At 46.5% G+C, this 284,622-nt stretch overlaps 10 protein-coding genes and 3 non-coding genes across 20 annotated transcripts; 6 read left to right on the top strand and 7 right to left on the bottom strand.

The window, feature by feature from the left end:
* Positions 1–3,734: 3,734 nt before the first annotated feature.
* F12 (coagulation factor XII) lies at positions 3,735–11,385 on the top strand. 4 transcript variants are annotated; one of them, XR_011471618.1, is made up of 14 exons: positions 3,735–3,806; positions 4,162–4,219; positions 7,361–7,460; positions 7,604–7,674; positions 7,940–8,050; positions 8,181–8,312; positions 8,449–8,553; positions 8,781–8,946; positions 9,044–9,252; positions 9,355–9,661; positions 9,849–9,985; positions 10,094–10,226; positions 10,748–10,896; positions 10,987–11,074. XR_011471618.1 is itself a non-coding variant. In XM_070417190.1 (14 exons), the coding sequence occupies exons 1-14, from the start codon at positions 3,750–3,752 to the stop codon at positions 11,146–11,148; spliced, it is 1,869 nt and encodes a 622-aa protein (XP_070273291.1). In that variant the 5' UTR covers positions 3,735–3,749; the 3' UTR covers positions 11,149–11,385. The 4 variants fall into 4 exon arrangements, 3 of the variants coding, with proteins under 3 accessions (XP_070273291.1, XP_070273290.1, XP_070273292.1); XM_070417190.1 differs by having other exon boundaries at positions 10,094–10,198; positions 10,987–11,385; XM_070417189.1 differs by having other exon boundaries at positions 10,077–10,226; positions 10,987–11,385.
* Positions 11,386–12,625: 1,240 nt separating this feature from the next.
* Positions 12,626–13,115, top strand: PFN3 (profilin 3). The gene has a single exon (XM_070417188.1). The coding sequence runs from the start codon at positions 12,702–12,704 to the stop codon at positions 13,113–13,115; it is 414 nt and encodes a 137-aa protein (XP_070273289.1). The 5' UTR covers positions 12,626–12,701.
* Positions 13,116–14,437: 1,322 nt separating this feature from the next.
* Positions 14,438–25,848, bottom strand: SLC34A1 (solute carrier family 34 member 1). Its single transcript, XM_070417186.1, has 12 exons — positions 25,740–25,848; positions 25,449–25,598; positions 25,237–25,365; positions 25,022–25,165; positions 23,985–24,096; positions 23,667–23,862; positions 23,490–23,585; positions 17,937–18,006; positions 17,549–17,716; positions 16,306–16,422; positions 16,086–16,210; positions 14,438–15,416 (listed from the first exon to the last, which is right to left on the bottom strand). Exons 1-12 carry the CDS (start codon positions 25,846–25,848, stop codon positions 14,913–14,915), a joined length of 1,920 nt encoding a protein of 639 aa, XP_070273287.1. The 3' UTR covers positions 14,438–14,912.
* A 12,567-nt stretch (positions 25,849–38,415) lies between these two features.
* Positions 38,416–52,559, bottom strand: RGS14 (regulator of G protein signaling 14). Its single transcript, XM_070417185.1, has 15 exons — positions 52,334–52,559; positions 45,036–45,057; positions 44,686–44,864; positions 44,272–44,364; positions 44,039–44,182; positions 43,506–43,649; positions 43,296–43,407; positions 42,850–42,962; positions 42,174–42,377; positions 40,293–40,369; positions 39,949–40,075; positions 39,738–39,819; positions 39,586–39,632; positions 39,392–39,506; positions 38,416–39,148 (listed from the first exon to the last, which is right to left on the bottom strand). The coding sequence occupies exons 1-15, from the start codon at positions 52,376–52,378 to the stop codon at positions 38,946–38,948; spliced, it is 1,707 nt and encodes a 568-aa protein (XP_070273286.1). The 5' UTR covers positions 52,379–52,559; the 3' UTR covers positions 38,416–38,945.
* Positions 52,560–57,491: 4,932 nt separating this feature from the next.
* LMAN2 (lectin, mannose binding 2) lies at positions 57,492–68,411 on the top strand. Its single transcript, XM_070415105.1, has 8 exons — positions 57,492–57,908; positions 58,079–58,197; positions 62,837–62,954; positions 63,556–63,635; positions 63,809–63,970; positions 64,079–64,193; positions 65,522–65,641; positions 67,726–68,411. Exons 1-8 carry the CDS (start codon positions 57,713–57,715, stop codon positions 67,884–67,886), a joined length of 1,071 nt encoding a protein of 356 aa, XP_070271206.1. The 5' UTR covers positions 57,492–57,712; the 3' UTR covers positions 67,887–68,411.
* Positions 68,412–75,748: 7,337 nt separating this feature from the next.
* MXD3 (MAX dimerization protein 3) lies at positions 75,749–80,499 on the top strand. Of its 2 annotated transcripts, XM_070417183.1 has the most exons (6): positions 75,749–75,906; positions 76,181–76,286; positions 76,915–76,944; positions 77,073–77,187; positions 79,667–79,850; positions 79,923–80,125. In XM_070417183.1, exons 1-6 carry the CDS (start codon positions 75,837–75,839, stop codon positions 80,033–80,035), a joined length of 618 nt encoding a protein of 205 aa, XP_070273284.1. In that variant the 5' UTR covers positions 75,749–75,836; the 3' UTR covers positions 80,036–80,125. The 2 variants fall into 2 exon arrangements, with proteins under 2 accessions (XP_070273284.1, XP_070273285.1); XM_070417184.1 differs by lacking the exons at positions 76,915–76,944; positions 77,073–77,187 and having other exon boundaries at positions 79,923–80,499.
* Positions 80,500–80,684: 185 nt separating this feature from the next.
* On the bottom strand, positions 80,685–84,023 carry PRELID1 (PRELI domain containing 1). The gene is made up of 5 exons (XM_070415102.1): positions 83,745–84,023; positions 82,960–83,185; positions 81,630–81,743; positions 81,438–81,516; positions 80,685–81,212 (listed from the first exon to the last, which is right to left on the bottom strand). The coding sequence occupies exons 1-5, from the start codon at positions 83,834–83,836 to the stop codon at positions 81,064–81,066; spliced, it is 660 nt and encodes a 219-aa protein (XP_070271203.1). The 5' UTR covers positions 83,837–84,023; the 3' UTR covers positions 80,685–81,063.
* A 54-nt stretch (positions 84,024–84,077) lies between these two features.
* On the top strand, positions 84,078–89,051 carry RAB24 (RAB24, member RAS oncogene family). Of its 2 annotated transcripts, none has more exons than XM_070415103.1 (8): positions 84,078–84,533; positions 84,611–84,679; positions 84,885–84,963; positions 85,068–85,135; positions 85,221–85,320; positions 85,525–85,575; positions 85,711–85,773; positions 88,712–89,051. In XM_070415103.1, exons 1-8 carry the CDS (start codon positions 84,417–84,419, stop codon positions 88,777–88,779), a joined length of 615 nt encoding a protein of 204 aa, XP_070271204.1. In that variant the 5' UTR covers positions 84,078–84,416; the 3' UTR covers positions 88,780–89,051. The 2 variants fall into 2 exon arrangements, with proteins under 2 accessions (XP_070271204.1, XP_070271205.1); XM_070415104.1 differs by lacking the exon at positions 88,712–89,051 and adding an exon at positions 85,882–86,230 and having other exon boundaries at positions 84,084–84,533.
* On the bottom strand, positions 87,346–231,048 carry NSD1 (nuclear receptor binding SET domain protein 1). Of its 3 annotated transcripts, none has more exons than XM_070415100.1 (23): positions 230,981–231,048; positions 228,109–229,052; positions 186,687–186,822; positions 184,510–184,682; positions 178,880–181,442; positions 169,166–169,290; positions 164,843–165,113; positions 163,527–163,636; positions 159,413–159,488; positions 154,464–154,582; positions 153,392–153,535; positions 149,414–149,537; positions 130,187–130,387; positions 128,172–128,351; positions 118,468–118,624; positions 115,552–115,757; positions 111,287–111,399; positions 105,476–105,745; positions 103,886–104,002; positions 102,536–102,677; positions 99,097–99,203; positions 96,811–97,015; positions 87,346–93,672 (listed from the first exon to the last, which is right to left on the bottom strand). In XM_070415100.1, the coding sequence occupies exons 2-23, from the start codon at positions 229,033–229,035 to the stop codon at positions 92,039–92,041; spliced, it is 8,100 nt and encodes a 2,699-aa protein (XP_070271201.1). In that variant the 5' UTR covers positions 229,036–229,052; positions 230,981–231,048; the 3' UTR covers positions 87,346–92,038. The 3 variants fall into 3 exon arrangements, with proteins under 3 accessions (XP_070271201.1, XP_070271200.1, XP_070271202.1); XM_070415099.1 differs by lacking the exon at positions 230,981–231,048 and adding an exon at positions 230,182–230,349; XM_070415101.1 differs by lacking the exon at positions 230,981–231,048 and having other exon boundaries at positions 228,109–228,198; positions 228,939–229,050.
* On the bottom strand, positions 134,749–134,912 carry LOC139011814 (U1 spliceosomal RNA). The gene has a single exon (XR_011471647.1). It is a non-coding gene; the product is annotated as a U1 spliceosomal RNA (small nuclear RNA).
* LOC139011799 (U6 spliceosomal RNA) lies at positions 182,134–182,240 on the bottom strand. Its single transcript, XR_011471633.1, has one exon. It is a non-coding gene; the product is annotated as a U6 spliceosomal RNA (small nuclear RNA).
* LOC139011813 (U6 spliceosomal RNA) lies at positions 211,052–211,158 on the top strand. Its single transcript, XR_011471646.1, has one exon. It is a non-coding gene; the product is annotated as a U6 spliceosomal RNA (small nuclear RNA).
* Positions 231,049–265,165: 34,117 nt separating the features above from the next.
* Positions 265,166–275,635, bottom strand: FGFR4 (fibroblast growth factor receptor 4). Its single transcript, XM_070415094.1, has 18 exons — positions 275,552–275,635; positions 272,829–272,971; positions 271,904–272,167; positions 271,745–271,816; positions 271,463–271,629; positions 270,859–270,982; positions 270,139–270,329; positions 269,879–270,017; positions 269,358–269,551; positions 269,111–269,256; positions 268,901–269,022; positions 267,589–267,699; positions 267,315–267,505; positions 266,835–266,957; positions 266,685–266,755; positions 266,313–266,450; positions 265,935–266,040; positions 265,166–265,836 (listed from the first exon to the last, which is right to left on the bottom strand). The coding sequence occupies exons 2-18, from the start codon at positions 272,935–272,937 to the stop codon at positions 265,690–265,692; spliced, it is 2,415 nt and encodes an 804-aa protein (XP_070271195.1). The 5' UTR covers positions 272,938–272,971; positions 275,552–275,635; the 3' UTR covers positions 265,166–265,689.
* Positions 275,636–284,622: the final 8,987 nt, after the last annotated feature.

Here is a 284,622-nt window from a genome sequence, read left to right as displayed (position 1 = left end):
TGAAGGGCTCAGCCCCGAAGGACTGCCCACAGCTTCAAATGCCAGTCACGGTCCAGACTATTATCTGTGCTTCCGACCAACGGGCTATAAATAAATCAGAGGTTCCTCTCCTTAGGTTTGACTCATTTGCTAGAATGGCTCACAGGACTCAGGAACACTCCCTTACTCACTAGATTACCAATTCATTACAAAGGATATCAGAGGGCACAAATCACCAGCCAGGTGAAGGGAGACGGAGGCTGAAGTCCGGAACAGGGAGTGTCTGTCTGCATGGAGCGTGGTTCCACCACATGGCAGCTCTTCTAAAAAGGGCCAGTGAGCTGTCCTTTGGGGTTTTTGTGGAGGCTTCATGACATAGTCATGTTTAACTAAAGTCAGCGATTTGCAACCTGTGTGCTGCAAGAATTTTTAAAGCATGCAATACCTGACTGTTTACAGGGCACTGACCTCTTCCCTAGATTGTCCAAAAAAAAAAAAGAAAAAAAAGTCAACAGCCAGCACAGCAATAGCTATCTGGTGTGAATGAATTAAATTATACCTATTTTTTTGTCACATTGGCAACAAATTTATTTTTTGGTGTGCCAGAGAACATTAGTGATTAGTTTATGTGCACCATGAGATGAAAAAGGTGGAAACCCCTGGTCTAAGCCAATTATGAAGACCTCCTACCCTTACCAGAGATTGATTTAGGGGTGTCAGGTGGCCCAGTTCTGGCCAATGAGCCATGAGGGGAGGCCTGCTTGGCATTTTTGTGAGGAAGGTTTCCTCATTTTCTCAGGATTTATTGGAAGGGAAGTTTCTTCTTACTAGAGTTTACATGGTTTCTGTACACCAACCGCCATAGAAAAGAAAAAAAGAAGAGCCCTGGCTGTTGTCGCTCAGTGGTTAGAGCATCCGCCCATGCACTGAAAGGGTCGAGGGTTTGATTCTGGGCAGGTTCAATCCCCAGCCCAGGTCAGGGCATGTGAGGGAGGCAACCAATCGATGTGTCTCTCTCACATCAATGTTTTCCTCCTCCCCTCCCCCACTTCCTTCTACTCTTTCTAAAAATCAGTGGGAAAAAATATCCTTGGGTGAGGATTAACAAAAGAAAGAAAGAAAGAAAGAAAGAAAGAAAGAAAGAAAGAAAGAAAGAAAGAAAGAAAGAAAGGAAGAAAGGAAGGAAGAAAATAAATCAATCTTGGGTTCTTGATGACACTGTGAAGTCACTGAAAGCAGTGTTCCTGGGGCCTCTCTCCTCAGATCTCATGTGATGTGAAATGAGGAATGTGAATTTCCTCACTGCTTCCTAAGCTGGTTTTTCAAAGGCATCCTGACAGGCCTTGTAGCAGGGACAATCTGGCCAGGGCACAGGCGGTACAGTGCTAGAGCTGCAACTCTTCTCATCATCCCATGTGGCCTCCTCAGGATTCAGAGTCCTTGGAGACAGCAGCATCCACTGGCCAAGTTTAGGTCTATTTTTTAAAAACCAAAAACCAAAATTCGATAGAATTAATTTGAAGATCTAATTAGCTTTATTAAGCAATTTATGAATTGAGCAGCATCCCATCTAGCAACTAGAAGTATGCTCCAATGGGGTTGTACAACATAGAAGAATTTTATAGGAAGGAGGCTGGGGCAAGGGAGCTATCAGTGAAAGAAAAGAAAAAAAATTTAAACATAGGTACTAAGCTCCTTTAAAAAATATTTTTTAAAAAAATTGAATTCAGAGAAGAAGGGAGAGGGAGATAGAAACATCAATGATGAGAGAGAATCATTGAATGGCTGCCTCTTGCACGCCCCCTACTGGGGATCAAGCCCACAACCCAGGCATGTGCCCTTGACTGGAGTCGAACCTGGGACCCTTCAGTGGATAGGCTGACGCTCCATCCACTAAGCCAAACCAGCTAGGGCAAGAAAGAATTATTTTTGAGCCTGGGCATCTTTTCTTTGGGGGAAGAAAAGCTAAGGGTTTTTATGGTGGAGAGTGCATCTTCTTTTTATGAGGGATGTTAATTATACCTTAATAAATGTAAAATTTAGCTGCAGCTTAACTGGATGGTTCTGGCTTGAGGTCACTCATGAGGCTGCAGGCGATACGTTGATTGGGGCTGCAGTATCCACTTACAGCATAGCCCCTTCACAAGGCGGTCAAATTGGTACTTTCTCCCCACACATGCTTCTCCCTAGGGCCGCTTGAGTGTCCTCCAAGCGGGCAGCTGGCTTCCCCTAGAATGAATGATCAAAGAGACCACGGCGGAAACTGCAATGCCTTTTATGACCTGGGCTTGGAAGTCAAACACCATCACTTCTGCCATATTCTACTGGACCCACAGAACAGCTCTGACTCACTGTGGGAAAAGATTATGCACAAGGGCATGGATTTCAGGAGGTGATCACTGAGGACCGTCTTGGAGACGCCTCCCACATTGCACCTGCTCATTCCTTCTTAGTTTGCTCTGCTTTTCAACTATGTGTAGGCTTCATTCTCAGGCAGGCCTTCCCCAAACAGAGACAAAGGTGGCCATCAACATCTCCAGGCTCCCATTCTTAGGGACTCTAGTGGGAAGAAAGTGCCACTTTCCTAAAAGTTTTGGTGAGAAAGTCCCAAGGTTGACTCTGACGGGACAAACTTGTGCCTATGCTTCTTCCTGAACCAATCACTGAGGTCCACAGATACCCTGTTCTTATTGGTCAGACCGAGGCCACACCCTCAGCCCTAGAATGGATAGTAGAGTTGGCAGCACTGGGGACCCATGAGAGAATAAAGGAGGAGTGGTTCCCCCCAAATAAAATAAAATAAATCAGAGTGCCATAGTGAGCCAAGACAGGAAAAACAACATATGTCCACCCATCTCCCTCCTTTGTGCTCAATTGCTCCAATTTCTGTGGTTGGTAGAATTCTGAGATGGCCCCCAAGGTATATGCTTACCTTCTCCCAGTTATTCAATCAAACCCTAATCTGGATGCTTCTGTGGAAGAATGCTGCAAATGTAACTAAGGTCCCAAATCAGTTGACTTTAAGATAGGGATATTATACTAACCAGGTGAGCCCTTAGGAGGAACAGCATTCTTCCTGGTAAAGGAGATTCAACTCACGAAAGTCAACACCAGGGAGACTTTGCTGCTGGGTTGGGAAGTGGGAGAGGGCCATGTGGTCAGAATTTCAGGCAGCTTCTAGGAGCTAAGGGTGGGCCCTGGCTTACAGCCTGCAAAGAAACAGTGACCTCAGTCCTACAAATGCAAGGAACTGAATTCTGCCAACAATGTGAATAGCATGGGAGTGGGTTTGCCTCCAGAGAACTCAGCCTTGGTGTCACTTTTGTGAGACCCTGAGCAGAAAAACTAGTTGCATCTTGCTGGACTGTCAACCTACAAATTTGTGAACTAATAGATGGCTATTGTTTTAAGTTGTGAAGTTTATGGTTCCATTTAGGCAGCAATAGAAGATGAATACACTTCCCAATGGACTGTGCAATCCCGATAGTAGGGAGCTTGTCTCGGGTCTCCTTAACCTCTTCATCCCCAGAACACAAGAAGTCTCTCTTCCTGCTTCCAGTCCCACTATCTGGGAAAGAGAGAAGGAACCCAGGTCTTTGTTGTTCTACCCCAACCCCCCAACTGCCAACTTCCTGCCTTTGGCTTTCCACAAACAGCCTGTGCCCCACCAGGCAGCTCAATGTATCTCCACTTCCCAGGCCTCAGAGACCTTTGGCCAACTCTATTGATCTGGACTCCTGCGTAGGCAGGTGGACCGACGGACAGACGCCATGAGGGCTCTGCTGCTCCTGGGGTCCCTGGTGGTGAGCCTGGAATCAGCGCTTCCGGTGAGGGCTGTGGGAACCAGGAGGACTGTGCTGGGTGGCCCTGGGGGTCCCTGTCACAAGCTTGGCCTCTGCCTGTGACCTCTTGGTCCAGGTTACCGAAGGCCAGTGTGGAAAGGTGAGGTCAGCCCAGAAGGCCCAGGAGGAGGAGAGAGACACCAGAGCCTGTGGATATGAGGGGGTGATCTGCGTTTCTGGAGGAGAGGGTCCCTGAGGAGGGAGGAGGAGAAGGGACCTGGGTCTTGTGAGGAAAGCTCTGTTTCTCTGGGCTGTGAGAAGAAGCTGGGGACTAGCATGGGATCAGGGGCAGGCTATGACTTCCAGGGCAAATTCCCTGTCCTCTTCTCTCCTCCTGTAGACCCCACCTTGGAAAGACCTCAAGGTGCCTAAGCCGGTAGAAGAGGAACACACAGTGGGTAAGTAGCCTGGGTCTGCCTCCGAAAAGACCCTTGGGTGGGAATGAGTGTGATTGGGTCTGTATCAGGCCCTTGGAACCAGAGGCAGGATCCTGGGCACAACTGTTACTCTTGTCCCCAGAGTCACCTGGCTGGCATTCAGAACTGAGTGCCTGCTGTGTGCCAAGTCTATGCTGATGGGCTCTAGGGGCCCAGAATGCTAGTAGCTGTCTGCTCCTTGAGTGTAGGGCTGTTTCTGAGTGCCCAGTCCAGCACCTGCCAGTTTTCTGTTTCCCCATGCTCCTTCATTCTTTTCCTTTCCTCGATACATCTCACAGGCATCAGCCATGCCACACAGAGGCCAGAGGCCTTGATAGGCGAGGAAGGATCAAGAGCAGGCGTCTGGAGCCCAAATGCCTCTGAGCAAGTGACTCGACCTCTCGGTTATAGTAAACATCTTAGGGGTCTTGGGAAGGAGAAACGAGTCATAAATCCATGGGAAAGTACTCAGCTCACGGTCAGATGCATGGTCAATGCTTAAAATATACTAGCTTTTCTAATTAAGCTCTCTTTTAGGTGGGGATATCTGCCATCTCCCCCCTCCTCAAACCCAACCAGAGCTCCCCTTTGCCTCCATTCTTCCAGGCACTACATATTCACCTGGAGTTGTGAACTGATGGCCCCTGCCCTGGTGAGCCTGGCCTGTGGGGTCAGGCCTAGCCCCTTAGCATGGCACTGAGGACTAGCTCATACAACCCTGTCTGCCTCAGCCTCCTTTCCTCATCGCTCCACAGACATCCAAACTTGCCTAGTCCAACTAGGTGATCTGCCCTTGCCTCATCATCTACTTAGGATGCTCCTCCTCTCTGTTCATCCCATTTGCCTCTTAAAAGTCCATCTCAGACCCTTCTCTCTTCTTTTACTGTCCTGTCACTGGTTTGGTTTTCAGCAAGTGCCACTGTGCCTTTAACAACAAAATAACAGCTAATGCTTATTGAGCAGGTACTATATGCCAGGCTGTGCTAAGTGTTTTACAGGCACTAACTCATTTAAACTTCACAGTGTTCCCCTAAAATAGATACAGTCAATTCTTGTTTTGTTTTGTTAGTCAGCGTGAACACTGATTTCACAAATACTGAACCATTGCTCCTAGAGGAAATATAGAGTTGGGTTCCTGTGTGCCTCTGGTCACAAAGTTTTCATCAAATGTCAATATATAAACCTTGTTTTATGTGGGATTCTGTTTAAAGACGCCTGGCTTAATGTGTATTGTTGATTCATTAACATTGAACCCACAGCCAATGGCAGTAACTCATGCCTGGATGAAATTTATCTAAGATACATGTATTCTCCATGAGACACAGCCCAGCCCACGTGCACACTGGAACGCAGCAATTCAGCACTATGGGGGCCATGTTCAACAACAAAATGTGAAAAATGTGGCACTAAATCAACTATGAAAAGGACACTTGCTTACAACAGGAGAGTTGAAGCAAGAAGCAGTGTCACACCTGGGTTGAACTCATGTGGGAATGTGCACTTCTGGCTTCCAATAATTCAAATTTTCACCACTCTGTGCATGTCTGTGCATGACTGTGAAAGCCCCTTGAGAACTGATTTGGGGTTTACAAATAAATTTTAGTAAGAAGGCAGATTTGCAAATACAGAATCTGTGAATGATGAGGTTTGGCTATACTATTTTTAGAAATTATAATAGCAATATATTTTTATTGTCAAAACTTCAGAAAGTACAAAAATACAAAAGAAGAAAAAAGCCCGTCATAAGCCACACTCTTCCAAAAACCACTCTTGCAAATTTTGAGAATGTCCTAGATTTTTTTTACGCATAAATGTATTTGTACAAAGATAAAACCATACCAACATGCTGTTTGTAACTTGGTATTCTTCATTTAAATAAGAACACCCTCCCAGATGGAGTGGCTCAGTTGGTTGAGTGTCATCCCATGTACCAAAAAGTTGCTGTTTTGATTCCTGGCCAGGGCACATACCTGGGTTGCAGGTTTAATCCCCAGTTGGGAAGCATATGGAAGGCAAATGATTGATATTTCTCTCTCACATCAATGTCTCTCTCTCTCTCTCTCTCTCTCTCTCAGCATGTCCTCGGATAAGGATTTAAAAATATAATAAAAATGCCTGACCGGAGTGGCTCAGTAGTTGAGCTTTGACCTATGAACCAGGAGGTCATGGTTCGATTCTTGGTCAGGACACATGCCCGGGGTTGTGGGCTCGATCCCCAGTGGAGAGCATGACAATCAATGATTCTCTCTCATCATTGATGTTTATATCTCTCCCTTTCCCTTCCTCTCTGAAATCAATAAAGATATATTTAAAAAATAATAAAAATAAATAAACAAATTATGAACACCTTTCTGTACTAATATATCTACACCATCATTTAAATTGTTTATTGTTGTAAAGTACACATAACATAAAATTTACTATCTTAACCATTTTTAAGTGTACAATTCAGTGGTATTAAGTATATTCATATTGTGCAACCATCAGCACCACCTGTCTCCAGAACTCTTCATCTTGCAAAACGAAAACGCTTTGACTGTACTATTATTATTGCCATTTTACAGATGAGGAAATTGAGGCTCAGAGTGGTCAAGTGACTTCAACATTCAACAAGCATTGATAAAGCCCTTCCTTTGTGGCAAACACTCTTCTAACGTGTGTGTGCACGCGGGACCGGGGGAGCTGCAGACTTGCACAAGGTCATACACCTAGTAGGTGCTGGAGTCTGAGACCACTACAGCTGTCTAACGCTTGGACCCAACTTCTTAAGCAGGAAAATTGAAGGCATAGCGATTTTGTGTGTGTGTGTGTGTGTGAAAGGTTTCAGAGAGAGGAAGGGAAATGGAGAGAGAGATAGAAACATCAATAATGGGAGAGAATCATAGGTTGACTGCCTCCTGCAGGCCCTCTGCTGGGGATTGAGCCTGTAATCAGGGCATGTGCCCTGACCAGGAATCTAACCGTGACCTCCTGGTTCCTGGGTCTATGCTCAACTGAGCCACACCAGAGGGACAGGCAGCACAGAGATCTTTTTGAGGGTCTGTTCTTTCCAACTAGACCCTGAGCATGGTGCCTGGGAGACTGGCACAGGGAATGTCATTAGAGCGTGTGTTCTCTCTGCAGTTCTCACTGTCACTGGGGAGCCCTGCTACTTCCCTTTCCAGTACCGCCGGCAGCTGTATCACCAGTGCACCCGCAGGGGCCGAATTGGCTTCCGGGCCTGGTAAGATGACCCAGAAGGGGTTGGGGCAGGGGCCTGGGAGATGGCCTCTGCCCTGCATCTACCCAAGGAACCCTGCTTGGGAGAGGGGCTGTGATAGGGAGGGTGGGCCTGGGCAGAGCAGGGAGCCTTATCTCTTTCTCCAGGTGTGCTACTACCCCCAACTTTGACCAGGACCAACGATGGGCATACTGCCTGAAGCCCCAGAAAGTGCAAGGTGCCACACACAGCCTCTGGGGTGGCCCGAGGCCCTCCCCTCCCCCCTCGTTATTTTCTGAGTCTCATCAGACCCTACACACCTGGGATTCTGGGCCCTCCCTCCAGAGGGAAAAGTTCTGGGAGCGGGTAGCCCCATTTTGCATGGGGGTAAACGAAGGCCTGGAAGCAAGGCCAAAAGACAAGACACGCAGGTTCAGGCATGGACTTGGCTCCTATGGTCTGACTCAGGCTCCCCTCTTCCTCCCACTGTGCCCATCTCTCAGACCACTGCAGCACACACAACCCCTGCCAGCGGGGCGGCACCTGTGTGAACATGCCAGACGGCCCTCGCTGCATCTGTCCAGAACACTTCACGGGGAAGCACTGCCAGAGAGGTAAGGGATGCTGGGGTGGGGTGGGCGGGGCTGGGGAACAGGAGCAGCCCTGCCTGAAGAGGTCCCAGGACCCTCAGAGACTGGCATGGCCCCAGTCTGTCTGAGACCAGAACACCACTTTGTCCCTCAGAGAAGTGCTTCGAGCCCCAGCTTCTCCAGTTCTTCCACGAGAATGAAACATGGCATAGGCTTGAGCCGGCAGGCATGGCCGAGTGCCAGTGCCAAGGCCCCCAAGCCCACTGCAAGCCCCTGGCCAGCCGGGGTGAGTGAATGGTCGGGGGCTGGCCGGGAGGAGGGAGGAGAAGCTGGCGGAAGGTCAGGTGGTGTGCCTCGGGAAGGGGGAGAGCTCTCTGTGGGGTCTTGGGGCCCAGAGGTGGCTCAAGGCCTCCTCCTCTCAGTCTGCAGCAACAACCCATGCCTCCACGGCGGCCGCTGCCTCGAGGCGGAGGGTCACCGTCTGTGCAGTTGTCCCGAGGGCTACGCGGGACGCTTCTGCGACGTGGGTGAGTCCGGTCCAGCTGGAGGCAGAAGGCCCGCCTCCACATGGGGAGGGTTCGCCGAGAGGGAGGGGAGAGAGCGGGAGGGGGAGAGACCGAGACAGGAGGGGAGGGACGGGGAGAGGAGAGGAGAGGAGGGGAGGGGAGGGGCGGGGAAGAGAGGGGAGGGGAAGGGCGGGGAGAGGAGGGGGACCACACCAGCCCGGGCTGCAGGGAGCCTCCTCTCTCCCCAGACAAAGAGGCCAACTGCTACGAGGGCCTTGGGTTCGGCTACCGAGGCGCTGCTGGGACCACGATCTCGGGCGCGCGGTGTCAGTCTTGGTCGTCGGAGATCTCTTACCAGAACCTGACTACAGAGCAAGCACTGAATAGGGGACTGGGCCACCATGCCTTCTGCCGGTACGGCGTCGGGCGGGGCAGGGCAGGGCGTCCCCCTCCTCTCTAGGGCCCTTTGGGGCTCCCCAAGCTCTAATAGGGCCCTCTCCCGTGGTGACAGGAACCCAGACAATGACACCCAGCCGTGGTGTTTCATGTGGAGCGGCAACCGGCTGAGCTGGGAATATTGCAACCTTGCACGATGCCAAGCCCCAACCCTAGCAGCGCCCCAGGCGCGGCCTACAACACGGGGACCCCTTGGGCGCCTGGAGCCCCCCCTACCCTCGCGTTCAACAAGGCCAGAGCCTCAGGTCACGACCCAGACCCCAGGTAACTGGGAAGGGGCAGGAAGACCAAACAGAGAGCGCACGGGGTGAGCTACGTTACAGCCGCTCGTGGGTTTCCCTGTCCTCAGCCCTGGCTCCTCCACAGCCTTTGGCGCGATGCCGGAGCTGTCCTGGGACGAGATGCCGGAGCTTCCCTGGGACACGATGCCGGAGCTGCCCCGGGGCGAGATGCCGGGGATGCTCCCCAGAATCGAAATCGGAGCCAGCCCGGCCACCTGCGGACAGAGGCTCCGGAAAGGGCTGGCCTCCAGGAAACGCGTCGTCGGGGGACTAGTGGCGCTGCCCGGCGCGCACCCCTACATCGCCGCGCTGTACTGGGGCCACAGTTTCTGCGCCGGCAGCCTCATCGACCCTTGCTGGGTGCTGACCGCAGCTCACTGCCTGCAGAACCGGCCAGTACCGCCTGCCCGGCGTAGGCTTAGGCCCGCGAGACACCCGAACCCATGCCCTCTTCCCCCCCACCTCCCACCCCGTTCCCCCGGAGGAAGCTGAGACCCAGGAAGGGGCTCCGGGGCAGGGCTCCTCCTGGCCGCCGGTGTCCGGCTCTGAACCTGCATCCTCTTCCCACCCTGCCCGCAGGCCGGCGCCGGAGGAGCTGACTGTGGTGCTGGGCCAGGACCGCCACAACCAGAGCTGTGCGCAGTGCCAGGTCCTGGCCGTGCGCGCCTACCACCTGCACGAGGACTTCTCACCCGTCACCTACCAGCACGACCTGGGTGCGTGGGGGCGCCCCGAGGGGACCGGGGAATTGGGAGGAGGGCTCGGAGGCCGGCGTGCGGGCCTCACGTTCCTCCCTGCCCGGGTTAGCGTTGCTGCGCCTGCAGGAGAGCCAGGACGGCAGCTGCGCGCGCCCGTCGCCTGCCGTGGGGCCCGTTTGCTTGCCGAGCGGCGCCGCTCGACCCGCCGAACCCGAGGCCGCGCTCTGCGAGGTAGCCGGCTGGGGCCACCAATTCGAGGGTAGGCAGAACCGCTGGGGGCGGGAGGGAGACCTCTGGCACCGGGGTGGGCAAGACAAGCCCGCAGCTTTGGTATCACCAGGGACGGGAGGCGCTGACCTGCTGGGCTCTGAGGACGTGCAGGGCCCTGTCTCTGCAGCCACCCCTCCCCGGGCCTGGGATGCACTGTTGGGGGCCCCCAAGCTCCTGAGGAGTACAGGGAGCATCACACTTCCTCTTGGGCCCCACTGGGCACCGGGCTGCACGGCTAATTAGGACACGGGCCTGCGCTCGAACAGGGTGGGTAGTTCAGGTTCTGAGATGCTGGCTGGGAAGGGGGAGGCCTGATCCGACCCGCCCATTCGCCCATTCGCATCCCGCTCCCCTCGGGCCTGTTTTCTGGTCCGTGAAAGGTGTTACGGGCAGCTGCCTCCCTCCCGGGCCCGTTGCGAGGGAGGCAGGTGATGAGTGGATCTGGAAGAGCCTGGCGCAGGCGGGGAGCCGAGTCGGGAGTGGTGGGGTGAACACTTCTTTGGTTCCCAGGGGCGGAGGAATATGCCAGCTTTCTGCAGGAGGCGCAGGTGCCGCTGATCCCTCACGGGGACTGCTCGGATCCTGAGATGCATGGCAACGCCTTCTACCCCGGCATGCTCTGCGCTGGTTTTCCCGACGGGGGCACCGACGCGTGCCAGGTGAGCCTTCGGGCCCGCTTCGCGCCCTACCCTCACCCGGTCCCATGCAGACCCCAGGCCAAGGGCGCTGAGCAGTGTATCTCCACCCAGGGTGACTCCGGGGGTCCGTTGGTGTGTGAGGATGAGGGCAGAGGGCTCACCCTGCGAGGCATCATCAGCTGGGGCTCGGGCTGTGGCGACCGTAACAAGCCGGGTGTGTACACCGATGTGGCCAACTACCTGACTTGGATCCATGAGCACATGGCTTCCTGACCGCCCAGGAACTCCTCTTTTCCTCCTCGGTGGTTCTGGAATGGGAGGATGGCTGGGCCGGATCCTGGACCGCAAGGGTGTGTTCCAGCGCCGTCAGTCCGTCAGTCCGGCCCCAGGCACGGGGTAAACACTCAATAAAGTGCTTTGGAAATGCTTGAGAGGCACAGCTCTTCGGGGGTCCCGCTGGGAAATGCCGAGACAGTAAGCCAGTAAGCGCAGCTTCTCCACCGGCCTAGAGAACAGGATCTATTGAGATCTTATGCGAGATTTAGATTCTTGTCCAGCTGACGTTTACTGAGCCGGTGTACTGAGCCCTGTGCAGAGTGGCTCCACATATTATTCCTCGTATGAAACACTAATATTTTAAATTTCCAGAGAAATTCTCAACCTCGACTGCACGTCAGAACCTATGCCCGAGATCCACCTCAGAGCAATTAAATCCCATGTCTCTAGGGATGGGGCATGGGCAGTGGTACGTTTTAAAAGTTCTCCGGTGATGACATGTTCTGGCGGGGTTGGGAACCGTGGTTAGAAATGCTTAACCTGAAAACTGGTGTGGAGCCTTAGGGCTGGCAACCAGAGTGGGGTCCCTCACTTCCCCCCAACGCTGCTAGGGCAGTGGGTCTCAGAGTGCGAACCTGGGACCAGCAGCAGCGGCGGCGGAGCCAGGGAATTTGTAGAAATGCACACTTTCAGGGTACACACCATACTACTGAATCAGAAACTCTGAGTCGGGGCCCAGCATCTGTATCACAGCGTTCCAGGCGATTCTGGAGCGCCTGACATTAGAAAACCATGTTCTGGGGACCAGGAAGAGAGGCCCCACTGTCCAGACGTGGCATCTTTTTATTTTATTTTTTAAAATATTTTATTGATTTTTTTAACAGAGAGGAAGGGAGAGGGTTAGAGAATCAGAAACATCGATCAGCTGCCTCCTGCACACCCCCCACTGGGGATGTGCCCGCAACCAAGGTACATGCCCTTGACTGGAATCAAACCCGGGACCCTTCAGTCCGCAGGCTGACGCTCTATCCATTGAGCGAAACCGGCCAGGGCTGATGTGGCATTTTTAAAAAAAATATATATTTTTATTGATTTCAGAGAGGGAGAGGGAGAGAAAGATAGAAACATCAATGATGAGAGGGAATCACTGATCCGCTGCCTCCTGAATGCCCCCTACTGGGGATGGAGCCCACAACCGGGGCATGTGCCCTGACCAGGAATCAAACCCTGACCTCCTGGTTCATAGGTCAACGCTGGAGCACTGAGGCACGCCTGCGGGCGCACCTTTTTGTTTTTAAACCCATGTGCACTGTGCTTGATGGGCCATCTAAATTGGTTTTCAAGGATTATTTCGACTCTCATGCAACCTCCTCCTTCAGGCTAAATGTGAACTTCACCAGGTGACAGGTCCAACCCCGCCCCCATTCTCCACCGACAGCCTCAGCGTCATAACCCCGCCCTCGCATCCGTCACAGTGCCCCCAGCATTTTAGGCCGGAGCAGCCTGGCAACCCTCCGACGTGCTAGGCGAGGGACCAACGCTGAGTCAGAATGGGCGAGTGGAAAGCCTACATCAGTGCGGTGCTGCAGGACCAGCGCATCGACGACGTAGCCATCGTGGGCCATTCGGACAATCGCTGTGTGTGGGCATCGCGGCCCGGGGGACTGCTGGCCGCCATCTCGCCGCAGGAGGTGGGTGTGCTCACGGGGCAGGACCGGTGCACCTTCCTGCAGGCGGGCCTGAGCGTGGCGGGCCGCCGCTGCTGCGTCATCAGAGACCACCTGCTGGCGGAGGGCGACGGCGTGCTGGACGCGCGCACCAAGGGGCTGGATGGGCGCGCGGTCTGCGTGGGCCACACGCCGCGCGCGCTTCTGGTGCTCATGGGCCGGCGGGGCGTGCACGGGGGCATCCTCAACAAGAAGGTGCACGAGCTGATCCACTGGCTGCGCACTCAGGGCACCTAGCAGAACAGCCAGGTGGCCGCGGAGACAAAATAAACTCAGACCTGGGAATGGCGGACTCATCCTCTGGTTGCAGGGGGTGGGGGTGAGGGTGGGGTGGGGTGGAGGTGGGGGGGCGGGAGTTGTTGCTGAGGAGGACACCGGTTTCCTGGAAGGTCCTTGCAGAAAGGTCACCTGGTGGAGTTGGGATTATGACTCCCACTGGGTGCCCTCCCATTGGGTGCCCTGCAGAGGCTTCTGACCTGACTCCCCAGGCCAGAGTCAGGGGCGTGGGCCTCGAAGACTTCCCAGGGCCCTAGGGACACCGAAGCTGCGCAAGAGGCCCAGGGAGCAGCCTTCTCAAACTCTCTAGCTCAGACCTGAGCATCCTTTCCCACAAAACTGTCCCCACAGCCGTGCAGGATGAACCCTAAGGGAGTCTCCTCCCCACCTTCCTACACCCCTCCCCAGGCTGCACCTGAGTGTGCTTCTCACCTCTTCCACTTGGCAAGAGGAAGCACTAGCAGGGGCTGTGAACAGGTGACAGGTGTGGCTGGTAGCTTGGGGAGCGTCTCTGGGGCTCCCAGTCTCTTGCATCTTCCCCACTTGCCTCCAAGAGGGTGGGTGGAGGACTGTGTCCAAGATCATCACAGCCAGGTCTGGGCCCTACAGCCTCCAGTCCCCTTGGGGTCCAAAGGCTTCACAGATACCCTGGACAGGAGGCAGGAACTTTGACATCTCCCACCCCTGCACCCTCCCCCGCAGGCCTCAGCTGGAGGGGAGGGGGGGAGGCTACAGAGGAAGAGGAATTGAAAACTTGAGTGGGTTTAAATGAGACATGGCTTATTGTCAAAGATGGACAAGGGTAGGAGGAGGGAGGGTGGCTGGTTCCTGCCCCCCTGTATCCTGGCTTGTCCTGTGCACTTTGAACCTCCTGGTCCCCTCTCACAGTGGTCCCCATAAGCCCCACATGTCACTTGCTTTGGGGAGAATTGATCTCATGCCAGAAAGAGGGAGGGAGGGAGGAAGTCAGTGAGGTAGGTGAGTCCAGAGACAAGGAGAAACCAGAGGTCAGCCTGGTGGGCTGGGGGATGGAGGTGCAGAGAGCCCTGCTAACATTGGCCTTGACCTTGGGGACTTTCAGGGAGTCTGGGCTGTGGATTGGACTCATTAAGGCAGAGCCAGGAAATGGTTGGGGTGAGCTTGTCGGCTGGCTCTCCCAGGGCACAGCAGGCTGTCTTGGGAGGGGAGATAGTGCTGCTGAACCCCTAGCTATGGTCTCTCCTCCCCCCAAATGAGAACAAACAGATTTTCAAATGCATAATGAAAGTTTAATTCCTTTTTTCTTTTTTAAAATCAGGCAGTGCTGGGAAAGGGGGTTGTAGCAGTGATGCAGAAAGCTGGGTGAGGATGAGGAGAATGGCACGGAGGAAGGGAAGTGGAAGAGAGAGGGTGAGAACTCAGCCAGTGACATCTCTGCATGAGCAAACAGCTGGGAGTCAGGTACTCAGACCCACCCTCATTCCCACCCGGCCCCGATGGAGTTGTGTGGACACAAGTACACAAGCACCAGCCTCCAAACAATGTGCAAAGGACTGGAAGTCATCGCAGGTGCCCTGCAGCCTGCAGAGAGCCACAGGTGCACCATGATGGACACACGTGCAGGCTGGCACAGGCTCACACAGCAACCCAGTCACACAGCCCAGACCTCTGAGGCCTGCTCAAGGGCAGGAGCATGTGCACAGACACACCCCTCTGCCCTCCCACCCGGGCACCAGGCACAGGCCCTTCCCTGCCCCAGGTGGCAGTCTGGGCAGAAGCCTAGAGGCGGGTGGCATTGTGATGAGCAGGCAGGGCAAGGCGGGGAGAGGGTGTGGCAGGGGGCAGCTCCTCCAGGAAGACCCTGGGGGGCAGTGGGGGTGAGCGGGGCTCGGGCCTGGCACAGCACAGGGTGGCGCGGGTGATGAGGCGGTCCAGGGGCTGTAGGGAGTGCATCCACCGGGGCAGGAAGTCCCATGTCTGCAGCCACTTGGGCAGGTGCCTGGGGCTGCGACTCTGCAGGACACTAACGAGCACCACGAAGGCCAGCAGGGCCGCGAAGGGTGCACCCACACCCACCATGGCCCACCCGCCTGCCATGGAGATGCCAAATACCAGCGAGGGCATCAAGACAAAGCACAGCAGGAGGTAGAGGACGGCAAACCAGCGGTACTTGGCGGTGCATTTGCCTAGGGCCTTGGCCATGCGGATGGGCAGGCGGGTGCAGGGCACCGGGTACCACAGCAGGATGCCTGAGATGTTGAAGAAGAAGTGGCAGAGGGCGATCTGCAGAGAAGAGGGCAAAGGAGCTGAAGTGGGCACAGGCCCACTCCCAAGCCAGGACCGTGGGAACAGATACAGGGGCCCGGCTTGGTCTGGGAAGCAGGAAAGTCACACTAGGGTTGACGTGCCCCCAGTAAAACACTGAAACACTTCTGGGCCAGTTGGCAAATAATCACTGCCCTGAACTCCCCACATCTCCCCCTCAAACCCCACTTCTAGGAATTCCCCAGCGGATGCTGCCCAAATCCAGGAGCTAAATGATTTCTCCTAGTTTTTGCCTCAGCAGTTCTGGCCTCCCGATGGGTCCCCACCCTGACCTGAGGCCCTGCTTGTCGTTACTACTTCTCCTAGAACAGCCACTGCTCTGCCGAGTCCCCCTACTCATCCTTGATCCCCCAGACTGGCCAGGCCCCCTCTCACAGCAGCCCTCCCTCAGAGTGCACACCCCACCCCTGTTCATTGGTGTGACTGAGTCACATCTTCCTTCCTGGTAGACAGCAAGGTCCTGAGGGCGGCACCAGCTCTATTTTGCCCACATGGTTGCCACAGAGGCTGGCAGAGCCGCTGGCCTAGTTAGCAGTCAGCTTGTTACTCAGCGTCCCCCCACGGGTCAGCGCCACACCCAGGCCCAGCACGGTCCTCTCTCTGGCAGGGCTGCTCTCCCAGGCACACCTGGAAGGCACTGGACAGCTTCTCCCGGGGGCTGGCCAGGGCAGCCAGGATGGCTGTGGTGGTGGTGCCGATGTTGGAGCCCAGCGTGAGGGGGTAGGCGCGCTCAATGCTGATCACGCCCAGGCCTGGGGGGAAGAGGGGAAGATGTGGTCTCCCAGCTCCCCCTCAGCCCTCTCCCTGCCACCCCGTCCCCCACCCCCCACCCGGCATAAGCACTCACCGATGAGTGGGGTGATGGCCGAGGTGAATACAGAACTGCTCTGGACCACGAATGTCATGGCGGCACCCACCACCATGGCAAAGTAGCCGGTGACCCAGGTGAAGGGGGTGGGGAAGTCTGTGGGGGAAACCATCCCCGCAGGGTCAGGGTGGGGCTGGGACCTCAGGGGGAGCCCTCCTTGAGGAGGAGGTCTTGGGTGCGTTTCCAAGTGGGACCTTTGCCAGTCCCCTGCTCAGCTGGCAGGGCCTCTGCCGGCCCTTCGATCTGGGGCTGGAGGCTCATCTCAGCCCGGCTCTATCACGCCTTCGGTTCCCTTGGCCTGGCTCTCCTTCCCACTCTGACATGTCCACCTTCAGGCTCCGGGTGGACATCACTGCCCTCTGGAAAGCCCTCCCGACCCGGCGCTCAAGCAGGCTGTGTCCCACCCCCCTCCCTCCTCCAAGCTCCCTTCCAGCATTTGCCATGTGGCCTCTGCCTGTGCCAGAATGAAGCTGACAATAAAAACCGGATGGTGTCACTCTCTGTCCTCAACCCCAACTGCCCCCGTTATCCTTAACAAAGTCCAGGCTCTGATTGCAGCCGGTGGCCCTGTGATCCGCTCCCCCTCACCTCTCTGACCTCTCCCTGCCTCTCTCCAGGATGCCCGCTGGCTACCTTTCTGTGCGGCAAACCTGCCCAGCTGGTCCCAGCCTCCAAGCCTTTGCACTGCTGTTCCCTCCACCCGTATCTTGACTCCTTCTCATTTAGGTCTTTGCTCAAATGTCACATCTGCACAGAGGCCGCTGACCAAAGCAGCCTCTTCTATACTCTATTGTGTTGTCAGTTTTGCCTTCTCCGTGGCTTATTCTCCCCTCCCCCATAATGTGGTTTTCATTGCTATCCCCCTAGAGGGGGACCCTAGGCTGTGTGCCTCACCTCTTACTCCCAACACTATACCGTGCTTGGCCCATGGTAAGGGCTTGATGATTATTTGTCGATTCAATCAAGCGGAGGCCACTGTTAACCTTTTTAGAGTTACTTGCAGGAATGGAACCATGGCCAGAGGCAGCCACAGATCCCCAGCTGTCTGCATCTCAGGGGCCTCAGAAACCACCCAGGTAAGTCTCTTCTTTGTTCACATGGGGAAACTGAGGCTCAGATACGGTAGGGCTTTACCCAGATCGCACAGCAAGGCAGTGTCAGGAGTTAGTGGGATCTGGAAGGGCCTGTTCTGGGGCCTGCCCGCCCACCGCCTGGTGCTCACCAGTGTTGATAATGCTCTGAATGACCTTGGCCACCTGGCCCTTGAGCAGAGAGTTGAGCGTCTTGACAAGGAGGATGAGGCAAGTACACAGCAGCACCAAGGAGCCAGCCAGCAGGATGAGCCCTACGGCCAGGTCGGGCAGCCCTGTGTTCACGAAGATGTGGTGGCCTGTTGGGAGGGGTGTCAAGCTGCTGAGGACTGACCCCCCCATCCAGCTCCCAGCCCCCCACCTTTGCCACCCCCTTGGACTTGGAGCCCAAGGCCCCATCTCAGTCTCCTTAAACCTCAGGAGCTGGGCTGGTTGGCAGCCACCCTTCCTGGGGGACAACCCTACCTCTGCCAGGCCCTGCCCCTGCCAGCCGGACCCCTCCCTGCTGCAGGCACTCACATTTCTCCATGGTGGCATTTCCGAGGGTCTGGCTGCTGTTGGCCTCTGCCCTGGGCATGGGGGTGGGAGCCTAGATTGAGAGGAGGGTGACTTAGGGAATTTAGGAAAATGCAGCCTGGAGTTGGGGGGAAGATGGAGGTTAGGGAGCGATGGGGCATGGGAGAACGGCAGTGGGTCTCCTGGCTACGTGGTCTCGGGGGGTTTACTTGCCCTTTCTGAGCCTGTCTCCTCTGCTGGAGAGATGGGGGTGAAAATATCTGCCACGGAAGAATCTGGCCACGGTCAGCCCTCTGCAGTTCTGCCCCATTATCCGCTGAACTGGCTCTCTCTGGGCGCACAGGGCCTCCTGATCCGGTGGCTTCCTGTCCTTGTTTCTCCCACCTCTGCTTGGCATGATGATGCTGTCCCTGGTTCTCTTCGGAAAACTCTCTTTTCCCCGTGTTTTATTCCCTCCTGGGCCCCCTCTCCCCCAGCATCCTTGCCCCAGCCTCTCATCTGAGGCACCCAGCCCAAGCTCTGTTTTCCTCTTGCTCAATTCCTTATCTGGAGAAGGTTGCAGGGCAGGGGACCACTGGGCACAGTCCAGGCCCCACACTGCTTTCCTCCCCCCGTTACTATCAGTGAAGTGATGGGGGTTCCTGGGGAGGCACCTCAGTTCAGAGGACCCAGGCCAGGCAAGTAGCCTCAGTGAGGGGCTCAGGCTGGCGCTGGTGGGGACCATGTGCTGGGCCTATCGGGGTAGTAGCCACTCAGCTCCAGGCCACTGTCACCACCCAGGGACACAGCCTAGCATGGCCGAAGGGTCTGATTCTGCAAGGGAGACCACAGCTCTATAATTTAAATTAAACCTCCCTATTTGTAAATGCTGACAACCACTTTAAGACATGCTGTACAATTCTGTGAAGGCCGGTCTGGTCTAGGGAGCACTAATTTGTAGCCTTGTTGGGTTAAGGAATTATTATTATTATTTTTTAATGCAACTTGGTGCACCTTCCCCTTCCCCCAGACCGAGTGTGAAAGGAGAAAGTGGGCTGGGCTGGCTGGAAGCCTGCCACCTCACAGCGGGGAATGATTTACTCCCAGGGCCCCACGTGGAATGCAAGAGCCACAACTTCTCTCTTCTCCCCACAAACACATTCTGGCCTTCGGAGCTGATATGGGTGCTGATTCCATTCCCCCCTGAAACTCTGCATCCCACAGCCTCTGACCTCCCCTGGTGCTGAGGGTAGGGGCACAGACCGGTCCTGGCACTTTGATGTTACCGCTCCATTAGGCTTGAGTCTAAACTGTGTCATTTAAAAATGTATGATAAAGGTAAGACCTATTCCTGACACCTGGCTTTAATTCGGGGTTTATGTTAGTGGTATATGCTCCCTTGTGTGGGGCAACATGCTTAGCTGTGTGGCCAGCTAGCCACACCAGAGCCATGGGATACCCTCAAGCTCAGCCCCAAATGGAGGCCAAGGAACCAGGAGGAAATAGGCTCTGATGGGCTCATTTAAAAAAGCCAAGCAAGTGGTAGGAACTGCTATACAGGTGAGAGAGAGCCAGGTGTGAGGGAGAGAGCCAGGTGTGAGGGAGAGAGCCAGGTGTGAGAGAGAGCCAGGTGTGAGAGAGAGCCAGGTGTGAGGGAGAGAGCCAGGTGTGAGAGAGAGAGCCAGGTGTGAGAGAGAGAGCCAGGTGTGAGGGAGAGAGCCAGGTGTGAGAGAGAGAGCCAGGTGTGAGGGAGAGAGCCAGGTGTGAGAGAGAGAGCCAGGTGTGAGGGAGAGAGCCAGGTGTGAGGGAGAGCCAGGTGTGAGGGAGAGAGCCAGGTGTGAGGGAGAGAGCCAGGTGTGAGGGAGAGAGACAGCCAGGTGTGAGAGACAGCCAGGTGTGAGAGAGAGAGAGAGCCAGGTGTGATGGAGAGAGCCAGGTGTGAGGAAGAGAGCCAGGTGAGAGAGAGAGAGCCAGGTGTGAGGGAGAGAGCCAGGTGTGAGGAAGAGAGCCAGGTGAGAGAGAGAGAGCCAGGTGTGAGGGAGAGAGCCAGGTGTGAGAGAGAGAGCCAGGTGTGAGGGAGAGAGCCAGGTGTGAGAGAGAGCCAGGTGTGAGAGAGAGAGAGAGCCAGGTGTGATGGAGAGCGAGGTGTGAGAGAGAGCCAGGTGTGAGGGAGAGGTAGGTGTTTGCTGTTGGGCAGATCTGAGTTCAAATCCTGCTGCTTATACTAGCTACCTTAGACATATCATACCACCTCCCTGAGTGTGTTCTCTCTGAAGCAGGACAATAAAAGAGCTGTTTAAAAGGTGACAAGAGAAATGTGTGTGCAAAGTTCACTTAAGGACTTACTTAGCTCATGACAGTGCCTTCAAGTAAGGGCAAATCCCTTGCCTCCCTGGACCCATCGGGGAAGGGTGTGTGTGTGTGTGTGTGTGTGTGTGTGTGTGTGAGAGTGATTGTTTCCTAGGTCAGGATCAATGGTTCCTGCAAATCTGCCTGAGGATCGTGGCCTTGTGGAGAGGACTTTGTGCATCTTCCTTCCTGGGGAATCCCAGCCTGGAGCCCTGGGAAACAGATGACTGCTGAGATGAGTGAGGGAGGGGCCTATGGGGTCCTGGGAGGCTGGAGGAAGAGAACTTCTCTGGGGTCCCAGTTGGGGCTTGCAGTGTTGGGTTAGGACAAGGGTGAGGGCCAAGATCTTGGGTTCCTGCCTAGGATTGTGTGGCCCCGGCTGAGCTCACAGGGGGCGTCCAGAGACTGTAAAGGGAAGGAGGGAGGAGGCGGAAGCCTAGACAAAGAGCTAGCAAGCCCAGGGTCTGGGCATACCCCCAGCATGTGGCCATCCCTCCTGGCCTCGAGGCGTGGTGGAGTGGGAGGGGGACGCGGTGGGGGTGGTGAACTCTGTGGGAAGAGCAGAACGGATGAGCTCAGCCAGCCCTGGGCTCAAACCCCAGCTGAGCCACTCCAAGCTGTGCGACACTGGGCCAAACACATAGCCTCTCAGGGTCTCCATTTCCCCTCTGCATCATGAGGTCCATTATGCTGCCCACCTCTCCCAGGAGCTAGTTGTGAGGAATCTTGGAAGAGAGAGTTGGGATTTAAATGTCTGAAGAGCCATCCTAAATGCTGGAGGCACCCCTGGGAAATGAAGGAGACGATAAAGCTCACAAAGGAATGCTGGGATCGAAGACTCCGTTCCCTTCCGAGGAAGGGGAGCTGAGGGTCTTTGTTTCTGAACGCGGAGGGGGATCATCGTGCCAGCATCGCCATCTGGTGGCGAAGAGGAGAATTCCTTAGAGCAGCACTTCACTCCTGGAGGGTTATCAGGGTGGCAGGGGTCGCCTGGTGCCTTTCGGTGTGTTGGGCAGAGTGGGGAATGGGCACTAATGGTGGGACACCAGGTTGGCATCTGGAAGAGGCTATAAGATGAAAATTCAGGGACACAGGCTCCAAACTCCACCAGGATTTTAGTCCTACCTCAATCACATGGACTTGGACAAACCCTCTGAGCCTCAGTTTCCTCATCTGTAGAATAGGGATGTAATAATCCCTGCTTCTCAGGTTGCAAGTCCTCAAAAAACACTTGTTGGATCCAGGCAGGTCTGGCTGACAACCCACAATGTGACCACACAAGAAGGTAACTCCCAGGACAGTGTCAGGCCCCCAGAGTGCCCAGAGGTGTTGAAACTGCCTATTGCTCCCCCACCCCCACCCCCACCATCTGGACAAGCTCAGACTCTCCATTCTCTCCTTGGTGACACGGTTCCTGGAGACTGGTTTGGGCGAGTGGGTCCAGCTTGGTGAAAGCTGGAGGCAACTGGGACAGGTTGGAAGGGAGCACAGGGAGACTCCGTGGCCAAAGCAAAACTCGAGTCTTCGGTGCAGGAGGAGCTGCGAACACACATCTCCTCCCGAGAGCGTAAGGGAGAGAGTAAGAACAGGGAGCTCGAGTCCCACCCGCCAGTTACTCTCCAAGCCAAGGAAACTGCTCTTAAAGGGTCTCCTGGCAGAGCTGGGCTGAGAAACCAGTGCTCAGGCAGGTGGCCGCTGGAGCAGTGACCACGGCCCAGCCGAGGGACCTTGCACGGGTTGCTTTAGGCCCATGAACCTCAGGTTCCTCTTGTGGAAAGTGGGATGCTCCTGTCCACCTCCCGCCCTGCGAGAGGATGTCATGGGGAGGGCTCCGTTCAGGGGAACGTGCTGCAAGGGCCTGCTGGATGCAGGGTTTCAGAGCAGCGAGGAGTGCCGGCTTATTTTATTGTAAAGATCAAAGTGTGTGATTCCTCTCCCCCAGGTTTTGCTAGGAAGTAGAGCGGATTGTGATGAGTCGAAGAGCTTGGGGAGGGCCCCCTGCGAGCTGGTGAGAAGGTAGACGTTGTTAGAGAGGCCACAAAGCAGCATAAAAGCTGCCTGCGTGGGCTTTTTGATGTCAAACTGCCTCTGAGACTCAGCAGGGCTGAGCTGGAGCTGTGTGCCATTCAGACCAGGGAACCTCGCAGGGCAGGTTGAAAGGTTGCTCTCTATTCACACCAGGATAAAGGCTCCGTGACTTCAAGTAGCAAGAGGAGATGATGGGGGGGGGGGGGGGGAGGCTTGGGCTTTGAGTTTCTTTCTATCTTGTTCTAAGTGGAGTTACTTCTTGTATGTAATCAAGGGGAAGCAGGTACTGAGGATTATGCTTTAGATGAAGCATTTTCCCATTTATGGCTGCCTCCTTGTTAGCCCGGTGTAGTGGTTGGTCCATGGGTGTCCAACTCATCCAAAGAGATCTTCATTCCAGGCAGTAGAAGCCCGGAAGCAGCAGAAATAGTGCAGAAGGGCAAGCGGACACATGCCTGTGTGGTGTCCAGGGGAAGAGCCCCGATGTTGACACGAGGGGCTGTTGTGTCTCCAGTGAGGCCTCTACATGGCCCGCTTGTCCTGCTCCTGGGATCCTGCTTTCCTGGGGATCCTTATAGCTCGCCCTGCCCTCTCCCCGCATACCTGTGCCCCCAAAATCCGCAGAGCTGAGTCACTAAACCCTGCTCCCCAGTGGGGAAGAAGGAGGCCTAGGTGGTGAGACCTGGGCTCGGCGCCCTCACATGGCAGGACAAGCTCCAGCAAGTTTCTTAGCCTATTGGAGCCTATTTCTCTATTTGTGAAACCAGAGGGTTGAGCCAGAGCAGTGGTTCTTAAACTTGAGCATGGAGCAGACCAGAGAAATTATTGAAATTAGGCTGCTGGGCCCCACCCCCGAATTTTTTCTGATTTAGTAGGTGGAGGGGAAAGGCTGAATACTTTGCATCTCTAACAGGTTCCCAGGTAGCACAGGTGCCACTGGTCCACACTTTGCTAACCACTGGGCTAGATCGATTGCATGCCAACTCTGATTGGTAGTGGCTGCCTAAAGCTGGCGTGAGGCTGGGAGAGATTAGCAACATCTGCCGTAGGCACAGTCTCATGGTCAAAGCGTCACATCTTTGCCCTCTCTAGGCTAATGGTCTGTAAGGTCTACTTGGAGCATTAAAAAAAGATAATGACACTAACAGTCAGCTGTCTGAAAAGGGAGTTTTCTCACCTGGGGCCAGACCTGGGACTTACCTTCATGGGGTCTGGGTGGCACCAGATCCTGATGAGACTGTGGTTCCTCAGGGACTCGTCACCCATGGCAATGTTGGTAATCACAGACTTGTCCAGCTGTGGGCAAGATGTGGGCAGGGGGAGTGAGTGTGGGGCCCTCACTGTGCCCAGCCTCCACCCGGCCAGCCCTGCCCCCACCTGGATGATGAGCTTCGTGAAGGGCTCCGTGATGATCTTAAGCAGCTCAGGGGCGTCTTGGCCGCCGCGGATGTTGAAGGAGGCCACCGCCAGGCGAGTGACATGGCACAGGTACCCAGAGGCAACCTCCAAGGGCAGCAGGACCAGAACTGACAGCCAGTTAAAGCAGTCGTGCACAGTGGCCCCCGCGAAGGCCCTGGGCAGGGAGGCCACGTTGCAAGGTAGGCCGGAGCCTGGATTTGCTCATTCTGGGGCTCCCAGCATCTGGGACGACCCTACCCCCACAAACACAGACCCGTCACCACTCTACCCCCTCACCTACGGAAGTCGGTCCTGTCCCCCGCCTGCATCAGAGCCACAATGGTGTTGGTGACAGAGGTGCCAATGTTGGAGCCCATGATGATGGGGATGGCAGAGCTCACCTCCAGCACTGGGAGAAGGAAGAGCCCCTTAACTAAATGGGTAGTGTCCACCCAGTTCCTGTCCCCACAGCACCTCCTGCCAGACCCACTACCCATGTTCTGGCCACTAGTGGGCATTCCTGCCATGCTTCTGACTCTGCCTAGCCTCGGTGTCACAGGTACATGTGCTGTATATTTACATATATGTAACCTATGTAAATATACACTGCACGTGCCCATATGTGAACATGTGTGGGGGCATGTGTATGTGAGGGCATGTGTCCTGTATGCAAACATGTATGTGCCATTACAAATCAACTAGGCTTGGCATGTATACATGAGTGTGACAGTCAGTTTCATGTGTCAGTTTGGCGAGGCTATGGTACCCAATTATTCAATACAACATTAATCTAAACATTGCTGTGAAGGGGTTTTGCAGATTCACCTCTACAATCAGTTGACCTTATGCAAGGAGATAAACCTCAGTAATCTGGGTGGCCCTCATCCAATGAGATAAAAGGCTTCGGAGCACAACGGAGGCTCCCCTGCGGAGGAAGAAATTCCACCACTGCACGAGCATGGCTCCCGGCCGAGCTCCAGCCTGCCCTTCCCAGCGTCCTGCAACCACCTCCCTGCAGTAAACCGTATGTGTGTCTCCCACAGCTTCCCTGCTCTCATCGCTCTGCTTCTGTTTCCCACGGGTGGGATGAAGAGCTGCGTGATGTTCCGGAGGTGAGCCTTCCTGGGGTTGTGCCCCCCATTTGCTACCTTTCAGGCTCCTGGGCACCCCTCCAGACGGAGACTCCTGGCTAGGCCTTGGAGGACAAAGTGGGAGCTGCCAGGGCTCTGCCCTTAGCCCTCAGTCCCCTGTTCCCACTCCTGGCCCCTCCCCAGCCCTTGTGCAGCACACCCAGCTCCCCACACTCTCTCCCTGGCCCTAGCGGGTCGACTCACAGCCAGAGGAGACCATGCTGACGATGATGGAGGTGGAGGTGCTAGAGCTCTGCACCAGCACGGTCACCAGGATGCCCACCACCAGCCCCGCCACCGGATTGGACAGGATGGCATTGTCTTTGAAGATGTCACCAGCCACCTTCCCTGGGGAGCATGAGTAACCATTGCTTGAGGCCCTTCAGGGGCCTTTCCCCAGGCCCCTCCCCTAGCCCTACCTCCAGCCAGCTGGAAGGCTGAGCTGAGCACGTCCAGGGAGCAGACAAAGAGGTAGAGGAACGTGAGCATCAGTGGCACCTTGAGGAGTGTCACGCCAGCCTGGCACAGCTTCTGGGCCAGTCCGGGCTCTGGGGATGAGACAACCATGAGCACAGCGGCCAGAGGGCTGGGGCAGTGACTGCTGGTGTCCCTGCCACCCCACTCAGCCCACCTGGCTTCTGCTCCTCCTCCAGGGCCAGCTTGGCAGGCAGCGGGTCATGGAGCTCCAGAACCTCCCCAAAGGGGCAGCTGTGCTCGGCGAGGGCCACGGGGCCCAGGCTGGGGAAGGCATAGGCGGAGGTCCCTGGGATCCTGTGCAGGACTGGGAAGGGAGGCTGGTCAGGAGTTCCCAGAGGCCCCGGGTCCGAGGGAGGGCAGGAGGGGTGGAGTGGAGGGGTGGAGGTCTCACCCAGGATGTGGGCAACCGTGGGCAAGCAGGGTCTGGGAGTGGGAGCACACTCACCCTGAGGGCTGGGCACATAGGCAAAGGCCGCCCCATGCATCACATGCCCCCTGCGGACTGGGATTGGAGAGACAGCAGGGCCCCCCAGCCTCTCTCCGTAGGATATCATCCTGGGCACACGCAGTGGTGTCTGCAACAACATTGAATGACAACTGCTGTGTCCTGGACACTCACACACGCACACATCTACCTCCCAACCCACACACTCACTTGCACAGACATTCATGAAGTGTGATCCCACACACCCATAGAAATACTCCCCACTATCCCCCTACCCCTATACCCAGGGAAGCACACTCAGGTGCTCAGCAAAGATTTGGGCATTCATTCATTCATTCATTCAGCAAGTATTTATTGAGCATCTATTCTATCCTAGATGCTGGGTACAGTGGTGACTGGATACAGACACAATGTCTGCCCCTAGGAAATTCAAAGGGTGGTGGGGAGACATTTGTCAATGAAATAATCCCTCAAATAGATAGAAAATGGCGATGGGAACCAGTGTTCTAATGACAGGTATGGGTGCCACCAGAGTCTCATGGTGGGGTGGGCCTTGGAGGAGGGAAGAGGGATCTCGTTGAGAGGAACCGTCAGTAGGCACTACCAGGAGGAGAAGGGGACCGCACGTGTGCAAGGGCCATGTGCGGGGAGAAGCTGCGGACACCCTGCAGCTGGAGGGGCGGGGAACATGTGCAGAGGCCGCAGGTGTGGGCCGGGGCCGGGCATGGGCTGCGCAGCTGTTTTGCTCGTCCTGAGAGCAGTGAGGAACCATGGACACCTGTTCTGGATCGCGGGGACCAGCTGGGCAAGCACTCGGGAGGGCTCACTGGCCTTGGCAGACCACCCCTCTCCTACTCCTCACCTCTCAACAAGAAAGAAACCTGCCACCTTGCTCCCATGAAAGAGGCTCAGACCAGGACTTTCGGTAAGGAAGGCCCCCACCCTGTCCCCAAGTCTGGGAAGTCCAGGCTTGTTTTAGGTCCCGCGCCCCGCCTCCCCCTGCCCCAAACTGCCCCTGGAGTTCTTGGCTGTTGGGGTGGGAGTGCCCCAGGCTGCCTCAGCAACACCTCCTCACTCCCACCCCTAACATTGTCCCAAGGGGGCTTGGCTGTGGGATGCGGGGCGGGGCGGGGGGCGGGGGGGTGTCCTGAGCTGATTTCCCAGTCCTGGAAGAACACAAGTCCTTTTCACTTTGGGAGTGAGCCAGGCTGGGCTGGTACTGAGATGTTATGGGGGCAGGAAAAGGGGGACTGGGGTATTGAACTGTTTCTACTAAGAGTTGAAGATGAGGTTGGGAGGAGGGGACGCTGGGCTCACCTTAGGATTCCGTGTCTCAGCTCCTGCGCAGCTGCTCAGGGAAGTCCCAAAGACCCAAAGAGCAGCTGGGACCCTCCACTTTATACCCTTGGGTCAAGGGCAAAGTCCCTAGAACTCTAGCTGCCCTCCCTCTGTTCCCCGATTAACCTCATCCCTGTGATTCCTCCCAGTTAATTACTAATCCTCAGCTCTGCAGGGGGAGTCTGTAGTTAGGCTCTCCCTTCCCTCCAACAGATGCTCAGCCTGAACCACCACCCAGACCCAGTGAGGGCACAGACACACCCTATCCCCAGGCAGAGACCCTGAAGCCACTCGGAGCCTCATTCCCAGAGTCCCCAAAGGGATTCTGTGGCTCCAGCTGACAGGACTCCCCAAGGAGTGATCCAAACATCCTGTGGCCTTGCCATGTGTCTGGGTGTCTGTGGGTCTGTGTGTCTTGGGGGGTGCTTGGAGGAGGGGGAGTGTGTAATGGAGGAAACAACAGGAGACAAACCGGAGAGGCTGTGTATGTGGAATCTTGGAGCATCTCCAATGCTCAACCACGGATCCAGGATGTGAAGTCTAACAGACTGTGGAGCCCCTTGCCAGACCAAGAAGGGCCTGCATTTTGGAATGGTCCCTCTGGAGTGGGTGGGGTTGGAATGTGTCATAGGGAGTGAGTCTGGAAACAGAGAGACCAGTTAAGAGGCTGAGAGATGATGAGGTCTGAACCAAGGTGGGAACAGGAGGGATGGGGAGAACAGGATACATCCAGGGGTACTTGGGCAGTAGAGTTGGTGATGGGGAGGGTGGGAGGGAGAGGAAATATATCAAAGTTTGGCTTCTGGATTGGGAAACTGATGAGGATATGAAAGTCAGAGGGGTCTAAGGAAGCCTTTCAGAAGCTTGTTTCCCTTTCACAGGACTATGGAGCCCGATTTGGGGACCAGATTCACAGAGTATTGAGAAGGAAGCTTCTTTTTTAAGAGATTATGGTTTGGTCAGATCCAGCAATGATGGGTTCCATTCAAGACCTAGTTGGGCAACTGCCTAACATTATGTATCCATCTAGCCACTCATCCGTCCACCCACTCATTTATCCACTTACTAGGTGTACCGGTTAATAATGCGGATTTTTTCAATAGATGGAGTTACACATATGTTGATATATATATATATATATATATATATATATATGCGATTTGATATGTCTGTTATTTTGTTGTATTGACAATAAGCTTCAAAACTTCATATGTCAAATTTTCTGAAGGTGTTAACATCATAAATATTTTTACTCTTAAAAATGTAGAATTTCGTGCCAAAAAAAAGAGCATTTGCGGGAAGTTTTAATTCATTACTTTATTTTGAAGAAAAGTGCTGCTGAAAGTCTTTAACTGGTTTTGAAGTGTGTGATGGTGCGTTATCATGAAGCAAAATTACTTTGCAATGTCTTCTGGCCCATTCTGGTCGTTTCACAATCAAAGCGTGGTTTAAATCGATTATTTGTTGTCGGTAACAGTCAGTATTAACGGTTTCACCTGGTTTTGGAAGCTCATAATACCACACCTTCCTGATCCCACCAAACGCAGAGCATTGTCTTCTTTCTGAAGCGATTTGGCCTTGCAGCCAATGTTGATGGTTGACCTGGATCAACCCATGATTTTGTGCGTTTGGGATTCTCAAAATAAATCCACTTTTCATCACCAGTCACAATTCGATGCAAAAAGGACTTTCTTTCGTGCCGTTGAAGCAACATTTTACTGATGACTTTTTGGTTTTCCATTTGTCTTTTGTTCAGTTGATGTGGCATCCATTTTCCTTCCTTTAAAATCGTTCCCATTGCTTGTAAATGATCAGAAATTGTTTGCTGAGCAGCGTTTAATCTTTCTGCAAGTTGTTTTTGAGTTTACACGCATCTTTATCCAATAATGCTTGTGATTGTTGGTCTTCAAACTTTTTCATTTGACCTGGACGTTCTTTGTCTTTCACATCGAAATCATCACTTTTAAAGCGTTTAAACCAGCACTCACAAGTATCTTGAGATGGAGCATGTTCACCATAAGCTTCCCGAAGTATACAATAACTTTCAGCAGCACTTTTCTTCAAAATACAGTAATGAATTAAAACTTCCCGCAAATGCTCTTTTTTTGGCATGATATTCGACATTTTTAAATGTAAAAATATCTATGATGTTAACACCTTTAGAAAATTTGACATATGAAGTTTCGAAGCTTGTTGTCAATACAACAAAATAGCAGACATATCAAATCACATATATATCAACATATGTGTAACTCCATCTATTGAAAAAATCCGCATTATTACCCGGTACACCTAGTATCCACCCATCATCCATCCACCTACCCATCCACCTAGCCAGCCAGCTGGCCTATGTCTATCCATCGGTTGGTTTCTAAGCACATTAGTTGAGTTCCTACTCTATGTTGGGCCAAGATTGCCAAAATCAGCTTCTCTTGTGGTCCAAGCAATGGTACAATCCCAGAGTCAGCCTGGGATTCAGAGGCCAGTCACCTCACCGCCTTGAGCCCTTAGGTCCCTGCTGGTAAAATGACAATTCGCTTGGCTTTTCCAGTGAATTGTCGAATTCAGTAAGATAAGTGACCCATCTCTGTGCCTAGAGCAGAATCCCTCAGCGCGTTTGCTCTCTTCATGCTCTCATGCCCTTTCGCCGTCTCCAGGTGGCTGAAGTGTCCTGACCAAGGAAATGGCCCCACTTCCTCTAGTTTCTCAGTCCTGTTTCAGGTCCACAACTTCTGTTGGCTCAGCCAGCCTCTGATTGCTCAGGGTCCCCTGAGCTGAAGTCCTCCACAACATTGAGCATATTTTAGGGTGACATAGACCCAGCCTTTTTCCATCAAGGAAGATAGACATCTGCACAGTTCCCCCTTTAATGTGACAAAGGTTAAGTAATTGGTGCTTAATTTGCCGAGCATTGAGGAGTAATGGTCAGAATAAACTCTCTGCCCAAGTGGCTAAGAGCAGAGAACACAGAAAGCCGGGGTTTGCATCCCAGCTCCACCACAGGGTGGCTGTGTCTGTTCAGAACCCACAGGGGATTGAAGGGGGGCGGGCGGAGGTGCGGCCGGACTTGGCCTGGTAGAGTGACCACAAGTCCTGGTTGGCCTGGCCAAGTCCTGGTATGAATCTTGGCCCAGCGACCCTTTTCACTCTGAAACGTGCCCTGCGGAGGACAATGAGCCGTAGAGTCTTATAGCTTGTTCTGGTGGTTCTGGGGAACTGAGGCAGGGAATCAGCCACCTGGTGTTTACCAGAAAAGTCTCCATTCATAGCAAAAGGAAATTAAAAATAACCCTGCTTCTCAGAAACATTGCTGTAATTATTAGAACACTGCCTTTCATCCTTTGCTCGCTGACCTTTTTCTTTTTTAATGTTTTAAAGAGTTTGTTTGAGCGAAACTGATGGCATGCTGGGAAGCAAAGCACAAGTGCTCCAGAGGACGATGCTCTGCAGCTCCCTGCACACACGGGACTTACGGAGGGAATCTCTCTGCCTTTTAAACCCGCGTCGGATTTCCTTGTCTACGAGAGACTGCGTTGCTCTTTTGCAGCTACCCTTCTAGCATAAGCCTTTTCCTGTGTCTTTACACTCAGCACAGGTGTGGTTTTTAATGGTCGCATCACATTCTGTCACGAACCCTCTTGGTGTCCTGGAGCCGCTTCCACCAGCACGGAGTGAACTGGGTGAGGTCAGGATTCATACGGCGGTGGGAGGAGTGTCACTGAGCCGTGGAAATGCAGTTGCTACTGAGTCCTTTTGCTGGAACTAGAGGTCCTGTTAAAGTCCCATTAGGGATGGGTCTGAGGCTGCTGGAGCACCCCACCCCGGGGAGCCTGACACCCACAGTGTGTCCAGAGACCCCAGTCCATAGGCCTGCTCCCCGTCTCTCCTGCACTATTGAGGTCAGACCCTGGGCAAGAGCAGCTGGTACCGAGGTGCTCCTGATGAACTGACGCTTCTCCTCTTTAATAATCTCGGGCAGTTTTGACTTCTCCCTCCCCTGCTCTCATGGAGCTCAGGGGCCGGTAGGGGAGGCAGTTATTGGTCACAAGTGATCATTATGAAATGCTGTGGATTTGCACATCCAAATGATCCCCCAAAATTCTGCGGATGGGATGGGGCTGCTGAGCAGAGCTGCCTTTTGGACGCCTAAGAGCAGCGGGGAAGGTGGCCATACTCCAGCCCCAGCCTCTCGGCCCCTTGGCTCATTTCAGCAGCCTCCTCCCCACTCACAGCCTGCCTCTCCCCACCTGCGACAGACTCTGGGTGCACCTGAAGGGTGACTTTTGCCCTGTCTGCTCACGTGCCTCCCCAGGCCTCTGGGCCTGTAGCCTGGGTGGTTGGTGGTGTCTCACACTGAGAAAAGGCTTCCAGGGGGAGGAGTCTTGGAGGGAAGATGCCAAGACCTGTCTGTGCCGACTGTGTCTGAGGAGCTCTGGCGTTCGCAGTTGGATCTTTGGGTCTAAAGCACAGGACGTGCTCCTTATCTCACAGGGGCCTCCTCATGTCAGGACCTCAGGGAGCAGCATGAGGTCGGTCCTTCGAGCAGGAAATGGAGAGGGCATCTGTGAGAGGCCCTTCCCCTCCACCTCGTCATCTTTAATCCATCCCCCGACTCTCCCAGTTTTGTTTCCCAGGAGCTCCGGGCCACCAGGCCTCACCTGGGTTATTGCAATGGCCTCTCAGATGCTCTCCCCGCGCTGTCCTCACTCCTCCCGATCCAGACTCCCCAAAACGCAGCCAGACAGCTTTTCAAAATGCGCTTCTTATCATGTCACCCTCTCCCTCTTAAAACCTGCCAGCCTCGCGGCCTAAAGAGAGCATCCACCATCGCCTGGGGGCAGCACAACTTGGCTTCCCCTGTGAAGGTGCCCCAGGGAGAGTGAGGAAGGCAGCTGGGCTAAGCCCAGAGGAGCCTCCACATTTCTGAGAGGGCAGAGGAAGGGGAAACTGAGCAAAGGAAACTGAGACCCGCCCACAGCTGGGTTCAGGAGGAACAGCAGAAAAGCAGGGCCCCAGACACCAGAGTCACCACGTTTTGAAAGACACCCTGGTCAGCTGGGTCTGCTGAGATGGCAGCCAAGGTGAGCACAGCAGGCTAGTGACTCAGGAGAGCCCTCCGAGGCCAGTGCTGGGGGGAGAGGCAGCTTGCAATGAGTGGGATGCGTGAAGAGCACGGCCAATGTGCATGTGACAGGCTGACAGTTACTGAATTTCGTCACACCAACGAAAATGAGTTCCCTAGGAGCCACATGGCTGCTGAACAGAGAGGACAGTGCCAAGAACAAGCATGTGTGTCCGGGAGCGAAGCAAGTGTGGAGGTGGGCACCACCAGCTGTCTCCGCAGTTCTCCGTCAAGACCCGTTGCTCCTTACAGGCACGCAGTTCGATGCAGGTGTGTTTCCTGCAGAACCTCAAGTTTGAGGACAATCAAGGGAGGAAAAACTAACATTCCAGACCATCTGTCTAGGAACTGGGTTTTGGGGAGGAACTGGCTACCGAGCAGTGTAATCCCACAGCAAGGATCCTCATAAGCACAGTCTGAGGACTCCTGCCTCTTCTCACCAACATGGTTATTTATTCAACCGACATATAAGCCGCACTGAGTCAGCACGGTGCTGTGCACTGGGAATCCGGTCGTGAACACTCTGCCCCGGTGGTCAGGCCAGCACGCTTGCACACGGACACAGCTGTGAGTGCATTGCACACCCATGGATGCACCCTCTCTGATCTGTGGTCAGGTCACCTGTCTTCACCGTGGGGTGGATGACATAGTAGGGGCCACCTGCCGCTTCCCTTTGGGGAACAGAGCAATCCAACCCCTGGCCCTCTTGACTTTGTCCTTTCCTGGAGATCTTGGACTTCACTCTGAGCTGCCCGACACAGAGCAGGCAGGGCCCTGAGATGTTCCATTCAAGCCTCATTTTCCAAAGCTACATTAGGTCCTGTGGAGCAGGACATGCCCAGCTGACCTGAGAATGTCCTGCCTCCGTTTGGGGGACAAGCGCCCTGGGTAATGATTGATCCTGGTGGCTCAGGAGTAGGTCACTCATTGACTGACGAGGCCAAAGTCTGTGGCCCAAAGAGCTGAGGCAGCTTTAGGCTTTTCTTAGAAATCACCTCTTCCCCTACAGCTCCCCTCCTCGTGTCTCTCCAGCCCTATGCCCCAGGGCTTCATGCTGGCCCTGGAGACCAGGCCTGAGCATGAGGCTGTGGACAGCACGCTCTGAGATGGCAGGCCACGCTCTGGTTTCTAGGTTCCAGACCTGAAACTCTGAGATCTGGCTTTAGACTTCAGGTCCTGGGCTCTAGCTCCTGGTAGCTGAATGCCGCCGGTAGCTCAATGCCCTGCATTCTAAGTTCTCCGGTCCAAGCTCTGGCCCTGCATCTGGGTTCTGGGTTCTGTCAGCCCCTCAGCACAAGGAAGCCACAGGAAGAGGTAGCTTCCTTGGCTGGTGGGGTTACCCTCCCCACGCATCTCAGCTGGCCAGGACGTCATCCTGGAAGCCAGCACCCTGGGCTCTGCTGGAGGTGGGATGCTGGCTCTAGGGTGCTTCTCCTTGGCTTCTGCCTTGGCTATATCCCCAAGCCAGTATTCTGGAGAGAGCAGCTGAGATGGCCACAGAACACCCCTCGCCCAGACCTTGCAGGAGTCACAGGACACATACACATGTGCATGTCCCCAGCTCCTTTTGGACCCCCCAGGATCAACACGATGTGAATGGCACCTCTGACAGTTGTGCAGCCATATGGGCCTGTGCCCAGCCTGGGCTGCATCTCATTCAATGTAATCAACCATGAGTGTTCCTCCCTATCTGAGTCTTTGCTTCCTTGTGGAAGCTGAATTCCAGCCTCTAATCCCCCAGAAGTCAGAGTCACTTGACCACCAGGCCAGGCCTCTCGGCAGGGGGCACCTTGTGCTCACCCTTGGAGGTAGGGGTGGCTGCCCAGAGAACATGAGCCTACAGCTGCATCAGCACTTTCATCTGGGCCCCAGGTGAGCAGCCCCTGCCCCTACCTGCCCCCACCCTGGCCCAGAGCCTAGGTCACTGTGTGCCCTGTGCCCATCTCATACCAACCCCTTCTCTAGCCCCAAGGCCATTAAGTGGGGTTAGACCAGTGGTTCTCAACCTGTGGGTCGCGACCCCTTTGGCGGTCGAACGACCCTTTCACAGGGGTCGCCTAAGACCATCCTGCATATCAGATATTTACATTACAATTCATAACAGTAGCAACATTACAGTTATGAAGTAGCAACGAAAATAATTTTATGGTTGGGTCACAACATGAGGAACTGTATTTAAAGGGCCAGAAGGTTGAGAACCACTAGGTTAGACGTTGAGAGACAGGGAACAAGATTCTCTCTTGGAGGCTTGGAGTCATATGACGTGGGTCCATGGGGTCCTTAGGGAAGTCACACCTGCTGGCTCAGCCGGTGTCCTCCATAGGATGGTGGTATTGGAGGCTGCAGAGCGGTCAGCAAATGTGTGGTCTCGCTTTTCCTTTCTGTTGGGTGCTAGGTAGACAGACTGACTCCTTTCCTGGCTTCCCAGCTGGTGAGGTGAGGGGAAGCAGTGGTGAGACCCTCTCGACCACCGGGCGTCTAGATCCAAGCAGGGGCTTTGGAACAGGGCTTATGGGTTGACCAACGGATCCACTGCCTCTGGGCCTGGTGGGGCTCAGAGCCTGAGGGGTTCTGGGAATGAAGAGTCCCCTCAGCCCAGGGCTGCTGCAGAGGACACGCTGGAGGAGGGGTCGCAGCGAGGATGGTGGCAGAGAATACACCAGGCAAGCCAAAATGCGCCTCCGAAGGAAGACTTGGGTTTTGTTATGGAGAAAGGGCTGGCAGGCCAGAAGGGACAAAGAGGTGGCCTTGGGAAGGCTTTTGTGTTGATTATTTTTAAATTGCATCCTTTTAAAAAATAAAGCTAGGCCCTGGCCAGTGTTGCTCTGTTGGCCAGTGCACCAAAGGGTGGCGGGTTCGATTCCCGGTCAAAGGCGTGTTCCTGGGTTGCAGGTTTGATCCCTGGCCCCTATCCAGGTGTGTGGGGGAGGCAACCAATCGATGTTTCTCTCTCTCTCTCTCTCTCTCTCTCCCTCGCTCCTCTCTCTCCTCCTGCCTCCCTCCCTTCCACTCTCTCTAAAAATTGATGGGGCCCTAACTGGTTTGGCTCAGTGGATAGAGCATCGGCCTGCAGACTGAAAGGTCCCAGGTTCGATTCCGGTCAAGGGCATGTACCTTGGTTGTGGGCACATCCCCAGTAGGAGGTGTGCAGGAGGCAGCTGATCGATGTTTCTCTCCCATTGATGTTTCTAACTCTCTATTCCTCCCCCTTCCTCTCTGTAAAAAATCAATAAAATATATTTTTTAAAAATTGATGGGAAAAATATCCTTGGGTGAGGGTTAACAACAACAAAATTTAAAGCTAAGGTGAAAATTTCCTTTGACTTCTACCCCGTCAGTTTGACATGTATTCTTCTAGAACATTCTCTCTCCTTTCTGTACCCTTACAAGTGCCTGTGTGGTTGTGGTTTATATAAAGGTCTCATGCCATATGCATTGCTCTCTCTTTTTTTAAATGAATAATAACACATCTTTGAGAACTTTCCACATCAGGACACACTGTACTCGGTTCCTTGCCTGCTGTGGCATTGCGGAGCATGGGTACACCAGCAAGTATTGTTGCCCTCCCCACCCATCACACGCCCCCACCATCCACATTGGCTGTTTGCCAGTTTTCAGGTCATAAGCAACCCTGCAGGGATGGGCTTCCTCATGCCCAGGAGCGGGTGACTCCAGTGGTACTGCTGCGGTCACACAGGTGTGGTTTAAACTGTCAGCAGAAATTCCCAAACTGCCCCCCAGAGCAGCCATATCAATGTCCCCTCCATGAAAGGGCCCTGGCTCCTCAGCAGGAATTTCTGCAGCACCCAGGCCCTTCCTGGGGTGTGTCCCTGAGTCAGAGCCTGGGGGCTGGCTGGTCAAGCTCCCTGCAGAATCCTGGGCTGGTCGCTTCCCTTCCTGCAGCCATGGTTTCATACCCACTGAGCTGTTTTCTTATGAGGACAAAAATGAGAAAAGGACAGAATGTGCCTACCCTGTGGACCTTGGTAGATGTGAATTTCTCCCCCTGCAGGGGTCAACCTTTAGGGAGGCTCATCCGCCTGACTCACGACCCCCTCTCTCATGAGGCAATCTCCTTGCTTCCTCAGTTTGACAGGCACATCACTGGCAGTTGGGAGGGTAGGCTTGGCCTAAGGATCTGCCAACTTTGAGAAGATACCCTTTCTGTTACCTGGTGCCCCCACCTCTCTATCCTGGGGCATGGAAGGGTGTCTCCTGCCACAGGGTGAGGCCATGGGGCCCAGGAAGTGTAAGGGGTTCTGCAGCTGATCAGGGAAGGGACATGGGTTGTCTCCTTACCCACATCTTCAGCCACAGGCTGTGACCCTGGTGCTAAGCGGTCCCCTGCCCAGGATCCCCACTGCCCTGTTGTCCCTGCATCCTTTGCTGGGACTATCTGAGGCTGGGCATCATTTGTCAGTCCACTAGGTCAAGGGGGTACAGACGTGACAAAGAGGGATGAGGTCCCTGCCATTAAGGCACCTACATCATATTGTCAGCAAATGAGTATAAATAAGTAAATAAGGTTGTTACAGAGTAGGCTGAGTGCTGTGAAGGAAGAAAACTGGGTAACATGGTAGAGAATAACGTTGGGGAGCACTTGGTATATGATGTCTTTGTCCATTTGGGCTGCTAGAACAAATGTACCAGAGACTGGCTTATAAACAACAAAAATGTATTTCTCACAGTTGCAGAGGCTGTAAGTCTGAGATCAGGGTGGCAGCATGGCTGGGGTCTGGAGAGAGCTCTCTTCAGGTTGCAGATGGCGTCTTCTCGATGTGCCCCTCACATGGTGGGAGGGGTGAGGCAGCTCTCTGAGGTCTCTTATAAAGGCACTGACCCACCCTCATACTAATCACCTTCCAAAGGCCCCACCTCCAAGCACCATCACTGGGGGCTGGGATTTGAACATATGAATGTGAGGACACACACACACACACACACACACACACACACACACACACACACACGGTTAGGCCACAGCGCAAAGTGACGAGGGACAGCTCCTCTGAGGTGTTTTAAGACAAGATCTTCAATCAAGCAGGACTCTGGTTGCAGACCTTAGAAACCCCAGTAAAATAACAAGTAGACCCACATCCAAAGAATGAGTGTGTGGGCTTATCTCAGGAGGAAGTCTACAAGTGGCTAACTTTGAGCATGCAGGAATGTAGGCATTTAGATAATTTTGTCAGGAATCTCCTTCCATCTCTCAGTGCTGATCTCCTGTGTTGCCTGCATTTGCATGTAGGTCCCCTCCCTGCAGGTCCTTTCTGCAAGTCCCCAGGAGATGGTAGAAAATGACCAGGATTGGTGTTCTAACTGGGTGAGAGATCATCCCTGAACTAAACTGATTGGCCAGGCCTGGGTCATGAGCTCATGCCAGCAGCTAGGGGGTCAACACAGCCAAACAACATGGACTGAGGGGGCAGAGTGCTGAAGCCCCCTAAATAGGAAGGTTTGGCTTAGACTTCTGGAGAAACGCATAGTGGGCCAGCAACGCAACCCCCTCCCCATCTCTCCAGTGACGGGGGTGGGGTGGTGGTGCTGCTGGAGCTCCTGGCAGAGGTGACAGAAAGCGCAAAGAGCTGGAGTGGGGAGGAGAGCTCAACCTGCTGAGGTGGTCAAGAGGGCCCCTCACTCCCCAGATACCTTCTTGCAGCTCCTGGGTCCCCTTGCTTCCTCTGTCACAGCACCAGGACTGAACCTGGCTTCTCTGCCTACAGGCTGGGGCCCTTCTTCTGGGAGGTCTTCCTGTTCCCCTTCTCTGCATGGGGTTTCCCTAGCTGCCTGGGACAGGGAAGACCCCCAGCTAAAGGAGGCAAGGGGCAGGACCTGCCCCTGCAACAATGCCCAGTGTCCCCTACCAGGCCTTTAATGCATCCAAAGAAAGCACAGCCATGTCTTCAGGGACCCTCAGTCCCATAAAGAAGCAGAAAGTGACTAGACACTGTGCTCAGATCAGAAACCAAGGAATAGTACGATCATACCTGGCAGAGGCACAGCTACCCAGAGGGTCTTCCCTTTCCTCTCCCTCCCTCTTGTGTTCTCTCTCTCTCTCTCTCTCTCTCTCTCCTTCCCACACTCTGTACAGTCAAGAAGAGAAGTTCTGATAACAGGAAGTCAGGGGGAACTCCAGGCACTGTGACCTTGATGACAGATGCAGTGTGGTTTGGGGGTAGAGTACTGGTACAGGGTATACAAGGAACACACCTCAAGGCAGAATAATAATAATTATTATAATAACAATATTATACATCCAGGACAAACCTAGCTGCCCCAACCCAAATGCAAAATCTGTATATCCAGTAGAGTCCAGTGGCTAGAGGGAGAGGCTCCCCCCTGCCCCCCCCAGGCCTTACTCATACTGGCTCCCTGAGGAGGGGCCTGCCCCTCCTCCTGCTCCCTGATGAAGCTTGGCACAGGGTGGGGAGGCTGGCACTGCCAACACCGCCCCTCTGTGATGGGCATGCCTGCACAGGGTAGAGAAAGAAAGGAGGGGAGCCCCACCTCCCCCCAGTGGCCTGGCTGCAAGGGTTGGAGGGGCAAGCCTGTGAGGGACCAAGGGGTGGTAGCTGTGGGGTGTGGCTACTCAGAGCCCCTCTCCAAACCCTCCTGGCTCTTCCTTCGGGCCTGCCCGTGGCAAGGGGCCAGGGACACTCACAGCACAGACAGGGCATGCAGAGCGGGACCATGGCATGCTTGGCCCGCCAGGTGCCATGCGGCCAGCCTGGACTGTAGGACGGCTGTCAGAGGGCAGAGTGGGCGGCGGAGTCCAAGGGGCCCCTCTTGGGCTGGGCTGATGATTCAGTCTGTGGTGGGGCCTCCTGGGAGTTGGGCCCTGGGGCAGGCAGCTGCAGAAATTCTGGAAGCACCAGGTCCTCTTTGCGCAGAAGGCCCCTTTGGTCGTGGGCCCCGCTGCTTTGTACCCGATTCAGCAGCTCCACCAGGCCTAGGGGTGGCCACAGAGTCAGGGGCCCACCCACACAGACCTGCACACACTGTTCCACCACCGTCCTGCTGCCACACTGTGGCCACAGCCTCCGGACCCCTGCACCAATGCCCCCTCTGGCCCCCATCCCTGCCCTGCCGGTCCTCCAACCTCCTGTTCCCGCTCAAATGACATTTGGCCCCCTGATGACATCTCAATGCTCCCAACTTCACTGGTCCCTCGCTCCCACCATCCCCAAGGTACCTTCAATGTCACAGGTCTGTCGATTCCCAGTGACACTACTGGGAGCCTCGGCCAGGAAGTTGAGCGGCAGTGGAGGGAGATGGGTGCCCTTGTCCTGGGTTCCAGGTGTGGTGCGCTGCGAGAACGTGGGGTCAGAGCCACAACCAGGAGGGGAGGTGTGGTGGGCAAAAGAGGGCTCTCCGCCTCTTGCTCACCTGGCTTCGGCGGGGATGTGTGTCGCCAGTTTCGGAAATCTTCACACCTGTGGCAGAGAGCGCCACCTTTTGTGTTCATCTCCCGCCTGGAGCCCCCCTTACTCCTGGGTCGGTCAGCCCCGGGGACCACGTCTGGGGCCAACATTCCCTACCTGGGAGAGTGTCCAACACCAGTCTCTGGGCCGCCACCGAGCTCACTAGCTTCCCCAGATCCAGCGGCTGCTTCTCGCCTGGCTGCGGGGTCAGGTCAGCAGCCCGCAGGCCAGGCCGCCCGCTTCCCGCCGCCCCGCCCCGCCCCGCCCCGCCCCGCCCCGCCCCTGCCCCAGCCCCTGCCCCAGCCCCTGCTCCAGCCCCGCTGCTCACCCGGCGCAGCTCGATCTGGTGTGCGCTCAGGCCGTGCTTCGCTAGGATGGGCTGCAGCGCCTCCTGCAGCCGCTTGGTGGGTTTGGCCGAGATGAGCACCACGCGCTGCAGCGCCGCCAACTCCAGCCTGCACGGGACCCTCGGGCTGCGGAAGGGCGGAGCGCCGGCCCCGCCTCTCCTCCCCGCCCACACCCGCCAGCCCCGGGAGGAGGCGGGGCCTGAACCGGGGAGCCGGGCCAGCTTGGGGGGGCGGACGTAGTCCCGGGAGAGGTGTTAGCACCAGGGGAAGGGCCCGCAGGGAAGAACACCGACCCTAACCCAGGCCTCGCGGGAGGGGCACTCACTGGAAGGTGATCCTGTTTTCCAGCCTCACTTCCTGGTCCGCCAGCACGGTGCAGTCCTGATCCAGGACCAGGGCCTTCTGCAGACACCAGGCAGGGTCTGAGTCCGCCCCCGCCCCTAGTTATCCCCGCTGTCCCCGGGAACCACCTACACTTCTTTAGGGGCTGCCCTGGAGTTTAGAGGGAAGGGCGGATGGGCAGGGGAGAGGTACAGATGAGGATGCGTTAGGAACCTGGCTGGAGGCCGAGTCTGGTATGGCCAAGGCCAGGGAGAAGGGTGGCAAGATTGCTGGACAGATTGCAAAAGGAAGGGAGTTATGGGAAACCTGGGAGGCAGGGAGGGCGACGAAATGGTAATGGGGTTGTTTGGGCAAGGGGCAGGCTTAGGTCCTAGATCATATGGCGCCTCTTCCTGGTCCAGGACAGGGTCTGCCTCCTGGACAGCTGCCCCTTGTCCCTCAGGCATGTGAATCCCACCCAGACCAGCTGGACGCATTTCCTCCTTCAACACCCGCCTTTGGGCAGCTATCCAGGCCTTGTCCCTTTTGGGACATTTGTCCACTTCTCTCCAGCCCCACCTATTAAGGACACTTCTTGTGTCCTCGCTGCAAAAAGGGCTCTTCCCCCCGTGTCTGCTGTGAGGACTGGGGGATGTGAAGTGTCTGGCACAGTGCCTGGCACACAGTAGGTACATAAACAGTAGCTGTAGTGATTACTGCTCCCAGAGGCTCTGCTACCTGTACAGCCCAGGGCAGGGAGGCAGCCTCTCCCTCCCCGTGGGCCTGTGCTGAGCCGCAGGGACAGGTGGAGTGTGGGTGGTGAAGCTATATTTAGCAGACGTGAAAGTCCGTCTGGGTGTGGAGGCTGCTCTGGAGGCTTCAGAGAAGGGGCAGAGCTCTTCCCTCTCCTGCCCTCACACTCCCACGCTCTGGGCCCCTGAACACGCCCTGAACTTCTTACCCACCTCCAGGCCTTCACTCCCCCCACAGCTCCTCCTCCTCCTCCTCCTCATCAACTGCTGCCTCTTCCAGGAAACCTTCCTGCAACCAACCAGGAATGCCTACCTCACCCCAGCAACCCCGGGGGGGGGGGGGGGGGGGGGGGGGGGGAGTTCCACTCCTCCTCTGATCACATCCTGTCTGGCTCACCTCCAGCCAGTGGACCTGGAGGACAGAGCTTAGGCCCAGGTCTCTCTGCCCACCCACCTAGCAGGGCCTTAAGCCTTATCTACTGGGTGAATGAAACCCGACAGGTCTTCTGGGATGCAGCAGTCTTACTTTAGAACCCCCCTTACTGGAAGCCTTACTTTAAAGTGAGTTTTCCCCTAGACCCCTCTTTAAAGCTATGCTAATTTGCACCTAAAGGAAAGCTTTCATAGGTTAGGTGCATTTGGGTGCTCCTAGTAGCAGAAGAGGTGAGGGCTCCCCCAAATGGCCATTTCAGGGATGGGCAGTCTGAGCTGGGAGTGCTGCAGAAAAACCTTCCTCCACAGGGGTTCTCCCTGCTCGACATCCCAGAAGCCACCAGTGAGGAGGATGGGTGAAGCTGGAAAGCAGGATGGGCTGGGGGCCGAGGGGGGGGTGGGGGGGTGGGGGGGGTGAGGGGTGGGGGCGGGGGGTAAGATTTTTGGAGGCTGAGAGTGGATATCTGAGTTTAAGTGAGGAGTTGGTGCTGAGTTGATTTGGAGTTGGGCATGAGACAGGGGTAGGGTGGGTAGGGGCTGGAGTTAGGAAGCGGGTGAGGATATGGGATGGAATTGGAATTAGTGGTCCAGGGGATTAGGAATGGAAGTGGGGTTGAGGTCATAGCTGAGCAGAGATAGGAATGGGGTTGGGATCAGGATCAGGAAGGGAGTTAGAGTTGGGGACCAGGCCAAGTTCGCACCTGTTCGTTGCCCACCAGGTAGACCTTGATGTCAAGTAGAGAGAGGCCTCGCTTCTCACAGACGCCTGCCAGCATGGCCCGGATGGTGAGGCCAGGTCGGGCCAGGACCAAGGAGGCTGTGCCATCAGGCAGGTACACGCAGCAGTACTTCCCCTGCCGGCTTTCACTCTCACCTTCTGAGCTGCCAAGGCTCTTCCGGTGGCTCTAATTCAGGGCAGGAGTGGTGAGGAGGTCGTGTGTACACATTCAGACAGGTCCACAGACAGGAGAGCTCACTGGGACACATACATGCACGCATGCACCCCCCCCCCCCCCCCCCCCGCCAAGAGCACACCTGTCCTCTTACAGGAATACATGTACTGTATGCTCAACTAGGCATATGGGCACCCAGAGGCAGGTCCACCCCATGCCCCCCCCCCCCTTCCCGCACACAAACACATACTGCGTACTACGGGCACACACATTGGCTGAAGAGGAGGTGCACCCATGCTATGCATGGAGCCCAATATGGTGAGGACAGATAGAAAGTAAGGAGATGGAGAGACTGGCTGTGGGGAGCAAGCTGGGGAGATGGATGTGGGGTGGTGGCTAGGAATGATGGTGGCCACACAAAGTGGCCCTAGCCCACACTTTGTCTCCGCCCCCCCCCCCCCCCCCCCCCCAGGCAGATGCTTACCTCAGATTTGCTGTTGAGGAAGGCGAGGAAGCCCAGGTCCAGGCTGGCGGAGGAGCTGAGGGAGCCCTGGCCCTCTTGTCGCAAGGCCGAATTTGCTGCTGTGCCCGACAGTTCTAGGGGAGAGGGAGCACTAAGCAGGGCAGCCTCCTCCCCGGCTCATCCCTCCGCTGAGGCCTGTCCCCTGCCGGGGGACCCCGTTGGAGCGCCCTTGCATGGGTCTAACGTGGTTTGGGTTCCTGCAAGCATCGCTACTGAGGGAGCTTCCCAGACTTTAGGGGTCTAACCTGGGAACCAAACCACCTGGGGAACGTGGTGGCCACCGGGGCCTGCATTTATTTCGGTTTTCACAAACGTACAGACTGAGGAACAGGTAGGAGGAGGGGGCATTCTCAAGGCTTGCCCAAACTCCCGCCCCGCTCTTCTCTGAGGCCAGCTCCAGCTCTCACCCCTGCGGAAGGACTTGCGGAGCGGGCGGCCCCCAGGGCCCTCAGCCGGCGGCAGCTGCCCCAGCTCCTCCACACCCAGCGGCAGCGACTTCCCGGGCTTCAGCTTGGGCTTCTGCAGGTACAGGGGAGGCACTGGCACCGCATGCAGACCCCGAGCAGCCCCGCAGATCTGCACCGGGCCCCCTGCCCCCCGTAGCCCATCGTCCGCACCTTCCTGGTGGCGTCGGGGCTGCCGAGGCTCAAGGAGTCAGGTTCCCGTAGGGGGCGCCCCTGGGCCTCCGCCAGGAGGCACTCGCGGTACAGCGGGGACTTGACGAAGCGCGCATAGCTGTCGAACTTCATCAAGTTGAAGATCTACGGGGACAGGCGCCTCGACGGTGAGCTCGCGTCCCGCCGGGCTCCCGGGGTTGGCCTGGTCTCCAACTAGGGAGGGAGCCCCGAGCCCTTCCCACCCGCCTCCAAGGCCCCGGCCCCGCCCCTGCTCCTGGCCCCGCTCACATCTCAACTAAGCACCGCCCCTACCTTTGCTGCGTCCCGCCCCTGACACCCCCCCCCCCCTTCACCACAGCCTCAGGTACCTACCTCTGAACAGCGCCCCGCCCCCCTATTTATTTGTCCCCAAGCCCACAACCACGTTTCCCCTCCCCGCCGCTCATCTCCGACCCTGCGCCGCTCAGGCTCCGCCCCTGGATCTGGCCCCGCCTCTTCTCCACGTGGTCCCTTCCGAAGCCCCTCCCTCTCACCTGCAGCTGCTGTGCCCGGAACATGTCCGGTCGCGGCTCAGCCAGCATCTCCTCACCCACCCAGGCCTGCCGGTCGATGTTCACGGGGCTCAGCGCCTGGCTGGACAGGAACTCCTGGTAGATGTTGCGGGCCTCCTGAGCCAGCTGGGGCAGGCGGGACAGGAAACGGTCAGGGGCACCGCCCAGGCCCTGGTCCCAGCTCTCCCTCCGCCTCAGCTCCCCGCTACCCGCACCTGCTGGGTGTCGCTGGCAGGGATCTGCTGGAAGCGCTCGCAGGCCTTCCAGAAAGTCAGGTTCTCAGCACTGAACTCCTTCTTCAGGAACTCCTGGGGCGGATGAAGGTCAGAGACCCAGTCAGGGGATGTGGTCAAAGAGATTGGGATAGACAGCCTCAGGGCTAAGAGGCCAAGCCAGACTGATAGTGCCAGACAAACAGACGGGGTCAGATTCAGAGCAGAGAGAGAAAATGAGAGGCGGAGACAAGGGCAGGGAGAAGCAAAGTGCCCGCTGGGAAAGGAGGAAAAGGGTGCCAACGCAAAGCTGTGGAGGAGGCAGCTGACAGAGGAGTCCCACTGGCCAGCCTGAAGCTCTGCCCATGCCCCCAGCCCCACTGCCATCCACCCTCCCTGTCCCACTCCAGAGATTACCGTGAAGTAAGCCAGGCCCAGCGGGTCCTGCAACAGCCGCTCGAAGGACAGGCCCCAGCTGGCCACAGGCTGCTCCTCAGTGGGGAAGGGACTGCTGGGGCCACTGGGGAGGCTGTGGATGCTGAGGGAGCTGCCTCGGCCTTCGCTCTGGTCCTGGGGTCCCACCGTGCTGCTCAGCTCTGCAGGGGGATAGACAAGTGGATGTGAGCTTTGCAGCCTTCCCCTTGGCCCAACCCCAGGTGCAGATCCTTTCCCCAGAAAAGGTAGCAAATGGCAGGGGTATCCCACCCCATTTTCACATACCTCCCCCTCCCCCCCAGCCAGGTTTCCTCCACCGGCTGGTCACTTACCTCCATCGGAGACAGCCAAAACCTACAAGAGATCCGAGGTAGAAAATCAGAGTGCAGCCCAGGACGGATTCTCAAAGAACAGTCCTGGGACCAGTCCACAGACTGGAGCTGTGTTCTCTTCTGCCTGGAGGACCGTGCTGGGCATTCCCAGCCAGGCCACTGCTTATTCGAGGTGTTGCTTAGGCTGTCCCCAGGCCCCTTCCATCATGTGCCCCTTCCCTGTGTGCTGGTGTCCTCCAGGCGCCCCAGGCTCCCTCCTCCGGCGCCTGCTGGGTAAGCCCAGGTATACAGCTTGGTGGGTAGACTTTGCGTCCTGTCTCTGCCCCTTACTAGCTGCATGACTTTGGGCACGTTACTTGTTTGTCTCCATCTGCTAATAGGGGATGATGATGATAATAGTAACTCACTTCCTGGGGCTGTTGTGAGGACCAAATCAGTTAAAGTATCTGCAGCATCGGGAACAGTGCCCGGCATGCGGTAAGCGCCATGTCCATGTTGTCTTTGAGGAAGGAGAGGTGCCTCTAAAACTGATGATTTCCTTATGGCAACTGTTTCCTTTTGGGGCCCAGGGTCTCCCTTGCGTCCCACCCCCTTGGGCAGGGCACAGGAAACTATTTTATAGTACAGAGCAGTGGTCCTCAAGCTTCAGTGTGCTTGAGAGAGCCTGGGAGGGCTCCACCTCCAGGGATTCCAGTTCAGTAGGTCCAGGATGGGGCCATTGCTAACAAGCTCCTGGGTGATGCTGACACTGCTGGTCCATGGACCACACTGCGAGTGGCATTGCTGTAGAGACCAACTCCATCCCCCTCCTTCCCTCCACACACAACTCCAGTGTCTCTGGGAATCCCAATCCTTAGTGGAATAGGAAAACCCTCCTTTCCAAATGACTCTTGCTTGGTCTTCCTACCTTCCTAGCAGCTCCTCCAGCTTCCTCATCATCTCCTACCCACGGGAGGTGGCCGCTACCCTTCCCTTACTCTGTCCTGGGCCCTTTCTCCCACCCATATATCCCCAGCTCCAAACACACACAGCCAGCTTCCTGCTAACATCTCCGCCCAATGTCCCTCACGCGCTTCGAATTCATCGGGTCCCCAGTGGAAGCCACCTCTGCCACCACCACAGCAGGGCACCCAACCCGTTTCCCTGCACCCTGCCTTTCTTCTCATCACCTGAGCTCCCAGCATCAGGGCTTGAGTCATCCCCAATTTCTCCCCCCTCTCCCCTCCTACATGTTCACCAGGCCCTGGAACAGGAGCCTCCACCACCTGTGCCTTCTTCCCGTCCCCACTGGAAACAAGTCTGCAAAGACGCCCTCCCCCAGGAAGCCGCTCCCTGCCCTCCCTCTCTGGCTGTGGTCCCCTCTCTGCCCCACTTGCACCTGGGCACTCAGGTCACAGACAGAGGTGGGCCGGAGCTGGCCTGCAGATATGTAGGACATTACTAATACCTTAGTCCTCAAAATGTATTTTTTTTCTTTTAAGTTTGAAGTGGTTTCCTACATTTAGAAATCAGGAGTTTGGCCCTGGCCAATGTGGCTCAGTTGGTTGGGCATCCTCCTGTGTACTGAAAGGTTGCTGGTTCAATTCCTGGTCAGGACACATGCCTGGGTTTTGGGCTCCATCCCTAGTAGGGAGCATGCAGGAGGCAGTCAATTAATGTCTCTCTCTCCTTCTCTAAAATCAATAAAAACATTTAAAAAAATCAGGAGTTTTACAGAAAACCCCAGCTGTCTGTCTCCCCTTTAAGACTATAATGCCCCAGCTACCTGAGTCCTTCCAGCATGGCACCCTTGGCTGGCACTGAGCAGCAGCCAGTGTCAAAAGGGGCTCATGCCCTAGACCGTTTGGCTCAGTGGATAGAGCGTCAGCCTGCGGACTGAAGGGTCCTGGGTTTGATTCCAGTCAAGGGCACATGCCCAGGTTGCATGCTTGGTCCCCAATAGGGCGCGTGTAGGAGGCAGCCTATCAGTGATTCTCATCATTGATGTCTCTATCTCCCTCTCCCTCTCCCTTCCTCTCTGAAATCAATTTTTTTTTTTTTTTTAAAAAAGAAGGAGCTCAGGCTCTCCTCGGGTCCCTGGGGCCAGTTTGATGTATTTGTGTTACTTATGGAAGCAGGTGCTGCCCCAGACTGTGTGACTTGGACAAGGTACCTCACGTCTCTGTGCCTCAGTGTCTTCTATACAAATGGAGCAAATGAAGGTCCTGACTTCAAAGGGTTGCTGTGATTAAATAAGTTAAATATATATAAAGAACTCAGGACACTGTCTGGCATATGTAAATAATACTGACAACAATAAGGTTGTTGTTGTTGTATCACTATTGGTGTCTGACCCTGCTCCCACTTTCAAGTGTGTGAGCCCTGCTGCAGAGGAGAGAGCACAGATTCAAATCCCAGCCTTTTCCAGTTTCATATCCGTGGTCTCCTCCCGGAGCCTCCCTTCCCACCAGGAGCACTAGGATCAGATACTGCGGAGGAGGAGGGAAAGTTTTCACAGGGCATGGCTGGGCCTGGAATCGGCTCCCAGCGCACCCCGCCCAGCCCTCACCCTCCTGCCTTCTCTGTCCCATCTAACGGTTTCATCTGAGTCATCTCCCACAGCGGCAGGAGACAGTCCCAACTGCTGGGATGTGTGAGGACGACCCGTCCCTTCCAGCCTGCTCTTTCCCTTCCTGGCACCTGCCTGCCCAGGCTGCTCTGCAGCTGTTCCCAGCCTCATCGCCATGGTCAGAGCCCTCCCCGCAGGTCTCTGGGAACCATCCTGACTTCCCACCCCTCCAGGGGTGCCACTTGGTCCTGCCTCCTCCTGTACCCACTGGCCTCCTCTGGCCTGCCCTCCAACCTGGGCAGAGCCCCCATGACTGCAGGGGCCAGGCTAGGGCCTCAGAGAGGGCAAAGGTTCCCACACCGGAGCCAGCCCTCATGCCTGGTTTGTTTGCACTGGGTCTAATTGATTTTCTGTGTCTTTAGGTGGAGCCAGCTCCCAGATCCTCCTCAGGCCCCACTCCCTGCCCTGGGACGCCGAGCAGGTGCTGAGTTATAGCTGAAGCCCTGGGTAGGCCTGGCGAATGACCCGCCTCAGCCTCCCTCTTTCCCCTCCCTCATCTCCACCCTGCACTTTATCAGACCTTTCCCCTCACCCCTACAGACTCCTGCTTCCCCCTTTGCTCTTTCCTCTGCCTGGTATCTTCTCCTGCTCCCGTAGCCAACAGCTCTCCAATCTCTGCCCACTGACATCAGTCTCCCCCAAATACCAGCTGCCCTCTGCCCTCTGCCCACCCAGCTTTTACCCACCCATTTCTGGGCGTCTTCCCTTATCAGTCTGGTAGCATCCAGGGGGCAGGCCTGGGTTGTAGGAGGGAACCAACCTGAACTCCATTCCACGAAGACCCTTCCTTGCCCCAGTGCTCCCAAGTAGCCCTCCTCTGCACCCCCAGGTGGCCCCAGCACCGCTTCCCCACCAGGGATGCTCCACATGAACACCCCATCTCTGAAGCCTGCAGTTCACCTTCCTGAACCCCTCCTGCCCCACGGTTGTTGATCTTTGTGGTTGAGGTCAAGACAGGATAGGGACGGAGATCAGAGGTGGGAGAGGGTGGAGATGGAGTCCAGTTCCAGTTCCACTATTCTGGGGCAAGTAACTTCCCTTCTCTGAGCCTCAGTTTCCCCCTGGGTAGCATGTGGCTCAGCATTCCCAACATGCTGGGGCTGCTGGGAAGGGCAGATGAGGCCCATATGTGAAAGCAGCCGGCCTGTGGTGGTCCGGGCTCCGCTGACATGCTGACGCCCCGGCTCCTACCTGCCCAGGCTCCCAGGCCCGGGGAAATCGCGCTGAGCAGGGCTGGCCTGGCCCCACCCGGCCTGCCTGAGGAGAAGTGGTGAGTGAATGGGGAGAAAAGGGGAAGAGAGGATGAGGAAGGGTGTGGTGGCCAGTGGCATCCCCAACCCATGGTCGGGCCTCAGCCTGCCATACTTTTTCTTAGGAGATGGGCCCTGGGGGAGCCGCTGGACTCTGAGCACACTGAGGTGAGGGTGGCCGGTTTCCTGAGCTCCCGTGTGTGACCGGCACTCTCTGACAGTCCGTGTCCTTGCTCTCACGCCATCCTCACATCCTGGTCCCGTGCAACAGCTACTGTTATTGTCCTTGCTCTCATGCCATCCTCACATCCTGGTCCTGTGCGGCAGCTACTGTTACTCCCATGTCACAGGTGAGGAAACCTAGGCCCCAGAAGTCACGCGGCTGCGAGGTGGCTGGGCTGAAATCGAAACCCGAGTGCGCCTGACTCTGGAGTCTGAGGTCTCCCCTCCACTAAGTTGCCTCCCAGGATGGAAAGGAGACATCCCAGGGGAGCTGGGAGGCCCAGGGCCTCAGCCCTTGGGCCACAGGTGGGCAAGGTCAATTGGGGGTATAGGGCCCAGTGGCTCCTCATGAACCCGGACCCCTGGAGAGGTCAGACCCTCAAAGGGAGGGTCAATTTACTGAGTGTCTTCTGTGCTGGGCACTCTGTACCATCATCTCATTCTAACTTGGGGAAACAGAGGCCCAGAGACACCCACAGAGAACCTTAGGAGCCTGGCCCCTTCAGCCTGAGCCAGCCCTGTAGACCCAACCCCAGACTTGGCCCCTCGGTAAGGCCACCTGTCACTCAGGGCCTGGCCCTGAGATGGATGGTCCAGAGCAGTGGTTCTCAACCTTCCTAATGCCGCGACCCTTTAATACAGTTCCTCATGTTGTGGTGACCCCCAATTTCATTGTTACAAATTGAACATAATTAAAGCATAGTGATGAATCACAAAAACAATATGTAATTATATATGTGTTTTCCTTTGGTCTTAGGCGACCCCTGTGAAAGGGTCGTTTGACACCCAAAAGGGTCGCGACCCACAGGTTGAGAACCCCTGGTCCAGAGGGAGAGTGGGCTGTGCCTTGCTGGTCTCCTTGTCGGGTGGGGACGATTAACCAGGCCTCTGGGGATTGACAGACACAATAACCACCCCTCCCAGTGTTTCCCACGTCTGGGCCTTTCTCCAGGCCATGCCCTCCTCAGCTGGCACATCCTTTCAGGATACCTGCCCTGCCACAGTGCACACGGGAGGGAGGAGGTCAGTTCTCCCTCCCCAGGCCCCCTCTAGCCTTCTCTATCCCTGACCAGCGCTCTGCCCCAAACCTGAATTTGATTCAGGCATCTGTGCTCATGTCTTTTGTGTCTTGCCAGACTGGGAGCTGCTTGAGGGCAGGGGACAGGATGCTGGGCCTGGGTCATGAGTGCCTGGGGCAGGGGTGGCCGGAGCAGGCCCTAAGGAGGGGTTGAATGAAGGAGTGAACAGGTGATGTGGCGGTTGGAGCTGCGTGAAGACATCTCTGGGAAGAGGGCTGAGAGTCATCTCTAAGTGACAGGTTTCATTGCAGTTGCCTGACACGCTGATTGGCAGAAAGACAAGGCGGACGAATAAAATTGCCTCTGCAGGGAATGATGGCGGGTGGGGTGGCAGCTGGGGAGGGAGGGGGAGGACAGAGCCAAGCAGTTTGGGGAGGCAAAGGAGCCCTGGTATTGAGTCAGACTAGCCAGGTTCAAATGCAGGCCCTTCTATCCGCCAGCTGCCCTCAGCAAGTCATTTATTCCTCTGAGCCTCTAGCTGGAGGTAATTCATGGAAGGAGCCAGATACCTAGCTCACAGTTGCCTCTCTATGCTCACCCCTGCTACAGATGCCAATGCATGTCTGTCTCTCCCTGTTTCAGCTGAACATGGCCTCAGAAAGCTCTCGATGACCAGCAAGTGGCCAATTCGTAGCCCTCGGGACTCCCAAGGTGGCACAGAACACTCAGCACAGGCCCAGGAAGGGCAAAGATAGACCTGTGTGCCGGTTGCTGAGAGGAAAGCCTGTGGGCTTGTGGAGGCCGGGCGCACAGCTTGGGTGCCTTCCTCGCTCTCCATGACTTTGGGCAGAGCAGAAATCATTGATGAGGGAAGGGTAGAGGTAAAGTCTGTCTCCGGGCTCCTCCACTGCCGACTGGGGTGGGCATGGTCCCCCTTGGCCTGGACACCCAAGTGTCATGCCTCCAGGGTAGGAGTGTGAGGCCCAAGGGTTCTTGAACTTTCAGTAAGCTTGATGGTAGAAACAGTGAGGTGGACGACTAGGCTAACTTGGAGGGACCTGCCTCCTTCCTACACAGCTAGCCTGGGGCTGGGCAATAAGCAGATGCTGGAAGAAGGAGAGATGGAAACAGATCTTGAGAATTAGGAGGCAGCAGTGGGTTTGGGGGTGGCTCAGTTTCCTGATGAGGCGGGGGATCCTTGAAGAGGGGCTGAGAATGAAGGGGTGGGATTGGGCTGACATTTATGGAGCCCTCATAATGGGTCAGGGGGCTCATAGTCACCATTCCACTTCATCATCTCAACAAGCCTTTGATATCTGTTCTATTCTCATTTTACAGATGAAGAAACTGAGGGTCAGAGAGGCCCCCCTAGTAAGGGAGAATGGAACCCAGGTTTCCAGACCCAATGGCTTTGTTCCGTAGTGCTAGGCTGGGGCCTGGTGAGGGGCTAGGACACAGCCTGGCCTTTCTGGGGTTGTTGGGAGGGGCTAGGGGTCCGCCAAGTGGGCTGTTATTCTAGGAGAGAAGGGCGGCCCGGCACAACCTGCCCCGTCTGCTGCATGAGTAAAGAAGCTGGACCTGCAAGGGCAGCTCTGACCCAGAGGCCAAGCAGCCAGGGAAAGGGTTTAGGGGGTGGGGCAGCAGCAACAGCCAGGGCATCCTACAGCCCAGCTACCTCTACCCTTCCTGGTAGCCCCGGAATAGAACAGACAAGCTGCACCCATCCCAGGCTGCCCAAGGACTGCCAGTGCTGGCAGGAAGCCTGTGGAATAGGTCCAGCTGCAGGGCAGTGACCCAGTGCCGGCTGCCCCTTACTTGACCTTGGGCATCAGAACATGGGGTGAGGAGGGGAGGGCTGAGGCTAAGTGAGGTGTGGGGGCTTGGGCCACCATGGGGTGTGCAGGGGCCAAGGGGCATGCCAAGTGTCCCTGCTACCCTAGGATGCAAGCAGCTCCAAAGCAATAGGAGAGGGAGCAGTAAGGGCTGGACCCAGAAGCCTGTGACCAGGTCCCCAGCCGGCCAATCTGGAAGGTGCTGGGGTGAGGGCACCAGGTCCCACCACCTGCTCTCTGTACCCAACTTTTTCCACCCACCAGCAGCCTGCAGGCTCTTCTTGCCCAGCCCTGCCTGTGAGCTCCTGGGCTCCACCCTGGGTGTGCCCACCCCTCCCCAAGAGCCTGGCCTGGAGCCTACACTCACCATGCGCCCGTTGGGGACGCCCAGGTGCTTGGGCTTCCCTGGCATGCCTCTGCTGTTCACCGGGCCCCGCCACGGGGGGTACCCACCATGGGGACTGTGGGCAGCGCCGCAGGCCAGAGCTTGCAGGGCGGCAGGCAGGCGGCGGAGAGAGCCCAGCTCCGCTCCTGTGGGCCCTCACATCCTGAAAGACCAGCTCACTACCTCTTTTCTCTGCCACAGGAAGTGTCTCTATAGAAACGGAACCACAGAAAAAAGCAAGGTCTAAGAGAGCGAACAGCTTCTTCCTACACACACACACACACACACACACACACACACACACACGCCACCAACACAACCTTGCAGCGCCCCACACAGGCACCAACACTCACAGAGGCCTCTGTGTGCCCAGAGAGGAGCTCAGCTGGTCTGACCCTGCCCAGGGAGCTCCAAGGTCATGCCTGGGCACACAGAAGTGCACGCTCACACACCTAGGCAACTCCGGACACCCCGGCAGGGGCTTCCATGGGCTTGTGTACATGTGCACCGTGTATCCATCCACACGTGGACTTTACTCAGCACACACTTATCTGCTGTGGGTTGGGCTTGTGCATATTCGGCACACCTCCTCCAGGCAGTTGTGCCCAGACACTTCTCAGGCATGTGCCTAGTTGTGCAGACGGACGGACACCTTGCATGCATGGTCATGTACATACAGACCATTCAGGTGTGCCTGTCATAAACACACAGGCTCTCCCTCATAAGGATCACCTGGTGTTCAGTCATATGAATGCACAGTCCTGTGGACAGGTACATGTGACAGGCACACCTGCACATAGGCATGTGTGAGCCCACGCTCGCCCATCTGGGCAGGGACATGGACCAGGTGCATCGGTGCTCAAAGACACACGTGCATTCACACTTACCTCGCTCACATACAAATCCCACCCACCTCGGTAGAGCCCTGTCAACTGAAGAGTGCCACCCTGCCTCTCAGCCTGGCCCAGTTCCAGATGAACTTGGACCCTTTAGTCAGAATCCTCAGTTTGCCTCTTTCTTAAACATGCATGTACCCACTACTTTAAGTATGGACTTAGAGCCCGTAAGTCATCCATTACTCCAGTTTGGGCCCCTCTCTCTAAAGGAAAAGGTGACACCCCCTTTTCCATATTCTACCCTCTATACCCTGCCCTGTGGGGAGCTGATATAGGGTTAAGCCTCCGACTGACCTGTGGGCAAAGTCACAAACAAGTCCCAGCTTAGAGGGCACAGTCCTCTTAAGCATAATTAGGCTTGACCTTATGACACTCCCGCGGGGCTGGCCCCCAGCACTGCCCCTTTCTAGGCCTGTGACCTGAAACCTTCGGTGGCAGAAACTAAGTCTTTCTTCACCACAAATTCATGTTCTTTACTTCCTGGGAACATGGCTAAACTTTAATTTCCCAGGCTCCCTTGCTGTAAGGTATGGCCATGTGACTAGCTCCCACCAATTGACTATGAGTGGAATGATGTGTGCTGTTTCTGGACCAAGGCTCTGAAGTAGTATATGCTCTCCACATTCTCTTTTCCCTTTAGCTGGCTGGATACAGAAGATGATGAGGTTCCAGGGGATTGTGGAGACACAAGAAGGAAGAAACCTTGGTCTCTGCATTAGTGCCCAAAGGCAAGCCACTCATCAACCAGAAACAGCAGTCTTGGACTGTTACATATGAGCGAGAAACCAGAAACAGCAGTCTTGGACTGTTACATATGAGCGAGAAATAAACCGCAAACCATTACACACATTAGGGTCTATTTGTTATAGCAGCTAGCATTACCCTAGTTAAATCACCCCTGACTCTTATCTCCTTCCAGACCCTTGCTCCAGGCCACCCAGACAGGGATTCATTCAGACTTGGTGTGTATATGGGGCTTTTATTGGGGAGGCCTGGAGCATTGCTCATGGTGGTTTTGATAAGGAGTGTAAATGTGCCTCTGAGGGGGTGTGGGGTGTGTGATGTGAGTGGAGACTGCCTGCCTGTCTGCTGTGCCATGGATCTGGGCCTGGTTTCAGAGGGGGCTTTATAACTTACAGGGTTTTCTCCCATCCTGACCTCATTTGATCCTCACAACCCCTTTGTGAGTGGTTCTCATTATTACCATCGTATAGATCATGGAACTAGACACTGAGAGATGTGAGTTGCCCAAGGTTTCACATCAAGTTAGAGATATGCTAAGCTGTGAATATTTGTGCTTGGGGTGCCAGGAGTTGGACCTGGGCCACCATCAGCCCAAGTGCCAACAGTTCATCTTCCTTCCCCCAAAGGCCCAATCACAGGTTCTGCCCGGGACCCCTTCCTAAGGTCATCCTCTCCTGCTACTGAGAGACACCTCTCCCTCCCCTCCCTCTTCATCATGGATGCCAGTTTTAACTCTGACCACATATTCCCCTCAGGGACCCCAGACAACCCTGGGATTTCCCATCCCTGAGCCCTTATCTACTTTTCTCCACTCCATGGGTGTGTGTGGCACCTCCATTCCACAGAATACTATTCTCAACTTCTCTCTCTCTGGCTTCCCAAAGGGGATCAGTTACTGATGTTTAGTCTTCCTGTGGGCCTTCTGATCCCCTTTCCTGTGGAGACTTCCCTGGCCCAGGCCTTGCCCTCCCGCATCTGGTCCTAATGACTCCCTATTCAATCTCCCGACCTGTTACCTAGCTCCAGTCTCTTCTCTTCACCATAGTGAGAGCAACCCACACTGGCCACTCCCGTGCTTAAAGCCACCCCAGTGCCTTCTGGGAAAAGGTCATGTTCCTTAGCTGAGAGTTAAAAGCCTTTTGAGTTCTGACCTCAATCAAACTCTTGCCCACCACTCTCCAGCCATTCCAAACTGCTTGCATTCCTTATACTTTCAGGGGACCCTCCCTGACTTTGCATTTCCTGTCCCCGCTGTTGAACATGCCTTTCCTCTGATCACCTCCTATATGCTAAGTACTGTTCTAGATGCTGGGGATTCAGTAGTGACCGTAGCTAACAAAAATCCCGGCCCTCATGGAAGTCTAGTGGAATGTACCTGTCCTTGTTTGCATGGATATAAGTAAATCTCTGGAAGGGTATACCCCTTGGGAGAGGAGTGGCAGAGGACCCTTGTTGTACATGTCTGACTCATTAAAAATACATGAGGCAGAAAAGATGTCTCATCAGTTAATCCTGAATAAGTTCATTCATTCAAAAGGGAAGCTTCTTAAAATAAAATAAAGGAGCAACCAACCAAGGTCCCATGTTGTGATCTATAACAGGGGTCATTGGTTCAAATGTCTAGGCAGCAGTTCTCAACCTGTGGGTCGCGACCCCTAAAAATACATCCTGCATATCAGATATTTACATTACGATTCATAACAGTAGCAAAATTACAGTTATGAAGTAGCAACAAAAATAATTTTATGGTTGGGGGTCACAACAACATGAGGAGCTGTATTAAAGGGTCGCGGCATTGGGAAGGTTGAGAACCACTGGAGAGGGACCAGACAGGTGGGGTAAGTGAGTGGCCAGCCTGGAGACTAGCTTAGAAGAGGACGGCATTTATAGGGGGGCGGTCCATGGGCTTAACTTGGTTGGATCTCCCAATTTTTCCTAAGAAACTGGAAATTTGGATTTCTAGTGTGAATTTAAGACTCCTCATTTAAATATATCAGTAGTTAAATCATGTATTTTTAAAATATTTTATTCATTTTTTACAGAGAGGAAGGGAGAGGGATAGAGAGTTAGAAACATTGATGAGAGAGAAACATCGATCAGCTGCCTCCTGCACACCCCCTACTAGGGATGTGCCTGCAACCAAGGTACCTGCCCTTGACCGGAATCGAACCTGGGACCCTTCAGTCCTCAGGCCCACGCTCTATCCACTGAGCCAAACCGGTCAGAGCTGTATTTTGTTTTTTAAAAAATATATTTTTATTGATCTCAGAGAGGAAGGGAGAGGGGAGAGAGATAGAAACATCAATGATGAGAGAGAATCACTGATCGTTCAGCTGCCTCCTGCACACCCCCTGCTAGGGATTGAGCCCACAACCCAGGCATGTGCCCTTGACCAGAATCATACCTGGGACCCTTCAGTCCACAGGGCAACTTTCTATCCTCTGAGCCAAACCAGCTAGGGCAAATCATTTATTAAAATAGCATTAGCAGGCAAAACAGAGTTCTATTTGGCTGTGGGCCACCAGTTTTCGAACTTTGGCCTACTGCCATCTTTCCTGCACCTTTCATGGACACTATTAAAAATACTAGAGGCCTACTGCATGAAATTCATGCACTGGTAGGGTCTACCGCTGCCACCGCTGCCTCCCAGTGCCTCCTGCCATCTTGCCTGCCCTGGCCTCCCTCCCTTCCCCCGCAGGCCCCCTGGTCCAACTCCAGTTGAACTCCCTGGTGGTGGAGAGGACAATTTGCTTACTACGCTTTTTTATATAGGACATAATTGATTTCAGAGGGGAAGGGAAAGAGCAATAGAAACATCAATGATGAAAGGGAATCATTAATTGGCTTCCTCCTGCACGTCCCCTACTGGGGTTTGAACCTGCAACCCGGGCATGTGCCCTTGACCCGGGAATCAAACCCGGGACCCTTTAGTCCGCAGGCTGAAGCTCTCTATTAACTGAGCCAAAGCAGCTGGGGCTCATGGACACTTCTTGCTGCAGCAGGCAGGCACTAGGACCACTTGGATCTGTATGCGTCCCAGCCATCACTGGGGTCTCAGGTCTGCCGTCCTGTTAAACCCAATGGACCTGAGGAACTGGGAGTAGCGGATGTCTTCAAATCACTGGGAATTCTAAGTCTTCAAAGGCGTGAAGCTGGAGCAGGTGAAGCCAGAGCCAGCTAAGGCTCATCCGAGGTCACTCAGGGAGTCCGAGGCGGCACGGCAGTTGGAATTTAGGCCTCTGCCTTCAAATTAGAGATCCTTTACCCCCGGAATGGGAAATATTACTCCAGAGACGCGGTCAGTGGCCAGAGGCTTAGGGCGTTGTATTCTTCGTTTGTTCAGCCCGCGCGAGTGGCCCATCAAAACTACAAGTTCCAGCATGCCGCGCTTCGAGGACGACCCTGGTTCTGCCCCCGACTAAACCATTCCTCTGCTCTCCATTTGCTCACAATCCTAACGTGCTGTTCCATGATTGGTTGTGGCTCGTAAGGACCCGTAGCCGAGGCTGGGCGACAGGTACGTCGGAGCGGCCAAGGCTGTGGAACTGCACTTGATCAGGATGGGGGCTGCTCAGCAAATAAGGTCGCGGTCCCCTAGCCTGCGAGGCTTTGCATTTAACTCCTGGTGACACTAAGTTGGAAGGTTTCCGGCCGGAAGCTATTCGATGAGACACCCGGAAGGCGGAAGTCCTCGAACGGAAGTGGCGGAGAGGAACGGAGAATGGCGGCGGAAGGTTGGATTTGGCTCTGGGGCTGGGGCCGGCGGTGCCCGGGGAGGCCTGGGCTTCCCGGCCCCGGCCCTGGCCCCATGACACCTCTACTTCTTCTTCTGTTGCTGGGGCCGGTGGCTGCGGATATAACTGACGGCAACAGTGAACACCTCAAGCGGGAACATTCGCTTATCAAGCCCTACCAAGGTGAGGCCTGAGGCGGGAAATGAGTTCAGGGTGAGGGCGAGGCTGCACGGGGTTGGGAAAGGGGTGGCCCTGTCTTCCGAGCAGGGCAGTTCTGTGGATTTCCTGCCTCTGGCAAGGCCCGTCCTGGTATGGCCTTTTACGCGCCTGTTTGTGCCCATCACTGCCCACAGGTGTCGGTTCCAGCTCCATGCCCCTCTGGGACTTCCAAGGCAGCACAATACTCACGAGCCAGTACGTGCGTCTGACTCCTGATGAGCGCAGCAAAGGGGGCTCCATCTGGAACCACCAGGTGAGTGGTTCCCCGGAGGCCGGGCTGAGCCTTAAGTAAGCCACTACTCCCAGCTCCGCTGCAGCTCAGACCTCAGTTTGGTTTGAAGCTTGCCCCTCCCTCCTCCGCCCCTTCCTCACTTTAGTCACACCCGGCAGTAATAATCTGTAATTGCTGCTGAAGTTACTGTGTTGTCAGGAACTGTGCTTGACGCTTTGCACCCTGCTCACTTCATTCCTTTAAAGCCCATGTGAAGTATGTGATGTTATTTCCATTTTACTGACCAAGAGGCTAAGACTCAGTTAAGTGGAGCTTGTCATGTTGTCTGAATTGAACCCTCCTATTTAATTTGAGAATTAAATGCAATAAGGCATGTTAAAGTCAGTGCATAGCACACAGCAAAACGCCCAGTAAAGACCCTGTTCCTTCCATCTGTCCCACTATTTGGGCTGGGTCACAGCTCAGGGTGGAACCTGCTCCTGCCCCAGCCTGTCTGACCCCAGCCCTTCCTGTGCCTAAGGTGTCGGTCATTGTCCTTGTTTTCTCCCTGGTTGACATCCCCACTGAGTCCTGGGTGTCCGCACTGCCTTCATGTGGCCTTCTCTGGCTGTTCCCCCGGCTTCTCCTCTCCTTACTGCTAGGAGCATCTGGGTTACTTTCCTCAGCTTTCAGTCTAATCTTTAGAGCCTGGGGTCTCCTGAGAAGGGAGAAACAGGCATTAGTGTACACATTCTGGCCCCCGGTGCCTGGCATTGCCAGTAATTTGCTTTGTTGATTTTGTTGTAGCCTCTTGGGTTGCTTCTGCCTCAGGACCTTGGCACTTGTTGTTCCCTCTGTCTGGGACACAGCCTCCGGGCTTGCATGCCTGCTTGCTTCCTTCTCATCTGTGAGGTCTCAGCTGAGTGCCATCCACTCAGTATTTCAGTAACTCCCCTGAGTCACGTTCTGTCAAATAATTTTTAAAAATGTTAATGTAGCCTTATGTTTTCTATAGAAATGAGTTCAGTATAACATTAAGGGTTTTTTTGTGTGTTTTTCATGTGTGTGTGTGTGTGTGTGTGTGTGTTTTAAGGTACAAATAGTGCTGGAACTGTTGGAAATTGGGTTCCGTCACAAGTAACTTAATTATGATTGTAGGTAGGTTGGTGGTTGCTGTTGTCAGTGGTGTGGCAATGTCATTGGGCTGACAGGATTCTGCACTTGCCTTCATCGAATTTTCAGTCTTCCTTTCCCCACCTTCCCATTGAGCTCCTGCTGTTTGGTGCTACAGATATTCCCAAAGGATTGGAGTCTTTCCTATAGTTTCTGAAAGAAACTGTTTGGAACTCTTAGAATTTTCTGCCCAGTGTTTACCAAGAGCCAACTCTTCCTTTACTGAGCTGGAGAGATGCTTTCCAGACTTTTCTCTTTTGTCCCCATTTACTTACTCCATTTGGGAGGGGCAGCAAATTAGCAAACACTACTAGGTACCAGCTGTCTTCTGAGCAGCGATAAGACACAGTGTCTGTTAGGGTGTTGCGGTGCGCTGGCCCGGATGAAGGAGTGGCCCAGTGGTGACTAGAACTCCAAGTGCCTGGTGGCTGGAGCACAGGACTCGGGGAAGCCTGAGGGACTGGTCAGGGCCATCCGGAGGGGGGTCTTGTGTGGAGGCTGCAGCATGGTCTTGATGCTATTTTTGCTGATGTGCTGTCTGAAAGTATATAACCCCCTTCACTTTTAAAAAGTTGACATAGGGCCAGGCTGGTGTGGCTCAATGGTTGAGCACCCACTTATGAACCAAGAGGTCACGGTTCGATTCCTGGTCAGAGCACATGCCCAGGTTTCGGTCTGGATCCCCAGTAGGCGGTGTGCAGGAGGCAGCCGATCAGTGATTCTCATCATTCATGTTTCTATCTCTCTCTCTCCCTCTTCCTTTCTGAAATCAATTAAAAAATATTTTTTAAAAAGTTGACATAGGTTTAAATATTTGCAAAGGATCTACTTTCCATCATATTTTAAATAATGCCATTTTAAGATAAAACCGTTAAGTACTCTTAAATGTATTCAATGGAATGGAAATATTGCAACTTGATATCTAATTTCTTTTTTTAAAAAATGCTTTTATTGATCTTTTTTTTTTAAATCTCTGGTTGTAAGACTTAAGATTTGTGGCACAATGTCAGAGTCAGTTTTAGTAAGTGCTTAGATATCTCTTTAAATTTTTCTTTATTCTTTTGCTAATCATTCTGAAACTCGTTATACTTTCACTCTTTCCTCTGCCTCTTACCTAGTGTTTTGTATCTGCCATGCTTTTATTCTCTCTGCTTTATTCTGGATATTTTTATCTGACTGGACTGAAATTTACTAATTCTCTCTTCATCTGTTATAAATCTAGTAAAACCTATTATTCATTACATTGTTAATTTCAGTTACTGTATTTTTTGTTATGGAATTTTAAAAAAATATTTTTTAATTGATTTTAGAGGAGGGAGAGGGAGAGAGATAGAAACATCAGTGATGAGAGAGTATCATTGGTCCTGCACGTCCCATACTGGGGATTGAGCCTGCAACCTGGGGATGTGCCCAGGAATTGAACTGTGACTTCGTGATTCATAGGTCGACACTCAAGCTCCTGAGCTATGCTGGTTGGGCTGTTCTGGAATTTTTTATTGTACGATTTAAAAAAATTTTCGTTACCTACCAAAATTCTCAGTCTTGTCTTGTACCTCCTTGAACATAGGAAACTATTATTTTAAAGGCCAATATCTGGAATTCCTGTCAGCCTCCTACCTTCCTCCTTCCCTTTCTTCCTCCTCCTGGTTTTTTGTTCATATCTTGTCTTTTCATGTGCCTGGTATTTTTTATTGTGTACCAGATATTGTATTTGTAAGATTTTTTTATTTGAAAAATCTGAGGACTAGATGCGTCTTTTTAGTCTAATTTCAGGGATTGAGAGGACTCAGCTGAGTTATAGTTTCTGGGAGGGCCTTTCTGGTTCACTCTTATTTTTGGCTTACTGTCTACGTGGTACCAGCCCAAAGCAAGGTTAGTTCACCAGAACGTCCACTCCCTCAGCAGGTGTGGACTCAGATTCCTTGTCCGTCTGTCCTTGAGAGTTAGTTCTCATCACCTCTCATTTGCTCCTCTGGAACGTGCAGGTTTTCCCAGAGCCGATGAACTGTCAAGAACAGGGAAGGCTGATGGCACATTACTGTGGTACCCGCTAGCTCTGTGTCCTCAGAGGCGGGGGCTGGGCCCCTCTCCTGGGGTTTTGGTGCCTAGAGCCAGAATACTGAGTCTGATGAACTCATGAATGCACAACAGTTCGCCCATGGTGGGACGTAAAGGTCTTTTTTATTTGAGTTTTTATTTTTTCTGATTACATAGGTAATATATTCATTATACAAAATTCAAATTCAAACATAGAAAGTAAGCATTCTCTGTAGTTCCCCTCCCAGAGTCACCTAGTGCTATTTTTGGTTCATATTCCTTTCATTTTTTTCTTTCTCTACACATATACTAATTCCTTTCTTTTTCAAAAATGAGAACATAACATTGGTACTGTTTTGCAGTGGTATCTTTGATACCTTTACATGTAAGTGCCACGGCTCTGCCTCATCCTGTTAAAAGACTGCAAGAGCCAAAGTGCCCCAAGAAGACGGGAGGGAACATTCACAGTCCTGCTGGTTGAGTCTGTGTTTCTTTCCATCCTCATCCACAGGGGTAATAATGATCTTTTTAATAGTTGCCAATCTGATGCGTCAACAATATCTTGTTTTCATTTGCCTGTCTGATGGGGCTTTGTTTAATCACTTGCTCGCATAATCATCTGCAGACTTCCCTTAAGTAGATTCTTGTCAGAGTCTGTGTCACACTGTAGTTTTCATGAGTAACTTCCTGGTGTGTAAGGCCAGGCTGTTTCCCTTGCTGCAGCAGTGCCCAGCTCTGCACCTGGTATTCCTGGATGCCAGGGAGCATCTACCTTCCCTCAGATCATGGTAGCCCAGAGGCTCCAGGGCATGACCCTTCCAGACTCCAGCCCTGTCGCTGCCACCACACTGGGGTCAGACTGGGGCTGTAGAGGTCAGGAGGTATGCTGGCCAAGAGCTTGAGGTTTGGAGTCAGCCAGACGTGGATTTGAGTCCCTCAGTTTGGAAGGTGGATTAGAAGGGAAGATGGTGGGCGTGGGAGGCTGGAAAGGACCTGGTGCAGTTTGTGTTGAAGACCTGAAGGCCATGGGAGGTATAGATGACAGAGCGCAGTTTCTGCATCAGACAGACCTGGATGTGATTCAAGACTGTCCACTTACTGTTGTGGACGAGTTATTTTGTCTCTGTGTTTTCTGTTTTGTAAACTATGTCTCTCAAATAGATCCTTTCACAAGATCCCAGGGCAAGAGCAGTGGGGATGGAGAGAAAACAGGGCTGACGGGTTTGGCTGGTTTTGAGGAAAGTGAATCAAAGTGGAGAAGACTGGTGCTGGGCTAGTAGGGTCTGGACCTCCCTCTCCTCACCTGGAAGGCCCAGTGGCCCCCTTTCTTCCTGCTGAGAAAGCTGGAGGGTCAGTGGTGCTTTTGACAAAGGAGTGCCTAGTCTCAGTGGGGCAGGGTCTGTGCCAGGTCACCTCCAACTGGCAGGAAGGCCCAGAGCACTCAGAGCAACCCTCTCTACTCTCCCTCCAGCCTTGCTTCCTCAAAGACTGGGAGATGCATGTCCACTTCAAAGTCCACGGTGCTGGGAAGAAGAATCTCCATGGAGACGGCATTGCCTTGTGGTACACTCGGGACCGCCTCGTGCCAGGTGGGGCTGCGCTCATGTATGTGGGAGCATCTGTGCCAAGGATTCTCCACTCTGCACTCTGCTGATAGGGTGCTGCTGCTCTTCTGTGAGGAAGCCTGGGACCTTTGAGAAGAGGAGGGGCTGGGTGCTGCTGTACCCCATGGTGGCCTGGTGTTGTACACCAGCTAAGAATGTTTTTTACCATCTTAAAGGGTTATGTTTTAAAAAGCAAAAGCAATGAAGACTGACTAAGACTGTATGTGGCCCACAAAGCCCAAAATGTTTCCTCTCTGGACCTGGACAGAAAGTTGCTGACCCCTGGATTAGAGGATAGGGCTTCCTGGTAGCCACTTGCTTTTCACAGGCTGGGTACCGTCTTGTCACTTGATGTGGCAGAGCACATCGCCAGGTGCTGTCCCCTCACAGTTCAGGCTTCAAACTTGAGTCCTCTCTGTCACATCCCTGAGACCACCTCCAGGTTTTTTCTTTAGAGATCTCTTTCTTGGGTGAAAGACCAACCGATTGCCATCTCTTGCCCCCACTGGCACTACTGTGTTCTTTAGGCTACCCAGAATACAACCCCAATTTTCTCCATGACTAGAGCATCTCTTTCTCATTCCAGGGCCTGTGTTTGGAAGCAAAGACAACTTCCACGGTTTAGCCATCTTCCTGGACACGTATCCCAATGATGAGGCCACGGAGGTAGGCCCCTGCTCCCTCCCATAGAGCAGGACAGGAAGGCTGGGCAGTTGGCTGAGGGCTGGGACTTCTCCCTGGTCCCAGCACAAAGGAGCCTCCAGGGATTGGGGTGGTGGGTGCCCCTGCCACTTCCAAAAGCTGGGCTGGCTTTAGAGTAACCAGTGTCTTGGTCTCAGCGTGTGTTCCCGTACATCTCGGTGATGGTGAACAATGGCTCCCTGTCCTACGACCATAGTAAGGATGGCCGCTGGACCGAGCTGGCAGGCTGCACGGCTGACTTCCGCAACCGTGATCATGACACCTTTCTGGCTGTACGCTACTCCCGGGGCCGTTTGACGGTGAGCAGGAGGTGGTGGTGGTGGGGTTGTCCTCTGCCTGTGCTGGCTCTGCAGGGGTAGATGGGCAGTCTGAGCCCGGGGCATGCTTTACCTGCTGATTGGCTGCAGGTGATGACTGACTTGGAGGACAAGAACGAGTGGAAGAATTGCATTGACATCACGGGAGTGCGCCTCCCCACCGGCTACTACTTTGGAGCCTCTGCTGGCACTGGTGACCTATCTGGTGAGTGGGCTGCACAGGCCGTTAAGTCTTAGTTTTGACCTTCCCTGGTCTGTTGTGAGCTTGTGACACAGCTGGTCACTTTCCTTCCTGCATTGGTTCCACACTCGCCTGGTTTCTTCCTCCTCTTTGCATTGTCTGTCAGTTTTGGCACACACAGGGCTCAGTCTGTGAGCAGTCCTTGGTGATCTCCCCTCTCTTTAGGATTTGAATCTGGATGCTATAGACCTCAGATTTCCATCTGCAGCACAGTGTTATCAACAATCCTCTCAACATCTCCACCTGGATGCCCAATAGGTGTCTGTCTTTACATGCCCACAACAAGAAGACCACATCTTTTTAAAAATATATATTTTTTTATTTTATTGATTTCAGAGAGGAAAGGAGAGGGAGAAGGAGATAGATGGCCAGCCCCAACAGTCACTCCCAGCTCTGCAGCCAGAGTGATCCCATTAAAGTTCACAGGAGGTGTCACTGCTGCTCCGCTCAGAGCTCTGCAGTGGCTCTGCTCCCTCAGAGTCAAGCCACCATTCCTCCCAGCAGTGGCCTGCCAGGCCTTAGTGCCATCACCTCTGATTCTTTGCTCCCAACTCCCCATTTACATTGTCCCCATTCACATTGCCTCCAGCTCTTCACACTAGTGCCCTCCTGCCTCGGGCCTTTGTGCTTCTGTCTCACTCTCATCTTCAAGTCTTGATCAGATGTCACTTCCTCCATGGGGCCTTCCCTGATTCCCTTGTTTAAAATTGTACACACACACAATCCCCAGACGCCTGCACTCTCTCTGTAAAGTCACGTGACATAGCTTAGGTAGCTAGTGGTCTCTTTCCCTTTTCACACAGTGGAGACCACTGGGAATATGAATGTTGAAGGAATTTCCCCAGGTTTACACCCAGGAGGTGGCAGAGCTCAGATGGGAACTGTAGTCTGACTTCAGAGTCAGTGTGTGTCCCTGGGCCTTCGGGGGCTGCACATATCAGTGCCGCTTGGCTCTGCCCACCTGGCCACCAGGTCCTTGCTCTTTAGGCTCTTCCCTTTCCAGACCCTTCCTTAGATTCCATTAGGTTAGCAAAGCTGACAGCTGGGACCCTTATATTGGCTCTGAGCCTCAACCTCCTAATCTCAGAAATGGGGCGATCAGTGATTGTTGAGCAGAGGTTTTTCCAGTCTGGACTGGGCCAAGTCTCCTCAGGTGCTGACCATGTATCAGGGCCGAGCCCTCAGCCTGGCAGGATCAGGGTTCTCCCTGGGGAATGTGGCCACTTTACGTGGCAGCGAGACGCATGGACCATGGCCTCAGGTCTCTTACAAGCTAACACTTGGCCCTGCAGACAATCACGACATCATCTCCATGAAGCTGTTCCAGCTGATGGTAGAGCACACCCCCGAGGAGGAGAACATTGACTGGACCAAAATTGAGCCCAGCGTCAATTTCCTCAAGTCGCCTAAAGGTATGTTTGCGGTCCCTCCCAGTCTGGGCCTGTGCGGGACTGGGGCTGGGCCAGGGCCAGCGTTGGTGCCTGTCTATGGTCCCTCTGCCTTTGCCGGGTCTGGCTGTGGTGTGGCCTGGGCTCTTGGATTAGCAAGCCATGCTAATGAGCAGTGTGTGGGCACCTGGAGCCTGCTGGGATAATGGCAGGTAAAGCCCCCAGGGGGCCAGTTTGCTGGTGTAGGTGATGGGCAGGGCACTGATCGTGCATGTTCATGACCTCAGTGAATGGCCTGGAAAGCAGGTCCTGCCACTAGGCAAGGGAACTGGTCCTTTAGTTTTCCTCAGGGACAAGTGGATAAAGGCAGGATCTGAACTTGAGTTTTGGCAAAACCCCAAAGCCCGGGCTCTGCTGTGGCACTAATTAGCCATGACTGTGTCCTCGCAGAGTGAGGGTTTTGATTGGAGAATTGAGGCCCCTGTGTGTGAAGAAATCCACCCCAAGCGCCCTGAAGTCATGCCTGTGGGCCCAGTGGGAGATGGCGCGCAGGCTGTGCCAGGGCCGGGGCACTGACAGGCCTCTCAGCCCAGCCCAAAGTCATCATGCAGTGTGAGCTGGAGTCACGGCATTTTATGTGATATCTCACTTTATTTATTTTTTTAAAGTATATTTTTTATTGATTTCAGAGAGGAAGGGATAGGGAGAGAGAGATAGAAACATCAATGATGAGAGAATCATTGATTGGCAGCCTCCTGCACACCCCCTACTGGGGGGGATCGAGCCTGCAACCCAGGCATGTGCCCTTGGCCTGAATCGAACCTAGGACCCTTTAGTCTGCAGGCTGACACTCTATCCACTGAGCCAAACCAGCTAGGGCAGACATCTTGCTTTTTTTTTTTTTTTTTAAATACATTTTTATTGATTTCAGAGAGGAAGGGATAGGGAGAGAGAGATGGAAACATCAATGATGAGAGAGAATCATTGACTGGCTGCCTCCTGCATGTCCCCTACTGGGGATTGAGCCCGCAACCCAGGCATGTGCCCTTGACCAGAATCGAACCCGGGACCTTTCAGTCCATAGGCCAACGCTCTATACACTGAGCCAAACCGAGCAGGGCAACATCTCACTTTTTTATGATTCAGGTTACTTTTAAATATTTTGAGAATCACACAGACCTTGCCATAGGTCACTGTCTTGCCACTTTGGTCAAAGGGTTTCTGGCTGCCAAGGGCTCAGAGAACTCATCTGCTCTGAACCACCCAGCAACCTCATGTGGTTTGCCAGGTGGGGATTAACTTTTCAGACACGTTCATCCATTTGTTCCTTCAGTGGACGATTCCAAAGCTTCCACTCAGTGCCTAGCTGTGTCCTGGTGCTGCCTCAGGGCTCAGTCTAGTGACTAAAGCGAAGAAGGGGGCAGAAAGGGCTTGGAAGCCCCGGGAGCCCTGAAGCTGAGCCGCCTCCTGGAAGTGCCTCTGCTTGGGAGTTCCTGGTTCAGTCAAAAGTCATTATTGTCACTGTGCAGGGGTGGAAAGGGGCTAGTGGCGGGACAGCAGGCTTACTGGGTCAGGTCTTTTGGGAAGGGAGGGTGTTGGTGGGCTCATGGTTGGTATTCCAGGCCTGTCTGGGAGGAGAGCTGTATTCCTGGGTTGGAATTACAGACCTGGCACTCATCCATTGACAGGGTTAGCGGGCAGGGGAGTGATGTGGCCAGAGCAGAAGGGCAGGGTGGAGGCCTGGGACCCCCTAGGAGCCACCAAATGCATCCAGGTGTGAGTCAGGGCAGTGTTTGGCCAGGGTTGTTTCTGCAAATGGGGACCTCAGACCACTGCACTGGGGTGGGGTGGGCTTGTGAAAGCAGATTCTAAGTCTCCCCGGGCAGACTGGGCTCCTGGGAAGCCCAGGAATCCAATGTCCATCAGCTGAAAGGCACCCCAGGCCTTGATCTCCGGGATCCTCAGGGTTGCCCCTCACTGTACAGCTGTGTGCAGCCGCAGCTTCCACCTGGGGACGGGGATGGGACCCCACCGGGGCCACCGCCCTGCTCTGTCCTGTTGTTAGCTGCTTTAACACTCACATCAGCTCCCCCTTTCTCTTCCCTCAGACAACGTGGATGACCCGACGGGGAACTTCCGCAGCGGGCCCCTGACGGGGTGGCGGGTGTTCCTGTTGCTGCTGTGTGCGCTCCTGGGCATCATCGTGTGTGCCGTAGTGGGGGCCGTGGTGTTTCAGAAGCGGCAGGAGCGCAACAAGCGTTTCTACTGAGTGGCCAGCGCTCGGCTGGGGAGGGCCTGGCGTTGGCCCCCTGCACTAATGTGAACTTTTTTTTTACTGGGATTGTAAAAGAAAAACAAGATGACCTTATTTCTTAACAGTTTAAAAGAAATAATTAAAGTATTTTCATACATATTGCTTCTTGCCCAGCAGGGACAGGCTGTAGGGCTGGGGAGTAAGGGTTTGGTGTTCCCACAGCCATGGACAGAGGCCCTTGCCCATTGCCAGCATCTCAGGAGCAGGGGGCCTGTGGCTGGAGCTGAGCTGGGGCCCCAGTAGGTGGCCTTGAACATTGGAGACCCTCCCCGACCACACGGGTGGTGCCTGAGGACACGAGCAGTGATTCTGTGCTGAGCTGCATGTGTGGCGGAAGAGGAGGCGATTTTGGAACCTGGGCCTTCACGTTCACCTCTGAGCCTCCCAAGGCAGACCCTCGAGTAAGGCTCAGGGGAGCAGTTTGGTGGGGCCCAGCGTGAGACCGACGTGTGCTAAATAAAGTGAAATAACCACCCCGTGTGACTGCCCTGAAGGGCTTTTTGTTTTCTTCAAACACCTTCCAGATAGCCAGGCTTACCAGCTCTCAGCCTCATCCCCGCGGGCAGGTGCTGTGCTCTCTGTTCCAGGGAGACACAGCCTTGGGTCAAGCAAAGCTGGCCCAGTGTCACACAGCATGGAGTCATTGGGACAGGTGCTCTGTGTTCCTGTGCCACCTCTCATTTGCTCTGGCCTCTCGGTGAAAGGGTCTGGTGGGAGAATTTGAGGTGCCATGCAGAAGCTGTACCTCAGCCTAGGGAAACTCCAGGGGGCTCCAGGATGATCTAGAAGAGATTGGGTGCAGGGGGACAGGCTGGGGTCGGTAGTGGTATTCCCTTTGGGGTGTCTCGAAGGGACAGAGATGGCATAGGGAGTGGAAGAAAGCCAGCAGCTGACAAGAAGCGCTGCCATTTGGCAGCTTTCATGGTTCTCTCCACCCAGGCTACGGCCTGCTGCTGCTGTGCAGTCCCCCGCTCCTGACCATCCCCCCCCCCCCCCCCCCCAGCAGTGTGTCCTCGTCTAGTCCAGAGCCATCTTCAGTGTCTTCGAACTCAGTTCAATAACATTTTCGTCTCCATTTTAAAAGCAAAAGTAACCCTAAAACTGCTGCAACCAGGCTTTTTGTAATTAACACTGTCAATTAGATTCTCATTGTCAAAAATAGATAATATAGGAGTAGATGAAGAGTAAGAACTTATTCAACATAGTACTGGAAGTCCTAGCCACAGTGATCAGACAAGAAGAAAAAAGGCATCCAAACTGGAAAGGAGGATATAAAACTCATTGGTAGATGACATGATACTGTACATAGAAAACACTAACGACTCCACCAAAAAACTACTAGGTTTAATAGGTGAATTTGGCAATGTAGCAGGATGCAAAATTAACACCCAGAAATCAATGGCATTTTTATACACCAATAATGAATTTTCAGAAAATACACTAAAGAAACAATCCCATTTGCCATTGCAAGAAAAAAATTAAGACACTTAGGAATACACTTAACCAAGAGGTTAAAGACTTGTACTCAGAAAACTACAGAATGTTGGAAAAAAGAGAAGATATAAACAAGTGGAAGAATATACCGTGTTCATGGATTGGTAGAATTAACATCATTAAAATGTTCATACTACCCAAAGCAATCTATAGATTCAATGCAACCCCTATTAAAATATCAACAATATATTTCACAGATACAGAACAAATAGTCCAAAAATTTATATGAAACCAAAAAAGAACCCGAATAACTGCAGCAATCTTGAGAAAGAAAAACAAAGTTGGAGGGATCACAGTACCAAATATCAAGCTATACTACAAAGCCACTCTAATCCAAATAGCCTGGTACTGGCACAAGAACAGGCATATAAATGGAATATAACAGAAAACCCAGAAATCTACCTAAGCCATTATACTCAATATTTGACAAAGGAGGCAAGAGCATACAATGAAGCCAAGACAGTTTCTTCAATAAATGGTGTTGGGATAATTGGACAGGTACATGCAAAAAAATGAAACTAGACCACAAACACCATACACATAGCAATATGTTTACAGATAAATCTAGGGCAAGGAAACAGAAAATTAACAAATGCGACTTCATCAAAATACAAATCTGCATAGCAAAAGAAACCAACAAAATGAGAAAGGAGTCCACTGTATGGGAGAACATATTTGGCAATGATAACATCTGATAAAGGGTAATATCCAAAAATATATATGTAACTCCTACAACTTAAAAGGAAGACAATCCAATTAAGCAATGGGCAAAGGACCTAAATAGACACTTCTCCAAAGTGGACATACTAATGGCCAAGAGACACGAAAAAATGCTCAAAGTCACTGATCATCAGAGAGATGCAAATTAAAATGACAATGAGGTATCACTTCACACCTGTCAGAATGGCTACCATCAATAAATCAACAAATGACAAGTGCTGGTGAGGATGTGGAGAAAAAGGAACCTTAGTACACCGCTGGTGGGAGTGCAGACTGGTGCAGCTATTAGGGAAAACAGTATGGATTTTCCTCAAAAAAATTAGATATGGAACTGCCATTTGACCCAGTGATCCCACTTCTAGGAATATATCCTAAGGAAACCGGAAACACCAATCAGAATGAATGTATGCACCCCTATGTTCATAGCAGCACAATTTATAATAGCTAAGATCTGGAAACAGCCCAAGTGCCCATCAATAAACAAGTGGATAAAAAAGCTGTAGCACATTTACACTATGGAGGGACCTGGAGAGTATCATGCTAAGTAAAATAAGTCAGTCAGAAAAAGGCAAGTATCACATGATCTCATATGTGGAATCTATAACAAAATAAACTGATGAACTAAGTGGATCCAGAGACATGGAAGCATGGAACAGAGTGTGGAATCTGAGAGGGAAGGCGGGGGAGGATGGGTGAGTGGGAGGTAATCAACCAAAGACCTTGTATGCATATATGCATAAGCCATGGACACAGATAATAGGGTGGTGAAGTCCTGGGGTGCAGGGCGGGGGTGGGCTGGGGGGAGTCAATGGAGGAAAAAAGGGAACATATGTAATACTTCCAACAATAAATATAAAAAAACAAAAACTAGAAGGCAGCCCAGCCTGTGGCTCAGTGGTTGAGCATGACCTATGAACTAGGAGGTCATGGTTTGATGCCCGGTCAGGGCACATGCCCAGGTTCTGGGCTCGATCCCCAGTTGTGGATATGCAGTAGGAGCCATTCGATTATTCTCTCTCAGCATTGATGTTTCTGTCTCTCTTCCCCTCTCCCTTCCTCTCTGAAATCAATAAAAAAATGTTTTTAAAAAGTAAAAAATAAATAAAGTAACCACTAAAAGAGGTGCAGATAAGAAGCCAGTTGTGGATATAGAATGGAATGCTAATAAAAACTCAATCCAAAAGAAATCAGAAAAGAAGGAAAAAAAGGAAAAGGACAGATAGAACAAATGCAAAATAAAAATCAAGCTGATAGACCTTAAACTCAATCATATCAAAATAATTTTATTAAACACAATCCAAAGGCAGAGGTTATCAGATCATGGGGGAGAAAAAAACAGCAATGTGCTGTTTGCAAGAAAAAAACATGTTGTATATTAAGACACTAATAGGTTAAAAGCAAAAAGATGGGAAAAACATACCACAAGAACACTAATCAAAAGAATGTATTAAGCCCTAGCTGGTTTGGCTCAGTGGATAGAGCATCAGCCTGTGGACCAAAGGGTTCCAGGTTTGATTCCAGTCAAGGGCATGTACCTTGGTCAGGGCTCCTGCAGGAGGCAACCAATCGATGCGTTTCTCTCACATCGATATTTCTCTCTCTCTTTCTCTCTCTCTTCCACTCTCCCTAAAAATCAATGGAAAAATATACTCAGGTGAGAATTAAAAAAAAGAAAAAGAAAAAAAAACAAACAAAACTACAATACATGGAAGTTTGTGGGATGCAGTTGAAGCAATGTGCAGAAAGAAGGAATAAAATGGATTACCTACCTTTCCATCTTAAGAAGTTAGGAACGAAGGAGCAAATAAAATCCAAAACTGGTTCTTTGAAAAGATTAATAAAGTTGATAAACTCTTAGTAAGATTTAGCAAGAAGACAGAGAGAAGGAGAGAAACTACCGACATCAGGAATCAATAAGTGGACATATTACAGCTCTTACAGAGGCTTCTTCCTGGTGCCCCCCACCTCCATCCCCAAGGTAATTGGGACTGTCAGCCACTTCTGAGACTTGGACCAGCCAGGCCTCATGGTCTAGTCGCCTGCAGTTTCAAGTGAGGGACTTCCTGGTCCCCTTGACTCCGTTAATCATTGTACTGCGCTGCCCAGACAGCCTGAGATGGCATTCCCGCAGTGGCTTCGGAGTTGGGGGTCTGCTGAATGCTACACCAACAGCCTTCTGTGGGCATGGAGACCCAGGCCCAGCCAGGCCCCACTCTCCTTTCTCAGCACTGGTTTCCTCTGTCACTTCGGCCCGAGTCAGGTGGAAGAGGCTGACCCTGAGGGACAGAGGAACACTGCTGTTTTCCAGAAGATGTCTTGTGGAGGGAAGCCTGGACACTTCCTGGAGGAAGTGACATTTAAGCTAAGCTGGCGGAAGCAGGTAGATGGTCAAGGGCATGGTATGTTAGCTGACATAGCAGGAGGGGCGCAGCTTAGCTTAACTTCCCTGAACTTTGTCCTGAGAGCCAGGGAGTCAGTGGGGCTTTCACCAAGGGCATGACCTGGCCAGCTCCATGACTAAGGAATGCTACTCTCTGGGAAGGGAGGGGGATTGAGTCAAGTGGGAGAAACTGGGGCAGGGAGCCCAGGGAAGGGGCTGGGTATGGGTCCAGGGTTTGAGCCAGGCTCCAGATCCAATATTGCCCATTTCTGCCCTCCCCTTCCACCACTACTCTCACCCGCAGGGAAGTGGTGAAAGGCTGTTGCGGGGACAGCAGGACCCCATCTCCTTGGAGAGGATGGTGAGCCTGGAGCGGAGGCTCCTGTAAGCTGCCCTCTTCAGGGGGTCCTGACTAGGGCAAAGCAGCAGGGTGTGGGTCCCCTTCGCCCTCCCCTCAGGGCACAGATGTAGGCTTTGTTCCTTAGCGCCGAGAGGACACTAGTTCCAACAGAACCTGTACTGAGTGCAGGCAGCATAGCCACAGTTACTGTGGACAGGCAAGGCCACGGGATAGGGAGCTGGCAGGGTGGCCACAGGGCTGCACTATCCAGGCTGGACCCTGTCGGACCTGTGGGTCTGGGACAGAGATTCTAAGTCAGTGCTAAGGGGGGAGGAGAACCAGAGGTCCTTTGCTCAGTCTTGTACCCAGAAGGTACCAGCACTAGCATTTTCTCAGAGGGGCCTAGAAGGGCATCTAAGGGCTTGGAGCAGGGGCTCCATCTTCCCCACCTGTCCTGCTCCCTGGGAGGTATGACTTCCTGTCCCCCTGGGTTGTGGCCCTGAGCTATATTCATGGGAGGCCTGAGGCCAGGCTGTACTTAGCCTCCATATTGATCCCTAGTTTGAACCCTACCCATGGCTCCTAGGAGGAAGCCCAGACTCCTCAGGGTGGTCACTCCAGCTCCATGCAGCCCATCTCCCTTCCACACCTCCCGTGGGAGCATCTCCAGCTGTGGAAGTGAGCCTCACTCCCTTCTCTGCCAGGGACTCACTCCTTCAGAATCCCTCCCTTCATCCCACCCCTGCACCAGGCCATCTGTGTCCCCGATGTTTGACCAGTGGGTTTGTGCCTGCGCTATGTGGGTGCAGACTTCAGTGAAATAAAATTGGAAATTAGCCGTAACCGGTTTGGCTCAGTGGATAGAGCGTCAGCCTGCGGACTGAAAGGTCCCAGGTTCGATTCCGGTCAAGGGCATGTACCTTGGTTGTGGGCACATCCCCAGTAGGGGGTGTGCAGGAGGCAGCTGATCGATGTTTCTCTCTCATTGATGTTTCTAACTCTCTATCCCTCTCCCTTCCTCTCTGTAAAAAATCAATAAAATATATTTAAAAAAATTGGAAATTCACTTACAAGCCTTGTGACTCCTTTTTTCAGACATAACTAAGTAAGGTGGGGACCTGGGGAACATCAGCCTGTTCTGAGCCCTGCCCACCTTTCCAGCATCGGCCGTGCTGCACCTGTTCCTTGCTCTCTCTATGCTAGCTAGCCACAGTGGCTGCCTTTCAGTCAGCCTCCTTTCAGCCTCAGGGCCTTTGCACTTGCTGTTCCTCTGTCTGGAATTCTTCTACATCCTTCCTATACATAGATAACACCTATTCCTCCATTTCCCTTGAAAAACCTTCTCTGACCTCCCTGTTTAGGTCAAATGCTCCTGAAGATATGCCCTCTCACTGAGTCTTTTCCCGTGAGGACCTGTCAAAACTGTAACTCTACTATGTCCATCTCTCTCCCCCTCGCCTGTGAGCTCTGCAAAGGCAGAAACCCTGTCTGGTTTGGCCAATGATTCTATTCTCTGGCCCCCAGCACAGTTCCTGGGGTCCAGTAAGTGCTCAGCAAATTTTTGGTGAGTGAAGGGATGGGCGAATGGCTCAGTTCCTGGCTGAGCCTGTCAAGTGATTTCTCTGGGAGTGACTCAGAGAAACTCCAAGGAACTGAGGACTCACTTCCATGTGCGATGTGTTTACCCAGCACTATGTCTTTATTAAGAATCTGATTCCTCTTTGTCCCTCCCCCCCTTCTCTATTGCCGGTTCACAGACTCAGCCCCCACCTGGCAGAAATGCCACACCCCAAAACATCTGCTTTCATCTTCCTGCCTCCACCCACAGAGCGTCACTGTGCCCGCAGGTGCGGCCACACCTGCTGGTCAGTCACCAGGGGCTCCGGAGGTGGAAGAAGCCGCCACCGGGTGGCCCTGCGGTAGAAATAAGCAGCTCCTACCTCCTGGGCACGGCAGAGGCGTGGGCTCTGTGCCTTCAACCGCGCGGGTGCCGGGCTTCCCGAGCCGACAGGAGGGAGGTCACTCGCCGAGTCATAGAGCCGAGAAGAGCGGTGCCCGGAGTGACACCCAGCGCCGCTGGCTCCCGGACTCAGGGCTCTAGCGGGCTGTTCGCCTGGAAGCGGGCACCCTACTGACGTTTGTAGCGGCTAAGCTCCCCTGTAGGTGAGCAGGACACGCTGGGAGACTACCTCCATTCGTCACAACAGGAATCTGAAGCCCAGCGGAGCCCCAGGAGGCAGAAGGCCGGCAGGCCCAGGCGCAGACCCCGGAGCGCAGAGCAGGATCCCGGCTCCCTTCATGGCGCCTGCGCACTGCGGCCCCGCTCCCCGCTTAGCCCCGCCCCCACTGCCTGGGTTTTCAAATTTGAAACCTGCTCCTTTTCCCGCCCGAATGTGTGGACCAGCGGCGAGAGAGGGCGGGGTAGCGCGCAGCCAATGGCGTCTCGGAGGCTCCCAGGCCCCGCTCCAAAGGTGACGACAGCGAGCCGCCCGAGACGACCAGCCAATGGGCGAAGGCACTCGCCGTGTCTCGGCGGCGCCCACGTGCAGCTGCTGGGCTGGGGGCCTCCGGAGACGACAGGCTGCTAGAGCCGCGTTCTCTATGCCGGGCCCTCGCCACCAGCACGTGTTGGGAACTGAGGCCCAGGGACGCCAAATAGCTAGTGCGGGGTCGCTGAGCAGAGCGGGCAGGAGACATCACCGCCCAGCCTGAGGGTTTGCCCCAGGGCCGAGCCTGGAGCGGGCGCCCCTATCGATACCGCGGGAGTCCGAGGGGGCGGGCAGCTCGCGGTGGGGGTGGGTGGGCCGGTTCTAGAGGGGCGGGGCCAGGAGCGGGGCCGTCCGGCGGGCGGGGCGTCCGGGGGCGGGGCTGGGCGCCTGTGTTTGTTGCACCGTGTCAGTTACATTGTAACAAAAGTGCTGCCGCTCCTCCAGCCCGCACTCAGGCCCGCCCGCCGCCAGCTGTCGCCGACATGGAATCCGTGGCCAGCAACATCCAGGTTCTGCTGCAGGCGGCCGAGTTCCTGGAACGCCGCGAGAGAGGTGAGGCGGAACCCTTGGCTGGACCCCAGGCGGCGACCTTGCTGACATGGGCCTGGGTTAGTCTTGGCTCCCAACTTGGAGGATGCATACCTGGCTTTAACGCAGTAGCCCCGGGGCACCCCCGTCTTAAAATGGAGAGGAGTCCTCGGTCGGTCGGGCTGGCGGGTGTTGGGGATATGGTCCTAGCGCCCAAAGCCCTCGCTGACCGTGCCATGCCAGGGGCGCCCGCTGGGACCAGCTCCAGCCTGACGCCGACGCGGGCTCTCTCTGGCAGAGGCTGAGCACGGATACGCGTCCCTGTTCCCGCACCGAAGTCCAGGCCCCGTCCACAGAAAGAGGAAGGGATCCCCCCAAGCTCTTGGCGCGTTGGACAGTGGGCGGTGAGGAGGGCGAGGGGCGACGGGGAGGGGGGATGGGCGCTGTCCCTCCTCAGCCCACTTCCTCCTTGTTGCTTGCGCCTTCTGGGCCAGGTACCTACTCTGGAGACATTCAAACCCCTCCCCTTCCTCTAAACACACCCCTCTATTCATTCAAAGACTATTTCTTGAGCTCCCCTGATGTGAACAAGGCAGTTCTGGGTCCGGCTTTCACTCACACTCCTATTCTCCACCTATCACATCACTCACTTTCCCCCCCAGGCTTCCTCCTTTTCTCTCTTCATCTCCACCCTTTACACAAGCTGTTCCCTCCAATTTGAGTGTCTTTCTCCACTACCTGCTTTGGGTAACCTGTGTTTCTGGCTCAGCTCAACTGTCACCTCTGTTTGCACTCCACAGCTACCTGGGCAGGCCTCTTTCAGCATTTGCCCCCCAGCCCCACCCCCTACCAGCTCCCCATGAGTCTCTGCCTCCACCTGGCAACTCAGGTGCCAGAGGCCAGCACAAGGTTGCCATATTGTGCTAGATTGGGGCAGAGATCTGCAGTGGATTTCGAGCCTCTGGGAACGTGGGACTGAGGGTGTGGGCAGCAACTGATGGCCCCTCACCCCATCCTCTCTGGCATTGGCAGGTCTGTGCACAACGAGCTGGAGAAGCGCAGGTGAGTCCCAGCCATGCCCTGACAGCATTGGGCCTCAGGGACTGTCTTCCTCTGGCCTTCCCTCCCCTGTCAGCCCTCTAGCTAGCAAGGCTGGGCTGGCACTGCCCTCCAGACCCCTTCCCCTGCAGGAGGGCCCAGCTGAAGCAGTGCCTGGAGCAGCTGAAGCAGCAGATGCCCCTGGGGGCTGACTGTGCCCGATATACCACACTGAGCCTTCTGCGCCGGGCCAGGATGCACATCCAGGTAGGGAGCTACCTCTGCACCCAGGAGGTTACCAGGACATGTGGAGAGGTGTAGCAGGGAAGGGCTCAGGTGACACACTGGGGAGAGGGGCCCATTGTGCTTAATTTTGTTAAATGGGAAGAAAAGCAAAAAATAACTCAGGATTTATTGGGCAAATGATGTTAAGCTTCATTTGCCCAATAAATGTTCACTGTTGTTGTTACAGCTATTACTACCTCTATTTCAACTGTGAGGCTCTGGGCCAGGCACTTAACCTCTCTGGACTTCCTTTCCTCCTCTGTATGGGGAGGCATGCCTGTTGAAGATAATGTGATGGGTCGTGTGTAAGGGTCCCTTAGACTGTAGAGGACTGGTCCTCGCTCTTCCTCTCCCCATCCTTCAAGGTCTCCTGTTCTGGGCAGTCTGTCCTGAAGCCACTTTGGGAGGTAGCTCCAGAGGCCAGGAAGCCTAAAGGACGGGATGGCAGTCACCATTTTCCCGAGGCTCTTGCTGCTGCCCCCTGGCGGACATGAGTAGTGTGTGCAGACTCAAAGCCCCAGGCAGCCCCAGAGAGGGGATTAGGAGGGGCCTTGGAAATAGAAGAGGCCTTTCTTGCCCTCTCGGTTCTTCAGACAGAGGAAGAAATGGAGGGACAGATTCAGAACCCAGGCCCAGGTCCCCTGACTTGCATTCTTTCCCTTAAGAAGTACTGAGCACCTGCTCTGCTAGGCCATTCTAGGTATCTGGGCTGTGACAGACAGATGGATATGCCATGTAGTAAATAAATCACAGTGTGGGAACTGTCTGCACTGTCCCAGAGGTGCCTGCATTCCCCTCATGGTGCCTGATTAACACCCTAGCTCAGTGGTCACAAGCCACATGCGGCTCTTTGGCCCCTTGAGTGTGGCTCTTCCACAAAATACCATGTGTGGGCGTGCACGTACAGTGTGATTGAAACTTCGTGGCCCATGTGCAGAAGTCAGTTTTCGGCCTGGGCGAGTCTATTTTGAAGAAGTGGCATTAGAAGAGTGGGGGGTGGACATATAGAGAGGATGAACGAAGGAGATAGACGAAACAAGTATACAAGACGAGTGTGGATGGGAGAGTTGGAAGGGGTCGACCTCAGCGAATGTACCTCAATCAGATTGAGAATGTTTTTAGCAAAGGCCAGCTTAGGAGTACCCTAATTAAGTTAAAAACAATGTACCTACCTATATAGTTTAAGTTCAAAACATTTGGCTCTCAAAAGAAATTTCAGTCGTTGTACTATTGATATTTGGCTCTGTTGACTGATGAGTGTGCTGACCACTGCCCTAGCTGAACAGCAGCCTGTTTCTCACGTGGGGCTTGCCTGGCCTGGGTCTTGGAGGGATGGTATGCCCCTCAAGTGCAGACTGGTGGGTGGGCAGGACCTGTGGATTGCTCCTTCCTGAAGCCCCATCACCTCGCCCTGTACTCCCTGCGTCCTGTTCCGCCTTGCCTTAGGATTTCTTTGCTGCACATAGATCTGTCCAGGTGCCTTTTCTGCTGAAAACCTTTCATGGCTCCTGACAGGATAGTCTCAGTCCTTACTTCCTGTGAACTCAAGGCCCTTCACCACTCAACTGCTGCCACTGGCTGCTTTTGTAGTCTCAACTCCTCCCTGTTCCCCACCAAGAGCCGAATTCTAGGTGCTCTTCCTGGCCTCCCTCTGCCTGAGTGCTTCTCCTCCCCCATCTTCACCTGAGCAGCTGTCACTCATCCTTCCACACTCAGTCCCAATGTCCCTTCCCCATGCTCTCCTTCTTGTTGACTGCAGGCTCCTGCCTGCCGAGGGCTCCGATGGGACAACTCTTGGTCTTTGAGTTCCTAGTACTCGGGGCTGGCAGAGCTCTGGTAGGGGTGGTGGGGGAGAGGGGGCAAATTAATGATGAAAAAGCCTTAGGGTTCCTAGGAGGGTCTTGACCAGGAGTTACAAACTGGTAGCCTTTGTTTAGTCTACAGTTTCCTAAAAGTTTAGCTACTTGGCAGCACTTAAGAGGACATTTGACATGAAAAATCTGACTTTCCGGCTCTCTTAAAGACACCGAGAGATCGGACCACACTGGGCCTCTTTCCACGTGATTGATTGGAACCTGGAGGTGGCTGCCTCCTTCAGCTGGCGTTCACACTTGCCATCATGTCACAGCCCCTGCCACACCCCATCCCTGTTGCTTGATACCAGCACTCATCACTCCACATCTCCCATCTAGGCCTCACCTGACGAAACCCTGAAGTTCTTTTGAGACTGTTGCCCTCCCTCCCCTGCCCAGCTAGACAGAACTCACGGGCCATTTACATGGGACAGAAAGGCCTGATTCCCTGGAGGATGTGGAGGTAACCCTTTGGAGCCCAGGTTTAGTGAGCCTCTGTCTGGAACAGGCAGTCACCAAGTGGCCATGACCTGCTGCTGAGTTATGCTGGGTTGAGGCCCAGGCCCCAGGCAGCTGACCCCAGCCCTTTGCTCCTCTGGAATCCACAGAAGCTGGAGGAGCAGGAGCAGCGGGCCCAGAGGCTCAAGGAGCAGCTGCGCAGCAAGCAGCAGAGCCTGCAGCAGCAGCTGGAGCAGCTCCGGGCGCCGGTGGGGGCTGGTGAACGGGAGCGGCTGCGGGCAGATAGCCTGGACTCCTCAGGCCTCTCCTCTGAGCGTTCTGACTCAGACCAAGGTGAGTGTCCTGAAGTGGAGGGTGGGGTGGGCCAGTGGGCCAGGTCTCCTGACTAGACCTGTCCCTGTGCAGAGGAACTGGAGGTGGACGTGGAGAGCGTGGTGTTCGGGGGTGAGGCCGAGCTGCTGCGGGGCTTCAGTGCGGGCCAGGAGCACAGCTACTCACACAGCGGCGCCTGGCTATGACCCTTGCCACCCCAGAGCGTGCCTCTGCCCTCAGACCACCCTCTGCTCCACTCAGCCGGGCAGGAGCCCTCCCCAAGCCTCAAGGGCTGCTCAGTCACCTCCTGTTGGAATGGACTAAAAGGACCTTTGCGTGGGAGCCCATGCTCCTCCTGCCCCTCCGCTGGCTGCTGCAGTGCCTCCGAGGGGAGAGGGGAGGGGGCCTGGCCTCCCCTGAGCCCAGCACGACAGGCAGCTTAGGCCTGGGCCACCCTTCCAGGCCTTTTTTGTAGCACTTGGTTCTGTTGTCCCCACAGGGACAGGAAGCCTCTTGGGCCCATCTCCACTTTTCTTCCTAGACAAGGCCCCCTGGCCTTTGCCCCATAGATACTGTACAGTGTTTTCATTAAAAGGCTTTCATCATTTCCTGCCCATGGTCTTGCCTGATGAAAATGGGGAAACTCCAGCCACAAAATGGGAAAGAGGAAATGAGATCAGTCACTACAACTAACACTGTTGACTGCCGCAGTGCCCCTTTAATCCTCACAGCTAAGCCGTCTTTCCCCACTTTGCAGGTGGGACTGAGGCCAAGTGATAGGACTTGCCTGAGGCCCAAAGCCAAGATATAGTGGAGTCAAGATTCGAACCAAAGCTTTCCGACTCCACAGCTGGGGCTGATTGAATTCAACAAGTATTTATTGAGTGTCTATTATGAGCTAGATATTGTTCCAGATACTTGGGATGCAGCAGAGAACAAAACGAAGGTCCCTGCCCTCATGGAGCTTACAGTCTAGTGTTTATGACCACTTTGCCTGAATGCTGTCCGTGACCCTGGGCAAATCTCTCCTCAGCTATCCAATGCAGGAAGCAGGCCTGGCTCAGACACGGATAACAGGTCCGATGCACTGTAGATGCCAAACGGATACCACCTCCAACCCACTACCCAGAGAGTAGATCAGGCTGGAAGTTGACTTTTAATAATAAAATACAGGGGGAGGGCAGAGGGAGTGCAGCAGGTGGTGTGGTGTGCTGCCACACAGGGTCTGCGCTGGCTACACGAACTGCTGCTGCTGCTGCTGCTTCTTGGTGGCTGCCTTGCTGGCAAGGTCCTTGGCCTTCTCTGTAGCTGCCAGTGCCGTCTCCTTTGCCTTCTCCTTGGCTTCCTTGGCTGTCTCAACAAGGGTTTTGGAAGGGGTCTCACCTGCAGCAAAGGGCAGGAGGCTGGCTTCAGAGGATGCCAAGAAGACCCACCTAATCGCTCCCTACAGCATTCACTTCCTGCAAGCCAGGCCCTATCGGGAAGGCGGTATTTGCCCAGGAGCAGATGAGGAGTCCCAGGCTTAGAGAGGAGCAGTGACAGCCCCAGGTTCCACACCAGTCAGGGCACCTAGGACTTGACCCCGACCTGTGCCTGGGAGGTTCTCACCTTGCAGCTTGGCCAAGATGTACTCAAAACCCTTCATTGACTTGGTCACATTGCTTTTGAACCGGGCGAGACCAAATTCCTGGCAAAAGATGAGAAGGGGAAGGATTCTGAGCTGCCCACTGACCCCCAGCCCAGTCTCTATGTCAAATGCCCTGGGCCTCAGAGCCCTAGCACTCCCACAGTGCTGCTCACCTGGACAGCTCTGGAGACGCCAAATAAGCTAGAGGAGACCCAAGCTTCCCGGTGGATTTCGGTCCAGCCGCTGTTATCAGAGTTCACACAGTAAACACATCGTTCCTCCACCACCTGTGCAGGGAGTCAGGCCAACCACAATTGTGTGGGATTCTTTCAATTTGCCAACTTCACATAAATTTGATCTCCTGCCTCTTTTCACGAGGTAGAATAAAATGAAAATCCATTCATTTCCCTAATGCACCCCAAGCTGCATTTACAGAAGAACAAGAACATTAAAGTCATTGTGCTCTCTCTAATCTTTCCTCTGACCCTTTAAACTAGAAGGCACATGGAATAGTAGAGGGTCTTCCAGCTCATCCTGCCCCTGGATTTGGTTTTGTAGCTTTGCCTGGTCATGAGTAGAGTTTTCAGCCTGTCTTCCACCTGTTGCAGCTCTTGAGCTCACTGGAAGTCCAAATAAAAATGGAAATCTGGCAATTGTCACAGCTCTCATCAGCGAGGAAAAAGTAGATCGGTACTTCCAATAGAAACCTTCAAAGACCTGTCTCACAGCTGGACTGAAAGACATTTCGTACAGCAGGACCACTATCTTGGTAACAGAAAACAGAGGTAGTGCCCTCAGGGGAGTATGCTGGGGGGCGTCAGATAACCCTGGGGCAGTGTATTAAGTTGCCAGCTCATTCTGTGGCCTTGTAGGACACTTGCCCTCTTTGAACCTAACTTTTCTCTTTGCACAAGAGTTATGCCCCCCCACCCTCCCAGGGTTACTGTGAAGATTAAGTGAGAAAGAGAATGAAAGTTTTCTGAAAGCTTCAGAATATTCATACGTGAGAAGATATTGTAGAGTGTTCCTTAAACCAGCGGTTGCCAACCGGTGGTCCATGAGGTCTGAAAGGTTGGCAACTGCTGCCTAATTTAAAACATGTATTTTCAAGTGTTTTTGTTTTCTTAAATTAAATCAAATTTATTGGGGTAACATTGGTTAACATGAACATACAGGTTTCAGGTGTGGGTTTCTAGGTTATAAGATCTGTATATTGCACCTTGTGCCCATCACCCATCAAGTTTTAAAGACAAGAGAGCAAAGGTATATAGAACCTCTTTTCCCTAGACTCTTAGGCAGAAATCCATGATGTAAGACACATAAGAGTGTTACTCCTTTAGTCCACATGGGGTACGGGGCCCAGATCCGCTCCTTTCTGAGGCACACCCAAGGCATCCTCATGGCTTGATGGGTTCCTCTTTGAAAACCACTGCCTCCCTCCCTCAGCATCACTGGCTCCCTAGCCATACTATCTGGAGTTCTGAGGGACCAAGGGAGTCTCACCATCAGCCGGGCGTGGTTGATGTTCCAGGTGAAGGTGGTCATGGTCTGGTTCTGTGGGTCCACAATAGAATCCTCCAGGATGTACACTGAGTGAGCGACATTGGCAGGAAACAGTCGCTCGGCCCAGCGGGGCATCCTGTTGGTCTTGGTCAGGAGTCTCCGGGACAGGAGCTTCTGGTCAGGGGTCACCTCCCGGTGCACTATGTCTTCCGTCAAGACATGTTTGCTGCAGGTGTCAGGAGGAAGGTGACCCTCAGGAGCCTGCCCTGAGCCTGCCTGCTGCGGCTCCCATCTCTAGCCTCCTGGCCCAGAATGGCCAGGCCTTCCCTCAGACTTGCAGTGATGTGTGTTGTGGTGCATTCCCTTGAACCTATCCCAGGGCAAATTCCAACTCCCGCCCTCTCCTTGACCTGGATTCCTGGGCTTTCCGGCGTGGCCGGCCTTCATGATTTATTGCACCTGCACCGCTGGAGAGAGCCACAGCAGAGGAGGAGCGCGTCTGGAATTGCAAACCCGGGACCCCTCCCAATTCCTGTGCGGCCGCCTCTTCCTGTCTCGCCACCCAGAGAACCTTGGACTAGGGCCTCAAGGAAACCACCGCCCAGGCCCTCCTCCTTCCAGCACCTTGCAGGCCTGGCCACTTCCTCCAGAGGGTCCTCTGGCCCCCAAGGCGGCCACGGTTCCGGCCATCCCCTACCTTGGACTCGATGTGGAGTCCTTCCCGGTCCCACATTCCGATCTCCAAACGGCGAGGGGGCGGGGTTGCTCCTTCCTCGGCTACGTACCTGTAGGGATTCGGGTACCGCTGCCAGAAGGCAGCGAACACTTGGTCCCAGGAACTCCGGAGCACGCTGTGGCCCAGGAAATACTTCACCATTGTCCCGGCCGGGCGGGGTCAGCACCCGAGCAGCATCAGGGGTGCAGAGCCTGGGGGGCACGCGGAGGCCAGGCCGGGGCTCGGCGCACGCCCGCCAGGCACCAGTTCAGTCACCGCCCCACTGCAGCCCAACAGCAGCCGCCGCCATGAGGAGTTGTCGGGCCGCCCGCCACTTCCGGCGCAGATTCGCTGTACCCACCACTTCCGGCGCCTGAGCACGTGACCCTCGGTCCCTCCCTTCTCTGCCTACTCCCCCTGCGGGAGCCGCGTCGCTGCGAGCAGACCTGGGCTGGAGCGGCCCCCCAGCTCGGTGGGGAGTCCGTCCGAGCCGGGCGGCGGAGTGCGGCGCCGTTGAGGGCGCTGCCCAGCACGCTCCCAGGCCGCCCGGGCCCTGGGCTCTTGGAAGGATCAGCGCCCGGGGCCGAAGAGCGGGGACAGGCGGGCGCTGCCGGAGCGCGAGCCCGACGTCGTGTCTGGAGCGGTAGTGACTGGGGCTTGGGCGCCGCCTGCCCGGGCGGAGATCCGGGTTTACCTAGCGCGGGGCCCAGGGCCCTGACGCGGGTGAGGCGGCCCCGAGAGCATGAGCGGGCAGCGCGTGGACGTCAAGGTGGTTATGCTGGGCAAGGAGTACGTGGGCAAGACGAGTCTGGTGGAGCGATACGTGCACGACCGCTTCCTGGTGGGGCCCTATCAGAACGTGAGTGCGCCTCGCGGTCCGGCGCGGGTGGGAGGTAGCCCGCCCCCGCGATTCTCATTGCTTCCCCCTGGTTGCAGACCATCGGAGCCGCCTTCGTGGCCAAGGTGATGTCTGTTGGAGACCGGACAGTGACTTTGGGTATTTGGGTAAGTCCCCTGGGCAGGTAGTCCTTGGGAATATCTATTCTTAGGCTTAGTCCTCTCTATTCGTGTCTTATTTGTGGCCTTAGAGAGGCAATTTCTCTCCTCTAGACCCCCGTTTAAAAATGGGGGTCTGGAGGACGTATTAGTTTGCAGTCTTGGGGAGAAGCTCAGTAACTCAGGCCAAGGCTGAGCTTCTCCTGCCCTTCAGGACACAGCAGGCTCTGAGCGCTACGAGGCTATGAGTCGAATCTACTATCGAGGTGCCAAGGCTGCCATCGTCTGCTATGGTAAGGGAGGTTCTCGTTTGCTCCTCAGACAAGGGGTGGGTGCCAGGCTGGCCTTAGCGACTAGCCCCCGACCTTTGGTTGTTTCCTGTCTGCCCTATACCAAGACCTCACAGACAGCAGCAGCTTTGAGCGGGCAAAGTTCTGGGTGAAGGAACTGCGAAACCTAGAGGAGGTAGGTGGCCAGACCTTACCAGAGAACCAGGGGCTGGGGCTCTGGTGGTCTGTGTGGATTACCCTGACCTCGTCTTCTGCTTCAGGGCTGTCAGATCTACCTGTGTGGCACCAAGAGTGACCTGCTGGAGGAGGACAGGCGGCGTCGACGTGTGGACTTCCATGATGTCCAGGACTATGCAGACAGTAGTTGCTTCTCAGTTGCTGGGGGTGGGGGAGGGAAGTGGCTGTTTGGGTGGGTCACAGAAAATAGGGACTGTTTGGCTACCATGGCCAGATCGCCTGGGAAAGCTTTCAGGCTTCCCTGAACCTGTGTGGTCCAGAAGACTTCCCCTTTGTCTGTGTCCACCCGATTCTCAGATACGAGGCTTTAGTTGCTTTTCTTTACAGATATCAAAGCTCAGCTCTTTGAAACATCCAGCAAGACAGGCCAGAGTGTGGGTGAGTGCTGTCCTGGGCCTCACAGCAGAACAGGCAGGGGCACCAGTGGAAGCAAAGAGCCTAGAGGGCTGTGTCACTGGGTGATCCCAGGGCTCCTGGCATTGGGCCTTCACTGATCGCCTTTTTTCCTGCCAGACGAGCTCTTCCAGAAAGTGGCAGAGGATTACGTCAGTGTGGCCGCCTTCCAGGTGATGACAGGTGTGTACTTCCCCTAGCTTCTCTGGAGATTTCCTCTAGGCCCCTTTCACGTGTGTTACCTGATCCCCCAACAGAATGGTGCTGAGCTGCCACCTCTCTCTTTGACAGAGGACAAAGGCGTGGACCTGGGCCAGAAGGCAAACCCCTACTTCTACAGCTGTTGTCATCACTGAACCACCACTTACTTGGCCTGGGGAATCAAAGGAATTCCCCCAGGGGCTGGACCTAGTTCTTGTCTGGGCTTGGGTGGTCAAACATGTCAGTTACCCCCAGTCCCCATGGCAGCAGAGGTGGCACCTGTCTGTGGTGGCCCATGGAACGTGCAGCATTGGGCTGACTGATGGTTATCAGGAGGGTAAAGGCTGATTTGGACTCCAGGCTTCTTCCCTGGACAGCACTGTGTCTGCAGATAACTTAAGTGGCTTCTGATTTGTAAATAAAATCAATGCACTGTGAATCACACTCAGCCCCTTTCTTAGGCCTCACTTCTAATATGATGTCTCCTCCCAGCCCTAATTTTCCTTTGGAAACCAAGTTAACTAAAGCCCAGGGTTGCAGCTGAGATAATGGAGAAACAAAAGAGCCTATTCTGTGCTTTAGGATGGTGAGAGGCTAGGATTGGGACAGAGCAGAACTCACAATTCCTTCTTGGTGCTAGGAAGAGCAAAGCAAGCACTTAAGTGCTGTCCAGAGATCAAAGGACCAAGCACTTCTTCCTCAGACTGGTTCTACCGCACCTGTCACATCATACCTCTGGCTCATATCCTCAGCTTCCCATCAGCACCTTACAATGTGGTTTAATGGTAGCAATATCATAGTTACTACAATACACAAAATTCTTTTGGGTCCAAATTGGGATCTAATTCAGATACTTAGAAAAGGGACTTAAACTCAGCCTGAATTTATCTGTAAAATGAGGTAACCACTGCCCAGTTGAGGACTGTGAAGATCATGAAGGAAACGTAACTTTGACTAAATGCTTATCTTCCCTGAAGGGGCAGGAAGTTCAAGACTAGGTCGGAAGGGGAGGCAGACTCCAAGGTTGCCTCAAATTTTATTTTTGGACCTTGGAGGACCAGGTGTTAACTGTAAACAGGGCTGACACTTCCTATTCAACTAAAAGGAAGTATATGACAGTCCTTTCCTGTATGGAGGCTTGGCCCCTTTGTTTCTGCTTTCCTGCCTTAGACTGGGTCCTCTGTAATACCCAGCACCTGCCTCTGAACTAAAAACTTGGCCAAGATGGTCAGACTCACACTCAGGAAGTCATTTGGTTCTACTTCCTTTTTAAAAACCAATTCCTCAAAATACCCTTACTTCATGGGTGATGACTTCCTGTATAGAGATGAAAACACCAGCCACTCCCAAAAGAAAGACATTCTGGCACCTAATGACTACTGAGAGGAAACCCATACCACTCCCATGAGGTGCTTGGAAAAGTGCTCAGCTCCACTGTGTCCCACCTGGGCGTTAGTGCAGGGGCTGGCTTCTGCTCTCACCCCAAACCCACCCTCCCTCCTGTTGAGCTACATCTTCCCATCGACAACAAAACACAACACAGGGCAAGGGCCATAAGAGTAAAGTTAAACTTTACTTTACAGTAATTTTTTTCTATATACAAAGAATTACAGTACATGTTTATGGGGACTCCTAGCACAGGGCTCCCCTCTTTTCCACTAAAAGTTTCACTTACAGCTGACAATCTATGGGGGTGAGGAGCAAAAAAAAAAAAAAAAAAAGTGATGGACCTCAGCTGTTCCCCCCACACCCCTTTTCTTAAAAATATAAAGATAGATCTCTAGTGTCAGCTTGTTTCTTAGCCAAGACTTTGAAATCTGCTCTTCCATGAGCTGCTGTGTGCTGCACTCACCCATCTTCTACACACTCACCTACATGCACACACAGGCAGCACCCACCTCAGACCTGGTGACCACCTATTCTCTGCCGCTTCTTTGGGAGTCTAAAGCACCACAACCATTCATTTCTGCTCTACTCCCTGGGCTCTCCTGTCCACATAGCTTTGCTCAACTTCCAGAGTGTTAAACCCGAAGCCCCTCAATAGCCTGATGTTTGGAAAGTCATGGGAAGGAACCACTTAAGAATTTAACACGTGCTGTGTTTTGCTTATGTTGATAGGAAACATTTCTTTCCAGGCTGTAGATTTCTAATTAAACTTTCCACTTCCTTAAGAAAGAATACCTTTAATCTTCATAAGCAATAGAGGTTCCCACGAGAGTGAAAGAGGTAGAGAGGGGCAGAAGGTAACTGAGGGAGACCCCATACCTGGAGCTCTCTACCAACCAGAGGCTATGGACAAGGTAACACCAGCCCTGAAAAACTCAATGGCCACCCTCACCTGGACATGGCATCTCTTCCATCTCTGGATTGCGCTGGACCACTCCAGGATTGAGTACAGGCTTCACCGAGACTCTGCCCTCTCCTCTTAACAGAGCTTCAAAGAACTGTTCTACATAAAAATCTTTTCCTCCCAAACAGGAACTTGGGTTTCTCAAGTCACCAGTTCCTCAACCCTTGGCAGTGCTTATTTATACCAGGAAATTAGCACCATCGTTACATTTTTTTGTGTGTACAAAGCAATTATCTATTCTTATTTCAATTTATACTACAGCAATCTGGCCCTAGGAAGTTCAGCTGAGAGCTAACTGGCCACAGCCATGGAAAGTCTCATGCGGCTACCTAGTTGTAAATGATGTGGAATGTCCAAAACATGGAACAGCCTAAACATTATTTAGTAGGAAAGGGACTTGTGGCAGCTCCCTTCCTGCCGCGATCTCAGAGAGGTTACAACATTGGGCCACTCTGACAAACCCCAAGAAGATGACAATATCCCCCCATAAAAGCCTTAGGAGAAAAACCGTTTTGTAGGAGCTGAGGCCAACATCTGTCCATGTTTAGTGCTCTCCTAATTCCTCCACAGGGGAAGCTGCCTGGACCAGACTTCCTGCCAGTGTTCTCACAGGCGACCTGGGAGTCCAGCTCCAGTGAGTAGATGCTGCCAAACCTGTGAAGAATCACTGATGCACTTCATGCCCTGACTGTGGTGTGGGGTAGAGGATATGAAGAATACAATTATTTTCTTCAATGCCAAAGATGTAGGTTTGGTAGTTGTTCAGAAGAGGATCAACATAGTGATTTAAATCACCTCAAACTCAGTAACTTTAGGGAGACACAGACATTTAAAAACTTGGATGCTTTTGTAGCAATGAGAGCTATTTGCTATCACAATGGGTTGGCTTCAGTAGGAGAAGCAAAGAGGCTTTGAATTTAAACAGTATATATATATATATATATATTTTTTTTTTTCCTGACTTAACAGGGCTAGGAGAGGTATTTGTTCTCTAGCTACCTATGGAAGCTATGGCTTCCCCCTGGAAAAGGCTTCCTGGGAAAGTGGCTTAGAGGCATATTCTCGAGATCCCAGTTTCCAAGCACTTGGCCAAATACCAAAAATACCATCCTGCATAAAGATCAGGAATGTCTAAGAGAAAAGATTACCTTTTAATTTCCAACTCGCAATCCTTGGAGAAAAGGTCTTAGCACAGGCTCCAGGAGAGTCCTCAAGAGTAGTCACTCCCTCCCAGCATCATGCAATATCAGTTCCCAACAGTCCTGATTGTGCTTCTAATTGTATAGTGACTGCTTTCATGATTGGATGTTAATAATCTAGAATGAGATGCTGAGATCAGGGGGCCTCACAGTTGAAATTCTAGGTTCCATTCAAACTGAGAGTCTTTCCAAATGGCACCCAGAAAGCCTGGCACTCCATCCATTTAGATAAAGAACTGCCTCCTACCCCGTAAACCAAGCATAGCTCAATTGTTTTCCCAGGCAGGTCTGGAAGGAAGTATTCAGTGAGTGGTGGAAAATGGAAAGGACCAAAACAAACCCTTTATAAAGTGGTCAACCATGGCCCACCTTTTCCTCACTCCTTCCTGTCCCATGAGACATGTCTAGAGTGGCTATCAAGAAAATTACCTACCAAAGCCTACTTCAGAGAAGCTATTTTAGGATTGAACTTCTCCATTTACAAATTTTTACAAAGCCTGCACAACCCCCCACCACAAAAAAAATTCACAGTTTATTCCATTAAACAAAGAACTACGGTAATTTAACACACAACATAGTGAAAGGAGATTCTGACAGTGCAGTGTGGATACTTTTTCTGATCGCAACTACAGATGACAGGAGAGAAAAGGGCACAGGACTGGCACCAAGCAAACCCTACTCGTACAACCTAAGAGATTAGGGGAAAAGACCTACTAGCTGCAGTTATATACTTATTATTCTCACACATGATAAATACTTGATATAATGAACTTTAACGTTCTGGGTGGATTTCTTTAAAAATATCTTTTCCATGGTTTAAAATTTTTAAAAAAGAAAATAAGATACTTTGTTTTCTCTTCCTTTTCAACCAAGAGCTTTTCTTCTCTGATGATGTGGGAAGAGAGTTAGGATGAAAATGGAGAACTAGGCAGGTGGAATTTACAGAGGAGATTCCGAGGTCTAAGTGAGATGCAAGGATAGGCCCCTAAACTCGGGGCAGCCCTGCCCAGCCTTGTGCCTCTGCCTGAGTTCAAGTGTCTCAATCCCAGAGACCCACTTTGGGAAATAAAAGCAAAGTCTTTTTAATTTTTATATAAAGCGCAAATGCTTCTGTAACTATCATTCCCTCCTTTAGAGTGATTAGAGTAGCCTCACTAGGAACTCAGGAGGAAACTGGGACAAAATACAGACTCCTGTTGATATAAAAGCCATAACTGAGACAGAATGGTTAGGAGACATTTGGGCCAGATGGCCTGTTGGCTAAAGCTGCTGGCTAAGTTGGCAAAGCAGATAGGTAAACACATTTGGTCTAGGGACAAAAGAGACATGGATGAATGGGAAGAAACTGGCCAAACAGCACTTCCTGTTGGCAGTCAGTGAGCTGGGTGAATGGTAGGGCAGGGTAGCACCAACAGATTTCCCAGCCCTTGAGCCCCAGCTCAGGGCAGCAGTAACAGATAATCAGCAGTTATGAGGAGTCTACTCTTAGACTGGACCTTTCTCTAAATGCCACATCTTGCCAGTCATAAAGGAAGGGTTATGGTTGCCTTTAAACTTGAGTCAGCAGGCAAGTCCTCTCAACACAGAGCACAATTCTCAGGGGAGGGTGGTGAAATCTACTAGTGAAGAAGAGGACTCCCTCCATTCAGGCAGGAGAGCAAAGGATCAGAAGAGAAGTCATTTTCTGTCAGGATCTGGCACCCTCCCTGAGCTGGTGGTGGATCTAGCTCAGAGCTTGCTAGAGATACCTAGGTCCACTGCCCAAGACTCTGAAATCTGAAAGCACCTGAGTGTGTGGAGGACTGGCATAGGGTGGATTGATGTAAAAGGAGGAAAATGGGTAAAAAAGAAAGATAAGCTTGCCAATTGCCTTCTTACACTATGGGAAAGCTACATCATTGTAGAGCCCAGCCTCCCCACAACCAGCTATTCCACCACGTATAGATCTTCAGACAGAAGCAGTGGTGGTGGCTGCCCAGCCAACAATCTCACTTGGCCTCTGCAGCCCACCCTGCCTGTAGCCAGCTGCATGAGCACACATGCATGCACATGCACACATGCACACCGAGCCCAAGGAAACTTACTCAATACAATCATTTCTGGGACCATGCCCCAGGGCCCCTCAGAACTTCATGTTATTTCCTGGTCAAAGGTTCTTAAAAACAGCCTAGAAACCCAGGCAGGCATGTTAGGCTCATAAGAATCAGGTCTTATTTATCTCTGTATCTCCTATCAGTGACCAGCACCTGGCCTAGCACACATGAATGCTCAAGAAATTGCCACTGGTTTGAATGGGTATCAGTTCCTCCCAAGGGTTCATCAGGTGCCCTCAGTGGGGCTCTGTAGGCATGGAGAAATAGCATCAAAAGCCCCTCTACCTTCCAACCTGACCAGCGGAATTGAATCCCATGTTTGACTCCAAGTGGACTTTTTATTTCAAGGTGACCATTTAAGGGTTGAGGGAAAGAGACCCAAGTCTGTCTGTCTCCTTGGCTGAGACCCACTTGGATTTCCATACATGTTTCACATAACCACAAGCCCCCACTGGCTAATGTCACAAGAGTTCTGAGTGTTGGGATATAAAGAAAGAATAACAGTGAAAAGGTAGTGGGGTCTGTTTTATAAGGGAGGAGAATAATATTTCCCTCCTCCAAGAACCCTGGGGGTAGCTGGTCTGGTCATCTGACATTTACTGGTATTATTTCTGTTCTGACTCTGCATACTTGTGACTGGAAGGCGCCTGGTTAAGAGTTGGAAATGTGTTTTGCTCTGGTTTAGGGTCTTGCCCTCTTCCAAGAGACCAGCAAGTCTGTGCCAATGTCTGTGTGCTCCCAGAGGACCAGCAAGATGATGCCAGTGTGTGTCCAGCCAACATGGGCCAGAGCCCTGGCCCTGGTGAGGTCTTTCCTAAGGCCCAGGGACTCTGCTCTGTGGTTGCCAACTTCTTCTCTTCAGTGGAGAGGGAGGATGGGGCCTTCCCAAGAGGCCTGAAGGACTGCCCACTCTTGGCAACAAGTCCAGGTACTTGATGGCCTCCAGCCATCTGTTTCACCTGCTTCACCAGGCCCAGTGCTTGGCTGGGAGGCCCTGGGATCTGCTCAGCTCCTGCAGGTGCTCTTCCTGCAGCCTGAGTTGCTGACTCATATAAAAAAGCCTTGGCAGGGGATGGAGAAAGAAGTCTGGCTTGGGTGAGTGATTTAACAGCTTGCCAGGGGTGCTCCAAGGGGGCCACGGCTTTTCCAGGAGGCTGAAGGACAGGCTCTGACACACTGCCTCTCTCCACAGCTCGAGACATCTGCCCCAGACCTTTGCTGGCAAGCCATGAGCTGGACTCCAACACTGGCATCTTCTCATCAGCTTGTGGTGTGGCCTCATGAGGAGAAGCTGCCCGTTCTTTCTGGCGAGAAGTTAGGTCTATAAGATCCATCACCAAAGCAGCTCTGTTTTTTGACTGAGTATTCTGGTCCACGGGCCTCAGTGCTTTTTCTTTAGCTACCAGTGTCTGGACCACAGCTGATAGCACTTTGTCAGGAGGTGGAAATCTCTGGGTCAAAGAAGTATGGGATTTGTCTGGAGACCTGTCTGAAGTCTGGGGTTTGGGGCTGCTGGTGACGAGCAGTCTGTCTGATGGTGGAAGTCTCAGGACAGTAGGGACTGGGGTTTTCTCCAGTGACTGGGGCCTTGGGCTGGCAGCACCTATGGATTTATCCAGCCTTGGGTCAGCTGCCCCTAGAGGTCTTTCCAGTGGTTGGGACCTGACTGAGGGTGAAGAGCTTGGGCCAGTCACTGGAGAGGGTTTGTCAGATAGTTGAGTTCTTGGTCCTCCCACTATAGATGGCCTGTCCAATGACTTCTGGCTGGATACCAAGGACTGGGGTTTGGCCCCTGACCCAGCAAGGGTCCTGACCCTTTCTACAGGCTGGGGCCTGGAGTCAGTTCTGTCAGGAGGTCTTTCAGGCGGCGGTGGCCTCTGACAAGTCCCTGCCAGAGTTTTTTTGGACAGTGACAACGTCTGGTTGGCTTCAGCAGGTGGCTTGTCCAACATCTTGGGCCCCTGAGCAGCTACTCCTGATGATTGTTGCTCTGCCAGGTGAGTGTTTGGGCCTGGAGTCAGTGGTACCGGGGGAGGCACATACTCACGGATCTCCCCAGGTTCCAAAGGGTTGGGCCCACAGGGGTCGTGCTCAGTACAAGACAGACGTCCATCCAGTTTGGAGATGAAGAGCATCCCTTCCCGATGCTGCTTGCAAAAGGAGCTAGGACACATCTCGCAGAAGGAGGCTGCTTCCTTCCCACAGATGTCACACTGATGCCAAGGACACTCCCATTTCCCTGAAACACAGATGTGAAACAAGAGCTTAAGAAAACAAGAGATGGGCGATGGCTTTGGAACCAGGTCAAAGGAGTGATTTCAAACTGCCCTGTTCTACAGATAGCTCATGCTTCCCCAGCGCCAGGATCTCAGCTTCCTCTTCTGCACAACCGCATATAAAAATAACTGCCAGTATCAAGTAGCAACTAAGCATCAACTAAATATACAGGCAGGAGTAATTTCTTATTTCTATTATTTCTATTTCTAGCAAGGAATAAGACCCCAAAGCTCCCCTTACATCAAGCATGTCAAACTCGTGGCCCAAGGGTCACATGCTGCCCACAACAAATATTTTTGTGGCTCAGCCAATGTAATAGTATGTTAAGAAATGTTTTAATAAAAATTTCGTAACTTAAATTTTTACAGTATCCTTTTATACATAATTATTAATAACGAACTACAACGTTCACTAACGACTGATTACTATAATTGTGTTCCCTTACGCACCTTACGCTCAGGCGCAACATTTCACTCCACTAATACTAGCAGTGAATATTTTAGCAGCTGACTGCCACATCATTAGTCTTATATTGACTTGTTGAGTGTGCGCAACAGGAAATATTTTGCTTTCGGAGAACAAGAAAAATAGATTTATTTGTGTTACACTTATTATTTTGTGCAGTTATTCCGTGTCTGGTAAGTTAATGTTCAAGAAAAAAACATTAATTTTTATTAAAACGGTCTATTATTTTATGTTAATGATTACTCATTTATTTCAGCCCTTTGTATTCAGCATGTTTCTATTGAAATAAACCTACGTTTCTATGAAAACTGAAGCTTTTTTTTTTTGCGGCCCACATAAACTTAAACCTTGTTTATTTGGCCTGTGTTAGCCTTTGAGTTTGACATGCTTCTCTTAGATAAAATATGAGGATATTACTTTCATATTTTGCAAACTCCTTTTGTCCTATATAGCCTTTAAATATTCTACTCTAGCACAACCGGCCTGGCTCAGTGATTGAGTGTTGACCTATGAACCAGGAGATCAAGGTTTGATTCCCAGTCAGGGTACATTCTGGCTCAATCCCCAGTGAGGGGCATACAGGAGGCAGCAGATCAGTGATTCTCATCATTGATGTTTCTATCTCTCTCTCTCCCCCTTCCTCTCTGAAGTCAATAAAAATATATTTTAAAATAAAAATATTCAACTCTAAGGGGGACATTTCAGCTATTTAAACTCCTGCTTATTTGGTTATTAGTAGGAAGTGGGAGCAGATATACAAACGTGAAAAAAAAAAAAAGAAAGCAGACTTACCTTTGCTCAATTTTTTTTTTTTTAAATATATTTTATTGATTTTTCACAGAGAGGAAGGAAGAGAGACAGAGAGCCAGAAACATCGATGAGAAAGAAACATCGATCAGCCGCCTCCTGCACATCCCCCACTGGGGATGTGCCCGCAACCCAGGCACATGCCCCTGACCGGAATCGAACCCGGGACCCCCCAGTCCACAGGCCGACACTCTATCCACTGAGCCAAACCGGTTTTGGCACCTTTGCTCAATTTTAAGTCTTGAAAGTAGCACAAACTTTATCTGTGTTGTCTACACAGAATCAATGGAAAAGACCCAAAGCTAACCTCAGGTGTATTTGTCTCCACTTCATGATAGCTGAGAGTCTCTGTCAAGGACAGTGTTTCTTCCCCAGCTCCTTCCCAATAAACTATGCTGGCTAGACTTTGCTCCTGGCTCATAGGCCAGATCAGTTCTATCACAGCCTGTGCCAGCCCTGGCCATGAGTAATTGATTCTGAAACAATTTTCCATTTCCACTTCCTGGAAGTGTTAGGTCAATGTTATGGCCTGCCCCCAGACTATCTCATTTTCTATTATTTCATTATCCTAGCAACCACATATTGAAGGACAAACTCCTCTCACTCCCACCCCATAGTAACTCCTCTCACTCCCACCCCATAGTTGTTCTTTCTGCAATTCCAGCAAACAGGCCACTAGTGATGTATAATCTTCTCACCTAGAATGGCTTTCCACTGGTTTCTTATTTTTGTAATTTAAAATAGATGGCAGGTCCAAATCCCTAAAATCCGCTAATTCCAAATCACCACCCAAAGGTTAGTGGACTTCACCAACCACAAATTTCCGGGTACCACATCTGCATAAGCAGTTTTCTCATCTAACTTACACATCTGCATCTCCTTCAGAGGGAAGTGTGGTAATGAGGTCTAAAAGGGTGTCAGTCCACACCTCACTGATTAGAATGATCTAAAGCTCCACTCTGTCTCAACTGCTCTTTCTTTAGACGGAATATGTTTTAGTAAACTTGAGGTCAGATGTGGAGAGCGGCTGCAGCGTTTGGACAGGTTCAAGCCTTGGACTGACGAGAGGGCACAGTCCTCTCAGCACAATTATAGCCAAAGGCTATGGTTGTATATAAGCCTAACTTTATAGTCTGAACCTGTAGTCCTATGTAGCTAAGGGATGTGGGCTGCGCGAGGTGCAGCAAGTGCTGCCAAAACAAAGCTTGATAGAGTTCAAAAAATTGCAACAACAGGGAAGAAGTAGATTTGGAACTCACAAGAACATTTTAAACATCTTGACTACTCCCTTGTTTTGCTTTGTGTGATCTGACTATAAAATAAAGATTTGGCTTACAGGCTTTGTCACTGTCCTCATCCAGGTGCAATGATCCACCTGGCCCCAACTATATTCTCTTATCTATTTTCTTTAATCCTTCACCGCCCTCCTCAGGTTCACCACTGGCTGTGCTGGACGCGGTTCAGTCAGAAAACCTGGCTTTCAATCCAGCTCCTACATCTATATGTTCTAATGAGACAAATCATCTCACCAACCTTGATTCTGAGTTTCCTTATCTACATCATGGGAAGGTGAAAAGGTCTCATCTTTATGGGTTGTTAGGATAAAATAACATAACAGAAACATAAATAAAATAAAACGATACATAGCAAGTGAATTTCTGTTTCCTTCTCTATAACATAGGGTTCTAAGCCTTTGTTATTTATTCCAAGATTAAGAACATGGACCCAAATCCCCTCAATACTATGCATGGGATGCATGGGAAGACCAAAGGGCTTTGAGAATTCTGGCTGAGAACAAGGAACATTCTAAACAGATTTTGGCACCAACCTGCTGGTCGCTTGGTTAGATTGAGACAGTCTGCATGGTAAACTTTTGGGCAGCCTGGCTTCTTACAGGAGACGAGCTGGCCAGCATCCCCACAGCTGAAACACTCATCCTCTCGCTCCTTTGTGATTTCACCCTGGCTCCTTCGCTTCCCCTGTTGCTTCTTCTTGAATTTCTTTGACTTTTCTTCTGTGGCAATGGGTTGATTCTAGAGGTCAGATATTGAGCAGTCAGCATTCTGTCGACACATTAGTTGTATGATCTTGACCAGGTTAACTATTCTCTCTGAGCCTCAGTCTCTCTTCTGGGAAGAGACAGTCCTTATAGACTGTTGTATATGTAAGAGAAAATGCAGAAAAGGCACCTAACACATCACAGTGTTATAGTAAGGTACCCAGTAAGTGGTTGTATTAATTAACTTTTGTACTAACTACCCCTGCTACCTGAATGAAATTAAAGAGATATGTTCTTTTTGTTGACACACAGGCTGGTGTTAAAGGTCACCTTTTTCTAAGTTTTATTTTTACATTAATTTTATAACTAAGGAAGACTTCTTTGTGTGTTTGTGTGTGCATACACATTTCTTAGTTTATTCAACAAACCTTCACTGAGCACTTAGTATGAGCCATGTGCTTGGAAGACACAAAAAACCTAGTTCATGGTCCTTGGCCTCAACAAGCTATGCATTTTTATTTTTAAATATATTTTATTGATTTTTTACAGAGAGGAAGGGAGAGGAGAGGGATAGAGAGTTAGAAACATCAATCAACTGCCTCCTGCACACTCCCCACTGGGGATGTGCCCGCAACCAAGGTACATGCCCTTGACCGGAATTGAACCTGGGACCTTTGAGTCCAAAAGCGGACGCTCTATCCACTGAGCCAAACCGGTTACGGCTGCATTTTTATTTAAGTCAAATTATGTCTGCCACTCAAGACAGATCCTAGCACAGCAGGTCTCCTCTGTGCTCCCATTCTTGGTCATCAAACCTGGTGGTTCTCATAAGCTTCTGCTCTTGAATTTCTCTATTACTGATTCATGTGTGAAATGCTACCTTGACCTTAAGGATGCAGAAACTATCATTCCCAGTTCATGTAACATCATTAAATTTGGGTTAAACTCAGTTATATTTTAATTTTAATTCACTGGGCATCTGAAGGAACAAGACCATTTAACCAAACCAACTAAACAAAATCCAACATAATATAAAAATAATTCTCCTTAATAAAATAATTACTGGATACTCTTTATCTTCATGTGTAACTGCTCAAACAGATTATTCTCTTTAGTTATGGGTTTCTATACTAATTTGAATTTTTTAGTTCTTAATATTGACTTCATAATCCAAAATCCAATATGGAAATACCCAACTAGAGTCACTGTATAATCTACTATGCATCAAAATTAAACATAAATTTTCAGTGTGCTGTTACTTATGAGAGAGATATCTAGAAGTTTCCAGATGTTCAACTATTATGGTCCACCCATTATATAAAAAATTTAACAGTCACTAAAAATGATGATTGAAAAGACTATGTAGCCCTGACCGGTTTGGCTCAGTGGATAGAGCATCGGCCTGTGGACTCAAGGATCCCGGGTTCGATTCCAGTCAAGGGCATGTACCTTGGTTGCGGGCACATCTCCAGTGGGGAGTGTGCAGGAGGCAGCTGACCGATGTTTCTCTCTCATCGATGTTTCTAACTCCCTATCCCTCTCCATTCCTCTCTGTAAAAAATCAATAAAATATATTTAAAAAAAGAAAAAAGAAAAGACTATGTAACAGCAAGGAGAGTTTTTTATAATATTTAAGAAAAGTAGGTTGCAGACTTATAGACAATTCTTAACAGTTATAGAATTATAATTCAGTTAAAGAGCACATATAAAATACTAGGAACTCACAACAATGTTTATACTTTGTTACAATGATAAGATTAAGGATTTTATGTTTACTGACAGTATTATATAAGTAGCTTATTAGGAAATCTGAGTAAGATCAGCTGAGACCAATAAAAATGTGGCAAATAACCCACTTTAAGATTTCCTATCTTAGTTAAAAAGGCATCCCTAGTTATAAGTCAGATTGTTTAAAACACTCCAATAGTACTCAAAGATACTCTCCTGCATCACCAAACTGATAATCAGAATGCTTACTTAGCAAATTGCCATTGACCAGGACAACTATTCTCTGTCATTATTTCAAAGAGACATCTTAAAATAAAGACTCAGCCCTGCCCTGGATAGGGCGGGAGGACCACACCACTATTCCCGATGCAAATGTTTAGAAGGTACCTTTGGCCTTACACCCAAAAAGCCGCTGCAGTTTGGGGCTCCGCATTTGCAAACAGTCTTTCCATTCCCAAGACATTCTAGGTTGTAGTTGAAGGTAAGTTCAGTGCCTGCATAAGAGACCATGAAAAGATTAATATCTATGGTATTAATTATGTTATTTCTGTATTAATTACAAAAAGTATATTAACTTCTAAGAGAAATTATTAATTTTTAAAAGAATAAAAAATTAGCCCAGCTGCTGTGGCTCAGTGGTTGAGTGTTGACTTATGAACCAAGACGTCATGGTTCGATTCCTAGTCAGGCACATGCCTGGGTTGTGGGCTCGAATCCCAATGGGGGTGTGTGCAGCTGATCAATGATGCTCTCTCATCATTGATGTTTCTATCTCTCTATCCCTCTCCTATCCTCTCTGAAATCAATAAAATACATTTAAAATTAACTACAAATCCCACTATATTAATAAAATATTAATAAATTCTAATCCTGTAACATTATTAATCATCTAATACAACTTAATAATAGAAAAGCTTAAATGGCTTAACAAGTAATATTTAAACTAAGTTATACTATAGAAGTGTTAATACCCCAAGTTGGTTTTCTAAATTTGTTTTCTAACCATTCAGTTCCAAAATACTAGTATATTAATTCATTACCAAAAACAAACAGACAACAACTTACATTGATGTGCCAGGCATTGAGAATGCAGGTATGAAGAAAACCTGTTTGTGCCAAGGTGAGCACCTGGCAGCACTCAAGGGAAAGACATCTCAGTATAGAATAATATGAGAGAACTCTAGACCACAGACCTAAAGTCCTGGCTTTACATCCCACTTACACCATGATCTGAGTGATTTGGGCCCTGAGTATATCCATTAAATGGAGAAATAGCAACCTCACACAGGCTTGTTGAGAGAATATGACTTAATACACATAGCAATAATTTGTAAACCTTTAAAAAGAGATGTACAAATAGATTTTAAGGTAGGAAAAGGCTCCTTTCTGTTGTGCATGTCATCAAAACCAAGAAAGCAAATAAAACACACTCAAACTCCAAACACATTAGCAAAGGCCTAACAAATACAAGAATCTTATATACGTATACCAAGAGATTGTCTCTGGGCATGGGTAATGGCTTAGATGACAGTCATTCAGTCAAAATTTTCAAATCTTAAATTTCACATTGCAGACTGACTCATCTACCAGTGAATCTAATCAATACAGTTTTTCATCTAATATTAGAAATAGATTATTTATTTGCAGCTAGCTTTTTAAGCAGCTAGCTTATATTTAAGGGTACAAAATGGTCTGAATACTAAAACCACTGATAGCCCGGTGAAAGGAACCTGCAGGAACTGAGATTGACCAAGGTATCAACAGAGTCATGTTTCCCCTCTCACACCCACTATGAATTTACTGGCCTAAATAATGGGTAATTCTATCACACTATTCTTATTAAACCATTTAAAAGTATATAACTCAATTTTCATAAATTTTATGTGCTTATAATGCAACTCAACGCTATACATAAGTATAAGATAAGCAAGATCCTTGAAATAATCTGCTCATTCAGCATCCACTGTGAAAACATAAGCACATAAGTGGATAAATCAGAATGTATCAGTGCACATAAAGAAAAGTTTATAACATTCTAGAAGAGTCCAACGTACAATAATCCTTGAGAGGTCTGAACTCATTGGGGATGGCGAAGGGAGTATATCACACACATGGGAGGCAGAAAATAAGAGGTATGTGAAGAGCTCAAGAAGTTGGATGAGTAAGGAGAAGAGCAGGTTGAAAAATTCTAATTCCATTTGCCAAGGCTGCAGTTCCTACAGGCACTCTGCATGGCACTCAGCACATTCTGTCTCATTTTCCCATCACACCCATACAGACTGGAAGTCAAGTGAGGACAAGAAAATCTATGAATTGCTACACACGCCACCTGAGCTGATACCGAAGAGAGAAGAGGAAATTTGTAGCTAGATATGGCAGAGGAAACCATCCCCATGGAGACTAAAGTTCTGAGTACAAATGTGGTAGAGAAAGCAGTCAGGTCAGATATAAGAACTAAAGTCATATAACTGAGTAACATCCGAGTAATTAATACAGAGGAACCATACCCACCCTCCCCCATCCTGGGGTGGTTAGAGAGAAAAATGAAGAAAAGAATGAGAGAGGAGTGAAACCCAAAAATCCAAGTAACATAGGTATGATACCACATACTTTATAGCACCTTTGCAAAGATTATATTAGGTAACATGCTTGGAACAGTATCTGGCATCTGATAAATGGTAGCTGTTATTGTATTCACTTTATAATTCCAGTTACAAAGTAGCAATTTATCCAATTTATTCTGAAGCCATCTATTCAAAAAACTTGATACAAGTCATCATTTTAAAAAGCAGCATCACAGAGCAGAGCACAGTGCACAGTGACAATTGAGTTTTGTTACCTTCCTCAGTTAATACTTTAAGTGTGCAACACAGGAGAAAAGAACTAATGGCTGAGTTTTTGAAATATGAAAATTGTCAGAACCTTTAAAATTCTGAAAAGCCAAAACAACTCCTAGGCAGTGTATTTAAATTATAGAGAAAAGGATATTTGGGTTTTTGGTTTTTCTTTGCCAGGGGTGGGAGGGGGGAGGCCGCGTGGTACGGGGACGAGGACGACTGTGAAAGGGGTGGTAAGAAAGGAGCCATGGATTGCTGGTGCTTTCTAAGGCAGACCAATCTATAATAATAAAAGCATAATATGCTAATTAGACAGGACGACCTTCTGGACGAAGCCAGGGGTGCAAGGGAAGCCCAGGTCCCGGGTGCCTGCTGGTGGCCGGAGGAAAGCCTGGGTCCCAGGTGCCAGAGGGAAGCTGGTGCCAGCAGCCGGGAAAAGGAAGGCCTACTCCTGCACGAATTTCGTGCATTGAGCCTCTAGTTTTCATATAAAAGGTTTGGAAATTTATGCTTTTAAAATCACCCATACACAAAGCTTGAAGACACTAAGTAAAATGAAATGAGTCAGTCACAAAAAAAGAACAAATCCTATATAATTCCCCTTATATGAGGTTCTTAGAGCAGTCAAATCCAGAGACAGAAAGTGGAAATGGTGGTTGCTAGGGGAGGGGAGAATGGAGAGTTAGTGTTTAATGGGTACAGAGTTTCACTTGGAGAAAAAGACGAGTTACGAAGATGGATGGTGGTGATGATTGTACAACAGTGTCAATGGATTTAATGCCACTTAAAAATGGTAAATTTTATGTTATGTATATTTTATCACACCCCCACCAACAAAAAAAATCCATGCCAAGTACCACCTGGAAAATCTTTTACATATATCCTCAGGAGTTTGCAAACCTCATTTTAGATCATAGGACATATGGGATTTTAAGATGATAAAATCTGAAATTCCATTCTTAGCTCCATAATTCTTAGGTGATTCTTACCTGCTTTAATGTCACTCAGGGCAAAAAGGCCAACACGGGTGTCTCCATTCACAGACCACTTCTGTGTTTCACAGTTGGGCTGGCAGCAGTGATTCATGAACCGAGCATAGTTTCCTTTGGGACCAGCATCAATGATCCGATCCTAGAATTCCAACGGATACTGCTCATTATTTTCTGAGAATTTTAATATACTAGAGGTTCCTATTCTTAGTTTGAATCTCCCAGAAGAGTGATTCTTTTTTAAAATACATATATTTTTATTGATTTCAGAGAGGAAGGGAGAGGGAGGAGAGATAGAAACATCAATGATGAGAGAGACTCACTGATCGACTGCCTCCAGCATGCCCCCTACTGGGGATGGAGCCTGCAACCCAGGCATGTGCCCTGACCGGGAATCAAACCCTGACCTCCTGGTTCACAGGTTGACGCTCACCCAGAGCCATTCCGGCCTTCAGAAGAGTGATTCTTAAAGTGTACTTGTTGGATCAGCATAACTATCTGGGAATTTGCAGAAACTATGAGGTGAGGCCCAGCAATCTGTGCTATAATAAGCCTGTTAGGTGATTCTGATAATATGCTGAAGTTTGAGGACCTAAAAGCAGCAGCTTGCCCCATCCACTAAATTAGGTAGTCCATCAGAAATCACCTAAGGAGACTCTAATACTGATATTGAGACCCATTTCAAACAAAGATGAGAACACCTGGAGGTGAGGATCTCACAAACCATAAGGATACAACTTGATAAAAATGAAATGTTCACGAAGTTTCACACCAGGAAAGAATCCTATGTGGAAGACGGGGGTTGGGGGGGAGGGGGGCTAGTAGAACCTAATATTCAGGTACAAAGAGGAAGCTCAGATACACATAAAATAAATCCATTATAATGCTAGCACTAGGAATAATTCCAAATATAATTCTAGGCACCGATGAAATGAAACTCATCAGAAAATTCCTATAATTGAAAAGCTGACTTGGGTTCATAAGCTGAATTCCATTGTCAATTTATATGGCCTCAACGCTCTAATTAAATAGCAACAAATCAGTTTCTCAATCTGTAAAATAAAAGAATTATTATTTAACCTTTCTGGCTTCAAGTTTTAATTCTACAGGAAAAATACTAACAGATATAGTCCCCAACTTATACTGCATAGCTAAAATAATGGGTAAAAGCAGTATTGCCTTTGGCCATGGATGTATAGCCAAAAATGAGTAAGCTTACCTACTTTAGAACCCTGATCAACCATGAGGTTTCCCCCTGACCATGGGGGAAAGACACTATTTTAGGTAGTGTAAGACATGCCTACAAACACTATGGCTAAGACAACACTAATTTCACAATCCATTACTTACTTTGTCAAGGGTGAGCATATAGAAATTAGTGATATCGTGTTCTTGGGCATAACGGATTCGAGCTCTGCATTCTTCTTCATCTATTAGCTCACCCACATACTCATTCACAAATTCACCCTAGAACAAGAAAGAGCTCTTGACTTAATGGCAAAAAACACAACTGTATTTACAAGTACACTTTACTTTTATTTTATTTTTTATTGATCCTCACCTGAGGATAGTTTCCATTGATTTTTTTTGGAAAGAGAGTGGAAGGGAGGAAGGGGGAAACGGAGAGGGAGAGGGAGGGAGGGAGGGAGAGAGAGAGAGAGAGAGAGAGAGAGAGAGACCCCCTTTGGTGTGTGGATTGAAGCTCTAACCACTGAACACACGGGCCAGGATCAAGTACACCTTATTTTAAAAAAAATAACGAAAATAATATTCATTATTCTCCACAAATTCTCCAAAGCAATTCATGTGTATATAACTAGTCACTTAACAAAGGTTTATTCAAGAAACTAACAAATATGATGCTTCAACTATCTGATATTAAAGAAATAGACAGTCGATCCCCCTTTACCTGCCCAAATACTTAAGTCAGTTTCCCTAATATAGGCAGGTTCCTTTTTCTTAGAACATGCCCTGCTGCCCTTCCCCATTTCACACCACTGTTCCCCTGACTTAATCACTACAGTCACACTGGCTCTCACTCATGCTGTCTCCTCTATATGCAATGCTTTAACACTCAGCTGACCTAAACCAGTAAGTACTTATTTTCCAAGTCTCAACTTAAAATATTTTCAAAGACAAGCAAGTTTCAGGACTTTTGCCACATGCCTCCAGAAACCTTTCTGCTTCCACCCTGGGTGATGATTTCTGCAATGTCTCTCCCCCTCTGGAATGTAGACGTTATGAAAGCCTGGAACATGTCTCTTTTGTTGATCACTGCATCCTTAGCACAATGTCTTAGCAAATGACTGAACAGGTCAACCGAGATTAATTTCCTTTCTTAGAGACAAATTCAGTCAAATTCTTTAAAAAGTGTAATCAGAGTAAGATTTATTTTATTAAAATGTTAAATAACATTTATTCTACACAAAAACTATACAATTTATTGTCTATTTATTAGAAACTTGCTGGTCCTTCCAAGTTTGAAGATATTACTTCATTTTCATTAGAAAAGGTACAATCATCTTTTCCTTTGTGTTCTATGAACCCAAACCTATTTTCTCTCAGTAAAAATACACTTAACTTTATTATTAAGTGATCTACACCTCTAAATGATGTGCTCACTATCCTCTCTTAACTTACAGGTGATAAGATTTTCAGAAAGAAAAAAAGCAAATAAGGCCATAATATCTCTGAATTTCCCTTGTTTTTTCATCCTCACACACAATGAACATGATCAATACTACGGACGTTACAGATAAAGAACACCTATTCTTAGGCCTCTAAACTCTAGAAGGATATGTTTTGCACGAATAATAACAAGGTTTATCCCTACACTATGTTATTTTCCTCTATGATCAATTTTCTCATAGTCATCAAGAAGAATTAAACATATTAAGCAATTAATGAGAAAAAAATTGGAAATTAAGAAGTTTTCTTCACCTTTTTAATATCGGTTTTTGTTCGAAGACCCCAGCCCCTCTGTAATGTGCGAAAAATCTCCACCTCTGGGTACTGGCGCTTAGTAAAGCACTGGTTTTGGCAGCGTCCTCCGGCAGGACATACTGTGGGGTGGCACTCATAAAGCAGCATGCGGTTGATGCACTCAGAGTCTATCCCACAGGGGTTATCATCAGTAGCTTTACAGTTGCAACGGGGAATTTCAGACAAGTCTGCAGTGAAGATCTGTACCCGGCCAATAGGACGGTTCACCTGGCAAAGAAACACATACTATACATAGTACATCAGACAAGTCAACACAAGACAATTCGGGACCTATAAAAGGGAGATTTCTTTTCCTTAAAGTTGGATGTCACATTTCATATGATTTTGAAGCATCAAGATTTAGCAGCATTATTCACAACAGCTAAAATGTGGAAGCAAACCAAATGTCCATTGACAGACGAATAGATAAGCAAAATGTGGTACAAATAATGGAATATTATTCAGCCTAAAAAGGAAGAAAATTCTGAAAACATGCTATAACATGGATGAACCTGGAAGATATTATGTTACATGAAGCAAGCCAGTCAGAAAAAGACAAATACTGTATGATTCCACTTAAATAATGTACTTCGAGAATCAAAATTAGAGACAAAAAGAAGTAGCTGCTAAGGGCCAAGAGGAGAGAATGAGAGTTATTGTTTAATGGGTAGAGTTTCATTTTTACAAGATAAAAAATGTTCTAGAGATGAATGCTGGCAATAAGTACAAAAAATATGAATGCATTTGTTGAACTCTTGAATATGGTTAAGATAGTAAATTCTGTTACTTGTATTTTACCACAATAAAAAATTTGGAGGAAATAAAGATTTAGGCAGTTTGACAGAAAATAAAGCCGTATGTAAGGTACAAAATATAAACTCCACAAAATTTTTAAGTCATTTAAAAAAAAATGTTTTTAGCCCTAGCTGGTTTGGCTCAGTGGATAGTGCATCCGCCTATGGACTGAAGGGTTCCAGGTTTAATTCCAGTCAAGGGCACATGCCTGGGTTAGGCTCAGTCCCCAGTAGGGGGCGTGCAGGAGGCAGCCAATCGATGATTCTCTCTCATCATTGATGTTTCGATCTCTCTCTCCCTCTCCCTTCCTTTCTGAAATAAAAAAACCATATAATTAAAAAATTAAAATAAAAATAATTTTAAAATGTTTTTACTGATTTTATAGAGAGAGAGGAAAGGAGAGGGAGAGAGAGATAGAAACACTGATGAAAGAGAAACATCATTGATCGGCTGCCTCCTGCACGCCCCCCAAAGGAGATTGAGCCCGCACCCAGGCATGTGCCCTGATCAGGAATCTAACTGGTGGCCTCTTGATTCCTGGGTCGATTGATGCTCAACCGCTAAGCTACACCAGCCGGGCTGTCATTTTAATAGAATCATAATTTCAGAGCTAATAGGCCAAGTAAATTGTAACTAGTTTTTGCTACTGCCACGTGGTGGTGCCACTTTAGCTGCTATATGATAAACTGCCACTCTTAAGTGGCATGAAAGTATCTGGGTAATATTGAGGTTCCTATATGTGAATATTTTACTATTTACTATCATAATTTGAAATCTCTTTAATAGACAATAATGTTACCCATGCATTTTATTCAGTAGTGGTGCTAGTAATGAAAAATCCAGTGAAAATCCAGTGTGATAAAACATAAAGGTCAAATAGCTGCTGTGACACTGAAGCCACTAGTTTTTACAAATACTATAGCAACAACGTTTAGAAAAAAATAGTCATTTCATAATAAGGATGGATTTGTACACTATGAGTCTCCCCTAGTTAGTATTACTTAACTTGGGAACAGTCAAATTTCAGAAACCCATTCCATACATAAAACTTGACTATTTAGGAATTGCATGATTTTGATAAATTATTTTACTTGCAAGACATACTTTGCCAGACTTGTGAGAATAAATACATGCAACCTGGCTGGAAAGTTCAGTTGGCTAGAGTGTCATCCTGATACAGTAAGGTTGCAGGTTTGATCCCCAAGCAGGGCATATACAAGCATCAACCAATAAAAGTATGAATGGGTGGAACAACAAATCAATGTTTCTCTCTCTCTTCCTCCCTTCTTCTCCCTTTAAAATCAATAAATAAAAAGAAAAAATATATATGTAGGGGTTCAAGTACAGAGCCTAGCAGCCTTTACATATGGTAGGTATTAGATTACCAATTCTAATCAATCTGAAATTACTATAATTATCAATTATTTCCATCCTCTAAATTCTCAAATGGTTTCATTTCTAACACTATATTGTGAGCCTTCTATTCTTTAACAATATTATAAAGTTTACAATCTGTACAAATATATTGTCCTCAATCCAGTTCTCTGTAACAACTTAAAAGGACAAACATCTCACTGCCAGATTCTTCAACATACTGGTAAAAACTGGAAACCTCATTAAAACTCTTAACATATGCAAACAGGAACCACAAACCTAGTAAATCAAGCTCTATATAGGAATAGAAGAAAAGGTCTGAGCTTAATCACCTGAGACTCCAGGTCCTACATAGGGCATTTGAACATTCACCTGAATCAAGGAATCTTTACCTGACACAACTCCCTCAAAAAAAGTTTCACCCTGCCCTAGCTGGTTTAACTCAGTGGATAGAGCGTCAGCCTGCAGACTGAAGGGTCTCAGGTTCCATTCTGGTCAAGGGCACATGCCAGGGTTGCGGGCTCGATACCCAGTAGGGGGCGTGCAGGAGGCAGCCGATCAATGAATGATTCTTTCTCATCACTGACGTTTCCATCTTTCTTTCCCTCTCCTTTCCTCTCTGAAATCAATAAAAATATATTTTAAAAAAAGTTTCACCCTACTCTAAAGGTATGTTTAGAATTCAGTGCTTGCCAACCAGTGGTCTGTGGACCACTGGTGGTCTGTGAGGTCCGAAAGGTTGGCGACCACTGGTTTAGATAATTTTTCTTTTTAGAAATATATTTTATTGATTTCAGAGCGGAAGGGAGAGGGAGAGATAGAAATATCAATGATGAGAGAACCATTGACTGGCTACCTCCTGCATGACCCCTACTGGGGATCGAGCCCAAAATTCAGGCATGTGTCCTGATAGGGAATCAAACTGTGACCTCCTGGTTCATCGGTGGACACTCAACCACTGAACCACACCAGCAGGCCAATAATTCTTTCTTGCCATCTGGTCTAACCTCTAACCTATGACCAATCCCAAGTAAGTTTCTTTTCTTTTTTTAAAATATATTTTATTGATTTTTTACAGAGAGGAAGGGAGAGGGATAGAGAGTTAGAAACATCGATGAGAGAGAAACATCGATCAGCTGCCTCCTGCACACTCGCCACTGGGGATGTGCCCGCAACCAAGGTACATGCCCTTGACCGGAATTGAACCTGGGACCCTTGAGTCCGCAGGCCGACGCTCTATCCACTGAGCCAAACCAGTTAGGGCCCAAGTAAGTTTCTTAACATAAAGCCAAAAACAAAACAAAATAACAAATAACCACAATCAAACAAAACACACATACATGATTTTAAAGTAAGAACAAAGATATGTAATTGAAGGTAAACATTCATCCTAGAAGAGGCGTCAACACACCTTTTTGTAAAGGACCAGACAATAAATATTTTAGCATTTACAGGCCCTAGACCTCTAGTGAATGTAGCTCAACTCTGCCACATAGCACAAAAACAGTAATAGACAATATGTAAATGAACATGCATGACTGTGTGCCAAAAAAACTTTATTTATGGATACTAATATTTGAATTTCATATAATCTTCATGTGTCAGGAAATATTTTATTTTTTTCCCAACCATACTAGGCCAGATTTGCTCCATGGACATAGTTTGCCAACCCCCATTCTAAATCCTTTTCCTGGAAATACATTTGTTTAAAAAAAAATTAATGCATCAACCTCTAAATTCTGCGATTAGATCACTCATGGGGAGCGGCTCCCTCAACAGCCAGGCTCCATATGATTGATGCGCTACTCTGAAATGCCTATCTTGCTGTTATTTGACATCTATGACTGTGAGAACTTGATTACTTTCCCTTTTTTTGAGGCCTAACTACATTCAGTGTCATGACTTTATGCACAGTAACTCCATTTAACTCTCAATATACCACCAGGGTCCAATCCACTTGGACCCAATTTTAGGTTTTGAGGGTTGTTTTCCCCAGCAGATCTATTTGTAAAGGTTGATATTTTATGACTTTTATTCTTTCTTAGAGGTTTACCAAAGATCAAAAAGAAAATTTACTTATTAAAAAAGGAATAGCCCAGCTGGTGTGGCTCAGTGGTTGAGCATCAACCCATGTACCAAGAGGTCACCTGTTCAATTCCCGGTCAAGGAACATGCCTGGGTTGCAGGCTTGATCTCCAATCCCTGGTGAGAAGTGTGCAGGAGGCAGGCAGCCAACTGATGTTCTCTCTATTCAATGTTTCTATCTATCCCTCTAAAAAAATTTTTTAAATAAAAAGGAATAAAATTCATTCTATTTTGCAACTACTATCATCTTTCCAGAGAGCATAAAAGACTAGATATAACATCTTTCTAGTCTGTTTATAGTTGCTAAATTTAGCAAATAAAAACCCAGGTCATCCAATTATATTTGAATTTCAGATAATCAACAAATAGTTCTTTAGTTTAAGTAGTTCCCAAAGAATATTTGAGCCCTACTTCAATACACTAGACTCTAAAGATGGTGGTAAAATTGATTTTTAAGTGAAATCTCAGACTATAAGACTTTAGAAACTCAAAACCAATGAGTACAAAAACAATGCATTTAATGACAAAAAAAGAAATATGGTATCCAGACATGACATCATCATAAATATTTTGCAAGAACCTGGGCAATCTTGTTTTGTTAATAGTATTTCTCTCATGTTTTCTGATATTTGAGCACCAAAACTAACTTGATTAAAAGGTTTTTATTCTTTTTAAAATATATTTTATTGATTTTTTACAGAGAGGAAGAGAGAGAGATAGAGAGTTAGAAACATCGATGAGAGAGAAACATTGATCAGCTGCCTCCCGCACATCTCCTACCGGGAATGTGCCCGCAACCCAGGTACATGCCCTTGACCGGAATCGAACCTGGGACCCTTCAGTCCGCAGGCCGACGCTCTATCCACTGAGCCAAACCGGTTTCGGCAAAAGGTTTTTAAAAAGGTTTTAATGTACTTACTAAAATGTCTAATAAATTTATTATTTATTATTCCTGTATCTTTACTCCTGTAAAATATTCATGAAAATGACTTTAAATTATAAAAAAAATACAAAGGGTTCACTGGACCCAGATAATAAATGGTGATGATGCTTTTGCCAGGTACACTGAGGGTTAGATATTCCTAACACAAGTTCTCCTGACCTTGGGCACCCTAGTCTTACTGGTCACTTAAATCTTTAGTATTACCAAGAAAACTTACCCATGTGTATTATCCACACTATCTCAGGGCCATTTATGATTTTTCATCACAGCTCTTTGGTCCCTTTCAAACTGCAAGATGTTGACTGTGAACAGAATCTGATCCAATCTACTATATGAGAAGACTTTCCAAGGAAACAGAGATTGTATCAACATACAACTGGTTTTATAAAGTTCACACAATTGCTAGGAATGTGCTTTGGTACTTTTTTGTTATCTTCTTTCAAGCTCTTATCTGTACCTAAAAGCCACTATATAGGCTTGTGCTTCCAATTCTTGTCATGAATAGAGTAGGAAGAGGGCAATCTACAAGGGTCTCTCTCTTTCAGATGGAGTCTCCTGATGTCTTTTCTCACCTTTATATGTTTATAAGGCGGTGGTTTCTTATCGTTCTTTCGGTCTTCCTGCAGCTGTCTTAGTTCTTTTTGGGCCTTTAATTCCTCAAACCTTGCTGCAGCTTCCTGAAGAGCTAAGAAAACACAATAGTACAAGTCACTAAGCCTGTGAATGGAGTTGTTTCACCGCCCCCGCCCCCCATTTAAATAGGAGAAAAATTCATGTTTTAGACAAAAATCACCAACACTATAAGGAAAACTAAAGTATATATGACTTCTACTTTCAGTAAGTTATAATCCCCAGGGTATTCAGATACAGCATTAAGACAAAACATAATCCATCACTAAATGGTACAATACAGACTACCAGCTTCAGAGAAAATTTTAAAACAACAACAACAAAAAAACAGTCAAATGATTTGAAAAAGGCCATGTATATCATCTATAGACTGCATCTGCTTAGCACAGTCACAGCCTTCAGGCCTAATTCTTTCCTCAGTCCTAAACTCCTATTCCAGAAACATCCTGCTTCCTAGGTGCCCCAGGTAACATGCTGTGTTCTGGTGGAAAAAAAATCCAAAGTTGAAGTTCTTTTTTCTTCCTTGCCTATTCTCTAGAGCACCTGTCCTACTCTTCTCCTAAGACTTATTCTGTAAATATCAACTACAAGTATTAGTTTAATAATACAAAGACAGCCCTTCATAGCTAGTTTGTATTCAAAGCTTATACTTTCATATGCTTGAAAGATTGTAATACCTGAAAAGTCAACAAAATCTTAGGATTCTCATTCTTCTCCACTTAAATCAAAATTTTAATTCATTATTGATTACACAAGTTAAAAATTCTGAAAAGAATTTCAATTCTTCCTTCTTTCCTCTCTCTGGCTTTCGCCATGCTGTCAATTCTTTAAAGAAAATCTTACCTCCGATCCATCCCCTTTTCTCCATTTTTCTATCATCATCCAGCAGAGTTTGTTTTGCCTGGAATTCTCTAAATTTTTCTCAAGTCCCTCTTAAAGTCCTTCCTTCCTTCCACCTATTATTGAGCATATTCTGCCTAGTCTATCTACTTAGTGCCTATCCAGTAATCATTATCCTCTCCACGCTATGAAGGCCTCCCTGTGACAAATCTAGTCATCTTTCCCCAGAACGACTGAAACACTGACATTCCTGGTGGCAGCCTCTCACCTTTTATGGCCGTACACTCTACTCAGATTTCTAAAACTGTGATCTGACCATATAAGTTACTTACCTTTTCAGGCAAATAGCTCAGTGCTCTCCTGACCATGTGCTTAAACTATACCAAATACTTGGAAGTCCCTGACTTAACATGTTAGATTCAATGTGTGCTTCCACATGTGCTTTCTTCTTATTAACTTGTTCAGAATCAGTGGCCATCTCAGGCAAAAATGTTAGTCACTTGGTCCCTGACAACCTGAGGCTACAAAACTCAAGCTCCTACAGTATTAGTACTAATAGCCCATATCTATACAAGAAATCACATGGCCAACAGATAAGTGAGGACTCACTGAAATAATATTAGGCAAATATCTTATCAAATATCTTGCTTATACACATCTTTCTCATTCCCATCCAGGAAGTTTCACTGGCTTAATATCTTCTTGCGCCTAACCAGGAAGTTTCACTTGCTTAGAACCCCCCTTTATCATGCAGACAAAGTCTTATATACTTCAATATGCAACTATATTCAAACTAGAGGCCCAGTGCACAAAATTCGTGCACAGGTAGGGTCCCAAGCAGCTGCCAGCTGGGGCCTTCCTTCATTCTGCGCCGCCCCCTGGTGGTCAGCGCACATCATAGCGAGCAAACAAACTCCCGGTGGGTCGAACTCCTGAGGGGACACTTTGCATATCAGGCTTTTATATATATACTAGAGGCCCGGCATAAAAATTTGTGCACTCAGGGGGATCCCTCAGCCCGGCCTGTGCCCTCTCGCGGGATGACACCTGCTGGCTTAGGCCTGCTTCCTGGGAGACTGGGCCTAAGCTGGCAGTCAGACATCCCTCTGGCAGCCCGGGAGCCCTCGGGGGATGTCCACTTGCCAGCGGGAAGCAGGCCTAAGCTGCAGTCGGACATCCTTAGTGCTGCTGAGGAGGTGGGAGAGGCTCCCACCACCACCGCTGTACTGGCAGCCGTCAGCCTGGCTTGTGGCTGAGCAGAAATCCCCCTGTGGGAACGCACTGACCACCAGGGGGCAGCTCCTGCATTGAGCATCTGCCTCCTGGTGGTCAGTGTGTGTCATAGTGACCAGTCATTCCCAGTTGTTCTGCTGTTAGGGTCAATTTGCATATTACCCTTTTATTATATAGGAGTGCCTGGCCAGCCTGGGTGAGGGGCTGATGGCTGTTTGCAGGCTGGCCACAGCCCCTTCAGGGTAGGGGTTCCCCCTGGGGTGCCTGGCCAGCCTGGGTGAGGGGCTGATGGCTGTTTACAGGCTGGCCACAGCAGCTTCAGTATGGGGGTCCCCACTGGGGTGCCTGGCCAGCCTGGGTGAGGGGCTGAGGGCCGTTTTCAGGCTGGTCACACACCCTTCAGGGTGGGAGGGTCCTGCTGCGGTGCCTGGCCAGTCTGGGTGAGTGGCTGATGGCAGTTTGCAGACTGGCCAAGCCCCCCAGCGGAGACCCTCACCCCATGAGGGTGTGACCAGCCTTGGTGAGTGGCTGATGGCTGTTTGCAGGCTGGACATAGCCCCTTCAGGGTGGGGATCCCCGCTGGGGTGCCTGGCCAGTCTGGGTGAGGGGCTGATGGCTGTTTGCAGGCTGGCCACAGCCCTTTCAGTGTGGGGGTCCCCACTAGGGTGCCTGGCCATCCTGGGTGAAGGGCTGAGGGCCATTTGCAGGCTGGCCACAGCCCCTTCAGGGTGGAGAGTCCTGCTGGGGTGCCTGGCCAGTCTGGGTGAGGGGCTGAGGGCTGTTTGCAGGCTGGCCACAACCCCCAGCCACCCAAGCTCCCAGTGGAGGCTGGCTGGAAGCAGGTATCTGGGATTGATTTGTCTTCTATAATTGAAACTTTGTTGCCATGAGCGGAGGCCACAGCTGGCCAGGGCAGGCTGGAAGCTTGGCTTCCTCCATCGCCCGGGCAACCAAGCCTCCTGCTTGCTCCAGCTCCGTGGCTGCCGGCCGCCATCTTTGTTGGGTTAATTTGCATATAGTCGCTGGATTGGCTGGTTGGCGTGGCTTAGGGCATAGCAAAGGTGCGGTCAATTAGCATCTTTGTCTTTTATTAGTGTAGATAGATAGATAACAAGAGATACCTATATTGCCTTTCAAAGAATAGCTAACAGAAAAAGATAATTATCATTGAGGAGATACCAACTCTATGCCCTGCAGGGTGATTTTTTTATCTCGAATTATCAGACCAACCTTTACTCATTATACAGTAAGAGAAAACTCAGTTAACTCAACCCCTCCTGGCCCCACATGTCCCTAACTCCTTCACTGCTAGGCCAGCTTATATAAAAATCTCTTTTGACACTGAATAATGTGTTGACTTTCACTCTTATTTTACTTCATAATTTTTGGTGAATTTTATTTCTTCCCAGCAAACTAAACACAGAACTGATGAGACAAAAAACCTCCCTGAAGGAAATTCCACTTAAGTAAAGGTTGGATTAAAAAATGAGTTATGGCCAAAACCGGTTTGGCTCAGTGGATAGAGCGTCGGCCTGCGGACTGAAAGGTCCCAGGTTCGATTCCGGTCAAGGGCATGTACCTGGGTTGCGGGCACATTCCCAGTAGGGGATGTGCAGGAGGCGGCTGATCGATGTTTCTCTCTCATCGATGTTTCTAACTCTCTATCTCTCTCCCTTCCTCTCTGTAAAAAATCAATAAAATATATTTAAAAAAAAAAAAAAAAAAAAAAAAAATGAGTTATGGCCCTAGCCATTTTGGCTCATGGATAGAACGTCGGCCTGTAGAATAAAGGGTCTCGAGTTTGATTCCAGTCAAGGGCACGTATCTTGATGCAGGTTCCTCCCCAGCCCTGTAGGAGGCAACCAATAGATGTGATTCTCTCACATCAATGTTTCTCTTTGTCTTTCCCTCTCTTTTTCACTCTATGGAAAAGTATCCTCAGGTGAGGATTAACAACAAAGAAAAAAGAGTTAGGAGTGTCAACTTCCCCACAAAATCCTGTAACTACAGCCACAGGGCAGAACACAGTTGCTAATGGAACATATATGAATTATAACACATAATTGTAACACAGAAGAAATTCTTTGCCAACAAAGGTCTGTGTTGATCTGGGAAATAAAAAAGATATGGTTACCTTTTTTATATGTCCCATCCACTCCTTTGCCCATCTTATCTTTGCTGCTTACATCCCCCTCCATGTAGGGAAAGACTCTGGCCTGGTGAGTCCAGAGATAGTCATTAGACCCAAAGAAGAGCACAGGGAACTCGCCCACATCATGTCTCATCTTATCAATGTTGGAAGGTACAGCTCGAGGATGGCAGATCTCAGCTGGCCACCACCTGGGAAAGGTAAAAACAAAGAAGGAAAACTAAAACACTGCAAAGCACAAGGAAGATAACCTACTTTTTAGGACAGGAATAAAGAATAGCAATGTCTATCTATCCACATTAAAGTCTGATCTTGAGCATTCTTACAATCAAACTAGAAAAAAAACCAAGTAGTATGTGCCAAAAGCCTGAGAACACCCATCTGCACAAATGTGCTTCCATACTCAGACACACTCCCTTATACTCAGTTATTCTACTTCATGGCTTATATAACAGAAAATAATTAGAAATATGAACAAAGCTTTATAGAATTATGATCTAGAAGAATGAAAACCTGAAACAACTTAAATGCTCAACGTTAAGGGAATGACAGAACTATAGTACACTGTCATGAAATATAATTTGGCCTTCAAAAAGAATAGAAAAATGACATCAAGGAATCTGCCCCCCACCCTCCACAACCATCTTAGGAAGACAATTTGACATTAGCTATTAAAGCTAGAAAACCCTACCATGCTATTCTATCCTGAGAATACCCCAGAGAAGCTCCTGTGCATGTACACTAACATATTAACAAAATGTTCATAGTGCAAACAAGAGAATGGATAAGTGAACTACACAGACAACACTGTATGACTATGTTGTATGAAGGTACTAGAGTACTGTGCTAACAACAATAAATCTCTAGAGAATAGTGAATGAAAAAAGCAAGATGCAGGAAAATATAACAATTCCTTAATATAAAGATGTAAAACATGCCAAACAAAATATTATACATATGGCAAATCTATGCAGCAAGGCAAAGGAATGAAAAACACAAAGTGTAGTATGTGGCTATCTCTGTGGATAGGGAGAGAATGAATTCAGAGAGGAAGACTCAAAAGCACCAGTAATGAACTGTTTGTTTAACTGGGAGGTACATACACAGGTGTGCCTTTTGTTATTCTTTAAAGTCATTCATGTTACAATACCCTTTTGTACATTCCATGATCAATAAAAATAATTTTAAAAAGAAAAAGCAAGACACAAAAACTGAGGCCCTAGCCAGTTTGGTTCAGTGGATAGAGTGCTGGCCTACAGACTGAAGGGTCGCAGGTTTGATTCCAGTCAAGGGCACATGTCTGGTTGCAAGTTTGCTCCCTAGTAGCAGGTGTACAATAGGCAGCCGATCAATGATTCTCTCTCATCATTGATGTTTCTCTCTCTCTCTCTCTCCCTCTCCCTTTCTGTCTGAAATCAATAAAAATATATTAAAAAAAAAACAAAACCCCCACAAAAACTGCATATAAATTATAAGTCCAATTATTTTGAGGGTGTATGTATTGATGTGTCTGCAAATAAATATACCAAAATGTTAGCAATATATCTTCCTTGTTTGTAAATTAATGAATTTCCTACTGAAAATATGTATTTAGTAGAGGCCCGGTGCATGGATTCATGCACCAGTGGAGTCCCTTCCCTGGCCTGCAAGGATCAGGCTGAAACTGGCTCTCCGACATCCCACGAGGGGTCCCAGATTGCGAGAGGGCACAGGCCACGCCGAGGGACCCTACTGGTGCATGATCGGGGCTGGGAGGGACTGTGGGAGGGCTCCAGGGCGTGTCTGGCCCGTCTGGCCCAGTCCTAATTGGCCCGATCCCAGCAGCAAGCCAACCTACCGGTCAGAGCATCTGCCCCCCTGATGGTTAGTGCACATCATAGCAACTGGTCAAATGGTTGAACAAATGGTTGGACACTTAGCATATGAGGCTTTTATTATATAGGATTCTGATGACTGCAACATATATTCAGTTTTTTCTTTTCTAATGGAAAATGAATGGGGAGGCCTTGCTTAACCAGGGAGATCATTAAAAAATATTAGGGCCTGCCCTAGCCGATTTGGCTCAGAGGACAGAGCATCAGCCTGCAGAATGAAAGGTCCTGGGTTGCAGGCTTGATCCTGGACCCTGGTTGGGACATATGTGGGAGGTGACCAATCAATGTCTCTCTCTCACATTGATGCTTCTATTTTTCTGTTTTCCCCCCTACCTTTCACTCTCTATAAAAACCAGGATTAATAATAACAACAACAACAACAACAAAATATATATATATGTATGTATATTAAGGTCCTGGCCCGTGTGTCTCAGTAGGTTGGGCATCGTCCTGTGCACCAAGAGGTTGCCAGTTCGATTCCTGATCAGGGATACATGCCTGGGTTGCAGGTTCGATCACCCGGGGGGTGGCGTTGGCTGTAGAAGGTAGTAGATCCATGTTGTGTTTTCACATCAATATTTCTCTCTCTCTCTCTCTCTCTCTCTCTCTCTCTCAAAATCAAGAAACTATTTTTAAAGCGACACAAAAACTCTATGGGAATGGATTTAAGAGAGTACGGGAGAAATGGATTAGTAGTGGAAAGAAATGTGGGGAAATAATGTGTGTGTGTGGGTGTGTGTGTGTAAAAGTGAAGGGGGGAGGGGAGGAAGAGATTAACCAAAGGTGTTATATGCATATGAGAGGCCCGGTGCACAGATTTGGTGGGGTCCCTCAGCCTGGTCTGTGGGGATCCGGCTGAAACTGGCTAACATCCCCCGAGGAGTCCCGGATTACGAGAGGGCACAGGCCAGGCTGAGGGACCCCACCGGGCATCAAATATATATATAAATAAAACACCGTATCTAAGAGATCCCAAGAAACAGGACGATGAAAGAAATGACTGCCTGTCTCCTTCATACTTACTCACCTGTATCGTCCAACCTTTACCCAGACAATTTCCCTGTAATGTGGTTTTTTGCCTGCCTTACAGTCATTGCAATACCAGTTTCCTTCAGGGATATCAATGTTCAGGCATTCCCGATGAAAAGCAGCAGGGCAAGAATCACAGCACAGAAGGCTGCCTCCTGTAAGAATAAAAAAAATTTGGCACTCAGAATCACAAGGCTACATATAAAGACCCAGCTGAAATAGCTTTTGCTCAGTTCCTAACCAATTATTTATCTCTCAGTCAAGGGCCTAGTAATTTAATTAGTTATTCAGAAAGACTTTCCTACAAGGGTGCTCCCTTTCCAATATTCCTGAACCACAACCCTAACGGCTAGTTAGATCAACAGCAAATAAACATGAGATCTTATTGGCAAAATTAGATTAAGGCAAACCTCTAAAAGTCATATGTATATATACACAATATATATATATTTCTTTATTTTCACTAAAAGACAAAACACTAAACAGAGTATCAATGACAAACAATGACCAGGGTATAAAAAGCACAAGCTTCAACTGCTGTTAGATTTAAGCTCTAAGATCATATGGCCTTGGGGGATTCACTTTTCTTTTTCGTCCCCCCCCCCCCCCCCTTATTAATTTATTGGGCTAACACTGGTTAACAAAATTATACAGGTTTCAGGTGCACAATTCTACAACACATCATTTGTACACTTTTTTTGTGTATTCATCACCCCAAGTCCTGTCTTTGTTGGGAATTCACTTTTCTTGTTGAGCTGTAATTCCTTCAATGATAAGGTGTTTTCTACAATGAACAATAAATAAGCATATCTGTTTGAGTTGTAAGTAAGTGATTAAATTGCCTAGTAGTGTCTGACTTTTAAAATTGCCACTTATTTATTTATTTATTTATTTTTAACGTTTGGCACTTTTTTGACACCTATGGCACCTTTTCAAAATCACATTTATAAATGCACAAATGTAACACCTAAGCTAAAAAGGATATAGATTATGATAACATACAATGATCAAAAACAAAAAAACACAATAAAATATAATGATCAAAATATACTGTAAGAGATTAGAGTTATTTCTAATAACTCTTTCTTTGTAATGTATAAATAACCAGAACTAGCAGTAGCACTGAAATTTTTATTGGTGACAAAAAGCACAGGTAGTAATGTAGCTTACTGCATAAACTTCAGTTACATATAAGTTTCCCTCTGTCTCCATTCAAGTTTTCAGACAATGTTTATTATATGTACTGCAGTGACAATAAATTTTTACTTCTTAAGGATTTTCACTCAAAGTAACTCAATTTACATACTTGAATCTGAAATAAATCCTCAGGGCTGCAGATAAAGACTTTCAGCCTGGCTAGTGGTTCAGTGGTTAAGCACTGACCTATGAACCAGAAGTCACAGTTAAATTCCTGGTCCGGACACATGCCAGGGTCGTGGACTTGATCCTCAGTATGGTGCATGCCAGAGGCAGCCAATCAATGATTCTTTCTCATCATTGATGTTTCTAACTCCCTCTCTCCCCCTCTCCCTTCCTCTCTGAAATCAATAAAGATAAGGCCAAAAAAAAAAAAAAGAAAAAAGAAAAAAAAAAGCCTTATCTTATGCCAGAAAGCGTGACTCAAACATGCCAGGCTCAAACATGTACCTCTTAAGTTTCACCCTAAGGAATTAGTGAGGAATAAAACCTTAGCAAGGTATACATCCACATCCATCGTGGCCTCACTGTGCCTCCTTTACCTCATAAAATCCTACGAGAAACTTAATTTTGTGACACTATTCTTGTACATTTTCCACCTGTGTTATTTGCCTTTTCTCAACCTAAAGCAGGCTCTTAAAACAAGCTTTAGGGTATTTGTTTTGTTGGGGCCAGGTACATGTGCTTAAGACCGAACTCTTGCTTCACTTATAGAAGTTACCCTTTGATCTGTTGTATATGGGAGTTCAAATTCAGAGTGAGATATCATTTGGAAAAGTCTGTTGCTACAAAATAAGTTTGAATAACTTGTTTACTCAATATATATAGCCTGTACTCTATGCTCTGAAACTAATTTATTCTTGTGCATTTTGTGGGTGAGTGAAACAATTTTAGCAGGAGACATAAGAATGACATAGTCACATAAGTTTAACTGCCCCAATAATGTAATACCTTCTACAACATTCCTATCTATGCTTTGTTATCTGCTGAGTCACAATATAATAGCATAGTTTGCCAACTACATGGACTGAACAGAAAAACTTTCCTTTTACCAATATGGCATTCATGACACACTGGAAGTATTTCACATACAATAAGTATCTGAATTAGGTGTTCAAAGAAGGATATTTCATAAGACATCTGGACAAAAAGAATACACAATAAAAATAGTCAAAGGTCAGAGCTGAGAGGAATTAGTTGGCAAGCACATCAGCTTTGCAGGAAGGACATAATGGAATATGAGGAAAGAAATAAGCAGGATTAATCTGAGTAGATAGGTGGGAAGCAGGCAGGAGGGTCTATACTGGCAGTAAAGGACATGTATAGGAGAGAAAGGCAGGAAGACAGAAGAGGAAAAACTCATGAACCATCAAAGGAAAGCAAAAGATGAAAAAGTACCATTTGGTGAAAGAGGATAAAAAAAAAAATTTAAACACTGCTGAATTCTAGGAATGGATGGATTCCTTCCAATTTAGCAATTTACCATATTATTATCCTAATACTCTGGATAACACCTTCGGTTTTTCCTTACAAAAAACATTTTTTTTTTTTTGTAAAAAAACCAACATTTTTTTTTTCCTAAGACTTCATTCTCTCCCAGTACTCGAACACCAAGATAATCTTAGATAGTGAGATCAGAAGTTCTCAGGCTTTTTTGCATCAGCACTTTATACTAAAAAAAACAAAGGAGATTCCCAAAGACTATCGTTTATGTGGGCTAAAAATATTGATATTTAGCAAACAGAAACTGAAATTAATAAAAAAATTTAAGATTAATTCATTTTTATTAACAACAAATCTATTATGTTAACATAAATAACATTATCTATTTTATGTATTTTCCAAAACAAAAAATTATTAGTGAGCTCAAGGTTTTACATTTTTACAAATATTAAAATTAAATTTGTTGTAATATGTTGTTTGGATGATGTCCATGAAAAAAAATGATCTCTCAACCTGGCCAGGTGGCTCAGTTGCTTGGAATGTTGTCCCATAGACCTAAAAGATTGTGAGTTCCAATTCCAGTCAGGGCACGTATCATTTGTGGGTTTGGTCCCTAGGCAGGTCATTTATAGGAGGCAACCAAGTGATGTTTCTCTCTCTCACCCCCTCTAAAAATCAATTTAAAACAAAAGTTTATTTTAAAAAAAGAAAAGAAGCCCTAACTGGTTTGGCTCAGTGGATAGAGCGTCAGCCTGCGTACTCAAGGGTCCCAGGTTCGATTCCAGTCAAGGGCATGTACCTTGGTTGCGGGCATATCCCCAGTGGGGAGTGAGCAGGAGGCAGCTGATCGATGTTCCTCTCTCATCGATGTTTCTCACTCTCTATCCCTCTCCCTTCCTCTCTGTAAAAAATCAATAAAATATATTTAAGCCGAAACCGGTTTGGCTCAGTGGATAGAGCATCGGCTTGCGGACTGAAGGGTCTCAGGTTTGATTCTGGTCAAGGGCATGTACCTGGGTTGTGGGGACACTCCCAGTGGGAGATGTGCAGGAGGCAGCTGATCGATGTTTCTAACTCTCTCTCTCCCTTCTTCTCTGTAAAAAATGAATAAAATATATTTAAAAAACAAAACAAAACAAACAAAAAAATCAATACAATTTGTTAAGGAATATATATATATATATATATATATATATATATATGTATATATATATATATATATTTAAAAAATAAAAAAGAAAAAAAAAAAATCCCTCACAGATAAATAGTTGAAAAAAGGACTACTTTAAAAACTTGCTCAGTAACTGTACATATTCCTTCTTTGGTACTATACACTTAAACTTCAAAGGATAGACTTAATTTGCAATATAAAATCTGAAATCATATCAATAAACTTTTAGTACTAATACATTAAAATTCATCGATCTGTCTTATACTTTGAATGGATCTTTTATATATGCCTGTTTTTTAACATCACACATTGGTTATATGAAAACTGTTGGTTTGCTGAATCAGCTAGATCTTCCCAAAGTTATTCTATTTCATTGTGTAATAACAAACGGTCACATTTTGTTAATATCACCATTATTTCATCAGGAAATACTAGGAAGCTGTTAAGCTCAGGGTGGTAGTTTTCCAAAATTCTAATTTTCACTTAAGAGCTCAAATTTTATGTTTGGCAACAATTTCTGTCAGTTGTTTTTCTTTAACTGGCAGGCTTGCTTTCATCCATTTTCAAGAAAATGTATGACAAATAAATATGCAAGTATTAAGAGCCATAGTTTGTCAGTAATACAACTAAAAATGGTTTTCTATGAATAAGGCAGCTAGTTCAGATTGGCATCCTAATTGCATGACTGCTTTTACTTAGACCATTAGTATGAAATATGTGTACTTCCCACTTTATCACATAGAATATTAAAGCAATATTCACTTGAAGGTTGAGATTTAATAAAATATATTTTACTTTTAATCAAGGACAGTCTTAGGTGAAACTTTCATGATTTTTACTGCAAGTATGTGGTAAAAAGAATACAATGAACACTTAGAGTTGTAAAGTTTTGGAGCCATCACCTTGATTTGTGTTAAGGTGCCAGTTTTACCCACCATTGATTTTGCACCATTAGTGAAAATGTCAACAAAGTTAAAAAGGCAAGTAACATCTTCACATTACTACAAAAGAGTTACGATCTCATGGAAGCCATGTAAAGGGTATCTAGGCACTCCCTGCTTCTCAGGGATACTAGGTATACTGGTTAATAACGGCGGATTTTGTAATCAAAGAAAACACGTTAATTTCAAGAGAAACATCAAAAGTGCTTTATTCAAAGTAATGTCCATCGCTAGCTACACATTTCCCCCATCTTTCAGGTAATTTGTGGATACCGTCCCAATAGAACATTTCTTGTTTTGAGGCAAACCATTCATAGACCCAATTTTCCACTTCTTTGTATGTTTTGAAGCGCATGTGACATGGATCAGAACAAGTGGTAATCTGAAGGAGCCAGGTCTGGTGAATACGGCGGGTGGGTTAAACGTGTCTTTAACTAGTTTTGAAGTGTGTGATGGTGTGTCATCATGAAGCAAAATTACTTTGCCGTGTCTTCTGGCACATTCTGGTCATTTCATGATCAAAGCATGGTTCAAACTGATTATTTACTGTAGGTATTAACGGTTTCATCTGTTTTAGAAGCTCATAATACATCACACCTACCTGATCCCACCAAACGCAGAGCATTGTCTTCTTTCTGAAGCGATTTGGCCTTGCAGTCGATGTTAATGGTTGACCTGGAATAACACATGATTTTGTCCATTTGGGATTCTCAAAATAAATCTACTTTTCATCGCCAGTCACAAATCAATGCAAGAAAGACTTTCTTTCGTGCCGTTGAAGCAACATTTTACTGATGACTTTTCGGTTTTCATTTGTCTTTTGTTCAGTTGATGTGGCACCCATTTTCCTTCCTTTAAAATCTTCCCCATTGCTTGTAGACGATCAGAAATTGTTTGCTGAGCAACATTTAATCTTTCTGCAAGTTGTTTTTGAGTTTGACAAGCATCTTGATCCAATAATGCTTGTAATTGTTGGCCTTCAAACTTTTTCGGTTGACCTGGACGTTCTTTGTCTTTCACATTGAAATCATCACTTTTAAAGCGTTTAAACCAGTGTTCACAAGTATCTTGATGGAGCATTTCACCATAAGCTTCCCGAAATATACAATAACTTTTTCTTCAAAATAAAGTAATAAATTAAAACTTCCTGCAAATGCTCTTTTTTTGGGGCACAAAATTAGACATTTTTAAGCATAAAAATATCTATGATGTTAACACCTTCAGAAAATTTGACATATGAAGGTTTTTTAAAAATATATTTTATTGATTTTGTACAGAGAGGAAGGGAGAGAGATGGAGAGTTAGAAATATCAATGAGAGAGAAACATCGATTAGCTGCCTCTTGCACATCTCCTACTGGGGATGTACCCGCAACCCAGGTACATGCCCTTGACCAGGATCGAACCCGGGACCTTTCAGTCCGCAGGCCGACGCTCTATCAACTGAGCCAAACCGGTTTCAGATGACATATGAAGTTTTGAAGCTTGCTGTCAATACAACCAAATAGCATACATATCAAATTGCATACTTATCAACGTATGTGTAACTCTGTCTATTGTAAAAAAAAAAAAATCCGCATTATTAACTGGCACACCTAGTACATGGATCACACTTTGAGAGCTGCTGCTGCAACTACTAGGTTTCTTGGGCACTCATAATTATGGAACTCGATAGCTTTTCAGAGTCCAACCATTCCATCAGCTAGGATTGGCATTATATGGGCACTTCTATTGTGAAACCAATTTCCATTCATTTCAACATACTCTGAAATAAAAAAAAAAAACACAACCTAGCCCTGGCCCGGTGGTTCGGTTGGAGTGTCATCCCATACACCAAAAGGTTGCAAGTTCAATCCCTGGTTAGAGCTTGTTTGGGAGGCAACCAAACCAATCAATGTTTCTCTCTCACATCGATGGTTTTCTCTCCTCACATTGATGGTTCTCTCTGTCACCACCGCCCCATCTCTCTCTAAAAAAATCGGTAAAGACATATCCTCAGGTGAGGATTAAAAAAAAATTATTTTTTAAGTCTAATGCAGAAACTATTTCATCTTCCCAAGTTCAAGAAACATGAAAAAGTTGGAGCCTGCACTTCAGCATCCCAGATACATGTTTACATTCTATGGGGTGAATTACAGAATGTTATATTTAAATGCTATTAAATACCAAAATTCTGTCTTTAACTTTATTTAAACAAAAGAAAGGTGATTAATAATAGGCAGCAGTTTTCACCACAAGACAGTTTTATATTATAAGAACAAAAAAGAATGTATAATTCATAAAGTTTTATACAGGACAATAACAAAGCTAACATAGTCCTCTTTGTGCAATGAATCATTGCTAACTACACCAAAGCTCCACTTTCTACACATATTAACTGCACTTAATATTCTACTTTACTTATTACATATTAACATCATAATCTGAGGATACCAACTATGTCCTGATCCAAACCCTAATCAATAGATGGAGTTTTAACTTTAATTGTCATGTCAGATAAATCTTGAGAGCAAAAGAAAAATTCCACTTTTTGTTGGCTTTAGCACTATTTTTGTTGTTTAATCCTAACCTGAGGACATTTTTTCCATTGCTTTTCAATGGGGGGGGGGGGGGGGGGGGGCGGCGGAGAGAGGAAGAGGAGAGAAGAGGAGAGGAGAGGAGAGGCGAGAAACATTGATGTAAGAGAGACACATCGATTGGTTGCCTCCCCACATGCGCCCCAAATGGGGACTGGCTATTGAATCTGCAACCCAGATATGTGCCCTTGACTGGGAATCGAACCAGAGAGAGACCCTTGGGTGCGCCAGCCAACACTCTAACCACTGAACCACAATGGCCAGGGCAGCATTATTTAGCATACCCAAATTTCTCAAAGGTGATTCTCATTAAATTATACATGTTCCTTGTTTTTTAAAAACTAGTCCATCAACATGTTTATAACCAGCCAAGTTTTCATAAAATTGCATCACCAATCCTATATAATAATAGCCTAATATGCAAATTTTCCTTGGGCAGTCATTACACCGAGAGTTCGCAGCTTGCTATGATGTGCGCAGACCACCATGGGGCGGCACGGAACATGGCAGGAGCAAGCAGGGCCCAATCACCGCCCGGCTCCCAGGTGCTGAGGGAGCAAGGTGGAGGGGGCCCAGCCCCGACTGATCACACCACAGGTGGATGGTGGAGCAGGTGAGGTGGGGGTGCCAGGCCAAGGAGGGGCTGCGAGGCTGGGGCCCGATCTCTGCAGGCCACCCTGAGGGACCCTACCTGTGCACAAATTTGTGCACCGGGCCTCTAATAAGTAGATATTCAAAAAATGAAGTTAGGGAAATTGTTCCCAAAAAGTTACTAATTAACAAATTTTAGACAATTTAAAAAGGAATGAGAAAACTGGGTAAGAAAACTGGTGCCATCCTCAACACCAGAAGACAGTGGAGCAATGTCCACACTAGTCTTAAACACACACACACACACACACGTAGCCTAAACATTTATAATAAGCCAGCATGTGCTTCTAGTACAAAGGTAAAGTAACCCAAAATGTGCTTCTAGTACACAGGTAAATGCCAAACAGCCTCAAATAGAGAATTATAGTACCTGTGGGTGCTTCTTAGACAATCAGAAAATCAAGAGAAAAATTCAGAACAATAATCACTACAGTAAGTGGACCAGCAATGAATACTAAATCCTCCACTTAACTAGCAAAAATCAGAAAAAGAAACTGTATAAGGATAATATTGACTCTGTTCTAGAAGAGAAATGTTTTTAAATTGAATATATATATAAAGATATAAAATTAGTTTTTCCTCCACTTTATAAGACCTTTTAGTAACATATTAATATCGCTAATAGTAAGGAAATTCATAAATTTCTCCACTTTCCCTTTGTTTCTTCCATTTAAATTCATGTAAAAATTTAAAAAACACACAATTATACCATGATATCATCTTCTAGAATGGCTTCTATTGAGTTATATACACATATCTGGAGTAATATCACTTAATATTAAACAATTTTTTTTTTGATGGTGAGACTCAGATGATTTGGGGTTTGTTCGCTCATTCTTTTTTCTTTTTCTCTTCTTCATTTTCCAGTTTTATTGAGATATAGTTTACATGTAACATTGAATAAGTTTAAAGTACACAGCATAATGACCTGATATATGTATATATTGTGAAAAGATTACCACAATAAGATTAGGTAACACATCCATCATAGTTACAATTTCTTTTTTTTTTGGTGGTGAGAACTTTTAAGATCTATTATCTTAACTTTCAAATATATAATACAGTATTGTTAACTATAGTCACCAAGCTGTTCATTATATCCCCCCAAATTATTTGTAGTATAATTGGAAGTTTGTACCATTTGACATCACCTCATTTCCCAAGAGTGATTCTGTCTCCTTTTTCCTGTCTTTTTCTTTAGTGCTTTAATTTTTTAACATTTTGATAAAAATCAAGTCATTATTCAAAATAAAAACAAAACCTCTCCTTAAGGGGGAATAAAACCAAGTTTGAAAGTTCTGCTATGTTATCACTAATTCAGGACATCAATTCCCAATATTTCTTGTAGTGGCGATGTGAAGAAAATTTTTTGTTGCAATTAAAGTATTATATTAATCTACCATGGTTGAGTGGCTCAGTTGGGTGGAGCATCGTCCCATAAACAAAAAGGCCATGGGTCTGATTTCTGGTCAGGACACATACCTACGTTTTGGGTTTGATTCCTGGTTGGGGAGTGTACAGGAGGCAATTGATGTTTCTCTCTCACATTGGTGTTTCTCTCTTTCCCCCACCTCCCCACCTTCCTCTTTTTCTCAAATCAATGCAAACATATCTTCTGTTGAGGATTCAAAAGTGTGTATACACACACACACACACACACACACACACACACACAGTACTAATTTCTTTTTAGACTATTCATACATCAAGAAATTATGTCTTACCTTCCGAGCATACAAAACACCAGCTAACGTTAACATGCTCATGATTTCGGCAGCCTCGCCTGGGTGTAAAGTGATTTGGGCAGATGATACTATTAGAAGCAAGTATTTTTGACCCAGCAGCCAAACAAAAGTCATTGGCATGGTATGCCACAGGGCAGCGGACACATCGCATCAGACGACCTAAAACCATGAGAATCAAGAAAATGAGGGAGGAGCAAAAAAACACATGAAGAGAGTAAATACTTAAAATGTGCATTATTCAAGCTTATTTGCTAGAACTGAGAAAATGTCACAGATAAAAGGAAGCACTTCTAGGGCAGGTGATCTTTAACAACCAATTCACTAAGAAAAGCTCAGGTGGGAGCTATGTGACTTCAATATAAGAAGTCAGATCCCACAACTGTAAGTGAGCCTGCCTCACCAAGGAAAGCCCTTTTCAAACCACTGCCCTGACTCCGAGGAAACCTGAAATCGCCAGCGAACTAAATGGGACGTGGGGATGTGAACTATCAGAATAAAAGGACAGCTGGCAGGAAGACTCTTGCTTGCTTTTGTTACTTGGTATTGTGATTCTTGAATGAACTCCTCCACCCCTTCTAGATGAACTATATCCTCTAAATACTTCACCAACTAAAAACCATTACCAAACCTACTAAATGTAATCTACAATAACAACTGAAAACAGGAAGGTACCTGATGGTTAAACTGCAAATTTGATCAAGCAAGTTAAATTATTATGCTTAAGACTAATGAGATCTACAGGGCCTGGAAATCAATTTACCAAAGGTATTGCCAGTCTGCTTAAAAGATTGATTTTTTTTAAAAAAAGGCAAAACTTCCCTGGCCACTGTGCAACCAAGGTACCTGAAATTGAACCTGGTTCCCCTGCAGGAGGCAACCATTGGATGTGTCTTTCAGTCTCTCCCTCCCCCTTCCACTACTCTTTCTAAAACTCAATGGAAAAAATATTCTCGGGTGAGGATTAACAACAACAACAAAAAAAGACAACCAGTAAGAGACCCACTATTACTGAACAGAAACAAATGATTGTTTTCCCAGTAGGAACAGATTTAAAAACTTGAGTTATCGCCCTGGCTGGTTTGTTCAGTGCTTAGAGCATCAGCTCTCAGACTGAAGGAACGTAGGTAGGGTACCATTCCCAGTAAAGGGCATATACCTTTGTTGTGGATTCGATCCCAGGCCCTGGTCAGGACGGGTACAGAAGGCAACCAATCAATGTGTCTCTCTCACACTGATGTTTCTCTCTCTCTGTTCCCCTCCCTTCCACTCTTCAAAAAAAAAAATTAATGGGAAAAATATCCTCTGGTGAGGATTAACAAAAACAAAACAAACCCTAGCCAGTTTTGCTCAGTGGATAGAGCGTCAGCCTAGAGACTGAAGGGTTCTGGGTTTGATTCTGGTCAAGGGCACATGCCTGGGTTGTGGGCTCGATCCCCAGTAGGGGGCGTGCAGGAGGAAGCTGATCAGTGATTCTCTCTCATCATTAATGTTTCTACCTCCCTCTCCCTTCCTCTCTGAAATCAATAAAAAAAAGCTCTTGAGTTATATATATCCACATATAGTTTTAGAAACCTCAATTTTCCACCTATGAAGCAGAAAAAGGCTTTCAAGATAGGTGTTCCCATTAAAAAACAAACAAAAGCAAATCAACACAAAACAAAAACTTCAATTCTGACATTCATGCATGTCTAAATGATATCACATCTGACAAGTGCAGATATAAAGGGTCCTCAGGAGAATAGACTATGGTCTAACGGAGTAGGTAAGGGGATAAAGACACAAAATCCAATATTTAAAACAACCACATAATGTTAGCACTCCATAGAATACAATGTGATGGCTATTTAATCCATTACTCTCTTGTCTCTCACATAAAATACTGGTACTCTGACAAAAGTTAGATAGGTCATGAAGCGACATGCCACATGGCATCTGGAAACATCCATTGCCAATGAAACTGAGATTTTACAATTAGATTGGTTCACAACCCATACCTTTAGATGCAGAAACACTGGCTGGATTAGCAGCATGGCAGGTTATACAGATGTGGAGGGAGCACCGAAAGCCCTTGTTCTGCATGACAGTGGGTGGGTACTTCTGGACACACTCTTCATGATAAAACTTTCCACACAAGGGTAGAAGGCACCTTTTAACATCTTCCCCACTCTGTTTACATACAAAACAGGTATGGATTCCTAGGAAAAGAGAAAAAAGGTAACAAATTAATACCAATTCAAGAATTCACCCAATGCTAAACCATTAACTGAAAATTTAGTGAATACACAATTCTGCATCACATTCCACCTGGGGATGGGGGAGGTGTTGGGTGTAGGATGTGTTCCCACCTAACCAGGCAATTTTGCAACAACAACCGGCTGTCCTATAATTCAACTCGATTCTGACAATATCTACCTAGAGATAACATCAGATCCCATAGGTTAAGGGCTCAGTCCTACAAAACTGTCATGTACGTGCCCCCCTTCAGACACCAATTGCTGAGTTCAGGTCGTCACCTGTACCTCTGAACAACTAACTATAAATCAGAGGGTTCCCATGATCCCCCTTCTTGAGTTCAATTAATTTGCTAGAGCAGCTCACAGGATTCAGGGAAACATGGTTCTTACTGGGGGTGTCTATTAAAGGCAAAAGTCTGTTATATAATAAAGTAGGTTTTCCGAATGCATGTGTTAAAAAATTGACAAATGTTAGTTTACCTGTTTTTACTTATGTAGACACGTTTGTGTAATTAAAATTAAATATGTATGAAAAGTTTAATTTCACAGAAAAGTTTGCTATACGTATGACTGTAATTTTAAATTTATACTGAATAGGTCTAGTAACTGTGTGCATTCAACAGTCACTGCTAGTAAACAACTGCATATACTAGGGCTTAACTCAAGTTGGAACATCAGACATTAAACCTGCTGCAGAGCCAGGCATGTATGGAAGGCAACCAATTGATGTGTTCCTCTCACACAGATGTCTCTGTCCCCCGTCCCTTCCCTTCCACTCTCTCTAAGAAAATAAAAATAAAAATAAAAAATCAGTGGAAATATCCTCAGGTGAGGATTAACAACAACAAAACAAAACTGCTGCAGAAAGTCATATCACAGATAACAGAACCAGAACCAATTATCGTTTAAGTTGCGGTGTGATCACGTGCTAATCATTCCCCAAACATTGTTTACAAGTGGTGACTCTTGGATTTAAATATGTAGACTATAATTGTAGATATATAATATTTATTTATGTCAGCAAAATTACTACAGTGGTTTTTTCCAACATATGGTCTATTTGCTAAAATTTGTTTAAAATAACAGTAAATTAATAACAACAACAAAATAACCTGTTAATATAATTATAAGCACATCTTGGTTAAAAGCATTTTAAAATGAACAGGCTGCTAATTTTCACATATGACAAATGGACCTGAAATTTAGTCCCTTAAATCTAAAATCTGTTAAATCGAGGTCCGAAAAATCAAGGGTTTACTGTAACTCAGGAACAGCTAGATGGAAGAGCTGCATAGGGCAAGGTATGGGGAAAGGGCTCAGAGATTCCATGTTCTTTCTAAGCACACCACTCTCCCAGAATCTCCACATGTTCACCAACCCAGAAGCTCTCTGAGCTCCATTCTTTTGGGTTTTGATGGAGATTCATTCCCTAAGCATGACTGGAGACAGTTTCAACCTCCAGCCCCTATCCCGTCCTTTGAAGTCAGGGAGGTAGGACTGAAAGTTCTAACCCTCTAGTCACAAGGTTGGTTCTTTATTTTTGAATTGACTTTTAGAGAGAGAGAGGGAGAGGGTGAGAGTGAAACATAGATTGTCTGCCCCCCTGCTTGCCCCCTAAGGGGGATGCCTGCAATTGGGGCATGTACCCTGACTGGGAATTAACACTTGGATTGCGGGAAACGAGTTAAGTCGGCTCGCGTGAATTGCGCGTACTCCGCGGGAGCCGTCTTAACTCGGTTCATATAGATTTGCGGTGGAGTGCGGGAAACGTGTAAACTCGGGCCGATTGTAACTGCGTATTACCAAATATTTGTTTGTTTGCCGTTCACAAAGATACCTACCTGCGTATGCGAACCGTTTCATACCCATTGGGGTAATAGGTATCATAAAAATCCCTTGTAAGTAGAGAACACTTTATGGCGCTGGTCGAGTACAATACCGTTAGGGTACCAATGTATTGTTTTCTCATTTTATAACCGATATCCCTGGATATCTCACCATGCAAAGAGAATAGTTATTGAGAAATACTTCTTGTGTCCGGACGTCTTTAGTTTTGAGTTTTGTGAATATTATTACGTGTTTAAATATTTAAATATATTGTGATAAAGACATTCATATAGAATTTTTTAACCAAATAAAATAAAATCGTTCCGCAAAGTGTTCGCATAATAATTATTTTTTTATATCAGATATCTATCGGAGTACCGCTATTTTCAGTTAGTATTATTTTTATTTGCTTTAACCTAGAATGTCGCAGCATTCAGACTATAGTGATGATGAGTTTTGTGCAGACAAGTTGTCCAATTATTCTTGTGATAGCGATCTTGAAAATGCGAGTACAAGTGATGAAGATTCTAGTGATGATGAAGTAATGGTGCGTCCCAGGACATTGAGGCGACGAAGAATTTCGAGCTCCAGCTCTGACTCAGAGTCAGATATAGAAGGCGGGAGAGAAGAATGGTCGCATGTTGATAATCCACCGGTCTTAGAAGATTTTTTAGGGCATCAAGGATTAAACACAGATGCTGTTATAAATAATATAGAAGATGCCGTGAAATTATTTATCGGAGATGATTTTTTTGAATTTCTTGTAGAGGAGTCAAACAGGTATTATAATCAAAATAGGAATAATTTCAAACTTTCAAAAAAAAGCCTAAAGTGGAAAGATATAACCCCTCAAGAGATGAAGAAGTTTTTAGGGGTAATTGTTCTCATGGGACAGGTGCGCAAAGATAGAAGAGATGACTATTGGACCACGGAGCCATGGACGGAGACGCCATATTTTGGTAAAACGATGACGAGAGACAGGTTCCGACAGATATGGAAAGCTTGGCACTTCAATAATAATGCGGATATCGTAAATGAATCAGATAGACTTTGCAAAGTGAGACCAGTACTAGATTATTTTGTGCCTAAATTTATAAATATTTACAAACCTCATCAGCAATTATCACTAGATGAAGGGATCGTACCTTGGAGGGGAAGATTATTCTTTAGGGTATATAATGCTGGCAAGATCGTTAAATATGGAATATTGGTTCATTTGTTGTGCGAAAGTGATACAGGATATATCTGTAACATGGAAATTTATTGCGGCGAAGGAAAGCGATTATTGGAAACGATACAAACAGTAGTGTCTCCATACACTGATTCGTGGTACCATATATATATGGACAATTATTATAATAGCGTCGCAAATTGTGAAGCACTTATGAAAAACAAATTCAGAATATGTGGAACAATCCGGAAAAATCGAGGTATACCTAAAGATTTTCAAACAATTTCTTTGAAAAAAGGTGAAACAAAATTTATAAGGAAAAATGATATATTGTTACAAGTGTGGCAATCAAAAAAGCCTGTATACCTGATTTCTTCGATTCATTCTGCGGAGATGGAAGAAAGTCAGAATATTGACAGAACATCAAAAAAGAAAATTGTCAAACCGAATGCACTCATTGACTACAATAAACATATGAAAGGTGTTGACCGGGCCGACCAATACCTTTCATATTATTCGATATTGCGGAGGACGGTCAAATGGACAAAAAGGTTGGCAATGTATATGATAAATTGCGCATTATTTAATTCTTATGCAGTTTACAAATCAGTGAGGCAAAGAAAAATGGGTTTTAAAATGTTTTTGAGCCGAAACCGGTTTGGCTCAGTGGATAGAGCGTCGGCCTGCGGACTGAAGGGTCCCAGGTTCGATTCCGGTCAAGGGCACATCCCCAGTAGGGTGTGTGCAGGAGGCAGCTGATCGACGTTTCTCTCTCATCAATGTTTCTAACTCTCTATCCCTCTCCCTTCTTCTCTGTAAAAAATCACTAAAATAAATTTAAAAAAAATTTTTTTAATAAAAATTTTTTAAACCTCATAATGATGAACAAAAATAATAGAGTGAGGGGGACGGGACAGTTAATGTCGTCGATTGATGTTATCAAAAATACAGCCCTAACCGGTTTGGCTCAGTGGATAGAGCATCGACCTGCGGACTGGAGGGTCCCAGGTTCGATTCCGGTCAAGGGCATGTACCTTGGTTGCGAACATCCCCAGTAGGGCGTGCGCAGAAGGCAGCTGATCAATGTTTCTCTCTCACAGATGTCTCTAACTCTCTATCCCGCTCCCTTCCTCTCTGTAAAAAACTCAATAAAATACATATTTTAAAAAAATACAATACAAGGATCTTATTTGGGATTTATTCAAAACACTGTAAAAAATATCTTTGAGTTAAGTGGGAAAATTTGAAAATGGGGCTGGGTAGTAGATGATATATAGTTATTGTATAATTTTGCCAACACTGGATATATGTATTTATTTTTTTACAGGGGAGAGCACGAATGCAGTCCCCCACTACCACAAATTATGCACTAGAGTTTCCCACAGTTGGGGAAACTGCAGGGGTCAGCACATCCGGAGTGCAGTGGATAATCCTCACCCTGGGAAAACCACCTTCGTGATCATTGTATCTCCCGTGCCAGGTAAGTATATATGTGTATTTTTTTAAAGTTGTAATTGTTAGACCTTTTGAAAGATACAGGTAAAATGACCTGGAAAGAAAAGTTGTTAACTACTGAAGCTAAGTGATGAATACACTGGGGATTCTTTATAAATGTCTTTTTTGTATATGTCTAAGGATTTCTGTAATAAAAATAAAAAACAAAACACAGACAGAGAGTAGGAAGATGACTGCCGACGGGAAGGCAGACTGCAAGATAATGTGTGAGTGAGAGAACGAAAGGAGTGTGTGTGGTCATACAGGGAGTGTATATTTGTGGGTGAGAGACAGCTATACTCCAAAGGACTGTTGGGGACTGCCAGACCGGGCTCCCCTGACCGGGCACCCTCCACTGCTGCTGAAATCTCTCCTGGAGACACTGGCCCGGCCGCGGAGACGGCACCATCTTGAAGGGGAGAGTGGCTGTTATCGAAAGCTTATACATCCAGGGACTCTACAACCACAATACCCAGGGACCAGCTGTGAACCCAGAAACACTGGATCTCAAGCAGCGCAAATACACGGACTCGGATGAGCCCTGCACCTTCTCACGGAAAGGTCAGATTTCGCCTAGGGAAAGGTGAGGTCTGCGATCCAGGCTGGAGAGAGAAACGTGCAACGGAATCTAGAGGTTCGCGGGAAGTCTGTGCCCCACAAAATCCGCGGCTTTTGGGGCTTCCGCGAATGTGCAAGGGGATCCGCAGGCTGCTGGCAGAAGGGAACTCAAAAAATCAAAGTATAGCTGGACCGAGCGCAAAAACGCAGCTTGAAATTTTACCAGTGTGCCGGCTGCTTAGTGTCAGGGGAAAAAAAGACCCGCACAGTGATATTCACAGAATTGCACGCAGTGCTGGAGGGTAAAAATCGCGAGTTCGCGCACTTACTCTGGCTCTTTTTTTCTCTTTATATCCTTGCTTTTGAGTACTAAGCCAAGTACATAGGATCTCCCAATTGGGAACACTCTAAGAACCTGCAGGGGAAAGTTGTTTTTGTGGAACCTGGGGATCAGAGCAGGGAGTAACCATCAGAGAACCAGCTCTGGGGCAGTCCATTCTCCCAAACCAGTACTAAGTGCAACAGGAAAACAAAAGCTAAATACTGGCTAGAGAGGATTTATAGCCCCGGAGGTCAATCCAGAAACACTGCCACCCAGGGCTTGAATCACAAATTGACTCTTGTGTAAACACAAATAAAGAAGTCTGAGAAACAAAGAAATACTGCCTGCTTGAAAATCAGGACTGTGGCTTACAACACAGAGGAGCAGTGCAACCCTGGGAACTTCAATATTGTCCTAACTGCCTGACAGAAAACAGGCGTGCCAAACAAAACAATAGAGGAAGTGAATGACCTTCACTACTGCACATTTTTATTTTTTCATCTTTTACTTAGGAAACTAATTTTTTTCCTCACTTGATTTTACCTTTTTAATTATTATATTTTTAGTTTTAATCAGTATTATTACTACCACTATTTTACCTTTTTTTAAAAATGTCATTTTATTTTCTCTTTATTTTATTTTATTTTGGGATTAGTGTTCTACTTTCTATTTTCATTTTTCCTTTAGCATCATTTTACTCTATCTCAACTTTATCTTTATGCCAACAGTCCTCTTCACTTTCCCCCTTTTGGTGTCCTCTTTCTCTTACCCTATTCCTGCTTTAGATTTTTCCTATTACTTATTTTTACCCCATTAAAAATTCATCCTACTTATATATCTAATTTCAGATCCCCTGCTCTAAGTCCATACACACCTCTCTCTTCTCTTTCGTCACTATCCAAATTTTCTCTCTCTCTTCCCTTTTTTTTGTTTTGCTTTTTTTGTTGTAGGTTTTTTTGTTTTATTTTGTTTTGCCTTGCTTTCTCTCTGTCCTATTGTTGTTTGCTTGATTGCTGATTAGATTGGGGTTTTTTTTTTGTGCTTGTGTGTGGGATTGTTTCTTTTTTGTTTGTTTTTTGCTTCTGTTTTTCCTCTCCTCACTTGTTATTAGTTGTTGTTTGTAGTTTGCATTCATCTCTGGGTGTTTGTTGTTTGCATTTTTGGGGATTAGTGGTTGTTCTATTGGAGTTTTCTCCCCATATAAATAGTTTTTGCCCCCTTCTTTTTTATTCTCTTTCTTTTCTCTCTTACTTTTTTTCCTATTCTCAATATCATTTCTGCACTCCTTTTTTTTTTTCTTTTCCGCTAATTCTTTCTCTGGTGGTCACCTTTATTTGGGGTTATTAGTATCGTGAATACATTCGTCTTTAGTGCCTTGTGCTTTGTGCCTTGTGTTGTATTTTGTGCCTTTAAATCAATGCAGGAGAGAGCTACATAACCAGACACCCAGAGGAGAGAGATCATGGGGAGACAAAGAAATAGCCCACATATGCAAGAAAAGGAGGTATCACCAGAAAAGGAAGTAAACGAAATGGAGGCAAGCAGTATGTCAGAAAAAGAATTCAGAGAAATGGTCATAAGGTCACTGAAAAGAATGGAAGACAAATTCAATAATATGTGTAAGAACCAAGAGGAAATGAAGAAGAACCAAGTAAAAATGAAAAATGACATCGCTGCTATAAAGAACTCAATAGAAAGCATGAACAGTAGATTAGAAGAAGCAGAGGGCCACATCAGTGAGCTAGAAGACAAGGTAGGAAAAAATACCCAAGCAGAGCAGCATCTAGAAAAAAAAACTTAAAAAACAGGAGGAGACCTTAAGAGAGCTTCGGGACAACACAAATCGAAAAAACATCTGCAAAATAGGGGTGCCAGAAGGAGAGGAAACTGAGCAAGGAATAGAAAACCTGTTTGAAGAAATGATGACAGAAAACTTCCCTGATACAGGGAAGAAAACACACAAATCCAAGAAGCTCACAGAGTCCCAAACAAAAAGAACCCCAAAAGACCGACACCAAGGCACATAATTAAATTGGCAAACACCAACGACAAAGTAAGAATATTAAAAGTTAACAGAGAGAGACAGAAAGTTACCTACAAAGGATCCCCCATCAGACTAGTGACTGATTTCTCAACAGAAACACATCAGGCAAGAAGGGAATGGAATGAAATATAGAAAGTCATGCAAAGTAAGGGTCTGAATCCAAGAATACTGTACCCAGCAAGGCTATCAATCAAAATTGAGGGTAAAATCAGGAACCTCACAGACAAAAAAAGGACTAAGGGAGTTTATTACCACCAAACCAGCAACGCAAGAAATGCTAAAGGGTCCAGTGTTAAAAGAAGAAATAGGAAGCGAAGAAGGAACACAGGCATAAAGAATAAAAATGGCGACAAACAAGTATCTATCAATAATAACTTTAAATGTAAATGGATTAAATGCCCCAATCAAAAGACATAGGGTAGCTGAGTGGATAAGAAAACATGACCCATATATCTGCTATCTACAGGAAACCCACTTCAGAAAAAAGGACTCACACAGACTGACGATGAAGAGATGGAAAAAGGTTTTTCAGGCGAATGGAAATGAAAAAAAAAGCTGGAGTAGCAATACTTATATCTGACAAATTAGATCTCAAAGTGAAGGATATAACAAGAGATAAGGAAGGCCACTTCATAATACTAAAGGGAGCAATCCAACCGGAAGAAATTATTCTGGTAAACATATACACACCCAATACAGGAGCACCCAAATGCATAAAAAAACTTCTGGAGGATATCAGGGGAGAGATTGACATCAATACAGTCATTGTACGGGACTTTAATACCCCACTATCACTACTGAAAATATCCTCTAAACAAAATATCAGCAAAGAAACATCAATCCTAAATGACTCACTAGATCAGATGGAATTAATTGACATCTTCAGAACATTTCACCCCAAAGCCACAGAACATACATTCTGCTCAAGTGCACATGGGTCATTTTCAAGGAAAGACCATATATTGGGTCACAGGCAAAGTCTCTTCAAATTCAAGAAAATAGAAATCATATCAAGCATCTTCTGAGATGACAATGGCATAAAACTAGAAATCAACTACAATAAAAACAATAAAAAAATCAAACACTGCCCTAACCGGTTTGGCTCAGTGGATAGAGCATCAGCCTGCAGACTCAAGGGTCCCAGGTTCGATTCCGGTCAAGGGCATGTACCTTGGTTGTGGGCACATCCCCAGTGGGAGTGTGCAGTAGGCAGCTGATCGATGTTTCTCTCTCATCAATGTTTCTAACTCTCTATCCCTCTCCCTTCCTCTCTGTAAAAAATTAATAAAATATATTTTAAAAAATCAAACACCTGGAGGCTATATAGAATGCTATTAAACAATGACTGGGTTACCAGAGAGATCAAAGAATAAATAAAAAGCATCATGGCAACAAACGACAATAAAAACACAACAATCCAAAATCTATGGGACACAGTGGAAGCAGTCTTGAGAGGGAAGTTTATAGCTCTACAGGCCTGTCTTAGAAAACAAGAAACAATGGTAATAAATTATCTAACCCTACAACTCAAAGAGAGCAACAAGAAAAGCCCAGCATAAACAGAAGGAAGGAAATAATAAAGATCAGAGCGGAGATAAACGACATAGAGATAAAAAAAACAATACAAAAGATCAACAAAACCAAAAGCTGGTTCTTTAAAAGGATAAACAAAATTGATGAACCTCTAGCCAGGCTCACCAAGAAGCAAAGAGAGAGGACCCAAATAAACAAAATCAGAAATGAAAGAGGAGAAATAACAACAGACCTCACAGAAATACAAACGATTATGAAAAAATACTATGAACAACTCTATTCCAACAAAATGGACAACCTATATGAAATGGACTTATTCTTAGAAAAATACAAGCTCCCAAAACTCAACCAAGAAGAGTCAAAAAACCTGAATAGGCCGATAACTACCGAAGAAATTGAAACAGTGATCAAAAACCTTCCAGCAAACAAAAGCCCTGGTCCAGATGGCTTTACAGGGGAGTTCTACCAAGCATTCAAAAAAGAACTAAAACCTATCCTACTCAGAGTATTCCAAAAAATTCAAGTGGAAGGCACACTTCCAAGCTCTTTTTATGAAGCCAGCATTACCCTAATCCCATAACCAGATAAAGACACCACAAAAAAAGAGAACTACAGGCCAATATCCTTGATGAAATATAGATGCTAAAATCCTCAACAAAATTCTAGCAAATTGGATTCAGTAATACATTAGAAAGATCATACACCATGACCAAATGGGATTTATTCCAAAGATGCAAGGATGGCACAATATCCGCAAATCAATAAATGTGATACATCACATAAACAAACTGAGACAAAAATCACAATCATATCAATTGATGCAGAAAAAGCATCTGACAAAATCCAACACCCTTTCTTGATAAAAACTCTCAGCACATTGGGAATAGAAGGATTATACCTCAACATAATAAAAGCCCTTTATGACAAACCTACAGCCAACATCATACTCAATGGGCAAAAACTAAACTCATTTTCCCTAAGAACAGGAACAAGACAAGGATGCCCACTTTCACCCCTCCTTTCGACATAGTACTAGAAGTACTAGCCATAGTGACCAGACAAGAAGAAGAAATAAAAAGCATCCAAATTGGAAAAGAAGAAGTAAAACTGTCCTTGTTTGCAGATTACATGATACTATACATAGAAAATCCCAAAGACTCCATCAAAAAAGTACTAGACCTAATACATGAATTTGGCAATGTGGCAGGATACAAAATTAACACCCAGAAATCTATGGCATTTTTATACACCAATAATGAACTCACAGAAAGAGAAATGAAAAAAACAATCCCATTTACCATTGCACCAAAAAAATTAAGATACCTAGGAATAAACTTAACCGAGGACGTGAAAGACCTATACTTGGAAAACTACAGGACATTGGAAAAAGAGATAGAGGAAGACATAAACAAATGGAAGAACATACCATGTTCATGGATTGGTAGAATCAACATCATTAAAATGTCCCTACCACCTAAAGCAATCTACAGATTCAATGCAATACCTATTAAAATACTAATGGCATATTTCAAAGATCTAGAACAAACTCTCCAAAAATTCATCTGGGAATAAAAAAAGACCCCCAATAGCCACAGCTGTCCTGAGAAAAAAGACAAAGTTGGAGGGATCACAATACCAGACATCAAATTATATTACCTGCCCTAACTGGTTTGGCTCAGTGGATAGAGCGTCGGCCTGCGGACTGAAGGGTCCCAGGTTTGATCCTGGTCAAGGGCATGTACCTTGGTTGTGGGCACATCCCCAGTAGGGAGTGTGCTGGAGGCAGCTGAATCGATGTTTCTAACTCTCTATCCCTCTCCTTTCCTCTCTGTAAAAAAATCAATAAAATATATTTTTAAAAAAATTATATTACCAAGCCACATTTCTCAAAACTGCTTGGTATTGTCACAAGAACAGACCTATAGACCAATGGAACAGAATAGAGGATCCAGAAATTGACCCAAGCCATTATACTCAATTAATATTTGACAAAGGCGGCAAGAGCATATAATGGAGTCAAAACAGCCTCTTTAATAAATGGAGTTGGAAAATTTGGTCCGATACATGCAAAAAAATGAAACTAGATCACCAACTTACACCATACACAAAAACAAACTAAAAATGGCTAAAGGACTTGAATGTAAGATGGGAAACCATAAAAATCCTATAAGACTCCATAGGCAGCAAAATTGCAGACATATGTTGTAGCAATATCTTTACAGACACAGATCCTAGGGCAAGAGAGACTAAGGAGAAAATAAACAAATGGGACTACATCAAAATAAAAAGCTTCTGCACAGCAAAAAAAAAAAACAACCATCAACAAACCAACAAGAAAGCCCACTGCATGGGAGAACATAGTTGCCAATGTTATCTCCGATGAGGGTTTAATCTCCAACATTTACAGGGAACTCATTCAACTTAACAAAAAGAAGATAAACAATCCAATCAAAAAATGGGCAAAGGACCTAAATAGACACTTTTCAAAAGAGGACATTCAGAAAGCCAAGAGACACATGAAAACATGCTCAAAGGCACTAATCATCCGAGAGATGCAAATCAAAACAACAATAAGGTACCACCTCACACCTGTCAGAATGGCTATCATCAACAAATCAACAAATGACAAGTGCTGGAGAGGATGTGGAGAAAAAGGAACCCTCCTTCACAGCTGGTGGGAATGCAGACTGGTGCAGCCATTATGGAAAACAGTATGACATTACCTCAAAAATTTAAAAATAGAACTGCCATTTGACCCAGTAATACCACTCCTAGGAATATATCCCAAGAAACCAGAAACACCAATCAGAAAGGATATATCCACCCCTATGTTCATAACAGCACAATTTACAATAGCTAAGATTTGGAGACAGCCTAAATGCCCATCAGCAGATGAGTGGATTAGAAAACTATGGTGCATCTATACAATGGAATACTACGCTGCTATAAAAAAGAGGAAATTCTTACCACTTGTAGCAGCGTGGATGGAACTGGAGAACATTATGCTAAGTGAAATAAGCCAGGCAGTGAAATAAAAATACCACATGATCTCACTCATTTATGGATAATAAAGAACATTATAACCTGATGAACAAAAAGATAGATACAGAGGCAGAGAAGCATTGAACAGACTGTCAAATTACAGCAGCAAGGATGGCAAGTGTTGGCGGGGGAGGGGCGGTAAGAGATCAACCGAAGGACTTGTAGGCATGCATGTAAGCATAACCAATGGGGGGGCGGGGGCGGGGATGCTGGGGGAAGGTCAATGGGGGAAAAAAGGAAACATATGTACTACTATTTGTAATACTTTAAACAATAAAATAAAAATTAAAAAATTAAATTAAAAAAGAAAACACAACCTACCTCTGTCTCAGAAACAATACAATATAAGGCAGTGGTTCTCAACCTTCCTAATGCCGTGACCTTTTAATACAGTTCCTCATGTTGTGGTGACCCCCAACCATAAAATTATTTTCGTTGCTACTTCATAACTGTAATTTTGCTACTGTTATGAATCATAATGTAAATATCTGATATGTAGGATGTATTTTCATTGTTACAAATTGAACATAATTAAAGCATAGTGATTAATCACAAAAACAATATGTAATTATATACGTGTTTCTTATTCTTAGGCAACCCCTGTGAAAGGGTCGTTTGACCCCCAAAGGGGTCGCAACCCACAGGTTGAGACCCGCTGATATAAGGGAAGGAATACAGCTTTGAGAGACTGAACATAAATCTGCCTCTGGCACTTAAATGGAAATAGCTCATTAAAATAACGTATCTCATCTATTAATAGTAAGATCATCCAATTAATAAAGATTTTAGGAAAAAAATTAAAAATGTATTTGGTAAGAAGCAAATTACTGCCTGATACTGAATAACCAGTAGCCAATATTAATAAATGATGGTGTGGTCACCCTACTGTAGGAAAACAGGGTGAGCTATACCAGTAAGAAGTGACTCTTTTATTCTTCTTTGTTAAAACTAGGGTAAACTTTCCTATCCTCAAACATAATAACCTCTCTTTACCTCCATCATGTACAAAAATTAATTCAAAATAGTTCATAGGCCTAAATGTAAAACCTAAAACTATAAAATTTTCAGAAGAAAACAAAATCTTTGTGACCATTGGGGTAAGCTATATGTCTTAGATATGACACTAAAGTAAAGTCCACAAAAAGAACAAATTGATAAACTGGACTTGATCAAAATTAAATACTTCTGCTCTTCAAAGGACAACATTAAGAAAATAAGAAAAGCCCTCGCAGGTGTGGCTAGTTGATTGGATTGCCCATTGGGTTGCCCATCAGGACACATACCCGGTTTGAAGGGCTCCATCCTCATTTAGGGGGCATGATGTTTAGCGCTCTCCCTTCCTTTCTCTCTAAAATTCAATAAAAAAACTTTTTTAAAAAGAAAAAAAGGATATGAAACAACCCACATATTGGGAGACTAATCTGAAAAGGGACTTGGATCTGATATAGAACTTGTATACAGAATACATAAAAAGAACTCTTAAAACTCAGTAGGTAAGAAAATAAGCAACCTAAATAATAAAATAAAGACTTAGACACTTCAAAGACAATAGCAAATAAGCACACAAGATGCACAATATCATTCTCCTTCAGGAAGATGCACATTAAAACCAAAATGAGATACCGCAAATAAGCACATAAGATGCATAATATCATTTGTCTTCAGGCAGATGTACATCAAAACCACACTGAGATACCACCACACATCTGTCAGAATGGCTAAGATGAAACAGACAGACAATAATAAGTGTTGTTGAAGATGTGGAAGAACAGAAAGTCTCATATATTACTGATAGGAATGAAAATGGTACAAACATTTGGAAAACAATTTGGAGGTTTCTTTTAAAATTAAACATATACTTAGCATATGATGCAGCCATCTACTCTTAGGTATTTACACAAGAGACAAGACAACGTATCCATACAAAGTACTCAATCTTTCACAGCCCAAGCTGAGAACAGCCCAAATGTACATCAGTAGATGAATAGATAAACAAACTGTGGTATACCCATACAACGAAATAATACTCAACAATAAAAGGAATGAACTCTTGGAGAACCAAGATGGCGGCATACGTAAATACCTATACTTGCTGCCTCTCACAACCACATCAAAATAACAACTAAAAGGCAGAACAACTACCACCCAGAACCGCGGGAAAGCTGAGTGGAAGTTCTACAACTAGAGAGGTGAAGAAAGCCCATTGAGACTGGTAAGAGGTGCGGAGGCATGGAAAGTGCTGGCACCTGGACATGCTGCTCTTTTAATCGGGAGGGAGATACAAGCTCCAGTTCTGGGAGAGACTCTGGGGATCCAGATCATACGGGGAGAAACCGGACTGTTTGACAGGGACAGGAACGCGAGGGCAGCTTTCTCTCAGAGGTGCTCGCAGTGATCATTATTCCTGCATGGGGCGCGGGACATGGAGACCCGGGGACCTCTCCAGGGCAGGGCTGACTGGCAGCCATTGCAGTTTGCTCTGCCCTGGTGATTCCAAAAGACCCCACTACACCCAATTTACAACCCCACCCAAGCTGTGCACATTGGCTTTTGCATATGAATGGCCTGTCCTTTCTCGGCCTAAAATCTGTCAAACTACAGCTGGGTCAGAGAGCCCCAGAGCTTCCAAAAGAAGGCCCAAGGTCTGGCAGCAGCAGCCTCCCTTGCTTCCCAGCTGGGTCTCGTCTGGGCACTTCCAAACCTCATACAAAGAGGAGGAATCTGCAGATGTCTCTGAGCTCCTGCTGGGCAGCCCCAGAGAGTGGCTGACCTTGTACCTCCTTGAAGATCCAAGAGCCAGTGTACCCAGTGGTCAGAGTGAGACCATACCAGATAACAACTCTTCACATTCATAAGAGACACACTTAAGGGGCAGACTCAGAGAGCACCAGAGCCCCACTGAAGCAGCAAGCCCTGCTCCATAAGGGTGTCTCCTGCGCAACAGATCTTCCAGTGTAGACAGAGCTGGTCATCACAGCCAATTGGCCTGGAGGTCAATTCCTCCCAGTGATACCAACAGAAATCAAGGGTTAACTACAACAAGACTGTGTAAACAGCCCACAAAGGGGTACACCAAGAGCATCCACCTTAGGTGACTGGGGAGGCTGAGCCACTGGGCTCCATAGCACACCTACCACACAAAGCCACTCTATCAACTCAAGGAGACTTAGCAGCTACCCAGTATATAGAAACAAACAGAGGGAAGCAGCCAAAATGCGGAGAAACAGAAACAAGTCACAAAGGAAAGAAATGGAGGAAAGCAAAATACTGGATATAGAGTTCAAAACCACAGTTACTCAAGAATCTTCTAGAAACCTCCGAGAAATTTAGTGAGACCTTCAAGGATATGAAAAGAACCAAGCAGAAATTAAGCATACACTAACTGAAATAAAGAATAATATAGAGCTTCAACAGCAGACTAGAGGATCCCAAGAATCTGAAGTCAAAGATTTGAAATACGAAGAAGCAAAAAAACACCCAACCGGAAAAGCAAAATAAAAAAGAATCCAAAAATATGAAGATAGTGTAAGGCGCCACTGGGGCAACTTCAAGTGTACCAACATCCGAATTATGGGGGTGCCAGAAGAAGAGAGAGAGCAAGATATTGAAAACCTATTTGAAGAAAATGACAGAAAACTTCCCCTACCTGGTGAAAGAAATAGACTTACAAGTCCAGGAAGCACAGAGAACCCCAAACAAAAGAAATCCAAAGAGGACCACACCAAGACACATCATAATTAAAATGCAAAGGGCAAAAGACAAAGAGAGAATCTTAAAAGCAGCAAGAGAAAAAAAGTTAGTTACCTACAAGGGAGTACCCATATGACTGTCAACTGATTTCTCAAGAGAAACTATGCAGGCCAGAAGGGAGTGGCAAGAAATATACAAAGTGATGAATAGCAAGAACGTACACCCAAGATTACTCTAACTAGCAAAGCTCATTTAGAATTGAAGGTCAGATAAAGAGCTTCACAGACAAGAAGAAGCTAAAGGAGTTCATCACCCCCAAACCAGTATTACATGAAATGCTGAAGGATATTCTCTAAGAAGAGGAAGAAAAAGAAAAAGGTAAAGGTAAAAAATTATGAACAACAAAGTGACAACAAATACATATCTATCAACAAGTGAACCTAAAAATCAAATGAATAAAAAACCTGATGAACAGAACAGATTGGTGAATGTAATAGAATTAGGGGCATGGAAAGGGAGCAGACTGACAATTCTCGGTGGGAAGGGGTTGCGGGAAGAGACTGGACAAAGAGCTTACACCTATGGACAAGGTCAGTGGGGGGGCGGGGGGGGGGGCCTGGAGTGGGGTGGGAACCGGGTGGAGGGGAGCTATGGGGGGAAAAAAGAGGAACATCTGTAATAATCTGAACAATAAAGATAAAAAAAAAAAAAGGAATGAACTCTCAATACCTACAACAATATTGCTGAATCTCAAAATAACTAACTATGCTGAGTGGTAGTTTCACAGGTGTACACACACACACATAGATATCACACATGATAACTTATCAAATTGTGTATTTTGTGCAATTTCTTATACTATACCCCAATAAAGCTGTTTTAAGAAAGAGAATGTATTGATATACACATCAACATTGTTAAGTCATAAACAAAAAACTATATATACTTTTATTCCATTTATATGAAACATCAAAAAATAAATCTAATGTGAAAGCAGATCAGCATTTATCTGAATTGGGGAAGGGGATTGGAGTTGGGGGTCGGTGGGGTTTGTAAGGGTTGACTGGGACCTTTCTGGAGTGGTGAAAATGTTCTATTCTTCCCTGTGATGTGGTTACATGGGTGTGTAAATTTTATCAAAACATACATTAAAATGGGTGCATTTTACAGTAGGTGAATTATATTTCAATTTAAAAAATAGCTTTGCCTTAGATAACCTGTTCAGAGAGTATCACATAATATAGACTAGCAAAATTGGATCATTGGCTCAAAAGGCAAGATCTTTCTAAATTTTGACAAAATGGGCGCTCTCTGGGAAGCATGCCCATGCCTTTCTTTCCTTCTCCCCCAGGCACAGTAGCTTCCTCACTCCCAAGCTCCAAGGGCCCTTCCTTTACCTCTGTAACTTGTTTCCTAAGCCCATTTCTTCTAGGTATTACTTTTTCTACCTCTGTGATTTACCCAATAAATGTCCTTACAAAAAAAAAAGATTTGACAAAATAACCCCACAACTATCTTGTCCTCTATCTTTCCCCCGCAAAGGTGGCAGCGGAAAGATGAAATAATTCAATCTAACATGGCCATCTATTTACAGACACCAGTTAATTCTGTCCCATTCCCCACAGAACCTACTCTAAACTTACTACACTCTTCCCTTCCAGTTAGAAACACCTTTTCTTTCTCACCAAGCCAAGGAAAATTTGCTTAAGCTTCCTTCTCCTCTCTCACAGCTCCATGGTACATTCCCATTTTACCTTTTTATCTCTTATCCTCTCCTCTCAGTGACTGTCCCCTAGCAATTATTCACTCTCCTGGTAGGATATTTACTTCCCTACACAGTTCTTAATCTTCATCCTATGAACACTCAAACATTTCTTCCTTTTGACCCTATACTATCCTCCCTTCAGCTATTGCACTCTTTTTCATTGAAATCAAGCGTCTGTAAGAAAATAGTGTCTGCTGCTACCCATTCACCTTCATCCTGATTTAATGTGGCACTCTCTAGCAAAAAGTGAACCATTTATCACAGCCAAATACAACAGCCTCTATTCACTCCACAACCTCCTGGATCTTGTCTTTTTGCCACATCTGCCCTGCTTATGACACCCCACTCCCGGGGCTTCACAGACATTCTTTGACTAGATCTTCCATACCCTCCGTTTAAGGGGAGTACTGTCATTGTGCTTCTTCTCGCCCTATAGATGCTTTCTCTTGGGGCAGCATCATCCACACTTATGATTTTAATGATTTATGAACATAAGACTCAGCCCTTATTTCTTCACTACTTAAATGCTATACTATCCGCATATAATGCTGAAAAAAGAACAATATCCTTAGCACAGCTTGGAAAGTGCTTTACAGGGAGGTCTCATCTGAACATTTCTAGGTTCTGACCCAATCTATGTAGTATAACTCTCCCAAAATATCACATTCTTTTTTTTTTCTTTGGGGGGGCGGGGGGGGGGGGGGGGTTAAACAGTTTTGAGTTATAAAGAAAAGTATATACATCCTAAGTATATTATTTATGAATAATCATGAAGTAAATATGCTTATGCAATCACCACTCACATCTATATATACAAAAGCCTAAGCGACCAAAACGACCAGTCGCTATGACATGCACTGACCACCAGGGGGCAGACGCTCAACACAGGAGCTGCCCTTGGGTGGTCATTACACTCCCATACCCGCACCCCCCCCCCCCCCAAGCCGGCCAGCCCTGATTGGAACCTCCTGCAGCCTCCCCCCCGCCCCCCCCCCCAACCTCCCGTGGCCCAAATCGGCCCCAATCGCCAGCCAGGCTGAGGGACCCCACCCATGCACAAAGTCATGCACCGAGCCTCTAGTCAAGAAATATAAATCATCACCAGTAACCCAGCAGCCTTCCTTGTCACTAACCAGTGCTTCTTTCCTAAAATATCTTAAACTCTAAAAGCACTGATCTACAGTTCCTATTCCACAAATATTCTCTAATTTCATTACTAGGCCCTCTGTCCTTCCCATCTCCATACAAATTTCTATTTTCTCTTAAAGCCAAACTCAGGTATCTCCTTCTATGGCACCGTCTCATCTTTGTTCACACAGCACTTTAAATGTATCTCCATTACAACACTTTTGCACTACATTATGCTATACTATACATTCATTATAAATTTGGAAGCTCTTCTGAGGGCAAAGACTGAATAGCATCTATCTCTATGTCTGTAGCAACTAGCTCAGTATTGCAACAAAACAGTGTCTCCTATAAATGAAAAACTTAAAGCTCAAAATTTCTTTGGAAGAAGATCCTTCTATATCTAACTTTACCTGTGCGACATTCATTGCAGATAAATTTTCCTCTGGGCATCTCAGTTAATCCAAGGCACTCCAGGTGGAACGCCCCACAGCACTGAGCCTCACATAACAGCAGCTCACCCAGTTTCTCACAGTTCTGTCAAGAAAAAGAAAACAGATCTGTCTATAGAAAAAGTTTTTTTTTTGTCTTTTTCTTTTTAATACTATATTTTTAGTGATTTCAGAGAGGAAGGGGAGAGAGAGAGAGAGAGAGAGAGAGAGAGAGAGAGAGAGAGAGAGAAAGAAACATCAATGATGAGAGAATCATTGATCGGCTGTCTCCTGCACACCCCTTAATGGGGATTAAGCCCCCAACCCAGGCATGTGCCCTTGACCAGAATCGAACCCGGGACCCTTCAGTCTCCAGGGCAATGCTCTATCCACTGAGCCAAACCGGTAGGGGCTATAGAAAAAGGTTTTTAAAAATCCCAAGAAGGCCCTTAGGAAGGCAAAGATTAATAAGTAGCTTTGCCAGAAATAAGAAATCCCAACAACCATTCATGCAATATGTAATGATTACCAGGTAGCACAAGATCCCTGGTTCTTATGGTTTTTATATTCTAAGGATAGAAAATACAAGTAAAAACTTAAACAGAAAAGATATCAGACATGATAAGCATTATTGTAGAGAATTGAAGGTAGAAAATTCAAATAGATACTTTGGACTGGGTGATTAGGAATGGCTGCTCAGATTAGCTCTGAATGACAAATCAGCCATGTGATGTGAAGGAAGGGCCAGGAAAACAGCAAGTACAGAAAGTCCACAAATGGAAAAAAACCATGGCATGTCTGAGAAGCACAAGGAAAGCCAGTGTCATGGGACTAACGTTATAAGTGGTAGAAAATGAGGTACAAGAGAGGCAAAGGCCTGATTATGTGACCTTATAGATTATGGTACAGAGTTTCAGATTTTAGGTGTTTCATTAGATAGCTTTACCAAGGGAAGGCTAAAATCAGTTACTCATTTAAAAACAGATCCTTGTGATTGCTACGTCGAAAATGAGTTTAAGAATAGAAAGCTGATCTAGGAATATATCCTAAGAAACCAGAAACAACAATCAGAAAGAAAATATTTACGCCCTAGCCGGTTTGGTGCAATGGATAGAGTGTCAGCCTGTGGACTGAAGGATCCCAGGTTTGATTCCAGTCAATGGCACATGCCTGGGTTGCAAAGGCAGCCGATCAATGATTCTCTCTCTCATTGATGTTTCTATTTCTCTCTCCCTCTCCCTTCCTCTTTGAAATCAATAAAAAATACCTTTTTAAAAAAAGAAAGAAAATATTTACAATAGCAGTGCTATTTACAATAGCTAAGATCTGGAAACAGCCCAAGTGTCCATCAGTAGAGTGGATAAAAAAGCTGTGGTACATTTACACAGTGGAATACCATGCAGTTGTAAAAAAGAAGGTTCTCTTACCCTTTGAGACAACATGGAGGGACCTAGAGAGTATTATGCTGAGCCAGTCAGAGAAAGACAAATATCACATGATCTCACTTAGATGTGGAATATAACGAACAAAATAAACTGACAAAATAAATCCAGAGACACGAAAGCATGTAACAGACTGGCGATTCTTAGAAGGGCGGGGGGGGGGGGGGGAAGCAGGGAGGCAGGAAGAGATTAATCAAATAACTTATATGCATAACCATGTGGTGAAGGCCTGGAGAGAGGGTAAGAGCAGGGAGTAGGGGGTCAATGGGGGGAAAGGGGGCATCTAAAACACTTTTAAAAATAAAGATAATAATTTTTTTTTTAAAGTAGAAAGATGAGAAAAGAAGCAAAGAAATAGTCAGGAAGACTACTGCAAAGATTCAACAAGAGATACTAGCTAGCTGGACTTGGGTCACAACTGTTCTAAATGGGCTCCAATTAAGGTTTAAACAACCCTTGAGATATGAACCAGCTCCGAAATATCATCTTTCTCAGATGATCTCATCTAAGACAGGGTGCCACTTAAGATAGGGCCTTAGGAAGTAAGATCTACCTAGATATGTTGCTCTGAAAACATTTGAAGATTTATGAAAATTCTGCAAATTCCTAATATTTGTTACTTTTTACCCTTCCAACATCTTGACTAGTTTCCCCATAGTGATTAGCAAAACAAAACAAAACAAAACAAACAAACAAAAAAAACGTTTTATACTTATTCTATAAGAGAAGAAAGGGAACATGTGGCTAGGTAAATCTATTATCTTTAGGAACCCAAAGAAATAGAACAGGTCTTGGTCACTTAACATAAAATAAACAAGTGAGTAGAACTTTAGCAGGGAATAAGGCCAGAGGCAGCTAGAGATTAAGAAGGGACCTCAAGATCTTAATCAATCTGTATTCTGAACTAGTCTCACATGTTCAGCTCCCCCATTATCCACTATTCACACATAAAAACTGACAAATATTGTATCTTTCAAAGTGGGACACTTGAGAGTAATAAGAGGCACTATTAATAAATTACAGAAGAAAGGAGACATATGTAATACTCTTTGTAATACTTTAAGCAATAAAACAAAATTAAAAAAAAATAAATTACAGAAGAAAAACAGATTTAATCAAAGACTGATCTAAACAAGCCCTGACCACTGAGTCACCATAATTTTATTTATCATTTTTTGTTAATAATCTCTGTGGGTATAAGTCTCTGAGGACTAACCCTGTGTTTGGGAGCTGGTCTGAATATGGTCAACCTTCTTTGATCAAAATGTATGTGTGTGTGTCTGTGTGTGTGTGTGTGTGCAATAGTGAAAATGAACAAAGAAACTGAGTTGAAATTATACTGGCCTGGATTAGTTTTATTTTTTAGCTATTTCGATTTAGGAAAAAAACAAACAAATATCTTCAAAATTTTTATATGCCAATTTTAAAGAATTTACAAAGGTAAATCAAGACCATAAAAAGAGATCATAACCAAAACAACCATTTAATTGACTCTACTCCCAAGTCAAATAAAGGCTCTTAAAACAATAAAGTGGAGTCAGCTCTTTAACAATAAAGTGGAGTCACATCTCATAGATAGGCAATACAATACAGTGGTTTGGTTAAGACTCTAAACCCAGATTGCCTGGGTTTATATCCTGGCTTCACTATTTAACATATCTATGCCTGTTTCCTCAAGTATAAAATTAGGTTAATAATGATAATAATCTACTTATAAGATTATTATAATCAATATGATATGATGTAATATTTATAGTGATTGGGACAATGCTTAAAACACAGTAAATACTATATAAACATTTATTAATTAATTACAAAAATATAAACAATAGGGTCTCTAAAGTTATATAAATGGTAGGTCCTCTAAGTACTTTAAAGCAAAAAAAAAAAAAAAAAAAAAAATTTGTTTTTTAAACAAATCTTATAGCAAAAGTTACCCTTGGAAAATTCCTTAGAAATCCAAAGATTCTCACACCTTGAGAGGTACAGGAAAATGATCTTGAGTGAGCAACCACAGATTCACAGATTCACTTCTCCACTTCTCCCATTTGAGACCTATTTCAGGTCATCTACTCATGGGCAACAAGGGGCAAGTGGTTCACCAACACTACATACTTCTCCTACTTTCTCTTTTTGTGGGGAGGGAGAAGAGTTAAATCCTCAAAGGGAAGCGACTGCACTGGAATCATCTAATAAAATTATTATCCTAATAATGAATGGGCCATCAAAAAATGGAGAGGGCTTCTCTTAAAAGATAACCGGCTTGGCTCAGTGGATAGAGCGTCGTCAGCCTGTGGACTGAAGGGTCCCAGGTTCGATTCTGGTCAAGGGCATATTCCTTGGTTGCGGGCACATCCCCAGCAGGGGGTATACAGAAGGCGGCGGATCGATGTTTCTCTCTCATCAATGTTTCTAACTCTCTATCCTTTTCCCTTCCTCTCTGTAAAAAAAATCAATGAAATGTATAGGAAAAAAAAAAGATAAGCATGCAATCAGAAGGCAAGTAGACATTTTCTACCTGACAAACATTCTCCTTGAGGGCAGCTCCTCCACCTCGTTCACCCTGCAGTTTTTTAGATGCAGGCATCCCATGGTCGTTTTCTATGCCCTCTTCAACAGCCTCCTTGAGACTTGCAGCCATCCTGTGTGTCATCAGTTCTCCCTTGCAGAGAAAAAATAATGTCCCATATCTGCATTATTGATGTCTCCTCCATCTGACCCCCTCCCTCTGGACTGCTATTTGTCTAGCCATTAAGCACTTACAGATGTTCAGCCAATCACGCGGGCGGACTGCATGCAATGTTAGTTCTAACCCTGCTGTGATTGGGCGGGTAGTGGGCGCCTCATGCCCTGCCACTAACTGCTCTGAGGCTGTTCCACTGGAACTTTTTGAGCTGTTCCATTTTAAGGTTTCACTAAGGGAGAGAAAACATTCTTAAGTTTATTTGATTACTTATTTGTCCTTCCAAGATCAGTGTTTCCTAAATAATGCCCCTCTTGGGCATTCTATTCAAATTGTCCTGGAAAGAAACAATCTTTATTATAATGTATGATGCTGGCCTGACTTGTACTAAGGCTCTTTTAACCTGAGTTATAAAAGCCAGACATAGCATCAATGACTACACTGATGCTCTGTAAACTATTGTTTTAAGTCTATCTCTATTTCCTAAAAACTGATATTTACAAATTTTATTCTAAAATTAAGCAATTGATGGTCTTAAAAAATAAGCAAATGAATGTTCCCCCTAACTGCAGCAGTCTCAACTTTTTTAAAGGGCAACATTTGGATCATATGGTTACTTGCTATTGTGCTCTTTGGTTTTTAGAAATTTCATGATGAAACATGAAATTTCATCTAACACCTAGAGTATACAATGTGATCTTATAAAAAGGTTATACCTACAGATGCCATATGTGCCTTGACTGATTTTTACTAGAATCAGGCAATCCTTTTTCTCCAGGATTCCTTATATCCATTAGCTGTTTCAGGACAATACTATTAAATAAACTCAAGGGAAAGAGGGACGTGGCCTCCACTGTGAAAAGTAGCTTCGCTTTGGAAGATCAAAAGATTAGGAACAGAGTAATACCTCTGAGCCTGGAGTTTCTCTTGATGAGTCTTCATTTTTCACTCTTTTACAATGCATCTTAGCTATAGCATGCCTTTGTCGTTTTCGCCTTCTTGGTTTATCAAATATTTTGGTAGTGCCTATGACAGAAAAACATGTGTTACCTGCTAGTGAATGATACCCAAGTGCAAGAACTCCTATCCTCAACTAAAGGACCCTCATAGAATTACGGAATATTAGAGTAAAAACTAACCTTGAATTTACTGTTTAATTCTCTAACTTTGTAGATGAGGAAACCAGGGGCAGAGAGGTAAAGAGACTTACCAATGACTATATAAGTAGTTGGGGAATTAGCTACAAATGTATAAATTCTGTCTCATACAGATTAAATAATAAGTGGTTTTAGGTAGGTTACTAAAGCAATTCCATTCTACAACAGTGATTTTCAACCTTTTTCATCTCATGGCACACATAGACTAATTACTAAAATTCTACAGCACACCAAAAAATGTATTATATTTTATTTGTGGATCGTACAAAACAAAAAAAGGTATAATCTTGATTCGTTCACCAGACAGCTATTATTGTGTTGGCTGTTGGCTTCTTTTTGTTGACACTCTAAGGGAAAAGAGGTCAGTGCCCCTGACTAAAATAGGTATTGCATGTTTTAAAAATACTTGTGGCACAGAAGTTGAAAAATCACTGTCCTACATGGTTGAAATAAAAGACTTCCTAGTTCCTCAAAGGACTTTAATATCCTATAGATGAGGAGAAAATACTTTTATATAGTCAGACCAAAATACTAAAACTTGGCTTCCAAGATTAAAGATAGTAAATCATATCACTCTATGACTTAAGGATTAAGATGAAAAGCTGAAATATATAAAATTTGGCTTAGCACTAGTGGGTTTGGCTCAGTGGATAGAGCACTGGCCTGCGGACTGAAGGGTCCTGGGTTCAATTCTGGTCAAGGGCACATACCTAAGTTGTAGCTTTGATCCCTGGCCCTGGTTGGGGTGTGTGCAGGAGGCAACCAATTGATGTGTCTCTCACATTGATGTTTCTCTCTGTCTCTCCCCCTCCCTTACAGTCTTTCTAAAAATCAATGGAAAAATATCCTCCGGTGAGCATTAACAAAAAATAAATATAAAGTTTGGGGTAGAGAAAGGGGAAAAAGAATATTTATATATTCATATAGTGGTACTATGATCTTGACCATTCAGCAATAAAAAGTGAAAATGTGGTCTGACATAGTTAGAAAATGAAATTCCAGTCTCTCATTTTCTATTACATACTTTAAATCTTGTTATAGAAATATCAAGAGGAATCTAAAGAGATGTTTCATACTATGTTTCAAGATATTTAGCCTAGGTATCAACAGAGTCTGGACTTTGGAAAACTGCCTTAGTTCTTTCTTGGACTGCCTAATGGAGATGAAGATCTGCTATCAACGCTACTGATAGCCTATGACTAAAGAGAGGTAATGTAATGGCAGAGGCAAGGTCCAAAATTCTCACAAGCAGAAAAATCAAAGAAATTTTTATATATATTTTTTTATTGATTTCAGAGAGGAAGGAAGGAGAGAGAAAAACATCAATGATGAGAGAGAATCATTGATCGGCTGCCTCCTGCACGCCTCCTACTGGAGGTCAAGCCCGCAACCCTGGCATGTGCCCTTGACCAGAATCAAACCTGGGACCCTTCAGGCTGCAAGCCAATGCTCTATCCACTGAGTCACACTGGCTAGGGCACAAGCAGAAAAATTTAGATGAAATATACAAAGAATAAAGTGCAAGTTGTATGTTTTACCAAAAAAAAATTAAGTATGAAAGTATAAAAAAGAGCTAATATTATTTTGTAAGCAGTTTTTTAAAAAAGCAAGAAGACAATAGAGTGTTGAAGGCCTGGGAGGGGCGGGTATGGGGTAGAGAGGGTCAATGGGAAAAAAAAACACAGACAAACAAAAGGGACATCTTAGTACTTTCAACAATAAAGATAATTTTTTAATTAGTTCAGAAAAAAAAAAAAAAGCAAGCAAGTAGCCCTGGAAGTGTTGTTAAGTGGTTGGAGCATCAGCACCTAAGGGAGGCAGCCAATTGATGTGTCTCTCCCACATTGATGTCTGTCTGTCTGTCTCTCTCTCTTTCTCCTTCCCACCCCTTAGTTCTCTCTAACCCTCCCTCCCACTCTCTCTAAAAATCAATTTAAAAAATATCCCCCAGTGAGGACTAACAAAAAAAAGCAAGCAAGCATATTGATAAACCTAAGAATTACAATTATACACGAGGTTAAAATAATCTAATATATTGCTACATTTACTTGCTAAAACACTCAATAACCATACATCACATTTAAAGAAGTATGGCCCTAGCAGGTTTGGCTCAGTGGATAGAGAATCAGCCTGCGGACTGAAGGGTCCCGGGTTCAATTCTGGTCAAGGGCACATGTTGCCCAGGTTGCAGGCTTGATCGCCAGTAGGGGGCGTGCAGGAGGCAACCTATCAATGATTCTCTCTCATCATTGATTTTCTCTCTCTCTTCCCCTCTGAAATCAATAAAAAATATATTTAAAAATAAGAAAGTTTTCTTTTTTAAAAAAGAAGCAGTATGCATTTATTACCACATGAGATATAATCTTCCCATGATACTCTTTGCTGGCAGACCACATCTGATGCAGTGGGCTCAAAACTGGGCTAATATCTCAGGAATGATAATAATCAATAAATGTCATTAGCAGACAAATTATCAAAGTGGTTCAAAAAACTGGCATGGAGAAAATCTGGGGTGGATAACAACAAAGTAGTGTAGCAATGAATTTAGTTGAGTCTGGATTTAGTTCTCCAACACTGCCATCTCTTTCATGTTCATTTTTCTTCTATAAAATAAGAGATAATATTAACAACTAGAGCAGCCATGGGCAAACTACGGCCCGCGGGCCGGATCCGCCCGTTTGAAATGAATAAAACTAAAAAAAAAAAGACCGTACCCTTTTATGTAATGATGTTTACTTTGAATTTATATTAGTTCACACAAACACTCCATCCATGCTTTTGTTCTGGCCCTCCGGTCCAGTTTAAGAACCCATTGTGGCCCTCGAGTCAAAAAGTTTGCCCACCCCTGAACTAGAGGCCCAGTGCACGAAATTCATGCATGGGTAGGGTCCTAAGGCCTGGCTGGTGATTAGGGCTGATCGGGGCCCAGTTGCCAGCTGCTGGCAGGGGCCTTCCTTTGTTCTGTGCCACCCCCTGGTGGTCAGCGCACATCATAGTGAGTGATCGAACTTCCGAGGGGACAATCTGCATATTAGCCTTTTATATATATAGATAACCTAACTCTTTATAATGCTTTTCAGTGGTTCTCAACCTTCCTAATGCTGCGACCCTTTAATACAGTTCCTCATGTTGTGGTGACCTCCAATTTCATTGTTACAAATTGAACATAATTAAAGCATAGTGATTAATCACAAAAACAATATGTAATTATATATGTGTTTTCAGATGGTCTTAGGCGACCCCTGTGAAGGGGTCGCAACCCACAGGTTGAGAACCACCGCTTTAGATAGATTATCAGTAATAGTACTATGCAAGGGACCTCGTAGAGTATATGCTCCAACTATAACTATTATATCCATTACTGAATGAAGGGCAGTCCATTCCACCTGTGTGCTGAACCAAAATCACCAAGTAGAAGTTCCAGGAGTCAAATTCCAATTTAATCGAAAAGATTCCAAAGCCCTTAAGAAGCAACCACAATGGACTAGGCGCAAATGTAAGCTCTCTTTTTCAAGCATATGCTCAGATTATCCTATATAATAAAAGGGTAATATGCAAATCGGCCGAACTGCAGAACAACTGGTTGTAATGATGCGCACTGACCACCAGGGGGCAGACACTCAATGCAGGAGCTGCTCCCTGGTGGTCAGTGTGCTCCAACAGGGAGAGCGTCACTCAGCCAGAAGCCAGGCTGACTGCTGCCAAGCGCAGCGGTGGTGGCGGGAGCCTCTCCTGCCTCCGTGGCAGCGCTAAGGATGCTTGACTGCCATCAGTCGGACATCCCCTGAGGGCTCCCGGACTGCGTAGGCCAGGCTGAGGGGACCCCTCCCCCCACCAGTGCACGCATGTCGTGCACTGGGCCTCTAGTAGTGTGATAAAAAGAAACTAAGACTGTTTGTCAAAGATTGGCTTAGATCAGTGGTCAGCAAACTGCAGCTCGTGAGCCACATGTGGCTCTTTGGCCCCTTGAGTGTGGCTCTTCCACAAAATACCGCATGGGCAACAAAGTTTCAATCGCACTGTACGTGCGCGCCCGCACGTGGTATTTTGTGGAAGAGCCACACTCAAGGGGCCAAAGAGCCGCATGTGGCTCGAGAGCCGCAGTTTGCCAACCACTGGCTTAGATGATTTATAATTTCCCTCTCAATTAAGATTCCATATTTTCTGTCCTATAGGAACAAAAATTGAACCAAAACCAAAAAAATAATGATGCATTCTGGAGAACTGTTTAAACAGAAAATTAAGAAGCTAATTTTTCTCTACTGTTCTTAACATTTCCTTACGCTAATATAATTCATGTTGCTGTTGTTAATCCTCACCCAAGGACATTTTTCAACTGATTTTTAGAGCGGGAGAAAGAGAGACAGAGAGAGAGAAACATTAATGTGAGAGACACATCGATTAGTTTCCTCTCGCATACACCCCAACTGCGTGGGCCAAAACTCTATACACTGAGTCAAACTGGCCATGGCTACACTTATATAATTCTAATTCTATTTAACTAATTTCAGATCAAGCTGAAAGTGATATAATTTTCTAGAATCATGCATAGTTTTAGTATGCATATTTTGGGCAAACAGGTCTTTAAACTTTCAACCTCACTGGTCTTCCCTACATACATAGTAATTTTTCTAGTTAACTGACAAGGTGCTTCACACTCTTTTTTGCATTACATTTTTAAAATCTCATAAATACTCACCTCCACCAAACTTTTTAGAATGAGATGCACCACATGATTCAGCAATGTTATTCTCCAAGTGACCAGCGTCATAACACTATAAATAAGTAAAATGCAACATAAAATAAACCCTTTTTAGTATATACCAAAAGCTGAACAGTCTACTGCCATAGATACAGAATCCTGGTTTAATGAAAACTTCATAGGGAAAGGCATCAGATTTTTTTTTAAATGCTCTAAACGTAGATACAGAATATAGCTCTAAAGTGAGAGGAGAAAGAGAAGGGTTATGTACCCAGAGACTCACTCTCTCAGTTCTATTCCACCCTGTATTTAAAATCTCCACTCGTAAAGTTGTATGTATAATTATTAGATTTTATATAGTTGTTTACTTGATGGAATTATGAATATTTAAAAAATAGGAATCATAAAATATCTTTCTAATTAATATAAATTACAGCAATATTAAGACAAAACACTTAAACATCAAGAGTGATTCACAGTATGAATTAGTTCCATTTCAAGAGAATGTCTTTTTCCCACAAAAATAATTTTCTTCGTTATGAATATAAAACAAAATTTAGTCACCACAAAAAGTCAAAATAATAGATACCATCCTTGATATAAAGTTCCCAAAGTTTGAAGACAAAACAAGATACAATACAGGTGTGAATTTCCAAATGCTTACTATATACATCCTATATAATAAAAGAGTAGGTGGTATCACGCCCTCACGCGACACCACCACAAGATGGCTGTGCGCACAGCAGAGGCAGAGCCTGGTGGCCGCTCCGTGTGATAAAGCCTGGGGGGGTCCCGTGGCTCTGTGTGGCAGGGAGGAGGCCAGTCCCGGCGTCTCCGCCGCCTGGAGGTGGGCCTTGGCAAAGGAGGCAGGTCCCAGCAGGGGAGGGCAGTTGGGAGCGATCAGGCAGGCAGGCAGAAGCAGTTAGGGGCAATCAGGCAGGTAGGCAGGCAAGAGGTTAAGAGCCAGCGGTCCCAGATTGTGAGAGGGATCCCAGATTGGAAAGGGTGTAGAATGGGTTGAGGGACACCGCCCCCCCTTCCCTGACCGTGCACAAATTTCGTGCACCGGGTCTCTAGTTAATAAATAATAATTGCCGGAAGCCAGTCCATCCTTGCTGCTTGACACAGTCGCTGCAGGAAAGAAACATCTGCACAGCATATGTTTCAAGGGACCTGGCGTATATGGCATACTGTTCTTAATATGTTTGCTCCCCTTCTTGGCGCTATGTGTTTTAACCAAAGTCACCTCTCCGAGAAAGGTTGTTTCCCCAGGTAGGAATTTTTCCCTGAGGTTAGGGAGGGGATACAACCCCTTAATTAAGTGCCAGGCGGGTAGTTAAGCTACATAATCTTTACTCCCTGGAATGGAGATAAGAAACGCCCTAACCTTTGTAATAGAAATTGACAGGATTAAAATCGGCTGGTATAAATACGGATGTAACAAGACAATAAACATCAGATCCTAACCAGAACCTAGCCAGAGAACATGGCAAAAGATCCTGGACAGAACTTCACTGGAGAACCTACACAGAACATGGCAAAAGAACCTGGTGACTGAACCTGGCTGGAGAACCTGGAGAACCTGGCTGGAGAACCTAGCGAGAGAACATGGCACCAGAACTTGGTTGGAGATCCTGACCAGAACTTCGCTGGAGATCCTGGAGGGAGAACCTCGCTATGCTGATGAACTGAACCCAGTTTCCATGTCATTCCTTCTTCGCCGACTCCGTCCACACCTTTGGGGACCCCTGGACCCGCTGGGATTGGACCCCAGCATCACTACTTTCCTCATGTTCATGTGAGCCTTCCATGACTCACCTTGTATAATACTACTAAATTTATCATCTGACTGCAAATGTCACTCTATGCGCAAAATATTCAACTGAATTCCAGTTTACCTGGCCCTTCCCATCTACCTCTTCCAGAATCTTGCAAAATAGCTAAGATTTGAATAAGACAAAGCCAGGAGAGAAAGCACTGCAGAAGGAGATTATCACAGCCTTACTAGAATGTAAGGTACAAAGAGAGGATAGTGAGTTGTAGACATGATATCTTGGAAGGCTGTATAAACTGCAGAGAAAGTTTGGAGGGCAGGAAATGAGCAAAGAATAATTAAAAAGTCCATGTCATAAGACTGAGAAAAATAAAAGAATTTAAAGGATACAACACAGTTTTTAAAATGAGGAATATGAACACAAATAAACTAAAAATTTCATTTAATGAACAAAATAAACCGATGAACAAAATAGATCCAGACATAGAAGCATAGAACAAATTGCAGAATCTCAGAGGGAAGGCAGGGGAGGGTGGGTGGTTGGGTGGGAAGAAATCAACCAAAGAACTTGTATGTATATCCACATAACCCAAGGACACAGACAATAGGGTGGTCAAGGGGGGAAGGGGTACAACAGAAGGGGTCAATTGGGGGGAAAAAGAGGACATATGTAATACTTTCAACAATAAAAATTTAATTTTTTAAAAATGAAATTAAGCCCAGCTGGGTGTAGCTCAGCGGTAGAGTGTCGACCTACAAACCAAGAGGTCACAGGTTCAATTCCCGGTCAGGGCATATGCCCAGGTTGCGGGCTCGATCCCCAGTGGGGGGCGTGCAGGAGGCAGCCAATCGATGATTCTCTCTCATCATTGATGTTTCTATCTCTCTCTCCCTCTCCCTTCCTCTCTGAAATCAATAAAAAATATATTTAAAAAAATGAAATTAAAAAAGGAGTTAGAATACAAATAAATTAAAATTTACATTTATGAACTAATCTAGATGGGTAAATATCTAACAAAAACTTAAGAGGCCTTGCCCTAGCTGGTTTGGCTAGATGGATAGAGTGTTAGCCTGCGGATTGAAAGATCCTGGGTTTGATTCTGGCCAACGGCACATGCCCGGGTTGCAGGCTTGATTCCTAGTGGGGGGCGTGTAGGAGGAATGGGGTCAATGATTCTCTCTCATCATTGATGTTTCTATTTTTCCATCCCTCTTTCCCTTCCTCTCAAAAATCAATAAAAATATATTAAATAACAAAAAAAAACTTAAGAGGCCTTAATGTAGGATTAAAAATATAAGAATTTCCTATAGCTAAAGAAAGAAGTCCCAAAACTCAAATTATTGAATAAAATATGTAGTTATTCTTTAAAAAAATTTTAATAGGAAATCTATGCATCCTACAACTGAAATTCTAACTACCATTCCTCACACTTAAGGGGCACAAGATGTTTCTTAAGAAATCAGTATCCAGCTGTTCCTCCATTATAGAATTAGAAAATAATTTTCTATTTCCATCTACTATTTAACGATGCCTTCTTGGCTAATGAAAAACCAAGACTGCAAACTCAAAACCTTAAGTTTAAATGTTTAATTACAACAAACACAAACTTTACTCAATCTTTTTTTGTTGTTGTTGTTTTTAATCTTAATTTTTATTGTCTAAAGTTTTACATATGTCTCCTCTTTCCCCCGGATTGATGCCCCACTCCACCACCAGCCATTCTCACCCCGGGCAAGCCCCCATCACCCCAGTGTCTGTGTGCATTGATTATGCTAATATGCATGAAGTCCTTTGGTTGCTCTCTAACCAGCCGTGGGCAAACTACGGCCTGCGGGCCGGATCCGCCCGTTTGAAATGAATAAAACTAAAAAAAAAAAAAGGGACCGTACCCTTTTATGTAATGATGTTTACTCTGAATTTATATTAGTTCACACAAACACTCCATCCATGCTTTTGTTCCGGCCCTCCGGTCCAGTTTAAGAACCCATTGTGGCCCTCGAGTCAAAAAATTTGCCCACCCCTGCGTAACCCCTCCACCTCCCTTGCCATTTGTCTATGGATCTATTTTTGTTCATCAAATTATGTTGATCATTATATCCCACATATGAGTGAGATCATGTGATATTTATCTTTCTCCGACTGGCTTACGCTTTACTCAATCTTAGAAGCTTTTTTCATTTTCATTTGTAATGAAAACCTAAAACCAATGATACACATTTCCACATAAATGCAAAATAGCCTCTTAATATAGGATCTCTCAGATCGATCAAGTATATGCTGGCATCCTATAACTTCTATGTATATGTTCAGCATTTAAACTGACTAAAATAACATACCTTTTTAGAAAGGCCAATATCCCCTTTCTTGGGCATAAATCCAGGGTCTAAATCATTTGATTCAAGAAGTTTCTTAGTTGGTTTTCTCTGCCGCTTACTTTCATAATTTCCTGAAATACATATATCTTTTCATTAGATTATGTAGAAACTGGGCACAATCTAATTTTTAAAAATCTATATACGACACAAAATGACTCACCATATTTTTTAATGTTTTTCTCATCATCTTGTGGGGAGGGGCAGGGTAGGAATTTATTTATTCTAAAATGTTACTTAATATAAAATATAGTTCTCAATATAGACAAACTAATGTGAGGATGTGTGTGTGTGTGTGTGTAAATCACAAAAGAACACAGGATGACATCAAAAGGGCAGAACTGCCTTTAGAGGAATTCAATAATAGTAAGGACCAAAGAAGAAGTACGGTGACGTACAGCCTGAATTCTGGGCATAAATGAACTAGGATTAGAATTTTTGTTCTGCTCCTAAATAAATAAAAGACATTCATTTACTTTGCAGGAGTGTTCTTAAAAATTATGTTAAAAGCCTAATAGCAGAGTTTGGCACATAGCAGGTAATGAAATAGTAACTATTATTCTATTTAAAGTCTTTTTGATTCTGCCTTACTTGATTAAACACAATTAGGATACTTTTCTTAAAGGAATATAATCACAAGGTATTCTTGGGAATGTAAAAAGCTACAACCCAACTTTTACTGACCACAATATTCAAGTCAGAAGATGAATTAGACAGTATGTTTAGTTAGATCCAACTCTCATCAGGTGACACATATATAAAAAATAACAAAGTGAAAACCCATCAGCAATTCACTTCCAAGAGAATATTTACACAAAACTGCTTCCTATGTGTCAGGTAAATTACATTATACATTATTATGTTATAATCTCCATTTTATAGATGAGGAAATAAGTTTAGCAGTTAAACAACTTCCCATGTAACACAAGGATTGGTGAGCCAGTATCTGAAGCATAAGTTTCACAGTGTGCAATGCCTCTCCTCAAAAACCCTGCTATCTTGGTGTTGATTCACACGGTAGTTGATCAACAGTCATGAACAGCAACAATGGAGTAAGGAGAGCAGTTTTTAAAAATGTCTTCTTAATAGTGTGTAACCAATTTATGGTCATTTTATCCATTTAGCCAGTATGTTGGGATTTCTCAGGACAAAGTGGGTAGTTTTGTTGTAGATTTACACCACTGGCTTTCCATCAAAACATACTAAGATAAAACATACTAAAATCCCCTGCTTTCTCTAGTCATATCCACTTACATACTAAGACCCCATCCCCATCTTACCTGGTGTTTTAACTAGCAATTCCTCAGATTTAAGGGGAGGCCGTGGAGAGACTTCCAGAGCCACAGGCACAGACAAAGTCAGCTGTGGCAACTCAGCATGTCCACCTCCAAGTTCTGAGTGAGACAAGGGCCCTTCCAAAAACGGAGCCTCCCTTTCAAGAACTGGAGGCTCTTCTTTGGTTGAAATCAATGAATTCTCATCCACCTGCTTGTTCTGAGCATTAGATCGACTTCGAGCTACAAGGTTTTCTTCTTCACAGCGGGAACTTACCTAAGAGCAAAAAATAAAAATAGAACCCATAGGCCAAAGTTGTAATTTGACTGTCAAAAAGAATAATGCACTTAAAAAGAAATAAAATTATAACACATGCTACAATGAGAATGAACCTTGACGGCATTACACTAAGTGAAAAAAGCTAATCACAATCAAATAAATATTGTATAACTTGACTTCAGAGACGAAAAATAGAATGGTGGTTGCCATGGGTTGGGAAAGGGGTAAATAGGAAGTTTTTAAATAATAAGTACAGAGTTTCAGTTTGGGAACATGAAAAAGTTCTGGAGATGATGAATGGTGGTAATGGTTGCAAAACAATGTGAATGTAGTTAATGGCACAGAACTATACACCTAAAAATAGTTAAAATTATAAATTTTATGTTATACAGTAGTACCCACAGGGGAATGCTCTAAGACCTCCTGTGGATACTTGAAGCCCTGGGTAGTACTGAACCCTATATATACTATGTTTTTTCCTATACCTATGATAAAGTTTAATTTATAAATTAAGTACAGTAAGATATTAACAAAAATCTATAATAATAAAAGTGTAATATGCTAATTAGACCGGACATCCTTCTGGACAAAGCCGCAGCAGAGGTGGCAATGTGGCAGTGGGGGGCCTACGCAGGCGCCAAGGCAGAAGCAGCCGCCACAGCGGCGGGGGCTGAGCCCCTTGCATGGATTTCGTGCATTGGGCCTCTAACAGTGAACAATTATAACAATGTACTATAATAAAAGTTATGTGAATGTAGTCTTTCTCTCTTAAAATATCTTATTACACTGTACTCTTCTTCTTGTGATAATATGAGATGATAAAATGCCAAATCTACTCCTGAATCTGTGTAACCATCCCTTACTTGCAGCCAATGGCCTGGTGTCATTCATTTCAGGGGACTCCTTGCTGAAGTCTTAATTTAGGCTCAATGCTTCCTGGCAGAACACATTGCCATCAATTGAAACACCTTCCTGTTCATGTGTTCTATCCACAAATTTAGTGCCTTTCCATCTTAAATAAGTGCTTATCATGCACTGGGGCTGTAGCTCTTGCATGAGGTGCAACACCAAATCTAGTACAAATTTCTTTTTCCTTCTTTACAATTTCATAGATAGAATACTCATTCTTATGGTAGATCTTAACAATCTCAGCCTACAATTTTTTCTTTCCTTATTGAGAACTTTCACCTTTCATTTAGCAGGGATGGAGAACCTTTTTTCTGCCAAGAGCCATTTGTATATTTACAACATCATTCTCAGGCCATACAAAATTATCTACTTAAAATTAACCTGCTATATTTGGCAGGTTAATTAACTCACCCATAATACCTTGGCAGGGCCACACCAAATTATTGCCCGGGCCTCATACAGCCCTCGGTCCAGATGTTCCCCACCCGACTTAAAGGCAGCACATTATTGCTTCTCTTTGGCATATCCGAATTGCCAGTCTCACTATTCTTGCACTTTGGAGTCATTATTAAATAAGAGTGACTTGAATACAAGCACTGCGATACATAGTTGATGTGATAACCAAGAGGGCTACTAAGTGACTAAGGGCTAAACAAAGGGATGACTGATGTTCTAGGAGGGGCAGAACATTACATCTCAAGATTTCATCATGCTGCTCAGAACGGCACACAATTTAAAACATGAATTGTTTATTTCTGAAATTTTCCATTTAGTATTTTCTGATCATGGTAACTAAAACTGTAGAATGAGACTACTGTATATATTTCACTAAAAATTTTTTAAAAATATATATATTTATTGATTTCAGAGAGGAAGGAAGAAGGAGAGAGAGAGAGAGAAACACCAATGATAAGAGAGAACCACCTATCAGCTGCCCCCCACACCCCCTCCACCAAAGGGGATTAAGCCCACAACCCAGGCATGCGCCCTTGGCCGAAATCGAACCAGGGACCCCTCAGTCTGCAGACTGACACTCTATCCACTGAGCCAAGCCAGCTAGGGCTATAAATTTTTAAAGAGGGGAAAATGCAATTGATTGGAGCTATAAAAATTCATTAAGGCCATAGTGATAATTCAATAAAAGGAAGAAAAAAGATTCCCTAACATGTCACCTATTAAAGTAGCTAATTAGAATGAACTCCTAATGTTAAGTTGGTAAATAAATGCAAAAGAAGCGTTTATTCTGCCTTTCATGTATTTCACAACAATAAAAATGTCCAGTTAATAAGAAATATTGAGATTGCCAGCTAATAAAAATAGAAGAAACAATAAAATATAAGTCTTGCCCTGGCCGGTTTGGCTCAATGATTAGACTGAAGGTCAACTCCCATCAGGGACACATCCCTTGGTTGCAGGTTCAATCCCCAGCACCGGTCAGGGCAAGTGCAGGAGGCAACCAGGCAACCAGTTGATGTGTCTCTCTCACATCAATGTTTCTCTGTCTCTTCCCCCGCCTCCCCTGCCAATCCCTTCCACTCTCTGTCTACAGAAAAAATATCCTTGGGTGAGGATTTAAAAAAAGATTAAGTCTTCATTTTGTTAACTCCCAATATAGGCAAGGATCCTCAGCTGGTATTTAAAAAGTTATCAAGGAGCCCTGACTGGTTTGGTTCAGTGGATAGAGCGTCAGCCTGGGGACTGAAGGGTCCCAGGTTCGATTCCAGTCAAGGGCATGTACCTTGGTTGTGGGCACATCCCCAGTAGGGGGTGTGCAGGAGGCAGTTGATCGATGCTTCTCTCTCATTGATGTTTCTAATTCTCTATCCCTCTCCCTTCCTCTCTGTAAAAAATCAATAAAATATATTAAAAAATAAAAAAATAAAAAATAAATAAAAAGTTATCAAGGAAATGGCTGACGCATACTGCTTTTTGAGCAAAAGAAGTAAAACCTAACTTAAAAGGGAAAAATCAGTTATTCGTCACTGTGAATAATTAATTGGATGTTAAATGCCTTCTAATGTCATGCACTACGTAACACAATATCACCTATGATATAACCCAGCTAAAAATGTTTAAGTCTAATCTATCAAATTGTTAGCTACAATTTCCACTTAACAGGGAATATAGAGGATAGAGAAACAAGCTTAGTGACACCTATTAAGAAGCAATCACACACAACTGCATTAGAAGATGGATAAACCAAATGTGGTACTTGAATTGCTTAGATAGATAGGGAAAAGAAAAAAGGGACTTTTCTACATTTAAAGAAAGTTAAGAAATATAACAACCATGCCCAGCCGGTGTGGGTCAGTGGTTGAGCATCAACCCATGCACCAGGAGGTTACTGGTTCGATTCCCGGACAGGGAACATGCCTAGGTTGCGGGCTCCATCCCCAGTAGAGAGCATGTAGGAGGCAGCCGATAGATGTTTCTCTGTCATCATTCATGTTTCTATCTCTCTCTCTCCCTCTCCCTTCCCCTCTGAAATCAATAAAAATATACTTAAAAAATAAAATAAAAATAAATCAAACACGGGATTACGTTTGTTTAAAAAGTTAGGATCATGCTACTTATTTTTTATGCTGTTTTTTTTACTAACATTTATCCTTAAATCACCAAAAATCACCTTTGAAAGAAAAGGGGGAAATACACACACACACCAAAGACTCATTTATATATTTCTTTCTAACTACTATATGCTAAGTATTGTACCAGAAGCTAGAGGTAAAAAACTTAAAAAGATCCCAGTTGCCCTAGCCAGTTTGTCTCAGTGACTAGAGCATTGGCCCTTGGCCTGAACAGTCATGGGTTCAATTCCGTTCAAGTGCACTTACCTTGATTGCAGGATGGATCCCAGGGTCTGGTTGGGCATGTGCAGGAGGCAACCAATATATGTGTATCTATCACATCAATGTTTCTCTCTTTCTCCCTCTCTCTATCTCTCCCCCTCCCTTGCACTCTCTCTAAAAATCAATGTAAAAATATCCTCAGGTGAGGATTAACAAAAAACAAATAAACAAACAAACAAAAGTAAGATCGTAGTTAAGGAAAATATTATCCCATAAAGACAAAACATGATATAGGAAAATTGCAGCATCCTAAAAGGACTACTAAAAAACTATTGAAATGTTGGAACATACCTTGTGTACCTGTTCCTGTACCTTCTTTTGTTTTTTCTTAGGAGCAAATATCTGATCATATTCTTCTGTATATTCCAGAAGCCACTTGCTTGGCTTCCTAAGTCTCTTCTTCTCTGACCGCACAGCTAAAAGAGGAGAAACAACTTCAATATTAACTAAAAAGTTAGAGGAAAACTCATTGTTTCCATGCAGCCATCTCTATACTCTCAAAGGTTTTTGAGAAAGGAAACTCTCAAAAACACTCTGGCTTAAGCTCCAAGAGATTAATAGTTGAAATTAGTATCCTATAATGACAGATATAATTAACATTCAAATATAGACTCTCTAAGTCAGATAAACTCATAAAATTTCTCACGAATTATTTTAAATAACATCTCTCTGGATTATACAAAATATTGGATGGATATTCAGATAGAATATTTACTAATCAGTACTATCACATGAATTTCAAAAGCACTCTATACATACTTTATTATCATGGTTGCAGTGAATTTCACATTAGAAAACAGAAATATTTAAATTTTTGATATTTATTTTATATATTTAAATGCCATTTAACAAAGAAAAATCAACCAAAAAAATGAGTTCACCATCACTGCCTCAGACAGTACATATGGAAACAAGCCATAAAACTTTAATGCAATAAAATCCTATATAATAAAAGGCTAATATGCAAATCAACTGACCGGTGGAATGACCAGTCGCTATGATACGCACTGACCACCAGGGGGCAGACGCTCAATGCGGGAGCTGCACCCTGGTGGTCAGTGTGCTCCCACAGGGCAAGTATGGCACAGCCAGAAGCTGGGCTCACGGCTAGCGAGGGCAGCAGCGGTGGCGGGAGCTTCTCCCACCTCCGCAGCAGCGCTAAGAACCAGGCCTAAGCCAGGAGGCAGACATCCCTCGAGGGGTCCCTGACTGCGAGAAGGTGCAGGCCAGGCTGAAGGACCCTGCCCTGGCCCCCAGCCAGTGCACAAATGTTGTGCATGGGGCCTCTAGTTTAAAGATAATGTAAAAGGAGATGAAACTTAATGGCTTTTTACAGGAGCTTTATTCATAATTGTGAAAACTTGGCAACAACCAAGTTATAAGTGAATGGATTTATAAACTGTAGTATATCCAGAAAATGGAATATTATTCAGCACTAAAAAGAAATGAGCTATTGAGCCACGAAGAGACACAGAAGAAAATTTTTTTAATGAATTTTACCACGTGGAAAAAAAGCCACGCTAAAAAGGCTAAATACTATATGTTTCAAACTATATGACATTCTGAAAAAGGCAAAACTATGGAGACTATAAAAAGTGGTTGCCAAAGAGCAGAGAAAGGGGGTTGTTAAATAGGCAGAGCACAGAGGATTTTTCAGGGTAGTAAAAATACTCTGTGTGATACCACAATGGTGGATATGTGTCACTATACATTCATCTGAATGTCTGACACCAAGAATGAACCCTAAGGTAAACTGTGGACATTGGGTAATTATGATATGTCAGGGTAGGTTCATCAATTCCAACAATGTACCACTCTGGTGGGATATCTTGACTCATAGATACTTAGAAAAAAAGTGATGGAAGGGATGTGGGGAACTAGGTAAAAAAGAAGGGATTAAGTATAAATTGGTAGTTACAAAACAGTCACCAGGATATAAAATACAGCTTGGGGAATATAATCTATCTATCCTAAATAATAAAAGCCTAATATGCTAAATAGTGAACAGTTGTCCATTCAAACAACCAAAGCGTAATATGCTAATGATATGCTAAGGCCACTCAACTGCTCACTATGACATGCACTGACCACCAGGGGGCAGATGCTCTGACCAGTGAGTTAGCTTGCTGCTGGGGTCCGGCCAATTGGGACTGAGACAGGCCAGACACGCCCTGGAGCTCTCCTGAAGTCTCTCCCCAGCTGGCCAACCTCCCACATCCCTCCCTGGCCCTGGTAGTGTACCAGTGGGGTTCCTTGGCCTGGCCTGCGCCCTCTCGCAATGCGGGACCCCTTGGTTGGATGTTGGAGAGCCAGTTTTGGCCCAATTCTGCAGGCCAGGCTGAGGGACCCCACTGGTGCACAAATGTGTGCACCAGGCCTCTAGTATATATATATATATATATATACACAAGCCTAAGTGACCGTCCAACCAGTAGCTATGACGTGCAATGACCACCAGGGGGCAGACACTATGATCATAAGCTATGACGCGTACTGACCACCAGGGGCAGGCACTCAACACAGGAGCTGCCGAGCTGCGGTGACGGCAGCTGTGGTTCTTGGGTGACGCACCTGGAACCAGAGAGGAGGGAGCCCGATACCGGGGTGCATCACCCAAGAACCGCCCTCTCATAATCCAGGACCCCTCGGGGGATGTCGGAGAGCCAGTTTCAGCCCGATCCCCATAGGCCAGGGCCAGGGACCCCACCGGTGCATGAATCCATGCACCAGGCCTCTAGTTAATAATGTAAGAACTACGTATGGTGCTGGGGGGGTGGGTAGAAGACTTACCCAAGGGAACACCTCATCCTATATAATAAAAACATAGTATGCAAATTGTCCCCTCAACCGGGAGTTGTCCGAGAGTTCGACCAGGGGGCAGGGCCTGGAGGGAGGCCCCAGCCGACGGCAGTGGCAGGTGGCCGGGAGAAGAGAGGGAGTACCAAGCCCGCAGCCGCTAGCCTCTAGGGGCCCTACCAGTGTACGAATTTCGTGCACTGGGCCTCTAGTAAGTTATATAAATGTCTAACCAGTATGCTATAAACTTGAAACTAATGTAATATTAAATGTCAACTGTAAATAAAAAATGTAAAACTTGCCCTAGCCAGTTTGGCTCAGTGGATAGAGCATTGACCTGCATACTGAGGGGGTCCAGGTTCAATTCCGGTCAAGGGCATATGCCGGGGTTGTGGGCTCAATCCCCATTGGGATGCATGCAGGAGGCAGCCGATCAATGATTCTCTCTCATCATTGATGTTTCTATCCCTCTCTCCCTCTTCCTTCCTCTCTGAAATGAAAAAAAGATACATTTTTTAAATGTAAAACTTATTTAATTTGAAAATCTGGATTAAAAAATACAATGCAACTATATCCTCTCTACAAGATTTATCATCTTAGATATAAACACACATAGACTGAAGATGAAAGGATAAAAAAAGATATACACAAATGAGAGCAGAGGTGGCCCGACCTAGGCAAAATAAACCTGACTCAAAACTATAACTAGACATAAATAGGATCATTATATAATGATAAAAAAAGTCAATTCACTAGGAAAATAAAGTTTTAAACATATTTTAGGAAATAATTATAAATATATATGTACAGAACATCAGAGCACCAAAATATATGAAGCAAACACTGATAGAACTTACAGGAGAAATAGGCAGGAAAATAACAGTATAGTATACTACCAGGCTTTCAGTAATTAATAAAATTATCAAACAGAGGATTAATATGAAAACAGAGAACTTGAGCATCATTAGAGACCACCCGAAATTAACAGACATAGATAGAACACACATTCTTCTCAAGTACACATAAAACATTGTCCAAGAGAGATCATATAATAGACCACTAAACAATTTCAGAAGATTGAAATCATACCAAGCATCTTTTCCAATCACAATGGAATGAAACTAGAAATCAATGGCAGTTGGAAAACTGGAAAATTCAGGCATATGGAAAACAATGCACTCTTAAACATCCAACGGGTCTGAGAAGAAATTCCATTAAAAATTTAAAAATATCTTGAGACAAATGAAAATAAAAACACAATATGCCAAAATTTATCGGATGCAGCAAAGAAATACTAAGAGGAAAGTTCATAGCAGAAAGTGCCTACATTAAGAAAAAAGAAAGATACCAAATAAACAATCTAATTTTATACCCCTAAGAATGAGAAATAGAACTAAATCCAGTGTTAGCAAAAGGAAGGAAGTTATAAATATTAGTGTAAAAATAAACAAAATAGAGAATAAAAAAAGTATCAACAAAACAGATCTTTTTCTCTAAAGAAAAAACTGACAATCTTTTAGCTAAATTAACTACAAGAAAAGAAGGAAAAAAGTCTTATCCCTTAAAAACATTGATGCAAAAAATCTTTAACAAATACTAGCAAACTGAATCCAACAGCAGCACACTGAAAGGATTTTGGCCTGGCCTATGTGGCTCAGTTGGGTGGGTGTCAAACTGTGCACCAGGAGGTTGGGTTGCGGGTTGATTCCAGGTCAGCGCACATGCCTGGGTTGCGGTCTGAATTCCTGGTGGGGGGTACAGGAGGTGTTTCGCTCTCACATCAATGTTTTTTTCTCTCCCTCTCCCTTCCTCTCTCTCTAAAAAAATCAATAAGAAAATATTTTAAATAAATAAATAAATGGATTATACACCAAGTAGGATTCATCCCTGGATGGAAAGACAATTCAATATACAAAAATAAATAGATGTAATACAACATATTAACAGAATGAAGAAAGTCACATGATCATCTCAACTGATGCAGAAAAGGCTTTACAAAATTCAACACTTTGAAAACTACAAAACATTGCTGAAATTAAAGACACAAATAAATGGAAAGACATCCTATGTTCAAGGACTGGAGGACTTCATAGCATCAATATGCCCATACTACCCAAAATCAATCTTTAAAGTCACTCCTATCCTTATCAAAATTCCAATGGCATTTTTTACAGAAATAGAAAAAAATCCACCCTAAAATTAACACGTAATCTCAAAGGATCCTGAATAACCAAAATAATCTTGATAATGAAGAATAACAATGGAAGCTTCACACATTCTTTTTTCAAAACATCTTATAAAAGCTACAGTAATCAAAGCAATATGAGCTTACCATCAAGATCAGACACAGAAATCAATGGAACAGAATAGAGAAACCAGAAATAAACCCTTACATGTATAGCCAAATTATCGATTCCCAGTAAGGGGCGTGCAGAAAGCAGGCAACTGATGTTTCTCTCTCTCATCATCTAGCTATAATAATAAAAGCGTAATATGCTAATTAGACCAGACAACCTTCCGGACAAAGCCTGAGCTGCGAGGGAAGCCCAGGTCCCGGGTTCCTGCTGATGGCTGGAGGGAAGCCGGTGCTGGCAGTAGGGGGAAGGAAGGCCTACTCTTGCATGAATTTTGTGCACTGGGCCTCTAGTTGAAGAATAAAAATATATTTGGGGGGGAAAAAGAAAAGAAACATCTACTTGAGTTCTTTGCCCATTTTTATATTTGTTTGTTTTCTTTAAAATGTCTTTACTTATTTCAGAGAGGAAGGGAGAAGGCGAGAGGGATAGAAACATCAATGATGAGAGAGAAACATCAGTAGGCTGCCTCCTGCATGCGCCCTACTGGGGATGGAGCTCGCAACCCGAGCGTGTGTCCTGACCAGGAATCAAGCTGTAATCTCATGGCTCATAGGTCAATGCTCAACCATTGAGCCACACTGGCTGGGCGAATAGATGTTTCTTCAAAGAAGATGTATAAATAACCCAAAAGCATTATGAAAAATGCTCAGCATTACTAATCATCAGGAACTGTAAATCAAAACCAAAATGTGATTATCACCTTACACCTGTTACAAATATAAAATAACAACTGTTGGCAAGGATGTGGAGAGATGGGAACCCTTGAGCACTGTTGAAGCCACTGGAATAAAAGTATAAAGATTCCTGAAAACAATTAATAAAGAGAATTTTCATATGATTCAACAATACCACTTCTGGGTATATATCTAAAAGAATTCAAAATACACCCTGGCCAGTGTTGTTCACTGTTAGAACATCAGCTGGCCCACCAAAGGGTTCAATTTCCAGTCAAGGGCACATGCCTGGGTTGCAGGTTCCATCCCCTGCCCTGGCTGAGTGCGTATGAGAGTCAGTCAATGTGTCTCTCATATCGATGTCTCTCTCTCAAAATTCAATGGAAGAAATACCCTCAGGTTAGGATTAAGGACAACAAAACACACAAAAAAAGTAGGTTTGGTTCATATAGGAAATAAGAGACTAATCCTATCTAATAAAAGAGAAACATGGTAATTAGCATATGACCGCTACCCTTCCCATTGGCTAATCAGGGCAATATGCAAATTAACTGCCAGCCAATATGGCGCCCAGCAGCCAGGCAGCTGGAAGCGAACATGAGGCTTGCTTGCTTCAGTGAAGGAGGACTCCAACGTTCCCCGCCTGCCTTGCCGGCCTCTGAGCTGGCAGTCTGAAACATTGTAACAAATATAGAAGCTAAACAAAACCCCAGAAACCAGCTTTCAGCCAGCCGGGATCTCAGAGCTGGAGATGATACAGTGTTTCGATTATAGAACCGAAACAAACCAGATACCTGCTTTCAGCAGCAGAGGCCTTGGCCCAGAATAAAAGAAAAAAGAAAAAAAGGAGCGGTTGGGAGCTTCAGTCACCCACCAGCCTGAAAACAGCCCTCAGCCCCTCACCCAGACTGGCCAGGCACCCCAGTGGGGACCCCCACCCTGAAGGGTGTGTGACCAGCTGCAAACAGCCATCATCCCCTCATCCAGGCTGGCCAGGCACCCCAGTGGGGACCCCCACCCTGATCCAGGACACCCTTCAGGGCAAACCAGCCAGCCCCTACCCATGCACCAGGCCTCTATCCTATATAGTAAAAGGGTAATATGCCTCCCGGCACCGGGATCAGCATGACAGGGGGCGGTGCCCAAACCCCCTGATCGCCCTGCGGCTCTGTGTGTGACAGGGGGCGGGGCCACAACCTCTTTATCCGCCCTGCTCTGTTCGTGACAGGGGAAGGCGCCCCAACCCCCTGATCAGCCCTGCTCTGTGCCTGATAGGGGGGAGGTCCCCAACCCCCTGATCGCCCTGCGGCTCTGTGTGTGACAGAGGCTCTGTGTGTGACAGGGTGCGGCGCCGCAACCCCCTCCCTCCCCACGGGCCCTGCTCTGTGTGTGACGGGGTAGAGCCATAACCTCCCCATCGGCCCTGCCCTGAGGGTGAGAGTGGTGGCGCCCCTACCCCCTGATCGGCCCTGCTCTGTGGGTGATAGAGGGCGGCGCCCCAACCCCCTGATCCACCCTGCTCTGTGTGTGACAGGGGGCGGTGCCCCAACTCCCCTATCGGCCCTACTCTGTGCATGACAGGGGGAAGCTTCCAAACCCCCTGATGGGCCCTGCTCTGTGCGTGACAGGGGGGAGCTCCCCAACCCCCTGATGGGCCCTGCTCTGTGCGTGACAGGGGGGAGCTCTCCAACCCCCTGATGGGCCCTGCTCTGTGTGTGACAGGGGGTGGCACCGCAACCTCCCCATCGACCCTGCCTTGAGTGTGACAGGGGGCGGTGCCCCAACCCCCCAATCGGCCCTACCCTGAGCGTGACTGAGGGTGGCATTGCAACCGCCCGATCCGCCCTGCTCTGTGCATGACAGGGGATGGCGCCCCAACTCCCCAATCAGCCCTGCTCTGAGCCCAACCAGGGGCTGCACCTAGGGATTGGGCCTGCCCTCTGCCACCCGGGAGCAGGCCTAAGCCAGCAGGTCGTTATCTCCCGAGGGGTCCCAGACTGCGAGAGGGCACAGGCCGGGCTGAGAGACCCCCTCTCCCCCGCCAAGTGCAAAAATTTTTGTGCTCCGGGCCTCTAGTTAATAATAAAAAATAAACTGTGTTTTGCATACTCACAACTGTAAACCCTACTTTGAAAAAAATGAAGGGGAAATCCTGTTATGTGGATGAACCTTGAGGACACTACACTAAATGAAATAACCCAATCAGAAAAAGACACATTACAACTCCATTTACATGAGGTAGCCCTAGCTGGTTTGGCTCAGGAGGTAGAGTGTCAGCCTGCGGACTGAAGGGTCACAGGTTCAATTCCAGTCAAGGGCACATACAAGTTGCAGCTTGATCCCTGGCCCTGGTTGGGGTGCACGCGGGGAAGCAACTAATCAATGTGTCTCTCACATCAATGTTTCTCTCTGTCTCTCCCCCTCCCTTTCACTCTCTCTAAAAATCAATGAAGAAAAATAATTAAATAATTAAATAAATAAATATCAATGGAAAAATATCCTCAGGTGAGGATTAACAACAACAACAAAAAGATACATGAGGTATCTATAGCAATCAAATTCATAGAAACAAAAACAGAATGGTGGTTGCTGGGGCTGGTCAAAGGAGGAAATGGAAAGTTATTGTTCAATAGGTATCGAGTTTCAGATATGCATGAAAAAGTTCTAGAGATCTGTTGTACAACCATGTGCACATATTTAATACTATAATGTATAAACTTGTTCAGAGGGTACATTTATGTGGTTGTTTTTTTTTACAATTGTAAAAATGAAGCATTGATACATGCTAAGCAAAAGAACCAAACACAAAAATACCACATATTGTATGATACCATTTATACGAGATGTACAGAATAGGCAAATCTACAGACTGGGGAGAAATGAAGGCAGACTGAAAAAGGGTACAAGGTTTCTTTCTGGGGTGATGCAAATGTTCCAAAATTGGTATGTTGGTGGTCACACTGGTCTGTGAATATACTAAAAAACACCAAGTATAAATTTAAAATAGATGAATTTTATACTTTATAAATTGTATCTCAATAAAGCTGTTTGAAAACAGAATTTAGTATAATAAACAAATCTAAGAAATTAGATGTATCCTCAATAACTACAATGTATTTATTAATATATTGAAAGACTTACGTTCCTTCTGCTGCTAAGCTAGGATACCGTGGCACTTCATTCTAAAACCTCATTCCAGAAATGATATAAGCCATCTAGAGCCTTAGAATATTTCCATATTTCATTAAAAAAAAAACTAAAAAAAAACTCACCTGAAGATATTTTTTCCATTGATTTTCAGACAGAATGGAAGGAGGGGAGGGGGAGATAAAAACATCAATGTGAGCCCTAGCTGCCTTGGCTTAGTGGATAGAGCGTCAGCCTGTGGACTAAAGAGTCTGGGTTCAATTCTGGTCAAGGGCATACGCCTAGGTTGCAGGCTCGATCCCCAGTAGGGGGTGTGTAGGAGGCAGCCAATCAATGATTCACTCTCATCATTGATATTTCTATCTCTCTATCTCCTTCTCCCTTCCTCTCTGAAATCAATAAAAATATATAAAAAAACAAAAACGATGTAAGAAAGACACATCGATTGGTTGCCTCCCACACAAGCACAACCCAGGTACATGCTCTTGACCAGGAATCAAATCCCAGGACCCTTTAGTCTGAGGGCTGACACTCTAACCACTGAGCCAAACTGACCAAGGCCATTTCCATTTTTTCAAAGCAACATGTTCCTTTTATGTATCTAACAGGTGAGCCTACCTTAAGTTGTGGTCAAAGGACGCTTAACGTTAAATAAAATCTATTTGATTTCTGTAAACTAACAATTGAACTTAACTCGGCTCAGAGCTTCTCAACTACGTACAATACCAGATTGAAACCGAAAAAGTTCACAGATTTAAAAAGTTCACAGATTTAAAAGTAGGAAACACAACAAAATGTTCTGAAACTTACTAAAAACAAGAGGAAAAAAAAATAGAGCTTCTAATAAAGCATAATTTGTGAAAGTATATGGAAGGCTGGTCCTCAAAACTCAAACTTGTCTGCAGTAAGCCCTTTCTTCAAGTGATAATCCTTCCCTCCCAATTTACACTTAGCCCTTCCATTAAGAACTTCAGAGGGGATCATGTCATCACTTCCTCTAATCCCATTCTATGACAGTCAGGAATTCTTACCTGGTTCGGGAAGCTCAGGCTGGGGAGTCAAAGTGGGAATTCCTGGCTCCTTTTCCATCTCCTCAGTGTTAGCACCGGATTTATCACAAACATTCAGAAGTGGCCCAACTGAATCTAAGTGGCCGGTGTGATTTGGATCTGTCAGCACATCCTCCAGTATGTTTGTTGACGGAGAAGGTCTATGCTCTGGGAACTCACCCCCCTTCTTTACAGAGTCAGCAGAAAGCGAGACCCCAAAGGAACCCTCAGAGTTTTCTTTCTCCCTAAATCGGTTAGTGCGCTTACGAGGTTTAGTGCGCCTTTGGTTTAAACGCTGCCACCGCTTTTTAGGTACTACTTGATTAACACCACTGGGTTCATCATTTTCACTGTTCATTTCAGAGTCCAGCTCTGGACCTTTTCTGTTTTCAAAGATGGAGCCTTTTTCAGTTTTATCAGGCTCAGACTGGTTGACTTTGTTGTCAAAATGAACATCAGAAAAATGGGCACTGTCTTCACTTGTTAAATGGCCCATTAATTGAAGGGGTTCTTCTTTAGCAGGGTCTTCTGCTCCACCTCCCAAGGAGCCATTCTCTGAGGCTGCATTCTGTCTGTCTCCTGGCAGTGCAGCCTCTGGAATCACAGCTGGAACCTGGTTCAATTTTCTTTTGCGCTCTGTCTTTAAGGCTTTATGGTTCGCTGTGTTCTTTCCCATCTGACCTGAAAAACCATCTTGCAATTTGGATGGCTTTGATCGCCCACAGTTGCGTCTAGTAACACAGTTTGAACGACTCTTGCCAGAAGCAGGGAGGTCTCTTCTGTCAGACACTAAGCCAGGTAGGGAGGCAGACAACTCCCCAGACAGTGCAGAGTCACCCCCACTGGGGCTAGGATAGACTGGATCCTGAGTGCCATCTCCATTTTTTTCTGAATTATGATTGGAGGCTCCTGAAACTAAGACCTTAGAAGTCCCTAGAGGACTACTGGTAGAACAGTCTCCAAGACCAGGGCTCCGATAGGAGACCAAGTTTTGAGCAGTCATTAACCGTTGCTCCTTGGTCTTACTATCATGCATATCTTTCAACATCATTAGCAAGGTACTGAATTTATAGTCTGGTTCAATAGGTATATGATTCTGACTAGAGGCAGAAGAAAAAAGTAATGGTTTTGATGGCTTTGATGTTCCAGATTCACTGACATCTTCACTTAAGGATCTATAAGAGAGTTCCTTCAACTCAGACAGAACGTGTTTCACCACTGCTGTTTCTATGTCATTCGAATCTCTGGTTTTCTCATGCATGTTGCTCAGTAGTTTTAGCCCATCCCCTTTCCCACTTTTGGAAATGCTGGCCAAAGGAGAACCTTTGGTATCAGAAGAACAGCATTTCAAACTGCAGTCTTCATTTGTAACTGGAGGTTCTACAACTGGATTTTCTTTATGTTTGCACTTTATACTTCGGATCTTGGGCTGTTTGCTTTTCGAGTGTAACAGAGTTTGATTTGTAGCCCCACCCTTTATTAGTGAGTTCTCACTGCAAATGCTTGATGGGGTGTTGAATTTTGTAGAGAAACCATCATTTCTAAAATCCATTTGGGGTTTGCGAACAAGAGTGGACACTTTAAAATCAGAGAGGTTAACCTGAGATGTCTCAGTTCCAGACTCTGCTGTCTTAGTACAATCTGTTAAGTGGTCTGTAAGTGAGCTAGTAATGAGGGACTTCTGCTTTGCTTTTACCTTAGTGTTTGTGGCAGGATACCTGGAATACTTTACCTTTTCATTTTTCTGCAAGGACAACATATTCTCTGTTCTATCAAAAGCATCTGTAATTTCAAGGACACTGTTATCAGACTCTGAACTGTGATCTATGGGATCCAGATCACTGCTTCCATCATCAGAAGTGGTACAAATACTAATGGAATCACTTCGTTTTTCTTCATCACCTGCTTTAATATAGCAGAGCTGTACCTTTGAACTACACACCAGACCTCGTTGAAGTTTCTTCTTCTCCCCAGAACGTTTAGAAATCAAGGCACCCTCAGACAAGCCCAATAAAGAGTCACAATTTGAAGTCTCAAATTCTTTCTTTGCAGGGTTTTTTGCACAAGAAGAAAACAGAAAACTTCCTGGGGCAGTGCTGGCCCCTGTGAGGCTGTTTGCTATCCTGGAAAGTTCATTAGAGGCCTGCTTATCAGATACATCCCCAGAAATAAAGTTTATGCCAAGGTTCTCTGGAATCTTTCCCCTCCGTTCTTCCTTATTTGTTTCAAACTGCATGTGGCCCTTTTTCACACAAGTCCTTTTTGGATTATCAGTGCTCTTTCTGACTCGAGACTTAGCACAAGGCTTTTCCTTCTCATCTGCAGAATGTTCAGAGTCAAAAGCCAGAGATTTCAAGCAGCCATTAAGCAACAGGTCATGTTCTGACTCAGGATCATTTGTACAGTCCTCAAATGGCATATCCTCTTCACTGTCCAATTTGATTGAACTGCTAACACATTTTCGGTTCTTTGACCCTTTGGGAACATCATACTGTTCAGCAAGACCAACACTGGCTTCCCATTTACTCAAAATTTTCTGAGGAACCTTAAATTTAAAGGAGAAAAAGGTTATTACTTATCAAAGAAATGGGAGAAGGAAACAGGGAGATGTTCAATGAACACTTCACAAATCAATTTTTCAAAGTCTTATTGCACTTCTTCAAGGCCCTTTTATGGGACCAGTTAGGTAGTGAGCTCTTACAGCTCACCCAGAGCTTAATTAATGGAGATTCCTCAACACTATTTTACCACTAAGATCTATCATTAGAAGAAAGGTTGATCTCTTTATCCATTCTCCTTTTATCCTTTGTAAGCACCAAAGAGTGGACCATAAGATGGACTACAACATTACATTACTAATTAACATCACATTACCAAATCAGGAAATAACCAGACCCTTCCTACTTACCCCTCGACACCTAAATAACAATATATTTTCTTCCTGACTTATGAAAGCCAAGCATTTGCTCAGCTGCATAAAAGAGAGAATAAAAGGCTAAATAAAGAAGATAAATATGAAAAAACGAGAACAGGAAAAGTAAGTGAGTCAGACCTGTCCTAGGACACCTGAAATTTGGACCTCTGGTTATCAGTAGGTCCTTAGCTAATCAAGTTTCTTCTATACATGTTACATACAATCTGGACTATAACCAAGCAGTCTCATGGACTTAATGATGTCATCCAGAGACACCAAAACACCCTGGGTATAACAAATTACACATGTTTTCTTTCTTTTTTTTTTTATGCAACACTTCATGAATTTGTGTGTCATCCTTGCGCAGGGGCCATGCTAATCTTCTCTGTATCATTCCAATTTTAGTATATGTGCTGCCGAAGCAAGCACGACATATTCTTTTCTTGATTCCTCACAGTATGAGGACATTAACTCTATGAAATATACCCAACTTTCCAGACCCTTTTTTCTCTCCTTGGCTTCATAAAATAGATATTAGTCATGGTTCTAACCATCACTTAGTGTTCACAAATTACTTTAATACTTGTGAAAGGGATGTTCTGCTGAGCATGTAAAAATCAGGTCACTATATAGGTAGCCTCCTCTTATAAAGCACTAAACTGATCATCTGGTTTATTTTACAAGCAAACACATACCTATTAATTGTCAGAAGTGTGACCAGAGTAAACAAATGCTCCAGAACCTGAAAGATCTAATGAACTCCTCAGAAAAGGGAGTTGTTTAATCTACACAGCTAAAGGCGTGGCACAAAAACTCTTGACACCATCTGACCGACAACCACCCAAAGTATTAGAAAGGATATACTTATTAGCTTCCTTAATCCTAACAGCAGCAAATGCTAGTTGTTTTATTCAAGCAGCAGTCGCCAACTGGTGGTCCGTGAGGTCTGAAAGGTTGGCGACCACTGTTTTAGAGCATCAACCTTATGCCATATTAAATATTTATAATTACTTCTAATCCACACAATAGTTGTACAAGAACGTATGATTACACTAGTTTTTTAGTTGGAGACACTAGTCCTCAAAGAACACAAATTAGCCCTGACTGATTTTGCTACAGTTGGTAGGGCATCGACCCATGCACCAAAAGGTTGCTGGTTGGATTCCTGGTCATGGCACATGCCCGGGTTGTGGGCTCAATTCCTGGTAAGGGGCATGCAGGAGGCAACAGATCAATGTTTTGCTCTCTCTTTTGATTCCTCTATCTCACTCTAAAACCCAATAAAAATATTTTAAAAAAGAACTCACCCTGGCTGATTTTGCTCAGTGGTTAGAGTGTTGGCCCGAAGACCAAGGGGTCGCAGATTCAATTCCTGATCAAGGTCAAGGGTACATACCTCGGTTGTGAGCTCAATCCTAGTCAAGGGGCATGCAGGAAGCAACCCGTCGATGTCTCCACATCGATGTTTCTCCCTCTCCTCCCCCCGCCCCCCGACTTCTGCTCTCTCTAAAAATCAATGGAAAAATATCCTCAGGTGAGGATTCCAAAAAATTTTTTTAAATAAATAAAAAGAACTCAAATTAAAAATAGCAGGGACTGGATATCGATTCTAAATTATCCTAGTCATGATTTCGAAGACTCTCAAGTTCGATTCCCAGCCAAGGGCACATACCTGGGTTGTGGGTTTGATCCCCGGCCCTGGTCAGGGAATGTTTGGGAGGCAACCAATTGATTTCTTTCTTTCTTTTTTTCTTTCTCTTTCTCTCTCTCTCTCTCTCCCCCCTCCTTCCCTCCCTCCCTCCTTCCTTCCTTCCCTTCCACTTTCTCTAAAAATCAATTTTAAAAAAAATCCTCAAGTGAGGATTAACAAACAAGCAAAGAGAAACATAACCAGGTATGGCCTGGCCGTTGTTGCCCAATGGTTAGAGCGTGGGCCTGCATACCAAAGTGACGTGGGTTTGATTCCAGATCAAGGGCATATACTAGTGTTGCAGGTTCAATCTCCAGCCCTGGTTGGGGCACGTGGGGGAAAAATTCATTGACCGCCTCCCCTACATGCCTTGATCAGGAATTAGGGATAAATCAATTAATGTGTCTCTCTCACATTGATGTTTCTGTCTCTCTTTCCCTCCCTTCCTTCCAATCTCTCTAAAAATGAATGGAAAAAAATATCCTTGGGTGAGGATTAACAAAAAACAAACAAACATAACCAGGTATGAAACTACAATCTTAAGCACTAATAACTGAACACAAAAACCAAAACACACAAAACAAAAATGTTTAAAGCTTTACCTTTCCCATTTTTTTCTATCATTCCCATTTTTAAAAGAAATAATTAATCTAGAGAGTAAGAAGAATTTCATTTTGGTGATCAGTTTCTTTTTACGTAAGATATAACCAAAGAAGATTTGTTTTGTCATTTTGTACTGTCACATCTAAGTGACATGGCAAAAATTAACTGGAATAATTTCTCAAAAAATTGAGTATAAATATTTGTAAAGCTAGCCCCATCTCATCCCTGCAAAAAAAACACCTTGCTTTCTATCTATTTTCTCACAAATATCCATCTACCAAAGGGAATAAACTTATATTTCAAAAATAGAATACTTTTTCCTTGCTTCCTCTTTGCCTACCCTCCAGAAAATAATTTGAGAGGCTTTTGTTCTTTCATGTATGTGTGTTTTATTTTCTTTTTTACCTTATGCCTATATCCTTTTTCTTTTTGCTTCCCTCTTCTCCTAAGGACAGGTAGCTCTTCAAACTGATGTCTGCCTTCGAACATGACAATTGCTTTTCCAGCCACCCAGGCTCTCTCAGAAGGGTCTCCAAAAGCCTCCACATAGTACTGTCGATAAGGTCTCCGGTTTGAAACTAGATAAGGATAAAAAAGTGTCATTACTTTAAAAAGATGACTGTTCATCAAGATAACATACACACACACACCACTGTCGCCAAAGAAGCCTCTGACACCAAAGAAGCCTGTCACCAAGGAAGACCCCCCCCCCCAAAAATCAGTAAGCTAAAAAACCTTCAGGACAATAAACTCTGATGTAGGTCAGATAGAAGGGGGGAAAAAATTCTTTAATATGTTTTTACTGATTTCAGAAAGAGGAACAGAAAGGGAGAAATAGAAACATCAATGACAGAGAATCATCGATCAGCTGCCTCCTACACACTTCCGACTGTGGATAGAGCCCAAAATCCGGGCAGGTACCCCAACTAAAATCTAACCATGACCTCCTGGTTCATAGGTCAACACTCAACCACTGAGCGACACCGGCTGGCCAGCCAGGCTAGATACCTTTTTTTTAAATCCTCACCCGAGGATATGCTTTTATTGATTTTAGAGAGACAGAGAGAGAGGGAGAGAAACATTCATCGGCCGCCTCCCCTACATGCCCCAACCAGGAATTGGGGATAAAACCTGCAACCTCTTAGGAGTATGGGACAACACTCCAACCAAACGAACCACACGGCCAGGGCAAGATACCATTTTTTTAAAAGGTCTTTGGGCAACTCAATAATCAATATTCAATATATAAAACCAAATCTACCAATCCCACTTTTGGTAAATCATTCTAAAGATAAATGGACATGTATATATGAAACACACACAGTTATTCTTTACAGCATCACTTGTGGGTACACACAAACACATGTATGTGTACACATGTATGTATGTATATTATCTTTACAACACAAGATTAGAAACAAATTAACATTCATCAACAGGGGAATTGGTTATCTAAAGTACAGCATATTCAAAAAGTGGAAGAACTATGCAGCTGTAAAAAGTAAAAAAAGAAGGAAGTTGTAATGCACAAACAGGGAAAAACTCCAAGAAGTAAAAAAAAAGCTACTATAGAACAAACATACAATATGCAACTTTTATGTTAAAATTAAAAGGGTAGGGATATGAGAATATATATGTAGATTTATAGAAACATTCATAACAATTGGTTTGAAAGAAAGGGTAAAGAATGGAACAGATCAACCCCAGCTGGTTTGGCTCAGTGGATAGGGCGTTGGCCTCTGGACTGAAGGGTCCCAGGTTCAGTTCCGGTCAGGGGCACATGCCCAGGTTGCAGGCTCGATTCCCCAGTGGGGGGCGTGCAGGAGGCAGCCAATCAATGATTCTCTCTCATCATTGATGTTTCTCTCTCTCTCTCTCCCTTCCTCTCTGAAATCAATAAAAATATATTAATAAATAAATAAAAGAAATATTTTTTTAAAAGAATGGAACAGATCAGAGAAAAGGAGGAAATGATGATTTTTTGAATCTTGTGCATATATAACCTATTCAAAAACTAAAATATATATATTAAAACTATAGTAAAATCATAAACCATCTTAAGAGAAAAAAGGGAGCAAGATCAATTTTCAGCTGCTATCTTATAGCATTTTAGTGATAAATCATCTGAGATTCAAACAGAATAAGCAATATAACAGTAATTAATGGTAATATTCTAAATCAAGATTTTAAAATTTGAAATAATTTATAACTTATACTTATTTTTTAACTGTTTTAGCTTTAACAAAAAAGAAAACACACAATACAAAAACTGAAGATTAAAGTAGAAAAACAAATATACTGAAAAGGATTCTAGACAATGTAAACTTTAGGTAATAAGCCTGACATTTTCCTGGCATCTACAGATAGAATAATTGAAAAAGTTTAAATTATAGAGTAAAATAAAACAAACATATAAAAAATCCAAAAAGGAAAAATAAATTAATAACAATCCATACATGAAATGCTCAAAGGTAAAAATGGATTATTGCTAACGGCAACCAAAGTTGGGTTATACTAAAGGGATCTGCGAGTTTATAATTCCAAACTGTTTTTTATCATGTGAAATCAATTGCAAATATTACCTTTCATTTTTGAGTGTGTGTTAATCAACGGATCAGAACAAATCCTGCAGGGCCACCATGGGCGTCTCTTGAATTTTGCCCAGATGAGATCTCCAACTTCATACTTCAATGGTGTTGACTTTTTCTTGGGTTGACACTTTAGACAGACAAAACATTGGCATCAATAAGAATCAAACTTTTTCCCATTAGCCTTCTAAGAAAGCAATGCCCAAAAATTCTAGATGAAAACACTCGAGCTTAACAATAGTTACAACTAAAATGCTCTGTCTTAATTGTTCATAACATAGCCCTTTATACAGTAGTAAATCTTAACTTGTATTTGTTTCATATAAGTAATCTACCAATATTCTGGGAAAATAAATCAGCTATTTTAATTTATAAAGAACTAAAAACTAAAATAAACAGAAACATACCAAGGAAAAAATTATCTTTGCCCTAGTCTTTGGATCACAACACAACATCAGGGGGGAAAAAGAGAGAAAATTATAAAAAGAAATTGTAACAATGTCAAGAGACTGATCCCAGTACAATGTTATTCGTCGATTATATCTCAATAAAACTAGGCTGGGGAGTAGCCTGTGGTCCCTTCTGAAGGTGATAGTCTACGTCCTTCCCAAACAAACAAACATCCTACTTATTAATGAACAATAATGAACAAATGAAATGATCCTGAAAGGTACAGGCTAGATTCCAGCAACGTCAATACAACTGACTTGGTGATTTCCCAGGATATGCAGGAGAGGCTGCATCCAGAAGAGTGCACTACACAGCTCCAAAGGACAACATTCTTGCAGAATACAATGTGCATCAAGCTCCTTTGGACTTGTCCAATGCAGAGACCATGAGTTAATCTTTTCTCCAAAAATAGTATCTAATTGATCTGCAATCCAAATGCCTCCATTTCTGATCTAAATCCATACCCATGCCTTTAACACCTAATAAACAGTACAGATCTCCTACCTTCCTTCCCTAAGACTCAATCTTCCCTCCTTAATGCTAAAAACACTATCCACCTGGCACAGATTAAGTATTCAAAAAGAGTAAGCTGAGTGAATTAATATAATTCAAATAAAAATAATAATGTCTGAGGTTCAAGGATATCAAACAACTGGGCTCAATGATGTATAAGTTACCATCTGCGTTTTAAGACTCTATTCACACAGAACTAAGTTAAATCTCACAGAAAGCTCTTACTGAAAATACTGTGATTATTTCTTCATGTATATAGTTACTAGGAAATGAGACAAACTACATCTTATTATTTAAAGATTTAAAAGCCCAACAGGCCGTTTTTGCCTGTTATCCATTTGCAAGTTATCAGAAAAACAAAACAAAACATGGCTTCAAGGCTAGATGGCTTTGGAACTTTAAAACCAAGATACCAAGACAGGTGGAAAAACAAATATTTATTTGCCTCTACAGAAAACTACAATTTGAATGGGTTTCCCAAAATTTTTTGACATAATTTCATTTGTGATCAATTAATTTCTTTGTCAATTATTGCTAAATATGAAATTTGCTTGTTTATTCAAGTCCTAAATTCTAATCAAACCTCGGTTCTTAAACATCTCAAAACAATTCAGTTCTCCACCTAGTTGCTCACAGAAAAAAATGTGGTGGAGCAAAACTTGGGTTTTTGACCTTTCAAGCTGATACCCTAGCATGACGAAAGTCTCTCAGGCAACAAAGGAGAGAATGCTTTTGTTGCTGGCGGAAATCCTCAATTAGCACAATTTTAAAACATAAAGAGGCCATCAAGACTGCTAATGTGCTAAGGGTGTGAAAGTGCTCACATAACAAGAATCACAAGCAACTGAATAGGTAGAAAAACGGTTGTTGATTGTATAAACAAAAAGCAGTTACTGGTGATAGCATTTCCGAGGCAGTGATATGTGAAAAATTCATTTAAGGATAGTAGGGGGTGGTTTGATACATTTAAGAGAAGAAATGTTTATTTATAAACAGTATATTAGACATGTCCTATATATATCAAAACGGAATCATTTAGGGGGTTTGGAATGGATTAATTCAATGTACATTATTTCTAATGAGGAAAAATGATTCGGTTTTCAAATAAATCGCTTCTTAAACAGCCTTCTGGAATGAATTAAGCTTGAGAAACGAGGTTCCACTGTACTTTAAATAAACTAACATTTACTTGGTTTTTGCTATGTGCCAAGCACAGATTCTCCTTTAATCCTCTTAAGTTAGATACTATGTTATTGCTCTTATTTTACTATATACCTTTAGTCATGGAGTAGTGAATGATTTAGGAAGTGGCAGAGCCAGAATTCAAAGCTGGGCCGTCCAGCTCTGGATCCCAAACTCTTAACTACTACCTTGTTATCCAATAACAATAAAACTCCATTATTATTACATGCTTTATGACAAATCCAGCCATAATCTATGACGTGATGTTAGTTCTGTCTTCCCCTACTAATTAAGTAATTATACTATCAGGAAGTATAACTATAAAACAACTGCCTTCAATCGGTAGCGGAGAATGAACATGAGTGTTATCAGGTAAAGTGAGAAGCCAGAATCACACAACCAAACATAGTAGTAATGAGTTTTGTCCTCTGATTTCATCATAAATTATGTCACATTAAACAAGCCAATTAATTCAGTTTCAGTCTCCCATAAAATCAGGAAAGACACACCTGCTCTACCACAAACCATCAAAATGAAATAACTATTAATTCCACCCCTAATATTCTCACCCAAAGAAAATAATCCAAACAAGTAAAAGATTATAGAAAGATATTTCAGGCAATTATTTATAACAAAAAGTTAACATCCAGCCCAGGCCGGTGTGGCTCGGTTGGAGCATTATCCCATACACGGAAAGGTGGAAGGTTTGATTCATGGTAAGGATACATGCCCAGGCTGTGTGTTCCACCCCCGGTCCCCCCAAAATCCAACTGACCTTAATACATAAAAAGTTAAAGATAGGCAAGAATTCTGAACCAAAGAGACGTCTCCGAACATGAAAACAGTAAGAACAAGGGGGTAAAAAAGAAATATAACTCTTTTCTTCAGAAGAGCTCGAAAATTTCACCTTAGGAAGAAAGACTCCCAAATAACTCTTGTTAAACTCACAAAGCTCAACAAGAGATGCAAGGATGAATTCCTGATCCCAAAATACTTGGGGAATAACAGGAAGACTAGAGAGGAAAAAAAGACTTATGGGAAATAATAGCAGAAATTGGCTAAGAATTCACCAGAACTAATCCACTGGTTTAGCAAATCCTGAGAATAAACAAACAAATCTACACCTATACACATCAAAATATTACAAACAAAACCAAACAGCCCCTCTTCTGCCCACAAAAAGAAAGAAAATCTTTCAACACAACCAGAGGAAAAAAGATACATTACTCTTAAAAGGCAGGAGATTGCTAATTCCCAAACACTGACCTTACCAGCAACAATGGGAGTCAGAAAGACAGCATGGAATGATATTATCAATATGTCATAAGAAAACACCTGCTAGGGAATGCAGACTGGTGCAGCCACTATGGAAGACAGTAGGGAGTTTCCTCAAAAAACTAAAAATGGAACTCCCATTTGACCCTGTGATCCCACTTTTAGGAATATATCCCAAGAAACCAGAAACACCAATCAGAAAGGATATATGCACCCATATGTTCATAGCAGCACAATTCACCATAGCTAAGATCTGGAAACAGCCTAAGTGCCCATCAGTAGATGAATGGATTAGAAAACTGTGGTACATCTACACGATGGAATACTATGCTGCTGTAAAAAAGAAGGAACTCTTACCATTTGCAACAGCATGGATGGAACTGGAGAGCATTATGCTAAGTGAAACAAGCCAGTCAATGAAGGAAAAATACCACATGATCTCACTCATTCATGGATAGTAAAGACCATTATAAACTGATGAACAAAAATAGATACAGAGGCAGAGCTACCTCAAACAAACTGTCAAACTACAGCAGGAAGGCAGGGGAGGGTTGGGGGGCAGCGGGGGGGGGGGGGGGGGGTGGGGGGGTGGGAGGGGTAAGAGATCAACCGAAGGACTTGTATGCAAGCATATAAGCATAACCAATGGACATAAGACACTGGGGGGTAGGGGAGGCCAGGGGATTGTCAAGGGTGGGGAAAAAAAGGAGACATATGTAATACTCTTTGTAATACTTTAAGCAATAAAACAATAAAAAAAGAAAACACCTGCTAATCTAGAAATCTTTGCCCAGCCAAAACATCTTTCAAGAAGGAACACTAAAGCTTGGCCTGTGTGGCTTAGCTGGTTGGGCATCATCCTCTACACCAAAAGGTTGCCACTACCATTCTCTGAGCAGGGCACAGCCCTAGTTGTAGGCTGGATACCCAGTAGGGGGCGAGCAGGAGGCAGCCAATTGATGTTTCACTCTCACATTGATGTTTCTCTCTGTCACTCTCTTCCTCCCTCCCTTTCTAAAAATCAATTTTAAATATATATGTATATTAAAAAAAAAAAAAGAACTAAATACAATTTCAGTCAAACCAAAACTGGAAGAGCAGATCCTCTTCCAGTTCCAAAATTCTAAAACTCTTCAAACAAAAGGAAATAATCTCAGGTCTGAGACATGAAAAAAAAAGGGGGGGGGAGAATAAATGTACAAAATGAACAGTGACTGTTTAAAACAACATCTAATGAAGTTTTAAAAAAAAAAGAATTAAAATTTACAACAATACTCCATTTTGAAAAGGGACAATGAGATTAAAGTGTTCTTAAAGATTACATATTATTAGAGAGAAATAAAGTGTTTTAAACTCTATGTATTATCAGGGAAGAAGGTAATGGGAATTTTAAGTACTTAAAAGTTAGGGAGGCCTCTTGTAATTTTGGGGGTAACCTCTAAATAACAGAAACCAAATATATAACTTCCAAATTTGTATGGGGGGGGTGGGGGGTGACGTAAAAGGAACAATGAAAAAATTTTCAGTCCAAAAGAAGACTGGGAAGCACTGGGTGCTGTGGCTCCGTTGGCTGGGCATCATCCCATGCACCAAAAGGTTGCTGGTTCGATTCCTGGTCAGGACACATGCCTGGTTTCGGGCTTGATCCCCAGAGGGAGACATACTAGAGGCTGTGGATAGATGTCCCACTCACACCGATGTTTCTCTTTTTCTCCCCCTCTCCCTTCCTCTCTCTCTAAAAATCAGTAAAAAAAAAAAAAAAAAAAAAAAAGGCAGGGAAGAGGAATAAAGAAAAATAAACAAGGCAAATAGACAAATAGCACATGGTAGCAACTACAGTTGCTAAAGGGGACGAAATAATAGTTCATTTAACCAGAAAGATACTTTTTAAAGTGAGTGTTATGCCTCTAATAACATAGACTCAAAATATTGAAAGCAAAAATTGTCAGAACTATTAAGAAAAAATAAATTATAATTATAGTGGAAATAAACCTCTCAGTAGTTAACAAAATAAGCAAAAAAAAAAGAAAATCACTAAAGGTTTAAAATTTTCAGCATCATGAATAACAAACTTGCCCTAATGAATAAATTCCTACACTCCCATTGAGGAATATACACATTTTCCAAGCACAGGATATATTTTAAATATTTACCATGTACTGGGCCATAAAGTACTTACTACTCTGAACCAATTTGAAAGGACTGGAATCATTTGGAACATATTAACCATCCATATGTAATTAAGTTAGTGGTTAATTACAAAAAACATGACTAGAATATGTCTGTGTTAGGAAATGAACAAGTACATTGTTAAATAATCTTTAGGTCAAAGAATAAATCGTAATAAACATTAAAAAATATTTGTAACTGAATGATAAAATATCACATAAAAGATCATGAGCAAGGAATATATACTCTAGCATTTTTCATATACTCTAGCATTTTTCAAAGAGCAGGAAGAAATTCAATGTGGGAGATACCACCAAGATGGCGGCATAGGTAAACACCGTAGATTGCTGCGGCAAACAACCACTTCAAAAATACAACTAAAAGGAGAACCAAGATGGCGGCATAGGTAAACACCGGAGACTGCCGCCGCAAACAACCACTTCAAAAATACAACTAAAAGACGGAACGGACATCACCCAGAACCACAGGAAAGCTGGCTGAGGAAAGACTCTTCAACTAGAAGGAAAGAGAACAGCAAACCGAGGCTCAGAGGAGGCGCAGTGTGGAAAATACAAAGGTACCGAGGTGCGCGTGCAAAGCGGGCTGGTGGCTGAGGGCACCGTTGTCGTTTTCAATCGGGAGTGAGTCTCAGACTCTGAGCTCCAGATCCGGGTGAGTCTCTAGGGACTCAGACTCAGAAGGGAGAAGCGGGATTGTCTGGCATCAGTTCGAATCTGAGGGCAGCTTTCTCTCCGAGGTTTGCAGCGGCTGCCGGGGTTCTGAGAAGCAGAGCCTCTGGGAAGGGACTGAGAGTAGCCATAACTGCTCCCTCCACCCGCCCTGTTGATCCCGCCCCGCCCAAGCCCTGCGCAGAGCCATTTGCTGGATAGCCTCAGGCAAAGGCTAGATTAGCACCTCCCCAGAGGACAGAAGTTTTCCACACAGCTGATTCTCATAGCCAGTCAGCCTGGTGGTCAAATCCCTCAGTATTAACTAAAAAAATCAAGGCTTAACTAGAACAAGACTGCGCACAAAGACCACAAGGGGGTGCACCAAGAAAGCATAAAAAATGCGGAGACAAAAAAACATGACAGAAATGGAGGATATGGAGCTAAAAAACGCAATTTTGAGGGCTTGCAATAAACTTGTGGAGAGCCTCACAAAAGCTAATGAGACCCTCGGTGCTACGATAAAGAAACTAGAAATTAAGCATACACGGACTGAAATAAAGAATATTATACCCAATAGCAGACTAGAGGAGCGCAAGAATCAAGTCAAAGATTTAAAATGCAAAGAAGCAAAAAACACCCAACCGGAAAAGCAAAATGAAAAAAGAATCCGAAAATACGAAGATAGTGTAAGGAGCCTCTGGGACAGCTTCAAGCGCACTAATGTCAGAATTATTGGGGTGCCAGAAGATGAGAGACAGCAAGATATTGAAAACCTATTTGAAGAAATAATGGCAGCCGAACCGGTTTGGCTCAGTGGATAGAGCGTAGGCCTGCGGACTGAAGGGTCCCAGGTTCGATTCCGGTCAAGGGCATGTACCTTGGTTGCAGGCACATCCCTACTCGGGGGCGTGCAGGAGGCAGCTGATCGATCTCTCTCATAGATGTTTCTAACTCTCTATTCCTCTCCCTTCTTCTCTGTAAAAATTCAATAAAATATATTTAAAAAAAAAAAAAAAGAAAGAAAGAAATAATGGCAGAAAACTTCCCCCACCTGGTGAAAGAAATGGACTTACAGGTCCAAGAAGCGCAGAGAACCCCAAACAAAAGGAATCCAAAGAGGACCACACCAAGACACATCATAATTAAAATGCCAAGAGCAAAAGACAAAGAGAGAATCTTAAAAGCAGCAAGAGAAAGAGACTCAATTACCTACAAGGGAATACCCATACGACTGTCAGCTGATTTCTCAACAGAAACTTTACAGGCCAGAAGGGAATGGCAAGAAATATTCAAAGTGATGAATACCAAGAACCTACAACCAAGACTACTTTAGCCAGCAAAGCTATCATTCAGAATTGAAGGTCAGATAAAGAGCTTCACAGATAAGGAAAAGCTAAAGGACTTCATCACCACTAAACCAGTATTAGACGAAATGCTGAAAGGTATCCTTTAAGAAGAGGAAGAAGAAAAAGGTAAAGATACAAATTATGAACAACAAACATGCATCTATCAACAAGTGAATCTAAGAATCAAGTGAATAAATAATCTGATGTACAGAATGAACTGGTGATTATAATGAATCAGGGACATAGAAAGGGAATGGACTGACTATTCTTGGGGGGAAAAGGGGAGTGGGAGATGCGGGAAGAGACTGGACAAAAATCGTGCACCTATGGATGAGGACAGTGGGTGGGGAGTGAGGGCGGAGGGTGGGGCGGGAACTGGGAGGAGGGGAGTTATGGGGGGGGGGGGAGAGGAACAAATGTAATCTGAACAATAAAGATTTAATTAAAAAAAAAAGAAAGAAAGAAATTCAATGTGGCTCTGTTCTCAAAACTGCCTTGTACTGGCACAAGAACAGACAATATAGATCAATGGAATAGAATAGAGAACCCAGAAATCGACCCGAACCAATATGCTCAATTAATATTTGACAAAGGAGGCAAGAACATACAATGGAGTCAAGACAGTCTCTTCAATAAATGGTGTTGGGAAAATTGGACAGATACATGCAAAAAAATGAAACTAGACCACCAACTTACACCATACACAAAAACAAACTACAAATGGATACAGGACTTAAATGTAAGACAGGAAACCATAAAAATAATAGAGGAATCCAAAGGCAACAAAATCTCAGACATATGCCGAAGCAATTTCTTCCCCGATACGGCTCCTAGGGCATTGGAAACTAAAGAGAAAATAAACAAATGGGACTACATCAAAATAAAAAGCTTCTGCACAGCAAAAGAAACCATCAACAAAACAACAAGAAAGCCCACTGCATGGGAGAACATATTTGCCAATGTTATCACCAATAAGGGTTTAATCTCCAACATTTACAGGGAACTCATACAACTTAACAAAAGGAAGATAAACAATCCAATCAAAAAATGGGCAACGGACCTAAGTAGACACTTTTCAAAAGAGGACATTCAGAAAGCCAAGAGTCATATAAAAACATGCTCAAAGTCACTAATCATCGGAGAGATGCAAATCAAAACAACAATGAGATACCATCTCACAACTGTCAGAATGGCTATCATCAACAAACGACAAGTACTGGAGAGGATGTGGAGAAAAAGGAACCCTCCTTCACTGCTGGTGGGAATGCAGACTGGTGCAGCCACTGTGGAAAACAGTATGGCATTTCCTCAAAAAATTAAAAATTGAACTGCCATTTGACCCAGTAATACCACTTCTAGGAATATATCCAAGAAAACAGAAACACCAATCAGAAAGGATATATGCATCCCTATATTCATAGCAGCACAATTTACCATAGCTAAGATTTGGAAACAGCCTAAGTGCCCATCAGTAGATGAATGGATTAGAAAACTGTGGTACATCTTCACAATGGAATACTATGCTGCTGTAAAAAAGAAGGAATTCTTACCATTTGCAACAGCATGGATGGAACTGGAGAGCATTATGCTAAGTGATATAAGCCAGTCAATGAAAGAAAAATACCACATGATCTCACTCATTTATGGATAATAAAGATCATTATAAACTGATGAACAAAAATAGATACAGAGGTAGAGCAGCATCGAACAGACTGTCAAACTACAGTGGGTAGGGCGGGGAGGGTTGGGGGAGAGGTGGGTAAGAGATCAACCGAAGGAGGACTTGTATGCATGCATATAAGCATAACCAATGGACAGAAGACACGGGGGGTAGAGGAGGCCGGGGGAAGGTCAAGGGGGAAAAAAAGGAGACATATGTACTATTCTTTGTAATATTTTAAGCAATAAAAAACAAAAAACAAAAAAAAATAAAGTCAATGTGGCTAAAACAGAGTAAGCAAATGAGAGAACAGGAAGAAATGAAGTCAGATAAATGATCCAGGGAGAGGAAGACATATGCCTTATTATGCCCTTTTACTCTGAGTAAGATACACATCTTTGAAGGGTTGATGTTTTAAAAGGACCATTCCAAATGCCATCCTGAAAACAGCCTTAGAGAGTTGAGATGGAAACACAGAGACCTACTTAGAAGGTTACTGGAATAATTCAGGTGAGATATGACAGTTATGTGAACCAATCTGCAATTGGCAGTGGGGGCGAGAAATAGAAAGAACCAATGAAGTGTACTAATGGAGTGGATATGGGTGCTACAGAAAGAGAGAACTCTAGGATCACTCTAAGGGTTGATGCCTTAAATGAGAAAGATGGAGTTGCCATTTATTAAAGATAAAGCGGTACTCCATTATCTGCGGTTTTCCTTCCAGTTTCAGTTGCCCTGTTAACAAAGGTCTGAAATATTAAATGGAAAATTCCAGAAATAAATAATTCATATGTTTTAAAATGCATACTGTTCTGAGTAATATGATAAAATCTCAAGCAGTCCCCACCCAGTCCCAATCCACCCAGGACATGAATCATCCCTTTGTCCATCATACCCATGCTATACATGCTACCTGCCCAGTAGTCGCTTAGTAGCCCTCTTGGTTACCAGATCAAGGGTCAAGTTATTGCAGTGTTTGTGTTCAAGTAACCCTTACTTTATTTAGCAATGGCCCCAAAACACAAGAGTAGATGCTTATAATTCGAATATGCCTTAGAGAAGTCGGAAAGTGCTTGTTACATATCAACAGAAGGAAGGTAGTAGCCTATCACTGTCACAATGCCTAAGTCATTCATCAAACTTTGTCTCTACATGTGGGCATTTTATCATCGCATATCATCACAGGAAGGGTGGGTGCAGTACAATAAGGTATTTTGAGAGACCCCATTCACCTAACTTTTATTACAGATTCTCTATATATATCCATATATATATATATATATAAAAGCCTAAGCGACCGAATGACTGGTCACTATGACGTGCACTGAGCACCAGGGAGCAGACACTCAACACAGGAGCTGCCCCCTGGAGGTCAGTGCACTCCCACAGCCAACCTCACGCAGCCGGTCAACCTCCCACGGTCCCTCCCCCTGCAGGCCAACTTCCTGCGGGCCCTCAAGATATCCAACAAACTGAGCCACACTGGCCAGGACTTTACTAGCTACTGTTGATAATCTCTTACTGTGCCTAATTTATAAGTTAACTTTATCATAGGTATATACAGGAAAAAGCTATATATATATATATATATATATTCCAGTGCTATCTGTTATCCGTGGTTTCAGGCATCCATGAGGGGTCTTGGAACATATATAAGAGAAGACTATACTACAAAGGTTTTGGGAAGAAACATCTAGAATTTATTATTGAACAAGTTAAGGATGAAACTCCAATTTCACAACCAAGTGAAAATGCCAAGAAAGCCATTGTATATATATGATTCTAGAATTCTGAGAAGAAACATATTTATAGAGATATATATTTGGGGGTAATAAGGGTCCAGATAAAAGATCATTAAGAAAGTGAGTATAGCGCGGCTGGTGTGGCTCAGTAGTTGAGTGTCAACCTATGAACCAGGAGGTCACAGTTCGATTCCCCAGCAGGGCACATGTCCAGGTTGCAGCTCGACTAACCCCCAGTGTGGGGGTGGAGGCAGCCGTTGATGATTCTCATCAATGATGTTTCTATCCCTCTCTCCCTCTCTGTTCCTCTCTCTGAAATCAGTAAGAAAAAATATTTATTTTTTTAATTACCATGGGAAGCAAAAAAAGTATTAAGAATAAAAAATACACCCGGTCAGCATGATTCAGTGGTTGACAGTCGACCTGTGAACCAGGAGGTCAAGGATCAATTTCCGGGTTAAAGGCTTGATCCCTGGTGGGAGGCAGCTGATCAATACTTCTCTCTCATCATTGATGTTTCTCTCTCTCCCTCTTCCTTCCTCTCCGAAATCAATAAAGATATTATTTTTAAAAAAAGAATAAAAGAGACAAAACCTTTAAAGATGCTATTACCACTATAAAAAAAATTAAATGTGCATAATAAAGGACTACACAAATTTTAAATGTTATGTATAGACTCTGGTAGGGCTTTTTATTCCCCCATGTAATTGTTTTATGCAATTTGGGTTTAAAAGATATCAGTAAAACTTGCCAAATAGGATTTTTAATTTCTCTCATTGCTCCTCTAGTTATTTGAGGATATATTGTTTTAGTAATACTAAAAAACCTTAGGTCACTTGATAATACAGACTTATTGTCTTATCTCTTTCTCCCTAGGTGTCATATAGTAGTGGATGCTCAGATAATGTTTGCTAGTTAACTTTAGTTTAACTAATTCATGTCAAATCACTTATTGACATATTTACTAAATTTGGAAATTAGTAAGCAGGAATTATTTCTACACGGTGAAAGTTATGGAAGACTTTTTCTCTTTTCTTTTTTTACAGTAAACACTTATTTTAAAAAAATATTTCTTCATATTTAAGCATTTTATAAATATTGAGTGTCTTAAAACTGAATACAGGCATGGAACAAACAAGCTCTCTGGGAGCTCACAGTCTCTTTGGAAGACAGAAATTACCACAGAAAAATACTATAGCTGATAAGGTGAGGGATGGGGTAGAGGGGGCTGGGGGAAGGAACTAGCTTTATTATTAGTAACAAATTTCTCAAAACAAACTTCAAGAGATAAAGATAGTCAAAGTAAGACTGGCTGAGTACTTCTTGTGAAATAAGGATCGGACCTAGATCCTTCTTGTTTTCTATCTCATATTTCACTATTCCCCCTTTACATCATACTCTTTATTCTTCCATCTCCTCTGCCTGGAATTCCTCACTTTCTCCTAGGTCCCTTCAGGCAGCCTTCCTTCCATCACCTTTTTTTTAAAAAATATATATTTTTATTTATTTCAGAGAGGAAGGGAGAGGGACAGATAGAAACATCAATGATGAGAATCATTGATTGGCTACCTCCCGCATGCCCTCCTAGGGGATCGAGCCCACAACCTGGGCATGTGCCCTTAACTGGAATCAAACCTGGGACTCTTCAGTCCGCAGGCCAATACTCCATCCACTGAGCCAAACCGTCTAGGGCCCATCACCTCTTATCCCTGGGCTGAGCCCAGTGCCTCTCCACCATATCCTATGTCTCTCAGCTCATCATTAAATTGTTTCCATGTTTATCTATTCCACTAGTCTCTAAAGTTAATGAGGACAAGGTGTCATTTTAATTTGTATCTCCATATCTGGAACAAAATACATGTTCAACAAAATAAAAGCATTTTAACTGAACCAAAATAGGCTGCAATGGGCCATTTCCTAAGCAGCAAAATTAGGTGCCTTATTCTATCAACTTCAGCAGTACCTGTCAAAAATTGAGTCCTTTGGCCCTAGCTGGTTTGGCTCAGTGGATAGAGCGACAGCCTGCAAACTGACAAGTCGCAGGTTCAATTACGGTGAAGGGCACATGCCTGAGGTGCAGGGCTCCATGTCCCATGCAGGGTGTACAGGAGGCAGCTGATCAATGATTCTCTCTCATCATTGATGTTTCTATCTCTTTCCCTCTCCCTTCCTCTCTGAAATCAATAAATAAAAAATATATTTTAAAAAATTGAGTCCTTTGAACACATTATACTCACTTTCAAGGTAAGTCAGACAGGTGTGGCTCAGTTGGTTGGAGCGTCATCCCATACACCAAAGGGTGGCGGGTTCAATTCCTCATAAGGGCACATACCCAGGTTGCGGGTTCCATACCAGTTTGTGTTCGGGAGGCAGCTGGTAGCTATTTTCACATCAATATTTCTCTCTCTCACTCCCTTTCTCTTTCTCTCTCAAATCAATAAAAAAATAAATTTAAAAAGATAAGTTAGAAAGAGAAAGATAAATACTTATATGTGAGATCTTAAAAAAAAAAGAGCTAAATCTGTAAAAAGCAAAGTAAAATGGTGGTTATCAGGGAATGAGACAAGGTGAGGATAATAGTGATGTAAGCACTGTAGCTGTTAGCTTACATTATTTTAAAACTTTGAAATTAGAAGCCTTATTCTCCTCCTCTATTTAGACCTGATTCTACCCTAAGTAGCAACACTCAAGGGTTCTACTTATTTTTACCTTAATTATTAGTATGAAACCATTTTGAAAGAGAGTATAGCATAATGGTTAAAAGCATGGGTTCTCAGGAATCATACTTCATAAAGTTGTTATAAAGTGCCTGTGACATAGTAACAACTGAAAAGACACTTGCTATATTACTCACTGTATTTCTTTGCATAGATACATTATTACAATTACTTTAACCTCTATTAATACTGTTTACAGAAAAATATTTCAAATTCCAAATATGAATTAAAAGTATTTAAATATAAATACAACTTAGCATTAAAAACTTTTAATGTCAATCAAATGAAGTACATATCATTTACCCAGTGTTTTAAAGCCCTCTATAAACTGTCCCCAATCTGCCACATCAGCTTATTTTTTATCTATACTTTAAAATCTAACCGGAGTGTAATCTGCACTAATATTTCCTCATACTGCCTCAGTATGCCCTTCTTCGTTATACTGTCCGGCCTGGCCGGCGTGGCTCAGTAGTTGAGTGTCGACCTATGAACCAGGAGATCACAGTTCGATTCCTGGTCAGGGCACATGCCCTGGTTTCAGGCTCGATCCCCAGTAGGGAGTGTGCAGGAGGCAGCCAATCAATGTTTGTCTCTTGTAATTGATGTTTCTATCTCTCCCTTCCTCTCTGAAATCAACAAAAATATATATATATTTTTAAATTTAAAAATAACTCTGTCCCATGCTTACTTAAAGAACAAACCCTTCCCTACTCAATCTACTCCCACAGCATCTTACCTCTTCGGCAGTGCTGATTTGCTCTAATCACATTAGAGATGCAGCTATTGCCCCTGTTACTAAGGACTATCTTGGATTACTTTTACTAGGGAAACTACAACACATGATATACATATGTAAACACATGAAGTCAAAACAATATTATCAAACCCAAAATGCTAACAGATCATTTCCTTTTCTTTTGGGGCAGCTTAAATCTAATAGCAAGATTTACATTATATTATAACTAAAAATGATGTCTATTCTAATAACAAAGAATATGAAAGGCAAAGGGACCAAATGACTTGTCCAAGACTAGAAGTAAATAGGGTAAGAAGATAAATAGCCACACTATTCTGTACATCTGTAAACCACTAAATCTTTAAAGTCTTAATTTCCGTTGCTTATAATTAAATGAGAAATTATACACAATGAAAACAGAATCAGCCCTAGCTGGTTTGGCTCAATGGATAGAGTGTAGGTCTGCAGACTGAAGGGTCCCAGGTTGGATTCCAGCCAAGGGTACATGCCTGGGTTGCGGGCTCGATCCCCAGTAGGGGGCGTGCAGGAGGCAGCCAATCAATGATTCTCTCTCATCGATATTTCTATCTCTCTCTCCCTCTCCCTTCCTCTCTAAAATCAATAAAATATATATACTTTTTAAAATATATTTTATTGATTTTTTACAGAGAGGAAGGAGAGGGACAGAGAGTTAGAAACATCGATGAGAGAGAAACATCGATCAGTTGCCCCCTGCACACTTCCCACTGGGGATGTGCCCGCAACCAAGGCACATGCCCCCGACTGGAATCGAACCTGGGACCCTTGAGTCCGCAGGCCGACGCTCCATCCGCTGAGCCAAACCGGTCAGGGCAATAAAATATATTTTTTAAAAAAGAAAAGAAAATAGAATCAGCCTGACCTTGCCAAAAATCTAGAGCCCTTTAACAAAAAACAGGGATTAGAGGCCAGCATCTTCTGACTCCTGCTCCAACCACAGAACACAGAAGTGAACTGGAATACTTAAAGTCTCCTTCCACTAATCCTTTCTACCTAGTAGACAGGGTCAGAGCTCAGTCTGTTAACTTTTGCTGAGAAGAGAATGGGACCTGGGACCCAGGTAAACAAATCTAGCAAGTAGTTAGATAGGTGATCTCTGGCAGTATTGCAATTTTAGCCTGCAGCAATCTAAGGCAAAATACTAAAGATTATTGTGTAAAAGTTAACTGATTCTGAATAAGTAGACCTTTGCTTATTAGACAGAACCCAGAAACAATAGATCAAAGAGAAAGCCCGGACAATAGATCAAAGGGATCACGGAAGTCTTGGAAAAGTACAGAGTAAAAGGAGGGAATTGTCACCCTAACCGGTTTGGCTCAGTGGACAGAGCGTCGGCCTGTGGACTGAAAGGTCCCAGGTTCGATTCCGGTCAAGGGCATGTACCTTGGTTGTGGGCACATCCCCAGTAGGAGGTGTGCAGGAGGCAGCTGATCCATGTTTCTCTCTCATCCATGTTTCTAACTCTCTAACCCTCTCCCTTCCTCTCTGTAAAAAATCAATAAAATGTATTTTAAAAAAATAAAAATAAAAGGAGGGAACTGTCCAAATGAAAGCTGGAATGCAAAGGTAGGCTGGTCATACAAACTGGTATATGTAGGACCATATGGTAAGACTGGGGCTATGAGACTATCAGCAGAAGCCCAGCCTAGAGCACTGAAGCTGCTGAGAGCAGCCTGCTAAAGAGGTAGAACAGAAACCTGCAGGCCAAGGAATTCCTGCTAGTCCAGGCCTTTGGCTTAAGCCTCAGAAATCCTCAGACCCACAATAAAAGAGTTTTAATGACAGTGCAGAAGACAGGCCTGGAGATTTAAAGGAGGAAGAAAAGCTATATTCTCTGACCTAAGTCAACAAAAGAAACTGCTATAGCAATTGCTGTATGTCATAGGAACTAAATGATTCTATCATTAGTTCAGGGCCTTCCATGGTCTCTTAATCTAGGGAATTTCATAACACTGACCACAGGCATTTTCCCTACAATGGAAATCTAGTGACAAACCATTCTGACATAAATCTATTTTATTCTGTGTAGTCTTTCCGCCCATAATTTTTTCTTTCAGTATTTGATAACCTACTAGGCACCAGCAATTCTAATTTTATCATTGCATCATCACTTAACTTGGTTATGACCTGGGATTTATTTTTCCTTTGACTTCTGCTTTAGTCTGTGCCTTTTAGGGATTTGCTTCTGAGAGCTAGAGGAAGCAGATCAATGGCTCTCAATGCTGGCTGCACATCAGAATCACCTGAGAAGTTTTATGAAATAACACAGCCCCACCCCACAGGCTTGGAGGTTCTTCTGACACAGTACATCTGGAGTGAGGCTCTTGGCACCTAATTTTTTTTAAATATTTTTTTTATTTATTTCAGAAAGGAAGGGAGAGGGAGAGAGAGATAGAAACATCAATAATGAAAATCATTGATCCGCTACCTCCTGCATGCCCCGCACTGGAGATGGAGCCGCAACCCAGGCATGTGCCCAGACCAAGAATAGAACCGTGATCTCCTGGTTCATAGGTGGACACTCAATACCACTGAGGCACATAGGCCAGGAGGCACCTAATTTTTTAAAAATTCCATGGGTAATTCTGATAAATAGTTATGGTTAGAAACAAATGTATCATATAGCTAGCTAGTATTCCTATATAATAAAAGGCTAATATGCAAATTGACCAAACTGTGGAACTACTAGTCGCTATGACACACACTGACCACCAGGGGGCAGATGCTCAATGTAGGAGCTGCCTCCTGCTAGTCAGTGTGCTCCCACAGGGGGAGTACTGCTCAGCCAGAAGCCCTGAACTAGGCTCATGGCTGGCGAGCACAGCAGCGGTGGTAGGAGCCTCTCCCGTCTCCGCAGAAGCACAAAGGATGTTTGACTGCAGGCAGACGGACATCCCCCGAGGACTCCCAGACTGTGAGAGGACAGACTGGGCTGAGAGACCCCCGCGAGTGCATGAATTTCATGCACCGGGCCTCTAGTTTGATTATAATTTCAGGCCCAAGTGAGTTTGTTTTTAAGGAAGGAGAAGGGGTGAGTCAGCATAATCTTAAAACAGTATGAACCTGACATAGTAAGAGGTCACTGACTATACAATTCTAATGTTGTCTAATTCACACAGGAAAAATGAAGCATTTTATAGTAAGTCCTCACTTAATGTAGTCTATAGGTTCTTAAACTTTAAGCAAAATGACACATGATAAAACCAAGTTTACCACTGATAATAAATAAGAGTTAAATTCCTAAGAATCTCATCAAAATTTTAATGAAACATTAATCACATTAATAGAAGACCTGCTGTATTAAAGACAACCAAGTACCTGAAACTGCTAAGAACATTCATATTTTGTTTCTCTTTTAAACCTCATAGTGAAAATGAGGCAGATAGGTATAGAATCTGAGGCTCAGATATGGGAAGTGAACTAGCCAAATACCAAACGGAGCCATGTCTGTGCTCCATTCAATTGCCTATGTTCTTTCCACTAGGTCACAATACAGAAAGACAAATAAAATATCAGTATGTTTCAGTCTTTAATGCCAATAATTGTACTTAACATAATTAGTGACCTAACTCTCTCATTCAATAAGGGACTTCTGCTTACAAAACTTTCACTTGGCAAATGTTCTGCACAACTATGATTCTTATACTATGTTTCTTACACTATGATTCAACTAACAGAAGATGCTCCTGTTCTCTTAAAACCAGACACGTCATTCACACCTGTGCTTCTTACTATTCTTCTTTAATTGGCACAAAAAACAATCAACAATCAAGTCACCAATGGGTAATGCTAAACTTGAGCCTAGAATTAGCTTATGTTCACAACAAAGATGCTGCTCCAGTGTGGCTCAGTTGGTTGGGTGTTGTCCTGTGCACCATAGGTTACAGGTTTGATTCCCAGTCAGAGCTCATGCCCGGGTTTTGGGCTTAATCCCCAGTAGGGGACCATGCAAGAGGCAGCTGATTAATGTTTCGCTCTCATTGAATGTTTCTCTCTCATTGAGTGTTTCTTTCTCTCTCTCTCCCTCTCCCTCCCTTCTCTCTAAAAAAAAATAAAAATAAAAAGTATTTGCAAAAACAGAACAAAGATGCCTTTAGAAAACATAATAAAACAATATATATACAGTCTTTTGCAATTAAAAAAGAGAGCCCAGCCGGTCAATGCTCAGTGGTTGAGCATCGACCTATGAACTAGGAGTTCACGGTTTGATTCCCGGTCAAGGCACATGCCTGGGTTGCAGGCTCAATCCCCAGTGTGGGGCGTGCAGGAGGCAGCCAATCAATGATTCTCTCATCATTGATGTTTCTATCTCTCTCTCTCCCTCTCCCTTCCTCTCTGAAGTCAATAAAAATATATTTTTTAAAAAAAGAAGGAACAATTTTTAGTCATATTAACCTAAATTTTACATGTACCTTCAAAAAACAGAATGATGTTCTCTTACATACCTAAGTGATTTCCTCAAGAAAACTGAAAGACTAGAACATCTGACCTTCTATTCTAGTAACTTTTTCCTAAAATCATGCTGTCTTTCCAGTCTTAATATCCCTTTCATACCATGGAAAGACCCAGGACACAATAATCTTAGCACAGGTTGTGATGCTCTACTAAACTAGGAATGGATCCTAACTGTAAATTCACACTATTTACTTAACTGCTCTAAACCTCAAGTTCTTCATTTGTAAAAAGGAGACAATAAAATTAGTAATGTCTACAAAGGATATGGCACAATTCCAGTATAAAATAAGCACTCATTAAATGACTAGCAGCCTGGCCAGTGTGGCTCAGTGGTTGAACATCCACTCATGAACCAGGAGGTCAAGGTTCAATTCCCAGTCAAGGCACATGCCCGGGTTGCAGGCTCAATCCCCACTAGAGGGCTTGCAGGATGTAGCCAATCAATGATTCTCTCTCATCACTGATATGTCTATCTCTCTCTCCCTCTCCTTTCTGCTTTGAAAGCAATAAAAATATTTTTTGCCTTAGTTGTTTTTTTGTGAAGTAAGCAAGACACAGAGATAAATGTTGTATGAGTCCACTTATACATACACTAGAGGCCTGGTTTCAATTCCAGTCAAGGGCACATGACAGGGTTGCAGACTCGATCCCCAGAGGGGGTGTGCAAGAGGCAGCCAATCAATGATTCTCTCTCATCATTGATGTTTTTAACTCTCCCTCTCCCTTCCTCTCTGAAATCAATAAAAATATTTTTAAAAAGAAAATAAATTTTATGTTTAATGTTCTTAAAAAAGAGGGTGAAAACTTTTAGAGATTATGATTAAATGCATGATATTATATATGGTGACAATTTCACAAGTGTATACTTTTCTTCAAATTCATCAATATGTATATATTAAATATGTATGGCTTTTTGTATGTCAATCATACCTTAGAGAAGCGGTTCTCAACGTGTGGGTCGCGACCCCTTTGGGGGTCGAACGACCCTTTCACAGGGGTCGCCTAAGACCATCAGAAAACACATATATAATTACATATTGTTTTTGTGATTAATCACTATGCTTTAATTATGTTCAATTTGTAACAATGAAAATACATCCTGCATATCAGATATTTACATTACGATTCATAACAGGAGCAAAATTAGTTATGAAGTAGCAACGAAAATAATTTTATGGTTGGGGGTCACCACAACATGAGGAACTGTATTAAAGGGTCACAGCATTAGGAAGGTTGAGAACCACTGCCTTAGAGGGAAAGGGGGGGATTAACCAAAGAATTTGTATGCATATATGCATGATGCATACGACACAGGGCAGGGGACCAGGGTGGGCTGGAGAGAGTCAGTGGGGGGAAAAAGGAGACATATCTAATACTTTCAACAATAAAGAAAATATGTTAAAAAAAAAGTCGCTAACTTATATACTTTCAAATGATAAAATTTAAGTTACATAAATTTTGCCTCAACTTTTAAAACAAATAACTATTTTCAAATGAAACATCTGGCATGACAAAGAATATTTCATTATTTCATAGTTATACTTATTGTGGTTATTTATTAGTAAAAACATAACTGATATAACTCAAAGGTAAGACAAAAATTAAATCTTCATACTAGACAGAAGCTAACATTTGGCTTTGAAGTACAAGACAGATTTGCAGATAACACTTGTCTTTCTATTGATGTTTTTAGACCAAACTGACAAGTAACTTGAGAAAAACTAATAATCAAATTTCTACCTCTCATTTTAATCTCCCATTTACAAGGCAAGTATCCACTTAAAGTACATTCTATAATCAACAATGTCCTTAGTCCTTTGCAACACAGGAGGCAGCACGGCAGAGAAAATGCTCTAAAGCCAGATGGCCCTGAATGGAATACCAGCACCATCAGTTGAGAAATCACTTAATCTCTCTAAGTTTCCATTTCCTAATGTGTAAACCTGAATAAATGGCTCTGCCAGCAACTCATGGGGTTGGTCTGAGGATTAAATGAGATAATATTTATTAAGTGTTTAGTACAAAGCATGGCTGCCTGACATATGGTACACAATATACTTAAGTATGATAATTAACAAGAGCAGCAAATGCTATATGCAATGCACTGTGCTAGGAGTTAACTTATTCTCTTACTCTATAAAATGTTTTGAAAATTAAATCCTAAATTATCTAATTAAACAAACATGGGAGTCAGTCTGGTCTCCAGTGAAGTTTTATGCAATTCCAAAGTCCACATTCTCTCTATAATCCCAAGCTGCCTTTCTATGTAAGACATTTCAGCCCTGGCTGGTTTGGCTCAGTGGATAGAGCATTGGCCTGTGGACTGAGTTAGATTCCGGTCAAGAGCATGTACCTTGGTTGCAGGCACATCCCCAGTGGGGGGTGTGCAGGAGGCAGCTGATCGATATTTCTAACTCTCTATCCCTCTCCCTTCCTCGCTGTAAAAAAATCAATAAAATATGTATTTTTTTAAAAAGACACTTCATCTTTATCATTTTGTCATTATTTGTCAACTGAAGAGGAAATTAACTAAGTAACTTCACATTTACTATGGAAAAGTACAAATATAACAAAATTAGATAAAATACTAATAAATGCTATTTTAAAAAAAATGTTTTTATTGATTTTTAGAGCAAGAGAAAAGGAGAGGGAGAGAGAGAAACATCAATGAGAGAGAAACATCAATTGGCTGCCTCTTGTACTGGGGATCAAGCCCAGTACCTGGACATGTGCCCTGCCAGGAACTGATGACCACTTGGTGCATAGGACAACACTCAACCAAATAAGCTAGACTAGGCAGGCTTCTTTTTTTTTTTTTTTTTAATGTTTTCTCTTTAATATGTTTTTATTAATTTTAGAGAGAGAAAGAGAGACAGATAGAGAGAGAGGAACATCCATGAGAGAGAACCATCAATCGGCTGCTTCCTGTGCATCCCTATCAGGGATTGAGCCCACACCCAGGAATGTGCCCTGACCGGGAATCAATCCCATGACCTCTTGGTTCATGAGTTGACACTCAAACCACTGAGTATACCAGCAAGGCTGCTATTTTTTTAAAAACTGTAACAATTTTAACAAATCTTCATCAACAGTTTGGAACGACACTTTTTTTTTTCTAATTTTTTTATTTTATAGCAATTGTCATGATTAGAGAAGTAACAAATTTAAAAAACTCCTCAGGGCCAAAGGATGCCAGAGTATTTACAAACACATGGGGGGTGGTCAACATATGAGGGGCTGGGGGATCCCACCCAGGCCCTGAGCCAGGCTACGATGCCACCACAACTGTCCCATTGGCCATAGTGTGGGGCTCAGGGGGCATCAGTGGCCCTGAGGCTCTGCTTAGAGACCTAGCGGGAGACCCTCTAGCTAACTTGTGGCCCTGCCTCCTGCCCAGGTAGTTCCCCACACCCTACAGGCCAACTCAGAAGGGCCTCTGGGAAGTATAAAGGACAGAGAGCCTATCCAGGGTGGGACAGAGACGCACACACATACACCTCACAGAGGAATAGCAAGGGGAGGATTTTTTTTAACTTTTTTTTTTTAATCCTAACCTAAGGATATTTGTTCAACTGATTTTTTGTAGAGAAAAGGAAAAGGATGGGGAGAGAGAGACAGACAGACAGACCAATTGGTTGCCTCCTGCACATGCCCCAACAGGGGACAGGGGGAACCTGCAGGTACATGCCCTTGACCAGGAATCGAATCCACACAACTTCAGTCTACTGATCAACACTATAACCGCTGAGCAAAACAACCAGGGCCATATTTAATTTTTTTAATTCTCTCTCGAGGATATTTTTTCCATTGATTTTTAGAGAGAGTGAAAGGGGGGGAGAGAAAGAGAGAGAGAAACACCCACATGAGAAAGACACATCTGTGTGGGCTATGTGTACAGTCTTGTAGTTGAGCCTTTATTGCTGTGGGCGTCACTGGGAGGAATTGACCCCCAGCCCAATTGGCTGTGAAGATCAGCTGCAACTATACCCTTATGGAGCAAGACTGGCTTCAGTGGGGTTTTGGTACTCACTGAGTCTGCCTCTTGAGTGTGTCAATTGTGAATGTGTAGAGATGTAATCTGGTATGGTCTGAGGCTGTCCACCAGGTGTACTGGTTCAGGGGCCATCCAGGAGGTACAAAGTCAGCCACTATCTGAGCCACTGGGCCCTACAGAACACCTACTACACAAAGCCACTCTACTAATTATAGGAGACACTGTTTCTACCTAGTACACAGAAAAGCAGCCAAAATGTGGAGACAAAGCAACATGTCACAAATAAAAGCACAGAAGAAATCTCCATAAAGAAAACTAAATAAAATGAAAGCAAGCAAACTACTAGATAAAGAGTTCAAAACAATGGTTATAAGGTCGCTCAAGAAGCCTAATGAGAGCTTTAAGGATGTTAGTGAGACTTTCAAGGATCTTAGTGAGAATTTCAAGGAAATTAGTGAGAACATCAATGACATGAATAAGGACCAGTCAGAAATTAAGCATACACTAACTGAAATAAAGAATAATTAACAGGGAGTCAACAATACAGTAGAAGATTCTGAAAATTAAATCAACGATTTGGAATTTGAGGAACAAAAAACACCCAATCAGAAAAGAAAAAAGAATCCAAAAATATGAAGATAGTGTTAGGCGCCTCTGGTATACCTTCAAGCATACTGACATTCAAATTATGGAGGTGGCAGAAGAAGAGAGTGAGCAAGATATTGAAAGCCTATTTGAAATAATGACTGAAAACTTCCCCTACCTAGTGAAAGAAACAGACTTATAAATCCAGGAAGCACAGAGAGTCCCAAACAAGAGAAACTCACTCAAAGAGGCCCAACCAATACACATTATAATTAAAATGCCAAGGGTTAAAAACAAAGAGAGAATCTTAAAAGCAGCAAAAGAAAAGCAATTAGTTACCTAAAATGGAGTGCCCATATGACTGTCAGTTGATTTCCCAACAGAAACTTTGCAGGCCAGAAGGGAGTGGCAAGAAATATTCAAAGTGCTGAATACCAAGAACCTACAACCAAGATTACTCTACCCAGGAAAGCTATCATTTGGAATTAAAGGTCAGATAAAGAGCTTCACAGACAAGAAAAAGCTAAAGGAGTTCATCACCACCAAGCCAGTATTACATGAAATGTTGAAAGGTATTCTTTAAGAGGAAAAAGAGGAGGAAGAAGAGAAAAGGAGGAGGAGGGGGAGGAGGAAGAGGAAGAAACAATAAAATGGCAAGAAATAAGTATCTATCAACAATTATATCAAAAAATAAAAATAAATGAACACAGAATCTAATGAACAAAATAAACTGATGAATAAAATAGAACCAAAGCCATGGAAACATGGAACAGACTGACAAACCCCAGAGGGTAGGGGGGCAGGGAGAGATGAACCAAAGATCCTGTGCTCGCTTCAGCAGCACATATACTAAAATTGAAACGATACAGAAAACATTAGCATGGCCCCTGTGTGAGGATGACTCGAAAATTCGTGAAGCATTCCATATTTTAAAAAAAACAACAAAGATCTTATATGCATATATATGCATTACCTATGGACACAGACAATAGGGTGGTAAAGGCTTGGGGCAGGGTGAGAACCTGGTGAAGAGGGGGGTACAGGGGGTGTCATCTGTAATCCTCTCAACAATAAACGTGTTTTTTTTAATCTGAAAAAAAAAAGAGCCCTGGCCAGGTAGCTCAGTTGGTTAGAGCAGCAGTCGCCAACCAGTGGCCTGCAGATCACTGGTGGTCCATGAGGTCCGAAAGGTTGGCAACCGCTGGGTTAGAGCATTGTTCCGATATGCCAAGGTTGCGGACTTGATCCACAGTCAGGGCACATATAAGAATCAACCAGCCGAAACCGGTTTGGCTCAGTGGATAGAGCGTCGGCCTGCGGACTGAAAGGTCCCAGGTTCGATTCCGGTCAAGGGCATGTATCTTGGTTGTGGGCACATCCCCAGTAGGAGATGTGCAGGAAGCAGCTGATCGATGTTTCTCTATCATCGATGTTTCTAACTCTCTATCTCTCTCCCTTCCTCTCTGTAAAAAATCAATAAAATATATTTAAAAAAAAAAAAAAAGAATCAAACAATGAGTGCATAAATAAGTGGAACTACAAATTGATATATCTCTCTCTTGTTCTTTCTCTTTCCTCTCTCTCCCTCCCTCTCTCTCTCTAAAATCAATAAATATTAACTTAAAAAAAAATTTTTTAAAGAGAAGACATTTGGAGAAACCAAGATGGCGGCATAGGTAAACACCGGAGATTGCTGCCGCAAACAACCACTTCAAAAGTACAACTAAAAGACTGAACAGACATCACCCAGAACCATAGGAAGGCTGGCTGAGGGGAGATTCTTCAACTAGAAGGAAAGAGAACAGCATACCGAGGCTCAGAGGAGGTGCAGTGTGGAAAATACAAAGGTACGGAAGTGCGCACGCAGGGCGGGCTGGTGGCTGAGGGCGCGGTTATCGTTTTCAATCGGGAGGGAGTCTCAGACTCTGAGCTCCAGATCCGGGCGAGTCTCTAGGGACTCAGACTCAAGCAGGAGAAGCGGGATTGTCTGGCATCAGTTGGAATGTGAGGGCAGCTTTCTCTCCGAGGTTTGCAGCGGTTGCTGGGGTTCTGAGAAGCAGAGCCTCTGGGAACGGGACTGAGAGCAGCCATAATCGCTCCCTCCGTCTGCCCTGCTGACCCCGCCCCGCCCAAGCCCTGCGCAGAGCCATTTGCTGGATAGCCTCAGGCAAAGGCTAGATTAGCACCTCCCCAGAGGACAGAAGTTGTCCTGGGCAGACACAGGTGATTCTCACAGCCAGTCAGCCTGGTGGTCAAATCCCTCTAATATTAACTAAAAAAATCAAGGCTTAACTAGAACAAGACTGCGCACAAAGACCACAAGGGGGTGCACCAAGAAAGCATAAAAAATGCAGAGACAAAAAAACATGACAGAAATGGAGGATATAGAGCTAAAAAACGCAATTTTGAGGGCTTGCAATAATGTGCTAGAAGCTGCCAATAAACTTAATGAGAGCCTCACGAAATCTAATGAGACCCTCGATGCTACGATAAAGAAACTAGAAATTAAGCATACACGGACTGAAATAAAGAATATTATACCCAATAGCAGACCAGAGGAGCACAAGAATCAAACCAAAGATTTGAAATGCGAAGAAGCAAAAAACACCCAACCGGAAAAGCAAAATGAAAAAAGAATCCGAAAATATGAAGATAGTGTAAGGAGCCTCTGGGACACCTTCAAGCGCACCAACATCAGAATTATAGGGGTGCCAGAAGATGAGAGACAGCAAGATATTGAAAACCTATTTGAAGAAATAATGGCAGAAAACTTCCCCCACCTGGTGAAAGAAATGGACTTACAGGTCCAAGAAGCGCAGAGAACCCCAAACAAAAGGAATCCAAAGAGGACCACACCAAGACACATCATAATTAAAATGCCAAGAGCAAAAGACAAAGAGAGAATCTTAAAAGCAGCAAGAGAAAGAGGCTCAATTACCTACAAGGGAATACCCATACGACTGTCAGCTGATTTCTCAACAGAAACTTTGCAGGCCAGAAGGGAATGGCAAGAAATATTCAAAGTATTGAATACCAAGAACCTACAACCAAGATTACTTTATCCAGCAAAGCTATCATTCAGAATTGAAGGTCAGATAAAGAGCTTCACAGATAAGGAAAAGCTAAAGGACTTCATCACCACTAAACCAGTATTATATGAAATGCTGAAAGGTATCCTTTAAGAAGAGGAAGAAGAAAAAGGTAAAGATACAAATTGTGAACAACAAACATGCATCTATCAACAAGTGAATCTAAGAATCAAGTGAATAAATAATCTGATGTACAGAATGAACTGGTGATTATAATGAATCAGGGACATAGAAAGGGAATGGACTGACTATTCTTGGAGGGGAAAGGGGAATGGGAGATGTGGGAAGAGACTGGACAAAAATCGTGCACCTATGGATAAGGACAGTGGGTGGGGCGGGAACTGGGAGAAGGGGAGTTATGGGGAAAAAAAAGAGGAACAAATGTAATCTGAACAATAAAGATTTAATAAAAAGAAAATAAATAAAAAAAAGAATGTCAACCCAAGCAAGGAAGGGTTGAGGGTTTGACTCCTGGTCAAGGGCACGTACCTGGGTTGCAGGTTCACTGCCCACCCTCACTCCTATCCGGGAGCGTGAAGGAGACAATCAATCGATGTGTCTCTCTCATGTCAATGTTTCTCTCTCTCTCTCTCTCTCTCTCTCTCTCTCTTCCATTCCCTCCCTCCCTTCCACTTCTCTGAAAAGCAATGGAAAAAATATCCTCAGGTTGAGAATTAACAAAGAAAAAATAAATAAATGAATAAAAAATTAAAGACCTTTGTGCTTCAGGAAAATGAAAAAACTGCCATCTGGTGTGGCTCAGTTTGTTGAGCGTCCTCCCATGCATGAAGGGGTCACCAGTTGCATTCCTGGTCAGGGCACATACCCAGGTTGTGGGCTGGGTCCCCAGTAGGGGGCGGGCAGGAGGCAGGCAATCCATGTTTCTCTCATTATTGATGTTTCTTTCTCTCTCTCCCTCTCCCTTCCTCTCTCTCTAAAATCAATAAAACATGTTTAGAAAAAAGATAATGAAAAAAAACCCCACGGAATAGAAGAAAATATTTGCAAATCATAGCTTGGTAAAGAACTTATATCTTTATATCCAGAATACATAACAAACTACTATAATCTACACTAATAAAAGAGAAAGATGCAAACTGACTGTACCTTTGTGACGCCCACCAACCAATCAGGAGTATGCAAATTAACTCAACAAAGATGGCAGATTAATTTGCATACACAGGTGCCAAGCAGCCGGGGGCAGGGCAGGGCAGGGTGGGGTGGGATGCAGGCGTTCCACACCACCCCAGCTGGTCAGGGCCTCTGGGCAGCGTGGGAAGGCGGAAAGGTGCAAAGGCGGTGCCGGCAGCCAAGGGAAGGAAAGCCCATTCTTGCACGAATCTTTGTGCATCAGGCCTCTAGTGCAACAATAAAAAGTAACCCAACCTTTTTTTTTCTTTTTGATTAATCCTCACCAGAGGATATTTTTTCCATTGATATGTAGACAGTGGAGGGGAGGGAGAGAGAGAAAACATCAATATGAAAGAGACACATAGATTGGTTGCCTCCCGCACCCAATCTGACCTGGGTCAGGGTTGAACCCACAATCCAGGTATGTGGCCTTGACTGGGAGTTGAACCTAAGACCCTTTGGTGTGTGAGCCAACAATCTAACCACCGAGGAACAACAGCGAGGGCAAAAGTAGCCCGATTTTTTAAAAAATAAGCCAAGGATTTACATAGACTCCAAAGAAGCTGTAGAGCCCTAACTGGTTTGGCTCAGTGGATGGAGCGTCGGCCTGCGGACTCAAGCGTCCCAGGTTCAATTCCAGTCAAGGGCATGTACCTTGGTTGTGGGCACATACCAAGTGGGGAGTGTGCAGAAGGCAGATGGTCAATGTTTCTCTCTTATCGATGTTTCTAACTCTGTCCCTCTCCCTTCCTCTCTGTAAAAAAATCAATAAAATATATTTTCATAAAAAAAGAAGTTGTAGAAATGCTCAATAAGCACATGAAAGGATAGATGTTTGACATCATTAGTCATCAGGGAAATGTAAATCAAAAGCAGGATGAGATACAGGAACACTTCACACTCAATAGAATAACTAAAAAAAACAAGTGTTGGCAAGAACATGAAGAACATCGATAATTGGACTGTACAATAGTGCGGCCAGTGTGCAAAAACAGTCTAGCGGTTTCTAAAAATGTTCAACAGTGTCACCATATGACCCAGCAATAACAGTCCCAGATTATAGAACTGAAAACATATATTCACACAAAAAACCTGTTCACAAATGTATGTTAATAGCATTACTCATAAGAGCCAAAATGTCCATCAACTGATTGATGGATAAACAAAATGTGGTATTATCAATACAATGGAATATTATTTGATAATAAAATGGAATTAAGTACTTATACGTACAACCACATGGATAAACCTAAAACATTATGCTAAAGAAGTCAGGTGTCGCTCAGTGGTTGATTATCAACCTATAAACCAGGAGGTCAGGGTTCGATTCCCCATCAACGCACATACCCGGATTGCGGGCTCAATCCCCAGAGTGGGGCATGTAGGAAGCAGCTGATCAATGATTCTCTCTCATACACAGACACATATGTCTCTCTCATATCTCTCTCTCCCTCTTCCTTCCTATGTGAAATCAATAAAAAATATATTTAAAAAAAAAAGTCAGCCGAAACCGGTTTGGCTTAGTGGATAGAGCGTCGGCCTGCGGACTGAAAGGTCCCAGGTTCGATTCCGGTCAAGGGCATGTACCTGGGTTGCGGGCACTTCCCCAGTGGGAGATGTGCAGGAGGCAGCTGATCAGTGTTTCTCTCTCATCGATGTTTCTAACTCTCTATCTCTCTCCCTTCCTCTCTGTAAAAAAATCAATAAAATATATTTTAAAAATAAATAAATAAATAAATAAATAAATAAAAAGTCAGACACAAAATGCCAAAGATTATTAAGATTCCATGTATATGAAATCCAGAGACAGAAAGTACATTAGTGGTTGCTAGGGACTAAGGGAGGGGAAGAATGAAGAGTGACTGGAGCTACGGGTTTCTTTTTGGGTGAGGAAATGTTCAGAAATTAGATAATGGTTTGGTTATTCAACTCTGTAAATATGCTAAAGCCATGGAGTTCTACCTTTTGTTTGTTAATTCTCACCCAAGGATATTTTTTCAATTGATTTTTAGAAAGAGTGGAAGGAGGGCTAGGTGGTGGGGAGGAAGGGAGGGAGGGGGAGAGGGGAAGAGACAGAGAGAGAGAGAGAGAGAGAGAGAGAAAGACATCAATTGGTTAACTCCCACACATGCCCCAGGCGGGGCCATGGATCGAACCTGCAACCCAGGTACATGCCCTTGACTGGGAATCGAACCCATGACCCTTTGATGTACCAGCTGACACTCTAACCACCAGGCAACATGAGCCAGGATGAGCTGTACTTTTAAGAGGATGAATTTTTCAATGAGAGTTATATCTTTTTTTGTTAAAAAATATATTTTATTGTTTTTTTTACAGAGAGGAAGGGAGAGGGATAGAGAGTTAGAAACATCGATCATCTGCCTACTGCACACCCTCTATTGGGGATGTGCCCGCAACCAAGGTACATGCCCCTGACCGGAATCGAACCTGGGACCCCACAGTCTACATGCCAACACTCTATCCACTGAGCCAAACTGGTTAGGGCAGTGATGGCGAACCTATGACACGCATGTCAGAGGTGACACACGAACTCATTTTTTTGGTTGATATTTCTTTGTTAAATGGCATTTAAATATATAAAATAAATATCAAAAATGTAAGTCTTTGTTTTACTATGGTTGCAAATATCAAAAAATTTCTATATGTGACATGGCACCAGACTTAAGTTAGGGTTTTTCAAAATGCTGACACGCCGAGCTCAAAAGGTTTGCCATCACTGGGTTAGGGCATATCTTGATTTTTAAAATGCTGTTACTAGGGTTCTTAAATTTTTAATTATGTAAGTAATATATTTAAAGTAGTAATACTAAAACATTCTTATGCAAAATGATACAAATGTAAGATATTAGTCTGATTTTTTAAAGTCCATGCTTACAAAAGGTATCTTAGAAAAATTTAAAAATAGGAAGTATAGAACATCCAAACTCCAGATTATTTATTTACCAAATAAATGCTTAATATTCCTTTTTCCCCTCAGATATTATAAGTATCTTCAATAAGAATTCCCATTGGAGCCTAGCCAGTGTGGCTCAGTGGTTGAGCATCTATCTATGAACCAAGAGGTCACGGTTCAATTCCCCATCAGGGCACATGCCCAGTTGTGGGCTCAATCCCCAGTGGGGGATGTGCATGAGGCAGCCAATCAATGATTCTCTCTTATCATTGATGTTCCTATCTCTCTCTCGCTCTCCCTTCCTCTCTGAAATCAATAAAAATATATATTAAAAAAAAAAAGAGGCATGGAAACATGGAACAGACTGATGAATCTCAGAGGAAAAAGGGAGAGGAGGAAAGAGATTAACCAAAGGATTTACATGAATATATGCATTACCTATAGGCACAGACAATAGGGTGGTGAAACCCTGGTGTGAGGTGGGAACAGGGTGAAGGGAATGGGAGCATCTGTAATTTAAAAATTTTAAAAAAACAAACTCAATAGTTAAAAAAAAAAATCAAGCAGTCCAATTAGAAAAAGGGCAAACTATGCAAATATATTTCATCAAAGAGGACATATAGATAGCGAATAAGCACACAAAAAGATGTTCAAATTACCTACCAGAGAAATGAAAATTAAAATGATAATGAGGACCTTGCCAATGTTGCTCAGTGATTAGAGCATCGGTCCCAAGCACTGAAGGGTCATGGGTTCAATTCCCAGTCAAGAGTACATACCTGAGCTGCAGGTTCGATCTGGGCCCAGTTAGGTGTGTGTGTGGGAGACAATGAATCAATGTCTCTCTCTCACATCAAGGTTTTTCCCTGTATCCCCCTTCCTCTCTCTCTAAAACCAATAAACATATCCTCGGTGAGGATAAAATACAAAACAAAAAAGCAATGAGATATCATTACATAACTGTCACAATAGCCAAAATAGTGACAACACCAAATGATAATGAGGATGCAGAGAAATTGGATCACTTAAACACTGCTGGTGAGAATGTTGGCACTCACTCTAGAAATCAGGTTGGTAGTTTCTCATAAGACTAAACATGACACCTACACTAATAAAAAAGAAAGATTCAAATTGACCATACCTTCACAACACCCACCAGCCAATCAGGAGTGAGTATGCAAACTAACCCAACAAAGACGGTGGGTTAATTTGCATACACAGGTGCCGAGCAGCAAAGGGCAGGGTGGGACACTTGCATCATTGCCATGGCGACGATGCAGGTGTTCTGCACCACCTCAGCCGCCCTGGGCCTCTCAGCAGCGTGGGAAGGCAGAAAGGCGGCTCTAGGCCTGAGCGAAGGCGGTGCCAGCAGCCAGGGGAAGGAAGGCCCATTCTTGCACGAACCTTTGTGCATCGGGCCTCTAGTTACCAAAAAATCCAGCAACTGTATTATTGGGCATTTATCCCAGAAAAATGAAAACTCACATTCACACAAAAAATCCTGTACATGAATGTTCATAGCACTTTTACTTCTAATAACCAAAAAGCTAGAATAAACCCCGATGTCTTTCAATAAGTGAACAGTGCCCTGGCTGGTTTGGCTCAGCGGATAGAGAGCCGGCCTGTGGACTGAAGGGCCCTGGGTTTGATTCCAGTCAAGATCACATGCCCGGGTTGTGGGTTCAATCCCCAATGGGGGACATGCAGGAGGCATCTAATCAATGATTCTCCATCATTGATGGTTCTATCTCTCTCTCCCTCTCCCTTCCTCTTTGAAATCAATAAAAATCTATATATATAAAAAAAAGAATGGAGATATATTTACCTGCTCAAATGACAAGATCTGTCCTTAAACATATTAACCAAGATATTAATACATACATCATGCCACTTGTGTTACCAAAATATTAAAACACACACACACACACACACACACACAAAATTCTCATTAAATATTAAGGATGGAAATGAGGGAGCGGATGAGGGGTGATAGAAATAGAGACTTTTATATTCCATTTTAAAGTCTGCCTTTTTTTTACCATAAATATTTATTAGTTTTCTTTTTTTTTTTTTTTTTTTGGAAATATATTTTATTGATTTTTTACAGAGAGGAAGGGAGAGAGATAGAGAGTTAGAAACATCGATGAGAGAGTAACATCGATCAGCTGTCTCCTGCACATCTCCCACTGGGGATGTGTCCGCAACCAAGGTACATGCCCTTGACCGGAATCGAACCTGGGACCTTTCAGTCCGCAGGCCGACGCTCTATCCACTGAGCCAAACCGGTTTCAGCTACTTTTCTAACTAAAAAGATTAATAATGATTTCCTCAAAAGGTTACATCAGAGATTATTTTTTAAAAGTTTCAGAAACCAATCTACAATGAAAATCAAACCCTGGAAACCAGAAGGTGAAAATGAAACATTAATATCTATGACAAAAGGTAATTGGCAAAAAAGCACAACGTAATAAACATTTAATTGTTGGGGTACAGAAAGATACCGATCCTATTGCACAAATTAAATTCTGTTAGCAAACAAATATGGATCAAATCCCTGATTATTAAACAAAAATAGAAACTGTCAACAGTAGTTAATGTCCTTATCAATTAAACAAGAGAAAGAATTTTGGAAGAATAGAAACAAAAGCAAAAATGCAAAGATGTTTCTCAAAATTCTTGGCATATAATAGGCATCGCTTTCTGAGGACCTACTTCGGGGCTAGCTGCTTCAAATAAATTGTCTTTTGCACCCTCTCAAACAACCCTGCAAGTAAGATAATAGCCCTAATTTAGAGATGAGGAACTGTATTAAAAGGACTTCTCCAATTAAACAGGTAGCACAATACACACTCAGAGATTGGTCCAACATAAAGGCATGATATAATATCCTTAACTAAAGGCCGGGTGCATGAATTCATGCATGAGTGGGGTCCCTGGCTGGCGATGAGGGCCAACAGGGCTGGGCCAAACGGGGCCTGCCAGCTGGGGGGGTAAGAGGGGTAGAAACGGGGCGTGGGAGGTTGGCTGCTGACCCCGAAGAGGGAGCTGGCCCTCGGTCCCCCTGGGAAAGGGGCCACGTCCACTGCCACCCACCCCCAGTTCCCTGTCCCAGCCCAGAGCCCAAAGGCCCTGGTGGGTTCGGGAGAGGAGGCGATGGTTGCCGGGCTGGGCCTGTTTAAGGACAGATCTTGTGGGAGTGCACTGACCACCAGGGGGCAACTCCTGAGTTGAGCATCTGCCCCCTGGTGGTCAGTGCATGTCATAGCAACTGGTCGACTGGTTATTCCAGTTGTTCAGTCGTAAAGGTCGCTTAGAATTTTATATATATAGATTAGGGGATTAAAAGTGAGAACGAAGAGAAAAAGTAATGCTTGAGAGATGTTAGGAAGCTCAACTTCAAAGGCCTTAGAAATTGAGTGCATAAGGAGATCAAGACAAAAAATACCTTAAATTTTAAAATTGGTACACTGAGGATGAGAGCTGAGATCCCACTCATCACCTTCCTAACCTAAAATTACTTCCCTATCCAATTTGTATTTCTATAATAGCACCATTCATTCTTTTTTTTAATCAACAAATATATGATCTCTAATACAAAGACACCATGCTACACACTGCTAAGACGCAAACATGAATCAAACCAGGAAGATAAAAGCATGAGTGAGGAAACAGTGTAGAGCAAGGCACCACTAACAATTGGGTTTGGCTTAACCCAAGATGCCCTGGGTAAACACACGCATGAGATTTGGAATGGCCAGGATGCTGAATTTGGCTTTATTTGGTAGGCAAATGGGGAGAGAAGTAAGGCACTAAAGATAAGTCTTTAAGCACAGACCTACTATTTCTTATTTCAGAGGTCAAAGGTGACTATGTATAAGAAAAATAGACAAGAAAAAACTATATGAAGAACAGTGATAAAGACTCCTAGCAGAATGAGAATGAAGACATGAAAAGACTAAAGGAATAAATATAATTTAGAAATAACATAAAAATTCAACTCTATAGCATGGCATATAAGGCCTATCTTTATACCCTATCTCCTGACAATCCCATTCCTCCCAGATTCCTATCAAAGAATTTGACACTTGCATATGCTATTCCTTGTTACACACGGGCATGTCTCTGCTCAAATTATATATAACTCCTCTGTGACGTTCTTCCTGATTACTCCAGGCATACCTTCCTTCACACTCCCACAGTACTGCCTCTGTAACACCTACAGGACCACTAAGTATTCTGTATTGTCACTGCTTACACTTGTCTTCTCCACACAGTAAAGTACCTTAAAAACACAAACTAGCCTAGCCGGTATGACTCAGTGGTTGAGAGTCAACCTATGAAACAGAAGGTCATGGTTCGATTTCCTGATCAGAGCATAACATATAAAATTGATTTCGGAGAGGGGGAGAGAGAGAGAAACCTCGAGGAGAGTGAATCGTTGATCAACTGCCTCCTGTGTGCCCTCTACTGGGGATCGTGCCCAAAACCCGGGCATAGGCCCTTAACTAGAATCGAACCCAGGACCCTTCAGTATGCAGGCCAACGCTCTATCCACTGAGCAAAACCAGCTAGGGCTATAAAAATATTTTTTCAAAAGAAAAAATAAACCCACAGACTAAGTCTTTCCTTTCTTTTATACTAGCAATGCCTAGCAAGGAGGAGGCACTCAAATCTGTTTTAATCATTTAAGTGAATAAGGGACTCCAAGGTTTCCAGCACTGAACAGAAGAAATGATGCCATCATTAACACAGAAAGAAACAAATGCTTGGCAATAAAAAAGAAGCTGGATTGGCGATTAGATTTCTTGGTCTGAAGCTCCGAAGTCGAGAGTTTTCACAGCAGAGTAGCAGTAAAGTGAATCAATGAAAGTGGATGATACTGCAGAGAATTAAGGAAAGAGGACAAGAGCAAGGGCTTAAAAAGAACTGTTTAAAGGAGTAGTGGTGAAAATGCTGCAAATCTAATAGGATAAGTACGGAAGTATCATTTGTGACTTACGAAAAAACAGCTTTGGTTGAGTGGAGGATACAGAAGCCAATCCAGAGAGCTTTAAGGAGAGGTAAATAAGTAGACAACGCTTCTAAGAAATGCACCAGTAAAGGGGAAAGATAATTGGAGGGTTATAGGACAGAAGAAGAAGGTCCCTTTAAAATAATGTCATCCTGTTTTGAGGCAGAAAAAGTGATGTAGTGGAAAGATAGAGAACAAAGATCCCAGAGGAAGAGGAATGAGTAATGAATAAAACAAGGTCCTACAGCTAGAAGAGTCAGATAGAGAGCAGAACCTGAGAGGTGTGGAGATAGGATCAGGCAACAACAAGACAAGCCTTGGACATCATCTACACCCATTCCTCTCCTTTATTCTCAAATCCCAGCTCCACTTTTCCACAAATCCAGGCAATCCCAAAAGGGCTGTCAATTTCCCCCTTTGAAATAATATTAATGTATTTACCCCTTCTTTCTACTCCTGACTCTGCTCAAGTCTTAAGTTTTAACTACTATTGTAGCCCTGATGCAGCTGTGTTGGTTGGAGGATCATCCCGATACACAAAGGTTGCAGGTTCAATCCCCAGTCAGGGCACATAGATGAATCAACCAGTAATGCATGAATAAATGAAACAGCAGGCCAGCTGGCATGGCTCAGTGGTTGAGTATCAACCTTTGAAAACCAGGAGGCCGTGGTTCAATTCCAGGTCAGGGCACATGCCTGGGTTACGGGGTCAATCCCCGGTTTGGGGCGTGCGGGAGGCAGCCAATCTCTCCCATTACTGATGCTTCTGTCTCTCTCTCCCTTTTCCTTCCTTTCTGAAATCAATAAAAAAAACCAACAATTTTGTAATTAAAAATAAACAAATAAATGGAATAGCAGACCGATGTCTGTCTGTCTCTCTCTCCTCCTTCCGCTCTTTCTAAAAATCAATCAATAAAAATAAAATTTTAAATGTAATTACTATCACAACAGACTCCTACATCCTAATCTTGCCTCTACTCTCCCCCAGCCCAAGTTTTTCAAACATAGATTTCATATCATTTCTCAACTAAAACCCCTAGCTGGTTCCCAGTTCCTATCACATCAATACAAAATGCCAGACTCTGTATTTCTATGCCCTATTACCCAACTACCCCCAACCTACCAAACTAATATCCAACAAGCACCTTCTAAAAATACTATGTTCATTTAATTCTCCACATCCAAAGTACCCTTCTAAACCAAATCCAACCAAGCCCAAAATCAATTCAAGTTCCATTTCTTCCTTAAAGCCTTGACTACTCTAGATTTCATATCTCTACACACATCTTCTTTAACCACTTAAACATCAATAGCACAGAACTTAATACAGGGAGTGGTTTGTGAATATTTTCTGTATCCCCAAGACTGGTACAAGGTAAATATTATTAAAACACCAAAATACCTGTTTTTGAATGACAATAAAGAAGTCTCTTTTCAAACATCCACCCATGAACAATATATAGTGTCTATCTCCACCTAATGAAGTACTAACTAGTATAACAATGCAAATCAATTACAAGGGTTAAAACCACAAACAAATCTAGCAAAAACATGCCATGTTTCTTCAAATCAATGTAAATAAAAAAGATCCCTGGCCGGTCTGTTCAGTTGGTTAGTGTGTCCTCCTGATATGCCAAGGTTGTGGGTTCAAACCCCAGTCTGGGCACATACAGGGAATCAACCAATGAATGCATAATAAGTAGAACAACAAATTGATATTTCTCTCTTTCTGTTTCTCCCTCTCCCTACCCTTGCTCTCTCTCTTCCTCTCTCTAAAACAATTTAAAAATAATTGTAAAAAAGGAGAGAGAGAAACATCTGTGTGAAGAAAAGAACATCCATTGGTTGCCTTCAGACCCCACTAGGGATTGAACCCTCAACCTGGGTATGTACCCTGACCAGGAATCAGACCCACCACCCTCTGGAGCAGCAGTCGCCAACCTTTTGGACCTCACGGGCCACCAGTGGTCTGTGGACCACCGGTTGGTGACCACTGCTCTGGAATATGGGATGACTCTCCAACCAACTGCACCACACTGGACAGGGCAGTAATTCTTGAAGCTGGGTGGAGTACACAGGCATTTCTACTATTCTCTCTTCTTTGGTATATGCTTGAAATTTTCCATAATAAACATTTGTAAAAAGAAAACCTCACTAAAACTGGTTAAGCCCTTAAATATTTTTCTAAGAATTTATTTTCCTACCCTCACTGGTTTGGCTCACTCAGTGAATAGAGCCTGTGGACTGAAGGGTCCAGGAATCGATTCTGGTCATGGGCACATGCCCGGGTTGCAGGTTCGATCCCCAGTAGGGGGCATACAGGAGGCAGCCGATCAATGATTCTCTCATCATTGATGTTTCTATCTCTGTCTCCCTCTCCCTTCCTCTTTGAATCAATAAAAATGTTTTTCCTTATGATCATGATGAGAAAATGAAGAAAATTAAAGTACATATGTCATCTCTTTATTGTATGATTTCACTGGACAAAATTTTTAAAAATCTATTTGATTCTTCCCTTATAACAAACTACAGGCCTGGTGCACGAAATTCGTGCACTCGGGGAGGTCCCTAAGCCTGGCCTGCGCCCTCTCGCAGTCCGGGAGCCCTTGGGGGATGTCGGACTGACGGCTTAGGCTCAGGGAGCGGGCGTAAGACAGCAGTCAGACATCCTTAGCACTGCTGCGGAAGGTGGGAGAGGCTCCCGCCACCACCGTTGCGCTTGCCAGCCAGCTTCTGGCTAAGGAGAGCTCCTCCTGTGGGAGCGCACTGACCACTAGGGGGCAGCTCCTACGTTGAGTGTCTGCCCCCTGGTGGTCAGTGCGCATTATAGCCACCAGTCATTCTGCCATTCAGTTGATTTGCATATTATCCTTTTATTATATAGGATAGTTGCCATCATAACTAAAATTTTGATAAAGGTTTAAAAAATTTATTTTTATAATTCTTAATTTTACTTTTCAATATGAAATCCTAAATAATTCTTTTTCTCCCTGTCTACTTATGAGAAGTTAGTCCCCATTTTAAGTGGATTCATTTTTAGTGGTCCTCTTCTTTAGATAGAGGATCACCAGTATATGTACATCAGACCATCCTCGAACTAGCTACAGTCTAAGAACTTTGAGGATCCCCAAATTCATGAGTACCACCATAGTACAAATTCTCCATAAAATATCTAAGTGAGTAAGAATAGAAAACAAGCAACTTGGCAAATCAACCTAGAGAGAAAACTATAAGTTACTTCAGGTGCAGACAGATGTCAGAGACCTTCAGAAGTCACTAAGAGAGAGAAAAAAAAGAAAGAAAGCCAAAGAACTCAGTTAATTCTATCTTTCAAGGATTTCAGTACTGTCTCCAATAACCTCAAGTCCCTTGTACGTCTTCCAGGACATCTCTTTTTTACTAAAAGGCTATGAAGACCCAATGAGACAATAGAGACCAAAGCACTTAACGAACTAAGGTACTGCCTGTTTAAACTTGGAGTTCTGGGGACCAACTATCCTTCAAGATGTTATCCAAGCCCTGGCTGGGTAAGCTCAGTTCGTTAGAGGATTGTCCCCATACGCCAAGGTTGCAGGCTCAATCCCTAGTCATGGCACATACAAGAATCAACCAAAGAATGCATAAAAAAGTAGAACAACAAACTGATGCTTCTCCCTCCTCCTCTCTCTCTCAAATCAATAAATAAAAAAATCTTAAAGATTTAATCCAGGGTGGGGGTAAGGGGGAGATCAACCAAAGGACTTATATGCAAGCATATAGACCTAACCAATGGACACAGACAACAGGGGTGGTGAGGGCATGAGTGGGGGAGATAGGGGGTAAATAGGGGGTAACATGGGGATAAGGACACATATGTAATAACTTAATCAATAAAAAAAAGATTTAATCCAGTACCTACAATGTACAGAGTAGTTTATATAGACAATATATGTACACTGGCAGGAATTAGAAGATATCAACCCAATTAAACATAAAAGCACCAGGTCAGGATTATTAACTAAAATGACAATCATTTCACATCACTATATGCAAAGAAAATAACTGAAGAGCAAGCACATAAAGATAAGCTGAAGAGGTTGCTCGTTTATCAGAGGAGCCAAACAGTCTGCTTACAGCTAGCTATACAAAACAACAGACAATATGATCTTGAATTATGTGTCTTTATCTAATTCCAGACATGGGGTTTACAATCCTAATAACTACTCTTACTTTCACCAAGAGAATCTCCTTCTATCACAATACTACAGACAGAATAAAAGACAAACAACATTTGCTAAGGATTTTCTAAAATTTCCAGCCCTGAGCACAGGACCTAATACAGAGTAAATACTGGCTCTAATATTTTCAATTGTTTTTAACAGAACCAATACTCCACTGGTATCTCTTTGATGAGAACCAACAATGAGAATTCTACTTCTATTTGTATGCTTCTAGAGAAACATCTATCTCCACCATTAGTTCTAGGTTTTTATGTAAATACAAAAGCCAAACTATAGAAAGTAGTAGTAAGAATACAAAAAAACCTATATTACTTGTACTCACTGGAAAACTACTTTTGCCCCACCCTGTATGTATTTGTGTGTGTGTGTGTGTGTGTGTGTGTGTATATATATATATATATATATACACACACACACACGATATATATAAATGTCTATGTGAACCCAAGAAAAAAAACGATTTGTCTGAGCTGCCAACAGGTTGCCAACATAGCTTATCAACTCTAAAAATTATCTAGAATACAGACTCAAGATAACTACCAAAACAAAATTATTAAATCTATAAGTACCAAGCTAAGAAAACAAGAAATACCAAAGCATATTTAAGATACATATGAATCAATAGAAACAAAAGTGACACACCCACATCTCCTTTTGTAACTTTAAAGAACAGCAGGGCTGCCCTGGCCAGTTTGGCGCAGTGGATAGAGCGTAGGCCTGCGGACTGAAGGGTCCTGGGTTCGATTCTGACCAAGGGCACATGCCAGGGCTGCGGGCTTGGTCCCCAGTGGGGGCCCTGCAGAAGGCAGCCAATCAATGACTCTCTCATCACTGACGTTTCTATCTCTTCCTCCCTCTCCCTTCCTCTCTTAAATCAATAAATAAATATATTTTTTTAAAAAAAGAACAGCAGGGCTACATGGTATAGTATAGTGAATTACTTAATGCACTCAACACAATCATCACATACCATAAAATTCCAGTTAAATCTTGACATAGTATTTCAGAGACATTTGTTAGGGGAAAATTGGACTGATGTCCAAGAAGTTCAACTCAGTTACTTTCAATTTGTGCACAAAATGCACTTCAACACTCAGCAAGAGTCGCCCCGTTAACTTAAGAAAATAAGCCGTGCCCTACGTGAACACAGGACACCAGGTAATTAATTGGTTCTCCTATAACTCATAATACCAGCAAGCCAAAACAACACACAAAAAAAAGCTAAACAAATGTATACCTCCACCTTGAAAAATTAGATCTGAACTAAATCAAATGCCTTTAAAAGTTTAACTTAGTCCTCAAAGGAGAGTTAATTGGGAAAATCTAGAAAGAACCAAACTCATATAATAGAGATAAATTTAAAAATCAAAGTAATGTTTCCCCAAAGTAATGTATCATTAGCAACAGGCTTTAAGCTGTGAAATAAGCAACCAAAAACCAATTAGTTATGTTTCCATTTAAGTTGCCTGTATATATACATTAATGTATATATTTAAGTTGTACCAAAAACTGCTTACAAATGGTAATTCCTGGGAAGTAGATGATGATGAAGTTCCAGGTAATTCTAGCATGTTTCCTAATGTACTGGTACTGGAGTCTGGATCATCCTGAAAAGATAAATTTACTGAGTTTAATTGCTCTTCTATGGTAACGTTTGTATCTCCTAGTGAAAAGGGGGCTGGGAGAAGGGATGCTTTTTCATTGCTGCCGTCCACTTCATTTCTTTGCTTATTTTTCTGTGTTTCAGTTTGAGGAGCTAATGGCAAGAATGGCGATTTGACTGCACCATGTCTACTCTCTGGTGTGCTGTCTTGTTCATTTCCCATGGCCACGTCTACACCATTCTCTGATTTAGGCTCATAATTGCAGGTGGCATTGGTCTGAGTTTCCTCAAAGATCTCCTCTATACTCTCATCCTCTGTGACTGGCTGTTCTGGGTCCATTTCAGAATCTACATCTGCATCGTCCACACAAGTAAAATTCTCAAAGTGCAGAAAGCCATTCTTGACAGTCTTTGTTACTTTTACCTGGAGTTCAGGGGAGTTATTACAAGAGGGTTCCTGTTTCATAGCAAGTGCTGTTGGACCACCAGGACTCAAGGAAGTGCAAACAATTGGCGACTGAGCTCTTGAATCACTTTTTTCAGGGTCTTGAAAGGATTCTGATCCATCAGCAGACCCATTTAAATACTCTACATTGATCATGGAGGCCAAATCCTGTAGTTTCCGCAGTGGAATGTAACAAGATGGAGAATCTTGTCCATAAGCATTTTGGGATGTTCCACTGGCAGTCGATAACTGCATAGTACACTCATTAAGTGGCTCAGAAAAAGTGGATTGACCATTACCGAAAGGGCTGTCCTTGTCTTCAGGGGCATCTAAATTGACTGGATTGGAAAAAGGCAGCAGACAATTTCTTCTGGGTAGTTCAGAGGTCTGATCCATCCTGCGCCAGCATCAACCTGGAATCCAAAAACACAGCAATTAATCTGAGTTAACAAGTCATAGGACTTATCTTCAAAATGGCAGCCACTTCTCAAGGCCTTGTGGCCTCGATGTCTTTCTGCTGCACTTCCAAGGGAAGAAAAGTTCCCCAGCTGATTATAGAAAAATGGCCTCGGTGAGCCTCCACAAACTCCATCTTCCCGGAGCTGGGCAGATCTTGCCACATGGAAACAACCAGTCTCTTTTTCCTGCACTGCAGACTGGCGGACAGTAGGGCTGAACTAAAATCCAAATCCATTTGGCAGTACAAATTCCCAAAATCTCAAAATAGGGATCCTCGTCTCCCTCCCTCACTGAGGACCTAGCGGCCGATCTCCCGAAGGGAGGGGGATATGAGGTTCGAGAGCGGGGTCCCAGATGCTGTACAAAAAGGCCCCCCCCCCCCCTTCCTGGCTCCCTCTGCTCAGCGGTCACAATAGCGCTGCACCCTGCGCCCAGCCGGCGCCACAGCCTTTTTGCTACCGCCGTACCCAGGCCGCAGGCCAGTCGGCCCAAGCGGGTGGGTGCACCCCGAAGCTCGCCTTCCTCACTGCAGGCCAGCTCGGTCCACGGCTGCAGGTCCCAGAGACGGGGACGCCGCAGGGGGAGAAACGGAGGCAGCCGGTGAAGCCAAGTCAGGGCAGCAGCAGCTGCTGCTACAGCTTGACAAACATGGCTGCTGCCGACGCCGCCGCCGCCGGCCCAGGCCGCGCTCCTTCCCGCAGCCGCCGTAGCACCTCCGGGCCGAGCCGATCGCACTCATCAGTATTCAGCAGCGAGCAAAGTTTACCGCGGGAGGGCAGCGGGCCCGGTGCCCCCCGGCCGTCTACCCGAGGGGCGGCGGAGGCCGAGGTGTGCGCGGGAGGCCGGCGGAGCACGGGCCGTGCCGGGAGGAAGTTCGCGGCAGCCCGGCCGGGTAGGCCTGAGCCCGGCTGGTAGTGAACAAGGAGGAAGGGGGCCCGCGGCTGCAAAGCCGCCGGCCACCAACCCCGCGCCGCGCCCGGTCCTCCCCCGCGCCCCTCACCTCACCACCACCACCATCTTCCCCGCCCGGCCGCCTCCTCCCTCCTCACGCCTGCCCGCCGCCCACCCCAGTGCACTAGTTACCGTGCCCCGTGCCCCCTCCCGGGCCGGCTGGGGGGAGGGGGTGACCCTCATTACACTGGGGCGCGAGCGGAGCGGTGGGGAGAGAGCGGAGCCGCTCGCCGCACCCCCCCTCCCCCCGCGTCTCTCTTCAGGGGAGAAGGCAGCGAGCGCGACCTGCCCCGGCCTAGTCCTCCGCCACCTCCTCCGCCTCACACCCCCACCGCGCGCGCCCCCGCGGCGGCGCGTGCGACCCAGCGCCTCGCGCCCGCCCGCGTGCGGCCGGGGCCCCGAGTGCGCGCGCCCCCCCAGCCCCCACCGCGCGCGCGCCCCCTAGCCTCACGCTTCGGGGTTCAGGGCGGGTGAAGTCGGGCTCGCGAGCGCGCCGTCCAATCAGCGGAGCCGTCGCTGCAGCCCCCTCCCCTCCCCCGGAGCGACCGCTCGCAGCCTGGGCCTACGGGCCGGCCCGCAGCCCGGGCGGGGCCTGGGGCGGGCTCCCTCAGAGCCTCGCGCGCCTCCCTGGAGAGTCGGGGCCTACGGGCGTCGTGGGTGGTACTCCGGGCCCCGCACCTACCTCAGGGCGCCGCGCTGGCCCCAGGCTGCACACGGCTCCCGCACCCGACCCGTCCCCAGCCCCGACCCAGGCGGCAACTGGCCCGGCTGAGGCCTGTCTGACCGCCCCGCCAGCCCTGCTCGGGCCCGCGTCAGTCCCGGCCTCCATCTTAGGTTATCGCCCGGGCTCCCCATCCACTGGGCACCTGCCCTCAGCCCGCTCGGCTCGGCCCGAGGCCAAGGCAACCCCCCCTCCTACCGCGGGGCTCACCTGGGGGCTCGGGCTGGGGTCTTCGAAGCCTCAGGCCCCGAACAGGCGCGGCCGCAAGTGATCCCCGTGCCCGGCCGCACCCCAAACCCACACCACCACCACCACAGACCAAGCTGAGCAGGAAACAAAATGGAGGCAGCAGCTCGGGTCTGCCTCCCCGAGCCAAGCCTGTGCCGCCCAGGCTCCCTCCTGCCGCAGGCCCGACGCCCGTGAGGCGGGGGGCCGGCTCGTCCCGGGCGCCGCCAGCAGCCGCCGCAGAGCCACGCCGACAGGCCGGGGACTCGGCCCTGCGGGCCCCACAGCCCCTCACCCACCACCCCTTCCCTTCCCCCTCCCCCCCATGCCGCTCCCTCCCCCTCGCCCGGCCTTGAGGGGTGAGCGGCGACCAGGGGCCGGGTCGGCTCGGGTTACCCGCCTGGGCACTGCCCGCCCCGCCGTGGCCTCGGCTGGGAGAGGCGGCCGGGCGACCCCCGCGCGGAGCCCACCCCTCGCACCCGAGCTGGGCAGCAGCCTGACAGCGCGCCCGCACCTCGCTGTGCGGCCCCCGCGCAGGGAGGCCGAGTCCCCCGTTCGGGCACTGCCAGGACGAGGCTCCCTCGCCACCCCCGGGCCCAGGGGTCCTCGCTGCCTCGGGCGGGGCGAGGGGAGCGCGGGGGAGGGGTCCGCTAATCCCTGCACCGCCTCCCGCGCCTGGTCTGGGCCTGGGCCTGGCACGGGGACTCGGGCCGCGGGCGCGGGCAGCATCGGTCGGTGCGTGCGCGCGGGACGGGGGACCCAGCCGGGGGCCCGGAGGGACCGCGCCTCGCACCGCGGACGCTGCAGTTCTCGGCACCCGGGCAGATGGCCCTCTCGTGCCCCCGGAGTCGCGCGCAGGCCGCCTGCTCCGCAGCCCGGCTCCCCGAGGGGCGCGCGCCTGGCCCCTGCGGGCCGGAGCCCGGGGGGCCAGCGCGGGGAGGGTGGGCCGCGGGGCCGGCCCGGACCAGCCTGCTGGCCTGACCCCCGGCCCGGGGCGCTCTGCTGTCCGGCGCCCCGGACCTCGAGGCCTGCACCCAGCGCTCGCGGCCCCCACAGCACCGGCCTAGCGCGGCCGCGGTTGGTTCCGTCACCCATGAAAGCACAAGGGCAGGTCGGGCGACTCAAGCCTCGGTTGACCTCGCCAGTCCAGCTCCCCAGGTCCTTACCCCAACCCGGCCCAACCCCCTGGGCTTGCTCCCCGGCAAAAAGCTCACCTAGGGATCTAGCTGGTTCCTAGAGGGCTAAGTGCATCCTCACTGTTCAGAGAGAACCACAACCAACCACCACCAACCGTCCCACCTCCTCCAGAAAGCCTTCGGGGATTAGCGTGAACTCCATCTAAAAAGCCGGGAGCACCGCCCTCGAGAGCCACGTGACTGCCGCTGCCCCCAGAGCTTGGTAAATGGACATCATTGTCGTCTGTGCAGCGATCACCCACGGCCCTTACGTCTCACCCGGGAGCCCACCTGGGCAAGGCGCCTTTGGGCGTTGTCCCGCGCGGCAGCATCGGCGCGGAGCTCCCTAAACTCCCTCCTTCAGCCGTCCGTCCCCATCTTCCCCGACCAGGCTTGGCATTCAAGGTGCCCCAGCCTCCTGCCCTGCACGGCCCTCCGTCCAGGGTGAAGGCACGCTGCAGGGCCTCAGCACACTGTAAATGCGGGGCTGCAGGCCCTTCCAAGAAGGCCAGCAGGCTTTCTCCAAGGGAAGGTGCCCCCTGGAACCAGGGTGGTGAGAGGGCACTGTTCCCCCGGGGCTTCTCCTTCTATTGAAGACAATGAGGTACCCTGAAGAAGGATGTTCCTATGTGCAAGGTCTGTGTGCGAGGACCAGCCAGGCAAAATGAGATTAACTTAGCCTCATCTTTAAATTATGATGACTGAGAATTCCTACCCTGCTGACATAGATACCTGTCAAGACATTTGGCCAGTGTACAGTGACTCCTTTATTTATTTATTTTTTTAATCCTTACCCGAGGGTATGCTTCCATTGATTTTAGAGAGAGAGGAAGGGAGAGGGAAAGAAAAAGAGAGAAACATCTACATGATAGAGAAACATTGATCAGTTGCCTCCCATATGCACCCCTACTGGGGATCGAACCTGCAACCCAGGCATGTGCCCTGACCGAGAATCGAACCTGAGACCTTTCGGTGCAGGGGATGACGCTCCAACCAACTGAGCCACAGCAGCCAGACCCCTTTTTTCTTAGAACTGCCCCCCCCCTTCATTAAATCACTAGATACTTATTGAGCTCCCCCTCACAGCCTTGTGGGGACAGATGAGTAGTACAGGGCAGAGAGCTGAGCACTGAGAAGGAAACCAGAGGTGCTGAGGGACCTGGGGAGGCCTCAGGGGCAGTCAGGGAAAACCTCCCAGAAATGGCATCCAGAGGGAGGGAATCCTGAATCATATGCAGGAATAGCCAGAAAAGAAGGGGACAACATAGAGGTTCCAGCGGAAGAGCCCAGAGAAACAGCAGGCTTTGGAGAAACTGACCACAGTTCAGTGTGGCCAGAAGCTAGTGGGGTGGGGGGACTGAGAGGTCAGTAAGAGGCCTCAGGCAAGGATGGGGAAGGCCACAGAGCCTGTCCGTGCAGAGCCTTGTTGGCCAAATTAAAGATTTTAGGCTTTATCTGGAGGGCAGTAGGGAGCCATGAAAAGTTAGGGAGCAAGTTCAGGCTTGCATCTGTGCAGTAGAAAGCTCACTCCAGCAGTGTCCGGAAGAGATGGATCCTGACTTTGGAAACACCCTGACCGGGGCCTGGCCTTGGGATTTCCCAGGATTGGGGCTTCTCCTCCTCTGTGCCAGCTACTTTCTAAGCCACCCTCTGATTTAATCCTGAGAAGGGCACTGTTACTATCCCTATATTTCAGAGAGGAAGACTCACTTACTCAAAGCCAAGCTCCCAACCAAACACCTAGTGGGAGATCTTCATCACCACTGTACATGAGCAGCATCTGCTTTCTGACTAAACAGCCAGGTCTTAGGAGAGACAGGGAGGCCTTTGGTAATCAATCCCAAATGCTGATGACTTCCACAATCATCCCTTCTGATGGGCCCATGAACTGTTTCCTTCTCCACTCCCTTCCACCACACACACACCCAGGGGGTTCCCCAGAACTGGATAAGGCTTCAACATAAGATCGAGGAACATCTGGCCACATCTGAAGCCATATGGCCTGTCATGCTAACCTGACCATGTAGCCTAAGCCCAAGCCCCAAGGACTCAAGCTTTCATTTTTAAGTGTTCTTTTTTTCAAACATTCTCTTTTGAAAGCCCCATGTTGGTTCACTATCTCTGCCCTTCGTCCCTCCTCAGTTTCCTGGTTGCCCAGTGTATTCACTGTCCCAGGACACGCTGCACTTCTAGGCTGTGCTCATGCTGGTCCCTGTGACTTTCCCCAAAACTATCTTACAAACTTCCAGTCATCCTTCAGGGCCCTCCTCCTGGAAATTTTCTCTGACCCCACCCCCGCAGACAGTCATTTTTTCCCCCCTGAACCGGCCTCTGAGATAACTATTGGCTTCTAAAATCTGGGCCCAGCCACTTGGTGAACCCCTTACAAGACTCAGGGCTTATGCTTCTCTAACCTCCAGTGACCAAGCCCAGAACATAGAGGCTCAGAGTAAGTGTTGGGGAAACATTTTCTTTTTTCTATTTATTTATTTATTTGAGAGAGAGAGACAGACAGACAGACAGACAGACCTCAATTTGTTGCTCCACCTACTCATGCATTCATTGGTTGCTTTTTATATGGGCACTAACTGGAAAGTGAACTCTCAACCTTGGTATATCAGATGATACTCTAACCAACTAAGCTACCCTGCTAGAGCTTGGAGAAACATTTTCTGTTTCTTTATTTGGTGGAGAAAACATTTTCTGATGCCTGATCTATCCCCTTCCCTCCTCTCCTACAGACAAAAAAGAGTTGTGGTTCAAATTATGGACCAAATGGGTTGTGCAGAACTTAAACCCTCCCTAAAAGAATTTTCGGTTGTTTGGGAAGCATACAGGCCTCTGTGCCAGGCAGCATTTTCAGAAAGTGTAAGAGAGCCTATAAGATCTTGGAATCAGATAGATGAGGGTTCCAGTCACAGCCAGACCACTTACCAGTCAAGTCCCTGCTCCTCCCTCAGCCTCACAAATTGGGTGATTACACAGATTAATATGTGAAAGTAGGCAGGGCCTAGTGCCCTGACCAGAGCAGCTGCCCATTGAACACCTCCTTCAGTATGACACTGGGCTCCTCTACTCAACATGTCAATCTTTGCTCCCCCACCCCAGCCCAACTTACTTTTTCTCTGGGTGCCTGGTTTTGTAGATGCACTCTCAGCCTCCAGCCAAGCACCTCTAACTGTATTGATTCCAAGGGGAGGAGGAAGAAGTGAGAGAAAGCTGGGCTCTGGTGAGATGTGTCAGGAAAAGGGGGAGGTCTGCGGCCTGTGGCCAGGAGAGTGCTATACTTTTCACCTGCATATGGATTACCATTTTACACTTACCAACTCATTGTCCCCTGTCAGGAGGATATTATCCTATTTTGCAAATGAAAATAGAGGCTAGGGTGGGATATCAAACAAATTCATGAACAAAACAGCAGTGTGGTGATTGCCAGAGGGAAGGGGGTGGGCGAAGAAAGGGGTTCTAATATAAGGCGACAGGAGAAGATGTGACTTTGGGTGGTGGGCACACGGTGCAATAGACAGATCTTGTAACATAGAATCCACACCTGAAACCTATATGTTCATGTTGACCAATGTCACTCCAATCAATTTAATAAATAAATATTAAAAATAAACATTAAAAAAAGAAAAGAAAAAGAAAATAGATGCTGAGAAAGAAGAAGCTTGTGAAAGGTTCCCTGCTGGTAAGTGGTGGAGTGGCGTAGAGTTTATACCCAGTAATTGCTCAATAAATATTAAAAGGAAGTCAGGTAAGATGAAGGCAGAGATGAGACTCTGGAGTAAGGGCTTTAATGAAGTGGATAGTCTTCTAATTTTTTTTTTTTTATCAAGTCTCCCTTTTGAGAATACACTTGAAAGTTGACATCTAATTTTGTTTTTTCTTTTTAAGTCATATATTACAAATAGAATTTTGGGTGTACTGCATGTACACTTTAAATAAATCTTAATCAAAACCTACAGGGCTGCCCTAGCTGGTTTGGCTCAGTGGATAGAGTGTCGGTCTGCGGACTGAAGGGTCCCAGGTTTGATTCCAGTTAAGGGCACATGCTCAGGGTTGTGGGCTCAATCCCCAGTAGGGGGCGTGCAGGAGGCAGCCAATCAATGATCCTCTCTCATCATTGATGTTTTTATCTCTTTCCCTCTCCCTTCCTCTCTGAAATCAATATATATATATTTTAGAGGCCCGGTGCACGAAATTCATGCACTGGTCGGGGGGATCCCCCAACCTGGCCTGTTCCCTCTCACAGTGTGGGAGCCCCACGATCGATTGCCCCAAAGAGGTAGGCTGGAGCCGCAGGACCCACCTCCCCACCGAGTACTCAGCGTTAAATCCCCGCCCACCTGTGTGAGCACGCAGCCCTGCTCACTGTCCAGCACCCACTGCACACGCAGCCTCCTGGTGATCACTCATTACGGCATGAGGGTGTCATGGCATGAGGGCATCATAACCATGTAAGCTTTTATTAATAGGTTATATATTTAAAAAAAAAAAACAAACCTACAGGGCTGTGTTTAAAATGGCAAAGCCAGCCTCGGCCAGTGTGGCTCAGTTGGTTGGGTGTTGTCCCTTGCACCAGGAGGTTGCGGGTTCCATTCCCTGGTCAAGGGCACATGCCCGGGTTGCAGGCTCAATCCCTGGTGGGGGATGTGTAGGAGGCAGCTGATCAATGTTGTGTTCTCACATTGATGTTTTTCTCTCTCTCCCTCGCCTTTCTAAAAATCAATAAGCTATTCTTTAAAAATAAATAAAGAAAAGAAAATGGCAAAGTCAGGCCCCATCATCAAATCCCTCAGCCAACTGACTGTCAGAAGAGATCTGACTCCACTTTTTAATTACAATCAGCATGTTCAAAGGCACCCCCATGATAACCATGCCCTTGCTGGGTTCTAATTCTAGGACAGACTGACAAGACCAGAACCTCGCCCGGAGGCTGTGGCGAGCTATGTCCTTGGGAAGCTCTCCCAGCACCTTCTCTCCTGAGGTGCCCCACCAGGGAGATTCATTTGATTTCTCTTATGAGTGGGAAACTGTCTGAAAGGTGACCAGGAGAGAGGCACTTTCTCAGGCAGACTAAGAATTTCATATGAAAGTTAAAGGTCTGGGAACTTGTTTCCTTAACTCCAACCATGGTGAGAATAATCTGGAAAATCTTATTTCCCCCAGGTAAAGACATTAGGCAAAAACCATGATTGGAAAACCTATGGCTGTGTAGAACAAGAGGCAGCACTTGTCAGAGAGGGTCTAGGGAGGGCGGGCTTTTTCTAAAGGCAGAAGTGGGTGGGTTTTGCGTAAATCATTTTACCTCAGGGCCTGTGTTCATTGTTTCTTCTGCCTGGCAGGCTCCCCTCCCAGCCCTCCCAGGATTCTTCCTGTTAATCAGGTCAAAAGTCTGTCTCTTCAGACAGGCACACCTGGCTCCTCCCTCACTTTTGACCCAGGCCCCTCTATTACATCTTCTTGTTCAAGTGACTTATAGCAATGACCATTCTCTGAAATTATCTGATTTTTTCTTCCTTATCATTTTCTTTTTATTTAAATAGAACCCATATACGATAAAATTATACACCCTTTTAAAGTGTATAATCCAGCCTCGCAGGCATGGCTCAGTGGTTGAGCGCCAACCTATGAACCCAGAGGTCATGGTTCGATTCCTGGTCAGATGATGGGCTGGACCCTCCAGTAGGGGGCATGCAGGACATAGCCGATCCATGATTCTCGTGCATCATTAATGTTTCTATCTTTCTCTCCCTCTCCCTACCTCTCTGAAATCAATAGAAATATATTTTAAAAAATCAAGTGTGTAATTCAGTGATTTTTTAATATATTCACAAAGTTGTGCAACAATCATTACTACCCTAATTCCAGAGCATTTTCATCACTCTAAAGAGAAACCCAGTGCCCATTTGTAGTCAGTCCCCATTCCCTCCTCCCCCATAAGCCTTGCAAACCACTAATCTACTATTTGTCTCTATGGATGTGCTTTTGACCAAGTCATATAAATAAAATCATATACTATGTAGTCTTTTATGTCTGGCTTCCTTCACTGAGACCCTTCAGTTTTTCAGTTTCATCCATGTTATAACACTAGAGGCCCGGTGCATGGATTCATGCACTGGTGCAGTCCCTTGGCCTGACCTTCAGGGATCGGGGCAAAACCAGCAGTCCAACATACCTTCCTGAAGGGTGAGAGGGCACTCTGCAAAGTTGCTGTCACTCGGCAGCTCCTGCATTGAGCATCCACCCCCTGGTGGTTCAAGTGCACGTCGTAGCTACCGGCCTGATGGCCAGTTGCTTAGGCTTTTATATCTAGCCTATCTAATAATAGACAAACATGGTAATTAACCATACCTCCGCTACGCTTCCCATTGGCTAATCAGGGCGATATGCAAATTAACTGCCAACAAAGATGGCGGCCGGCAGCCATGCAGCTGAAGCGAACATGAGGCTTGGTTACCCCGGCGATGGAGGAAGCCAAGGTTCCCCGTCTGCCACGGCCCAGCTCTGAGCTCCGGATGCAACAATGTTGCAATTATAGAAGCTGAACAAACCCCAGATACCTGCTTTCAGCCAACCGGCCTCGGAGCTGGAGCCGCAACAAAGTTTCAATTATAGAAGGTAAATAAATCCCAGAATAAAAAAAGAAAAAAAAAAAAAAAAAGGAGAGACCGGCAGCTTCAGTTGCAGGCTTGGCCTGCCTGAAAACAGCCCTCAGCCCCTCATCCTGGCTGACCAGGCACTCCAGTGGGAACCCCCACCCTGAAGGGGGTGCAGGCAGCCTGAAAACAGCCATCAGTGCCTCATCCAGGCTGGCCAGTGGGGACCCCCACCCTGAAGTGGGTGCGGGAAGCCTGAAAACAGCCATCAGCCCCTCACCCAGGCTGACCAGGCACTCAAGCGGGACCCCCACCCTGATCCAGGACACCCTTCAGGGCAAACCAACCGGCCCCCACCTGTGCACCAGGCCTCTATCCTATATAGTAAAAGGGTAATATGAAAACTGACCCTAACAGCAGAAAGACTGGGAATGACTGGTCACTATGACACACTCTGACCACCAGGGGGCAGACACTCAATGTAGGAGCTGCCCTCTGGTGGTCAGTGAGCTCCCACATGGAGGAGCTCTGCTCAGCCACAAGCCAGGCTGATGGCTGCCAGTACAGTGGTGTTGGTGGGAGCCTCTCCTGCCTCCTCAGCAGTGCTAAGGATGTCCGACTGCAGCTTAGGTCTGCTCCCCGCTGGCAAGTGGGCATCCTCCGAGGGCTGCCGTGCTGCCAGAAGGATGTCTGATTGCCAGCTTAGGCCCAATCCCCTGGGGAGCAGGCCTCAGCCAGCAGATGGTCATCCCCTGAGGGGTCCCAGACTGCAAGAGGGCACAGGCCGGGCTGAGGGGACCCCCCTCCCCCAAGTGCACAAATTTTTTTTTTGAGTGCACAAATTTTTGTGCACCAGGCCTCTAGTATATATATATAAAAGGCTAATATGCAAAGTGAACCCTCGGGAGTTCGACCAGGAGACCCAGAGTTTGATTGCTTGCTATGACATGCGCTGACCACCAGGGGGCGGCATGAAATAAAGGAAGGCCCCGACCAGCAGCTGGCAGCCAGGGAAGGAGGCCCCAGCCAGCAGCCAGAAGGCCCCGATTGGCCCTCATCGCTGGCCAGGCCTCGGGCCCCTACCCGTGCATGAATTTCATGTACCAGGCTTCTAATATATAGATAATAGTACTGCATTTATATATATATATATTTATTTATTTATTTCAGAGAGGAAGTAAGAGGGAGAGAGATAGAAACATCAATAATGAGAGAGAATCATTGGTAGGCTGTTTCCTGCACACTCCCTCCTGGGGATTGAGCCCACAACCCAGGCATGTGCCCTTGACCGGAATCCAACCCAGGACCCTTCAGTTTGCAGGCTGATGCTCTATCCACTAATCCAAACCGGCCAGGCCTTTAATATATATTTTTATTATTTCAGAGAGGAAGGGAGAAGGAGAGAGAGATAGAAACATCAATTATGAGAGAGAACCAATGATTGGCTGCCTCCTGCATGCCCTCTACTGGGGATCGAGCTCACAACCTAGGCATGTGCCCTTGACTGGAATCTAACTCGGGACCCTTCAGTTCACAAGCTGATCAGCTCTATCCACTAAGCTAAACCAGCTAGGGCAGCACTGCATTCCTTTTTATGGCTGAATAATATTCCATTGTATGGCAAGACCACACAAAACAGTGTTTTGTCTTCTTTTTCATTTTTAGTCTTTAGAGCACACCATTTATCAATTGATGCCCATCAGTTCATGGATATATGGTTTGCTCCCATTTTAGGACTATCATGAACAACGTTGCTATGAATGAACATTCATGTACAAATTTTTGTGAGGACATATGTTTCAATTCTCTTGGATATATCTGTAGGAGTGGAATTGCTGGGTTATATGTGAACTTTTTGATAAGCTTTTTGAGGAATGTTACCAAAGTGACCGCAGCATTTTATATTCCCACCAGCAATGTCTGAGAATTTCTTTTTTTTTTTTTTTTTTTTAAGAATTAAGGACGTTTCTTTTTCTTTTTTTTTTTTTAATATTTTATTGATTTTTTACAGAGAGGAAGGGAGAGAGATAGAGAGTTAGAAACATCGATGAGAGAGAAACATCGATCAGCTGCCTCCTGCACATCTCCCACTGGGGATGTGTCCGCAACCCAGGTACATGCCCCCGACCGGAATCGAACCTGGGACCTTTCAGTCCGCAGGCCGACGCTCTATCCACCGAGCCAAACCGGTTTCGGCATGTCTGAGAATTTCAATTTCTCCACATATCCACCAATATACTATTATTTGCCTTTATTTATTCATTTTTTTAAAAACATATTTTATTGATTTTTTTACAGAGAGGAAGAGAGAGGGATAGAAATATCGATGAGAGAGAAACATCGATCAGCTGCCTCCTGCACACCTCCCACTGGGAATGTGCCCACAACCAAGGTACATGCCCTTGACAGGAATCGAACCTGGGACTTTTCAGTCCGCAGGCTGATGCTCTATCCACTGAGCCAAACTGGTTAAGGCTTATGCATTTTTTTATTTATGTTTTAATTAATTTTTAGGGAGAGAAAAAGGAAGAGGGATAGAGAGATAGAAACATAGATGAGAGAGAAACATCATCAATCAGCTGACTCCTGCATGGCCTCTACTGGGGATTGGGCCAGAAACTTGTGCATGTGCCCTGACTGGGATTTGAACCATTGACCTCTTGGTTCATGGGTCAACACTTAACCACTGAGGTCAGATGGAATGGAGAGCTGCCAGGTACATCATGTCGTCTCTGGTCAGGGTGGTGTGAAGGTGAGAGGGGAGTAACTCGCTGCTTTAGTCCAGTGAGTCAGCCAGGAACCTGTGGGGAAGCTCAGAGCTCGCACCTGCAGGGCATCCTTCCAACGTCTGCTCAGGTCCCTGCTCTTCCCACAGTGGTCAGCATCACTGCCGTCATGTGGAAGAAAAATAAAAATTTAAAAACAAAATAAAGCACTCAACCACTGAGGAACACCAGCCGGGCTTGCCTTTTTTATATGGTTACTAGAGGCCTGGTGCACGAATTCCTGCATGGGTGAGGCCTCTCTGGGTGGCCTGCAGGGATTAGGCCAAAACCCACAGTCCAATGCTTCCTGCAGCTCCTACCTGCTGCTCCCAGCCCCACTGTGCCTGCTGTGGGTTCGTGCTCAGTCAGTCCCGATTGGGAGAGGCTCACGCTGCCACAGCAGCACTCGCTAGCCGTGAGCCCTGCATCTGGCACCCTCCTGAGGGAAGTGGCCTACAGGATCAGGCTGAAACAGGCTCTCCAACATCCCCTGAGGGGTCTCAGATTGCTAGAGGGTGCAGGCCAGGCCAAGGGACCCCACTGGTACATGATCACATGATCCGGCTGGGGAAAGATGGCAGGAGGGCTCCAGGGTGTGTCTGGCCCATCTCACTCAGTCCTGATCTGCTGGACCCCAGCAGCAAGCTAACCTGCCGATCAGAGTGTCTGCCCCCTGGTGGTCAGTGCACATCATAGCAAGCGGTTGAGTGGCCTTAGCATATCATTAGCATATTACACTTTGATTGGTTGAACAGTCGACTGAACGACCAGACACTTGGCATATTAGGCTTTTATTATATAGGATTCCAGTGGGTGTGAAATGGTATCTCAATGTGGTTTTAACTTGTATTTCTCTAATGAATAATGATGCTGAGCACCTTTTCTTGTGTTTATTGGCCATTTGTAAATCTTGGGAGAAATGTCAATCCAAATTCTTTTTTTGTTGTTGTTAATTCTCACCAGAGGATATTTTTCCATCGATTCTTTGCTGTTTTTTAAATTATATATATATATATTTTGATTGATTTTAGAAAGGAAGGGAGAGGGAGAGAGATAGAAACATTAATGATGAGAGAGAATCATTGATTGGCTGCCTCCTGCATGTTCCCTACTGGGGATTGAGCCTGCAACCGGGCATGTGCCCTTGAGCAGAATCGAACCTGGGACCCTTCAGTCCTCAGGCTGATGCTCTATCCACTGAGCCAAACCGGCTAGGGCTCCATTGATTCTTAGAGAGAGTGAAAGTAAGGGGGGAGAGAGAGAGAGAGAGAGAGAGAGAGAGAGAGAGAAACATCAGTTTGAGAGAGACACTTCGATTGATTGTCTCCCACATGAGGCCTGACCAGGGCCAAGGAGTGAACCTGCAACTGAGGTACATGCCCTTGACTGGAATCAAACCCGGGACCTTTTAATTCACAGGCCTGTGCTCTATCCACTGAGCCAAACTGGTTAGGGCTGTCTTCACTTTCTTGATGGTATCCTTTGAAATACAAAGTTTTAATTTTTAAAAAAAGATTTTAAAAATTTTTTTATTGATTTGAAAGAGAGAAAGGGAGAGGGAGAGGGAGAGAGAGAAACATTGATGTTAGAGGGAAACGTGGATCAGCCTCCTCCTGCATGCCCCCTACTAGGGATCAAGCCCCCAACCTGAGTATGTGCCCTGACCAGGAATCGAACTGACAAACCTTTGTTGCATGGGACACTGCTCAACCAACTGAGCCACACTGACTGGGCACGTATTGAATCTTGTGGGATGTGAAGGTGATCTGGCTGCAACATTTGTCACCCCATTGATCAGCAGGGTTGATTCGGCTGATCTGACTGGCTTGGTGGGTGTCCCCTTTCTCCCTTACTGCCCCATATGTGTCCCTCCTGAAGCTGCATGCTCAGTGGAAGAGGACAACTCCCCCCTGCCCCCAAATAAAAATAATAACAAAAATTCTTGTGGTACACTGGTTGAAAATCGCTGATCTATTCGATTCTATTGATCAATGGGCCTCTTTGGGGGGTTTGGGGGGGCCTATCATATATATATATATTTCAGAGAGTAAGGAAGAGGGAGAGAGAGAGAGATAGGAACACCAGTGATAATGAGAACCATTAATCTGCTTCCTTCTGAATGCCCCACACTGGGGATTGAACTTGATTCCTGGGGACTGAGACCACCACCCGAGCATGTGCTCTGACCAGGAATAGAACCGTGACCTCCTGGTTCATAGATTGACACTCAACCACTGAGCCATGCCAGCCAGGCAGGCCTATCTTTATGCCAGTACTACACAGTTTTGATTGCCTGACTTTATTTGTCCCCACCCCCATCTTTCTCACTGTCTAGAATGGAAGTACCAAGGGGTCAGGACTTATTTACTGTTGCGTTTCCAATGCCTAGACTAGAACAAGGCCTGGTGCAAGGTAGATGCTTGATAAATATTTGTGGTTTGAATAAATAAATTCTTAAATGACTACAGTGCCGTTGGGAGGGGAGGGTTGAAGATATAGGACCAAGAGGTCACTAAACCAAGGGAGTGTGAATAGGGTCATGGGGTCATGGGCCCGGGTGCAGAGGAGAAACCCTTCATCCTCTGAGATTTGTAGACAAAGGAAAGTGGGGCCTCAGCTCTGTTTTAAGTGGAAAGGGAAGGAAATTGAGGGAAGTTCCACCCAGTGCCTCTGTTTTCGTGGAGAGGTAGGAACTGAGAGGAAAGGGAGGGGCTGAGGACAGCTGAGTGCCCTTAGGGCCCCAGCCAAGTGTTAGGCCTAATTGGTGGGCACCCTTGACTCATTATTGGATTCCCTCTAGGGCAAGCATGTCAAACTCGGCATGTGGCCCTCTGGCCTCGAGTTTGACATGCTAGGGCTTTGTGGGGCAAGGGGTATCAGATGAAGTGTCAAGAGGTCAAGTGCTAGAGAGGGTACAAGTAAGCAATGGCTGGGGGCACGGGCTGGCAGAGACAGGAGAGAAGCCACAGAGCAGGGCCCCGACCACAGCAACATTTTATTTCTTTTTCTTCTTTAAATATATTTTTATTGATTTCAGAGACAAGGGAGAGGGAGATAGAAACATCAGTGATGAGAGAGAATCATTCATCAGCTGCCTCCTGCACACCCCTTACTGGAGATTGAGCATGCAACCTGGGCATGTACCCTGACTGGGAATCCAACCATGACCTCCTGGTTCATAGGTCAACATTCAACCAACCACTGAGTGACACCAGCCAGGCAACATTTCTTTTTCTTTTTAAAAAAATATATTTTATTGATTTTTTACAGAGAGGAAGGGAGAGGGATAGAGAATTAGAAACATCGATGAGAGAGAAACATCGATCAGCTGCCTCCTGCACACCCCCTACTGGGGATGTGCCCACAACCAAGGTACATGCCCTTGACTAGTATCGAACCTGGGACTTCTCAGTCCACAGGCCGATGCTCTATCCACTGAGCCAAACCAGTCAGGGCGAAACATTTCTTTTCAAAAAATATGTTTCTATTGATTTTTTTCAGAGAGAGAGGAAGGGAGAGGGGGAGAGAGAAAGAGAGAGAGAGAGAGAGAAAGAGAGAGAGAGAGAGAGAAAGGAACATCAATGTTAGAGAGAAACAGCGATTAGCTGCTTTCTGCATGGCCCCTACCTGGGATCAAGCCTGCAACCTGGGCACATGCCCTGACTGGAAATTGAACTGGCGACCTTTTGGTGCATGAGATGGGGCTCAACCAACTGAGCCACAGGCCACAGTCAACATTGTGTCAGCCGCCCCTGGACACACACAGGATAGTGTGGAGTGCTGAAGAGAGGTTTGGCAAGGTTACTTTGAGGCTTGGTTGACCCTATATCAACTCACTTGGTCAACACAGCTGGGGTGGGCCCAGCTAAATGAACACACAGGCCTGCCTTCTCTGTGTATCTGAACTTGATGTCTACCCATTTTTATCTGTAGATTTGTAATATTCTCAATCCTTCAGGAGGCCTTGAAAGCTATCCTTATCTATCTATCTATCTGTCTATCTATCTATAAAAGGCTAAGTGACCATCTGACTGTCTGACTGTCCAACCGGTCAGTAGGTGTGATGCGCACTACCAGGGGGCAGACGCTCAACACAGGAGCTGCCAAACTGCGGTGACTTAGCAGCGGCAGTTCTCAGGTGATGCACCCCGGAACCAGAGAGGAGGGAGCCTGACTCCTCATGGGGCTGCGAGATTCCACCTTTGGCCGTGGGTTATGTTGTTTCTCGGGCACTGTTGGCCCCGAATCTGGTTTACTGCACACTTGTGCTTGCATTCCACACCCTGTATGACAGCAACTTTGCAGAGTGCCCTCTTGCACTCTGGGACCCTTTGGGGGATGTTGGAGAGCCGGTTTTGGCCTGATCCCCGCAGGTCAGGCTGAGGGACCCCACCTACTGGAGGGTCCCGGCTCACTCTGCAGACTCCCTTTGAGCCTCGGCACCACCCCAGTTGCGGCCTGCTGGGGAGGGACTGCGGGAGGCTGGCTCTAGGCCGTGTCTGGCCAGTCTCATCCAGTCCCACCCCAATGGCCACCTTCTAATTAATTTCCTTTCAATGTGCACGAATCTGTGCACCGGGTCACTAGTAGGATATAAAGGAGGTATAAAGGGGCTTAGTGGTTGAATGTAGCTAAAAGGGGGAGAGGAAAAACTTCAGATGTCATCAGGAACAGTGCTTCCAGGCACTGGGGTTTAATTCTGCTGGCGTGGCTCTGGCCTGTATTGCTAGGTGGTTAGAGCGTCGGCCTGTGCACTGAAGGGTCTCTGATTCGATTCCTGGTCAAGGATACATACCCACCCCCATTGGGCTGCATGCAGGAGCAACCAGTCAATATGTCTCTGTGACATCGATGTTTCTCTCTCTTTTCCCTTCTCTTCCCCTCCCTTCCTCTCTCTTTGAAAAGCAATAGAAAAAATATCCTCATGTTAGGATTAACAAAACAAACAAACAAACAAACAAACAAACAAACAAAAACACACACCACCTAATTCTGCTGATATGGAGAGTACCACGTTCAGATATAACATTGCGAAAGATGGCCCTGCAACTATGTGGAGGATAAAAGTGGAAGCAGAGAGAACTGGAGGATACTGAGGCTATAAGGGAAGAGGAAGCTGTGACTTGGACCAGAGAAGTGGGAGAGAAATGGGGATAGAAGATGGACTAGGAAGTGTTTCAGAAGGTAGAAAGAACACGACCTTGAGACTGGATAGAAGCATGAGGGAGTATGAAGGTCAAGGTGGGGTCCAGATTTCCAGCTCAGATGAGGCTGAGATGGGGTGACAGAAGGAACACAACTGGGGCGGGAGGGGAAAATACATTCAGGTTTTTTTTTTAAATTGATGTGAGAGGGAGAGGGAGAAAGAGTAAGAAACATTGATTTATTGTTACAGTTATTTATACATTCATTGGTTGATTCCTATATGTGCCCTGACAGGGGATCAAACCTTGGCATATTGGGACAATGCTCCAACCAACTGAGCTACACAGCCAGTGCTATTGTGATTTTTTTTTTAAACATACAGAAAAAGAGAAATATAACTAATATACCTAGATTCAATATATGTTAACACTTTGCCACATTTGTTTAGTAGAAAAAGAGATTTTTTCTGAACCATTTCCAAGTGTATTACAGGCAGTCTGATACTTCTCACCTAAACACTTAGCAAACTTCTCCAAATCATCAGGATAATCTCCTACAAAGCCACAAAACCACCCAGTAAATAATTCTCTAATACCTAATGCTCTTCCATATTCAAATTTACCCAAAATGTCTTTGGTAGATGGTTCTTCTCCTGAACTATATACTAATCAAGGATCATGTATGACATTGGTCCTTGTATCTCTTCAGTATCTTATAATGTTCCCACCTCATGTTTTCCATGACTTCTTTTTTTTTTTTTTTTAAGAAAACCAGACTGAAATAAACAAATACGTACATACATACATAAAAGAAAGGCGGGCTGCCTTCATTGACTTTTGTTTGACATTTGAAGTGACCAAGCCAGTTATCCAAGAAGGCCCCACATTCTGCCATTGGCTGGTGCTTCCTCATTGGCTGGTGCTTCCTCTGCCCCTGCATTTCCTGTAGACTGGACATTAAGTCAGAGTCTTGATTAGATTTGGGTTAACATTTTTGGGAAGAATGCTTTGAAGTAGGCAGCTGCTGGTGTTCTGGCATGTTAGGTTTAGAGAGCCTGGAGGTCATGAGGGGCTGACGTCATGTTAGCAGTTGAACATACATGTAATTGGAAGATGTGGAGGAAGAATCAGTTGAGAGAGAGTACCTGGAGGGTCATCAGAGAGGGTCATCAGACTTGAAGTCTTTGATTGGGGTGGGAGTGGTGATGAGAAATCCCAGGAAATCTATGGAAGAGATCCCCCAGGGGGTTTCCAGAGGAGTTGGTGATAAGACAGAACTAAAGAGATTACTACCTGAAGCCTGACTGTCAACAAAAGCCCTGCCCTGGCCCCACCACAAAAGAAAATCCTGGGCCCTTGCCTGGAAAGTCAGGTGATGTTTCTAGAGTTGAAAATAAGTCCCTCCCAGGGAGATTGCGGAGGCCTTAAATGATAGGGCATCTCTAAAATCAAAACTGGAAACACAGGGACTCCTTCCCCTTCCCCACGTGGGAGTCTGTGCTGTGAAGTCCTTTCCTCTTCCCCACGTGGGAATCTGTACTTGTTCTTCAATAAATCTCTACCTTTGCTGAACCAAAAAACAAAAACAAAAAGCCAAAACTGGAAACACAGAGCTAGGATAGCCAATGGGAGGATGGAAGTGATTTCAGAAGGCTTAATTAGTCATATTAACGAGCCTAAGGCAAAGGATGAGACCAGACAGGAGGAGGTGGGGGGTGGGGTGGGGCTCAAAGTGGTGGCATCTCCAGCCCTGCCCAGGGATCTCTGAGGCAGCCAGGGGACTTGGGCTACATTGAGCCCTGGATCTCCAGCCTGGACAGTGACTGAAGCTAAACCATGCAAGAGAGCGGCCCCTGCTGCCTTCTGCATCCCAAGCCTGTGGCAATGAGGAGATAGAAACACCCTCAGGACACCCAGCTCCTCACTGTGGACTAGGACACCTTGCAAGATGTGGTCCTACCTGCAAGTCCAGGGTCGTCATCTACCCTGTTCCTCTCCCTCTCCACCCATCAGCTGCTATGGGCTATGGGCTTGGCCTGCTTTGATGCCCAGATGTGGAAGACCCCGCCCTGTTACTGCTAGCCTCTTCAGAGTTCTGTGTACCAGCTGCCTGTGCTGCTGTTTGAGGGGCAGCACGCTGTGAAGTTATGAACACAGACTCTGACCAAGAGACCTGGTTTGAACCCTCAGCTCTGACACGAAATAGTTCTGTGACCTTAGGCAAATGGAGTTGTTGAGAGTTAATGTTGCCAAACTCAAGGGGTTCACTGCTTGTGGTAGTCTATTCAAGAATGAGCCCAGCCAGCATGGCTCAGTGGTTGAGTGCCGACCTATGAACCAGGAGGTCATGGTTCGATTCTGGGTCGGGGCACATGCCCCAGTGGCTAGCTTGATTCCAGGTGTGGGGCATGAAGGAAGCAGCCAATCAATGACTCACTCATCACTGATGTCTCTCTCTCCCCCTCTACATTCCTCTCTGAAATAAATAAAAAAATATATTTTTTAAAAAGAATGAGACTTGGCTGCTGTTAGGCAGTTTTTTTACTTGCAGCAAGTAAAGGAGCAAGTAAAGTCCCTGGGAGGGACTTATTTTCAATTAGCATATTCCCTCTTTATTAGATAGGATATATATATTTTTTGAACCTGAGGCTCAAAAATGTTAAACACCTGTGTATGTAGGTCACATGATGAGGGAGTGACTTGAACTTGGTTCTTTCTTCCTTCAAATCACCACTTTGAACTAGTCATTACAGAAGGTACTGGGATGGGCACACCCGGGATGAGCTGCAGAAGCCAGCTAGAGAGAAGAGGTGCATTTAGCAAAAGGACACTGGGTCATGGCAAGTTGGCCCGCTGTCTGCACGTGGCCCACAGGACCGTCCCACCGCAGCTCTGTCTCCTGGAAGGGAGGCTTAGCCATTGCTTATATACACTATTTGGTTAAAGCTATATTGATTTCTTCTTTGCAGTTGGCTACATTTATCAGAATGGGTTGCCTCAAGCTCATCTGGTTACAGCTGCTTCTGCAAAATACATTTTAACATTTAGCAAGAACAGCATTTAGTAAGAACCACCTAGACCTTGAGACTCTTGTCCTATCTAACATTAATATGAGCTTCAAAAAGTGCCTGGCACCTGGTGAGTCCTGAAGTTGTTCTAGTCATGATTATTGTTCTCATGAGGCTCAGAGAGTTCAAGATCTATCTGCCTGAGCTCATAGAGCACCCTTCTAAGATGTTTTTCCAGTACACCCCTGCTGCATTATAAATACCACTACCTCACTGCAGAGGTTTTCTGTGCTCTAAATCCCATGATTTTGTATACTCTGTCCTACTACTGTTTCTGTAGGTTAAATTTATCTTTATCAGACCAAGTGAAGGGTTTGTGGAGTTGGAAAACTAAAAAGGCATAGGAGTATATCCCTGTTGACAAGCAGTTTACATTCTAGTAAGAGAATAAGAAGAAAAAGTAGCCTTAACACAAGGTTGTGTGTGATGAGGATTGTGAATTCCTAAAGGGTAGGAAGTTCAACAACCATAAACAATACCTGTGTGCCCTGGCCAATGTGATTCAGTTGGTTGGGCGATGACTTGTGCACCAAAAGGTTCACCATTCCAGGTTGGGGCACATTCCTATGGGGGGTGCAGGAAGCAGCTGATCAATGTTTTGCTGACATCAAAGTTTCTCTCTCTCTTCCTTTCCCTTCCTCTCTAAAAACCAAATAAAAATAGTTATTTATATATAAACTAGAGGCCTGGTGCATGAAAATTCATGCACTGGAAAGAGGGTCCCTCAGCCCGGCCTGCCCCCTCTCACAGTCCGGGAGCCCTCAGGGGCGGGAGGCAACCTGGTGATCAGGGGAAGGTGATGCCCCATCACACCTCTGCTGCTGCCACTGCCGGCAGCGCAAGCCTCGGCCGGCCCTGGGCGGCTGGAGGGCTGAGGGAACTGGGTGCCACCATCTTGTGGCTGTGGGTGCCGCCATCTTTGAGGGCATGGCAGTCAATTAGCATATTCCCTCCTTATTGGCTGTTGGCGCCACCATCTTTTGGGACAACGTGAGGGTCAATTAGCATATTCCCTCTTTATTAGATAGGATATATATATTTTTTGGGAGCTCATCATGCCGAAAAACACCCTAGTACAGTGGTTCTCAACCTTCCTAATGCCGCGATCCTTTAATACAATTCCTCATGTTGTGGTGACCCCAATTTCATTGTTACAAATTGAACATAATTAAAGCATAGTGATTAACCACAAAAACAATATGTAATTATATATGTGTTTTTTGATGGTCTTAGGCGACTCCTGTGAAAGGGTCGTTCGACCTCCAAAGGGGTCGCGACCCACAGGTTGAGAACCGCTGACCTAGTAGGTATATAGTAGTCTCATTTTACAAATGAGGAACCTGAGGCTCAAAAATGTTAAACACCTGTGTATGTAGGTCACATGATGAGTGAGTGACTTGAACTTGGTTCTTTCTTCCTCCAAATCACCGCTTTGAACCAGTCATTACAGAAGTACTGGGATGGGCACACCTGGGATGAGCTGCAGAAGCCAGCTAGAGAGAAGAGGTGCATTTAGCAAAAGGACACTGGGTCATGGCAAGTTGGCCCGCTGTCTGCACGTGGCCCACAAGACCGTCCCACCGCAGCTCTGGCTTTCGTTTGGGCCACACTTTGAGGCCACAGTTCTGAGATAGGCCCCTGATTGGCCTGCTTGGGTCAGGTGGCTCCCAGGCTGATAACCTGTGGTGGCTGTGGGCTGAGGAATCCACTCTATGGGCTTGGAACCTTGGAAAAGGTGATCAGTGTTCGCTGGGCCCCACAAGAAAAGGCTGCCAATACCTAGTAATGTCTGGGTGCCCCAGATCCAGCTAGCGATCCCACTGGCCCTTAATGCCTATATATCCGAATTCACCTACCTCCCTGCCCTAGGGCTCTGAGAAAAGAAGAGATGGAAGAAGTCTGGGTCAGCCCTTCTTTGTGGGCTCTGGGTCCCACCCTAATGCTTCTTCTGCCTTAAAAAAAAAAAAAAGTATTGATTGTTTTTTTTTAGAGAGAGAAAGAGGAAAGGGAAGAGAGAGAAGGATTTGTTGTTCCACTTATTTATGCATTTATTGGTTGCTCCTTGTATGTATCCTGACCAGGGATTGAACGCACAAAGTTGGCATCTCAAGATGATGCTCTAACCAACTGAGCTACCAGGGTAGGGATTCCTCTGCCTTTTATGCATCTTTTTCCTTTTGCTTTTCTGGAATTCCAGCCCTGTTTTCTTGCTCCATGCCGGCAACCCACAAACAGTGTAGTCTCTCCTTCGTTTTCAGAGAAAAATCCCAATGCTCTGCTAGTCAGGCTCTGCTCTTCTCTCCCCTCTCCTGCTGTTGGGTTCCTTTCCTCCTCTCCTTCCTCATCCCAGGCAGTCTGGCTCCTTGCCAACAGTCCCATTCTGGCCAAGTCTGGGGGCCTTTCATAATCTTTGCTGTTTATTTCAGACAACATTTGACTCTGTTAACCCCTGGAGCTAACAAGGTTTCCAGGGACTTCCACTCTTGCCTGGTTCCCCCTACCTCTTTCACAAGCCCTTCTCCATGCTCCCACATCATGGGCTTTCCTCCTTTCTCCTCTTTTTCCTGTCTGGCAAACAGGTCCACTTTGCTGATCCTTCACCCAGTCTCCCTGAGGGACCAATCTACTCCGTCACTGGCATCCCCTAAATGTCAGCAATGCCTGAACCTCGATCTCTAGCCTAAATTTGTCCCAGAGCTCCAAACTCACTATCTGTATGTCTCAGGGGTACCTAAAGCTCAAGGTAGGTCATTTATTCAATAAATATTTATTAAGTTGAGTGCTGATTTAAAACATAAATATATTTTTAAAAAATATATCTTTATATATAACGTAAATATATACATATTTATTTATTGCTGTGTGCCAAAAACTTGGGATTACCATGTCTCCCGTGACCAGCACACAATGAGTGCTTCATTACTGTGTGCTGAGTCCATGTAGGAATGAATGTCCGGCATAGTGTCTGACACAAAGGAGGTGCTCAATCAATATTAGTTGCCTCGTCCCTCAGTCGGACTTCTCTCTATTCCAGGAATGGGAACTGTCCCACCCTGTCACTCACAATGCAAAAGTTGAGTAAGTGAGCTAAACTTAAGAGACAGAAAGCCAAAGTGGAAGTCTCCCTTGTCCTGTCTAATATTCCACACCCAAGGCAGATGAATCTGTCAGCTCAGCAAAGGCAGCACTGCCCAGTCTCTCTCCTGGAGGCAGAAAAGAGAACTACAAACTGCCATCCCAGGATAAGCAGCTACTGCAGCCAGATTGGGAGGTACACAGATCAGGGTTCAAATTCAGAATGCAAGGATTCTCCCTAAGGTTCTTAGAGGCACCCAGAGGGCATTGGTAGTTGGCTATTTTGGCTGAAGGACCTGGGAGGGAAAACCAGGACTTTTTGATGCACTATCGCCACCGTGTGACCAGCTGGGGAATTACAGAAAGAAGGTTCTCCAGCCTTGGCTGGGGCTGCTACCTGGACTCTGCCATTCTCTGAAGGCTGAGAATGCGCCCCCTGCTGCCAGTGCCCTCTTCTGCTGTTCGGGCTCCCCTGGGCCTCTAAGGCCAGTGCTGGCATCTGTGGAGGAGAAAGCATCCCACCTCTTGGTTGAGGGCAGTTGTTGGGCCTTCTCTGACTCCAGAGCTTTTGGGTTTTGGTGGATCTTCGGTTGGAATTCAAGGCCCTTCAGAGCTGGTGCCCTTGACACATACTCTGTATTTGGAACTCAGGGTGACTCAACTCTGGACTTACCCTGAGATGCTCTCTTTGCTTTCTCCTCCCTTTCAGTCCTCCAGGAGCTCGCTCTGTCCACCCCCCTGCTTCAGAAGCATGAAGCACATTTCCCCAGTGAGCATGTGAAATTCCTGGGACAATATCCATGTGAAAAGCAACCAGTTATTGAGCACCTGCCGTGTGCCTGGTACTGTGTTGGGCCCTTATGAGCATTTATTCTGTATACTCTTCATTCAGAAACCCCACAGAGTATGTTACTATGATTGCTCTCATTTTAGTAGAAGAGGACACTGAGGAAGAGAAAAGTAACATGTTCCATCCAAAACCACACAGCCCTCGAGTGACAGAGCCCTGCCTGTAACTGCTAGGACACCTAGCATGGTGGGTGAGGCACACAGACCTAGGTTCAAATCCCACCTGTCACTCACGACTGACTTAACAACTTTGAACCCAAGCATTCTGTCCTCTTCTAAAATGAGATGGCAGCTCCCACCAGGCACAGGTGCTGGCTTTGAGGGGCAGGCAGCGACTGGGGACCTAACACCAGGGGATGAGAAGTGAGGAGGGTGTGGAGGACACTGGAGTAAGCTCGGCCCCCTCAGGGAGGCTAGAGCCCGGGCTCAGGGATCCAAACTCCATCATCTCTCATCTATGTAACCCTTGCCTGTTCTGCCCTGTGCCCACCCCAGCCTCTTCAGTGCTTTTCTCACTTGGCAGCCTTGCTGCAGGAAATGTTGTTGCTCATTGGGGACTCACCCCTCACAAGAGCCTGTGAGCTGCGTGGGTCTGTTGCTGCAGCCCTGAGAGTTCTGTCAACCTCTCTGGTTTATGGTCTCCTCCTTGAAGGCATCTTAAGCCTTTGCACATGCTGTCCCCACTGCCTGAAGCACTCCTCTCTTTGCCTAGTTAATGCTGAGGTGCTGGAAGGTTTCGTCCTGGGGGACGGGGGGTTTGAGACCTGAAAGAGGAGTGGGAGTTTGGAAAACCAACAGGGAGTGGGAGAGTGTTCCCGGAAAAGAGAGCAGCCTATGCAAAGGGATGGGAGTGCACACGTTGCAGGGAGGGGGAAGGCGAAGGGAAGGATTGAAACTAAAGAGAACGAAGCATGCCTAAGGCTAGGGCTAAATTCTTTCTTTTTTTCTTTATTAAATTGATTGGGGTGACATTGGTCAACATGAGCACATAGGTTTCAGGTGTGGGTTTCTAAGTTACAAGATCTGTATATTGCATCAAAGTGTGCCCACCACCCAAGGTCACATCTTCTCCTGTCACCTTATATTAGGACCCCCTTCTTCCCCCACTCCCTTCCCTCAGCTCAGGCTAAATTCTTGTGTGCTGTGCTAAGGAGTTTGGAGCCAATTCTGAGGGCTGCGGGAAGGTTTTTAGGGGTGGGGGTAATTACAGTAGTTTTGCCCATCATCTATTCAACTGGGTAGGTGAGGAAGGGCTTATCAGCATCACTCTGAAAAAGAGAGCACCCAGAACTGAACAGTTCTCCAGGAATGACCTGGTCAGGTCACCACCAGCAGGGGAAGACATCTCTCCACAGGTTTCCCACCTGAAACCTCTATGGGTACAGCCCAAGGCCCCCACCCCCACTTCACATGTGGCTGAAGTGGGGTGCTGCACTTCTTGTGGCTGCCAGGAGGTGGCACCATCACCCCAATGTGTCCCCTCCACTCAGCTCCCTGAGCTGGAGACCCCTCCCAGGGTGCTATGATGCATAGGAAAAGACCAGAGAGGAAAGAAGAGGTGGGTGAGGAAAAGGAGAGGAAGAGGCTAAGGGACAGGGATTAGGGGTGGTTTGGATGCAAGGTACAAGGACTGTTAGGGTGGTGAGAGAGTCAGGGTCTAGCAGAGCACATCTGAGGGACTGAAATTTTCACCAGTATCTGCCCTGCCCTCCATGCACCCTTCCTCCAATCTCTAAAGCATTCGCATGGACTCCGCCTGGTCACCCAAGTCTTGGCCCCTTCTCACCTGCAAGTTCTTGACCACCTTCCTATCCTTCCTACCACAGTTACTGGGAGTGCTGTCCCAGTTCCCAGACGCGGCAACAGTCCCCTTGTCCGTCTCCCCACATCTGCCCCCACTCTCTGGTTTCTTCATGCCCTTAAGGATGAAATCCTGCAACCTGGAGGCTCACTGTGCGGTGACTTCATCTGGCGCCATGGACTCCCTTATGCTGTATTGTAGTGCACTGTCCCCGTGGCCAGATTGGAATGCCTCAAATTCTCCCCATTCCTGCCTGCCTCCAGACCTTTGCAGAATCTGTTCCCTCTGCCTGAAATGCTTTTCCTCCCACTCATCACAAGACCAAGTGCTCCCCTCCTTCAACTCAAATGTCACTTCTCCATGGAACCCTTCCCTGAGCCAGATCAGGATCAGTTCCCATTGTAGACACTCAGAGCTGCAGCCAACAGAACTTTAGAGCCTATGTTTAATTCTAGTCAGCACTTTTCTGGGCATTTGCTTATTTATTATTTAGAGAGAGAGAGAGAGAGAGAGAGAGAGAGAGAGAGATTTGTTGTTCCACTTATTTATTCATTCATTGGTTGATTTAAAAAACTTATTTTTTTTGTGATTTTGGAGAGGCAGGGAGAGGGAGAGAGAGATAGAAACATCAATGATGAGAGAGAATCAATGATCAGCTGCCTCCTACATGCCTCACACTGGAGATTGAGCTCGAAACCCAGGCATGTGCCCCGACAGGGAATCGAACTGTGACCTCCAGGTTCATAGGTAGATGCTCAACCACTGAGCCATGCCAGCCAGGGCTGTCATAATTTCTTTCATGCAAATGAATTTATGCTTTAGAGCTCATTCCATTCTTTTAAAAAATATATATTTTATTGAATTTTTACAGAGAGGAAGGGAGAGGAATAGAGAGTTAGAAACGTCGACGAGAGAGAAACATCTATCAGCTGCCTCCTGCACATTCCCCACCGAGGATGTGCCCTCAACCAAGGTACGTGCCCTTGACCGGAATCGAACCTGGGACCCTTGAGTCTGCAGGCTGATGCTTTATCCACTGAACCAAACCGGCCAGGGCTCATTCCATTTCTTTTTTTTTTTTTTTAATATATTTTATTGATTTTTTACAGAGAAGAAGGGAGAGGGATAGAGAGCCAGAAACATTGATGAGAGAGATTGATCAGCTGCCTCCTGCACGCCCCCCAGTGGGGATGTGCCCGCAACCAAGGTACATGCCCTTGACCGGAATCGAACCTGGGACCCCTGAGTCCGAAGGCCAACGCTCTATCCACTGAGCCAAACCGGTTCTGCCATTCCATTTCTTATGCTTCCACTCAGCACTTGGAGTCTGAGGTCTCTCCATGTGTGTATATACTATTTGTCCATTGGGTCCTCCATACATGTTATCTATCCACTTCCCAGTGAACTGCTGATTGCCTCAAACCCCTCCCACAACTTTCCCTGCCTGGTCATATGTGAGGAATTGGGGGGTGAGGGGAGATTCAGGGCAAAATTGCTAGATCAGAGGACATGTGTTTATATACAGTAATTAGCTGAAAGCTGCCAGATGGCTCCGGGATGGCTGTGCCCACAGTCCAGGAAGGCCCCCCATAGCCCCGTGACTCCTGGATTCATTCTCTAGCTTTTTAACTTTTGCCTGTCTAAGTGCAAAGTGAGAGCATCTCTTGCTTTATTTATTTATTTTTAAATATTTTTATTGATTTCAGAGAAGAAAGAAGAGGGAGAGATAGAAACATCAATGATGAGAGAGAACCATCGATCGGCTGCCTCCTGAACACTCCGCGTTGGGGATTGACCCCGCAACCCGGGCATGTGCCCCTGACTGGAATCGAACCCGGGATCCTTGAGTCCACAGGCCAACGCTCTATCCACTGAGCCAAACCGGCATTAGACAGTTCCCACCCCTGTCCGGTCATAGGGCTCTTGCATTATTTTTGAGTTTTAGAATCTCCTCATATGTTTGTTAACCTCTAGGTTTCCTTGGTCGGCCAATTACCTCATCATATCCTCTCTGTGTTGTTTGGAGGTGTCTGTCTTTTTTAAATGGATTTGCTGGCCTTCCTTAGATATTGGCCCCTTGTGCCCCATGCTGTCCTCAACCCAGTGTGGGGGAGTGCTGTTTACAAGCAGGCACCCTGAGCCTGAAGGACTTTAAGGGCAGGGACAGTCCCAAGCCCCCTCTGGGTTCCCAGCTCCACATAGGGCCAGGCTGCAGGGCAGAGGAGGTGAGGGGTTGACTGTCCCTCTGCGGACACTGCAGGGTTCATTAAATACGCTTCGGTATGTTTGGGGGGCACTGTCCCAGTTTCTACAGCGTTTGGGAGCCTCTTTGAGGTCAGCTCACCAGCCTGGGATTTGAATTTTGAATTTGGGAAGTTCATTCAACATATATTTGTTCCGTGAATATCTGTGGAGTACATTCAAGGCACAACTGCGGACAGGACAACCTCTTGACCTCTCAGAGCTCACCCTCTAGTGGGATGGCAGCCGGTGAAGAGTGAACAAACAAGGTAATTACAGAGGAGAACAAACAAGAGGCTAAAATATGGAATGACAGAGGGAGGACTTTAGCCAGGGTGGTCAGGGGAGGCTACTCTGAGGAGGTGACCTTTGTCCTGACATGTTCTAGATAAATTTGCCATAAGCATCTTTGCTGTAAACATACATGTTTGCCACACAACTAATTGGCCATAAGGCAATCTTTCTGAAAAGATAAAGTAAGAAAAACAAATTTAAAAAGAGAGACATTAGCCCGGCAGGTATAACTCAGTGGTTGAGTGTGTTGACCTATGAACCAGTCACGGTTCAATTCCCGGTCAGGGCACATGCAGGCTCTATCCTCAATGGGGGGCGTGCAGGAAGGAGGCAGCCAGTAAATGATTCTCTCTCATCATTGATGTTTCTATCTCTCTCTCTCTCCCTTCCTCTCTGAAATCAATAAAAATATATTTGAGGGGATAAGAGATCAACCGAAGGACTTGTATGCATGCATATAAGCATAACCAATGGACATAAGACATTGGGGGGTAGGGGAGGCTGGGGGAATGTCAAGTGGGGGGGGAGGAGACATATGTAATACTCTTTGTAATACTTTAAGCAATAAAACAAAATTTTAAAAAATAATTCAAAAATCCTATTTAATAATAGACTATATATATATATATGTATATATATATATATTTGAGAAAAAGAAAGACTTTATGGCAAAAACTTTAAATACATCGTCTTTGAAGTATTCATTCATAGTATACATTTTTTTTTTTTTTTTGCTTGTTGATTTGTCTCCTCCTTTAGGAAGGCACTGGCACTTTTCATCCTTGTCCTTTGTTAATCGAGGTGTCAGTTTCCAACTAAAGAATCGATAATTAGCACTCTCTGAAGACTTGTGAATTAGTAGCCCATAGCTGGGTTGAGTGTTGAGTGTGTGTGTGTGTGTGGGGGGGGGGGGGGCGGGGGGGATGACTGTGCTTACCTAACGACCTGCAAATTGGTATGTTATCATTTTCTAGTAGTATTCATTCTGGCTTGACAAGGAGCTTTGCAATCTGGCTTTATTCTTAGTCCTTATCATCCACTATTTTAAGACCACCAGGTCTAGTCCTCACTATATAGACCATTATGAGGGCTAAGATTTATCTATAATAATAAAAGCATAATATGCAAATCGACCGAACGGCAGAACAGCAGTACGACCATAGGGATGACCACACTATGACACGCACCTGCACCAGGTCAACCAAGGTGGGTGCAATGTGATTGGTCAGGGGTCCTGCCATCGCCCCACGATCGCCCCGTAGAGGGAGGACCAGGCCACCCTCTGCAGGGCGATCAACCGGGGGACTCCGCGGAACGGGGGAACTGGGGGTGTGTGGCAACAGACGCGGGCAGTGCCAGGCCAAGGTGGGTGCGGGTAGGGGGTGGGGCTGCCAAGGCCCCGGCAGCGGGGGCTGTGAAGGCCTACCCTTGCATGAATTTCGTTCATCAGGCCTCTGATGATAAAATATGACATAATATAAAAATGGAAGTGAAGGGGCGAGAACTTCCTCATGAGGATGAAACCAAACTGACAAATTAGCTTCAATACATTGTCTGCCGAATGTAAATCGAACTGTCAACCAGTTGTTAAGGCCAATTAGTTGGGGGGCTAAAATTCTTGTGGTGAAAATGCTTGGGACCAAGATGTTCACAGCAGACATGCTTATGGCAACAATACCTGACAGTCTGACACGCAGCCAGAAGAACCAGGGACTAGCATTCCAGGCAGGCAGGGACCTACAAGTGCTAAGGCCCTGAGGTTTGCCTGAGCTCAGGATGGTGGAAAAACAGGAAGGCCACTAGGGCTGGAGACTAGATGGGGGAGGGGTGTGCAGGGAGTTTGCGAGTGAGCAGGGACCAGCGCAGGCTTAGCCCGCAGGCCTGGGTTCTAGTTTCGGTTGGTGTGTGGAATAGGCAGGAGGACTGTTTGGCTGTGTGGAGGGTGCTCGGTCAGAGGCTCCAAAGCTGGCTCTGGGGCAGCCTGAGGTTTTGGGGCCAGGAAGCTTTGGAAGCTGGTGTATACTCAGAGGGAATCTTTTTCTTCTCTGATATTATTTCCGGAAAAATTTTTCAATTTTTGTAAATAAGTAATGCATGTACCAGGTTCAAAAATAAAAAGAAACAAAGGTTCCCTCCCTCTCTGACCCCTGTCACCTAGTTCTCCCCAGAAGCAACCTCTGTGGCCACCTGCCCAAGTGATTGCATCTCTATATCCTCAGGCACAAATCTGACACAGGTGAGAGTGCACTGTGCACCATGCACTCTGCTTGTAGCTTGAATTTTCACCTCGGTGGTGTGAATTGGAGAGAATTCCCTGCCATTGCACTCTGAGCAGCCTCTTTGTAAAAGCTCTAGAGTTGTTCTGTCAATACACAGCCCTTTAAATTAATATGTAAATTTATTATAATAATTAATTCCTCAGTTGCACGAGCCACAGTTCAAGTGCTATAGCTACTACATGTGGCTAGTGGCTACTGTCTTGGACAGCACAGATATAGAACATTTTCATCACCAGAGAAAGTTCTATTAGACAGTGCTGCTCTAGAAAATTCCAGACCAAAAAAAAAAAAAAAAAAAGAGAGAGAGAATACAGAATTCCAGGCCACCCATCATTTAGGTCTTCAGGGGTTGCTGAAGGGGTCAGAAGCTCGGCTGTGTTGGAAAAACCCCTCAGCATATGCAGTGGGTCCCCCGTGATAATAACAATCTCTGTCCCCCCCACCCCCCCAAGATGCAAGAGCTACCCCTCTTTGAAGGTTCTAGAGTAGTGATGCCCAATATGTGTCTCACTGTTTCAGCCCCGCCAGCCAACTCTCTGCTTCTGGAACCTGATTTCCTAGGAGCCTCAGCTGTGGGAGGAAGGGGCCTCATCGTCCCCCTTACCAGATCACGTAGTCATTTGACAAGCCTTAGTGTGGCCCTCTCTGCACTGACAGGGCTTGCATTCTTAGGGATGAAGCCTGAGGCCCCTGCCCTGAGTGGGATGGGGAGACATAAATGGGTCCTTCCAGTCACGCATGGAGGTGGCATGCCTACGCTGTGCCTGGAGGTCAGACTGGCCTTCTTGGAGGAGGGGATAACTGAGCGGAGACCTGAAGGGTACAAGTGTGGCCTGGGGAGCTGAGGGGAGCCCCTAGTGGTACCCTAAGAGTCAGCTGGTGAGATCAGTAAGGCCAGGTCAGGCTGGGCCCAAAGTATCAGCATTTGCACCTGGCACTGGGGGGCCGGAAGGGGCTGGCACCGTGGAATGTGAGCAGCCACCGATTTGGAGGGGATATGGGGGGAAGACTGGGTGAGTTCAGCTGTTGGTGATTTCACGCCTCCTCCTCAGTCACTTCTTGGGGACGGGCCCCAGCTGTGGGGCCCAGGTGCCAAGGAAGGTCAGATTTCGGCAGCAAGAGAATAAAAGGAGATTTCCTTCGGAGGGGAGCCTTCTCCCCCAGAGAGAGCTGCAGCTGCCTCCCTTCGGGATTAGGCCAAATCCTACAGCAGGTGGAGGGCTGGGGGAGGGGGGGTCTCCCATCCCACTGTGAGTCTGGAGTGTGGGAAGAGGCAGGCAGTGTGGCTGAGTGTGCACACCTGGGTGCGTCTGTACCTGGGAATGGGTCTCCTTCATCTCTTCATTCAACACTTTACTGCCCCTCAGTTCTGCCAGGTGTGGCCCTGGGTGGGGATTTGGGGGACAAGGACAGTAACCACTCAACTGGATCTAGGGCTATAAAGCGGAGGAGGGGGAGACTCAGAAAATGGGGGCAGCTTCCCTTGGGAAGCCAAGAGAGTTCATACTGGGGGGTTGGTTTTCATTGAAAACCTTTTGTGACATTGGAGTTTTTGTTGAGTTGTTTCAACCTCGAACATGCGACACCTCTATAAAAACCCTGGTTCCCAAAGTGTGGCCCCCAGGCCAGCAGCTATTCTCCCTGAAAGTTTTCAGGCTCCGCCTCAAACCTACCCAATAAGAGATTCTAGGGTGAGACCAGCAGTCCAGGGCCTCCAGGAGACTTGGAAACCTGCTGAGCTTTCAGGACTGATTCAAAATCCATCCACGCAGTGCTGGCTTTCTGTGCTGTATTTGCAAGAAGGAGACTGTGAAAGCATCTCTGAATAGAGGTCTCAGCCTGCAGAGGGGTCCAACCTGGGAGGGGTCCTAGGGAGGGCACCCCGAGAAATGAGGTTTGCGTGACACTTAAAAGGTGAGGAGAGCGTGGCTCAGTGGATTGAGCATCATCCCATGCACCAAGAGGTTGCTGATTCAATTCCTGGTGAGGGCAATGCCCGGGTTGTGGGCTCGATCCCCAGTAGGGGGCCTGCAGGAGGCAGCCGATCAATGTTTCTCTATCATCGATATTTCTATCTTCTCTGTAAAAAATATCAATAAAAACATACATTTTTTTAAAAGGTGAGGAGAGGGAGAGCTTAGCCAGGTGAGGGGAGAGGAGTGTGCCCCAGAAGGAACAGCCCACCCCGTGAAGGCCCTGAGGTGGCAGGAACCAAAGGCCGTGGGCTGGAGCCCCAAATACTGGGCCCGGCACAGCTGTGCTTGGGCCTCCTGAATGTCCATTCACCCTGAGTGTGGACACTCCATGAACAGATGTCCCGCTTTTGCAAACCCAGCTCCCCTGGTCCTTGGAAAGGCCAGGTGACTGGGGCTGCAGGAATGAGCTCTGCGGTAGGACAGGGCCCCTGGTCAGAGGCACCGACTCTCCCACTTTCTCCTGTGCAACCCCGGCCCAGTCACTTCCTCCTCCTGAGCCTCAGTTGTCCTTATCTGGGCAGCAGGACAAGAATGCCTTTCTGTTGGGGCTGCCTTGAGGAGGGAATAAGATCCTGGCAGCCCGGCCCTGAGGCCATTCCCTCCTAATCCCAGTTGTTGACAGAGCACTTAAAACCACTCTCCAGGCGTGGCAGCATTCCTGTGTTTCAGGCTCAGAGGGTAATTTCGGTCATAGCAGCCCCCCTTCCATGCTGTGACCACCTGACCTTCCCTACCAGCAGCCTCCTGTCCCTGGACTCTGGCTCCCAGATAGCAGTGGCTGCCTATCTGATGCTCTCATCAGAACCCTGACTGATACATTGCAAGTGGCAAAGTCCAGAGTGACTAATGCTTCTTCTACAGGCTCCCGAGGCCAGTGTCACAGGCTAGACCACTCCGAACCCAGACTGACCAAGGGGCCCAGGCTCCAGCTGCTGCGGTGCTGCCCAGAGCAGGCTTGGGGGCGGGGAGAGGAGGCAGCCGAGCTTGCACGGGAATTAGCAGCATCTGTCTCACTCTTACATGCGACATCAGGAATGTGGAAGGGCCCTAGCAAGTGTGTGCCTGCCAGGGAGGTGGGCAGGGAGGGGGTACAGGGTGGGCAGCAGCCAGGCTCCTCTTGGCCCCTGGAACCTACCAGGCAGCAGCTGCCCCGTCACTCTGAGTGACCTGGCTCAGGTCTCCCATGTGCGCAGGACCCACCGGGAACCTGGGATGGGGTGGGAGGGTTCAACTCAGCTCCTTTGGAGCACCATCCTTGTAACCCTGGGCTGCGACATCCCTCAGTTTCTCTACCATTAAATGGGAAGAATGGTCTATCTGGTGAGGCTGTGGTGAGGGAGAGTGGTGGGTGGTTGAGTTTGAGAGGGCAGTGGGTTCCTGGTGAGGAAGTAGAAAATGGGGACTCTCATCTCTTACCCACTTGTTTTTACACACTACCCCAACCCACACTTTCCCTCCAGGCTCTCCTGTGACTGGTTGGTTGATGAAGGACATAGTCACTGATCAGTGACAGCCCGGGGGAGACTTCAGTCTGGAGGTGGGGCTCAATCAGAAAGTTTGGGGGCTCCAGGAACTTGGCTTCTTGAGTGCAGGAGGTGCATAAGCCAAGAGTTGCTTTAGGAACCTGCCACTGGAGCCGCCTGCAGGGGAATGCGAGTGAAGGGGACCTTGGGCTGCAAAGGGGACCTCAGGCTGCTGCAAAGCCCAAGCACTAGTTCTCACTGAAATACCCACGAACTCTGCGTGGTGTCCTCCCCACACCTGTGCTCACCAAGCCTCTGCTCATCCTAAACCTAAGCCCAGAGAGGCATGCAGGGCAGGAGCCCCCTCTCAAACGAGCGAAGGAAGTGACCATTGGCGAAGTGACAGCACTGGCCTTGGGTACTGGAAGCGTCAGGCCTTGAACCTCCCACTGTGTTTCCACCTCCTTCGGGAAGGGGGTTGGGGTGCTTCCGCGGCTCCTGGTCTGTGCTTTCTCCGAGAGGGAGGCCCCTGGAGGAGATAGTTTTGGGGGGAAATGAGTAGTTCAGTTTGGGACATAGTGACTCAGAGAGGCACGGATGGGGCATGAGGAGACCCAGAGTAGGAAAGAACCATGGCCATGAGGTGCTGCTCAGTCTTCCAGCACCAAATTCTGGACAGTCCTGTGTCAGGACAGGGCAAGAGAGGAAGCCAGGCCCCGGGTCAGGCACCCTCATCCCATGGTTCAGCGGCTGGAGAGCAGCAGCAGTAACCCTTGGGATGGACTGAGGAAGGTTCTAGGCTCAGAGCCCTGGGAAGCTGAGCCTCTCTACTCCCTCCCCCCAAGGGCATCTGAGAACAGGGCCTTGAGGGCTCTCTAGGGGAGGACCGGGCAGGCAGGAACAGCTGCAGTCCAGCAGGGAGGACGGCAACCAGCTGCTGCTGGGGAGACTGGCCAGGGCAGGCGGGGCAGCACAGCCCAAGCTCCCAGCCTGAGCGGCAGAGCGTGGGAGCAGGCGGCAGCCTCGAAGTTGGGTTTTGGGCTTTCATGCTGTGTTAACTGTCAGCTTGGTTAATGCTGAGCAGATGGGGGAGGGGCACTGCCAGCTCCCTTGGCAACAGCCCCAGGTCACGCATGTGCACAGGGTACGGGAGTCCTGCCCCGTGGATGGTGCTGTGTGGACTCCTCTGCCCACAGCGCCCGTTCACACCATCACATACACAAGATGGTGCCGGTGAGAAACAGACCAAGACAGAGGTCCACCCCGAGGCAGCTGGAGGTGGACGTGGACCCAAGGCCTGGCACAGAGCCCTGTCAGTCTGTCACCTAGGCAGAGCCCCCGGCTTGGGGATCCCTCCACCCTTTCCCCCCTCCATCCGGGATCCAAGGCACACATCAGGCACAAGGAGATTTATTTCAAAATAATAATTTATAAAAGGCCATTTGCTTCTGTGTTTTCGGCAGGCTTCCAGCGTTAGCTAGGAGCACAGGGGCCAAGCTCCTTCCACCAAGATGCTGGGACAAGCAGCAAAGGGGAAGTGGGGGGCGACCTGGGACAAGGGGGTTCAGAGGCCCAAGATCTCTCTTGGTGTAGGGAAGCAGGGAGGTTCCAGGCTCTGCAGCCAGGTTCAGCCAAACCCCTGAAATCAGGATCAAGTGTCAAGGCCCAGGATGCCAAGCAGAGTCCTATATTCAGGCTATTAGAATGCTCGGGCCATGACTCCCAGGGCAAGGCTGGGCCTTGAGACTAGGGTTGAACTCTGAGTTGGGAACCCAAGGCCAGAGCCGGAAGCCTCAACTAGGGACCCCAGGACCAGGGACAGACCTCCCCAAAGCAAAACCAGAGACCTTGGACAGGACCCTGAAGTTGGACTGGGGCTGCCAAGATCAAGCACCACCAGGCTGCAACAGAGCCAGGAGGCCCCAGGCTGCTGGATGTCCTGCCTGTACAACCTCCTGCTCCTGCTCAAGTCTGCACCCCAGGACAGGGGAAGGAACTGGGCCCCAGTGGCAGGGGGTCATGGCTGAAGACAGAGTCACTGGAGGAGCAGGTGCTGCTGGCGTCCCCACCGGCTGGGGAGTAGGGTCCAAAGGTCAGGCGGAGGTCCAGGTACTGCGGGGAACAGTGCTGGTCAGCCCTGATAGTCAGCTCATTTAAAGCCCAAAGGGGAGTGGGCAGAGGGTGGTCACGGGACGGGAGAGGAGGAGTACCTCCTCAGAGATGGCCAGCAGGACCTTGTCCAGTGCCTCCACCAGCTGCTTGAAAGTGGGCCTCTGAGAGGGCGCCGCATGCCAGCACTCACGCATCAGCCCATACCTGAGAGGTGGGCAGGGTCAGAGGCACCCACAGGCCTGAGTGAAGGGAGGAACTCATGGCCCTTGTGGGTGGGCAGGGAAGGTTGGGAAGGGGCGGGGTCTAGTGAGGGGTGGGTGAAAGGGCACAGAAGCCAGGACCTCCCCACTGGGCCTGGGCGAGGAGGTGGCAGTCACAGGGAGTTGGTGCTGATCCCTCCCCGGGGCCAGACCCCGAGGCCAAGTCAGAGCAGAGGATGAGGACTGGAAATGGGGGAGAGTAGGGCATGGCCTCACAGCTCTGGAGGGCAGTTCGGGGGCCGGTCCATCCGATGCCCCTCCCGCAGCAGTGAGAACAGTTCCTCCACGGGGATGCCAGGGTATGGGGAGCCCCCAAGGGTGAAGATCTCCCACAGCAGGATCCCGAATGACCACCTGGAGGCAGAAGCAGGGCTCAGCAGGGCACAGCTTCGCTCCCTGCTCCTGGGGCTGGGATGGGGGGCCCCGTGGGCATAATTCACCAAGCGGGGGTGGGGGTAGGAGCTTTTTTTGGAGTTTGGTTCAACTCAGGTCCCAGGGCTATGAAACCTTGGGCAAACGCTTTGCCTTTTCTGTGGGGTAGGACAAGGATCCTGGCAGACACTCAGGACCCCAGCATCCAGGACTCACACATCACTCTGGTGTGTGTAGACTCGGTCAAACAAGGCCTCCGGTGCCATCCACTTGACAGGCAGGCGGCCCTGGGAGGGAGAGGAGGAGGCATTGGTGCCAGTCCCACAGGTCCTTCCCCCTCCCCCAGCTCTGCCCTGCCCCCCTCACGTTGCTGGTTTTCTTGTAGTAGTCAATGTGGTGGACGCCTCGGGCCAGTCCAAAGTCAGCGATCTTCATCACATTGTCCTCTGTCACCAGCACGTTACGGGCAGCCAGGTCTCGGTGGATGCACTGGGGACAGGGCAGGGGACTTAGGCTTATTAGGACACATAGCATCTCACGGTAACCTTGGTGGGTAGGATCATCACCCATTTTGCAGATGAGGAAGTCAGGATGCAGAGGGCAGACCTGAGCAGTCCAACTTCAGGGCCCTCACGTTCTCTCATGTGTTCCCTCTTTCCCTGCCCTGCCTATGGTTAGGGAGTATGTGAGGACGGAATGGGGCAGGCACTGAAATCTACATACAGAAAGACTTAGAGTAATGAGAAAGGAGAGAGAGGGAGAAGTTGGAGACATTGAATGCCAGGGTCATAAAGATATGGAGATGGAACAGTCGGCAGTGGCCCGGAGTGCTGCTACTGCCCTCACCTTTCGAGACTCCAGGTACTGCATGCCTCGGGCCACCTGGTAGGCGCAGGAGACCAGGGCAGGGAAGGAGAGTGGCCCCTCGCTGCTCCGAGGCCCATCGGGGCTGAGATCGGGGCCCGGGGGGCGCCGGGCCCGCAGGAACTCCCGCAGGTTTCCCTTGGCAGCACACTCCACAATCACGTACAGGGGGCCTGCAAAGGCGAGGGAGACAGGGAGGCTGCCGAGGCTGCGCTCCCGCCACAACCGCCCCCACCCTGGGCCCACCTCACCCCACCTTCTTGGGTGCAGACACCCAGCAGGTTAATAATATTTTTGTGTTGACCGATCAGCTTCATCACTTCCATCTCAGAGACCAGATCTGCCAAGTCCTTGTCAGAGGCGTTGTCTGCAAGGGCGACAGCCAGGGTGACTACACAGGGCAGGCTGTAGGGTGGGGGAGAGGACATGAAGCGCTGGACCAGGAGTCAAGAAGGTCTGGGACTGAGTCCCCACTAGGCTGCGTAGCCTTGATAAAGTCACCTAACCTCTCTGAACCCCGGGATCCTCTTGTGTGAGATGGGATACCGTATCATGCCCTACCTCTCAGAGCAGTTGTGAGGATGCAACAAGAATCAAGGATCTAAAAGAAGTAGGCCTGCCGGTGAGGGGCCAGGAAACAGGAGAGGGGGAAGAGCTTTGAACAGGAAGGAAGCTTGTCTGCAGGGCTTGGCATTAGTCCCTGAATGGGGTGAGAGCTCCTGGGGGCGGAAAGCAGGCTGGCGCCCTGAGGTCTGTCTGACCAGGGCCTGGTGTCCATCTGGCCTGGGAATTCAGGGAGCCGCCAGTGGGGCACAGCTAGGGGAGGCCTGGAAGAAGGCTGTGGAGCAGGGGCGGGCCCTCAGGGCTGACCCGTGGCCCTGGGCCAATGACATACCCTCCCCACCAGACCTCGCAATGCACATTTCTCAATCTCTGCCTCCGGGAAAGTGCCAGGTGGCCCCAGCTGTGCAGAGAGGAGCTGGGGGTTAGGGGGCGGAGAACAGAACAGTGGTTTGGGCCACTCTGGTAGAGGGGCCTGGGAGACAGCAGTGAGAGGCCCCTGTGGTAGATTCCAGGAGTGGCCTAGGCACCTTGGGGCTCCTGCTTGGAGTCTGGGACTGAATTTGAGCAGAAAGGCTGTTCTTAAGTGGTAGAAACAACAGGACAGACCTGGGAAGGGCCCTGGGGGAGGCCGAGGGTGTGGCTTGAGGAGAATGAGGTGGTGTCCTACACAGCTGACAAGGTTACTTGAGGCCAAAGCTTACATAGGGTCAGGGCAGACAGGGGATAGTAAACCCCAGTTACCCCAAATCCTTATAGTCACCATCATCCCAAAGGGTAAGATTTTATGCATCAGGAATTTTTATGAACCTAGGGCCCTGAGGTAGGGACATGTGAGGAAACTGAGGCTCAGAAGTGACTTGTCAGAGTCAGTAGCAGAGTTGGGCCTCAGGCCCAAGGGTGGGATCCGACAGCCTCTCCTGGTCCCCAGTGCTCACCTGATAGCACTATGAGCTCCTTCCGTTAGTCCCAAGGCCACAGTACCTCCCCCAGGCCGCCACACTCACCCTTGAGCATCTTGACGGCCACGGTGCTGGTTTGGTCAGGCTGGGCCGGGTCCATGCCTAAGGCCTCTGCACGCACCACCTGCCCAAAGCAGCCCTCGCCCAGGGGCTTCCCAAGCACCAGCCTAGAAATCAAGAAAGCTGAGGTCTCAACCATCCGGGCGTCCTTCCTGCCTGGAGCCTGCATCCACACCCTCACGCTGCACAGCATACCTGTCCCGGGGGAACTCCCACTGTGGGTCCAGAGGGAGGTCTAGACTCACGAGGCCAGCAAGCAAGGGGGGGCCACTGGAGGAAAGACGGACGCCCCGCACCAGGGACGAGCTTGACTTGGCTGAGGAGCCTGACTCCAGGGAGAACTGCAAAGTGGGAGAGTTGGTTGGCCTGCTGGCACGGAGCTGTGGTGAGGTGGCAGGCCGAGAGTCTCACTATGGGACACGGGGGCGGGGATGCATAGTACCTGTCGGGCCAGAGGGAAGCGGGACAGCTTCTGCACCGTGGCGGGCTGCCGGGAGTGCCGACCGTGGAGCACCTGTCGGCGATACAGGCCGGCCAGCAGCAGGAGCACCACTAACACCAGAGAGCCCGACGTGTACAGGATGATGTCTGTGTACCTGGCATCGGGCGCTGTTGCTGTCCATGTGAGGTCCTCCTCTGTCCACAGACACATAACTGACCAGTCAGTGGTCAGATGGCTGGCCCTATACCCTCTAACTCAGGCCCTCACAGCTCCCGCCACACACGGATGCACACACCAAGAAAACTGTAATTATACTCAGTCCCACATAGTCCTGGGTCCCACCGACAGTCACATGTTGACATGCAGAGGGTCTGCTACATGCAGAATCCAACACAAAACCACGCGCCATGTCCCGAGCTTAGATCCCACAGGCCAAGGGGTAATGTCCACCCGCAGGTCACAGCCCACTGCTGGATCAGAGTCGGACCCTGAAGCCTCTCCTGGCCACCTCAGGTGCTCACCTGGCAGCACAGTGAGCCAGGCCGACTGGTAGGAGAGGCCAATGGAGTTGCCTGCCAGACAGGTGTACTCGCCTGCGTCCTCGGCCGACACGTTACGAAGGTATAGGACCTCTACCTCTGAGCTATTGATGTCTGTTGTCTGGGGATGGGAGACACATTCAGGGGTCACAGCAGGGCCCGGGGCCAGGAAGGGAGCTGGCAATCACCCTCCCCACCATGGGAGAAGGGTAGGGAAGGCTCGGGCACCGCAGGGGCTGGACCTTCAAGACTTGCACATAAGGAAAGCCGTCGGCACCGAAGTTGCTGCCGTTGATGACAATGTGCTTCAGCCATTGGATGTGAGGCTGGGCGTCACTGTACACCTTGCATAGCAGCTCCACGTCACTGCCCACTACCGCTGTGGTGTTGGCCGGGAGCCCTGCCTGCAGGATGGGCCGGTGCGGGGACCGCTCTGGGGGCCGGGCCAGGCCGTCAAGCCTGACCAGCGGCACCCACAGAAGCACCCTGGTCACCTGCCTCCAACTTCCCCAGCTCAAGGGAGAGACCTTCCTGATATGCAGCTCAGACCTTGTCTGTCTTCTGCTTACCCCGCTTAAACCTTCCATACCTCCCCATTGTCTTTGGGGTCAAGGACAATTTCTCAGCCTCGCATTCAGAACCCTTCATGGCCTGGCTCCCCATGGAAATGCCACACCCCAGGCATACATCTCCCCACAAATGCATTATAGTCTTTACACTGAAGGCCTTTACTGAGCCCGTGCCCTCCGCCTCAATGTCTTCCCTACTTTTCTTCTTGGCTAATCTCTGCTCCTCCGAGCCCACGTTACCCTCTGTATGCCCCTCACGCCCACCAGCACACTTGAAACAGTTTGAGTGACTCATCTAAGACTCAGTCCATGTTGCCTGCCAGACTGGGCTCTAACTGAGGGCAAATTCTGGGCTTCCACCCCCCACACTGCCTCGCTTGCCCCTCCGCTCACCCAGCACGTCCAGCAGATAGCTGTAGTGGATGCTGCCCACCGGATTCTCCACAAGGCAGGTGTATGTGCCACGATCTGACGGCACCACGCTTTCCATCACCAGGCTCCAGTGCTGATGGCGCAGCTGTGGGGAGGGGAAGTGTCCACGAGGGGCCACTAACCCATGCCCCTGAGGGGAGTAGGGTGGGAGAGAGGGAGAGGGCAAGGCCAGGGGCTTTGGGACAAAGAAGAAGACTCCAAGAAATGCCTGAGCCCTGAGTTTTAGCTGTGCCACCTTTGCCAGTCTTTGCCCTCTGAGCCTCAGTTTCCTCATTACAGCCTGGAGCTGACCTTGCAGGGTCTGACCATGAGAATGAGCTGCCCAAACTTACGGATGCTGGTCAGGGATCCTTCCTCCCTTAGAAATGGAGTCGCTCGAGAGGCTAAGTCACTTGCCAGAGGGTGGCGGAGTGGGAACTTGAACCAGAGCTGTCCAAGTCCACAGCCTAGTGCTTCTTCTGGGGCCACACAGTGGCCTTCTTTATTCAAGAAGGAACTGGGGGTTGGTTTATAGGTATGAGGGGGCCGGTGGGGGAGCAGGTGGCCTTGGAACCCGGAGACTCACCCGAACGCCTCCAATGCGATGCTCCCCATGAAAGTCCTGTCCGTCTTTGAGCCAGCGGATGGTGGGCGTGGGGTTTCCTGCTGCTGGACAGCGGAACTTGACGGTGTTCCCAGCAGGCACTGCATGCAGTTTCTTCTCCATGCGCTGGGGGTGTGTCCAGTAGGGTGCTGGAGGGGAAGGAAGAACTTAGTGCCCCCAGGGTGACTACCTGCTTCCACACAGGTCTCTTCTCAGGGAGCAGCTGGGAGGTAGGGAAATGAGTCCTTGAGGACTTATACTGACCATGCTGTGGGTAAACATGCCTATTTGAAGGGCCATTGTGTTCCTCATCACCATTGCTGGAGGTCGAGGAGTCTATGTCAGAGATAGAGGGAGATATATGAGGCCAGGACAGGAGAGTCTCTCCCTAGGCACCCCTTAGCCCCTGCCAGACCCCCTTACCATCCATAACCAAGGTGACATTGTGCAGGACGAACATGGAGCCTCGTGCTAGGCAGAGGTAGTGCCCAACATCCTCGGGTAGGAAGCTGGCGATCTCCAAGCGGCCCCTCCAGCCTCGTACCCGGCCAGCAGGTGCAAGGCGAATGCCCTCTTTGTACCAGTGGCCACCACGCTCAGCCTTCCCACAGCATAACTGCACAGGCTGCCCAAGGACCACCGTCAGCTCCTGTTCTGGCTGCTCCGGGCTGGGGGCCAGGCAGGGCTCTGTGGGCCAAGGGCAGAGGTCAATGAGCCCTGCAGCCCCAGTTGAGGCAGCCCCCACATAGATAGAACATGCTGCACATGCAGGGCATGAGCACATCAGACACATGCTGGACACCTACTGCCCCTCAACATACACACAACCACATGCTCTAGATGCTACATGCAGAGGTAAGGCCATGCCTCTGATGCATATCACACACACGGTGAGTAGCACACCTACTGGGCTGAACATGACACTGTCCAACACACACACACACACACACACACACACACACGCACGCGCACACACAAGGCGCATGCTACAGGACACACATCACACCACTCCAAGGCATAATACCCTCCCGGTGCATACACCACACATGAGGCCTGGGCCTCCCAAGCCACACACACACTGCACAGAACACACACACACACACATCCAAGGGGCTCACCACCAGCTCTGCAGCCCAGCTCAGGGCCCTGGGCCCTGCAAGGCCAGTCCTCTTTCGTGGACACAGAGATAGGTGGATGCTTTCTGGGAGCCAGACACTGAGTCTCAATGGTTGCCACCTGCTGCCACCTCCCCAGGGCCTGGGCCAGGATTCTCTCCAGCTTTGCTCAGCCCCCTCTTGGTGCCAACTCTTCCCACCCCTGCCACCCTCTCCCACCTTAGAGGTCATACCCAGCTCCATTTCCTCAGAGGTCTCAAAGGACAAAGCTGGAGCCCAGAGTGCTCTCAGGAGGACCCCCAACAGGACCAGCAGCAACTGCATCTTCTTCCTGTTGCTCATGGGGCCCAGGCTGGGCTTTCCGCCTGTGGCCTTCCTGAAATAGGGAGGGAGAAGAGTTCCTGCTTAATGTGCACCTTGGTGGTGCTATTCCCTTATTTTGCAGATGAGGAAACTGAGACAGGAAATGGCTGGCCACTTCCAAGCCCCCCCACCGCCAGGCAGCAGCAGGGCAGACTGGAAGCTGGTCTGCTGTTGCAGAGCCCAAGGCTGCCGCACAGTAGGTTGTGCAAGGGGGGGTGGGGGTGGGTGGGGCTTCCTACTCTGCACTGGTCCTGCTGAGACCTTGGCACGAGTTCACAGCAAGGGCAGTTTTGGGATTCTTTCCTTGGAGGCAAGCAGAGAATGGAAACATATCTTCTGCTCACTCTTAGCACACATGATTTATTTTTTGCTGAATAAATGCATTTATTTCTGAAGAGCAAAAAAAACCAAAATCTGAAATATAATACAAGGCCAAACTTCAGCATCTGGATGCTATCTGATCTGATCCCCACTCCTCATTAGCATTGCTGACATTTCCATGACCAGCTTTGGATACCTCCAGTAGCAGGGCGCTTACTACTAACAAGGCAGCACACTCCATGGCCAGCAGTTCTTCCTTCTTCTGAACCAGAACTGCACCCTGGGAATATCTCTGCTTTTTGTGTCCCCACAATTCCATCTGAGACAATGCAGGCTCTTGTAAAGAATGTAGACTCTGGTGTCTGACAGAGCCAAGCTCAAATCCAAGCTCTTACCAACTTGCTTGTCCCTGGCCATGTCTGGGTCGCTGGCCGCACAGGACTGCTTTGAGGATAAAAGAGAATGTACGTAGACCTAAGCAGTTTGGCTCGGTGGATAGTGCATTGGCCTGCAGACTGAAGGGTCCCAGGTTCGATTCTGGTCAAGGGCATGTACCTTGGTTGCGGGCACATCCCCAGTAGGGGGTGTGCAGGAGGCAGCTGATAGATGTTTCTAACTCTCTATCTCTCTCCCTTCCTCTCTATAAAAAATCAATAAAATATATTTTTCTTAAAAAGAGAGAATATGTGTAGGGGCTGGGCACACAGAATGTTGGAATGGTCTCCTTCCCCATCCCCTCCCTGTAATTGTCACCCAGGATCTGCCCTCCACCAGGCACCCCCAGGTCCTGTCAGGTGTGATGCACACACCCACCCCATCTGATTATCCTCTTCCAAATGCCGCCAAGGATGTCTCCTTACCCTCAAAGGAGCACTCAAAACTGAGCGTCAGCTAGGGCAGGGGAAGAGGGTGACCAGCACACCTGGAGACCCACTGGCTATTACCTGGGGCTGGGTGACAGTTGGGGGTACTGGTGTCTCTGGGTCTACCTTGCCCAGGAAGCCCACCACACCTTCTCTCTTCAGCCACAGCCCTGTCCAGCTCTGGCTCTGAGGCAGGGGGCACTTGGCTTGTCCTGGGCAAAGCCATTATTTCCCTCTTCCCTGGGTTGCCCCTGCAGCTGGAGCATCAGCTCTGTTCATCTCCTCACCTCACCCCTGCCCCATTGCCAGTCCATTCTGCCTTCTCAATCCTTCTCCAGTCTATCCCACCTCCGCTTCCTGGACTCAGGGCAGGCCATAGTCATCTGTAGCGTGGGCCTTTGCAAACATCTCCCTGGGCTCCCCAGCCTCCATTCTTCAGCAGGCTTTAAAAATTACAAGGCTGCCATGTCAACCCCCTCCTCATCAGCTTACAAGTCCTTAATGGCTGCCTGTGCCCAGCGGGATCCAGTCCACACTGTACAGCATCCTAGGCCTCCCTCCCAGCCTGGGCCACTCAGGTTGCACAGTCTGCCCTTTCAGTACCTTCAGCACTGAAGCCACTGGCTTTCAAAACTGGGCACATCTTGTCTCTTGACCTCTGTGTCCCATTTCTCTTCTCCACCTGGCTCAGATGCCACTCTCTCTGTGCCCACCCCGCTTCTGTGCCCCTCCTGGTAAAATCCCCCACCCTCACTTCTGTAGAGAGCTCAGCTCTCTGGGTTCACAGCTCCGGTTGGGGACGTTATATTTTCACCTTCAGGCTACCCTGACCTCATCACCCCAGGGTCCTTAGCATGGTCACAAGCGGACAGGGGACCGCAGTGCCCGACTCTGGCACCAGGTAGTCCAGGGTTCGCTGCCAACCTCCCGCACTCAAGCGCTGGGGGACCCTGGGCATATGACTGCACCTCTTCGAGCCTCAGCTTTCTCATCTCCACTCGGGGCGCGCAGACACTCCAGCAGCTGAGGATCAGCGAGCTCTTCCTCCTTCACCCCTACTCCGCCACCCTGGGGGGAGGTGCAAGTCGGCGGGTCCCCAGGAGGAGCAGCAGAGACAGCCTGTCCGCCCCCGCCCGGGTGGGCAATGAGTAACCAGCTCCGCGGCCAGGGTGCTCTTTGGACGGAGCGGGACAAAAGGCCCTGTGTGCACTGCGGGTTACTGATTTACCGCCCCCCTCCAACCACCCTGCCGAGCGGACGCCCGGGTCCCCATTGCAGGGATGAGGCAGCTCCCGGAGCTCCATCGCCGCTCGCCCCCTGGCGGCTGGGAGCGCAGCCAGGGTCCGCATCGGGTCCCGGTACACCTGGAGCCTCCGCGGGACAGCTCCCGGCACAGGGTCCTGGCTCACCTGGGTCTTCTGTGTCCCTGGTTCTAGCTCCTGCCAGGCCGATCCCCTAGCCAGGCGGGGACCGAGGACTCAGCCAGGGCGCTCCTCCGCCTGGGGCCGGAGAGCTGGGAATGCGCTCGCGAAAGCCGCGTGGAGCCGGGCGGCCCAGCGCCCCGCCCACCTCGGGCCCGGCCCCTCCTGGACCTGCTGTCCTGACAGCCGCGTGGCTGCGAGTGGCGCAGAATCCCACCCACCTGGAGACCAGTTCCTGAACCCATAGCGCTGAGCGACCGACGGATCAGCCTAATCCCAAAGGCCCCGCCCAGCCTGCAGTACACCCCCTCAGACTCCGCCTCTTTTGCCCCATTCAGGCCAGACTTCGAAGTTCCAGTCTGGTCCTTGCTGTCCATCTCCTGCTCGACACCCCTCCGGAACAAGACCCTGCAGTTCTCACCCGCTCGCCTCTGCAGATCTTGGCCCAGCCTGGCTCCTCCGTCTTCTGCGTAGTCGCCTTGTGGTGGCTAGCACACTGCCTCTGCCCCCATCCCCATCCAGTCTCTGCACAACCTTCCGGGTGATAGTAAAATACACCCTGACTCCTTATGTATTTTGTGGTTGACTGTGCCAATCACAACCACCCCTTTCAAAGTTTCCAATAGCTTCCTTTAAAGATGCTAGGCAGGACCTGCCCCTGGGCGCATCTCCATTTCTTCCTTGTGCCCACCCTACTTTTGCACTTGTGGTTCCTGCTTCCAGAAAAGATTTTTTCTCTCTAGGTCTGGTTAGTTCCATCTCAGTCTTAGGTCTCAGCTCCCTTCCTCAGAAGAAGCCCTTTGGACTCACTAGGTTCCTCTTCAGGTCTTCTCTTCTTTGAGCATGGAGAAAGATACTGAGTGAGGGGTGGGGTGTGGGCGGGGAGGTGGTGGTCGTGGTGAAGTGATTCAGAGTACAGATTGCAGGGCTCAATCTCATCACACATGGCTCTGGCAAGTTACTCCATCTGTATCTTCATGTTCTCCTCAGCAAAACAGGTATAATGATAATGTATCATCCCCAAGAAGTGGTTGCAAAAAGTAGACATGCTGGTATGTGTAAATCTTAGAACACTGCTTGACATAGAGCACTTGCTTTGTAATGCTAGCTATGATTATTTAGGACCTGCTATATTTTTCTTAATATATATGTGTGTGTGAGAGGAAGGGAGAGGGAGAGAGAGATAGAAACATCAATGATGAGAGAGAAACATTTATAGGTTGCCTCCTGCATGCCCCCTACTGGGGATCGAGCCAGCAACCCTTGCATGTGCTCTTTGACTGGAATCAAACCTGAGACTCTTCAGTCCGCAGGTCCAACGCTCTATCTACTGAGCCAAACCAATCAGGGTTTCTTAATATCTTTAAAAAATCTTTTTAAAAAATTGATTTGAGAGAGAGAGACATCCATTTGTTGCTCCACTTACTTATGCATTCACTGGTTGATTTTTTGTTGTTGTTAATCCTCACCTGAGAATATTTTTTCCATTTATTTTTAGTTTTGTATAATAGAAATTAATATTTATTACAGATCTTCTATTATTGAAATTATTACATATGTCCCCCTTTTTCCCCATTGACCCCTTCTAGTTCCCGCCCCCCCCCTTTGCTCCCCGCCCCCAGGCCTTCACCACACTATTGTCTGTGTCTATGGGTTATGCATATATGCATATAAGTTCTTTGGTTGATCTCTTTCCACCCACTCACAACACCCCCCCCACCCACAACACTCCCCCCCCCCCCCCGACACACACACCTTCCCTCTGAGATTCCACAGTCTGTTCCATGCTTCTATGTCTCTGGATCTATTCTACTCATCAGTTTATTTTGTTCATTAAATTCCACATGTGAGTGAGATCATGTGATACTTGTCTTTCTTTGACTGGCTTATTTCACTTAGCACAATGCTCTCCAGGTCCCTCTATGCTGTCTCAAAGGGTAAGAGATACTTCTTTTTTTTATTGCTGCAAAGTATTACATGGTGTAAATGTACCATATCTTTTTCTATCCACTCATCTACTGATGGGCACTTGGGCTGTTTCCACTGAGCCAGACCTGCTAGGGTTCTAAGTCTTGGCTACTATAAATTGTGCTGCTATGAACATAGGACTGGGGATTGGATTGGCAACCTAGGCATGTGCCCTGATCAGGAATTGAACCGACGATATTTCGGTGAATGGGACAACATTTAGCTGAGCTCCCTGGCCAGGGGAAAAAAATTTAAATTTTTCAATTACTATTGACTTCACCACTATATCTTAAGAGCCTGGCACACAGTAGTCACCCTCCAAATAGCTCTGCCTTACTTGCAAGTAATTCTCTCCTGAGCATCTTGACAGTGGCCAAATAGGAGGTCAGCCGAACTTTGATCTCTGCCCAACACTTATCTGAGGTCCAAGCCCTTTACTCCTTGAAGGCTCCTGGAGAAGAAAAGGAACCCCTCAACTAGGGTCTTAGCTTACCTCCCAGTGGAGACATTGGCCATCAGAAAGCAGCTTCCATTTCCATTGTTATGTCAAGGAGCCTAGTCTCTCACCCTTACTTCGGAAGAGGGTCTGGGGGAAGGAGGATGGAGGCTTCCGTTGCATAACTAAAAGGCCCATTAAAGTGAGAATGGCTGTGATGAGTTTAAAGAAAGCCTTGAAAACGAGTTAGAAGAAAATGACTCTGAAATATCACAATTTGACGATGATAGTTCTGAAAAAGTGATTGATGAGGAAGGCTCTGAGAGTGTTTGACAAGGAGGAATCAGGTGAAAAGGAAGAAGAAGATGCATATAAAAAAGTTTTTGATGATGAGTCTGATGAGAAAGAGGGTGAAGAAGATGCAGATGAAAAGAGGCTTGAAGATGCTGGTAAAAGGAGGAAGAAGATGACACAGATGAAAAGATGTTTGAATATTTAGACGAAACTAAAGATGAAGTAGATGCAAAGGACGATGAAGAAGATCTAGATGAAAACATGTTAGAAAATGAGGATTCCTGTGAGAAGTTTGATTTTGATGAGAAAGGGACTGTGGGCCGTATGGGGGGAATGTTTGGGAAGAAAGGGCCCTATCTACATGCAGCAGCTTTATCCTCAGGAGTGATGATGGTGATGATATTTAATCCCTTAAGCTTGCTTTTGAGGGAAAGTCTTCCGTCTACGTTTTGCCTATACTCCAGGATAATTACTAGTAGCGTTAATAAACATTGCATAGTGATAGGATGTCATCAGATTAATGCATTGCCTTTTTCATTGTTACGTGTACTTAATGATCATAAATATATGTTAATTGGCTGTTTGGTTAAAACTTCAGAGTATAATGCAAGTAAACTGGATACTCGTCCTTTGTCAGATTTGTTAAACACATGCAGAATATTTTTTAAAAATATTCTGATTGAAGTCTGTGATATTAAAAAATAAAAATAAGTTGTTAATATGCAGAAACTGAAAATTGGACTTGAGTTAAATTGCATTTTAAGTTCTTGCTATTGCTTTATTTATACTTAAGTTTTTAGTTTTTCAAGGATTTGAAAAATCTGATAAGAGTCTCCTTGCTTCCAGCTTATATTACCACTTAGGTCCCTGTTTCTCTTCTCTAAACCAGAACATGTTACTCAACTTATAAGGTAAACAGTACTTTGGAGTTTTCCCCTGCCCAGTCCTTGCAAGTTACTTTTATTTGTTTTCCTTTCTACCCTTTTTCCATGACAATTGCAGGAGTGAACTTCCTGAGATCCATCCACAGCTTTCTTTACTGAAAATATAGGGAAGGGGATTAGAATTCCACTCTGTACTGTTTGGCCCCTTTAGAAGTTGATTGGAGTTGTGGGACCTCTCCGCAGAGAAGTGCACGCACTATACAACTTTTTGTGTACAGTTTTGGGAGGTTCATTGATCCCCTGGAGTTTAAGAATGTCTGTCATCATTCATACTTCAATTTTGTGTGTTTTTTGTTGTTGTTCTAGTATGGTGCCTAGTACTGTGCTAAATTGTGTAGTCCCAGTAAAATGTTGGGTCTTCTTGCTTATGCTTTCCAAATTAAGTATTGATGAATGTAGCATTAAGAAGTTATTCTCATAAATTAGAAGCATTGAAATAAACTGCATTGATGTTTTTTGATTAAAAAAATGAACTGATTTGTTTCTTTTATTTTTCTTTTCCTTGTCAAACAAAAGAATGATCTTCTCCCAGTGATAAATCAGAAGATAATTGGCTATCTTTTAAAAACAGCTTGTCCTGTTATGGGTTGGCTCAACGAGATAGACCACCGACTCAGAATTTAAATTTGAAAGCCTTTTATTAAGCTGGCCAGCTGACCACAGCCCGTACCTTCCCCCTCTGGGAAGCCTCGCGGCATGTGGCAAAGAGCAAGTGTGCATTATGATTTTTATAGCAAAATAGTGTTACCTTAGAAGCTCACAGAAAGTTCATAAGCACAAAGGGGGGGAGGGGGTAAACAGAGTCACACCTGATTGGTCTAAGACAATCTAGCAATTTTTCTTCCATGGTTCTTAACCCTGCAACCCCCCTCCATACGTTAGTCCCTCCTCCCAGCACATACACAATCCTCATATCCTGGCAACACAATTCTTCCTCGTACATCCCCCTCCCTCCGAGTACATTAAATTTCTCATGTCTTATTTCCTCCCCTTAGCACATTCTGTAGCATTCTGTAACCCTTCCATGCCGCAGTCCCTCACCCTAGCACAGTCCTACCCAAGCTGGTCTGCCTCGGTGACTAGAGTGTTGGCCTATGGACCAAAGGGTCCTGAGTTCGATTCCGGTCAAGGGCACGTACCTTGGGTGCAGGCTCCTCTCCGGCCCAGGCCCTGGTAGGGGTGTGCAGGAGGCAACCAATGGATGTGTTTCTGTCACATCAATGTTTCTCTCTGTTCTTTCCCTCTCTTTTCTACTCTCCCTAAAAATCAATGGAGTTGAAAAAAGAGATAGAGGAAGACATAAACAAATGGAAGAATATTCTGTGTTCATGGATTGGTAGACTCAACATCAATAAAATGTCCATACTACCCAAAGCAATCTATAGATTCAATGCAATCCCCATTAAGATACCAACAGCATATTTCACAGACCTAGAACAAACCATCCAAAAATTCATATGGAATAAAAAGAGACCCCAAATAGCTGCAGCAATCCTGAGAAAGAAGAACAAAGTTGGAGGGATCACAATACCAGATATCAAGCTATATTACAAAGTCACTGTTCTCAAAACTGCCTGGTACTGGCACAGGAACAGACATATAGACCAATGGAACCGAACAGAGAACCCAGACATCAACCCAAGCTATTATGCTCAGTTAACATTTGACAAAGGAGGCAAAAGCATACAATGGAGTCAAGACAGTCTCTTCAATAAATGGTGTTGGGAAAATTGGACCGATCCATGCAAAAAAATGAAACTAGACCACCAACTTACACCATACACAAAAATAAAACTCAAAATGGATAAAGGACTTAAACGTAAGATGGGAAACTATAAAAATCTTAGAAGAATCCATAGGCAGCAAAATAGAAGACATATGTCATAGCAATATCTTTACCGATACAGCTCCTAGGACAATGGAAACCAAGGAGAAAATAAACAAATGAGACTACATCAAAATAAAAAGCTTAACAAAAAAGCCCACTGCATGGGAGAACATATTTGCCAATGTTATCTCCAATAAGGGTTTAATCTCCAAAATTTACAGGGAACTCATACAACTTAACAAAAGGAAGGTAAACAATCCAATAAAAAAATGGGCAAAGGACCTAAGTAGACACTTTTGAAAGAGGACATACAGAAAACCAAGAGACATATGAAAACATGCTCAAAGTCACTAATTATCAGAGAGATGTAAATCAAAATGACTATTAGGTACCATCTCACACCTGTCAGAATGGCTATCATCAACAAATCAACAAACAACAAGTGCTGGAGAGGATGCAGAGAAAAAGGAACCCATGTGCACTGTTGGTGGGAATGCAGACTGGTGCAGCCACTCTGGAGAACAGTATGGAGTTTCCTCAAAAAATTAAAAATGTAACTCCCATTTGACCCAGTGATCCCACTTCTAGGAATATATCCCAAGAAATCAGAAACACCAATCAGAAAGGATATATGGATCAGTTTGGTTCAAATAAACTCTTACAAAAATTCAAAAGAAAGAAAGTAAGAAAGAAAGTGTTGTAATGTACCCCGAGAATCACACAAGGACACTTCAAGAAGTCGAATTAAGGATTCACATTTATTGCAAATCCAGGACTATGAGGGGGCATTTTGCTTTCCAAGTCTCGTAGTGATTACATAGCCCCAACACCAGATTTATATAGGCAAAAAATCACAAAGGTATTGATTACATCTAAGGGTTTGGAATGAGGAACCTGTTTTGCACAAAGCAGTTTGTTACAGAAGCTAGATTGAGCCGATTAGTTATCTACAAAGATTAATTATAGTTTCGGGTCTTGGGACCACTGAGTTGACAGGAACACATTATCTGGAGCCACTGAGGCAACTTAGAGTAATTGTGCGGTCCTGGTCTCCAGGTACAGAGGAATGTGTTTTCTAAAACCAGTATGACCACAACCGATGGGGTATTCAAATTACAATCAATAGGGTATTCAATCGAATGGGATGATTTATATAATTCAGAAAGTCAAAATAACTTTTTTATTATTTTAGCAAGCAAATAATGACAGAAACCAAGTCAGTAGGGTTAAAATATTAAACAGCAATTCCCACCAAGCATGGTTGCCACCATGCTTCATTAGGAAGTATGAAAGAAAGGATATATGCACCCCTATGTTCATAGCAGCACAATTTACAATAGCTAAGATTTGGAAACAGCCTAAGTGGCCATCAGCAGATGAGTGGATTAGAAAACTGTGGTACATCTACACAATGGAATACTACGCTGCTGTAAAAAAGAAGGAATTCTTACCATTTGAAACAGCATCGATGGACCTGGAGAGCATTATGCTAAGTGAAATAAACCAATTGGAAAAAGATAAATATCACATGATCGCACTCATTTGCAGAATATAATGAACAACATAAACTGATGAACAAAAATAGAGCCAGAGAAAAAATATTTTAAATATAATAGAAATAATCCTCTTATTTGCAGATTTTTAATATTTCCTACAACTTTTGTGATATTATACTATGTTACTACAGTTTTGGTAATATTATTATATTTAAAATTGTTTTTCTTGAAATATTAATGTTTATTGCATGTAAATGGCTAATTATTTTGTACTACAATCTGGTAATAGATTTATTTTATATATTGTAAAAATAAAAATTAAAAAAAAATCAATGGAAAATATCCTCGGGCAAGGATTAACAACAAAAAGAAAATAATACATAAATAAATAAATAAGTAAAAACAGCTTGTCCTGACTTCCCTCCTCCAGGGTCCCTCCTTGCTGGAGGCTTCTGGCACTGGGGGTGCCTAGCAATTAGAAGCTTCCTGTCCAGAGGGGGCTTCACCGGACCCCCTGGACTCCTGGAGAAACCCAGCCCCCCACCTCTGGTCCTCTGCTGGCTCCCTTAGTGAATATGTTTGTTGGGGGCGGCAGCGGGGTGAGCTGCCAGCAGGAACTGGACCCCACACAGCTTTCATTCAACTTCCAGGCACTTCCCAGTATACCTGAGACAAAGGCAAAGGCTGCCTCCTGAGATGCCCAATTCCCTGAGGTTGGCTACCTCCCCACAACCTCTCCACTGGGTCTGTACATCCGTTGTCCAGCCCCCCTCTGGCACTCACCACCTCTCACACTGACCCTCTGCAGAATCTGACACTCTCACAAGGTCATCCATTCACTCATTCATTTACCAAGTGTTTATTATGTGCCATGCACTATTCTAAATCCTAGGGATAATGCAGTGATCAGACCCAGCCGCTACCTTTAAGGAGCTGCTGACATTATAGTGGGAAGACATAGATAAGTAAACAGAGCACAGAAGGAGATCTACCAAGGGTTTGAATCCAGGCCTGTCTCCCCCTCACAGTCTCACTCTCGTGCCAACAGTCTGTCACCAGTCAGGAACTCAGGAGCCTGCCATTCTCAGTTCCTGACTTAACCTGCCTCTGCCTCAGTTTCTTTCTCCAGAAAATGGGCGGGTACAAACACACACACACACACACACACACACACACACACACACACACACAACCAAAAAAAGAAACACAAAAGAAAACAGAAAATAGGCACCCTCCTGCTTCCTTTTTCTCTAAGGTGTTGGAGGAAATTAATGAGTTAAGAGATTGGCCTGGCCATCATGGCTCAGTGACCTATGAACCAGGAAGTCAAGGTTTGATTCCCAGTCAGGGCACATGCCTGGGTTTCGGACTTGATCCCCAGTGTGGGGCATGCAGGAGGCAGCCAATAGATGATTCTCTTTCATCATTGGTGTTTCTGTCTCTCTCTCCCTCTCCCTTCTCTGAAATCAATTAAAATATTAGGAGAGAGAGAGAGAGAGAGAGAGAGAGAGAGAGAAAGAAAGAAAGAAAGAAAGTAAGAAAGAAAGAAATAGGTTTTACCAGACAGAACAGGAAGTAGAGCACAAGTCCACACCTTAGCTGAGCTCCCCTATGTGCCAGGCATTTGCTAGGCTAGATGTCATACATGCATTACATCCTTTTATCCTTCTCCCAAGCCAAATGCGGGTAGAGATCCTTAGCTCTGTTTTGTAGGTGAAGAAACATGCTCAGGCAGATGGCACGACTTGTCAAAAGTCACACAGCAAGGGAACAATAGAACTGAGACTTAAACCCTGTCATTTGGGACACAGAGGGAGAGCTGGGATTGCCCACTTTCCCCCCCAATCCTTAACCATGGCCAAGAAGGTGGGCATTCACCTGAGGATGAGTTGGGGGCTGGCTCTGGGCATTGTTTTTCCTGCCCATTTGGCCAGCAATGATGGGGCACCTATGAAGTGCCAGGCCCTTGGCAGGGGTTTGCAGACTCTGGGCTCCTGGAGTGCAAGGCTGGGCCTGGAGGGACTCCTGAGGCCAGGCTCCTACCCCACACCCACCTGCCTGGGAGCAGAGTTGGGGGGAAGGGGCGGACATGG

Source organism: Myotis yumanensis, unplaced genomic scaffold, assembly GCF_028538775.1.
Source record: "Myotis yumanensis isolate MYYU_CA2020_CCGP unplaced genomic scaffold, mMyoYum1.0.hap1 SCAF_5, whole genome shotgun sequence".
Lineage (NCBI taxonomy): Eukaryota > Metazoa > Chordata > Mammalia > Chiroptera > Vespertilionidae > Myotis > Myotis yumanensis.
The sequence above is the reverse complement of the archived record's forward strand: the minus strand, read 5'-3'. Positions and strand labels throughout refer to the sequence as shown.

What these genes read in the sequence shown, in the direction of transcription:
- MXD3 (XM_070417183.1), top strand. Translation starts at nt 75,837, where the DNA reads ATGGAATCCGTGGCCAGCAACATCCAGGTTCTGCTGCAGGCGGCCGAG. An exon ending in AACGAGCTGGAGAAGCGCAG is followed by an intron (nt 76,945 to 77,072) that starts GTGAGTCCCAGC and finishes CTTCCCCTGCAG; the next exon opens with GAGGGCCCAGCTGAAGCAGT. An exon ending in GGGCCAGGATGCACATCCAG is followed by an intron (nt 77,188 to 79,666) that starts GTAGGGAGCTAC and finishes TGGAATCCACAG; the next exon opens with AAGCTGGAGGAGCAGGAGCA.
- F12 (XM_070417189.1), top strand. Translation starts at nt 3,750, where the DNA reads ATGAGGGCTCTGCTGCTCCTGGGGTCCCTGGTGGTGAGCCTGGAATCA. An exon ending in GGGGAAGCACTGCCAGAGAG is followed by an intron (nt 8,051 to 8,180) that starts GTAAGGGATGCT and finishes TTTGTCCCTCAG; the next exon opens with AGAAGTGCTTCGAGCCCCAG. An exon ending in GGCCACCATGCCTTCTGCCG is followed by an intron (nt 8,947 to 9,043) that starts GTACGGCGTCGG and finishes CCGTGGTGACAG; the next exon opens with GAACCCAGACAATGACACCC.
- PFN3 (XM_070417188.1), top strand. Translation starts at nt 12,702, where the DNA reads ATGGGCGAGTGGAAAGCCTACATCAGTGCGGTGCTGCAGGACCAGCGC.
- LMAN2 (XM_070415105.1), top strand. Translation starts at nt 57,713, where the DNA reads ATGGCGGCGGAAGGTTGGATTTGGCTCTGGGGCTGGGGCCGGCGGTGC. An exon ending in GCTCCATCTGGAACCACCAG is followed by an intron (nt 58,198 to 62,836) that starts GTGAGTGGTTCC and finishes CTCTCCCTCCAG; the next exon opens with CCTTGCTTCCTCAAAGACTG. An exon ending in ACTCCCGGGGCCGTTTGACG is followed by an intron (nt 63,971 to 64,078) that starts GTGAGCAGGAGG and finishes GATTGGCTGCAG; the next exon opens with GTGATGACTGACTTGGAGGA.
- FGFR4 (XM_070415094.1), bottom strand. Translation starts at nt 272,937, where the DNA reads ATGAGCAACAGGAAGAAGATGCAGTTGCTGCTGGTCCTGTTGGGGGTC. An exon ending in CTCTGAGGAAATGGAGCTGG is followed by an intron (nt 272,168 to 272,828) that starts GTATGACCTCTA and finishes CTTGGCCCACAG; the next exon opens with AGCCCTGCCTGGCCCCCAGC. An exon ending in AGTACCTGGAGTCTCGAAAG is followed by an intron (nt 266,958 to 267,314) that starts GTGAGGGCAGTA and finishes CCCTGTCCCCAG; the next exon opens with TGCATCCACCGAGACCTGGC.
- RGS14 (XM_070417185.1), bottom strand. Translation starts at nt 52,378, where the DNA reads ATGCCAGGGAAGCCCAAGCACCTGGGCGTCCCCAACGGGCGCATG. An exon ending in TCCTCAACAGCAAATCTGAG is followed by an intron (nt 42,378 to 42,849) that starts GTAAGCATCTGC and finishes GCCCTGAATTAG; the next exon opens with AGCCACCGGAAGAGCCTTGG. An exon ending in ACAGACCTGTGACATTGAAG is followed by an intron (nt 39,149 to 39,391) that starts GTACCTTGGGGA and finishes GGCCACCCCTAG; the next exon opens with GCCTGGTGGAGCTGCTGAAT.
- SLC34A1 (XM_070417186.1), bottom strand. Translation starts at nt 25,848, where the DNA reads ATGATATCCTACGGAGAGAGGCTGGGGGGCCCTGCTGTCTCTCCAATC. An exon ending in CTATGTGCCCAGCCCTCAGG is followed by an intron (nt 25,599 to 25,739) that starts GTGAGTGTGCTC and finishes CTCCCTTCCCAG; the next exon opens with TCCTGCACAGGATCCCAGGG. An exon ending in TCAGAGCATTATCAACACTG is followed by an intron (nt 16,423 to 17,548) that starts GTGAGCACCAGG and finishes TTTCCCCCACAG; the next exon opens with ACTTCCCCACCCCCTTCACC.
- NSD1 (XM_070415100.1), bottom strand. Translation starts at nt 229,035, where the DNA reads ATGGATCAGACCTCTGAACTACCCAGAAGAAATTGTCTGCTGCCTTTT. An exon ending in AAAAAGGATATAGGCATAAG is followed by an intron (nt 181,443 to 184,509) that starts GTAAAAAAGAAA and finishes TTTAAATTTAAG; the next exon opens with GTTCCTCAGAAAATTTTGAG. An exon ending in GTAAAGGTTGGACGATACAG is followed by an intron (nt 115,758 to 118,467) that starts GTGAGTAAGTAT and finishes TACCTTTCCCAG; the next exon opens with GTGGTGGCCAGCTGAGATCT.
- PRELID1 (XM_070415102.1), bottom strand. Translation starts at nt 83,836, where the DNA reads ATGGTGAAGTATTTCCTGGGCCACAGCGTGCTCCGGAGTTCCTGGGAC. An exon ending in TCAACCACGCCCGGCTGATG is followed by an intron (nt 81,744 to 82,959) that starts GTGAGACTCCCT and finishes CTCCCTGCACAG; the next exon opens with GTGGTGGAGGAACGATGTGT. An exon ending in CATCTTGGCCAAGCTGCAAG is followed by an intron (nt 81,213 to 81,437) that starts GTGAGAACCTCC and finishes CCTTTGCTGCAG; the next exon opens with GTGAGACCCCTTCCAAAACC.
- RAB24 (XM_070415103.1), top strand. Translation starts at nt 84,417, where the DNA reads ATGAGCGGGCAGCGCGTGGACGTCAAGGTGGTTATGCTGGGCAAGGAG. An exon ending in TGGTGGGGCCCTATCAGAAC is followed by an intron (nt 84,534 to 84,610) that starts GTGAGTGCGCCT and finishes CCCTGGTTGCAG; the next exon opens with ACCATCGGAGCCGCCTTCGT. An exon ending in TGTCCAGGACTATGCAGACA is followed by an intron (nt 85,321 to 85,524) that starts GTAGTTGCTTCT and finishes TTTTCTTTACAG; the next exon opens with ATATCAAAGCTCAGCTCTTT.